Below are 263,389 nucleotides of genomic sequence, written 5' to 3' on the forward strand. Positions count from 1 at the left end.
ACGATATTTTAGCGCCTGTGTTCTTAAAAAGTACGAAGTACATGCATGCATACCCAAAGGAACATGTGTGCACGTCCGAAGGAGCATTACATTTGAACTTCTTTATTTAATTCTGGAACTGCTGAATGCAACTGAACGTTCTTAAACTGCTGTCTCTTTGCTTGTTTTTATCATTTCAACACTGACCTACTGAGTTTTCCCTGACAAATACAATTCAAACTTATCCTATTCATTTATGACTCACAGTATACAAGCGCAACGCAGTCTGACTGCAAATAGTCAATACAAAAGAATGATCGTGAATTACAAGAAATCCTAACAACAACCCCATGACACCAACTACAGCAAATACAGCAACTACAGCTAGTTAAATAAAAAGATTCTAACTACTGTAGAGTCTAATTACCAATAGGCATGTGGTTAGCAAAGGAAAGATTTCGTTGCAGAGCAAACAATGTTGTTGTTGTTGTCTTCAGTCCTGAGACTGGTTTGATGCAGCTCTCCATGCTACTCTATCCTGTGCAAGCTGCTTCATCTCCCAGTACCTACGATAACCTACATCCTTCTGAATCTGCTTAGTGTACTCATCTCTCGGTCTCCCTCTACGATTTTTACCCTCCACACTGCCCTCCAATGCTAAATTTGTGATCCCTTGATGCCTCAAAACATGTCCTACCAACCGATCCCTTCTTCTAGTCAAGTTGTGCCACAAACTTCTCTTCTCCCCAATCCTATTCAATACCTCCTCATTAGTTACGTGATCTACCCACCTTATCTTCAGTATTCTTCTGTAGCACCACATTTCGAAAGCTTCTATTCGCTTCTTGTCCAAACTAGTTATCGTCCATGTTTCACTTCAATACATGGCTACACTCCAAACAAATATTTTCAGAAATGACTTCCTGACACTTAAATCTATATTCGATGTTAACAAATTTCTCTTCTTCAGAAACGCTTTCCTTGCCATTGCCAGTCTACATTTTATATCCTCTCTACTTCGACCATCATCAGTTATTTTACTTCCTAAATAGCAAAACTCCTTTACGACTTTAAGTGTCTCATTTCCTAATCTAATTCCCTCAGCATCACTCGATTTAATTTGACTTCATTCCATTATCCTCGTTTTGCTTTTGTTGATGTTCATCTTATATCCTCCTTTCAAGACACTGTCCATTCCGTTCAACTGCTCTTCCAAATCCTTTGCCGTCTCTGACAGAATTACAATGTCATCGGCGAACCTCAAAGTTTTTACAATGTATTTAGCAGATTTTACCTTATTCATGTGACATCCAGTTCCAAATATTACATAATCATCAATAATTCCATTATCTAAACATTAGCAGATACATCAATCATCATTTTACAATCCATGTCAAATCAATACATCTCCATGACCGTCCGCTCGCGCTTACACTTTAAACCTCCATCACTGCTAACTATTAACTTCCAACTGCAAGTCTGACCAACCACAGAGTCTCCTACAGAGGGCGCACAGCGCTGTCAGTGATATTAATGCAGTCTAAAGCGCTGCCAACATACAAACATATAAAGAGGCTACTTACACATCGTACTTCTTAACAACACAGGGGCTACAATATCATACTTATCTCCCAGTACCAGACAGCTACTTTCAGTTAAAATATCTCGCCCCTCCATGGGAATTATTAATGTGTTCGAGGGCAGGTTGTAACCCATGAACGACGACGTACGGAAGTTTGGGTCTGAGCCGACGCGGTAGCTCAGCGAGTTCGCTCAGAGGGTTAGCTGCCCTATGTAATAAAAAAAATTGAGTGACTGGATCAAAGACGAACTTCGACGGGTGTCATGGGACGTCCGTACCGAACAAATGGAACGAAGGATAAATAAGAAAATGAAAAAAAATAAAAACAATTTAAAAAGTGGTTAAGACGACAGACCACGTAAAGCTGGAAATCCGGGTTCGAGATTTGGTCTGGCACAAATTTTCATTGTTGCCATTTCATTATACAAATGATGTTTTTTCGCATTCACAACTGCGAATACATTTCATGGGTAGAAGTAAAGAGGACTGGAGCCTTAATGTGGGAAGGGACATGTGGATTAGGTTATGGTTGACGTGACGCGTAGATTTCCAGGCTGATTTCACAATCTGTGTTGGAGAAGGAAATTAAAATTTCTTTGTAAGAGAAAGCAAAGTGTTTGGAGATGGAGAATACTGCAATGTACAGCAAATGAATAGTTACTGGTGTTCACCGGTCCTCAAATGACAATACAACTGAAATCGCCAGCTGCAAGAGAAATATTTAAAGTCCACAAGGAACGCGCATTTGAAATTTTTGAATTTCAGCGTCTATCAAAGAGTCCAATCAGTCTCTGTTCATACTGTGAATATGTTCCGAGTTTTCCATGCGACGTAGAATAAGGAAATGTTTCCATGCGACATAGACCAAGGAAATGTTTCTGTTGCCTGTATATGAGCACTAATGACAGAGTCATAAGGCCCATGGCAGTACAGTAGGGCGAAACGATGTATCCAGCCATGTACAGCAAAGCAGAGTGCTTTCATGAACAGGGTTCAGTGGCAGTAGCGGTGAGAAACCGGTTGCGTAGTGCAGCTGGTGATGATTCTCTCGAGGTCGATACCCACAGAGAAACACTTCTACCTGCTCTTCGGCTGGATGCCTCCTTCACAGTTCCCCAGACAGCCATCTTGTGTGATGGATAATTTCTTGGAGGCACTAAACCTGTGGTGTCTATTATCTCTACCGTTGGTGCTAAAGATTTGTGTGAGAGAAGATGGGATGTTCTTGTACAGGAAAAGCGGCAGTACAGAGTTTCCAAGCACAGTGGCTTATCTGAATTAAAGTTTATGAGGGATGTAGGATGAGCGCAAGAGTTACATCTGTTTGATAAGTGAGAATTTCATTAGTTGGTGCAGGACACGTAATTAATTATGCCGAAGATAGTCAGAGATGAAAATCTGGGTGGATTGCGTATCATAAAATGATTTGAAGATAGGGAAAAATTTGAACAAATGAACATTGCAGTAAAAGTTACCAAAACCCTTTCCGAAGCAAGACATTGCAAACATAATAAGATACAGAAGCAGTTAAAAGGGTAAATGATAAACGGGAAACAAAATTATGAAAGTCAAGAAAGGAAATGCTTTTGTAAAAATTTGTGACGATGATTGCACCCAAAAAGCCTAAAACATTTTTCTTGCAGATAGTAGCATAGCTGAAGTAAAGTAAAAACCTATAAATAAATTTCAATCAGGAACAAGGAAAAAAATGAAAATATTAGTATTGTTAGCTGAGGAATATGGGGAAACCTTAAATTACAAAACAGAAATCTATTCCAATGAACCATGCAAAAATTAAATGGCACAACACAACCACTAAGCCTGATTGTAAACAACAGGTCATGTTACAACTACAAAGTTACCCAAGATTGTGAAAAAAGGCTGACAGCAGCGTATACTTATAAATGACCTACAATGTCTGAAATAGGTACAGTATACTGATTCCAGGTGGCTTCTTTAAATACTGCAAATATTCACACTACAAGGAGCATTCAGTACATAATGCACACTACTTCATTTTTAGCCAGTTTAGGTTGAAAAAATGACGAATTTGTTGTTGGGCGTCATGAAATATTCCCACTTGAGCCTCTAAAGTTTCAAGAAGTTGTTATAGGTGGCGGCACTATACTTAGCTTTCCAAATGGAGTCTGTGACGGAGGTGGATTCCAAGAAGAGAACTGTCGTTGTGTTTCTTTTGGCGGAAAACCAAAGCATCGCAGATATTAACAGGTGCTTGCAGAATGTCTAAGGAGACTTGACAGTGAACAAAAGCACGGTGAGTCATTGGGCAAAGCGTCTGTCATTATCGCAACAAAGTCGCGCAAAGCTGTTCGATCTCCCACACGCCGGCCGTCAACACACAGCTGTGACTGCTGCAACGTTGGAAACGTGTCGAAGTGATCGACGGATCACAATCAGACGCCTCGCTGCTCACCTCGACGTCTTTGTTGGTAGGGCTGACGCACTCGTCCACCAGTTGGAGTACTCAAAGATGTGTGCCCGCTGCTTAACAGCGGACTATAAAGAACAATCAAGGACCACCTGTGCGAAATTGCTTGCACATTATGAGGCTGATCGTAACAGTTTTGTCGAATAGCGTCACAGGCGATGAAACATGTGGCAATCCATGTACTGGTGCCACACCACCTCACCTCTGAAAAAAAAAAAGTTCAAAGCCACACCCTGAGCCGGTAAAATCGTGGTGACGGTCGTCTTGGACTCTGTAAGGGGGTTCTGCTGTCTGAAGTCGTCCCTCATGGTGCAACTATCAACTCTGAAGTGTATTCTGTTGCCCTAAGGAAGCTGAAGAAACGACTGCAGCACGATCGTCGCCACAAAAATCTAAACGAACATTTTCTCCATGATACGCAAGGCCTCACACAAGTCTGCACAGTCGACAGGAGCTCAAAACACTTCATTGGACTGTTCTTCCTCATCCATTCTAAGCCCGAATCTCGCACCTTCGAGCTTCAGTCTGTTTGGTCCAATGAAGAATGCACTCCTCGGAAAGCAGTACGTGGATGATCGTGAGATTACTGATGCATCAGTAGAGTGGTGCCATCAAGGTAAACGGGCTATCGCAGTAAGGTGGCGTCAGGCCATCGCATTGAACGGATGTTATGCTGAAAGACAGAGTTTAGTAGCCTAAGGAGTGGGGAATAATATGATGTACTGGAATCCTGAATAAAACTACTCTGCTCTCAGAAAAAAAAAATGTTGCAATACTTATTGAATGCCCCTCGTCGCATCGTAGTGAAGTGAAACAGTGGATATCATAAGAAGAAACTTCTCAACTCAGAACAAGAATAATCAAAGGGAAATAGTACAGCTCATGCATATTTTAGATGTTGTGTTGTAATTTATTTGTTTTAAATTTAACGGTAAGGTTTTTTACCGAAAGGACAGACTGACAATGGCCAATAGTTTAGCAGCAACTTCACCAGAAACCTTCATAAACGAATTAGAAAAAGGGGTTTTCAAATAAAATGCGATTTACACGAAACAGTTCTGTGTTACAGGCGGTATGTGGACAACATACCACGGTATTAAGGTAACGAAAAAGAAATTCATGATTTAGCAAAAAGAATGAGTGCGATATATCAAAAAATTATTTTTTGGATGAATTTGAGGCACAGAGAATTATAAGCTTTCAGTAACTCACGTTAACTAAAAAAATGGAAAAGCAAAATTAGCATATTTGCAAAGCCAACAGTTATTGAGTGTCACAGCCCAAAAATTATAAATGGGCATGTTTTACAACCATGATTAACGGGATGTTCAAGCTACTGTTCGGTGGGAACAATGAAGATTAGGAGCTGAAGATAGTAAACAAGTAGCTAGGACGAACAGACATAGGGACCGTAATGTAACAAACTTTTGTAGCAAACTGAAGTAACAATTATGTGATAACAAATACGTGGCAAGAGGAAGGAAGTAGATCCAGACGGTAGTAACACGTTTCTTTCCATGTGATAAAATCGTTTACTTTCCGATAGAGTTGAACAAACCACCAGAAAAATTAAAGTTAAGCATCGATTTCGGACAGAATGCACCATTGGTTCTAGACTATGACATAAAGTTGGTATTTTTGGAGTGCAGGGTCTACCAGATCAAATACCAGGATTGTAAAAGTTTTTTTATTGATCAGACAGGAAACAATTATAAGATTCGCTTCAGATAACCCTTCTATAGACAAAACACAAGCTCATTTGCTACTCATTTGGATAAGGGAAAACATGAAGCAAGAAATATGTAATATAATTTAAAAGTGATGCATAGAGGACCAAATGAGCAGTTATTATACTTACTACAGGAAATGGACATCTATGTACACAGAAAACGGGAAATACAGTTGCAGCTTAATGAAATGAGTGACTTTAACTCGATTGTCTAATTAGATTTACTCAGGAACTGGTTATATGAACAGCACTCTCAGAAACTAATTTGTATGAACAACATTGTGAGGCACAGCAGTTCGACACTGGGCCACATACATTGGTTCTCAGAGACACCAAGAATGGACCACTTCCCCCAAAGCACCATCATAACAGAGGCAACACTTATTGGACTCTCCTCTCAAAGCGATGTCGATCATCTAGTCTTTAATTAAACAGTTACTGTTTCATTTACTCACTTATCACGCCAAATATTGTTATGTTTATTTTGCGTGCTACAATGTCCTCTACAAGTAGGCTGTATACGAATTTCATGCTTTCTTCTGGTACGTGCCGTATTACATTTATGTTTTACTGTTAGACGCTGACTTTAGCCACGTGTAATCATTTCAGTTGTTGATTATGAATATAATAATTCAAACTACTGAATCTGTGATGCTGGACACACTTACCTAATCAGAAGCCCCTCCAATGGCCACAAGTGTCTGCAAAAGAACAGAACTCTCTCAGTCCATCGTTAGGACTTGTCCATGTGCCTGCATGTACAAAGCTTTTGACGTTAATAGTCCTGTCAGGCTGGTATATCATGTCCATGTTATACTTCTTATGTACGCTTAGATTTTTTCTGTAGACTTGGCCTTCATCCAGTTGAACTTATTATTTACATTACTGGTTTTTTTTTCATTTCGTTTTAGCAGGTCTGACGATGGTAATAAGCTGAAATTTGTCATACTGTGAATTATATAATAATGTATGATCGAGATGGGCAATTAATAATAAATGATTAAATATGATCTCTGATTTGTGTACAGAGTTTTTATGTCTTAAATTTATGTAATGGAAAAACGTGGGAGGAGTGAAGGCAAGGGTAACGTTTCCACAGAGGATTTAGCATCACTGCATATTGATCCTGTCACCAGCTTAGAGACGAAGCTACTATTGAACACATCAGTCCATAAACCGTATCACAAACACAGTTAACGGCGTGAGCCTAAGGCAAGGACTCACTGCAGTAAGAGAACCAATTGTCATAACGCACTTACACAGCATTACCCTATGGTGGTCGCCCAGGCACCGTAGCCCTCCCATCCAGTCATTGACCACGTCTTGCCACAAACATGGACACTTCAGCATGGGACATACGTAACATTTGCAGTGGACACTCCACAACAAACCCGCTTTGGTGCATACAAATACTGGCCATCTGGCCAGTCTGGGCATCAAATCGGTAGGCCATCGACTCGGAGTCCCCTGTAGTGTCTTCGTTGATCCATTATGGACCGTGGGACAACGGATGGCATGTATTTCTTGATGCCATAATTTACCAACAGCCGTATGTATTGTAGAAATTTGTTTTATGAACTTCTCATGTGCTACCAGTTTCGGCATTATATCAATGCCATCTTCAAGCCCCACACGTCATAGTCGTATGACGTAGTATGGTTTATCAATATGAAGCCGCCACTGATTTACCGTCATCCTCGTAGCACTGCCTTCATACATTTCCAGCTGAAGCACTGATGGGCCGAGGGCCGAACTGAGGTCCTCCTCGCCACTGAGCCACTAGGTGCCCAATGGTTCCATATGTCATTAGCAAGACATCGGACCAGGGTTCACGCCCTGATCGTCCTTGCTCCTGTCGCCCTCCGCATCAGGGAAGAGGAGAGGCTGTCAGCGCGTTCTCCACACTGTCCAACAGCAATAGTCTGCTGAGTCAGCTCCTGACGCAGCTCAGCTGCCTATCCAGGAATGCTAGCGTCGCGCGGTCAGTCCATTATCGACGAAGACTAGCATTACTGGCGTCTTCAGGGCAAAGCTTGGCTGCCGAGGTCCTCAGCTTCGGCGCCCATCTCATAATGCCCACCGAATGTGGGCATGAGTTACTCATACAATCAGACAGTAAATAAAAGGCTTCTACTGTTATCGAGCTGCTTGATTCACCCTGTCCCTGCAACCCTCAGCACAGAAAACACACAGCCTTACACATGTAATGCAGTGTGATACCAACTCACAGCTCTCTATAAATGCCGCAGCCACATAGCAACAATCAAGTTATTTCCAACTCTGCTTTACCACAGACGTTTCTGGATAGTGATTCGGACTTGACCACATTAATAGATTTTTGTTCAAAAGGTTCAAATGGCTTTAAGCACTATGGGACTCAACATCTGAGGTCATCAGTCCCCTTGACTTAGAACTACTTAAACCTAACTAACCTAAGGACAACATACACACCCATGCCCAAGGCAGGATTCGAACCTGCGACTGTAGCAGCAGCACGGTTCCGGACTGAGGCAACTAGAACCGTTCGGCCACCGCGGCCGGCTAGATTTTTGTATTTCGGTCTGAGCAGGATACCGAAAGTGAGAATGGGTTGGATGAGGATCTTGTGTGTGTAGCTGTCATGAGGCTTAATCCCCATGTTCGGTCAATTAATAGTTTTAGTCTATTGTACTCTTTCTTCTGCATGATTAGTAGTTGGGGATTACAAGTCCTAGGTAATTTATTGGAGTGACTTGGACGATGTTGAACAGTAAAGTAGAGAACGCGAGGGCGAGGGAAGGTATGAAATACTTGGGTCTTTTTTTGTAACTATTACCTACTTGTTTTGCATCATTCGATTGAGCGGTTTCACTGGTCACTCCACGTGGTGAAATTGCTTAGGTAGAGTTGAAGAGTTAGCCAGCACGAATGGATGTTGGTGCGATGGTTAGTGACGAATATGGTGTCAACAGTATTTGGGGGAAATACTCAGGAGGGGACGGTTTTTGGAGCAACAAAGTTGTATAGGAGACAATGGAGTGGTAATGGGATGGATCCCTGTTTTCCTCTAATCATCTGAAGAATACAGATGAGTCGTGTGCGTTCCACATCGGTGTCGATTGCTTACATGGACATTAGCCATTCACGATCAATGTCCCAGACCAGTTTCAGGGTACTCGAGGACGCCATCTTCCAAACTGCAAGAAGATGACTCCGAGCAGCAATATATTGACGTGCGTCGCATACTTGCTGGTTCTGTGGCTGTTGCAGACGTATTGACATCCTGTGGGCTGAACAGTGCGTGCAGTCAGTAGCCTGGTTTGGCGTGCGTTGTTGGGACCGAGAAGCTGGATGGAATTCAGACTGTCGACCATTCAACCATTTCGATGACGTAAACTTGGGTTGGAAACCTGTCTTACCTCAAGTCGGTGGACTTTATGGTGAACACCCACTTCCAGCTACAGACAGAAATACTGAATTTGATAAATAAATGTTGTGGCTCTGGGCACCCTGGTACCCTTTCTAGTTTGCTAGCTAGATACGTTAGTGTTGAGAGTTGAAATTGTCCGTTTCAGTGACCAGAAGCGTGGTCAGGCGTCATCTACTTACAACCTAAAGGTGGAAAAATCGGTCGCTCAGTATGGGCAACCTAATCATGTCAGGCTGCGTAAGGGTGTGTTTTCGGTGGAACCGGGAAAGGCACTTGGCACGGGGTTCCCCAGTACCACAGGAGAAAGGTCGGCATAGTTGACACTAAACAGGTGCAGGTTGCCGTAGGAGGCTGCATGTCAGGTCAGAGCTCTTGCATGAGTTGACCTATCGTTCGTGTGCGCTACTGTGAACCGTGAACCACTGTGCACGTTAGTGGATTCAGGGAGTAATGTATGGACTCAAGGTAGTACAACAAATTTTCTCATCTATCTAAGTTTTCTGACATGTAGAAGTCACATATGATCAAATGGAAAGCCATTACCTGCTATGTGGAAGGTTCAGCTGCATTTTAGAATTCAGAGGCTTTCATGGCCTACGAGAGAACTTTAGAATAGAAGGGCAGAGCACGTAGCGCTCATGGGGTGCAATTTTCTCGAGCAATGTGCATGTGTACTGAGATATATGGATAAGGTCATCACATTCAAATTTAGTCCAGGTGGAAGCATTCTTTGTCTGAACTAAGTGCCGTCGTGCGGTGTCTTCTGTGGAGGCAAAGCGGTTACCCTTCAATATTTCTGATGTAGGTGCAGAGCAGGGGCAGGATTTGCTTGAGGTCATAGGATGATATTCAGAGGTACTTCCAGTTAGGTTTGAAGTCACCAATAATATACTGTACAAGATTTTTGCTAACAGATCAGGTTCCAGTTTGATAGTCTCCCTGTCGGTTGTCACCAGCAAAGATGAGGGAACTGAGGAAAATAATTGACACTGACAGGGTAATCCGGACTTCAGTATACTCCTGCCCATCGCCGAATTTCATGGTACCAAAATACAGTGGGTGAGGAGACCGTTCGGTGATTGACTATCTGGCCCTCAGTCAGGACATTCGCCCGATGTGCACAATTATTTGACATGATTTCCTGGCGCCCATTACTTTACCATAATGGACCTGAAAGAGGCCTACCATTAGGTGCTTCTTGCGCAGGAGTCTAAGCTTCTGACAACTTTTTGTAAAGAACGGAATTTCTTCGAGTATAACAATGTTCCATTCAGGTTGGCTACAGCAGCAGCCCACCTGTCGCAATTGTTAGATTCTGCACTGGGTGACCTAAAACTCAGATGTGTCTATAACTACATGGACAACTTTTTTTTTCTTTTCTGTACTGGGTGACCTAAAACTCTAACTATTTGGACAATGTGGTGGTTTATAGTAAAACCTTTCAAGAGCACCTGGACCACACAGGACGAGACATTCGCCGTCTACATGAAGCGGGGCTAGTAGTAAAATCAACTGACTTCAACCTGGCTCATAGGTGATTTCATTTCTGGGTCATCTGGCGTCTGGAGTCTGACGGAAGGCCATTTACCTCCTGAGGAAAAAGAGGGTGTAGCTATGTTCATAGGCATGATACTTTTTTTTCGTTAATTCATTCCCAGTTTTATCCAGCAAGCTGTCCCCTTGACCAGCTGTGGCAGAAGGGAGGCGCTCTCAGTGGGTTGCCTTGAAAGAAGCCTTCGCCACCGTTCCTGATTCCTTCCATCCTTGTAGCTGATAACCCACTGTGAATAGAAAAGGTTTTCCTTACACTTCAAAAAGCTCTTTAATCATGAATGTAATGCGTCTTTCCTTGTTTTCATAAACCTACTGTCTGATACCAGCTGCAATCCTGAAATGACTTCTTGTGTGCACCCGTTTCTCTTATGACCTAACTCCTGATGTACTTTAAAATTCCCCATCTACGTATATTACGTCTGTAAAAAATATATCAGTCTTACATTTTTAGCATTTCCCTTTATAATAACCCAGCGATATGGCACAGTGATAAAGCATTCGCTTGCACTCTGACCATCGAGATTAAGTTTTCCGTGTTTCCCACGAATCGCTTGAGACTAATGCCAGGATATTTCCTTTGAACTATACACGGCGGTCGCCCCCGCCCCTCCCCTTCCCCCCGCACCTCATCCCCCATTCGTATTTGTATTGCATCTCTAACCGTCTATTTCCCGCTCTTGTTTCAACTGAAATTTTATTAGCGAAAGCAGTCAGTTTAGTAAAATGAAGGCAGTCAACTGTAGAGCTGTAGGAGATGCTACGAATTCGTTTCTGAGCAGCGAATACGCTGTTGTTGTTGTCTTCAGTCCTGAGACTGGTTTGATGCAGCTCTCCATGCTACTCTATCCTGTGCAAGCTGCTTCATCTCCCAGTACCTACTGCAACCTACATCCTTCTGAATCTGCTTAGTGTACTCATCTCTCGGTCTCCCTCTACGATTTTTACCCTCCACGCTGCCCTCCAATGCTAAATTTGTGATCCCTTGATGCCTCAAAACATGTCCTACCAACCGATCCCTTCTTCTAGTCAAGTTGTGCCACAAACTTCTCTTCTCCCCAATCCTATTCAATACCTCCTCATTAGTTACGTGATCTATCCACCTTATCTTCAGTATTCTTCTGTAGCACCACATTTCGAAAGCTTCTATTCTCTTCTTGTCCAAACTAGTTATCGTCCATGTTTCACTTCCATACATGGCTACACTCCAAACAAATACTTTCAGAAACGACTTCCTGATACATACATCTATATTCGATGTTAACAAATTTCTCTTCTTCAGAAACGCTTTCCTTGCCATTGCCAGTCTACATTTTATATCCTCTCTACTTCGACCATCATCAGTTATTTTACTTCCTAAATAGCAAAACTCCTTTACTACTTTAAGTGTCTCATTTCCTAATCTAATTCCCTCAGCGTCACCCGATTTAATTTGACTACATTCCATTATCCTCGTTTTGCTTTTGTTAATGTTCATCTTATATCCTCCTTTCAAGACACTGTCCATTCCGTTCAACTGCTCTTCCAAGTCCTTTGCCGTCTCTGACAGAATTACAATGTCATCGGCGAACCTCAAAGTTTTTACTTCGTCTCCATGAATTTTAATACCTACTCCAAATTTTTCTTTTGTTTCCTTTACTGCTTGCTCAATATACAGATTGAATAACATCGGGGAGAGGCTACAACCCTGTCTCACTCCTTTCCCAACCACTGCTTCCCTTTCATGCCCCTCGACTCTTATTACTGCCATCTGGTTTCTGTACAAATTATAAATAGCCTTTCGCTCCCTGTATTTTACCCCTGCCACCTTTAGAATTTGAAAAAGAGTATTCCAGTCAACATTGTCAAAAGCTTTCTCTACGTCTACAAATGCTAGAAACGTAGGTTTGCCTTTTCTTAATCTTTCTTCTAAGATAAGTCGTAAGGTCAGTATTGCCTCACGTGTTCCAACATTACGACGGAATCCAAACTGATCCTCCCCGAGGTCTGCATCTACCAGTTTTTCCATTCGTCTGTAAAGAATTCGCGTTAGTATTTTGCAGCCGTGGCTTATTAAACTGATAGTTCGGTAATTTTCACATCTGTCAGCACCTGCTTTCTTTGGGATTGGAATTATTATATTCTTCTTGAAGTCTGAGGGTATTTCGCCTGTCTCATACATCTTGCTCACCAGCTGGTAGAGTTTCGTCATGACTGGCTCTCCCAAGGCCGTCAGTAGTTCTAATGGAATGTTGTCTACTCCGGGGGCCTTGTTTCGACTCAGGTCTTTCAGTGCTCTGTCAAACTCTTCACGCAGTATCGTATCTCCCATTTCGTCTTCATCTACATCCTCTTCTATTTCCATAATATTGTCCTCAAGTACATCGCCCTTGTATAAGCCTTCTATATACTCCTTCCACCTTTCTGCCTTCCCTTCTTTGCTTAGAACTGGGCTGCCATCTGAGCTCTTGATATTCATACACGTGGTTCTCTTCTCTCCAAAGGTCTCTTTAATTTTCCTGTAGGCAGTATCTATCTTACCCCTAGTGAGATAAGCTTCTACATCCTTACATTTGTCCTCTAGCCATCCCTGTTTAGCCATTTTGCTCTTCCTGTCGATCTCATTTTTGAGACGTTTGTATTCCTTTTTGCCTGCTTCATTTACTGCATTTTTATATTTTCTCCTTTCATCAATTAAATTCAATATTTCTTCTGTTACCCAAGGATTTCTAGCAGCCCTCGTCTTTGTACCTACTTTATCCTCTGCTGCCTTCACTACTACATCCCTCAGAGCTACCCATTCTTCTTCTACTGTATTTCTTTCCCCTATTCCTGTCAATTGTTCCCTTATGCTCTCTCTGAAACTCTGTACAACCTCTGGTTCTTTCAGTTTATCCAGGTCCCATCTCCTTAATTTCTCACATTTTTGCAGTTTCTTCAGTTTTAATCTACAGGTCATAACCAATAGATTGTGGTCAGAGTCCACATCTGCCCCTGGAAATGTCTTACAACTTAAAACCTGGTTCCTAAATCTCTGTCTTACCATTATATAATCTATCTGATACCTTTTAGTATCTCCAGGGTTCTTCCACGTATACAACCTTCTTTCATGATTCTTAAACCAAGTGTTAGCTATGATTAAGTTGTGCTCTGTGCAAAATTCTACTAGGCGGCTTCCTCTTTCATTTCTTAGCCCCAATCCATATTCACCTACGATGTTTCCTTCTCTCCCTTTTCCTACACTCGAATTCCAGTCACCCATTACTATTAAATTTTCGTCTCCCTTCACTATCTGAATAATTTCTTTTATTTCATCGTACATTTCTTCAATTTCATCATCATCTGCAGAGCTAGTTGGCATATAAACTTGTACTTGTAGTAGGTGTGGGCATCGTATCTATCTTGGCCACAATAATGCGTTCACTATGCTGTTTGTAGTAGCTTACCCGCATTCCTATTTTCCTATTCATTATTAAACCTACTCCTGCATTACCCCTATTTGATTTTGTGTTTATAACCCTGTAGTCACCTGACCAGAAGTCTTGTTCCTCCTGCCACCGAACCTCACTAATTCCCACTATATCTAACTTTATCCTATCCATTTCCCTTTTTAAATTTTCTAACCTACCTGCCCGATTAAGGGATCTGACATTCCACGCTCCGATCCTTAGAATGCCAGTTTTCTTTCTCCTGATAACGACATCCTCCTGAGTAGTCCCCGCCCGGAGATCCGAATGGGGGACTATTTTACCTCCGGAATATTTTACCCAAGAGGATGCCATCATCATTTAATCATACAGTAAAGCTGCATGTCCTCGGGAAAAATTACGGCTGTAGTTTCCCCTTGCTTTCAGCCGTTCGCAGTACCAGCACAGCAACGCCGTTTTGGTTAATGTTGCAAGGCCAGATCAGTCAATCATCCAGACTGTTGCCCCTGCAACTACTGAAAAGGCTGCTGCCCCTCTTCAGGAACCACACGTTTGTCTGGCCTCTCAACAGATACCCCTCCGTTGTGGTTGCACCTACGGTACGGCCATCTGTATCGCTGAGGCACGCAAGCCTCCCCACCAACGGCAAGGTCCATGGTTCATGGGGGGGCGAATACGCTGAGAGATTCAAAATATTTTTTCATTACTATCTGAAAAGTTTCGTACCTCTCATCTTTTCTTCCCTGCATGGTATATGTGTACGAATCGGTAGTTTCGTGTTCCTTCAATTCGTTACCCTCACCGGATTCGGAGTGACGGAAACGTTCAATTACTCGCATCTCTACTTCCCCACACACAGTCCATTCCTACTCAGTAGGTTTCGCATTACTCCAATTTCTTCCCCTTAGCGGGCCAAATCCTAGTGACACAGAGCACCGTGTATGTTTTGTCACTAGCTACGTTCACTTTCCCATGTGCATTACATGCCCGGCTTGGCCGAATTAACAGTACTCGGAAGCCTTCATTTGGTTTCTTTCATGCTCTCTTCCAGATACGTTTCACATGCTACGCTGTTCCACGTGCTAAGATTTCCACCGCACAGCAAATTATCTGCTTTCCAATAGCTCAAGAATTAAACATAGTTTTCCACACGTCACTGCAAGTGACCGGAATACATCAGTTACCATTTTGTGAGAGTATGTCGACTTGGATTCAAAGGCCATGTTAGGCAGTTGGTGGTGTGAGTTACTTGTGCGAGGACTATACATCGCAGACATTTAGTTCTACCTACCTAAATTTCCCATAAAGGCCTCCTTTCGACTGTAACACTAAACTGTAAACTGAACTGAGAGAACAAATGAGGTCTACGTTACAACGATTCGTTACTCTGTCTATATGAGTTCACATTAAAGATTATGTAATACATTATACACTCCTGGAAATGGAAAAAAGAACACATTGACAAAGGTGTGTCAGACCCACCATACTTGCTCCGGACACTGCGAGAGGGCTGTACAAGCAATGATAACACGCACGGCACAGCGGACACACCAGGAACCGCGGTGTTGGCCGTCGAATGGCGCTAGCTGCGCAGCATTTGTGCACCGCCGCCGTCAGTGTCAGCCAGTTTGCCGTGGCATACGGAGCTCCATCGCAGTCTTTAACACTGGTAGCATGCCGCGACAGCGTGGACGTGAACCGTATGTGCAGTTGACGGACTTTGGGCGAGGGCGTATAGTGGGCATGTGGGAGGCCGGGTGGACGTACCGCCGAATTGCTCAACACGTGGGGCGTGAGGTCTCCACAGTACATCGATGTTGTCGACAGTGGTCGGCGGAAGGTGCACGTGCCCGTCGACCTGGGACCGGACCGCAGCGACGCACGGATGCACGCCAAGACAGTAGGATCCTACGCAGTGCCGTAGGGGACCGCACCGCCACTTCCCAGCAAATTAGGGACACTGTTGCTCCTGGGGTATCGGCGAGGACCATTCGCAACCGTCTCCATGAAGCTGGGCTACGGTCCCGCACACCGTTAGGCCGTCTTCCGCTCACGCCCCAACATCGTGCACCCCGCCTCCAGTGGTGTCGCGACAGGCGTGAATGGAGGGACGATGGAGACGTGTCGTCTTCAGCGATGAGAGTCGCTTCTGCCTTGGTGCCAATGATGGTCGTATGCGTGTTTGGCGCCGTGCAGGTGAGCGCCACAATCAGGACTGCATACGACCGAGGCACACAGGGCCAACACCCGGCATCATGGTGTGGGGAGCGATCTCCTACACTGGCCGCACACATCTGGTGATCGTCGAGGGGACACTGAATAGTGCACGGTGCATCCAAACCGTCATCGAACCCATCGTTCTACCATTCCTAGACCGGCAAGGGAACTTGCCGTTCCAACAGGACAATGCACGTCCGCATGTATCCCGTGCCACCCAACGTGCTCTAGAAGGTGTAAGCCAACTACCCTGGCCAGCAAGATCTCCGGATCTGTCCCCCATTGAGCATGTTTGGGACTGGATGAAGTGTCGTCTCACGCGGTCTGCACGTCCAGCACGAACGCTGGTCCAACTGAGGCGCCAGGTGGAAATGGCATGGCAAGCTGTTCCACAGGACTACATCCAGCATCTCTACGATCGTCTCCATGGGAGAATAGGAGCCTGCATTGCTGCGAAAGGTGGATATACACTGTACTAGTGCCGACATTGTGCATGCTCTGTTGCCTGTGTCTATGTGCCTGTGGTTCTGTCAGTGTGATCATGTGATGTATCTGACCCCAGGAATGTGTCAATAAAGTTTCCCCTTCCTGGGACAATGCATTCACGGTGTTCTTATTTCAATTTCCAGGAGTGTAGAAGAAAGGACAAATTGTAGAAGCTGACCTCTATGAAGGTGATTTGGATTCCGAAGAAATGTAGGAATACGTGAGGTAATAGTGATCCTACGACTTATCTTAGAAGATAGGCTAAACAAAGGAAAACCTAAGAAAAGGAAGGAAGATAAGAATTTAACGTCCCGTCGACAGTGCCGTCATTAGAGACGGAGAATAAGAACAGATTATGAAAGGATGGAGAAGGAAATCGACCATACTCTTTTCAGAGGAAGTATCTCGGCATTTTCTTGGAAAGTTTTAGAGAAATCACGGAAAAATTACATCTGGATGGTCAGACGTGGTTTTGAACCGTCGTTCTCCCGATTTCGGGTTCACTGCACTAACCACTCCGACACCCCGCTCGATGAAAACCTACGTTTATAACATCTGTAGAATTAGAGAAAGCTTTTGGCAGTGTTACCTGGAATACACTCTTAGAAATTCTAAAGCTATCAGGGATACAGTACAGGGAGGAAACGGTTTTATACGACTTGTACAGAAACAACACTTCACTGCAGTTATAAGAATCGAAAGTCATCAAGGAGCAGAGGTAGTTGAGAAGGAAGTGGGATAGAATTGCTGTCTATGCCTGATGCTATTTAGCCTGTAGCCTGTACATAGAGCAAATAGTAAAATTAGCAAAGAAATATCTGGAGACGGAACTAAAACTCAGGTAGAAGAAATAAAGACTGTGATATTTGTCGAAGACATTGTAATTCTATCAGAGAGACCAAAGGACTTGAAAGGGCATTGAATGGAACGGATAGTGTCTTGAAAAATGATTAAGAGATGGGCATCCAGAGAAGTAAAATAAGGATAATGTCATTTAGTCCAGTCAAATCAGCTGATGCTGAGGGAAATGAGGCACTAAAGGTAGTTCATGAAGTTTTGCTATTTAGATAGCAGAATAACTGATGATGGTCGAAGCAGAGAAGGCATAACACATCAACAAAAGTTTTACATTATCTCATTATGTCGTTCACATTAGTCACAAAGACATAAGATAAAAAAATTGTGATGGCGAGCCACTATGGGCTGCTCGTTACTGACGCGGCTACAGGTTGCCCTTTTGGCATATTTATTACCTTATAAATGACATATAAGTACTGCCAGTCTTTCACGATGATTCTGTACTTACACTCTGCATCATACGTTTTTACTCATAATTCTGTTACCACGTTATAGACCATTCTTTGATTTAAATTCTGAGGAAAACTCTCCTAGAAGTGTTGAAACACAGTTAATTCGTTAAACATAGTGACCGAGGGCTGTTTCCTTTAAATTTCAACTATTCACGGTCTCTGAACGTGCAGCCATGTACAACATTTTGTGCACATGTGTTGGTATTGTCACTTTTCTTGTGCCGATCAGTACGTCACCCCTGGAGTTGTTGTGAACACACACAAACACACACACACACACACACACACACACACACACACACACACACACACACACACACACACACACACATACACACGAATTTACCAAGAGCGCTACCTACGGAATGAACTGCAACATTTCAGTTGAAACTAAAGCACCAGTAGGGACACATTAGGGGTGACTGTGGAATAGTGGAGTAAACATCCATCACGACATGATCGGCAATCGCGGCCAATGATTGGGCCCGCATCATCACGCTGTTCGCAGAAGGCTTGTCAAACAGAGAAGTTGTTTGACGTGTGCAAGGAGGTCAAAGAGCGATGGTGCAGACATGGTATTGGTTCCAGCTGACAAGTAGTGTTAACGACTTACATCACACAGGCCGTCGACGTTCGACAAGTGTAAGGGACGATGGATATCTAGGACCGTTTAGTCAAAGTAACTGAATTCAGCGTTCGAAGAGGCTATAGGGTGTTATGTATGGCATCAAACTGTTAGGAGACACATGTGTGGTGCGAATCTCCGTTCCCGACGATAATGGTGAGAACCACGCCGTACACCACAACATCATGGACTCCTCTACAGATGGACAATAAATCATGTAAAATAGATGCCCCAGGGTTGGCATCTAGTGTTGTTTACGGACGAAACTCGGTTCTGTTTCTACACTGATAATCGCAGACAATATGTTTGCAGGCAACTCGATAATATCGCACACCTCACGTGGTTGCTGAGGGCAATTTCACTGGTCTGCTGCACAGAGGCGAGATTTTGCAACCAATAGTGGGACGGTATAGCCAACGTTTTGGTGACATTTTCATCTTGATGGATGATAAGTCGCGTGTTGTAATTTCCCCTTTTAAATTGATTGATTATTAAAGAATGCTGCTCAGGCTCTGGCTAGCTCGCGGTAGAATGTTTGCGAGGAGAGTCACAAAAAATATTGTCTTGCTGCACTGTATCTACGTTGATTGCGTTTTAGTTGTACCGGCTAACTCAGATGAATATTTGCTCCCCGACGTGTACGAGCCTAGAAACACGTAAAGGCATACAAACTGAGATTATTGCCCTAATCATGATTAAAGTCTATATACACCCAGAGTTTATCTATGAACGTTTACAATTCGCGTGAGCTAAAAAGTCTGAATCAGTACGATAACTTTCTAGAGCGCCAAAGAATATTTATGAATTCTGCGCTCTGTTGATAATCTTTTGTCGCACAGATAAACGCTTCATAAGCACGTAATATTAAATGGGTTGAAAGAAATGTCAGACACTGTATATTCATTTTATGTTAGTTTATTCTAGTCTATGCACATCCTATCATTGTCTTAAAGAAGTAACCTTTCTTTCGGATGGGTGCAATTAGTTACGTAAATTCATCCAAAGAGTTTACAGCAAGATCCAGATCACGTTATTTACTTTAACGCAATTTAAGTATATTCCTCACAGTCTACACTGTTGATCACTTACTATCAGCTGACTATTAATTTCTACCGCATTGGGTCACAGTTCAGTCTTTCGCTGATAATGATCAAATTAGAACAATATAGCCTATTCTGTTATTTTCCTATGTTGAATTACTTCAAAGATATTTTCAAAGTTGCTGATTTACCTCTTCAGTTTTTAATCATTTCTAGCAGATCGCAAATCTTCAAAATGTAACAAGCCATCTCGTATCGCCTACCAATATTACGTACGAGCCCACAAGTTCAGTTACGACACGACACGGTAAGCGCCAGAAGCACATTAACAATGTACAACTTTAGCTTCTGTATTTCGCAGTGTCCTCAAAGAATACTCCTCAAAGAGTACTCACAAGGAGTATTCTTTGAGGTCACTTGTTATACTCCGTGACCTACAAGTCTACTACTTTGCGATCTACTATTATTTTATGGCTCTGAGCACTATGGGACTTAACTTTTGATGTCATCAGTCCCCTAGAACTTAGAACTACTTAAACCTAACTAACCTAAGGACACCATACACATCCATGCCCGAGGCAGGATTCAAACCTGCGACCGTAGCGGTCGTGCGGTTCCAGACTGTAGCACCTAGAACCGCTCGGCCACTCGCGCCGGCTACTATTATTTTATCTTGAATCTAATGGATTCTAGTCCTTTTTTATTCTTTTTCAAAGCATTAAGTTAGTTTGCTGCCAAGATTCTTCTCTATTTCTTTTTATATTACTTTCTTTTGAGTCTACTTGCTACTAGTCGTGCAACGTTAGTACAGAGGGACTTTGTTTCTCTTTTTATGGTATTTCGACCTTGGGCTTGGGGCTTGTATTAGGGTGTGAGGACAAGATTTATATTTTTTTATTTTTGCGTCCAAAGGCTAGTGTCGTTACAGTATTAGTCGTGCAGTTCTCGTGTACTCGTTCATTTAGCATACTACGAGGTGCATTCAAGTTCTAAGGCCTCCGATTTTTTTTCTCCGGACTGGGAAGAGATAGAAATGAGGCCGCGTTCATTGTCAATACGTCCCAGAGAGGGCAGCACCGTACGGCAGATGGAATTTTACCGCCAGCGGCGAGAATGACAACTGTTTTAAATACTTAAAATGGCGACGTTTTCCTTACTTGAATAGCGTGCAATCATTCGTTTTCTGAATTTGCATGGTGTGAAACCAATTGAAATTCATCGACAGTTGAAGGAGACATGTGGTGATGGAGTTATGGATATGTCGAAAGTGCGTTCGTGGGTGCGACAGTTTAAGGAAGGCAGAACAACCTCGGGCTCACACAAGCCGGTCTGACGACATGATCGAGAAAGTGGAGAGAATTGTTTTGGGGGATCGCCGAATGACTGCTGAACGGATCGCCTCCAGAGTTGGCATTTCTGTGGGTTCTGTGCACACAATCCTGCATGACGACCTGAAAATGCGAAAAGTGTAATCCAGGTGGGTGCCACGAATGCTGACGGACGGCTACATGGCTGCCTGTGTGGCATGTTGCCAAGCAATGTTGACGCGCAACGACAGCATGAATGGGACTTTCTTTTCGTCGGTTGTGACAATGGATGAGACGTGGATGCCATTTTTCAATCCAGAAACAAAGCGCTAGTCAGCTCAATGGCAGCATATAGATTCATCACCACCAAAAAAATTTCGGGTAACCGCCAGTGCTGAAAAAATGATGGTGTCCATGTTCTGGGACAGCGAGGGCGTAATCCTAACCCATTGCGTTCCAAATGGCACTACGGTAACAGGTGCATTCTACGAAAATGTTTTGAAGAGCAAATTCCTTCCTGCACTGCAACAGAAACGTCCGGGAAGGGCTGCGCGTGTGCTGTTTCACCAAGACAACGCACCCACACATCGAGCTAATGTTACGGAACAGGTTCTTCCGTGATAACAACGTTGAAGTGATTCCTCATGCTCCCTACTCACCTGGCCTGGCTCCTAGTGACTTTTGGCTTTTTCCAACAATGAAACACACTCTCTGTGGCCGCACATTCACCAGCCGTGCTGCTATTGCCTCAGCGATTTTCCAGTGGTCAAAACAGACTCCTAAAGAAGCCTTCGCCGCTGCCATGGAATCATGGCATCAGCGTTGTGAAAAATGTGTACGTCTGCAGGGCGATTACGTCGAGAAGTAACGCCAGCTTCATCGATTTCGAGTGAGTAGTTAATTAGAAAAAAAATCGGTGGCCTTAGAACTTGAATGCACCTCTTAGGGTCACCACAATGGAGTTGCCTGCCTCTCTGTCCTCCAATCGAACCCGTGTAAGATCAGTTGAAACGAGCTGTTTCTGGATGCCGATCGTGACAACGTGATCTGCGCGACGCATGTAGAATCGCCATTGAAGAGTGGATTAGTTTGGACCAAGGCTGGATTCATTATCTCATCGACGGTATGAAACGACGGATTCAAGCCTGCGTCCTAGCAAGGGGACGTGCCACCATTTACTAATGTTGCTCAAGAGTGCTTTGAAAATTCCCCCATGAGAAACAGACGATTTTACCGTTAGACATTTTTATTTTTATTTTGCGAACTGAACAAATTTCAAATTAATATGTATATACATGTATGTCTCACAACTAATTTTTGTTTTTGTGCTATGAATTTCGAAATAAAGGGGTGATGCAAATCGTTTGTCGATGTGTCTCAAATGCAAACTGACTACAGCAAGGAAATAATTTTAGGAAAACAGAATTTTTTATAAACTGAAATAGTAGAAAATCTTTTCTGAAGGTATTTGTCTGGAAGGTAGCCTTGTAACGAAATGAAACGTGGATGATAAGTAGTTAAGGCAGGGAGAGAATAGGAGCGTTTGAAATCTGACGCTACAAACGAATGCTGCAGATAAGATGGGCAGATCATGTAACTAACACAAAGTATTGAATCGAATTCGGAAGTAAAGAAATTTATGGTCCAACTTCACTAAAAGGAGCGATCGTTTGATAGGACGTAATGGAATTGTCAACTTGTGTTGGAGGGAAGGTGATGATGATGATGATGATGATGATGTTTAGTTTGAGGGGCGCTGAACTGCGATGTTATCAACGCCCGTACAAATTTCCAACCTTTGCTCAGTCCAATCTCGCCACTTCTAGGATTGATGATGAAATGACAAGGACAACACAAACACCCAGTCATGTCGAGGCAGGTAAAAATCCCTTTGGAGGGAAGAGTGAGGGCTAAAATTGTAGAAGGAGACCAAGATACGAATACAGTAAGTAGGTTCAAATGGATATAGGACTGAAGACCACAACAAATGGTTCAAATGACTCTGACCACTATGGGACTTAACATCCGTAGACTTTTTTTTTTTTTTTTTTGGTCATCAGTTTACTGACTGGTTTGATGCGGCCCGCCACGAATTCCTTTCCTGTGCTAAACTCTTCATCTCAGAGTAGCACTTGCAACCTACGTCCTCAATTATTTGCTTGACGTATTCCAATCTCTGTCTTCCTCTACAGTTTTTGCCCTCTATAGCTCCCTCTAGTACCATGGAAGTCATTCTCTCATGTCTTAGCAGATGTCCTATCATCCTGTCCCTTCTCCTTATCAGTGTTTTCCACATATTCCTTTCCTCTCCGATTCTGCGTAGAACCTCCTCATTCCTTACCTTATCAGTCCACCTAATTTTCAACAATCCTCTATAGCACCACATCTCAAATGCTTCGATTCTCTTCTGTTCCGGTTTCCCCCACGGTCCATGTCTCACTACCATACGATGCTGTACTCCAGACGTACATCCTCAGCAATTTCTTCCTCAAATTAAGGCCAGTATTTGATATTAATAGACTTCTCTTGGCCATAAATGCCTTTTTTTCCCGTAGCGAGTCTGCTTTTGATGTCCTCCTTGCTCCGTCAGTGATTGGTTATTTTACTGCCTAGGTAGCAGAATTCCTTAACTTCATCGACTTCGTGACCATCAATCCTGATGTTAAGTTTCTCGCTTTTCTCATTTCTACTACTTCTCATTACCTTCGTCTTTCTCCGATTTACTCTCAAACCATACTGTGTACTCTTTAGACTGTTCATTCCGTTCAGCAGATCATTTAATTCTTCTTCACTTTCACTCAGGATAGCAATGTCATCAGCGAATCGTATCATTGATATCCTTTCACCTTGTATTTTAATTCCACTCCTGAACCTTTCTGCCGGCCGCGGTGGTCTCGCGGTTCTAGGCGCGCAGTCCGGAACCGTGCGACGGCTACGGTCGCAGGTTCGAATCCTGTCTCGGGCATGGATGTGTGTGATGTCCTTAGGTTAGTTAGGTTTAAGCAGTTCCAAGTTCTAGGGGACTAATGACCACAGCAGTTGAGTCCCATAGTGCTCAGGGCCATTTGAACCATTTTTTTTGAACCTTTCTCTTATTTCCATCATTGCTTCCTCGATGTACAGATTGAAGAGTAGGGGCGAAAGGCTACAGCCTTGTCTTACACCCTTCTTAATACGAACACTTCGTTCTTGATTGTCCACTCTTATTATTCCCTCTTCGTTGTTGTACATATTGTATATGACCCGTCTCTTCCTATAGCTTACCCCTACTTTTTTCAGAATCTCGAACAGCTTGCACTATTTTATATTGTCGAACGCTTTTTCCAGGTCGACAAATCCTATGAACGTGTCTTGATTTTTCTTTAGCCTTGCTTCCATTATTAGCCGTAACGTCAGAATTGCCTCTCTCGTGCCTTTACTTTTCCTAATGCCAAACTGATCGTCACCTAACGCATTCTCAATTTTCTTTTCCATTCTTCTGTATATTATTCTTGTAAGCAGCTTCGATGCGTGAGCTGTTAAGCTGATTGTGCGATAATTCTCGCACTTGTCAGCTCTTGCCGTCTTTGGAATTGTGTGGATGATGCTTTTCCGAAAGTCAGATGGTATGTCGCCAGACTCATATATTCTACACACCAACGTGAGTAGTCGTTTTGTTGCCACTTCCCCTAATGATTTTAGAAATTCTGATGGAATGTTATCTATCCCTTCTGCCTTATTTGACCGTAAGTCCTCCAAAGCTCTTTTAAATTCCGATTCTAATACTGGATCCCCTATCTCTTCTAAATCGACTCCTGTTTCTTCTTCTATCACATCAGACAAATCTTCCCCCTCATAGAGGCTTTCAATGTATTCTTTCCACCTATCTGCTCTCTCCTCTGCATTTAACAGTGGAATTCCCGTTGCACTCTTAATGTTACCATCGTTGCTTTTAATGTCACCAAAGGTTGTTTTGACTTTCCTGTATGCTGAGTCTGTCCTTCCGACAGTCATATCTTTTTCGATGTCTTCACATTTTTCCTGTAGCCATTTCGTCTTAGCTTCCCTGCACTTCCTATTTATTTCATTCCTCAGCGACTTGTATTTCTGTATTCCTGATTTTCCCGGAACATGTTTGTACTTCCTCCTTTCATCAATCAACTGAAGTATTTCTTCTGTTACCCATGGTTTCTTCGCAGCTACCTTCTTTGTACCTGTGTTTTCCTTCCCAACTTCTGTGATGGCCCTTTTTAGAGACGTCCATTCCTCTTCAACTGTGCTGCCTACTGCGCTATTCCTTATTGCAGTATCTATAGCGTTAGAGAACTTCAAACGTATCTCGTCATTCCTTAGAACTTCCGTATCCCACTTCTTTGCGTATTGATTCTTCCTGACTAATGTCTTGAACTTCAGCCTACTCTTCATCACTACTATATTGTGATCTGAGTCTATATCTGCTCCTGGGTACGCCTTACAATCCAGTATCTGATTTCGGAATCTCTATCTGACCATGATGTAATGTAATTGAAATCTTCCCGTATCTCCCGGCCTTTTCCAAGTATACCTCCTCCTCTTGTGATTCTTGAACAGGGTATTCGCTATTACTAGCTGAAACTTGTTACAGAACTCAATAGTCTTTCTCCTCTTTCATTCCTTGTCCCAAGCCCATATTCTCCTGTAACGTTTTCTTCTACTCCTTCCCCTACAACTGCATTCCAGTCGCCCATGAGTATTAGATTTTTGTCCCCATTTACATACTGCATTACCCTTTCCGTATCCTCATACACTTTCTCTATCTGTTCATCTTCAGCTTGCGACGTCGGCATGTATACGTGAACTATCGTTGTCGGTGTTGGTCTGCTGTCGATTCTGATTAGGACAACACGGTCACTGAACTGTTCACAGTAACACACCCTCTGCCCTACCTTCCTATTCATGACGAATCCTACACCTGTTACATTTTCTGCTGCTGTTGATATTACCTGATACTCATCTGACCAGAAATCCTTGTCTTCCTTCCAGTTCACTTCACTGACCCCTACTATATCTAGATTGAGCCTTTGCATTTCCCTTTTCAAATTTTCTCGTTTCCCTACCACATTCAAGCTTCTGACATTCCACGCCCCGACTCGTAGAACATTATCCTTTCGTTGATTATTCAATCTTTTTCTCATGGTAACCTCCCCCTTGGCAGTCCGCTCCCGGAGATCCGAATGGGGGACTATTCCGGAATCTTTTGCCAATGGAGAGATCATCATGACACTTCTTCAACTACAGGTCACATGTCCTGTGGATACACGTTACGTGCAGTGGTTTCCATTGCCTTCTGCATCCTCATGTCGTTGATCATTGCTGATTTTTCCGCGTTTAGGGGCAATTTCCCACCCCTAGGACAAGAGAGTGCCCTGAACCTCTATCCGCCCTCTTTGACAAGGCCGTTGGCAGAATGAGGCTGACTTCTTATGCCGGAAGTCTTTATTATTATCAAGATTTAGGCAGTGGCGGGGATCGAACCCGGGACCGAAGACGTTTTGATTATGAATCAAAGACGCTACCCCTAGACCACGGCTAGATTTAGAGCCACTTAAACCTAGCTAACCTAAGGATATCACACACACATCCATGCCCAAGGCAGGATTCGAACCTGCGACCGTAGCAGCAGCGCGGCTCCGAACTGAAGCGCCTAGAACCGCTCGGCCACAACGGCCGGCAGACCACACCAACAACAGTACGTTTTCTCATTATCTAGTGTAATTACCATGTACCGGAAAATAAGAAAATGGTGTGTGTGTGTGTTTTTTTTTCAGTGGAGGGTAAGGAAATAACGCAGAGTTTTACTTGTATTGACAGTCAAACTCACAGAAGGGTCTACACCAAATTAAAAACTAGCGAACCCGGCAACGCTTCACAGTTGCTAAATATCTATGGGAATCGGATTTACGTCTTGATCTCCTTCTCCCTCCTCTCTGTGCCCATCTCCTTCTACACCTATTTCTATCCATCTCATCTCGCCCCCTCCCCCTCTTTCTGTCAGTCGCCATTTCCTGCTCCTCCTCTATGTTCTCGTCCCTCCTCTCCGACCTTGAGCCCTTTTTATTGTTGTTGCCAATGATATTTAATTGGGAACTGACGTCGCTTAAAATTAATGAGTAAATCGGCTGGGATCATTGGTATATGGGATATGAGAGACCTTTTCTGCTGCTGGATCTGTGAGGGTAGTTTTTTCCATGACTATATTTAGCATAGTTTCAATCGATAAACATGTCGGGTTGCAAAGTTTTGGTGGTTCAGATTCCATAGTAGTATTCTAGTCGTAAATATAAGTTTCCTGTTACCTGTTAAGACATATCGAGAGGAAGAATACGAAACTGCACGCTTTCGCAGCACAGCATAGCACATTTTCGTGCTCTCAGTCAGTTTAACAGATATCCCATACATTGTTATTTAAAAAATAAATAGCTTATGTCTGTCCAAATGTTTGTTATATTAGCGTATAAAAATCTAGAGAAAATCGGTAAGGAAATTTCAATGTTTTTGCTAACAGCTTTTCACTATTATACGTTACACGTATACATCCATTAATATGTTGAAAATACACTGAAGCGCTAAAGAAACTGCTTTTGGCATGCGTATTCATATACAGAGATATGTAAAAGTCAGAATACGGGGATGCGGTCGACAACGCCTGTATAAGACAAGTGTCTGGCGCAGTTGTTAGATCGGTTACTGCTGCCACAATGGCAGATTATCAAGATTTAAGTGAGTTTGAACGTGGTATTATACTCGGCGCTCGAGCGATGGGACACAGCATCTCCGAGGCTGGGATGAAGTGAGATTTCCCCGCACGACCATTTTATGAGTGTACCGTGGATATCAGAAATCCGGTAAAACATCAAATCTATGACATCTCTGCGTCCGGAAAAAGATCCTGCAGGAATGGGACCAACGACGGCTGAAGAGAATCGTTCAGCGTTACAGAAGTGCAACCCTTCCGCAAATTGCTGCAGATTTCAATGCTGGGCCGTCAGCAGGTATCAGCGGGCGAACTATTCAACGAAACATCATCGATATGGGCTTTCAGAACCGAAGGCCCACTCGTGTAACCTTGATGACTGCACAACGCAAACCTTTGCGCCTCGGCTGGGCCTGTCAACACCGACACTGGACTGTTGAAAACTAGAAACTTGTTGCCTCGTCGGACGAGTCTCGTATCAAATAGTATCGAACCGATGAACGTGTACAAATATGGAGGAGCTGGTGGAGGCTCTGTAATGGTGTGGGGCGTGTGAAGCTGGAGTGATATGGGACCCGTGATACGTCTATATACGACTCTGACAGGTGACACGTACGTAGCATCCTGTCTGATCACCGGTATCCATTCATGTTCATTGTGCATCCCGACGGTGTTGGGTAATTCCAGCAGGACAATGCGACACCCCGCACGCCCAGAATTGCTACATAGAGAATCCAGAAACACTCTTCTGAGTTTAAACACTTCCACTGGCCATCCAACTCCCCAGATATGAACATTATTTAGCATCTTTGGGATACCTTGCCACGTGCTGTTCAGAAGAGATCTCCACCCCCTGTACTCTTACGGATTTATGGACAGTCCTGCAGGATTCATCGCGTCAATTCCTTCCAGCATTTGTTCAGACAGTAGTCGAATCCACGCCACGTCGTGTTGCGGCACTTCTGCGTGCTCGCGAGGGCCCTACACGATATACCAGTTTATTTGTCTCTTCAGTGTCCATCCAAACGTGTATCAAAGTATTGTATAAAATTCTAAAGCGAAGTTGGTCTATATACTCAACCAATTTTTACTAACAACAGTTCCCTTTCATAAATTATATATATATATATATATATATATATATATATATATATATATATATATATACTCCTGGAAATTGAAATAAGAACACCGTGAATTCATTTTACCAGGAAGGGGAAACTTTATTGACACATTCCTGGCGTTAGATACATCACATGATCACACTGACAGAACCACAGGCACATAGACACAGGCAACAGAGCATGCACAATGTCGGCACTAGTACAGTGTATATCCACCTTTCACAGCAATGCAGGCTGCTATTCTCCCATGGAGACGATCGTAGAGATGCTGGATGTAGTCCTGTGGAACGGCTTGCCATGCCATTTCCACCTGGCGCCTCAGTTGGACCAGCGTTCGTGCTGGACGTGCAGACCGCGTGAGACGACGCTTCATCCAGTCCCAAACATGCTCAATGGGGGACAGATCCGGAGATCTTGCTGGCCAGGGTAGTTGACTTACACCTTCTAGAGCACATTGGGTGGCACGGGATACATGCGGACGTGCATTGTCCTGTTGGAACAGCAAGTTACCTTGGCGGTCTAGGAATGGTAGAACGATGGTTTCGATGACGGCTTGGATGTACCGTGCACTATTCAGTGTCCCCTCGACGATCACCAGAGGTGTACGGCCAGTGTAGGAGATCGCTCCCCACACCATGATGCCGGGTGTTGGCCCTGTGTGCCTCGGTCGTATGCAGTCCTGATTGTGGCGCTCACCTGCACGGCCCCAAACACGCATACGACCATCATTGGCACCAAGGCAGAAGCGACTCTCATCACTGAAGACGACACGTCTCCATTCGTCCCTCCATTCACGCCTGTCGCGACATCACTGGAGGCGGGTTGCACGATGTTGGGGCGTAAGCGGAAGACGGCCTAACGGTGTGCGGGACCGTAGCCCAGCTTCATGGAGACGGTTGCGAATGGTCCTCGCCGATACCCCAGGAGCAACAGTGTCCCTAATTTGATGGGAAGTGGCTTTGCGGTCCCCTACGGCACTGCGTAGGATCCTACGGTCTTGGCGTGCATCCGTGCGTCGCTGCAGTCCGGTCCCAGGTCGACGGGCACGTGCACCTTCCGCCGACCACTGGCGACAACATCGATGTACTGTGGAGACCTCACGCCCCACGTGTTGAGCAATTCGGCGGTACGTCCACCCGGCCTCCCGCATGCCCACTATACGACCTCGTTCAAAGTCCGTCAACTGCACATACGGTTCACGTCCACGCTGTCGCGGCATGCTACCAGTGTTAAAGACTGCGATGGAGCTCCATATGCCACGGCAAACTGGCTGACACTGACGGCGGCGGTGCACAAATGCTGCACAGCTAGCGCCATTCGACGGCCAACACCGCGGTTCCTGGTGTGTCCGCTGTGCCGTGCGTGTGATCATTGCTTGTACAGCCCTCTCGCAGTGTCCGGAGCAAATATGGTGGGTCTGACACACCGGTGTCAATGTGTTCTTTTTTCCATTTCCAGGAGTGTATTAGTATTTGTACGTCCAACCATTTATTAGAGTACCGTGTAAAAATTTGAAGTGAAATGTCAACATTTCAACCTATCTCAGTCCGAATATTTTCTTGCGTATCGAGTACAAATTTAAAGTAATTAGGTCAATGATTCGTCGAGATTTTTCGTTAAACACTAAACAGCGATTTGTCTTTGTACAGTAACATAGACTTTATATATCTATTTACATACCAAATATTATTACATATATGTAGCCACTGTCCATCCGAGCGTTAATAAGAGTAGCATGTAAAAATTTTAAGTAAAACGGTCAAGGATATTTTGAGATTTTTGGTTACGATGACTTGTCTTTATTTAGTAATACAGATGAGTTTGAGCGACGAGAGTGATGAGTAATCAGTGCTTTGTAGCTGGTATGTCTCTCCCATAATACCGAATACGTGCGGTATAAAATTTAGTCGCTACTTCTACTGCGCTAGTCAACTGCTGCCTGCAGCTGCCGCCCCTTTCCTTTGGCACGCCGAGCGCCGTCCAGCAAGTGCATTTGTCTGCCGGCCGCACACAGTAGTATTGTGGCTTCGGCGTCAGTCGCCAAGTTTCATCTCCCCCCCCCCCCCTGCCCACGGCCCTCGCTATTCTCGGCCAGCAAGTCATCTCTCCGAGCGACCGGGCTGTCATCTGTCAGGGGCTAAGCGGGCAAGTATGGCGTCCACGGAAAGCCGGCGCTTCCCATTTGTCACACTGTTGTTCACTCTGACATCGCGCACAGCCCTGCCAAATTGGTGGACACACTTCATCGTTCCACAACTCACTTCGTCTTTCCTTATTACTTTTGAGAGAAAAAGACTCATAGTTATACACGGTAAACCAAGACTCCACCGATAAAAGTTTGTTCAGAGATGAGTCTCTCGTTACAATGTAACTGCATTTCGTTAGATTTCATAACCTCATTTATGCCTCCTTTAGTAATATAATATATAGACAAATCGACGGGCTAGGCATGAGGGCCCCTCTTACAAGGTTAACTGCTAATATTTAAATTAACTATAGTCCACCTCACTACCTGTGTGGCCAACACGTCTGACTGCCATGTAGCGCGCCTGAGTTCGATTCCTGGGCGGTCGGAGATTTTTTCTGCTCAGGGAATTGGTGTTGTGTAGTTTTAATTATCAAATGGCCCAAACGGCTCTGAGCACTATGGGACTTAACTTCTGAGATCATCAGTCCCCTAGAACTTAGAACTACTTAAACCTAACTAACCTAAGGACATGACACACATCCATCAGCATCGACACACAAGTCACCCAATTTGGCGTCAGCTGAAAGAATTTGCAAACTCTGCGGCCGCACTTCCCTATGTTGGACTCCCGACCATCAATGCCATACGATCATTTCATCTTTTCACATTAGCTGTATCGAACATCGATTTTTTTTCAATCCATCCTCAGCAACTTCTTCAAAGAATAGTTTGTTACAAAAGATATATCGATGACATTATACTCCTTTATCATGGAACGGGTACCAACTTACAACTTTTTGACCGGGACTTTAATAAAATTCATTCTAACATTCAGTTCCCTTTGGAACACCATAATGGTTTCACACTTCCGTATTTGGGTCTGAAAATAACTATGCGAAATAATAAAGCCACTTTAATATATTCACGGAGGAAACAACGACTACTTACATCATTCACTATTCTTCAAATCATAGAAAATAGCATAAAATGGCTGCTGTCTCAATCATCTCCCGCTTTCTGAACAAATCTACCAGCGTGAACTTGATACAATTAGATTTATCGCGCATTCAAATGTTTATCAACCAAATGTTCTTGATTCAATCAACAACAAAAAAACTCCCACCTAACAACCGTTACCAAATTATGTTATTACTCCTTAGCACAAACCTCCTTGTAAAATTCACTATAGGGTCCCTTATCTGGGTATGATATCTGGCAGGATCGGCAAATAGATCGGAAAGCAGGGACTACACCCACTTTCTCCATCCCAAGTAAAGTTATACTTCCACTGAACCATAGTGAAACAGAAGAATACTACCGCTACAACCAGGCAGGTATCTATCAGATTCAACGTATCGACTGCCAGCCTATCTATGTAGGCCAGACCCGCCGTGCCTTTAACTCTCGTTGCGGAGAGCATCAAGACACCTTATAAGTTCAAAAATCAGCCTTGACCAATCATGTAAAAAATAATGCCAATTGAGGAGCTACTCGACCGAATAGTAGCGGCTTCGATCAATAATACCATCGTAACGACCGGGAGAGCGGTGTGCTGAGCCGACGCCCTCCTATACGCATCGTCCACTGAGGATGACACGGCGGTCGGATGGTCCCAGTAGGCCACTCGTGGCCTGACGACGGAGTGCTTATTTCAGATACCTACACCTCCGACGTGTCCTGAATATTCTTGGGGAAACCGAAAAATTTCACAGTATTAACCCCACCGCGGTGCATACTATGAATGAACACGCCCTGCTTAAACATATGACCCTAATGAATAATTTTTCTTTTTTGAAACAGCATCCAGCTTCACCCCTTCTCCTTTCTGGTTTCGGATAGTTATTTTATTATATTTGGCTGCAGTCTTGCTTCATCTCAACGAAATGTTTGTTTACTGAATGACACGTTATTAGTACTTAGGAGGAAATTTTAGGATTGTTCACTGTGTTGTTATTTATGGAGGTGAAAAATTGGTTTTCTTATTATAATGCGTTTTGTCTGATCCATTAGTCTATCTTATTATACTTCTACAAATTATATGCTTTTGGCGTCATTCTCAATGATTTATAGTACACTTTTTCAACATTGTATTTTTCATGATCAGTTTGACATTTATTTTATCAAACCTTTTTACATTTATGCGCCTTCGGTGTCATTTACATCATTTCATAGTATACGTTCTCAACCTCCATTTAAGATTGTCAATTTGATGTGAAGGGCCAGGCTAGTCGCTTTCGCGGCACTTCCTAAAAGATGGCTATAGCATCGTCTCATCTGTTTAGTAGTTTATCTATTAACTTCCCTCCTCCGCGTGTCCTGTTCTTGTCTGCCGCTGTCGCCTCTCCTCTAGTTCGTCCCGCAGCGACTTATGTTACAACTTGTCATCCTGTATCATGCCTCTCCATCTATATAAGCTTTGTTTATATTCTTGGTTCCCCAATCGCCATTGCTTTACAGTTTTTCTTATTTCACTGCAACTAGCCCGACCACAGGTAGAATTTTAGCTAAAGTAGTTCTTATTAGTGTCCTTTGCCATTGCCTGCAACCATTTGTAAACACTGCAAATGACGACGGAATGCGCTCTGTTTCTTCTGAACATACTTCGTGCGAGAAATAATTACAGCACAAGCACTTCCAGAACCATGACTCTGGTTGGCAACATGGCGAGCCATGCTAGAACATATGCCCTAGGAAAACTGTTACTTTCTATAATCAGTTAATTATCATAGTACCCAACTGTTCTTGCCTTTTAGCAGTCGAACCGTCATTGTTGGTCGTGACGAATATGGTACACAGTTTTATCACCTCACAAATATTGCTCAACTGCTAAAAGCAAGTACAGTTGGGTACTCTTATAATTAGATGATTATAGAAAGTAACAGTTTTCTTAGTGGACATGTTCTATTTCTTGAATTGCGGACAATTTAGTTGATTTAATTTCAGTAGGTACATGTTTCAGCGTTATCTGCGAACAATCACAATCCTTTTCTTTCGTCATTTGAAAAGAAGTAATTTGTTGCTTAACTACGTTATCACAAAACGTAGAAATCTGAAATGGCAATATCAAAATGCAGTAATCTATAATAACATAGAAAGACAAGTCGTCGTTAATCCACTTATCAATTAATCACGCTTGTTCCTATGAACACTAAGTGTTCTTATTAGTCCGCAAAACAAAAACAAAAAAATCCCGCATACTGTAAGCACAGAACAGTGCTGAAGCATTACAACAGCGGCTCGATGCGGCAACCAGCAACGTTGTTAGAAGACAAGCATACTGGTACACACGCGCTTCATCCCACTTGGTGTCTCATCAGTTTCTAGTGCAGCGGCCAGAACTTATGTCAGCAGATCATCCTCTGTCTCTACAGGATTCTCGTAAATTAAAATTCGTATATAACCCCACAAGAAGTTGTTCACGTTGTCCTGTCAATCCTATTGCATACGATAACAAGCAACTAAGATACTTTTCTCCTTCCCTCAGCAGACGTGGACGCGTTACGCATGTGAAATAAAACCTACGTTTCCCAACACGGATTCCTATTCAAAAGATTATCTACTCACTCACCTCTACAAGTCCTACAAGTTTGCAACGGAAATTTCTGAACACGCTGTATAAATACTTAAGTAACATGTACAGGGGGCACATTGTTACCAAAAATCTCGGAAAGTTCTTGACCGATTAATTTCATATTTTTACACGATATTCTACTGAACATTCAGACGGAAATAAGCTAAGTATTTTTTAAATGACAGTCTAAAGATTGTGGTTCCGTTCTCTTTCTCGCAGTCAGTTTTAATCACTATATCAAGGCTTTTAAATCATTAGATAAATTGTTTCTCCCATGTATCTTCTTACACCTTATATGTATATTTTTTAAGAATTTCTTACTCAGCTAGCTGTTACATTTCTTTCGTCACAGTCGGTTTTAATTTGAAAAAAAAAAAAACAAAAAAAGTTAAACTTATGGTTTATCTGCTTAGGAGTAGAATAATAGAACAGAATTCAAATACTCCGAAACTTTGTAATCCTGCCCATTCACCGATTAAAATCACGCTAAACGGTGTCACTGAAGCTGCTATCGTCATAGACCAGCAGCAGAAGGGGAGGGGGCGAGGAGTCCGTATCCACGTATGTTTGCATAGACGTAGAGAAAAGGGAGAAAAGAATAGATATATAAGGGAGGGAGGAGGGATGGACAGAGAAAGGGGTAGGTGGTGATAGACAGAGGGGGGGGGGGGGGGGAGAAGGGGAAGATGGCCTCTAAAGCGGGCAGTACACGAGTGTGTACTATCTGTAGCCAAGTTTTTTAAAACTTGATACAGTTAATTTCGCTTGTGATTAAATCAATATTTGACGTAAATTACGTTCAATAAATGTGTCAAATTACATTCCAAAATGGTAGCCAGAAAGCTAGTCACAGTATCTGCTTGCATCCATCGAATTTTCGAATAACTTCCCAACAATAAAAGAAAAGCTTGCATTACCGAAATTCATTCCATTACAAAAGAATGTTCAAAATTTGTCCCATGAGGACTGGCGACCACCTTACTTGTTTTTTTTTCGGATGGATAAGCTAATGGTAATTTGATTGCTGCTCTCATCCTGATGTTGATTAATCACTGTTGTTTTGGTTGATATAAGTGTGTAAACTGCGGGTAAAACATGAAGTGAGATATATTTCTATGTGTGGCAGGTAAATGACCGAACCCCATATTCACCTTAAACTTAGGAGTTAAAATGCGATTGCCTTTAACAAAAAATTCAGTTTGGACTTACACACAGTTGTAAATGCTCAATAGTGTTAACGGTGACGTAATTTCCCAGTTTAGGAACAGTTCTTAAACGCAGAGGTATATTTGGAACAGTCTAAACTCTAAATTAAGATTTCGTTGCGAATGTAAATTTACGATACGCTTCGAAGCCGAGGCCGCGAAATGAGATCATGCTGTCAGACGTACTCGGCTGGCCGAAATGTATGAATGGCACAAAAAAATAGGTAAACTGTTTATTATTTCAGAAGTAACCGTCATAACCGTTAACATATTTATCCTAATGTGACACGAGGTGATCAGTACCTTCATGGAAAAATGTTTGCGGTTGATTGCGGAATCATTATTGTACCCAGGCGTGCATCTCTGCTTGTGCATCAAATCAGCAGTTCACTGTGAGGCCAAACAACAAACGGACAGGCTATTGCGAAAGTAATCACGGTTCAACGCTAAATCACTGTGTTTTCTACATCTATAAGCCGAATGGGTCAGTCTCTTTCATTATTCACAAATTAAAACATATAGCGCGAGTATAGATCAAATTAAGTATTTCTGCGTAGCATATGTGATGTGAGACACTGGTATAAAGACAATGGTATGCTGATAGGATAATTATTTTAAATAGTAAACGTAACTAACTCCATGGGACAATAAAAATGTTTGTGCAACGTTCTGCTGATTTGAACAGTCTCATTCTATTTTTAACAGTGTCACTAAGTAGCGCTTTCAGCTTGACTGGCCAGAACAGTTGTTGTTTTCACATATAGCAGAGCTACAAAGTATAACTGTTTATGGTCGGAGAAGTATACCACAAACGTGATACCCTTACTGCTTAGAGCAACTGAGAAATGAACTCGTCACAGGTCGGATTCGTTCGGAACACTTCATGTCGACTTCCCTGTTTTTTTTATTATTTATTTATTTCTGCCATTGAGAGCGACCTAGCAGTTGTAGTATCAAAATTGCGTGGTGAAGCTAAACATTGCAGTTTCTGTTGGTTGGGCAGAACGCTGATTACGTGTCAGTATTTCCCATTACACATCTCCATTCATTGTTTAGACCAATTTTGCCATTTAGATTTTGGTGATTTTGGTTCATAATTTTCATCAACTTTTTTTTTTTTTTTTTAAGAACGCCGATGTAAAGAACTGGTAACGCAACTGAGGTGCTATTTCTTCACATCGGAAATTTTGTTATTCTATTCACACTGCCACCGCCCAGTTTACTCTTTGTGTCACATATGCTTGCTTCACATAGTCAACGGGAAAGACGGGACGTTATAGAAGCTAAAAAGAACTAGTAAGACTTCTTCACACAGTGAAAGTAAAAGTATGTTCTAACACAGCTTCAAAAGCACAACTTCAAATACGTGCCGAAAATTTTGAAAAAAATAGTATAAGATAGACATCTCAGTATGGCTCTGTCGACTGAAATGTACTGATGCAACACAACCCTCGCCTCCATGTTTCTTGCTTGAGTTACGTTTAGTCACTACTAGTAGCAAGAACAATTATGACGATGAACAACAGCATAGGTTTTGTACGGCAGGAAAACTCTGGTTACATCCCGACAGTATTTGCTTTATCCGTGTGATAAACTGGGTCCTTTAAGGTTTTTCTTAATGGCTGGCGGAGGCAGTAGCGGCACCATTAAGCAAGATGGACGGTCGCGGCAACGCTGTTACCCTCTAAAAAATTACAGAGGGACCTGGACACAATGCCTTCCTTCTGCTCTCTAACAGTGTAGCTTTAAACTTCTAATTTTATGAGATGTATGACGTGTAAAAGAATAATAGCACTAAGATACTAATGATATGCGAAAGTTACAGTGCCATTTCCAAGTTGTTATTCTATTACTGAACTTCGAATACTTGAAGAACAGCAAAAACAAAACTAATGGTATCCAAAATGACAATTGTAATAACGAAACTTTAGTATTTACCATCTTTAAAGATAATGAAATTCGAATGAGACGCTGTTACTTTCCAAACAATGGAGACGTGCGTAGTGACGAGCAAGTCACACAAACATTAACAACATTTTCTGCATAATGAAGAATCTTTGATTTTGGGCTGCGAGCGCTTTCAGCTTGACTGGCCAGAATAGTAGTTGTTTTCATATGTAGCACGGCTTCAAAGTATAGCTGCTTATGATCGGAGAAGTATACCACAAACGTGATACCGTTACTGTTAAGAGCTACGGAGAAATGAAATCCGAGGCACCGCTGTATCCCCGGTGACCGATAGCCACGCATTAGCCACTAATGGGCCACATTTTAAATTTCTCCCTACCTTGCTCCTACTCTTCCTGCTGCTATCTTCTGCCTACGAGAAGAAGCCTTTTCCTCTGCCTCCGGCTGTAAATAGAGTGAAGCTATGGGTTTTGTGGCACGCAGCGCTTCTCTTTGGACTTTGCTAGAACAAAATTAATGAGTTATGAAAGGACATTCTGGGACTAGTTCTCCGACTGAGCAGATCTGTCATAAGTTCTTCTCTGAAGATAATTTGATGCATTATTGATAGCCTTATCGAGAAAGTCGTAAAAAGATTGATACAAATGAGATTTGTTGTTATGTAACAAGAATATAGGAAAATATACCATTTCTTAAGGTATGAAATGTAATGTGTGGCTAGGTCCTCCCGGCGGGTAGACCTGTCGCTGGTAAGGAGGTAATTACGAAATTTATTTCAAGTGGTGGTGGTGGTGGTTAGTGTTTAACGTCCCGTCGACAACGAGGTCATTAGATACGAAGCGCAAGCTCGGGTTAGGGAAGGATTGGGAAGGAAATCGGCCGTGCCCCTTCAAAGGAACCATCCCGGCATTTGCCTGAAGCGATTTAGGGAAATTACGGAAAACCTAAATCAGGATGGCCGGAGACGGAATTGAACCGTCGTCCTCCCGAATGCGAGTCCAGTGCGCTAACCACTGCGCCACCTCGCTCGCTTTATTTCAAGTGATGCAGCATAATATATGAATCGTGATGTCTTGCCCATTGGAACAGACCTCCGGACAGTTGGACTTTGCAGCAATCCAAGAGCGTGTGCACGGTCAGAACTTTTCTGGGAGACTTTTATTCACCGCGAAAGTGTTTCCCTCCATTTTTAAAATGTTTTCCTGTAACGGGTAATGCTTACCATAATTCAATCTAGAATCTCGTCATTGCACAGACAATTTCTGAACTATTACGAGCAGTCTAATCTATTCCTGAGTTGTAGCCTAAGACGAACTTAGCAGCGTGAAGCAGGGCAGCGGTAGACTCATTTCGCCGAGCTGTAGAAGTCTTGAGAGTAGTTTCCAATACCAAAAAAGAGCGCTACTTAGTAAGAGCACTACCACACAAAACAAACATTGCATACAGGCAGTTTTGATTTCTGGTGAATAGTTAGGAAATTATCTTTGATATTGCAGGATTAACTGAATGAACTTAAATTCCACATTTTTTTTCTACAACTTCAGGCTTGATGCAAGGCCTGACATATAAAAAAATTAGTTTTCTAAAAATTTTATTTATCTGTTTTCTTTTTTCAATCTCAGTTACACAATTTGTGCAGTATAACTAGTTTCGATCTCCCTGAATCATCCTCAGCCCTACATAATTGCTTAAGCAACCTGTCGTATCTGTATCGGAACTACACATCAAATAGTGTACACTGTGTTAAAACTACACATCAGAATACAGTCTCTGAATTCGTCTCGTGTCTGCTGTCATGCCTACTTTGTAAGGACTGCAAGCGCTGGAACAGAACTCTAAAATTGGTCGCATTAGCAGGCTGTCCTTGACTTCCTTCAGAGGTGAACAGCTCTTTGTTCACAAGAGCCAAGTCTTCTACGTGCCTTCCACACAACTAACTTCATGTGTTCATCTTTCTCTCTCAGAATTACACCCATATATTTAAACGTACTCCTGAAGATCAACACTAAACTTAGGACACTATCGGGTTCTTTGTTATAGGCAGTATCTCGCATTTACACCACAGCGGCTTCCAACAAATTTACTTGGTGCGAAGGAAGGAAGGAAAGATGATGAGGGTTTAACGCCCCGTCGACAAAGAGATACTTAGAGACGCAGTACAAGCTAACAATGACTTAAAGATGAGGAAGGAAATCGCCCGTGCTCTTTCAGAGGAACCATCCCGGCATTTTACTGAAGCTATTTCGGGCAATCACACAAAATCTACTATTCCGAATGGCCAGACTTGGGTTTGAACCGTTGTCCTCACGCATGTGAGTCCAGCATGCATACCATTAACATAGGCGCATCTAATGTAGTTGAAGTGCGTAGTTGATGCAGTTGGGTTAGTATTAAAATGTTGGCTTGGTGCATTTGTTCGTAGCGTTTTTCCATAAGTTAAATAAACACAACAGATACATATAACTGATCCTTTAATCATCAATAATATGCCTCCTTCTCTTCTTACAACAGTCTGCCAACGCTGGGGTAAGTTTTCGATTCCGCAACTGTAGAAATCACTTGGTTTTTCAGACGAAAAACTCGTCAAGCCATGTTCGGAGCGCATTTTCATCGAAAGGAAGATCCTTGAATGTTGTTCGACAGAGAGCGGGAAAGGTGAAAATCTGGGGGCGCAGTATCAGGCGAATAAGGTGGGTGCGGGAAGACTTCCCAATCCAATGCCTGTGTAGTGTTTTTTTATCAGCCCAGGAGAATGCAGGTGGGCGTTATCGTGCAGAAGCGACTTCCTGATGGTCGTTCTTGGACTGCGTCTGCAGAACGTCTCAATTTGTTGACAATAAATGTTAGCAGTGACGGTTACACCTCGGGTAAGCAATTCGTAGTGCGCCACATCGTCGTTGTTCCATCAGATGCATAACATTATCTTTTGTGGTTGCTTGATTGTTTTGGAGAAGGAGACCAGACAGGGAGGTTCAAAATGGTTCAAATGGCTCTGAGCACTATGGGACTCAACTGCTGTGGTCATTAGTCCCCTAGAACTTAGAACTACTTAAACCTAACTAACCTAAGGACATCACACACATCCATGCCCGAGGCAGGATTCGAACCTGCGACCGTAGCAGTCGCACGGTTCCGGACTGCGCGCCTAGAACCGCGAGACCACCGCAGCCGGCGAGAGACAGGGAGGTCATCGGTCTCATCGGATTAGGGAAGGACGGGGAAGGAAGTCGGCCGTGCCCTTTGAAAGGAACCATCCCGGCATTTGCCTGGATTGATTTAGGGAAATCACGGAAAACCTAAATCAGGATGGCCGGACGCGGGATTGAACCGTCGTCCTCCCAAATGCGAGTCCAGTTTCTAACTACTGCGCCACCTCGCTCAGTTATCTTTTGTGGATGTGTGCAGATCTTCGTAAGGGGAGTTGCTGCTCTGTTTGGACTTAACCAATGCTTTCTTTTCCTTATATGTTTCTCGCCACCAGTAACGAGGCAGGATACGAATGGTCAGGTTTGTTCAAGAGCCAGAGTTGCACTTATGGGCACCTGCTGATTATTGTGCTTTTGGCTTAGAGCATGCAGTACCCATACATCTGATTTTCGAACCTTCCCAATTGCATACAAATGTCGCCTGACGTGGATCATTGCTGATTAATGCGTTTGAAACCCCGAAGGTCTTTCCGTACATGGAGACACACTAATGTCAAAACGATCCTCATTTTCTTGTCGTGCTCTTCCAATGGCATTATCCCTATACACGGCGCAAATGTTTCTATCTGCGTCCGCTGTTGGCACGCCCTCACTGAACTCAAACAGAAGAACAGGCCGTAAACGTTCCGATTTCTCCACTTGCCACTCCATTTTCTGGTGTACACAGCTCTATCAATTTTCCTAAATGACAAAACAACAACATGTAAACTCAAATAGCAACAGTGAATTACAAACAAAAATCGACAATCGATAAATAAACCCGTAACAACCGGAAAACAGCAACCGGAATACCAACATGCAAAACGAAAGCGCTACGAACTTATGCACCAACCTAATATAATAATAAGTTAACAACGGATTTTAAAAACACGAACAATTTACCGAGAAGGTGTATCGTTAATATAATCAATAGATTTAATGACGTTGCTTTCACTGCACAACTTCTCAAATCTCGGAATCAAACTGGAGACATCAGTTCCTGTTTCACGGTACTTTACTCACAATAATTACTCGTCGTTACAGCGGCCGTCGAAAACACCACTGTGCACAAATACACACGTCAAAGAAAGTTTTGCATCAACCCAGTTCCCAGAACTCCTGAAGATAAACGTTGACTGTGGATATCGTGTCACAGACAGTCCCTTTGACTGTTCAGAGGAGTTACTAAACCCGCCCAAAAATCTAAACGACCATGCATGAGCAGCGCCTATTAGACGGAGGGGTCTGACAGCCGATCACTTCCAGCCATTGCACCAGGAAGGAGGTTGTTGTTGTTGTTGTTGTTGCGATCTTCAGTCCTGAGACTGGTTTGATGCAGCTCTCCATGCTACTCTATCCTGTGCAAGCTTCTTCATCTCCCAGTACCTACTGCAACCTACATCCTTCTGAATCTGCTTAGTGTATTCATCTCTTGGTCTCCCTCTACGATTTTTACCCTCCACGCTGCCCTCCAGTACCAAATTGGTGATCCCTTGATGCCTCAGAACATGTCCTACCAACCGATCCCTTCCTCTGATCAAGTTGTGCCACAAACGTCTCTTCTCCCCAATCCTATTCAATACTTCCTCATTAGTTATGTGATCTACCCATCTAATCTTCAGCATTCTTCTGTAGCACCACATTTCGAAAGCTTCTATTCTCTTCCTGTCCAAACTATTTGTCGTCCATGTTTCACTTCCATACATGGCTACACTCCATACAAATACTTTCAGAAATGACTTCCTGACACTTAAATCTATACTCGATGTTATACAGCTCGTTTTGTCTGTAGTTCAACCACGTCTAGACGATCAATACTGCGGTTCAATCGCGTCCGCATTCCCACTTTGTGCCAGGAAGGGCTCTCAACAATGGAAATGTCGAGGCCTCTCGGAGTGAACCAAGGCGATGTTGTTCGGACGTGGAGGAGATACACAGACATAGGAACTGTCGATAACTTGCCTTGCTCAGGTCACTCAAGGGCCATCGCTGCAGTGCTTTTCGCTCAGCCACAGGACGTCGTGTTACGACTCAAACTGTGCGCAATAGGCTGCATGATGCGCAACTTCACTCCCGACGTCCATGGAGAGGTCCATCTTTGCAACCACGACGCCATGCAGCGCGGTACAGATGGGCCCAATAACATGCCCAATGGACCGCTCAGGATTGGAATCAGGTTCTCTTGAGCGATGAGTGACGCAAATGCATTCAACCAGACAATCGTCGGAAACGTGTTTGGAGGCAACCTGGCCAGGCTGAACGCTTTAGATACACTGTCCAGCGAGTGCAGCAAGGTGGAGGTTCCCTGCTGCTTTGTGGTGGCCTTATGTGGCGCCGACGTACGCCGCTGATGGTCATGGAAGGCGCCGTAACGGCTGTACGACACGTGAGTGCCATCCTCCAACCGATAGTGCAACCATGTCGGCAGCATATTGGCGAGGCATTCGCCTTCATAGACGACAATTCGCGTCCCTAACATGCACATCTTGTGAATGACTTCCTTCAGCATGACGACATCGCTCGACTAGAGTGGCCAGCATGTTCTCCAGACATGAACTCTATCGAACATGCCTGGGATAGATTGAAAAGGGCTCTTTATAGACGTCGTGACCCACCAACCACTGTGAGGTAACTATGCCGAGATAACTATGCCGTTGAGGAGTGGGACAACCTCGACCAACAGTGCCTTTAAGAACTTGTGGATAGTACGCCACGGCGAATACAGGTATGCCTCTATCTAAGATGACGTGCTGCTGGGTATTAGAGGTGCCGGTGTGTACAGCAATCTGGACCACCACCTCTGAAGGTCTCGCTGTATGGTGGTACAACATGCAATGTGTGGTTTTCATGAGCAATAAAAAGGCGGAAATTATGTTTATGTTGATCTCTCTTCCAATTTTCTATACAGGTTCAGAAATTCTCGGAACCGAGGTGATGCAAAACATTTTTTGATGTCTGTAGTATGTCACAAATGAAGAGTACAGGTAAAGAACGTGGTTTGTCCACTTTTTTTTTTCAAAAATGAGTTATGTATGCCGAGAGATGTAGGATTCTGTGTTGTTAATACTGGTAATCGACCAGTGTGATAATATGAATAGTCCACGTTCTGTAACTCATTTTAGTTTTGGCATATATGGAAAGAATGTGCTAATGTCTCTCGCTACAGGGAATAAAAGTGCTTTGTCCAATGCAGTGTATTACATTTTAGATTCCTTGTGGGTTACCAAACAATTATGAAGCAAGAAACAGCGAATTTTCCTTTATTGTGCATTGTTGGTACTACTGAAAACCACTGCTTTAGTTTCGGACTTTATGTTTAGTAATTCAGGTGTTGTGATTCATTTCAGAGTGAATAGTTAATTATTGACACTGAATGATGAGTATTTCATTTGAGGTGAACATCTCCGTCTACATATGCGTGATTACTCTGCTATTCACAATAAAGTGCCTGGCAGAGTTTTCAATGAACCTCCTTCAAGCTGTCTCTCTACCTTTCCACTCTCGAACGGCGCGGGTGAAAAACGAGCACTTACATTTTCCTGAGCGAGCCCTGATTTCTCTTATTTTATCATGATGATCATTTCTCCCCATGTAGGTAGGTGCCAACAGAATGTTTTAGCAATCGTAGGAGAAAACTGGTGATTGAAATTTCATGAGAAGATCCCGTCGCAACGAAAAACGCCTTTGTTTTAATGATTGCCACTCCAATTCACGTATCATGTCTGTAACACTATCTCCCTTATTTCGCAATACTACAAAACGAACTATGTGATCGTTCCAATTTAGGTTATTTGTAATTGTAATCCCTAAGTATTTAGTTGAATTTACAGCCTTCACGTTTGTGTGACTTATCGCGTAATCGAAATTTACCCGATTTCTTTCAGTACTCATGTGAATAACTTCAAACTTTTCTTTATTCAAGGTCAGTTGCCACTTTTCGCACCGTGCGATAGCTTATCCAAGTCATTTTGCAAATCGTTTTGGTCATCTGATGACTTTACAAGACTGTGAATGACAGCCTCATCTGCAAACAATCTAAGACGGCTACTCTGATTGTCTCCTATGTCGTTAATATAGATCAGGAACAACTGAGAGCCTATAACACTTCTTTGGGGAACGCCAGATATTACTTCTGTTTTACTCGATGACTTTCCGTCAATTACTACGAACTGTGACCTCACTGACACGAAATCACGAATGCAGTCGCACAACTGAGGATATATTCCATAGGCACGCAGTTTGGTTAGAAGACACTTGTGAGGAACGGTGTCGAAACCCTTCAGGAAATCTAAAAATATGGAATCAATTCGACATCCGCAGTCGATAGCACTCATTACTTCGTGAGTATAAAGAGGTAGTTGTGGTACGCAAGAAAGATAGTTTCAGAAACGTGCTGACTATGGGCCAATAAATTGTTTTGGCTCTGAGAACCTTGCGACTTAACTTCTGAGGTCATCAGTGGCCTAGAACTTAGAACTAATTAAACCTAACTAATCTAAGGACATCACACACATCCATGCCCGAGGCAGGATTCGAACCTGCGATCGTAGCGGTCGCACGGCTTCAGACTGTAGCGCCTAGAACCGCACGGCCACTTTGGCCGGCAATAAATCGTTTTCTTCGATGTACTTCATAATGTTCGAATACAGTATATGTTCCAAACCCTACTGAAAGTCTACGTTAGTGATATGGGCCTGTAATTCAGCGGATAACTCCTACTTCCCTGTTTAGCTATTGGTGTGACTCGAGCAATTTTCCAGTTTTTAGGTACGGATCTTTCTGTGAGCGACCGGTTGTATATAATTGCTAAATATGGAGCTATTGTATCAGCATACTCTGAGAGGAACCTGACTGGTACACAATCTGGACCGGAGGCCTTGTCTTTATTAAGTGATTTAAGGTGCTTTCTTACACCGAGGATATCTACTTCTATGTTTCTCACCTTGGCAGTTGTTCTTGATTGGAATTTAAGAATTTTTACTTCGTCTTCATTGGTGAAGGAGTTTCTGAAAACCATGTTTAATAACTCTGCTTTAGTGGCACTTTCATCAGTGACTTCACCGTTGTTATCGCAGTGAAGGTATTGATTGCGTCTTGCCACTGGTGTGCTTTATGTATGACCAGAATCTCTTTGGGTTTTCTGCCAGATTTCGAGACAGAATTTCGCTGTGGAAATTATTAAAAGCATCTCGCATTGAAGTACGCACTATATTTCGAACTTCTGCAAAACTCTCACAATCCTGGGGATTTTGCGTTCTTTTACATTTGGCGCCCTTTTTTCGTTGCTTCTGCAACAGCGATCCGACCCTTTTTGTGTACCATGGGGGATCAGTACCATCACTTATTAATATATGTGGTATATATCTCTCAATTGCTATCGATATTATCTCTTTGAAACCATTCCACAACTCTGCTACGCTTACACGATCAGATCGGAAGGAGTGAAGACTGTCTCCTAAAAAGACTTTAAGAGCAGTTTTATCACCTTCGTTAAATAGATATACTTTGCGTTTCTTTTTGATGGTTGTAGATGTTACGGTATTCAGCCTAGCAGCAACTGCCTAGTGGTCGCTGATCCCTGTATTCGTCATGATACTCACTACTTGTCCAGGGTTATTTGTTGCTAAGAGGCCAAGTATGCTTTGGCAATCATTTACGCTTCGAGTGAGCTTATGAACTAACTGTTCAAAATAATTTCCTGAGAAAGCATTAAGTATAATTTCGAAAGACGTTATATTGTATACAGGATAGCTATGAAAGACAGAGTCCTTCAGATTCTCACAGTGTTAGGAAAGGGCATGTACGAGGGTGTATGAGTTCAGTCATGAAGAAATTAAGGGTTTAGTCTCATGAACTAGGGAAAGACTGTAACTAAATTAAAGTGTTTTGCGGTAGTAATTGCTGAAGAAAGATCAAATATTATACGAAAATTTAGTGACATGGTTGACTGGAATGAACAATCATTGTACATGACAGGCCTCACTACAGTACTTCAACTTCACAAACTGCTTTCAGGGAAGAAAGAAGATGCACAGCTTCAGGGTGTAATTTAAAATACACTGTAAAACTGAAAGGTGACGACATTGTACATGAAATTCTCATATGCCGAAAAGCCTTCATGGCAGTACATGCGTAACAAGACGATGATTAATGACAGTTCGGAAACTTTTGAAGCTGGGCAAATCTGCTAGTGCTGGAAGGGGTAGGCATAGAAAGAAGCCATAGAAAATTAAGAACAAGGTATGAGTGACAGCTTATGATCACATTTCATTCATTTAAGGATAGAGCAATTCGTTACAACAATGACAGTACCAAGAGGCTGTCCTCTTCCAGAGGAAATTTGGTGAAAAAAACTGCATGAATTTTTCCAGAAAAAATACCCAAATTTTGACGTCTGAAAATTTAAATTATGACACGAAAAAACAAATCTTGAAAGAAATTAAAAGATCACTATTGACCAGAATGTACACAAAGTGAAAGGTGAAACATTTTATTCTAGAAAAAGAAAATGCAACTTCAGTGGTCTACATTTACACCGACGATAATGGAAGAAAAGGGGCCAATGAAGTTGTTTCCTAACTAAATCGTTTTGTGATAGAATTATTGCACAAGAAAGTCAAACATCTTGAAGTTTTTGTGAGTCATATTCAGGCTAGAACGAGAATTACACTGTCCCGAAGTATCTTAATTATGGTGTGGGTGAACTGAAACTTTTCGAGACAAGGGAATAACTTCCACTGTCACATGGCACTCTTTTTTATGGAATGTGATACGATTATGAAACTGAGTAACATTACAAGTAGAAGAATCAATGGATTGGATACAGATGATGGTCGAAGCCTGATGTAAACCTAAGCCTTTTGATATTGTGGTGGTCAGTCAAGATATGACATTTCCGAAAAAGAAATATTCCAGGAAATGTTCTTTCCCAACGAAACTAATCAGAGAGTTAGTCATCTCAAAAACATCCCTACCTCATTCAACAACGACACAGTTAAAAAACATCCCTGCCTCACTCAACATCGAGAAACTTATATGGAGCTTGGACTTTATCTGTGGTGAGAGCTTTACAGCGACTTCAAGAGCAGCGGTAGCAAGAACACCCATATTGGTGGTAAAATATAAAAATAATAATAATTTTATATAATGCTGTTATATAATATATAATAATAATAATAATAAAATACCCTTACACGCCCCCTGGAAACATCAGAAGAAAAGTGTCATACTTCCAGGTTTTGAAGGAGCTAGAGTGTTTTACACAAACCTATTACACTAAGCTGAGAAGTGCATTTTGAGACAAAATGATATTATATTTTACTCTTATTACCACTTTATCACATGAAGTTAAAATAGCAGATAGGAACTGCTTACCAAGAATGAATTTTCGCTTTGCAGTGGAGGGTGCGCTGATATGAAACTTACTGGCAGATAAAACTGTATGCTGGGCCGAGGCTCGAACTCGGAACTTCAGCCTTTCGTCGGCAATTTCTCTACATAGTTTCAATCAACCAGGAAGTTTCATTTCAGTATCTTTATTGTTTCAAATACTGTTTTTCGTTACAAAATAAGCGGACACAATGTTTAACAAAAAATATAGTTTTACTTCCATTACAGTCTATTCCACTACATATATACAGCACGTTTTTCCCTCGTAAAGTATGAGATTACTTTAAATATTGTGCCAATAAAACTACAATTTAAATATTTAGTGAATCAGTTTATACTAACTTAATATATATAACATGCCCTTCCAAATTTCTTTTGTATTCATTAATTTTGCCCATTAGTATCAATGAAATTCGGTTTCAAACTTTAAAATTTTTCTCTTGAACAATTTGATAATGTGGACAAAGCACCTTCTTTTCCTGTGCTCTTCAAATGGCATTGACAACATGAAGATACATTTTTTTCCTTCTGTCTACTTTCAGAAAAAAGTTGATAAGATTATCTTCTTCTAAAGATATAAATTCAGTTGTGTCTTTGGCTGTTGGGTCACGAATCCATGTCAGAAAGTACTTTTCAAACAGTTTGATTAGACGTGATGGTTAATTTTCAAAAAGACATTTCATATCTTAAGATAAATGAGCTTCACTGGAGAATACCGAGAGGTGCAAAGGGGAAAACACTGGTCGATACCACCATCATTAATTTTTCTTTTCTACAACTTAAATTTAATTCTGGAACTTGAAATTTTCTCATTTAATTTTCGAATCTTTTTTCACCGTTCTTGCACGTAGATATTCAACGCGTCAATCGTTTTCTTTGAGGAAAGTGTACGCATCTGGTGTAAATGAAACTTATACAGGAATACATTGGCGGCTCTCCCATCGCTTTTGACGTCGCGTCTCACACTTAGCACTTTGCGTCCTTCAGGTGATGTGCAACCATCCAGAAGTCTTAAACGTAGGTAGATATGTGACCGACGTTTCCATTACACACAAATTTGTTATTGCATAGGTCAAAGCTGCAATACAGGTGCCTTGCAAAGGATCGCCAACACAAGTCCACGGATCAATGTTAAAATTTCGGCTCAACCATCTGTTTAAAGAATATAAAAAAACAGTACAATTTACGCTTTTCGAAGGTCAAGCCTTCATCTTCAGAACTGTAGTTCAAGAAACCACTAACAGCAACAATAAAAAACATAACATCATAAGAAGACATGGCTTCAAGGGAAATAGCAATTTTTTTCTTCTCTTCTTTGTGTATTATATTGGTCGCCTTAGAGGTTTCTGCTACAGTAATTTTGAAGATACAGCTTGATCTTCGAAACGTGTAAATTCAAGTGTTTTACGCTATAAATGCATGACTGAGCCAACATTTTAACACTCAGTTTACAACCACGAACTCATATCCATTATCGATAAAATCTACGTCAATGGATATTGATTCGTCCTCTGTATATCTGTTAATATTACAGGAGGTGTATAATATTGTTGTAATATTTTTGCTGCTGCCCTGTGTGTGTGTGTGTGTGTGTGTGTGTGTGTGTGTGTAGAGGGGGATCACTGTTTTACGAAGTGCAAATACTCTCCAAACAGATCTGCATTTTGAAAACAAATTGACATAATGTCCTTGGAGAGCGACTCCGCAGTCACTGGTTTCCAAAGAGATATATTATCCGTCATGCTTGTTGCATTCATTCTTTGAATCACAGGTTTCGGTTCGACATGAACCATTCTCATATCTGAATGTATTGGTTACAAGAGTGACCTGTTCCACTGCGAGTAAATTTACGCGCTGCATGAAATAATAAAATATTATTTTTATTCTATTTCTATTGTGTATGTATTACGTAAATTTTCTGGTAGTTGGGTGGGTTATACTTGTAAGGCTGCGTTCACAGTGGAACAGACAACGGTCCTCAGACGCTGTCGTCGGGGTTTTCCGGAAAACATCGGCCGATTGCTTGATCACAATGCGTCCGATCTCCTACGTCAGTTTTTGGTGGGATCAAGGAGGTTAGGTTAGAATCTGTTCTATGTTGGTTTGATCTTAATCCCCGAGGTTGTGATTGCCACCATATCACCTCTGTGCTTGAAGACGAGTGCTACAATGCGGCTTTTACTGTTAAAAAGATGCCTAATTCGTGTGAATAAGCTATTTATCTGTCTCGAAAACAATGTTACGAGTACTGTCCCGTCTCTAATGACCTCGTTGTCGGCGGGACGTTAAACACTAACCACCACCACTAGGAGTACTGTCTACTCTGTCCTCAATTATTGGAACTACAAGACAAGGTCCACATATATATGAGAAGTAGAAACGTTCTGTTAAATAATCGAAGTGATTCGTAGCGACCTTGAAAAGCAAGATTACAACCCTGTTTTGCCAAACTTATTTGAAGTTGTGCAGATACACTACTGGCCATTAAAATTGCTACACCAAGAAGAAATGCACATGATAAACGGGTATTCATTAGACAAATATATTATACTAGAACTGACATGTGATTACATTTTCCCGCAATTTGGGTGCATAGATCCTGAGAAATCAGTACCCAGAACAATCACCTCTGTCCGTAATAACGGCCTTGATACTCCTGGGCATTGAGTCAAACAGAGCTTGGATGGCGTGTACAGGTACAGCTGCCCATGTAGCTTCAACACGATACCACAGTTCATCGTATTCTGCCGCGCCAGTTGCTCGGCCACAGTTAACCAGACGTTTTCAATTGGAGAGAGATCTGGAAATGTGCTGGCCAGGGCAGCAGTCGAACATTTTCTGTATCCAGAAATGCCTCTACAGGACCTGCAAAATTGTAAGGTGTCAGTCAAATCCAACACCTTCCATGAAAACCCTGGCATAATAAGCAAATCTAGCAGTATGTCACATAGCTCCGAATAAATCGTGACATTAAATTAACCAAAGTAATACGAGTAACGAGTGAGCAAATGGAATACCACAGACTAACACAAGAATGCCTAAATGCATGTCGTACCTTCCCACCGTGAGGCAGACGCAGTTCCGAGGGGAGAAACGAGGACAGAAGCCGAGAGCAAAACCGTGTTAAGCTAGAAGGCCCTACGATAAGGGAAGGTCTGGACACCTACGGCGCCAGCTAACCAGTAGGGCCACACAACCCGCACGTTTTCGCGTCTCAGGTACGTCAAGAACCACCCCCCAGCCCATGTTAAAAGCTAGAGCCCTCCAGAAAAACAGTATAGATCTTACGATAACACAAAAAGGGCCACTACCACCCGCAAGTTTTAGCGTGAGACTTTTTCGTGTCTCAGGTACGTCAAGGACCACCCCCAGCCCATGTTAAAAGCTAGAGCCCTCCAGAAGAACAGTATAGATCTTACGATTACGCTAAAAGGACCACACCAACTGCAGGTTTTAGCGTGAGACTTTTTAGCGTATCTGTTACGTTGCAAACTTTAAAAACATTGCCCCACCACGAAAAGTATAACGTTTCTCATTGGATAGACAGAATTTTTGTAGGCGGAGCTTAAGGTTAATATTGAGACCCTGATTGGTCAGATGAAACACAGCCAGATAGTTTTTTTAAACCACCTTCGGTAAATTGTAGTAACGAGAAGTTAAGAGAGTTAGTTCCGAGACGGCGAGCTGGATGGCTGGTGCGCCGGCCACTGTCGCCCTGACGCTGCCTAAACACCGACAAGGTAATGAACGCACGCGATGCCGCATTTTTGAGCGCATAACTGCAGAAGACTCATCTGTTACACCCCTTTTTGCGTAATACTAGTGTCGTTCGTTAATTAAAACTCATGGTGTTCACATTTGCCACTTGAAGAAAAGATCTGAAATGCGATGATTTTTCTTTTATATAGTTATTGAGAAGCCACATCAGCCACTGTAATTTACGACAAGTTAGATAAGTAATTAAAGATAATTGAGGGTCACTGTAGACCATTTTGATAGTTTTCTCTTTTGTGAAACTTAAATTAAACCTAGATTATAGATGTGATATGACATAGGTCATCCTTCGATCGATTGTAGAACTTGGACAGCTATTCAGGGAATATTCGTTCACATTTTTGTTGAACGCACTTGGTTTTTACCATCCGGTATTAAAACATTTCCTTTTATCAATGGAGCAATTTATAGATGATGCTTTATGAGTAGAATAAAATTTCCAATGGTAAACTTAACTGCTTTTTCGACGTTATTTTACCAGCTAACTAAAAATAGGAAAGCCTTGAACCCCTTCCACTAAATTTAGTTAGTATTAAGATTCTTTTACAGGGAGTTCATTGGAGCTGACGCTGAGATCATTTAGTATTTGGTTATATCATCGCTAGTCTCACTGAACTCTTCTGAATTCTACATGTCATGTGTGGTCTGGCGTCTCCTTACCAGCAACAGGTCCCAGGTTCAAACTAGTCAATTCCCTAAAAAACACGCTCAGAGCGTCGTTGCGCGAAAGTGGAAGGGAGACACGATATAGAACAAACAGACACCACCATGAATGTTTAGAAAATGCGGTCGTGCATTATCCTGCGGAAATGTAGGGTTTCGCAGGGATCGAATGAAGGGTAGAGCCACGGATCGTAACACATCTGAAATGTAACGTCCGCTGTTCAAAGTGCCGTCAGTGCGAACAAGAGGTGATCGAGATGTGTAACCAATGGTACCGCATACCATCAGGCCGGGTGATTGCCAGTATAGCGGTGACGAATACACGCTTCCAGTGTGCGTTCACCGCGATGTCGCCAAACACGGATGCGACCGTCATTATGCTGTAAATAGAACCTGGATTCATCCGAAAAAATGACATTTTGCCATTTGTGCACCCAGGTTTGGCGTTGAGTACACCATCGCAGGCGCTCCTGTCTGTGATACAGCGTCAACGGTAACCGCAGTCATGGTTTCTGAGCTGATAGTCCATGCTGCTGCAAACGTCATCGAACTGTCCGTGCAGATGGTTGTTGTCTTGCAAACGTCCCCATCTGTTAACTCAGGGATCGAGACGTGGCTTCACGATCTGTTACAGTCATGCGGATAAGATGCCTGTCATCTCGACTGCTAGTGATACGAGGTCATTGGGATCCAGCACGGCGTTCCGTATTACCCTCCTGAACCCGCCGATTCCATATTCTGCTAACAGTCATTGGATCTCGACCAGCAAGGTCGCGATACGATAAACCGCAATCACGATAGGCTACAATCCGACCTTTATCAAAGTCGGAATCGTGATGGTACGCATTTCACCTCCTTACGCAAGGCAGCACAACAACATTTCACCAGGCAACGCCGGTCAACTGCTGTTTGTGTATGAGAAATAGTTTGGAAACTTTCCTCATTTCAGCACGTTGTAGGTGTCGCCACCGGCGCCAACCTTGTGTGAATGCTCTGAAAAGCTAATCATTTGCATATCACAGTATCTTCTTCCTGTCCGTTAAATTTCACATTCTTAGCACGTCATCTTCGTGGTGTAGCAATTTTAGTGGCCGGTAGTGTACCTCAATTAACCTGCTGAAAAGTGGAAAAACATTCATCACATTTGCAAACCACTTCATGGGACATAAAAACCACCTTACTGGCATAAAAATGCCAGTAAGCAGGTACAATAATTTGTAGACAGCTAATATTCATCTACCACCACAAAAAAAAAAAAAAAATGTCCCCTACGGTAGCTTCAAGCGTAAGATACACCATCCTTCTCATTGGTACCATTTCTTTTGAGATTATAATTTACAACTAAAATTTCCGATATCGATTTTGCCTATTTATGTTTTGCAAGAAACCCGCAGTTTCGATCCATAGATTCCGAACTATATCCTGATTATATTTTTCATCCTCAGAATGCCACAAACTTCTTTGATTAAACTTATCAATTTCTCAACACTCCATGTTGCGTGTTCTGTAGATCAATATAACCGAAGACAATAAATTGGTCTGAATTTCACCGATTTTCGCCCAAAGTCTGTACGTTCGGGAGATGAGATGGACTACATCTTGTGCGCATACGTAGCGGCGTACTGATTTGAAAAGATCCGAATTCTTCGGCCTATGTCGGTTGGCAGTGGTAGCCACCGAGATCGGTGCCATTGCGACCGCAGCCTAACCGATACGTTCAAATCTGCAAATAGTTCATATTGAACCGAAACTGGTTATTTAAAAACTAATGCAATCAAGGCGTATAATAAATCTGTTTCAGATCTGCATTTTGTTACGATCGTCCAACAACGATAATCTCCAATAGACAACAGCATCGTCAGTAAACAATCTGGTCATATCTGATAAAACTTTTTTGCATATTGAGAACACTAGCGGTCCTAATATGACCTTACTTTTATTTTGTCAACAGTCTTCTGACTGGTTTGATGCGGACCGCCATGAATTCCTCTCCTGTGCCAAACTTTTCATCTCAGAGTAGCAAATGCAACTTACATCCTCTATTATTTGCTGGATGTATTGAAATCTCTGTCTTCCTCTACAGCTCCCTCCAGTAGTATTATGACGGAGGCCATTTCCTAATGTCTTAACAGATGTCATATCATCCTGTCCCTTCTTCCTGTCAGTATTTCCTATAGGGTACGGCGGTACAATCTCGATATTGGTACAATTCCGATCAACATAAGATTTCGCACCATTTTTCAATTTCGTAGTATTGGTAGCACTTGTCTTTGTGTGGCATTGCAATGCGGAAGTTTCCTGCACCTCCTCCTGTCTTTACCCTGAATACACCAGTTTATGCTGCAGAGATATAAAGTTTTTCTTGTTGAGATGCAAGAGAAGTTACTTAGTTTTTATTAACTGATTATTTTTCATGTGCTTGTAAATTCTTTATTAGTGAGGTTTTCCGTTCCCGCGTGTTCTGGAGCATCTGTGGAGAAAGACTGCATGAAATGTGCTGCCAGCTCTTGGCACAGTTCAATATTATTTACTCGTGGTTTCACTCTCGCCAACAGTACATTTTCAGTCATAAAAAAGGTACAATTTCGATACCCTGGTACAACTTCGACTAACCCCTTTCTTTAGTATGTCTAGACTGACTGCTGTCGACATATTACATACAATTACAACAAATGAGTTATGAACATTTAAACATGTTTTCTCTCGCAAATTTTTAAAGCAAATCCTTACTTTTTCTCTTAGTTGCCCAAAAAGGATCAGAAAAGAAAATCTGCAATAAATGGAGTCCAACTGCATTACATGTGGCAATAAAGAGTGTAATGGATGGACATTTGGACCTTCATACTGCATCAGAATTATACAACAGCCCCTTCAGCACTCTGCATGGTAAAGTACGAACTGGAAAGAAAATGCAAGCTGGCTTATCTTCAACTATAGATAACACAACTTGTCATCCAGCGGTAAGCAATTCTGAAATGGAACATGCTTTGGTCCAGAGACTTAATTTCTAGAACAGCAAGGACTGGGTCTGGAGCCACTTCAGTTAAGAAGAGCTGCATTCTGATGGCTGAGAAAAATAATTTTAAATATCCATGGAACTCAGAAACCAAAGTTGCTGGAATCGATTGGTTTAAGCATTCATTAAGACACATGCTAACCTTAGCCTATGAAAACCCAAGGGTTTTTCACGAGCCTCAGCTGAAGGCTTAAATAAAATGGGAGTAAGTGAATATTTCCAGAATTTGGAGGATATCGTAAAGGGATGTGATTTGTTTCATTAACCAGAGTGTATTTATAATATGGATGAGCTCACGTTTCCTCTTAATAACATACCCCCAAAAATAGTTAGTCTTAAAGGTAAGTGAGAATTGTTTCACTGACAGACACGGAAAAGGGACAAAACGTGACTGTTGCGGCATGCAGGAATGCATCTGCAACGTATTTACCACCAATGTTAATTTTCAAAGGGGTGAGGAAACGCCATGAATGAATTTCAAGATGGCCTACTCTGGGTTCCATTACACAGATTCCTGAATTGGGCTACATTAATGAAGAACTATTTATGATATCGCTTCAACACACCAAGGATTACACAACAGTGGGTTGCATTATAGTTCTTATTATTGACAAGTATCTCAGCCATACAGGCTTGGATGCAATAGAGTACTGTTCGGACTATGGGGTAGCACTTTTGGGATTGCCTTCACACAGTACACATGTACTACAGCCATTAGACGCAACTTTCTTCACGTCTCTAAAGGCTCAATATCACATAAATACAACTGACTGAATTCATAGTAACCCCAATTAAAACATTACGAAAAGAAGATTCTGTGAAGTTTTCTGTGATGCCTGGAGCAAAACTGAATTATATACAGGGCCGGCCATAGCCATCCAGGTGCCCCGGGCGAGTCGTCCAGTTGGCGCCCTTTATTGTATAAATATCGAACCTGGCAGTGCTTTGCAACACGGTATTTGACTGTTTTCTAGAAATCGTCTTAAGTGGTTAATGGCGTCATCTTATGATCATAACATGGTTTTTTCCATCGTAAATTTGAGTATTTTTTTTTTTTTTAAATGGAAATGAAATCCAAATAATCTGAAAGCCCGCTAAGACGCTCCATGTGAGTCTTGTGTAGCCTGTGACGTCAGTCCAGCATGCTACTGTCGCTACCGTAACAGTCAGTATAGCAGTGATATATTGTTTGGGCATTAACGTTTTGGGAAATTGTCTAAAAATATTGCGTAGTACTGCACTGTACATCTACAAAAACTCCAGAAAATAGTTTTTGCGTGTTCCAAACAAAGAAAAGATGCGTAAAATGTGGTTGAAAGAGGCTCATATATCCCAAATATTTCTTTTCTTTTCTGAAGCACCCCTGTACTAAAGCGAACAAAACAAAACAAAAATTATTCAAATTGGTCAAGCCATTTCTTTGTTTTGGTGAGACTAACACACAACAATTGATTTTTATATATAGGAGGTAATATGTATAACGAAAAAACACTAATTTTGAATTGGGTACCATATTTTTATTGAATTTAATATAACTGTAATCCATAAACCTATATTTTCTGTCAGTCATCTGAACGCAAAACATATTACGCCTAATGAAAAACAATTATAAACAACTAAAATTTTACTTTTCTCGCTTTTCTGTCGGCAAAGTCTCTGATCAGATTAGCAAAGTCCAGGTTTTCTGCAACTTCATTTTCAATGGACAGTGAGGCCAAACTGGTTAGTCTTGTTTGAGACATTGTAGACCGCAAGTACGTTTTTATCAACTTCAGTTTGGAAAAACTGCGTTCGCCGCTTGCGACAGTCACTGGTATTGTTAGCAAAATACGTAACGTTATCCAGATGTTGGGATATAACTCTTGAAGATTATGCTTTTTTATGAAGTTTAAGGCTTCAATAGGCGTTGCCTGGCTGTCTTCGAGATAGTGTTGCAGGCCTAAAATTTCGTCGCACAGCAAATTTCCATCAATATCTGACTTTATGTTGACAGTTAACTTTTCTTGTAATTTAGAACAGCATTGTATTAGTTCTTCTTTATTTTGATTTTTTTTTTAATGTCAAACAAGAAACTCCACGTCGCAGAAAATTCATGCATCTGTTCAAATCTTTCTTTCATGGATATGTGCACGGTGTCCAACAGTGCATTGAAAAACTCTACTTTAAACTTCTTTCTTGGGTCAGTTATTTGATCATCAACAGCCTCTTCACCCGGCCTGCGTTTAATACGTCTTAATCGCATTTGTGGTTTAAATAATGGCTGCGTATCAAGATCCGAAGCCAGTTCAGTTGCTGTTACAATAGCTTGTTCGAAACCTGCTTGTCTATATGTTTCCAAATAAGAGCAACATTTGTCAAGGATTCCCATAAACTCGACAAAGTTGATTGTGGGTGACTGACTTGCTTTACTCACAACGTTAATTTGAAACAGAACATCATACCATGTCACGAGAGAAACAATGAAGCTGAAGTCTTTCAATTGTCCTCCTAGTGTTGTCACTTCGTGTGACACCGCAGCATCGCTTTGTTCAGTAGCATCGGCCAAGGAAACCAAAGCGTCATGCATTTCGCATAATTGATAACGAACCGCTTTGACGTTATCAATTCGAGCTTCCCAGCGTGTGTCACTTACATTTTTCAGGGTGTATATCTTCAAATGGTCGGTCAAAATTTTCCATCTATTTACCGATCCAGCAAATAGATTAAACATTTTTTGTAACATTCCGAACAGTGTCACGGATTTTACTGATGATTTTGCCGCATCACACAATACCAAATTATAACTATGGCATCCACATGGCACAAAAAAAGCTAGTGGATTTAACTTCTTAATCCTGTTCTGGACGCCTTTTTTTTTTTCCCCTTCATGTTCGCGCCGTTATCGTAGCCCTGTCCTCTGCAGTCATTAATGTTAAGGTCAAGATCACTCAATGTTTTTAAAATGCTTTCTGTGAGACCTTCACCGGTTTATCATCTATTTGCAGAAATGAGATGAAATGTTCTTTTACACTTACGCCATCCTCTGTTATGTCGGCGCATCTTAAAGTTATCGAAAGTTGTTCTTTTTGGCTTATATCTGGAGTACAGTCAGCTATGATTGCATAATACTTTGAACCCTTTATGTGGGACACGATTGCAGACATAACGTGTGATGCCATGAGTTCTATTAATTCATTTTGTATATTTTTGCCGCAATAATGGTCAGCCAAATCACCATTCAATGCCAGTCTGACGTGCTCTTCCATGATTGGATCAAACTTTGCCAATAAAAGCACAAGACCTAAGAATTTTCCATTATTTGGGGTGAATAATTTATCTGATAACCCTCTGAATGCCATATTATTTTCAGCCAAATACAAAGTAATGTGCATCAATCTTTAAAGCACATTGCTCCATCGTAAACTTTCTTTAGAAATTAGCTTTTGTTCTTCCTTGTCAATAGTTAATCCAGCTTTAAACCTGATTTCAGCTTCAGTCCATTGAGTAAATGCTTTTTTGTGGTTAGGACTATTTTCATGCAGTTTCAGAGCTTCACTTAAATGTTTCCAATTTCTGAAACTCACAGTGGTAGTCAAATTAGTAATTGACTTTAAATCAAACAGTCGACAACAAAAGCAAAAGGCACTGTCGTTTGATACAGAATAAACTAGCCAACGTCGCCTGATAGTTTCTTTATTTGATAGTTTTCTTGTGTAATGAGTTGAAGAGAAATGACTCCCATTTTCATCTTTTGGAAAGTTATTTAGACATACTTGTGAGGGTCCACATATTATAATGCGATCTATATCTCTAGCATTAAGTACTTTTGGCCACATACCTACATCAGAAACATTGTATTCTTTTATTGCAAGAACGTTGAGACTTTCATCGACCACAGATGTTGTGTGTTGATTTTGACTTGGAGAAATATCAGAGGATTCATGCAAAGATGTACTGCGCTGGTCAATTTGATCACCTTCAATAGGTGATTGTATATTTTTTGTGTACAATTGTTCACAGTCTGAAGAAATATTTGCTGATACATGGACTTTTGATTCAATATCTGAAGTATTTGCCTTAGAATTTCCTTGAAGGTACTTATAAATATTCATGTGCTTTTTAGTTTCTTCAAGAACTTTTTTCTTTTTCAGCTTTTCTTTTCCGATTTCCTGAACCAGAAAGCTTTTTTTTAAATCATTTCCTTCTCTTCTGGCATGATTTAATAATTTGACAAATTATTGCTTGGACACTGCTCTATTTCGCGACCACAATATTCGATCTATAACAAATAAAGAAATTCACCTATCAGTAGACGTAACTAGAAAAAAACCTGAACTGAAAGATAAAAATGTTTTTCGCACTTACCAGAAAATTAAAATGTTGACACAGTCACGACACTCGTTTCACTCACAATTATTGAGCCACGAAAACATGACCGCTGCCTCCGACTTTTACTGACAATTACTGACTTGCGGGTGCAAATCGTAGCGCTGCCCACATATGCAGTCTAACAAACATTGTGTGGCGCTGTATTATTTCAGTACGTTAGGGGAGAATTCTCTATGAATGCAGTGCACGCATTGCATGATCTATTAATTAATGTACATGAGTCATTAAGTCACAAATATTCGATATAAATACATTCGTATTAATTAAATCATAATGTAATGTATATTTCACAGTCTGTATTTTCTTTTATTTGGAGCGACCGGTAGTTTCTGTTGTGAACGAGAGATGGTGCGGCTGCATGGGCTCTTCCTTGTTGCAGTTCTTGAAACAAATAAGAGAGGCGCTTTGGTAGAGCCCGTGCTAGCCCGCGTCAAACATGGATGGTTGCAGACAATACGAAGATTGCATTCAGCATGATTTCTCTTCTGCTACCCCGAATTCATCGCGCATTCGTGAGATTAGCGACGTATGTTGAATGAGACTGAATAATATTTTAGTTTCGCGAAATGGGTGACTGTAAATTGTAATTTTTTTTTTTTTTTTTACATGCGTTTAGTACGTGGCGCCCCTTGGGCCCCGGCGCCTTGAGCGACCGCCCGGGTCGGCCCACCCTAAAGCTGGCGCTGATTATATACAAATGTGCTGTCTCTGTCCGAACGAAGAAGCACTGCGCAGAAGTTGCAGTTGCGAGACATTATATGTAGGTTAACGGGAATCACTGCTGTCAGCTGCTACGCGACATTAAGAGGAATCAGCTGCGACAACATTGTGTACCGGACGGGATTCAAACCCAGGATCTCCTGCTCACTAGGCAGGCACGGTAACCAATGTACCGTCTGGGACACAGCATTATCGCATTGTTACCGAGGACAAATTTTCACTTTCTTCATTATTTGAGGCTCCTGCTACTTCAACCTCCACCAATCAATCTACATCGACTCGACTCACTTCAAATGAAAGCCTGGAAAACCTCTGCAGCAAGGGAAATCTTTTTCAACAGCTGAGAAAGGAAGAAACAGAAATGTAGATGTATGAGTAACGACGAAAGAAGTATTAAATGACCAAATAGCCAGCAAACAACGATAATAATTGTGGATTTTGTTTCTTGAATTATTATAGTGTGAAATAATTGGCAAAGGGAGACTGGATTTGCTGCCAAAAATGTAATGTTTGGTACCACGATATTTGTGTCGGTGCGCGAGGGAAAAGCGCTTTTTATGTGGAAGATTTCACTGATCGGAATTATACCAAGAACAGATCAGAACTGTACCTAGATTGGTACAGTTTCGAACAATTTTACTCAATTCTGTAACCTTTTCATGTGTTTAAACCAACTCTTGTAATGGTGTTATATTTGTGTTACATTAAACATCATAATTCAAATTATTTCTTTCCTCAATATGTTTCCAGTTACAATAGCATTTGTTCGAAACGATAGAAATCGTACCACCTTACCCTATATTCCCTTCCTCGCCGGTTTTGCACAGAGCCTCCTCAGTCTTCACCTTAGCAGTCAACTGATTTTCAACATTCTTCTGTAGCACCACACCTCAAATGTTTCGATTCTCTTTTGTTCAGGTTTTCTCGCAGTCCACATTTCCATTGTCGTTTATTGTGCCATCAACGCCTAGGTAGCAGAATTCCTTAATTTCGTTTACTTCATGATCCCCAATTCTGATGTTAAGTTTCTCGTTGTTCTAATTTCTGGTGCTTATCATTACTTTCATCTTCCTTCGATTTACTCTCAATCCGTATTCTGTACTCACTAGACTGTTCATGTTACTCTGTAATTCTTCACTTTCACTGAAGATAGCAATGTCATCATCGAATCTTATTGTTGATATACTTTGATCTTCAATTTTCATCCCACTCTTGAATCTCTCTTCTACTTCCGTCATTGTTTCTTAGAGGCACATTGAACAGTAGGGGCGAAAAACTACATCCCTGTCTTAAATCCTTTTTAATCCGAGCACTTCGTACTTGGTCTCCCACTCCACGTTTCGTCTTTGCTATTGTACATATTGTATATTACCCGTCTTTCCCTATAGCTTTACCATATATTCCTCAGAATTTCGAACATCTTGTGCCATTTTACAGTGGTGAACGCTTTTTCCATGAATGTATCTTGCTTATTCTTCAGGCTTTATTCCATTAACAATTGCAACGTCAGAAATGCCTCTCTGGTGCCTTTACTTTTCCCAAACCCAATCTGATCGTCATTTCACAGATCCTCAGTTTTCTTTTCCATTCTTCTTGTCAGTAACTTGGGCACATGAACTGTTAAGCTGATTGTGCGGTAACTCTCGCACTTGTCAGCTCTTGCTATCTTCAGAATTGTGTGAATGATGTTTTTTCGAAAGTCTGATAGTATATCACCAGTCTCGTTCATCCTACACGACATCGTGAATAGACGTTTTGCTGCGATTTTCCCAATGATTTTAGAAATTCTGACTGAATGTTATTTATTCATTCTGCCTTATTTAATTTTATGTCATCTAAATCTCTTTTAAATTCTGATTCTAATACTGGACCTCCTATCTCTTTCTTGTTGTCCCCTGTTTCTTCTTCTACCTCGTCATCGGACAAGTATCCCCCTTATAAAGGCCTCCAAATGTATTCTTTCCATCTATCCTCTCTCTTCTCTGCACTTGACAGTGGAATTCCCACTGAACTCTTTCAGAAACTGTCCTTGATTTTAATTTCATTGAAGAATGATTTGGCACTTCTAAATGTTTCCCCCAGTGGGCCCACAGTCCTTTTGTGGGTATGTGTGTGGCGTGCACAGGGCCCCAAGCTATTCCAGTCTCCTTTTCTTTCCAGGCTGCATTACCATCCCAGTTCCTCTCCCTTCCTATCCTTGTTCCTTTGTCCCTGCCCCCTTTTACCTCATACTAGACTACTTTATGTCGACCTGGCTATCCAACTGGCTTTGTTTTGGTCTGTGCTACTGTTTAGTTTGCTATTTCCATCTCCTTTTCGGCGTTTTTGGTCCCCTTGGGGTTTGACCTCCATTTCCAAAATTTTCCGTTCAGTGCGAGCCATTTGGGGTGGAACCCCTACCTAACTTCCATGGTGCAGGTTCCTCTCCCCTTCCCCTCCCCTTTCCCTTTGCACCCTGGCCCCTCTCCTGCTAGGTCACCAGCATGGTAGCCAGTCCATATGGTGGGGCTATTAAGTACTCATTTGGCTGATCCCCTTGAAACCACAGGGATCACACTACTAGTACCTGAGCTGCTAACGCCTCGTGTATGCCCAGGAATCGATGCTCATCACTTTGGGGCACCAGAACTCCTGGCAATGGCTCCTGTGTCAGACGGCCCTTGTTGTGGCTGGGTTGCGCCCATGGGGCAAGCCCCTGATCGGAGTGGGTGGTACTAGGACGGACGCCTTGCGCATGAAGTGACAAAAGCTTCACCGTCATGGCCATTCTGTGGCCGTCTCTAAGAGTGGTAGTAGACGTGACACTCCTTCTCATCCTTCAGCCTTTCCCTCCCTGCTGACCCCCTCGGAGAAGGGTTAAACTCGCTGGCTTGGGTTGAAACCTTTCCCTCGGTACCTGGTTTGTACCAGGACGGATGGCAGAAGTTTTGCCATGACCAAGCCTTTGTTTTTCGTGAAGACGATTGAAGATAAGTATGGCGAAGTGGAATCAATAAGTAAAATGTGGTCCAGAGATTTGCTCATAAAGACATCTTCTGCTGCCCAATCTGACGCCCTGCGTGCTTGTGACCGTCTTTGTGATGTCCCAGTCTCCATCACGCCCCACCAATCTTTGAACTCAGTACTGGGCATTACTTCCCACCAATATCTTCTCCTCCAAACTGATGAGGAGCTCTGTACTAACCTCAAGCGGTGAGGGGTTCATTTTCTGCACTTGGTGCAGCAAGGCCCTCCAAACAATCACACTGCTGTGTGTGCCTTTATCCTGGCCTTTGAGGGGCATGTCCTCCCAGAGGTCATGATCAGGGTGTATTGGTGTGATGTCAAACCTTATATTCCACCACCAATGAGATGCTTTAAATGCTTACAGTATAGACAAAGGTCTTCTCGCTGCACCACTGGTCCCATCTGCGGTGACTGTGGGCGTCCCCTCAATGAGGGGAGTGCCTGTGCTACCAATCGAGGTGGCGCAGTGGTTAGCACACTGGACTCGCATTCGGTAGGACGACGGTTCAATCCTGTCTCCGGACATCCTGATTTAGGTTTTCCGTGATTTCCCTAAATCGCTTCAGGAAAATGCCGGGATGGTTCCTTTGAAAGGGCACAGCCGATTTCCTTCCCAATCCTTCCCTAACCTGAACTTGCGCTCCGTCTCTAATGATCTCGTTGTCAACGGGACGTTAACACTAACCACCACCATCACCAGTGCCTGTGCTCCCCCACCAGTGTCTGTAAATTGTCATGGACAGCATTCTTCACACTCGCCAACCTTACATCAGCTCACCTACACTGAGGTTTGACAAAAGTATGACTGACTCCATCCCGTGTCTATGACTTCTACTTTTGCTTCAGTTACGTCCATTGCCCTCCCCCCATGAACTATGGACCTTGCCATTGGTGGGGAGGCTTGCGTGCCTCAGCGATACAGATAGCCATACCGTAGGTGCAACCACAATGGAGGGGTATCTGTTGAGAGGCCAGACAAACGTGTGGTTCCTGAAGAGGGCCAGCAGCCTTTTCAGTAGTTGCAAGGGCAACAGTCTGGATGATTGACTGATCTGGCCTTGTAACACTAACCAAAACGGCCTTGCTGTGCCGGTACTGTGAACGGCTGAAAGCAAGGGGAAACTACGTCCGTAATTTTTTCCCGAGGGCATGCAGCTTTACTGTATGGTTAAATGATGATGGCGTCCTCTTGGGTAAAATATTCAGGAGGTAAAATAGTCCCCCATTCGGATCTCCGGGCAGGGACTATTCAAGAGGATGTCGTTATCAGGAGAAAGAAAACTGGCGTTCTATGAATCGGAGCATGGAATGTCAGGACCCTTAATCGGGCAGGTAGGTTAGAAAATTTAAAAAGGGAAATGGATAGGCTAAAGTTAGATATCATGGGAATTAGTGAAGTTCGGTGGCAGGAAGAACAAGACTTCTGGTCAGGTGACTAAAGGGTAATAAACACAAAATCAAATAGGGGAATGCAGGAGTAGGTTTAATAATGAATAGGAAAATAGGGATGCGGGTAAGCTACTACAAACAGCACAGTGAACGCATTATTGTGGCCAAGATAGATACGAAGCCCACGACTACTACAGTAGTACAAGTTTATATGCCAACTAGCTCTGCAGATGATGAAGAAATTGAAGAAATTTATGATGAAATAAAAGAAATTATTCATACAGTGAAAGGTGACGAAAATTTAATAGTCATGGGTGACTGGAATTCGAGAGTAGGAAAAGGGAGAGAAGGAAACGTAGTAGGTGAATATGGATTGGAGCTAAGAAATGAGAGAGGAAGCTGCCTGGTAGAATTTTACACAGAGCACAACTTAACCATAGCTAACACTTGGTTTAAGAATCATAAAAGAAGGCTGTATACATGGAAGAAGACTGGAGATACTGACAGGTTTCAGATAGATTATCTAATGGTAAGACAGAGATTTAGGAACCGGGTTTTAAATTGTAAGACATTTCCAGGGGCAGATGTGGACTCTGACCACAATCTATTGGTTATGACCTGTAGATTAAAACTGAAGAAACTGCAAAAAGGTGGTAATTTAAGGAGATGGGACCTAGATAAACTGAAAGAACCAAAGGTTGTACAAAGTTTCAGGGAGAGCATAAGGGAACAATTGACATGAATGGGGGAAAGAAATACAGTAGAAGAAGAATGGGTAGCTCTGAAGAATGAAGTAGTGAAGGCAGCAGAGCATCAAGTAGGTAAAAAGATAAGGGTTGGTAGATATCCTTGGGTAACAGAAGATATACTGAATTTAATTGATGAAAGGAGAAAATATAAAAATGCAATAAATGAAGCAGGCAAAAAGGAATACAAACGTCTCAAAAATGAGATCAACAGGAAGTGCAAAATGTCTCAGCAGGGATGGTTAGAGGACAAATGTCAGGATGTAGAGGCTTATCTCAGTAGGGGTAAGATAGATACTGCCTACAGGAAAATTAAAGAGACCTTTGGAGAAAAGAGAACCACTTGCATGAACATCAAGAGCTCAGATGGAAACGCAGTTCTAAGCAAAGAAGGGAAAGCAGAAAGGTGGAAGGAGTATATAGAAGGTCTATACAAGGGTGATGTACTTAAGGACAATATTGGCGATGTACTTAAGGACAATATTATGGAAATGGAAGAGGATGTAGATGAAGATGAAATGGGAGATACGATACTGCGTGAAGAGTTTTACAGAGCACTGAAAGAGCTGAATCGAAACAAGGCCCCCGGATTAGACAACATTCCATTGGAACTACTGACGGCCTTGGGAGAGCCAGTCCTCACAAAACTCTACCATCTGGTGAGCAAGATGTATGAAACAGGTGAAATACCCTCAGACTTCAAGAAGAATATAATAATTCCAATCCCAAAGAAAGCAGGTGTTGAGAGTTGCGAAAATTACTGAACTATCAGTTTAATAAGTCACAGCTGCATAATACTAATGTGAATTCTTTACAGGCTATTTACAAATTGCACAGAAACCAGATGGCAGTTATAAGAATAGAGGGGCATGAAAGGGCAGCACTGGTTGGGAAGGGAGTGAGACAGGGCTGTAGCCTATCCCCGATGTTATTCAATCTGTATACTGAGCAAGCACGAACAAAAGAAAAATTCAGAGTAGGTATTTTAAATCCATGGAGAAGAAATAAAAACTTTCAGGTTCGCCGATGACATTGTAATTCTGTCAGAGACAACAAAGGACTTGGAAGAGCAGTTGAACGGAATGGATAGTGTCTTGAAGGGGGGATATAGGATGAGCATCAACAAAGGCAAAACGAGGATAATGGAGTGTAGTCGAATTAAGTCGGGTGATGCGGAGGGAATTGGATTAGGAAATGAGACACTTAAAGCAGTAAAGGAGTTTTGCTATTTCGGGAGCAAGATAACTGATGATGGTCGAAGTAGAGGGGTATAAAACATAGACTGGCAATGGCAAGGAATGCGTTTCTGAAGAAGAGAAATTTGTTAACATCGAGTATTGATTTAAGTGTCAGGAAGTCATTTCTGAAAGTATTTGTATGGAGTGTAGCCATGTCTGGAAGGGAAACATGGACAATAAATAGTTTGGACAAGAAGAGAATAGAAGATTTCGAAATGTGGTGCTACAGAAGAATGCTGAAGATTAGATGGGTAGATCACATAACTAATGAGGAAGTACTGAATAGGATTGGGGAGAAGAGAAGTTTGTGGCACAACTTGACTAGAAGAAGGGATCGGTTGGTAGGACATGTTCTGAGGCATCAAGGGATCACCAATTTAGTACTGGAGGGCAGCGTGGAGGGTAAAAATCGTAGAGGGAGACCAAGAGATGAATACACTAACCAGATTCTGAAGGATGTATGTTGCGGTACGTACTGGGAGATGAAGAGGCTTGTACAGGATAGAGTAGCATGGAGAGCTGCATCGAACCAGTCTCAGGACTGAAGACCACAACAACAACAATGTCCATTGCCCCTCCTATCCCATCCTCTTCCCAACCTCACCCCATTCGCCCCATGCCTTCAGCCTTCTCCTCCCTCTCCCTCCCCAACAGTAACCATTCCCACCCGTTTGGGTGCTGCTCCCCTCCCCCGCTGAACTGGAGAAGTTCACCCCTCCTTCGGCAGCCCACTGATACTGGAGCTCTCTCCTGGGACTCCTCTTCCTGGTACCCCCTGAAAGGTGATATGCTGTTTCACACAGCAGTGCAATCTGCAGCTGGTGGGTGCCAAGATTGCCCAGTGTAATTCCGTGCCCACCCTCTCTGAAGTCTGCCCTTCTCTTCCTTCCCAAGAGAAAAAGCAGAAATGCAAGAAAAAGGGCACGGCCACTATGGTACCCCCTGAGGTGCATACTTCCCCTCCTCCAGTCAATGAACCAACAGTCTGACCCTGCCTATATGCATATTACCCCATCCTTATCGGTGACAGATGGCGATTCAGGGGCTTGACTGACTCTGGTCCATTCACTTCCCATTTGGACTCCAGCTTTAGACTCCACCAGCGGAACTGTAATGGATATTTGTGTCACCTTCCAGAGTTGCAGCCCCTTCTTTCCTTCTACTCTGGCGCTTGTATTGCACCCCAGGAGACATGTTTTGTCATTTCTTACTCACCTGCCCTTCATGGGTTCCACGCTTTCTGTCAGAACTTAATTGGCCTCTTGTGGGCTTCTGGTGGTGTTTGCACCTTGGTCCGCACGGACATTGTTAGTAAATGGGTTCCTCTCCATGCCACTCTGGAAGCCATTGCTGTCAGGGTCCATCTGGCCACTCCAATCACAGTATGTAATCTCTACCTCCCACATGACAGGCCGCACACTCGCTTGCCCTAACCACCCTTCTTCAACAACTCCCTTCTCCCTTCTTGCTACTAGGGGACTTAAATGCCCACAACCCTCTTTGGGGTAGTCATACAACTACTGCCCTGGGCAGGACAGTTGAAGCTGTTCTGACAGGGCTTGATCTCTGTTTACTTAACACAGGCGCTCATACACACTTTAGTGTGGAACATGGCACTTTCTCTACCACTGACCTCTCCATCTTCAGTCCCGGCCTTCTCCACTCCATTCAGTGGGGTGTCCACGATGATTTATGTGACAGCGACCATTACCCGATTGTTTTGACGTTTCCTCAGTGTCTCTTGTTCCATCATCCATCACCCTCCCAGGTGGGCCATCTCTAAGGCTGACTGGGGTGCCTTCTCCTTTGCTACCACCCCCCCCCCCCCCTCCTGTATTGCCACAAAACAGTGTTGATGAATCTACACACACTTTGACTGCTGCCATCCTTTCAGCAGCTGTTTCAGCAATCCCTCCCTCCTCAGATTCCCCACACCAGAAGATGGTCCCTTGGTGGACTCTGGAAATTGCTGCAGCCATAAAAGACCACTGCCATGCTCTTTAACACTTCAAGAGGCACCCTTCTACTGCTCTTCTTCTGGTCTTTAAACGACTCCATGCCTGGGCCCGCTACGTAATCAAATTTCAGAAACAGATTTGCTGGGAATAGTATGTAGCTGCCATAGAACACACACACCCTCTTCACAAGTATGAGCGAAACTCGGGGAAGTTTTGGCCACTGCCCTCCCACTGGGGTTGGAGGAATTTCTGTGCATGGTGTTGTCCTTACCAATCCAGATTTTGTAGCAGAAAATTTCTTTCAACACTTTGCTCAAGCTTCGACATTGTCTAAGTATCTACCAAAGTTCCTTCTCCTGAAAGAGTGCTCAAGAACGACTGCCTTTGTCTTTTGTTTCTTGCTGCTTGGATCCATATAATGCCCCATTCAGCGAGTGGGAATTTGCCAGCGCACTCGCCCTTTGTCCCGACACAGCTCCTGGACTGGATCAGATACATAACCAAAAGCTCCAACACTTCTCTGTGGCTGGTCACCATCGTATACTGACCCTCTTCAACCATCTGTGGAGTGAGGGAGTCTTTCCCACCCAATGGCAGGAAAGCATTGTAGTTCCGGTGTTGAAGCCAGGGAAGCCACCTCTTCAGTTGGATAGCTACCGTCCAGTTAGCCTTACTAACACACTCTGCAAGCTCCTTGAACACATGGTGAGTCAGCAGCTGTTTTGGATCCTTGAAACCCGTGACCTTTTGTCATCGACTCAAAGTGGTTTTTGCTGTGGCCGCTCTATGGTGGATAACTTGGTACACCTGGGGTCTGCTATCCAGTCGGCTTTTGACCATTGACAACATGTCCTTGCAGTCTTCTTTGATCTGCATAAAGCCTATGACATCACCTGGTGCCACCACATCCTCACCACCCTTCACGACTGGGGCCTTCATGGCGCTCTGCCCATTTTTATCCGTAACTTCCTTTCTTGTCACTCTTTTCTGGTCCAAGTTGGCTCCTCCTACAGTGCTCCTCATCTGCAAGAAAATGGGGTTCCACAGGGTTCTATGCTAAGCGTCCCTCTCTTTCTCATAGCCATTAATTGTCTGGCGACAGCTGTTGGACCGACAGTGTCCCCCTCTTTGTATGCTAACGATTTTTGTATCTATGCCGCTTCCTCCGTAATGAGTGCTGCAGAACGCCATCTACAGGGGGGCAATCTGCCGGGCACACTCATGGGCTCTCTGCCATGGCTTTCAGTTTTCGGCAGCCAGGTCATGTGTCGTGCATTTCCGCTGTCGCCATACAGTCCATCCCCATCTGGAACAGTTTCTCGACGGCCAGCCTCTCAAGGTGGTGAACACCCATTGCTTCTTGGGTTTGGTCTTCGATGCCTGGTTGACATGGCTCCCTCATCTTTGCCAGCTGAAGAGGACGCGCTGGTCCCATCTCAATGTTCTCAGGTGTCTGTACAATACCACCTGGAATGCCGACCACTCTGTTCTCCTGCGGTCGTATCAAGCATTGGTCCAGTCTGGTTTAGACTATAGAAGTCCTGTCCATAGTTCTACATCACCTTCAACGTTGCAGATACTAGACCCCATGCACCACTGTGTGGTCCGACTTGCGATTGGTGCCTTCCGGACTAGCCCCATACGTCCATACTTAGTCTTCTTGCAGAGGCAGTGATTCCACCACTACGAGTTTTGTGTCAACAACAGCTGATATCTTATGCGCTATGCATTCACTGCACCCCAAAGCACCCTAATTATGGTCTCCTTTATTCAGACACAAAGATCACCCTGTTGCAATGGCGGCCACAATGTGGGCTTACCATGGCTGTCCGCATTCAGTCGCTCGTTTCTGAGCTCCAGCAATTCCCTTTACCGTCTCTTAGCTCTGCTCACGCACATATCCCTCCATGGTGCGTCTCTCGGCTGCAGCTCTGACTTGATCTCTCAATTGATTCAAAGGATTCTGTACCTTTGATGGCTCTTCGTCACCAGTTCTCCTGTCTCCTCAGTTCTTTTCAGAGTTCGGAAGTGATCTATACTGAAGTGATCTATATTATGGTTGCTGGTCCACTGGTTTTGCTGACACCTATGTGCGACACACAAAACTTCGTTTCTTGCCAGATGGCTGTAGTATCTTTACTGCAGAATTGGTAGCCATCTTACGTGCACTGGATCCTATCTGCTCCTGCTCAGGACTATCCTTCACTATCTGTAGTGACTCACGGAGCAGTTTGTATGTTATCGGCCAGTGCTTCCCCGCCACCCATTGGTCATCGCTATCCAGGACTCCTTTTCTTTTCTTGCTCAATGTGGATACTCAGTGGTTTTCATTTGGAGCCCAGGCCATGTTGGGATTCCTGGCAATGAACTGGCTAAATTAGCTACTACCAGGCCATCTCTTGCTATTGGCATTATGTTGTCAGGTTTTTGGGTCTTTGGGATGCAGAATGGCACACACTTTCTTTGCCAAACAAGCTCAGGGCGATTAAGGATTCTACAACTCTGGGCGGTCCTCCTTTCAGGCCTCTGTCGTCCTATGCCGGCTCTGCTTCGGTCACCCTTTACTGACTCACAGTTATCTCCTCCATTATGAGGACCCCCTTCTCTGTTGTTGTGGATTGATGTTGGCTATGGCTCACATCTTATTGGACTGCTCCAACTTAGCCACCCGACAACAGACTTTTAGCCTTCCAGATTTGTGACCCCCTGGTGTTGGCTGACAATGCCTCAGCAGCAGATCTCGTTTTACGTTTTATTCGTGATGGGGGTTTTTATCGCTTTATTTAAAGGAGGGACCTTCCAAATTATCGGTGAGTGGCGGGCCCTCTTGCTCCCCCCTTTGCTCCGACTCGATTGGCTTCAACTGGGTTTGGTGGTTCATCCCGGCCCTTTGCATATCCCCTCCTTTCCTTGTGTGGTCTGTTATGTCTTGAGTGTCTCTCTTGTCTCTGTGCTTCTTCCTTCACACCCCTGCCATTAGTCACTTTCTTTCCCTCACCTCTTCTTCCGCCCTTTTCCTCCCTTCCCTGTCAATAGTTTATCATTTTATGGACATTGTAGTTCACTCTACTAATGTGGGATTTTATCAGTTTTAGTTAATCCAAGATCGGAGGGACTGACGAACGCATAGTTTGTTCCCTTTTCTACCCAACCAACCAATCTTCTAAATGCTGACTCAGTCCTACCGACAGTCATCGCTTTTTCGATTTCTTCACATTCCTCATGCAGCCATTTCACTTTAGCTTGCCCGTACTTCCTATTTATTTCATTCCTCAGTGTCTTACATTCCTGTATTCCTGAATTTCCCTTAATATGTTTGTACTTCCTTTTTCTGTAGATCAACCAAAGAACTACTTCTGTTACCAATGGTTTCTTTGCAGTTAGCTTCTGCGAACCTATGTTTATCTTTCAGACTTCCATGATTGCCCTTTTTGGAGTTTTTGTCCCTCTTCAACCGAATTGCCTACTAAGCTGACGTTACTATAGAGCACAATGTCATACGCACATACCTGTACCACAAGTTACCTGAATGTGCATCCCACCTCTTTTAGCAAACACAGGTGAGCACAATTATTTAGCTCTCCTTTGTATATACACCACATTTGGAGAGTATTGCTGAAATTGCCTACTCTACAGCTTGTTACTGAATGCAAAGCCCATATTGCTCTGCCCCTCTCCAGACAAACAGCAACTTAACATAGCAATATCCAATTGGGCACTGACTTTTGAAATTGCAATTCACACGACTCTGATTTCACAGCTTACAGCCACATCTTCAGGTGCAACATAGACGCAGGTCATATTCTTGCAAGCTGCACCTTCAATGTCTGGTTTGAGATGGTAAGAAAGTGGCATGCCTATTTTATCCTACATTGTACCTTCGGTCTTCCACTGCTTGCTCCATTAACTACATTATACTATTTTTGAAATCAGCTTTAGCCTTCACCACTGGTTTTTTTTCTTACACCACATGAAATGGACAGCCACTGTATTGATTCGATCTGCCTGGCAACATTAGTAGATGACATTACATGGACCACATTCCCAAGTAGCCTTCATTCGTCTAGACATTTTAAATATTATTAATATTCTCAGAATGTGAATACCTTGCTAAGAGCATTGGGTTCACCAATGATGGATTAATGTATTAATTTCTATGAATATAAGTCTGCAAATAACCTTTATATAATAGCACAAATTTGAGACAGAATTATATTTCAGTTTTTAAGTATGTAGGTTGCACCTGAAGATGGCCATAAGTCATGAAACTGGTAGTGCAGTCAATTAAAACCAAGTTTTACCAACTATCAGTGGTGTTTTCATTCATCTCGACCATCAGCAGCTGCAGATGCCTTGTATATAAAATTGTTTGTAATATCATGGCATTCTTATAAAATACTCTATTTGTGTCTTCATAGGCAGTGTAATGTTAGTAAAGATTATAAAATGTGTATAACATGGTTGTGACATCACCAACAAATATGTCCAGGATGCTGCAGAGATGTCAATTTTTTTGAAATGTACATTACTGCCTAAGCTCTTTTGTATGTGGGTCATGGATACCATAAGGCAGACATAAATCTGAAACCAATATAGCTGAAGAAGCTACACAACGTACAGGACTGGAAATTAATGGATCCAAAATTAAATATACGAAATTCCATAGAACAGAGGACACCGACCTGTATAACTAGTCAGCAGCAGCTTTTAATTTTCAGCTTGTAGAGGATTTTTAATACCTATGAGCTAGTATTAATAAAATAAATTACATATCCACTGAAATGAAAGCCCACATTCTAAGAAGTAACAGGTGTTATCATACATCACATCTTCTGGGGCTAACAACTTCAGTCGTATAACTGGACGGACATGAGCCGTCCCATCAAAAATTATTTTAGCTCATGGAATTGATTGTACTATGGAATCGAGATTACCCCAGGAGGACAATCCCACGTTGACCAAGGTCGACGCAAGCAGGCACTCAGATTCTGGGGGACCTGCCAAAAAGTGCATAAGGGAGGAGTCAGAGCTCCCAGGAACCTCAAAGAAGATTAAAACTAAAAAGATTTTCTGAATTGGAACCATAAATGTACAGACAATGATTGAGACTGGTAAACTTAAACAGGTAATATATGAGATAAAAGAGAGAAGCATTGGAATATTAGCAATGCAAGAAACAAGATACACTGACGAAGACACAGTGGAGTCCGAAGGCTTCATAAACTGAAGGGGAAACCATGAGTTAAAGTGGGAAAGGAAAGACATGCATCTAGATGCTTTGGTACAGGGTTCATAGTAGACAAGAGATACGAGGATGGCATAACTGAAATGAAGAGTAGGTCAGAAAGGATATCAACACTGACTTTTCAAACGGGGAACAAAAAGTATACAATAATAAATGGACATGCACTTACAAATGACAAGAACAGGACAGACAAGAAAGTTGCTGACAGTTTCTGGGATGAGCTAGATGATATACTAAAAAACATACCATATAGACAAGTAAAGATACTAGTAGGAGATTATAATGCACATATTGGAAGAGAGAAGCAACATAAAGGAGTAGTGGGCGAGAACCCTGCACACCAGGGACAAACAAAAATGGAGAAAGGCTAACTGAACAGTGTCTAGAACACAAAATGAAATTGATGACAACACACTTCAGGGCCAAACCCTGTAAGAAACAGACATGGGCAAACCCATGCACCCGCCTTGGGGAATCCCAAATTGACCACATAGCAATCAGCTGGACAAATGCTAAAGAGAACATGAACACAAAGGTCAGGAAGAACACAAGAATAGAATGGGATCACTATCTTACAGAAGTTAAGTGCCTTTGGATTCCAAACAGGGACAGACTGCCACAGACGAACAGAAGAACAGAAAACATAAAGGTAGACAGAGACAAATTAAGATACAATCGATCCAGATATCAGGAAGGAATTGAATCATTCAATGAATGGGACGACATGAAGCGAAATATGGCGAAACAGGCCGGACTATGGGGAAAGGAAGAAAAGAAACGGAAGCACTGGTGGTGGAACAACGAATGTGAGGAAGCGGTAGAGACCGCAGGAAAGCCTGGAGAGACTGGAGCAGCAAGAAGGGCCCAGTAAAATGGGAAGTTCTCTTAGGAGCAAGAAAGGAAGCAGCCCGAACAATAAGATGGACCAGAAGACAGAAGATGAAGCAGGAACTGGATGATATTGAGACCAACTTCAGGAAAAACAACAGCAGACACTTTTTCAGGAAATTCAGAAAGAGTTTGATTGGATACAAGGGTAGAGAACTGTTTATAAGAGATAAGAAAGGGGAGATGGCTGTCAGTGCGAAGGAGAACTGTCAGATTTTTGCAGAGCACTTTCACAACCTACTGAACTGTGAACCACCTGGAGAAGAGCTGGAAATGGGAACTGACACAGAAGAGAGAGAGAGCCAAGCCCTCCAACCAGAGATGAAGTCGCACATGCCATAAGCGATCTGAAGAATAATAAGGCAACTGGGGAAGATGGTATAGCAGCCGAGATGATAAAGTGGGGAGGCAACAAAGCAATAGACAACATGACCAACATAATCCACTAGATCTGGAGAACAAAGAAGTTGCCAGAAGGATGGAAGAGTGCAATTGTAGTACCAATACACAAGAAGGGGGACATGAGCGATGCAAACAACTACAGAGGAATATCGCTACTAGAGGTCGGATACAAGGTGCTGTCAAAACTATTGCTCAAGAGAGTAGAACAGATAGAAAGTACAGTTGGCGACTACCAAACGGGGTTCAGGAAGGGAAGAGGTTGTGTAGAACAGATATTTATCCTGAAGCAACTGATAGAACATAGGGCCTTAAAAAACAAGAAGACCTTCGTGGACTTCACAAAGGCATATGACTCCATTGACAGACAGACTCTTGTTAGGATCCTGAAGAACAGAGGACTTGATGGAACTACACAATAACTCATAAAAGAAACTCTGACAGACACAAAAGCTAGGGTGAGATTCAGAGGAGCACTGTGAGATGAATTTGAGATCAAGACTGGTGTTAAACAGGGAGATGGATTGTCACCTTGTTGTTCAATATAGCACTGGACAAAGTGATCAGGCAATGGAGAGCAATAAACGAGGAAATGGGAATACCAAAGACCCATGTGGGGGACAAAAAGGACAACAAGGCTCAAGTGGACTGCCTAGCTTTGTAGATGACATAGCAATAGTAAGTGAGACAGAAGAAGACTCAAAGACACAACTCGACAACTTAAGTAAGGTAGCCAGAAAGGTGGGACTGAGGATTGCCTATAACAAGACAAAGACATTAAACACCACTGCAAACTGGGAAACACCGGAAGGCACCGTGCAAATGGTGGCCAAATTTAAATACCTGGGAGAATTTAGAACAGGGAGGAACAGGAACAAGGAGGGAATAACAGAGAGGATAAAGAAGATGAGGTCAGTGAGGAATGCTGTATTAGATGCTGCTGAGACGATGACACTAGGAAGAAATGGGGCAGAGCCACTAGAGAAAGAAGAGAGAAAAATACTGAGAAAAATACTAGGTCCCAAAAGAGGTGGAGAGAGATGGATGCGAAGATCTAGCGTAGAATTGCACTGGAACATGAGAACAATATCCAGGGAAATCAGACTCAAAAGGGCAAGGTTTGCTGGGCATGTAGTTAGGATGCGTATGGTCACAATGATGAAGAGAGTGTGGGAAACAACAGGGAGGACAAGGGGAAAGACAGGAACCAAGAGGATTGTTGAACTTCGGAAGGTCTGGTTGGAATTGGGGATCAAGATCGAAGGAAAGGAAAATTGGAGGAACAAATATACATCGACAAATGTGCCAGAGATCAATGACAGAGAAGAACACAGGAAAATATTAGAATGTCACCAGTGGAGCTGCTAGGATAAACAGAAACTGAAGATCTCGGAAGAAGTGCACGAGAGGAGAAGAGAAAGAATGAAGAGGTTCTGGGAGAAGAAGAGGAAAATGCAGTCCACGAAGGGGCTACCTGTGGTCCTACAGAGGCCATAACGCAAGAAGAAGAATACATTTAAAAAACCAATGGCAGTGCTTAGGTATGGGTGTAAAGCATGGATGCTAACCAGCACTGATGAACACCAACTTGAATGATGATTACTACAGAAAGTTTATGGGGAGCTCTGAAATAATGATGGTACCTGGAGAGCAAGGACCAATTACGGGTTGATCATCTCATACAAGAAGCTGGTATTGTAAGGTTAATTAAAAGCAAAAGAACAGCCTGGCTAGGACATGCCTCAAGGATGGAGGTAACAAGGACTACAAAAATGGTCTTGCAATGGAAACCAACAGGAAGAAGTTTAAAAGGAATACCACATAAACAATGGTCGGATGATCCGGAAGAAAATGTCAGTGCCCTACGAATCAGAGGTTGGAGAAGGAAAGTAAAGGAGACAGAAGAATGGAAGGACATTGTTAAGAAGGCAAAGACTCACGCAGTGTTGTGAAACCACAAGAAGAAGTGAATGAAGTTTCAACATCTAGTAAAAAGTTGAGTCAAAAGATCTCATATATACATTATATCAGAAAAAATATATATTCATTTCTCAAATATGTAAAAATACACTGCACATGTAAGAAAAATGGATGAAACTTGCATACCAGTTTTATACTGTGGGAACTCCTAGAAATAGGTTGAGTGATATATCAGAACAGGCTAGTTCATCTAATCCATGAAGCTGTTTACGTCTGGTGATAGCATATACACTAAAGTCATCTGTTTTCCCCATTGCTCTGAAAGACCCCAGTGAGTCACGGAAATTTACCGAATACAATTCTTTACACCTGTGGAGATTGAGGCCATTGGATCAGCTCATGTGGCTCAGTCAAATTAATTACATAAACAAGAAAAATGAAGACGTAATGTTGAGGACATACCACTTCATATCCAACGGCAGACACTGCAACGGAGGCATTCTGCATCATGGCATGTTTTACTAGTTGGTTGGTTGAATGATTTGGGGGAGGGGGGCCAAAAAGTGAGATCATCTGTCCCATTGGATTACGGAAGGAAATCGGCCATGCCCTTTCAAAGGAACATCCCGGCATTGCCTGAACCAATTTTGAGAAATCAAGGAAAACGTAAATCAGGATGGCCGGACAGGGGTTTGAACCATTGTCCTCCTGAATTCGAGACCATTGTGTAACCACTGCCCCACCTCATGGTTTACTGTTAATGTTCCGAGAACATAAAAGAATCAACTAATATATTGCCTCCCCCTACATACATCTTGTGGAAAGACCTTGAAGGTAAAATTAGAGTGATCTGAGCCCACATTCAGGCCTACTAGCAAATGTTCTTCATGTGAACCATTTGCACGGGAACAGGTAAAGGGTGAAGTGCCACTGGTACATAAAGTAGCCTTCTCCGCACACTGTAAGGTGGCTTGCAGACTATAGATGTAAATGTAGAAGCTGATAATGATGGTCGTAATGATGATGATGACGACGACGACTGATGTGCTATGACATCACTGATTTCCAGTAGAAGTCATTCTGACATTGTCAACGGCCTTTTCAAAAAGACGGAGAAAGTGTGGAGACTGTTTCTCAGCACCCTCTTGACGGTCTTTAAAGGAGAAAGACTCAGCTGTCATCATTATATGGGGATATACATACGGGGATGTGTAACATGAGAATGAACGCAACAGAAATAATGATATTGGAAGGCATGAAAGGCACTTTTGTAGAAGATGCAGTTTCCCAAAATAATGTCATGACGACCATCTTTTGTCAGAAATTCTGAAAGTAAATCAATTCTCTTTTTGGATCTATGAGTGGGAACTGGTTGACGGAGGAAGCCAGGAGAAAGAAACACATAAGTATCACACTACAAACAGGAGTGTGGTTTGTTAGATGTTTGAGTTTTGTGAATAAAAATAAAACCAAACAGAAGTACTGATAGGCTAAAAAACTGAATAGAGATCAGTGAAATAAAATGAGAAGACGAAAGAGCCTTCAGATTACTCTAGTGCAGGGCTTCCCAACCTTTTCAGCAGGTGGACCCCTTCTTGAGTCGAAAATCCATGGCGGACCCCTAGTCAGTCAAGAGCACAGTAACTTTAAATTTCAGAGCGAAACCTACGGGAACTGAAAGCTTCTTAATGCAAGTTCCATGTTCCCAATGATTCCCCCCCCCCCCCCCCCCCCCCGAAGTATCAATAGTCTTTGGTTTAGAGATGAAGGAAAACAACTTGAAGGTCAAAAATCGACTTATGAAATAGGTAGTGCTTTGACAAAGCAAGTTTAACATTTACTGATGACTGGGGCCGCATATGTACCAGTGAGCGCTGTGATTGGTCGACAAAGCTCACTCTGCGCATGCTTTCAGAACGGGGTAGGAGATATTGCAAGGAACGTCAGCGACACTCCCGAGTAAAACAACCCAGAAAATCATGTCACCGAGCACTACCTCAAACATAATCATGAAATCAAGGTTTTTAGCGCATCTACCACCATGAGCCGGCACACAAACGCCCCCCGTATTGTTGCGAAACAATCAGAGAAGCCGCACTCTCTGGCACTAAACTGTGTATGCGTTCTCAGTTAGGAACCGCAAAGGCTGCTTGGGAATACGACCTGAAGTAAATGTACACTTTTTCGGACAAAAAAAAAAGGTGATGAATCTGATTTTCACATTTTTATTCAATAATTTTACTCATTATTTTACACGATTTGGTGAGGGGTGGCCCGGAGCCCTAGAAAGAGCAGGCGGACCCCTAAGGGGTCCGTGGACCACACGTTGGGAAGCCCTGGTCTAGTGTAACAACAAAGGCATAGGCGAATCGTGTGACAAGTACTAGTGTGAGATTAGTCAGCAAGGGGCAGGAGACAGTCAACACCGATCCTCCTCTTCCTGCTCCCCCCCCCCCCCCCTCCACCTCTCGAATGTAATTTGCACACTGCCCTGCTACTCATACAGACAGATCAATTCAGTATCAGTCTGTAGAAATATAGAACATGTAATAGATATTGGCAAGTAACAAGTGTATCCAGACCCATTTGTCATTATATCTCAAAACTGTTTCCTTGATCATCCACAAAAATAACATGAGATGACACCCGCCTAGCTCAGAACTTTGATACACTCTTGCTAAGAACAAAGCAGTGATTGAATTGTTCTTCTTAGGAATGAAAGGTTATCAGCACTAGTAACTATAGTACAGATTTACAAGACCATCCAACAAGCAGATTGCGATGTAGAAGCAATAAATGAGTAAACTGAGGAATTGATTAAATATGTGGATAGTGACAGAAAAGATGTCGCAGTACTAAATAACAGTAATTCTTGTGATGAGCTGACATAAAAATGGCTATTTATGAGACTGACATATCTTTGCCATCAATGAATGAAGACGTATTGTAGTTTTAGCAGCTCCACCACACGAAGCAGTAACTATGATCTGTGACTCCCGATAAAGCAAGTCAGTTATCTGGGGATCTACAAGAGACAGTATAACTGGCAACAGAGCAGGGGGACATTAGTTCTCTTCAGGGAGCCATCTCAAGGATATTACCTCCAGTTAAGCTGTGCCAATGTCTTTTCACCAACACAGCCGCTGGACTGATTATGATGTCAGTCCACTCTGCTCAACTCTGCGACATCCACCATCTTGCTCTGCTACATTGGCACCAGACTAAGTACACTCCTGGAAATGGAAAAAAGAACACATTGACACCGTTGTGTCAGACCCACCATACTTGCTCCGGACACTGCGAGAGGGCTGTACAAGCAATGATCACACGCAGGGCACAGCGGACACACCAGGAACCGCGGTGTTGGCCGTCGAATGGCGCTAGTTGCGCAGCATTTGTGCACCGCCGCCGTCAGTGTCAGCCAGTTTGCCGTGGCATACGGAACTCCATCGCAGTCTTTAACACTGGTAGCATGCCGTGACAGCGTGGACGTGAACCGTATGTGCAGTTGACGGACTTTGAGCGAGGGCGTATAGTGGGCATGCGGGAGGCCGGGTGGACGAACCGTCGAATTGCTCAACACGTGGGGCGTGAGGTCTCCACAGTACATCGATGTTGTCGCCAGTGGTCGGCGGAAGGTGCACGTGCCCGTCGACCTGGGACCGGACCGCAGCGACGCACGGATGCACGCCAAGACCGTAGGATCCTACGCAGTGCCGTAGGGGACCGCACCGCCACTTCCCAGCAAATTAGGGACACTGTTGCTCCTGGGGTATCCGCGAAGACCATTCGCAACCGTCTCCATGTAGCTGGGCTACGGTCCCGCACACCGTTAGGCCGTCTTCCGCTCACGCCCCAACATCGTACAGCCCGCCTACAGTGGTGTCGCGACAGGCGTGAATGGAGGGACGAATGGAGACGTGTCGTCTTCAGCGATGAGAGTCTCTTCTGCCTTGGTGCCAATGATGGTCGTATGCGTGTTTGGCGCCGTGCAGGTGAGCGCCACAATCAGGACTGCATACGACCGAGGCACACAGGGCCAACACCCGGCATCATGGTGTGGGGAGCGATCTCCTACACTGGCCGTACAACTCTGGTGATCGTCGAGGGGACACTGAATAGTGCACGGTACATCCAAACCGTCATCGAACCCATCGTTCTACCATTCCTAGACCGGCAAGGGAACTTGCTGTTCCAACAGGACAATGCACGTCCGCATGTATCCCGTGCCACCCAACGTGCTCTAGAAGGTGTAAGTCAACTACCCTGGCCAGCAAGATCTCCGGATCTGTCCGCCATTGCGCATGTTTGGGACTGGATGAAGCGTCGTCTCACGCGGTCTGCACGTCCAGCACGAACGCTGGTCCAACTGAGGCGCCAGGTGGAAATGGCATGGCAAGCCGTTCCAGAGGACTACATCCAGCATCTCTACGATCGTCTCCATGGGAGAATAGCAGCCTGCATTGCTGCGAAAGGTGGATATACACTGTACTAGTGACGACATTGTGCATGCTCTGTTGCCTGCGTCTATGTGCCTGTGGTTCTGTCAGTGTGATCATGTGATGTATCTGACCCCAGGAATGTGTCAATAAAGTTTCCCCTTCCTGGGACAATGAATTCACGGTGTTCTTATTTCAATTTCCAGGAGTGTATGTAAGCAGTGCTAGATGACAGGTGATACACTGTGGAAACGTTTCTTCAGGCCACATGTGCTACCATGATCAATTTGGTGTCGGAAATTTCATACATTATGCAAATGTTATGATATATCATGGCACATTTCTTTACTGATGAAGGCATTGACATTTTCTGAACCAATAGTGACAATTTTTTTGTGATATGGGAGAGTGCTATACCTTAGTGGACTTTACAGATTTTTGCCTCCAGCAAGCCCTGTCAATGAACTGTAATATATTTTCTTACTTCAGTTTTAAATAATGGTATCTACTTTTTATATGCTGCAGTCTTTTCCTGAAATTACAAAAATTAGTCTGGAAAATTATGATTTTTCCCAAATGCAAAAACATGTTACAAGGTACAAATATTCTATTCAAATTTCAATGCATTTCAATCAAGAAAATCTTGTCAATACTGTATTTAATCATGCGTCTGTTACATTATTACAGCACACACCAATAATCAGTAACTGAAAGGAAATAAAGCAGAAGCATAATCAAGAACCAGTTATAAGTTAACATTTTGAAATAAAAACTATTGGGAAGAAACACAAATTTACTTTACACACATGTATGGCCATCAATTCATGTTTTTCTACATTTTACAGAAGATTATAGATTAATCTACCTAAACCGGTTAAGTGAAACACATATTGCAATTTGTCTAGCTGATGGCTGAATTATATATATAACACACACACACACACACACACACACACACACACACACACACACACACACACACACACACACACCAGTGTTGATCGGGATATTAGTATTCTAAATTTCTGCAAAGTTGAACATTCACTGTTATATTATTGGAGCTATGTCTTAATTTTGAACTCACAATATCAGAAAATGACCTGACAATCTGGAAGCTGTGTCACAGGAAAACTTCAAAGGGTGGATATTTTATCACTTATCATTGTTTACAAAATCAACTATTTGTACCGTTTGTATTTTTGTACTACAGTGAAAACCCACTTTTACACTTTTCAAGGGACTTTAAAAAATGATGTAAAATGCAGGAAACTGTAAAATGTGGGACACAATGTCTTCAGTGGTAAAAGTTACATATTTGGTCCCCCTTAGGATTTTCACACTTTGTGTGTGGTATATACATATACATAATAGCCATCAAAATCCTTGTGAAGGACTTGTTTATTATCTAGTAAAGGTTTATCATCCAATAAAATCCGCTGGTGTAACTGGAACTGGTAACTGTCAGGGTAGTAGAAATGTTTGACTTAATTTCATACAGAATAATCGATGTTTTTGGAAAGCCTGCCGCTGTCGCTCATTATTTAAACAACAAAAGACTGCACCTCTTATATACTTTTTCATGCTTGGCACAGCACATTTTGAGAATTTTTTTCTTTTTGTCTTGTTGCTGCTCCCAGCACCCACCGCGCCGAGCGTCAACTTAGTTTCTGGATTCAGTATATCATGTGGTGTTCGCATATGTGTTGTTCTGTGTCTCTTGCATTGTAGTCATTTTCTGAGGTGATCTGGTACTGTGCCTCCTCAGTTATGTAGAGAACCACACATACACAAACTATCACTCACATTTTTTGTGGAACATCACAAAAAATACATACGGAAATATTGCCCTTGGCAATGAGAATAAATTCTCAAAACACATATTGCTAAGCATGAAACATTTCAGTGACATCACATCAGTGAGGGTTTCAACTAGCACAGGTGGCCAAATGACAAAACATACTAAATACGGTTCGACAAAGATGTCACAACGTTCACAACAGTCATGAAGCTACACATGTACAGTAGACAGAAGGTGCATTTAAGCAACTGCCCGACAGCTTGAAGAGCAGTGCAGAGCTGAAACCGCATACACGTAGCGACTCTCCCAGCGTCTGGCTACTTGGAGCATAGCTGTTTGGTGTACAAGCAGTGAGAGCAAGCAGCCAGAATCTGCACGGAAAAATTTTTCTGGCACAACCAAGCTGCCAGACTCGTGCATGCTCACAGCTGTCTGAGTTAGAGTGAGGTACACTTTACGTTATTCATGTTTTATTTGTGGCACGTTCTTCAATACTTCTGAAGCTATTGCAGGTCCCACGTTTAGCTATTTTACATTCACACTTCATTGTTATTAGTAAGATATGCAAATCAGATCTTTATATGCCACTATGTGTGAAAATCTTATCATACATGAGACGAGGAGCTTTAAGTAATGTAAATACCAAACACGGATTTCTAAGCCATCGTAGATGCACATGCGCACTAAAGCCTGTTTTTTAGTGCTTGAAAGTAGCAGTCTGGCAACTGCTTAAATGAACCTAGAGTTTGTACAAAGTTGTCATTGATCAGGATATCTTTATTCAATTGTACCTAGTTACTGCTATCAGCCACCACGCTGAGTAAAGGTTGGCAGTGGCAGCAGGTACAGCACGAATTGTTCCAATTTTTACACATTTACCGATTCAGGTCCACTAGTAGAGTGCCTTGGGTTCAAGAAATTTACCACATAACTTTTGTAAACACTACTTTACGACCAACAGCATTTTACATCAATCACATCACTCTTTTCTTTAAGAACATTTTCTTATAAAGCGTAAGTATTTTTTAAAAAAAAGGGGTGCAAAGTAACACTGTGGACAATGAAATTTTACGGGAATGATAAAAATGTCGTAAAAGGCAGGAAAACATTAATTCCAAGAAGTTAAAAGCAGGGTTATACTCTATCTGTATTTTTTATACACCCTGCAGCACCTCTAGCAGTGAGAGTGTGGCAGCCTTACAGTTCATGCACATGGACACGTACGCCAGGCACACATCGCCAAAATGCTGACTGGTCACTGCCAGGTCACTGGGAGTGCAGTGCCCACATCAATCGCCACTCTGCATTTTTGAATAAGTAATTAGGGCAATAATGACAAGTAGCAGCATGGATTTGAACAAATTTCTGGTTCATCATGCTATGCTCCCAGAGATGGGTAAGTGATGAGCAATGAGAATGTGCTGCATTACATTAAGTGCAAATAATTTTTGCGGACAGAGTTTCATGCGGGATTGTACTCAGGGTACTAGTGGCGGGAAGCCAGCGGCATGTTAGCTCAAAAGCTCGAATTTTACACTCTCCATCACCCCACGAGATGTCGGCACCACCAGGGCAGTCTCCAGTGGCAAGGGTTTGATGCCGCCCGACAGGCAGGCGACATTTTCGGCAGAACACTGGGAGGAAAGCAGGTGTCTGCCCAAAGTGAATAATGCAGAGAGATGCTGTTTCCCCCTCGACCGAGTCGGCCTGACCTCACAAAAATGTCGCGGATGACAATGCCAGTGAATTCCTCACTAAACGTTTTTTGAGCGTGAGACAGAGGAGTGGAATGTGTCCGTTTAGATGCTGGCACCAAGGAAGTGACTGGAAAGCTCTTTGAATGCGTGGCGCCTCCCACAGCGAGCGCGACTAGCCAGAATGACATGACGAAAGGGGTATTTCCCACGCACTCACAGTCGAGCAGGAGTAGCGCTCATTGGTGAAAAATTAGTTAAAATGTTGTGATTAGACAGCCACAGTAGTGGAGCAGCACACCGCACTAGGTTTTGAACAGAAAGAACTCTCGTATTTCAGCATCTATCCAATAAAGATGCAGTGCTCTGTGACAGGTATTGGTAGCACTTTGCCGGTGTCAGTCCAGAGATGATGACAGAGTGGCAAGTAAAGATGAATTAAAAGGAAGAGTAACAGAATGAATAGTGCAATTAAGAGCAAGAAGGAAAAAGAAATTGTGGTGAGGGAGAATGAAGATGGAAAAGAAAATATATATTACATAATAAATTATGATAAAGGGTTGCTGATCAGTACTTAGTCTCAAGGAGGTGAAATGTTTTCTACTACTCATAAATCCTGGAATGATAGGGACCCATTCATACAAAGGACTTGTATCTGAGTGACTTGTTCTTCCATTTCAACCTTCCTAGGTCTATCCCTCTCTCCTCCTAAAGGAAGTAACTAGTACCTGCACTCACAGCCATTCTCCGCCTGTCATGGCTTGCACCTTCCCATGTGGTGCCCATGGAGACCAACACTTCGCCACTGCTGCTGCTCGACTTGATGTCCATGGACGAGTTGCCTCCAGATCATCCCACAGTATTTGGGTCTCTGGATGCAGGTGTGCACCCTGAGTCTGGTTTTTTGGCTATGTTCCCACATGCCCACATGGTGTATATGGGAGTGTTGGCAGGGAGGTGCCACCAGCCACAGTAATCTCCTTGCCTCCTCAATTCCATCAAACGACAGCACCTAAAGGTTGGGAGGGCAGGAGAGGGGGGAGGTGGGGTGGGGGTGGAATGTGGTATCGTCCAGAGACCACAGTGCCACACCAAAGTCAGCAATGTGAATCAATACCACAGACATTAGCGAGGGTATCTCTGTCAACTGTCTGTGCAATGTTGAGATGCCAACAAGATTACCAGATCTGTCATAGTGGGGACCATCTCAGACATCAACTATGTCTCAGTGTCAGTATCCAGGATATCAAGAACCAGTTACAGTTGTGGAGATGATACAATGGCTTTGTAACATCCTTCCAAACTGAATCAGGAGATGTAACATTGTACTGATAAATCTGTTCATACTGGCAGGTTCTTTGTAAATTTTATTAAATTCTGCAATCATTGAAATAATAGAAAATCAAGGATGGAATGTAACAATATTATGGAAAGAAAAGTTGTTACTCCCCATATAGCAAAGGTGCTAAGTCGTAGACAGGCACAACAAAAAGAAGACTGTCACAAGCTACAATGTAATTTCAATGGTGTGTGTGTGTGTGTGTGTGTGTGTGTGTGTGTGTGTGTGTGTGTCATCTATTTTTGATTAAGGTCTTGCTGGCCAAAAGCTTGTTTGTGACAGTCTGCTTTTTGTTGTGCCTATCTGCAGCTCAGCATCTCCACTATATGGTGAGTAGCAACTCTCCTTTTCATTGTTACTATCATTGAAATAACATCACATGCCACTTAACCCATATACACTCCTGGAAATTGAAATAAGAACACCGTGTATTCATTGTCCCAGGAAGGGGAAACTTAATTGACACACTCCTGGGGTCAGAGAAATCACATGATCACATTGACAGAACCACAGGCACATAGACACAGGCAACAGAGCATGCACAATGTCGGCACTAGTACAGTGTATATCCACCTTTCGCAGCAATGCAGGCTGCTACTCTCCCATGGAGACGATCGTAGAGATGCTGGATGTAGTCCTCTGGAACGGCTTGCCATGCCATTTCCACCTGGCGCCTCAGTTGGACCAGCGTTCTTGCTGGACGTGCAGACCGCGTGAGACGACGCTTCATCCAGTCCCAAACATGCTCAATGGGGGACAGATCCGTAGATCTTGCTGGCCAGGGTAGTTGACTTACACCTTCTAGAGCACGTTGGGTGGCACGGGATACATGCGGACGTGCATTGTTCTGTTGGAACAGCAAGTTCCCTTGCCGGTCTAGGAGTGGTAGAACGATGGGTTCGACGATGGTTTGGATGTACCGTGCACTATTCAGTGTCCCCTCGACGATCACCAGAGGTGTACGGCCAGTGTAGGAGATCTCTCCCCACACCATGATGCCTGGTGTTGGCCCTGTGTGCCTCGGTCGTATGCAGTCCTGATTGTGGCGCTCACCTGCACGGCGCCAAACACGCATACGACCACCATTGTCACCAAGGCAGAAGCGACTCTCATCGCTGAAGACGACACGTCTCCATTCGTCCCTCCATTCACGCCTGTCACGACACCACTGTAGGCGGGCTGCACGATGTTGGGGCATGAGCGGAAGACGGCCTAACGGTGTGCGGGACCGTAGCCCAGCTTCATGGAGACGGTTGCTAATGTTCCTCGCCGATACCCCAGGAGCAACAGTGTCCCTAATTTGCTGGGAAGTGGCGGTGCGGTCCCCTACGGCACTGCGTAGGATCCTACGGTCTTGGCGTGCATCCGTGCGTCGCTGCGGTCCTGTCCCAGGTCGACGGGCACATGCACCTTCCGCCGACCACTGGCGACAACATCGATGTACTTTGGAGACCTCACGCCCCACGTGTTGAGCAATTCGGCGGTACGTCCACCCGGCCTCCCGCATGCCCACTATACGCCCTCGCTCAATGTCCGCCAACTGCACATACGGTTCACGTCCACGCTGTCGCGGCATGCTACCAGTGTTAAAGACTGCGATGGAGCTCCGCATGCCACGGCAAACTGGCTGACACTGACGGCGACGGTGCACAAATGCTGCGCAGCTAGCGCCATTCGACGGCCAACACCGCGGTTCCTGGTGTGTCTGCTGTGCCGTGCGTGTGATCATTGCATGTACTGCCCTCTCGCAGTGTCTGGAGCAAGTATGGTGGGTCTGACACACCGGTGTCAATGTGTTCTTTTTTCCATTTCCAGGAGTGTAGTTGCATTTTGTTTCCTCTTGTGGGTGCTCAGTGTACAAATATAATTAATATATCGTATCTTTGTTTTGCCATACCATCTTTTCTGACATTAAATAAAATTTGTGTTATATTTATTCAGTTCCATGTCATCTACACAACTGGTACTGGATTTGTCAAAAAGAACTAAGAACTTGTGTGTGTGTGTGTGTGTTTTATATATATACATATTTAGCTGACAGACACTCAACATTGAGGACAGTGCAAAAATTCTCAAATTACACGTACACCCTATTCTAAGCAGCATGGGTTCAAAGACAAAAAAAATAACAACTGTAAAATATTAATTAGGACTCCTAGATTGAAACAAAATCTACATCAAGTGTCAAGTTATTACCCTCAAGGATGAGTATTTAAAATCAGGAATTATTTTGTATGTCACTAAGGAATTAATGTAGTGGTTTTAATGGATTATATGTAGTGTTCATGTTTCGTAGAGTCATCAGTGCTACAGATAATGTTATCTATGAATATGTTTTTAACTTTTTTAAAAATTTCTCTGATTGTGAAACGGAGTTTTGGGTGAAATTCTCCCCTTTTTTATATGAAAGTCTGCTGAGCAGTTTCCTATGCAAAACTTCCTTATTGTTTCATGCTTGTGACTACCATTGTTTCACACAGCTGTGGTCTCATGAGACTTGGGGAAGCATATGCAATCATATATTTAAATGGTTGACAAGGTCAAGATTTTAACTTGTTTAAAACTTTTTCTACAAAATTCTCTTGGCTACCCTCATATAATTCTGCTCTATGTTGTAATGTTTAATAGTTTGTTGTCATGCTTATGCTATCCTGTAATTGAAGTCCCCGTATCTTAGTAAGCTGTATATGGAAAAAACAAAAAAAAAAAAAAAAAAAAAAAAAACCACCATAACTTTGTTTCTATATTTGAGCATTTACTAGAATTTTTAACATGTAACAATATTTACTTAGTTTTCTGTGTATTACTTCAGCATGGCTTTTCCGTCTCAAATGCCATCTGTTCATACTCCTAAAAAAATGGTGTGAGAGGCCCCCAGAGATTTCAAAATTCCATTACTATGTTAGATTCTTCATTTGTTTCTTAAATGACTGAATCTCTTCCACATAGTATTTCGTCAATGAAGGGGACCTGTTGAAGATTACACAACAAAGTCTAATATTTGTGGGAGTTTTAACATTTATAGCTAATTTTTCTGGTGAGAGCCATAATGTTGTGCAATATGTCTTCAGTCCTGCTGTTGGATAGCATACTGCTTCGCAGGCACACATTAAGACGTGACTGTTCACATTGACATGCCCTCTCCACATATCACTGATCGATTGTAGCATGGCATTATGTGCGAGTATTGTTTTTACTGGTCTCAGATTGGCCAAAATAAATAGTCTCTCCTGCAGCTTCGATGGTGTCTGCACCTGAGAGCAGTTGCGAGTGTGAGGTTGGTGGTAATGATAGTATCATGAGGTGTAGTGTGTTCGCAGCTCAGAATTTGATAGTGTTATTAAGGATTATCTGTGGTACCATTAAGAACTTGGTGATGTCCACTGATGAGAGCAGTCCTTAATGGGAAATTACTGGTATTGGAAATTGATAACCTGAGTAGAAGTGAGTTAGTTACTTAGGATATTTATGAATGTTAAAGTTTAAGTGTTATTAAAATGTGATCTGCATGAATTTTAAGTTTATGACTTGCATTACAATTAGAAGGTCAAATAAACAGTTAGTTATAAATGTGGAAGTATAATGTGCAGTCACTGGTGATTGTACTGTGACCAGTGTTGTGGCAAGGATTATAATTATAATAAATTAATAGTACACCTACCTTAGAAAAATTTACATACTCATTACTGCAAAAGTTGGGATGCAGATTTCCCAAAACAGTTCCAGTGCCAAATCATCTATGGAATCATGATTGCGCATGATATTCTGTGAGTGGGGGGTCAGCTTTAGAAGATACAAGGTGATGGGAAGTGACCCCGAAGTTTCCTTTGCTGCTGTGAGGTGTTATTCAAATGAACTATTTGCTGAACCCAGAATTCTATTATAAATTCCTCAGTTGTGTACTTAATGACATCTGACTATGCAATACAGGCCTATGTTGAAGAATCAGACTGGGTGAGGTCATTTGCCTCTTAGAAAGTAGTGATGAATGTAGATTATTAACATCAAGTTAACCCCACCAAAATTTCTGACTAGGTCGTAGCATAGGGTTGGTGTGTCAATGTCGGCAGTCTGAAATATCTGAAAAGATAGTCAGATTTATTCCATTTGGGAATTTGCATATGCTTATAAATCACATTAATGAGGTGATACCTCTTGATTGTACACATATCAATAACTTAATAAGGAGAAAGGAGTATAACATGAATCTACAACTATAAAACCTAGCGATGTGGATTGGCACTTGTGTTCAACTGAATGAGAGCACAAGATTTTAGGTCATGCGCTTTCCACCTGTATCTAATCACAGAAATAATGCGAGGATCTGCTGCGACATCCAGTACGTCAATGGCCACCCGTGAACTGGAAGGCTGATCGTGCTATGGCCGGAGCTGTGTATATTACCTATTCTGCTTTTCATCTCCACGACAGGGCCCCCAGTCAGCTGTTCTTGTTGTATTGTTATGCTGACTAGGTGTGATTTCTCTGCAACCAAAGCGGCGTGTGTATGTGACACAATCCTGTAATTATCCGGATAAGGTACACAGCTACTCTGCAATAACTATGGCAGACGAAACAAAGAAAGCACCTCGAAGAAATGGTTGGACGTCAATTTCACTTTGTACACATTAATGATGATGTAAATAAAATAGAAACTTCCACATGGGAAAAATATATTAAAAACAAAGATTCCAAGACTTACCAAGCGGGAAAACACCGGCAGACAGGCACAAGAACAAAACACACAAACACACACACAGAATTACTAGCTTTCGCAACCGATGGTTGCTTCTTCAGGAAGGAGAGGGAAAGACGAAAGGATGTGGGTTTTAAGGGAGAGGGTAAGGAGTCATTCCAATCCCGGGAGCGGAAAGACTACCCTTAGGGGGAAAAAAGGACAGGTGTACACTCGCACGCGCGCGCACACACACACACGCACACATATCCATCCGCACATACACATGTGCGGATGGATATGTGTGCGTGTGTGTGTGTGCACGAGTGTACACCTGTCCTTTTTTTCCCCCTAAGGGAAGTCTTTTCGCTCTCGGGATTGGAATGACTCTTTACCCTCTCCCTTAAAACCCACATCCTTTCGTCTTTCCCTCTCCTTCCTGAAGAAGCAACCATCGGTTGCGAAAGCTAGTAATTCCGTGTGTGTGTTTGTGTGTTTTGTTTTTGTGCCTGTCTGCCGGCGTTTTCCCGCTTGGTAAGTCTTGGAATCTTTGTTTTTTATATACACTTTGTACACATATACACCACCAGTAGGCATGTAAAGGATTAGATTAACAATTCACTGGGACAAGTAGAACAACCATCAGAATGCATTAGTGTTGTTACTAGGCCTTGTAAGGTATATAAGAGGTGTGAATAACATGTGTTGAGTGATCACTTTGAAGGGCACAGAAATATACCATAGTCATATGAGAAAGTGTTATCAGCACCTGACAGTTTGAAAGAGGCCTCATTATGTGTCTCCATTTGCCTGGCTAGTTGAATTATGCAGTACCTAGCTTTGTGGAGTATTTGGATGTGACAGTGACCTGATGTTCAACTATATGGGAATGTGTCGTAACTTATACTACTCATCATCAATGTATTGGACAATGACGTCTGACCACATATTGTGTACCAAGCACATCACAACCCTTTCACATCTGTGCCTGCCAGCTGAGAACACAAATGGACCATTGGTCAGAGACTAGTAGCAGCCAGACAAGAGAATTATCATTCCATGTGCAGGTAGCCATTAACACCACAACATATACAGCCACATGCATAGTGCTGCCATGACTGAAATGCGTGGACTGCTGATGCAAGGCTCCACACTGCGTTCAGCGAGAAATCCTGGTTCTCCATTACCCAGATGATCATCTTCAGTGAGTATGATGACCTAGGGACAAGTCCATTCTTCTAATGTTTTGAAGAGGCACAGCAGTGTTACTCCTGGCATCATGGAGAGGAGAGCCATCAATTATGACTTTAGGTTGGGGCTAGTAGTGATTGAGAGAACCCTGATGGCATTGTGTCACATCACAGACATCCCCCATCCACACATTTTACTTCTCATCCGACAGTATCGTGGTGCCATTTTTCAACACAACAATGTTGGTCTGTACATGGCACTTGTCACAAACTTTCTGCAAGATGTTAAGATGCTCCTGTGGCCAGTAAGGTCTCCAGATCAATCCCCAATAAAGCATTTGTGAAACCAGCTTGGATGTAAACTCTGCCCCAGTGCCAATCTAGGACCAGTTACACAGTTCTGGGCCAGCTTGCCTCAGGAGAGAATACAATGGTTTTATGACACCCTTCCCAACTGCATCAGTACATGCATCCAGGCCAGACGGGGAGCAATGTCATACTCATAAAAGGACTCATAGTGCCACATTTTTGTAAATTTGACTCGATTTTGTAATCACTGCAATAACGTCACATACCTTCTCAACCTGTGAATTTTCAATTCATTTCCTCCTCCCCCGCCAGAGTGCTTCACTTTTTTGTCAGCAAATGTACTGTGGTGCCCCCAGAATTTTACAAAAGTCTGGAGACACTTGTGTTCCAGCCGTTTTGAACACGCGTTATTTTAAAACAGGGTGTAAGGATGAGCATGGGATACTGCACCCATTTATTGTTTGTGCAGGTGAGCTGGAACGGAGATAGTTCGTCGGCACTGGCAAGTGTTCAGTGCGACCTGCGAAGAGTAAACACATACGGCCCGGAAGCTCCGTGGCCAGCTGCAAAGAGTAATGTAGCTTTGTGTTGTTGAAAAACAAATGGAGTGACTCGAGATAGTGACTGTTTTAGTAGACGTTGAACTGCTGTTGACTGGACGTGGATAGTCAGCCACAATAAAAGCTTATGTATTAATTGTGTTCAAAAATGTGTAATGTGTAATGTGTGGGCTTACGTCATAAAGTTTAGTTGTACAAAGTGGAAATAAATATGTTCTGGTGCATTGAATGATATTCCACGAGTAGCGTATTTTTAAATAAAGAGAGAGCGAGAGAGCGCGCGCGCGCGAGAGAGAGAGAGAGAGAGAGAGAGAGAGAGAGAGAGAGAGAGAGAGAGAGAGAGAGAGAGAGAGAGAGAGAGAGAAAACTTCCTCTTCCTAGCAGTGAAATCTTCAGAGAAGCGTCCGGTGCTAGCAGAAGACATCGGCGCTGCAAGAAAGCAGAACCAGCATTCTTCAACAAGTCCACGATAATGCTTAAGCTGTATAGAGGGAGCTTAACATTACACCGGGCCAATGCAGTATTTGACCTCGTTTTCTGTGAAACATCTCTCTCTTCATCTTTACCCCAGACCTCTTTCCTTCTGAAAGGACAATTTATTTTATTTTTACATTTTTTAATTTTTTTAGTCTTTCTTTTTTTTGGCAGTGCTAAGTATTTTGCATGTTGAAGAGTCAAGCACGCTTGAATAAAAAAATTTGCAATTGTCTCAAGTGAATGTTCAATTAAACAAACTTCATTAATTATCAGCAATTTCCACCAAATATTTTGTCAGCAAAAAAGTGCCTACTTACATGCCAAAGGAAACTTTCTAAATAATGTACATATACATTGACTGGTCATTTTTTCTACAGTTTTCACTGTCACACAATTCTTAATAAAGGACTTCTTGATAGAGTGATATGTTTTAATGATAAACACTGGAAGGAATGAAGGTAGCCTCTAACTAGATAGCTCACACACCATGAGGTTACAGGTACAAAAAAATACTAAAAATGTCATTAAACTATGTGCCTTGTTTTTCCTTGGAGCAAATGAGCAAAAGTTCTCTCTCTCTCTCTCTCTCTCTCTCTCTCTCTCTCTCTCTCTCACACACACACACACACACACACACACACACACACACACACACACACACACACACACACACACACTTACCACGCTTTCCCTTCTTCCCTTCCCGACTCAGCGAGTGACTTGCCTCCAGCGGGGTCACCAGTGGTGGTTGGTTTCCGAGAAAGTGATATCACATTTTATTGTTCCCTTCCTTGCTTCCTGACTTAGCAAGGGTAGCCGTAGGTAGCTGGTTTCTGTGAAAGTATGCTAAGCAGTAATCTCATTTATGTGCATGTGTCTGTTGACCTTAATGATACCATAAATGGTTACATACACACTTTCCATTGCTTTCAAGTTACAATCTTCCAGTATCATATTAACATGATGAAAATGGTATACCAACACTGACTAATCCAAACAGGCAGCAGTTGAAGTAATCAGTGTTCTATGCAGTGAAAGGCAGTTTTGAAACCTTGCATAGGAACACAAGAGTTTAACAAGGTATAAAGAAAATTCTCTAGCGTTATAATACAAAGGTATTCATCCATATACGTTGCAATGTCCGGCAGTTCACCCTAAATTTAATCGATCATTTTGACATTATTTTTATGGCTCAGCTTTCACTGCTTCAGCTGAAGGTTCTTTTATTTGGAAAAATTGTTGGAGGGTGACAGAAGTAGGGATTCTGAGGATGCATACATCACCCTCAGAAATACTTGTACATGTTGCTTAGTAAGAGGGCATTTTTACTATCTTGTGTAACACATTCTAAAAGAAAGTGAGGGTATGCACCAACATTTAGTGTTGCCATCAGTTTCAAAGAAAGTAGACAAATTTTATAATTTTTGGAAAAAAATACTTTATAAAATTTTCCAAACAGAATGTATAAAACAAACAATTTATTTTTTAAAAATATTGCGCCTTCAAGTCAGTTTTTTTACGACATTTCATTTCAGAAATGAATTTCAGCTTAATGTAAACTTATGCACTTGCCCCAAGAGTGAAATTGTTACAGCCAGAGAACGTACTTCTTTACGCATACATGTTAATTTTCCAGTAAGTGTTTCACCTGTTAGAAAGAAAAAGGCGTACAATGATAACACATGATAAAATATGTAGCATTTCATTCATTAGATGTATCATATTTACCTTTTTGCAATGGAATAGGTCGTTTTAAGAAAAATACTGTCTGTTTCCAGTGAGTTGCCTCAGAAATAGGGCCTGTTGAGAACTGAATAGGTACTGGAAGATCAAAGAACACATCAAAGTAACCTGCAAAGCTAGTAATGGTACAGTCTCTCAATGCTTCCAGAGAAAATTCTGAAGTATAATTGATACAGTCAGTAGTACAGGAGTACAAATCTATCTCAGTCAAAACAAAGGAGCTTGTTACTATTTTATCTTTGGGCACAACTTCAACAGATGGCTCACGTAGAACTTCTGACTGCATACAGGTCATACGGAAACCATAAACATCTTCCCAGAAGTGAATTAATTGTCTGTGGCGATCTGTAATTCCAAAAGGAAAAGGAAAACAAGTAAGAATTTATAGTGGATCAAATGCACATTTGTGTCATTCTGTGACAGTAAACCAAAACTATCTCACCCAATATGATTATTTGGGCTGTATAGTAAGTATGATATGTACACACTTTAATACTGCAATAAACCATCACACAATGGATTACCGTGCTGGAAAGCTGCTTACCGTTATCTTCAATGCCCACTAGATTTGCTGTGCATCGATTTGGTAAAAGAAGACCACCTTTCGACAGGTGGTGCTCACGTGCATAAATAACACTGTCAAGCATAGCTTCATATAACAGGAAATAGCCCATCCACTCTGAAACTATGACGTCAACCTTGTCCAGAGGTAATACAGTATCTTCCAGCCGACCCTTTATAAGAGTAATGTTTTTATCCATACCATTTTCCCTAGAAGGAAAGAAAACCTGTAAAACTTCTGTTACTTTACTGTAAAAAAATACATGTTTTGGCACAAAAAAACTAATTTTTTATATTGGTAAAATCTCTCTGAAGAAATATATACCTAATCCTTGGACTTAGTACAGAAACTTGTCACAACTACACTTCAAAGTAATCATTGTGCAAATTTTGAAGGTCTTTGTCCCTCTAACACAACTTAACTTTAAATTATAAGATTCTGTATTAGTCCCAGTGCTTGGTTTGTAAAGAGAGTGCATCAATTGAAGACATATAATACCACATCTCAAAAGCTACAGTTCTCATTTCTTTCCATCAGAGGTATGGGGTACTGCTGCGTGCCATCACAAATCAAGCACTGAGTAGTAACGTTCAAAATTTTCCATTATTATCTTTAATTTTTTGCCTTCATAATATTAAACCAGGTACAAATGTCTCTTTTATTCCTGTTTTCTGCTGGGTACAAATCATCTCTGAATATTCATTACAATCAAGGTCTCTATGAGCTATAATTGATCATTTTTATTTTGTATCCAGCCACCACACTCCTAATATCATGCAGCATGTACTGCTAGATGAGAGAACAATATACTGCATCCCCACACGCAAATCCAATCAAATACCTACCGCCTCCACCCCCCCCCCCCCCCAAAAAAAAAAAGAATAAATAGATAAAATAAAAAAATTATAAGATGAAAGACTCGAACAAAACACAAAAAGGAGTTGAATGTTTTGACATAAAAAATTATATTTCACTCTACAGCATGGTATGTACTGTATGAAACCTGACAAATGTGAAAGCAGAACTGAGGTGCTGCTACTAATGGAAAAGGTATGGGAGCAGGTCTGAATCTCAATCCACCTCATGGCTTTAATCTGCAAGGAAGTTCCTTTAACAAGCTGCCAGCAATTGCACAAGAGAAAATGCATTTTAAACACAGTTATCAACTTGTTTGATTAGTCATTTCTAAATTCTCTAATCTTAAATTTCAACTAGCTTTTAGTGTCCCCAATGAGATCGTAAACATCAGTAAAGGAATAAACAGTTCTATAATTAATCTTCAGTTTTTACTCCACATCCAACTGATCACTGATAGAGAGAAATCACTACCCACAGAGTGTGGAGATAAAGTTTTTGATGATGATATACATCTTCAACAACATGTTGGTTCTTTAATACTGAAAGAGTTATCCGGAGAGTTACTGACACAGACCTGTAATTGGTAAAGTATTTTTCCAAATCATGGTACTGACAGTAGAAATAAGTACAAATAGTACTTAGTGTTAATGTTTAACATTTAAGGTATGATACTGATACTGTATTTACACTGCTTTGGGCTGAAACTGCATTCTAATTACAGTTGTAGCCCATTGTGTTTTGAGATTATGCATGCATACATTTATTCATTATGTGCTTTACTCTGTCAAATTAGCTTTCTATTTGATGTGAATGAAAAGACATTCTTTCAGAAACTGATTTTTTCTGCTATATGTTGGCACAGTTGTTCTCTGCATTAACTTTTAGTAGTTTAGAAGAAGGAAGGAAGATTAAGATTTAATGTCTCATTAATGACAGTAGAGACCAAATCGAATTGAGGGAGGACATTGAGGCAGTTCAAGGGCTGCTAGATCTGTTACCAATATGTTCGAAAAATTCGTGTTACAGAGATGCTTCGAGAACTCAAGGGAAGGCGATGTTCTTTTTGAGAAACACGACAAAAAATTTAGAAAATCGGCATTTGAAGCTGACTGCTGAACGATTCTACTGCTGCTAACACATATTGCGTGTAAGGACCACGAAGATAAGACATGAGAAATTATTTCCCTTATGGAGGCATACAGACATTCGTTTTTCCCTCGTTCTATTTGCAAGGGGAAATGACAAGTAGTTGTACAGGGTATATTCTGCCACACACCGTATGGTGCCTTGCAGAGTTCTATGTAGGTGTAGAAAGCACGAACTTAAATTGGAGAAGGAAACTGAGGAAAAGGAATCACCCAGCAGTTGCCTAAATCAATGCAGGGAAACCATATAAAACCTAAGATTTTACAGACAGAGATTTGAACTGCCTTCCTCTTGAATCCAAGCACAATACTAGGTTAGATTTGTTTTGCCACAAAAAAAAATGAGGTTGACTACAACACAAGTTTGAAAGATTTCTTCACACTTATAGGTATGAAAAAAGCTATTAAATATTCAACAAAAGGATCAAAAAATAATGGAAGTATCCAAAAATGGAAGGATAAAAGAGGAATATTATTATAAAATGTATGTAATAATGACTGACCAAAGTGGTAAAAATATTTTTTTGTAAATAATTCAAACATTCATTTAATACCTGATAATATCCATTGCACTGTAAATAATTTCTGACTGATCAATGCCCATAACTTTTGCAGCACCAGCTGATACTGCGAACATTGATAATATACCTGTTCCACAACCAAGATCTAACACTGTTTTCTTCTCTATTACAGATTTATTCATCATTATGGCATCTCGGTACGACTCAGTGCGCACACGATCCTGTCGGAGAAGCAATAAGGAATATGTTTAAAAATATAAATTTCATGCGTGTATAGAAAGTGTTCCAGAATGAAAGATCAATATTCTTGTAAGTTATAGAAAGTCATCTGGGAATTACAGGTCATATAAAGATGCTCTGCTCTACCCTAGACGAGATACAGCAAAACGTGTGTGTGTGTGTGTGTGTGTGTGTGTGTGTGTGTGTGGTGCGTGGGCGCATTTATTCACACATTTATACTCCTCATACTTTTGTTGCCATAAAAGCACACAGTTGGGTGTTGTTGTGTGACAGTATGACTGATTATGACCACATCAGAGTGAAGCATTAGTTAATTATTTCACTGTGGCTGAATAAATGCTTCCACCTTCCTGTTGATGTTGAATGCCATTACCATTTGTTGAATTCTAGATCATCACATTTGGTTTCTTAATTTTTTAACATTATTAACTTACATTGTCCATTGCAATTCTTACATCTGAATCAAGAGCTCAACAATATGGACAGAAATGGTAACACTTTATTATTGTCATTCAGCACAGTCCCGTCACCATACATACAGTGACTTTCTGTCAAACGTAATGTTCAATTGACACATGCAAGGCAACATGTTACACGTAGAAAGATTGTTATTATTTCATCTTCAACATGTGCGAAATATTTTCACCATGCAAGTTATGTAACAGAATTTACATTTTACAACTAGACCCACATGGTACATAGGAATCAAATTGTCTGTTATTTGTCTCTCAATTTGTGTTGTAAGATATCAGTGATATCTTCTTAGGCCCTATTGTTTTAGAGGAACAAATGACAGGACAACACAAACTATTTGCACTTTAGACTGAATAACAAGTTCACATTGGTTACACCACACAAAAATGTAATATATCTCAAGCACGGTGGAATCCATCAACATTCTATGATTATGCAAAGCAATGCTTCAGCTGCACTGTCCATAATTAATGGCACTGTTGTGAAAGAACACTTATCTGAGCCCTAAGACTGTCATACCTAACACTGTTAGATTGCTGTTTATGATGTTAAATAAAGACAGAAGTGCACAGAAAAAAGGTGTGTTGAGATTAACAACAAAGTCACATGATAGAAACTGCTTCCATAAAAAAGAACTGCACATACACACTAAGACAAGCGATATATGTTCACCTTAGTGTTTAAAACTGCAATGATACTAACTTCAAATTTGTTCAAAATTTATTCAGAACTATCCAAAACTTATTACGAATCCACACAACGAAAATTTATTGTGAACTCCAGTAAATTTGTAGCCTGAGGCATAAATAATAATAGTTAACAAAAAGCCACATGTGAAATACATGGGCAGCCTGTCACATGATTTTATAAATGAACAGGTAGAGCAAATCAAAAACTGACTGACTGGCATTTACAGATGATGGCTAGTAGCAGCAGATGACATACAAATAGTGAAGATTCTAACTGAAATGCTTTAAAAAATTCTATAAAGACAGGATTACAAAAATCTTGTGAAAATACAGAATTACCGATACACACAAAACATCAATATTACAGATCAAGTATGGAAAAATTAAGAAAGTCCAGAAATGTGAAAATGTGGGGGAATGGATAATAAAAACAGACACAACAAGTATTGTACTGCAGGAAAACAATTCTGCTGTCATTAAGGAAATCATAAACAATGCAGACAGCATACCAATTACGTTCAATGCGTACAACAAAAATATTGATCTCAGGCACTTTAATTCACTGCTAAAACTAAAAAGTCTATGTAACTGAATGTATCCCACTGAACAGAAAATGTGTGTTACACAGTCAAAGGAGTGAAAAATTCTGAGGAAGATCCTAGCATCTAAGAAAGAAGGGCAAGAATACAAATTTCAATGAAAGGTGGAGCTGTGTGAGGAAACTGAAAAACTCACACTACCATGTAAGTAGAAGAAACTGCAATTCTATGGGCAACAAGGAGAACGCTCATGACACTCCAGCAATATATGGAAAGTAGGTTGATACAAATTAACTGCCTGATAGAAGTGAAGTACAATACGGTAGAAATAAATGTCGTGCCAGAGTCAAAAAGTAACAGAAAATAGTATGAAAATAGCTTCAACTGAAATAAAGGTATCTAAAGACAAAATGCACTCAAGGGAGATGAGAAATACCTAGCTGCAATAATGCAAGGAAAAGTTTATCACAGTGGCATCCATGCAAAAGTGAATGCAAGAAGAAGCACAAGAAGTGGCTGATGCTTAGCTCTGTCCATATGCAACTTGGATGAAATTAAAAAAGATAACACATTTAAGTGGACAACAAAAATTATACCATTTCATAACAATGATAAATGTTTAGAACTGGTTATCTCAGAAACCATTTAAAATGAAGCACATCTTTATATGTAATATTTTTCTCCAAATTAACATTTCATTCAAATTCTTGAACAGAGATCTTTCTTCTTCTGACACAATGTATGTACAGAATCAAAAATAAAATTAAATATTATGACAAATTCAAATCATGTCAGCACCTAATAAATGGTGTGCTGATATCAAGTTTCAAAATCGAACAGTTCATCCACACAAGTCGAATCCTCTCCTTCAGCATGACAATACAAGACCACACACAAGCACTGTGAGGTCTGCAATAATCCGACACCTTAGGTACACTGTCACTGTTCATCTTCCATACAGTCCTGAGTTGGTCTTATCCAAGTTTCATCTGTTTCCAAAACTTAAAGAATGCCTTTCATGACTTCACTTTGGTAGTGATGAAATGGTGCAAGCAGAGGTGAGGTGATGGATCCAACAATCCAACAACAAAGAGAAACATTCTACAGTGACTGTACCAACAATGTGGTCTCTCATAGGGGAAAAAAAAAAATTGTGTTCATCATCAGGGTAACTATGTTGAGAAATAGATTTGTAAACATACAGAATAAAGGTGTAGACTGTTAACAACATTTATTTCACTTAAAAAGCTTTATGAGTTCACACATTAAAAATTTTGAGACACTACTTTCCAGCATGCCTTTGTCTTTTTAGCTCAACAGATTAAAAGATAATTGGTAAGTTTAGTTTCAAGTTATTTGTTTACTGTTCTTTATAACATTTTACCAGCCACAATGCAAATGCTGTTCTCAAACTCGGGACGTGACAGGTGACATTCATAATCAGCTGGAAATTGCCTTGACTACTGTCAAACAATTCGTAGCTGCTGTGAATCAATGTGCTGAGAAACATCTGAAAGTTGTGTTTCAGAGTTATCAAAGGTATCTCAAGTACTGTTCTCTCCTGTAAATATTGTCTCCTCTGCAGGAAGTACGGGATCTGCCACTGCTCATCCATTTGACTCCAAAAGTCATTTCAGTGGTAAGTCTAGTTGTCTTGTACAGTGCATGCAGGGAACAGAGAAGATGCAAGGTGACCTCCTAACCAATAGGTTTGAGATTCTGTCTTTCACTGAAACTGAACCAGTGGTACTCACTTCACCAGCTGGAAAACCTGCTTTGCCCTGCTTCCAGAGGAGACAAATGCAAAAGGGTACAGGGGTCTATTAATCATTGGAAGTTCAAACATATTACAAATAATGGTACCTCTTAGTGAAATGACAGCATGAGACAGGAAGGAGCACCAGGTGCACTCAGCACTCAGTGTGTGTGGCTAAGGGCCTCATTTAAGATGTTGAAGAGGCTATTCTGGCAGACACTGAGTGAACAGGGTGCCACCAGCTGCAGATTGTGGCACACATTGGAACAGACAATACCTGTCAACTGAGCTCCAAGGTTATCCTTGGATCATTTCAGTAACTGCTAGAGAAGGTTGGTACGGCCAGGATTGTGCACAGAGTTTCAATGAAGCTCACAATTTGCAGCATTGTCCCCAGAATTGATCGTGGCACCGAGCGAGGTGGATCAGTGGTTAGTACACTGGACTCGCAGTCGTGAGGACGACGATTCAATCCCATCCTGATTTAGGTTTTCCATGATTTCCCTAAATCGCTTCAGGCAAATGCCGGGATGGTTCCTTTGAAAGGGCACGGCCGATTTCCTTCCCCATCCTTCCCTCACCTAAGCTTGCGCTCCGTCTCTAATGACCTCATTGTCGACGGTACGTTAAACACTCATCTCCTCCTCCCTCCTGATCGTGGTTTATCTGTGACTTCCTGGACTTGCACAATAAGGTTGAAAACTGCAGGGTCCCACTAAATGGGTCAGGTGTGCAGTACACATCAGAGGCTGCTTCTAAGGTAGCAGATTCTGTGTGGGGTGTGCACAAGGTATTTTTTTTTTTTATATTAGGCAACTTTCCATCCAGTCCAGATAACAACTGCTGTACGAGACCAAAAAATAGCGTAAGATACGAGGGAGTGCTCCCCACAAGCAATAATATTAATATCCTATTAGTTAACTGTCAAAGTACTCGCAACCAGACGTCAGAGTTTGAAGAGCTCCTGAAAAGCACAAAAGTTCACATAATACTATGTTCAAAAGCTGGTCAAAATCTGAAATTGACAGCAGTGAGGCTTCTGGGGAAATTTAAGTGTCTATTAAAAGGATAGACTAACAGGAAATTGAGGTGGCGTATTTGTCACACTAGGAAAGAAACTCAAATCCACTGAGATCAAAATTGGAAGCTGCATGCTAGATTGCTTGGGCAAGACTCAGTATCAGCTGGTGATATAAAATTTTAATAGGATCCTTCTATCGACCACCAGACTCTCCTACTCATGTAACTGAAAATTTTAGAGAAAACTTCAGTTCCTCTTGGACCAAACTTCTCCAGTCATACTGTGATCATTGTTGATACTCTAATCAGCCAACAATCAATTGGGAAAATTATGGTTTTGTTAGTTGTGCATGTAACACAACATTTTATGAAACATTACTAAATGCCTAACTACCTAGAACAGGAAGTTTGGAACCCCGCTCACGACCGAAATGTACTAGATCTATTGTCGACAGGTATGTCTAAGCACTTGGGGGAAGCAGACACTGAAACTTATATCAGTGACCATGAGGCAATGGTGGCAATTCTTATCACCTAAGTACAAAAGGCAACTAAAACAATTAGAATTATGTATACTAGGCAAAAAAAAAAAAAAAAAAAAAAAAAAAAAAAAAAAAAAAAAAAAAAACAGTAGTTCATATCTCAATGAGGAACTTGAAACTTTTAGCACAGGACCGGAACATGTAGACAAACTATAGATCAAGTTTAAAGGAATAGTTGAACATACACTGGAATCAAATGGGAGGGACCATAAATGGTATAAAGACATTGGACAGGAACTTCCAAGGAAACAGAGACAACTGCATAATAATATACAGCTATAGATCGAGAGATACTTGATGAAACTAACTTGGCAGTCAAGAGAACAATGTGTGAAGCCTTTAATGAGTACCAGAGGAGAATACTGTCCAATGATCTTTCACAAACCCCAAAGAAATTCTGATTGTATGTAAATGCTGTTAGTGTCACTGAAGTTAGCATCCAATCACACACGGATGTGTCCAGAACTGAAACTTAGTGTAGTTTAACTTTCAATTTATCAGGATGTCACCTCCTGTTTGAAACAGCAAAATATCGATCTTATTTCCTCTCTCTGAGATGTCTACTGTACTGTAGTGTTCATCCCAAGTTCACCAGAAACTGCATTATACAGTTATCAGGCGATCTGTGAAAAAGTGTCCTGACGCACTGAATGTGTGTCCCAGCACACTCAATGGATACATCAGCTACCAATGAAACCGTCAATCTTTTCAGTTCAACAAATTATCACAAGACTAACTAGAACAATGCCTGGAAGGTTACACTCGAAATGCCAACGAAAGCTTTAATGCTTGCTTTCTAGTCGGTGACTCTTAACACCACTCACAGTGGGGAAAAAAGGTTGACATTGTAGCCAATGAGGCAGCATATAATTTCAACAGTGGAAATTATGAAAGTGCTTGAACCCGAGATCAAACCAGCCTGTCACACCTTCTGCACAACAGCGGACAAAACACATACAAAGCAAACATAGCAGTAGGTAACAGAAGTTTGCAAATAGACCCAGAGGATCATCATGCACACAAAGAAGATGGAGGAGGACCTTCTTTTATATATGCAAGGATTGCTGTATGGTCTGGGATTGCTGACTAGAAGTACATTTACTATACTGCAAAAACAGACCTCAACCTTCAAACATGTTTTTCTCAAAACCGTATTTTTAAATTGGTGGGAAACTTAACTTTAAAATGGTATGTAAGATCTTGATGCTGGCATTCTAAATTATATTCTCTGCCCTTAAGGACATCAGGTTAATCACTCTGCTTCCGCATTAAGCCAACAACTGTACAGTTGTGCACATCCCGTGACTTGCTTCATAAACCCTCTACTGCTAGTGCTGCCACCTGCCATCTCTGGTTATTGCACATTTATGTCTAACATAGGCGGTGGTGATGTTAATGTCGCTGGACTGTGTATTACTTTTAGTAACTGTATTACCACTTCTGCATTTACCCTATTATAAGACGAGGTTTTTTTTCCCAATTCGTCATTCAAAAAATAAGGGGTAGTCTTATATTTGCAGATTAAACTATTGCTGCCAAGGTAAACATTTTTACAGTGTTTTCATCTTACATTTACAGCTAAAGTTTTTGCTATCAAGGTTTCAGATAAATTTATTTTGAAGAGTTCCGAAGGTTAGAGATTAGCATACAATACGTTCGTTTGAATGGGCTCAAGGTTTCCCAAAGCGCAGAAGTGCTCGATACAGTATAAATCTTATTCTATAAATTATGTGACATTTGACTCTTGGTGCTAGTGCAATGGATGGATGCATGAGAAATTAAGAACTAGGCACAACATCAGTCTAATGTTTTGCATAAAAAATGGACAATTTTGTGAAAGTGTAGGAAATAGATTTAATCCTATCAACTCATGAACATCTATTGCATTTGAATAGGTTTGCAATAGAAGTTCTCATATGTGCATGGACACCACATAGATACAATTATGCTACCTTTTAACTAAAGGTAACATTCAAAGGTGAAAATCTTGTTCTTCAAAAATCGTTACATGATTTTGGACCCTAGTCAGTATTTTATTTGGCTACGAGAAACTAATGATTGATGACGTGCATTGCAAATGAACATTTGGTTGTTCATGTTTCAGAAGACCAGGGGAAAATGTTAATCAGCCTTAGAATAAGATGGTGACTTCCAATGAAACATGAAAGAAAATTAATCCAGAATTAAATGTCTAACAAACAAAACAAATCACTGTAAACTAATTGCAATTGTTATTGGAGAAATATCCATTGTGGAGATAGCAACAACAGACAGCACTAGATCGTGGGGCAAGCAAAAGTTCAAGGATTTGACAGATTTTTGATTGCAATCTTTTGTTTATGTATTACTTGCTACTGTTACATATCACCCACACCACAGAAGAGACAGCCATCTGTGTTTCACTGTTGCTGAAGCACAGCATTATGGAAAGCTTGGAGAGGGAACAATGACATGAGGTTAGCTGAGAACTACGTAATGAGTGTGGGGAGGGCAGTGGCAAGGGATAGCAAATTTTGTGTTGCTACCAATACCACGTTTAAATTGCAGTTTGTCTGAACCCATTTGTACTCTGACTCGAATTGACTTTTGGTCAAATACCCAACAGCAGCATACATTTCTGCAGAAGATGCAAAAAGTCTAGACTGGGGCCAGTGGCATACTTCTGTGTTCTGTGCAGCAATTCCGTTGACGTTCATCGTGAGATATGACACAAACGAAAGGGGCTGTGTCAGCTGCTGGTTCTGCACAGCCAATGTGGGAGCAGAGGGCAGACAGTATAATTTTGTAATAAAAGACATTGTAACATTCTCACGTCAATATTTTAATCACAACATCACATTTGGAAGAAGCAGCCAAATATTTGTGACAATGAAGATGTAAGTGGTACCACAGACAACAGACTAAAAGAAAGAAGCACTGAAGTTAAAAATTAATATAAACAATTTCTTTTTGTTTATTTTATTTCTTCTTGTATTGTCAAAATGTAGACAACCAATAAATGGAATAACTTTGGAATAGGTGTAATGGTAACTTTATAGGCAGGTGTCTCATATCGACAAAAGTTTGTAATTTTCATAAGAGAGAATATGCTAAAAATACATTTTCCTCAAGAAGACTCTTCAAAATGGGGGGTCATCTACTATTCAGAGTCGTCTTATACTCAGGTAAATATGGTACATAATCTTCCAAAAGCTTCCTACATCTCCATGTCCCTCCCACATGTACAATCCTCTTTAACATTTTTCAACCGGCTACTGTGAAATCCCTGTTGAACACTTTTTAGAGGACTTTAAAATGGGTTGCAAACTGTAGAAAAATTTAGATGGTGGGAAACTACCTTTCAAGCATGTACCTAAGGGTTGCATTTCATGATCATATTGGTACATTACACATTTCGATGAAAAAATACAGAATTATACTTTGTTTCAATTCATTCTGCTGAATTTTTGTTTCTGATTTTTTACTTCATAGATACATTTGAAAGTTTTAATGTATACATAAAAAATTTAGCAGACGTCTGAAAATGATTACAAGACTTTGACGTATGTTACATATACGTATATGATATGAAACTGTAGACAAGTAGTACAAGGTGCATTCAAAGAGCTCAGTTAATGGTCTCAGAAAAAAATGGAAACCATCACTGGCCTCCAAAATAATAACCATTAGTTACAACACATTTCTGACATCAGTTGTGAGGCTGTTGGAAACTGTCAGTAAACGCTTTTTGTGGAATCGCTATAAGCACAGCATTCATGTGTTGATGTATATCTGCAACATCTGTGAATCATAAACCTTTCAGTGCTAATTTAAGGTGGGAAAACATAAAGAAGCCTGCTAGTGCCAAATATAGATATTAAGGAGGGTGTTGAAGTACAGTCACCTTATGTTGAGCGATAAAGTTGAGCACATGAATCGCAGGGTGCTGACGGGCTCTGTCATGGAGGAAATTCCACTCTCTACTCAAGTATAGTTAGGACTGAACAAGTCAGATGTGTTGCAGCAGCTGTTTCAAAGCTCCCTCATAAATTTCCGCAGGGATAGTTTGATCCTCGAGTAGAAATCCACGATGGTTTCCTAAAACTGCACATTCTAGTCAGACACGTCAATGAACACTCCACACATTTCCATCCAAGTTTGCTATTGCTCACTCATCAGCATGTGCAGTACAAAATGGGCAAAAATCTTCCAATTTTTCAAGTGCTCACGAACAATAGGGCTTATCTTCAACTTTTCTGCTATTATTTTCACAGACAGTCAAGGGTCACCCATAAGCATCCACAGCACTCATTGCATGTTGTCTGAACTGTTGATGGTGAACCCCAATGCACCTCATCCTCTACATGTTCCTTTCCATCTCTAAAGCATTTAAGTCACTCAAACACACTTTTTTTTTTTCTCTCTCACTGCTTCAACACCATACACTTGTACTAACATTCGATCAGTCTGTGTTTTGATTTCCCATGAGTTGAATCAAAACTTCATAACAACATGTTGCTCCATTTTGCGTTGACCTGAGTTCTCACACTGACTCCATTAGTTTGGTCATAGTGTGCAACACTGCTTGATTTTGGTGATTTGCATGATAGGGAGCACTTGGTGACATGTCTCTCAATCCATAGGCATATGCATAGGTGCCTCATCCTAACCAGTGCAGTTTTTACTACATAGGGACATTCACTGAACTTTTCAGGTGCACCCTGTATATCTAACTTCAATCCATAAAACACTGCATGTTTAAAACAAATTTTTAAGAAACATATGTGAACTACAGGATAGCAGTTGGCTACAGGTGATGTAGACTGATTACGTCTGATACCAGATCCAATTACAATTATGTTCCATAAACATCTTCATGATGTTAAATGTATGTAGATACATGGCAGCATAATGAAATGTCATGCTGCTGGACACGATACAGAGCAGAATGTTGAGTTAGATTTTACCTGTTGTGTCAGATCTCACCCTGACCAACGCTACAGATAGCACCAAGATTGGCAATTATGCTTATGTTTGGATTGTTTAGGCTTTGCTTTAAGTTCCAAGCTCAACCACCATTGAGGAAATCACAACATATTCCATGGAAACCGTGCATCATATACCACTTGTCAACGTTTCCCTGCACAGCAAACTTAATAACTTTTCTCTTTTCAAGAAAAGAACAAATTAACATGCCAACCATTCCCAAGTAAAAAATACTTCTTTCGCAAGACGGTTTGAGAGTAGTTTCTAAGTTATTCAAAAGGGGCATTATACAGCTCTTGTTTATTGTTGCCAACTTTCCACCCCTTCTGAAGAATACTTAATTTTTAGCTCAACCCAACACCTCACTCGATATGGTAATTATGAACAACACAGCCACCATATACAGTAAAGTTACTGTTAGGTTGGCAGTATTAGGAGTCCACAGCTCAGGAAAGTTTACTGTATAATATACAGGGTGTTTCAAAAATGACTGGTATATTTGAAACGGCAATAAAAACTAAACGAGCAGCGATAGAAATACACTGCTTGTTTCAATATGCTTGGGACAACAGTACATTTTCAGGCAGACAAACTTTCGAAATTTTTTTGGTTATTCTTCTGCCATTCAGGAAATCTTTGCATTTGTAGAATATATGCATTCAGTGCTGCAATATCTACCATTTCCATGAAGATTATTAGTGGCCACCGCCTCATTCCACTAACACAACTGTTTTCTCTTGTCCTTTTGTCCCCATTATCTACAGCATCTTTAGTTTTGTTGTAGTGCAGTATGATTTCGGGTTTGTGTTCACTTTCTTCACCACTCACTTGTCTCTCATTATGCTGAGTAGAGAGTAGCATTACTTCCTTTCCCTTCTTTGGAACATAGGAAACTAGGGTCAAGTCATTTGTGAAACAAAACATTGAGAAGTGAACTTAACTCTTTCTGTTTGGCAAGAATTTCTTCGGAATCTCTTTTTTATTGGAATGCAAGGTACCAACCAATATCGTGTTTCGTTTCAGTAGTTCAGCAGCAAATGGAAAAATGGTGAAAAAATTATCAGTTGCTACACCATGACCGTTATTCAGAAATGGTTCCATCAGATCAAAAACAACTCTCTGTCCTTGATTCATTTCTCAAGTATTGTCTACCATTCCTTTGTAAATTTGGATCCGTAATAAGTAAGATGTCTTCACATCAGCACAAACCCAAATTTTAATGCCATACTTGCCAGGCTTGTTCTTCATATAAACCCTAAAAGGGCAGATTCCTTGGTACTTCGCTAATCGTTCATCAATAGTCATGTATTCATAAGGATAGAAGTTCTTGCACAAGTTAGATTGAAATTTGTCGAACACTAGCCTGATGGCTTGTAGCTTGTCCTTGGTTTCTTCAATTCTCTGTGCTCTTGTATCTCTGTTGTCAAATCGCAATATTTCAGTACAGACAAAAATCGGTTTCTTGACATGGCAGCAGAAACGAATGGTTGCCAAAAGGCAACATTACCTCCTCACAGATCGAAAGCACTTGTGCGATGTCCATGAGATCAACCAGCTCCTATTGGAATTGCTAATACAGCGTATACTTCAGTTGCATTTATATCTCTCCATGTCGTTTTGTTCGAAGAATGAGCTGCATTCCACATAGAAATTACTCGTTTTACTTCCCTGTTCACTTCTTTTACAATAATGCTCACAATTTCTGGTGAGATATATAATAAAAATAACTCCGTTATTGTTTTGATTGTTTTTCCATCATTCACTGGGCCAGGTGTTACGTTCAAAATGTTGTGACGTTGACGCCTTCCGCCTTTTAATGGTTCACTAGGAAATTGTAGTCCACTTCTAGAAACAAATAAATCTCCAGTATCTTCTTCTTCTTCTTCACATGAATGTGTAGTGTCTTCTGATATTTCATCATCAGCTTCATCTGATGCTATGATATGGTCTTTGTTACGAGGTTCCATACAGTCATTCAGTTCATTATCAATGTCCCATTCGTTTTCATCGTCACTGACATCAGAATTTCAACGATCTCTTCACTAGAAAGTCCTTTGTATATCCTTACTTTCAGATGAAATATTGACTCGTGTAATGTCAGACCAACAGTGAACGTCAAATTCAACTCAACAATAGTAACCAGCAACAATAACAAACATTGGATTTATGGCAAAACTCAACAAAAAAGATGAATGACAGACATATTTCTCAAAATCTTCTTTTTCTACAAATAAGAAAATAAAACATTTCATACCAACTGGGGTAGTCTCACAACTCCACCAATAAATAACTTGAATAACAATGAGAAAGCCAAAAAAATTAGACAGTCATCAGTGTGAATTCAACGTCAATCATTTTAATACGAAGTCATGAAACCATAGGCACGTGGCCCTTCAGATAACATTACTATAGGGAAAAATAAATCAACCTGGGGTAGTCAGAATACCCCGCTTGGTAATGCGAGGGTTAAAGCAAGTTTATACCATACTAGAGAATCCGTCAATGCTTCGCAACTGTTAGATTTGTATGGGAACTGGATATCCATCCTTATCTTCTCCTTCCTGATCTCTCTTTTCACTCCTCTCCCATAGTCCATGTTCTTCTTGATACTTCCGTATTTTAAATTGAACACATTACACGCTAGAGGATTATTTGGAACACTTAGTAAGGTAAAAAATTAAGATAAATGAACAGAAAATAATATGCAGCCAAAATATAGAGTGTTTTATGCTAAAAATCTGTGATGGCAGATATGGAAAGATGACAACTCAGTTTTTCAAGAAAACACATGGGAAAACACAAAGAACATAAAGCAGTATTCTCATTGTCCTGATGTCACCCTATAGAGAGAGGGTGTGTGTGTGTGTGTGGGGGGGGGGGGGGGGGGGGGGAGGTTGTGCACAAACATGTACTTGCCAAGTGCAGTGAAGCGACATGAGTAAATAGTGTGTCCCAGTATTTTTCTGGGAATGATTAGTTAACTTGTTTATAAATATGAATATACAAAAAAAGCACTGAACATAACATAGAAATGTTTTTCTCAGTTAATCCTTCTGTAATAATAATCCTTCTGTAATAATATGGCTGTACATATGAAATGGTTTACTTTTAAATAGTATATTCCTTTACATTACAAAAACATGTAAATATTGTGTAAATGATCTGTGAATGAATAATTAACTAACTGACATCAGCAATGCAGCATGAGCTACGATATGAGAAGAAACCCTCACAACATGTTAGAAAAACCACACAGAACCTAAATCTGGATAGCTGAACATATTCTTAAACTGCAAAGCATCAGCAGCAAGATACATTCAAAATTTACAAAATTCATTAACGTCTAGATAAAACGTGAAACCAGATGGGTTGCTTTTATGATGTCCCAATAAGGTCCATAACATAATACAAGACCAGTGTTGGTGATTGCAGGGAAAAGGAGTTTTAATGATGTTCTACATATAGCCATAGGTATTAAAAATCCATGGAAAAGAAATCAAAACTTTGAGGTTCGCCGATGACATTGTAATTATGTCAGAGACAGCAAAGGACTTGGAAGAGCAGTTGAACAGAATGGACAGTGTCTTGAAAGGAGGATATAAGATGAACAACAACAAAAGCAAAACGAGGATAATGGAATGTAGTCGAATTAAGACGGGTGATGCTGAGGGAATTAGATTAGGAAATGAGACACTAAAAGCAGTAAAGGGGTTTTGCTATTTGGAGAGCAAAATAACTGATGATGGTCGAAGTAGAGAGGATATAAAATGTAGACTGGCAATGGCAAGGAATGAGTTTCTGAAGAAGAGAAATTTGTTAATATCGAATATACACTCCTGGAAATGGAAAAAAGAACACATTGACACCGGTGCGTCAGACCCACCATACTTGCTCCGGACACTGTGAGAGGGCTGTACAAGCAATGATCACACGCACGGCACAGCGGACACACCAAGAACCGCGGTGTTGGCCGTCGAATGGCGCTAGCTGCGCAGCATTTGTGCACCGCCGCCGTCAGTGTCAGCCAGTTTGCCGTGGCATACGGAGCTCACTGTTGTTCCTGCGGTATCGGCGAGGACCATTCGCAACCGTCTCCATGAAGCTGGGCTACGGTCCCGCACACCGTTAGGCCGTCTTCCGCTCACGCACCAACATCGTGCAGCCCGCCTCCAGTGGTGTCACGACAGTCGTGAATGGAGGGACGAATGGAGACGTGTCGTCTTCAGCGATGAGAGTCGCTTCTGCCTTGGTGCCAATGATGGTCGTATGCATGTTTGGCGCCATGCAGGTGAGAGCCACAATCAGGACTGCATACGACCGAGGCACACAGGGCCAACACCCGGCATCATGGTGTGGGGAGCGATCTCCTACACTGGCCGTACACCTCTGGTGATCGTCAAGGGGAGCACGGTACATCCAAACCGTCATCGAACCCATCGTTCTACCATTCCTAGACCGGCAAGGGAACTTGCTGTTCCAACAGGACAATGCACTTCCGCATGTATCCCGTGCCACCCAACGTGCTCTAGAAGGTGTAAGTCAACTACCCTGGCCAGCAAGATCTCCGGATCTGTCCCTCATTGAGCATGTTTGGGACTGGATGAAGCGTCGTCTCACGCGGTCTGCACGTCCAGCACGAACGCTGGTCCTACTGAGGCGCCAGGTGGAAATGGCATGGCAAGCCGTTCCACAGGACTACATCCAGCATCTCTACGATCGTCTCCATGGGAGAATAGCAGCCTGCATTGCTGCGAAAGGTGGATATACACTGTACTAGTGCCGACATTGTGCATGCTCTGTTGCCTGTGTCTATGTGCCTGTGGTTCTGTCAGTGTGATCATGTGATGTATCTGACCCCAGGAATGTGTCAATAAAGTTTCCCCTTCCTGGGATAATGAATTCACGGTGTTCTTATTTCAATTTCCAGGAGTGTAGATTTAAGTGTCAAGAAGTCGTTTCTGAAAGTATTTGTATGGAGTGTAGCCATGTATGGAAGTGAAACATGGACGATAAATAGTTTGGACAAGAAGAGAATAGAAGCTTTCAAAATGTGCTACAGAAAAATGCTGAAGATTAGATGGGTAGATCACATAACTAATGAGGAAGTATTGAACAGAATTGGGGAGAAGAGGAGTTTGTGGCATAACTTGACTATAGAAGAAGGGATCGGTTGGTAGGACATGTTCTGAGGCATCAAGGGATCACCAATTTAGTACTGGATGGCAGCGTGAAGGGTAAAAATCGTAGAGGGAGATCAAGAGATGAATACACTAAGCAGATTCAGAAGGATGTAGGTTGCAGTAAGTACTGGGAGATGAAGAAGCTTGCACAGGATAGGGTAGCATGGAGAGCTGCATCAAACCAGTCTCAGGACTGAAGACCACAACAACAACAACATATAATATAAGTTAAACCTTTTTCCCCGCCTAGTATACCTTCCTGGCTACTATTAACTCACTCTCTCTCTCTCTCTCTCTCTCTCTCTCTCTCACACACACACACACACACACACACACACACACACACACACACACACACACACACACACACACAGATATGAGGGGACATCAAAAAGTAAGATACACATCTTCCCATGATAAGACCACTGTGCAACAGAAGTGGCACATTGTCTGAAGATAGTACTTATTCTGTGTTTGCTCCAGAAACAGTTCTGCTGCAATACAGATAATAGATGCATCACAGTGTAGGAGTGAAATTGTGCAGTAAATGGAAATAAAGCTGAAGTAAGAGGGACAACATGAGTCTCAGAGAAAATGTCTAAACAGCACACAGATTCAAGACAGGCCAAATGCAATGTCAAGTCAAGTCGCAGTGAAATGATGCCAACAATATGAATGAGGCTTCGCAGACACAGGTGATGCTGATCAGGAAAGAATACCACCAATATTGACATAAATAACAGGCAACAATGTCCAGGCAATCAAGGAATGCATTTGCAGCAATCATAGCTTTTTCAAAGTTGAGGACATTCACTTAGCAGTTCTCTAATAGCTCTGTTAGTAGAGTTAATTTATGCCGCTTACAAACTAAATGATTGGTAGAACATTCCAACTGCTGTTTACAAAGAAATGGTTAGTATATTGAAAAATAAGGGTCATAGATCTGTCATGTTGAAGTGTATTGCAGCATTCAATATAAGTTACTTGACATGCTGTAATAATGTGTAGTTTACCTTTTTCAAGTAAACACACACACACACACACACACACACACACACACACACACCTTCCCTCTCCTCCATTACCCTTTTTTCTCCACTACCAATCCTCTCACTAAGGTGTACCAGCCTCTCTCTAATAATGCATCCAACAAACATCTGCTTAGGACTTTATTCTACAATTAGCAAGTTTTAAACGTGTACTTCACAACAAGCCTATGTTACTTAGATTCTAAAAATGTTTATTAGAACACTTTGCACCAAGAGAATAATGTTTATGTGCTGTTAAGCTGTACTGAAATTTCCAAACAAATGGAAACTGTGGACTGGGTACTATTTCCCTCAGCAGTCTTGATGGTCTTAGCCAGAACTTAATTTCAGCTGGAACAACACCCCAGTATCTTCCAGGGGGTTCCTTTTTTTAACTCACTGGAACAAGTTGGCACCGAGATTTAAAATAGTACAGGTGAATTAAACTTCAATGTAATTATTCTATATCAACATTAATCTGTGAAAAGAAATAGATAACTCTGTGTCATATGGAAGTGTGGGTAGGTCTGAGGAGCATGCTCGGACAGCCTAAGTGATAAGGCAATCACTCATGGTAAGTGGGAAATTCAGATTTGAGTCTCGATCTGGTGCAAATTTCCGTATGTTGGTTTAGGTAGTACATTATCACAAAGACTACTAACTTGTGCTGATATGTATCATGCAGAAATAGGGAGCAAACTGACACTGCTGTGGGAACAGGCAGTAGCACCTGATGTTTTGTGAAAAAAAGTACAATAAGTGATTTTTATGGCTGGGAGCGACTTTTGGGGGGGGGGGGGGGGGGGGGAAGGACCAAAGTAGTTGAAGAGGGGCATTCCAGCACTAAAAATTTTAGAAGTTAATTTTTAGCCTGTTGTCTTAGTTGCTGATTGCATTCCTAGATGAACCAAGAATATGCTTAACACCATGTGTCTTGTTAGTGTGATAGGCTGAGGTTTGTCCACTTATGAAACTGTCAAGATCTTTAACTAAGAATAAAACTGAGATGAGTGACAGTGAATATGATGGCTCCATACAAATTTGCTCATCTGAATGCACAAACTGTCATCAACAATTATCAGACCAGGAGAAAAACAAATTGAAAGAAAGAGAGAAAAATTTATTATCACTCTCAAACTTTATTACCACTGTGGTGCTGCAAATTACATTAACCTTTCCAGAAGATGAAATGAATGAAAGCAGTTTCTCACAAGAGGCCAGGAACAATGGTGAATATCAGTACAGATCATTTAACTGTGAAAGTTATTTCTTGGGCACACGTGACAACCATTTGCCCATCAACAGACAGCTGAAAAAATTTCTCATGATCAATGAAGAAGCCATTACAAACCCAATTAAAAAAAAAAGATACATAGGTAATCAACACAAACTTAAAACTTTATGAAATGCAGGAAGATAGTGATTATAGCTGAAAGTCAATATCTATAAATATTTACAGTCACCACAGACGCGTCAATTTCCGGCTTCATCATCAGCAATTGTCTTGAAACTGTTGGCCGACTGTCCTGTTTAATAAAGGACAGATTTTAGCTTAGTTAAGATCTATTCAAGCAGGTGACAGAAGGCAGATGGTTACTTGGAACCAATAACGGAGATTGATGTCTCAAGGTCTAGTTGCAGCTATAATGGCAAACGAAATGAGATATGACTCTACAGATAATGTGTTAAAAAGAATGATGTGGTAATGCTGAAACCACTCACGATTATATCACAATCTGAATAATTCTGGTGTTGATATAAACTTATTTATAGAAACATAATTAACCTGTTAACAAAATAATAGCTTTAATCTGAATGTTGTTAAAATTGTCCAACATCTACTGACTCAGATAAACCAGATAATGACAGTGTTAACGTGAAATATGATTAAAAGTGGAAACTGCATGGATGAGGCAGGGACAAGTGTGGTGGGGCATTTTTGGTGGAAACCCAGAATTTTTCCAGTTACCTCAACAAGGGAAATGAAAACTTTATTCTATGGATTATGACTGAGAAATCTATTGTACAGTCTCAATACAAAAATATGAACTCCTATTTCCATATAACTTACACTGAGCATTTGATGATGAATATCAAAGTGTGCATATGTCTGGAAGTAGCTGTCATCAGCTTCAGCACTGACTGATTTCACTGAGTCCTGCTGCAAATTCACATCATCTGCACCAATGATTTTCTTTGCTACTTCTCGCATGTTTTGCATGTCTTGAGCCATCCTCTCAAGGCATGCATCCCTCTCTTGTAGCTGCAGTTTCAAGAAAATGCACAATTTTATTATAATACATTAAAATTTGTTTTGTACATACATACAAGTCACTTCAGATCATTTATTATCTATGATAGCAAAACCAAAATAAACACAAATGACAACACTGTGGCAAGAATGAAAATAAAGCCAGTTTTTCAATATGGGGAATCAACTCTTGAATAAAATTAATACCTACTACATGCGAAAAGATGAAAAAACCTAAACCACAATTCCAACAAATTTGCATAAAGACTTAACACTATTTAGTAATTGCTGTTACACAACTGTTAAGCTGAGCCTGCAAAATGCCATGAAAAAATAGAAAGTCCACTACTCTACCTAAGTGCTGAGGGACAAAGAGATATGAAGGAAAAGAAACAGCAGAGTGTTAAGAAAAAGTCATCCAGAGCCCTCAGTCAGGGGAGATGTACTTGACAGGATGAGAAGGGCACCTGTTACGCACCTAATAATTTTCCCAGATCCGGAGTTCTGGGTGACTTTTCTGTAACATCTTGTTTCCTACTGCCACCACTTGATGAGTAGACCTTTTTATTTGCCTATATTATGTTTACAAACATAGATTATTTTCACTGATACATTAAAATATTTTGTGAGACCTTACACACAACCTCTTATTGTCATACAAAATTTGTACTAAATTATTTAATTGGGTAGATAAGAAATCTACTCAGCAAGCAGTGGCAGAACACACACACAAAAGACGGCTGTAACTGGCAAGTATTCAGAGCCAGTGGCTATTTGTTCAGGCAGAAGGGTTGAAGGGGAAGTAAAAGGGGTGAAGGAAAAGGACTGGAGAGGTCTAGGAATGTCACCCGGAATCACAGGTCAGAGGGGACTTAATGTACGGGATGAGAAGGAGTCTTTCCTTCTCATTCAAGCTTGCCAATTACAACCATCTTTTATGTGTGTGTTCTACCACTGCTTGGTGAGTAGATTTTTTTATCTATCCAATTAAATAATTTTGTCAATAATTGTTTTTGTTATAAAATTTGTACTAATGAATAAGTAAACTAGGCATCTAGAAAGGAGCAATGTTCTACATGGAACATTTTACATAACTTCATTTTGTCAAACAGAACCCACCTCAACAAGTTTTTTGGTTTTACTGATTCTAGCTTCCTGCAGTTCACTTCCAGCCTATCACTTTTCACAACTGTTTCAATTACTAAGACAAAGTATGCAGTGGACATTGCATTAAGCCAGTACTTCTTGGCTGTATTGCAATTCTTTATTTCCATGGTTATCTAAACACCTTGGTAGTCTGGAAAAAGTATTTATGCCAGATACCTTAAGGTTGAAAAGTACTGTTTATGGCTGAGTTCACAAACAGGAGATATGAACAATGAGAAAATCCCTCTCTCAATCAAGCCACATCTACCCCAATACCTTTAGCGTCACAGTGTAATAATGAATGATTAAAGTCATTTCAAAGTAGAAATTGTATACAGGGTGAGTCTTATTAATGTTTGAAAACCCATGAAGTGACGTACATGATGCTCAGACAACTAATTTAATATAAAAAACAATGGAAACACCAGATACTGTAGGATAGCTACAGTATGCCTGTTCTTCTGACAGATATATAAATGATTGCTGGTTGGTTGGTTGGTTGATTTAAAAGAGGGATAAAGGGACCAAATTGCTTGGTCATTGGTCCCTTACTCTTGTTATAACAATCATACAAGGGAAAGGATAAAACGAATGAGGTGTAGAGCACAATACCAAAAGGAAGGAAAACGAAAAGAACGACATTAGGGCAACAAACAATACAAGGAACAAAAGAGGACAAGAAAACCACAGATAGACGCAAGAAACAGGTAGGAGAGATTAAAACAAGAAAGCAGATTACCATGGCTGGCTGATCATGAGAATAAAATGGAGAAGCCAGCCACTCTGCAACACAATTAAAAAAACCTCCACCCTAAAAGCACTAGGGTGGAGGACACGGAGGGACAAAACTTAGATCAAATGATAAAACTTACCCTCATGAATACAATGTAAAACTAAATCAGCCGATCAGGTGTTGTGTGATAAAATTAGTGGCAACAAGCCCGGTATCCAAAGATTTCATCAGAGAGCAGTCAAAGTAGGATAGTGAACCACAGTAAGGGCCACTGTCAACCGGATGCTGCACCAACACTGAGGCGGGTCTTCACGGCACAGGAGGTAGCTGTGGGTCTTCCAAGTGTGGCCAATGTGGAGCCAGCAGAGAACGACAGTCACTTCGAGAGGCCCGCATGGAGGACTTCCACACATTCACAGTCTCCTTAACGGCACGCAGTTTGTTGTGCGTACTGAGATTATGCCATTCCACCTCCCAAAGCTGAAAAAACTTGCAGCGTAATAATGATTGCAAGTTAGTTACAGGGATGCTGATCTCCAGAAGCTGCTTCTGTGTAGCCTGTTTGGCCAGCCTGTTGGCAAGTTCTTTTCCTGGGATTCCGACGGGGCCTGGGGTCCACACAAACACCACGGAACAACTGGACCATTCCAAGGCAAAGATGGATTCCTGAATGGTTGCTACCTAAGAATGGCGGGTGTAGCACTGGTCAATAGCTTCTAGGCTGCTCATGGAGTCAGTACAGACAAGAAAAAACTCGCCAGGGCGTGACTGGACGCCCTCAAGAGTACGAGAAATGGCCGCCAGGTCTGCAGTGAAAACACTAAAGCAATCTAGCAAGGAGTGCTGTTCAATATGTCCTCCATGAAGATACACGAAGCCGACGTGACCATCAGCTATCAAGCTGGCAGTGTAAACCACTTCATGGCCCCGGTACATGTCAAAAATCGAGAGGAAGTGACACCGGAGAGCCGCGGGGTTAACTGAGTCCTTAGGGCCATAAGCTTCGGCATAGGCATACACCATGTAGGTGTACGTGAATGGACCTCATGTGTAGGTGGTAAAGGCAAGGACTCCACTTCAGACAGAAGATATCGGATGCAACCTTGACTCGGGCCACCGATGCGGGAGATGAAGTGCCATGGTTGGGAAAAGGAGACTGTAATGAGGATGCGCAGGAGAGCTATGAATGTGTGCAATGTAACTGGTGAGCAGTTGTGCACGCCTGATCTTCAATGGAGGGACTCCAGCCTCCACCAGTACTCTGGTCAACAGGCTCATCCTAACAGCTCCTGTCGCTAGTTGAACTCCACAGTGGTGCACTGAGTTGAGTAAATGCAATGCTGAGGGCGCCACTGAACCATAAACCACACTCCCATAGTCAAGGTGGGATTGAAGAAGGGCTCTGTAGAGTTGCAGCAGTGTGGAGCAATCTGCACCCTAGTTGGTGTTGCTAAGGCAGTGGAGGGCATTGAGGTGCTGCCAGCACTTCCGCTTAAGTTGATGAAGACGAGGAAGGCCAGTCAATAGAGCATCGAAAACCAGTCCTAAGAACCGATATGTCTCCACTATAGTGGGTGGAGTGTCATACAGGGAAAGTGCTGGTTCCGGATAAATGGTACGACACCGACAGAAGTGCATGACACACGACTTCGCAGCTGAAAACTGGAAGCCGTGGGCTAGAGCCCATGACTGCACCTCGTGGATGGTTCCCTGTAGATGCCGCTCAGCAAAACCAGTACTAGAGCAGCAGTACAAAATGCAGAAGTCGTCTGCTTACAGAGAAGTTGAGACTGATGGCCCGACAGCTGCTGCTAGACAGTTAACAGCCACTGAAAATAGAGAGACTCTCAATACACCTCCTGGATATGGAGGGAACTATGGGAAGCACCCACTTGGACACGGAAAGTACAGAGTGACAGGAAGTTTCGCATAAAAATCAGGAGTGGGCCCCGGAGACCCCACTCATATGAAGTGGCAAGGGTATGATGTTGCCAGGTTGTGTCATACACTTTCCGTAGATAAAAAAAAAAAAGACAGAAACCAGGTGTTGGCACCTGGAAATGTCTGTTCAGATGGCAGACTCGATGGATACAAGATTATCAGTGGAAGAGAAACCCTGGTGGAAATTGCCCTGGCATGGAGCCAGTAGGCCACGTGACTCCAGGAGCCAACACAACTGCTGACTTACCACACATTCTAACAGCTTACAAAGAATGTTGGGGAGGCTGATAGTTATTCACTTCAAGCAGGTTTTTGCTGGGTTTGAGCACTGGAATGATTTTGCTCTCCCACCATTGCGATGGAAAGGTGCCATCGCACCAAATCTGGTTGAAGATGATGAGAAGATGTCGCTTGTAGTCAGACAAGAGATGTTTAATCATCTGACTGTGAATCTGATCTGGCCCAGGAGTTGTGTCGGGGGCAATGAGCAAGGGCGCTGAAGAGCTCCCACTCTGTAAATGGGGCATTATAGGGTTCACTGTGGCGTGTAGTGAACGAGAAGACCTTCCCTTCCATCCGCCGTTTGAGGATGACAAAGGCTGGGGGGTAATCTCCGACGCAGAGGTGCGAGCATAGTGTTCAGCGAAGTATTTGGTAATTGCAATGGTTGAGATGTACCTCTCCCAGCACTCCTGTTTCCATCTTTTTATAAGCTGGCAAAAGTGGGCATGGAGCCGTTTAAAAAGCCATTAGGTGCTCCAGGGAAGGGTGCCACTTATGACACTGTAGAGCCCGCCTATACTCTTTAATGGCCTCATCAACTTCTGGCGACCACCAAGGTACTGTATTTCACCGGGGGCACCCTAAGGAACAAGGGATTGCAATTTCTGCTGCAGAAACAATCGTCCTGGTGAAACACTCAACCATCACGCTGATGTTACTGTGCGGGGGAGATACAACGGTGACAGCAGAGTTGAAAGCTTCCAAGTCTGCCTTGTTTAAAGGCCATCTGGGTAGGCGTCTGTGGGCATGACAATGGGGCAGAGACAGGAAGATGGGGAAGTGGTCACTACCACACAAGTCATCGTGGGCTCTCCAGTGGACAGATGGGAGAAGTCCTGGGATGCAAAGTGATAAATCAATGGCCAAATAACTACCATGAGCCACAATGAAATGTTTGGGACAGTAAATTTTCAACATCTCTGCCACAGCGAGTAAGCATCGTGCTACCCCAAAAAGGGCTATGGGAGTTAAAACCTCCCGAAAGTAGGAAAGATTTAGGGAGTCGATCAATCAGTGCAGCCAATATGTTCAGGGGTACCGCATCATGTGGAGGGAGATATACACTGCAGACAGTTATTTCCTGCATCGTCCATATCATGACAGCCAAAGCTTCATGAGGAGTTTGAAGGGGAACAGGTTGACTACATACCGAGTTCAGGGCATAAATGGAAACTCCAGCTGACACGCTATTACATTCGCTACGGTTCTTGTAATATCACCTGTAGCCGTGAAGGGCAGGGGTCCACATTGCCGGGAACCAGGTTTCCTAGAGAGCAATGCAGAAAGAAGGTGTAAAGCTTAACAGTTGCCATAGCTCAGCCAGGCGGTGGAAAAAACCACCACTGTTCCACTAGAGGATGACATGATCGTGAGGCTGGGAAGGCATGGAACAGTCAATGAGGCAGTTTACACCTCAAGGTCACCTGCTGCCACAGACTGAGGACCTATGCGATCACCATCCATTGTGTCTGAGGGCCCAGCAAGATCTAGGTCCTCAGTGGACGCCAGAATCTCCACTTCATCCTCAGATGCACTGCTTGTAGGTAGTGAGGGTGCGGGTGCCACTGCAATGTCTTGGTTCTTGGAGGTCTTTTTCTTGTTTTGGTTTCTCTTGCTGCTCCTTAGGTTTTTCTGGCTGGGAGGGCTTCACTGATTCAGTCTCAGGGACTGAGGAAGACCATGAAGTCCTATGACCAGCTACCTGTGGGTGCTTTTGCCACTGAGAGTGTCCACTTTGCCACTGGTAGGAACCTGGGAAAGGAGTGACCCAAGGGACCCCTTCCTAGCGAGGGAGCTGAAGAAGATGTATGCTTTTCTGGCTGAGAAGTGGGGATGGATGTCCCCGATGGTTGGGGAGGGGGGCGGGGTGTTGCTCCCAAAGCACATGGTGCAGTAGCAACAGGGATGGAAGTGCCCCCCACCGTCAAGGGGGCAGTTTTAGTCTTGCGGCCCTGATGGCCAACTGTCAATGGCGGAACAGATGGGGCTGGGCAGTAGCTGAAGCAGCAGCATAGGATGATGTCATGCCTATCAAATTTCCTCTTAGCCTCAGTGTAGGTCAGTCAGTCCAGGGTCTTGTATTCCATGATTTTCCTCTCTTTCTATAAACCTGCAGTATGGCAAGCAAGGTGAATGATGCTCTCCGCAGCTGACACAGATGGGAGGTGAGGCTCATGGAGCGTTGGGATGCAAAGGACATCCACAATCTCAACAGGTGATGCTGGAAGTACAGTGGAAAGACATATGGCCAAACTTCCAGCAGTTGAAGCTCCGCAATGGGGGATGGATATATGGCTTGACATCAAAGCGGCAGACCATCACCTTGACCTTCTTGGGTAATGTGTCATCCTTGAAGGCCAAGATGAAGGCAACGGTGGCAAACTGATTACACCTCAGACCCCCATGGGTGCGCCGGACAAAATGAACACCTTGCCGCTCTAAATTGACGTGCAGCTCATCGTCATACTGCAAAAGACGGTCACTGTGGAATGTAATACCCTGGACCATACGATGGACACGATGCACCGTGTAAGGCGCCATTCCACAATTGGCTCGCTCTTTGGGAGAAATGAGAAGAATGGAGGTCAAAAAGAGAGGCAAGAATGACTTGGGCCTATTCTAACCCCCAGTCCTGCAGGGGGGAAATGATTGCTAGGCCGAGGGCTATCCAAAATATTTGACCTTTTATCTCCTTTATCAATGGAATCCCAGATATGACCCCTGAAAAATCACATTTTGGCTTGTGGTTTCTTGGAACATACTAGTTCTGGGCACTGGCGTGCATAGGCCTGTAATGACGTACTCTTGCTTACATGGAATAATGTAAGACAAGGGCATGCTGAAAAGTAATGTCTTCAATATTTTTTTTATACCTGGAAACTCTTTAAGCTCCTTAAATAAAACCAACTTTATTAACATTAGACAACTTTATTCTTCATGTCTACATATTTGTAGCCTTGTACTGTTAGAGGGCCCCAAATCGTAGAATGTAATATGGTGGCGTGTAATGTAACTGTATTAGTGTATGAGAAACAAAGTGCTATAATGAAGTTTTGAATCTGATGAGTTCATCCACATATGGAGTAACTCTCCTTCAGCATGACAGTGCCAGACCACACATGAACACTGTGACATCTGCAATCAAACACCTCGGACTCACTGTCATCAATTATCATCCATACAATCCCAACTTGTCTCCATCCAATTTTCATTTATTTTCAAAACTTAAAGAACATCTTTGAGGATATCACTGAGAGTGACGCAGTGGTGCAAGCACAGGTGAGGTTGTGGCTCTGTCAAAATAATCACACATTCTACAATGGCAGTACCAACAACCATGTCTCTCGTTGGGAGAAATGTGTTTGTTGCCAGGGTGGCCGTGTTGAGAAATAAATACGTAGATATTAAGAATAAAGATGTAGAATGTTAATAATGTTTGTTTTAATTAAAAAGCTTAAAGAGTTTTCATATTACAAATCCACAGGCATTACTTTTCAGCAACCCTCCGTATGTGCTTCCTGAGGAGTCATGGTGATTGTTTAAAAAATTCTTGTAGTGAGATATAAATATAGTACGTGTAAAACGTTTCCATAACATTATTCATTGCAGGCATTACAAAGAATGAAAAACAATTACAGTCTTTCCATGAATGTACACTAAACAGTAGATAATGCAAGTGCTGGAGTTAATGTGTCTCCTGCACTATTAATAATTACTCTTTGTTGTTGCTGTGAGATCATGAACTTAAACAGAATATCTAGAAAAAAAAGCATGTTGTAAATATAAATTGTGTATATTGTAAATCTTTTGAAGTGTTTCGATCTCAAAGGCTTATATTTGAAGCATTTGCAACCAAGTCCGGATTTTACAGAAATTCTATGAAACTTGAGCATACACACTCAACCTGTTCCTAATGTTCTGTAGTCAATGCACGTCAACACTTCAAGTTTAAAGAGTAATTTTACTTTTACATCCAACGTGAGACAACTGACAAGAATGACCCTACAAGCCTCATCAATGGTTTAAAAATCTGATTTGTATATATTATAGTACAATCATGTCTACTAAAATTAATACATATAAGCTTCACAGTTCAAAATTGTCTTTCTGATCCAATGTATCTCATGTGTAAGCAGCAAATGAAGTGTAATCACTGCAAAGCTGAAACTGTAGAAAAAATGAATATGTAGCATTAAAACGAGCTCTTCCTTTCACGAGTATTCAAGCCATGATTTTTGCTGGTTGTCATCTCTCCATTTCACTTTATAGATTCACATGAAACCTATTACTCAATGTAGGATGAAGTGGTTTTCATGTAATACTATTCCAACAGAATTCTAATTAGCTCCATTACTTATGTTATTCATTTTTACTCAGATCGTAGTTAACAGAGGTTTCAGTCATCACTAATACTGTTTTCATCTTTGTATACTTTTCTTTCAGATAGATTATATAATGGTAAGAAAGAGATTTCGGAACCAGGTTTTAAATTGTAAGACATTTCCAGGGGCAGATGTGAACCCTGATCACAATTTATTGGTTATGAGCTGTAGACTAAAACTGAGGAAACTGCAAAAATGTAGGAATTTAAGAAGAGGGGACCTGGATAAACTGAAAGAACCAGACGTTGTAGAGAGTTTCAGAGAGAGGGAACAGTTAACAAGTACAGGGGAAAGAAATACAGTAGAAGGTGAATGGGTAGCTCTGAGAGAGGAAACAGTGAAGGCAGCAGAGAATCAAGCAGTTAAAAAGACGACGGCTAGTACAGATCCTTGGGTAACCAAAGAGATACTGAATTTAACTGATGAAAGAAGAAAATATAAAAATGCAGTAAATGAAGCAGGTGAAAAGGAATACAAAGTCTTGAAAATTAGATGAACAGGAAGTGCAACATAGCTAAGCAAGGATGGTTACAGGACAAATGTAAGGATGTAGAGGCTTATCTCACTAGGGGTAAAATAGATACTGCCTACAGGAAAATTAAAGAGACATTTGGAGAAAAGAGAACCGCCTATATGAATATCAGAAGCTCAGACAGAAAACCAGTTCTAAGCAAAGAAGGGAAAGCAGAAAGGTGGAAGGAGTATATAGAGGGTCCAAACAAGGGTGACGGATGCACTTGAGGGCAATATTATGGAAATGGAAGAGGACATAGATGAAATTGAAATGGGAGATATGGTACGGCGTGAAGAATTCGACAGAGCACTGAAAAATCCAAGTCAAAAGGAGGCCCTGGGAGTAGATAACATTCCATCAAAACTACTGATAGCCTTGGGAGAGCCAGTCACTACAAAATTCTACCATCTGGTGAGCAATATGTGAGACAGGCGAAATACCTTCAGACTTCAAGAAGAATATAGTAATTCCAATCCCAAAGAAAGCAGGTGTTGACAGGTGTGAAAATTACCTAACTATCTGTTTAACAAGACATAGTTGCAAAATACTAACACAAATTCTTTACAAACGAATGGAAAAACTGGTAGAAGCCGACCTCGGGGAAGATCAGTTTGGATTCCGTAGAAATGTTGGAACACATGAGGCAACACTGACCCTACGACTTCCCACAGAAGATAGGTTAAGGGAAGGAAAAGCTATGTTTCTAGCATTTATAGACATAGAAAAAGCTTTTGACAATTTTGACTAGAATACTCTCCTTCAAATTCTTAAGGTGGCAGGTGCAAAACACAGTTAGCAATACGCTATTTACAATTTGTACAGAAACCAGATGGCAGTTATAAGAGCTGAGGAGCATGAAAGGGAAGCAGTGATTGAGAAGGGAGTGTGACAGGGTTGTAGCCTATCCCCTATGTTATTCAAATATATTGAGCAAGCAGTAAAGGAAACAAAAGAAAAATTTGGAGTGGGAATTAAAAGCCATGGAGAAGAAATAAAAACTTTGAGGTTTGCTGACGACATTGTAATTCTGACAGAGATGGGAATGAGGATATAAGATGAACATCAACAAAAGGAAAACATAGATAATGGAATGTAGTCGAAATAAATCAGGTGATGCAGAGGGAATTAGATTCGAAAATGAGACACTTAAAGTAGTAAATGAGTTTTGCTATTTGGGGAGCAAAATGACTGATGATGGTTGAAGTTGAGAGGATATAAAATGTAGACTGGCTATAGAAAGGAAACCGAGCGAGGTGGCGCAGTGGTTAGCACACTGGACTCGCATTTGGGAGGACGAAGGTTCAATCCCGTCTCCGGCCATCCTGATTTAGGTTTTCCGTGATTTCTCTAAATCGCTTCAGGCAAATGCCGGGATGGTTCCTTTGAAAAGGCACGGCTGATTTCCTTCCCCATCCTTCCCTCATCTGAGCTTGCGCTCCGTCTCTAATGACCTCGTTGTCGATGGGACGTTAAACACTAAGATCCTCCTCCTCCTCCTCTATAGAAAGGAAAGTACTTCTGAAGAAGAGAAATTTGTTAACATCGAGTATAGATTTAAGTGCCAAGAAGTCTTTTCTTAAAGTACTTGTATGGAGCGTCGCCGTGTGTGGGAAACATGGATGATAAACAGTGTAGACAAGAAGAGAGCAGAAACTTTCAAAATGTGGTGCTACAGAAGAATGTTGAAGATTACATGAGTAGATCATGTAACTAATGAGGATGTACTGAACAGAATTGGGGAGAAGAAGAATTTGTGGCACAGCTTGACTAGAAGAAGGGACTGGTTGGTAGGACACATTCTGAGGTATCAAGGGCTCGCCCGTTAAGTACTGGATGGAAGTGTGTAGGGTAAAAATCATAGAGGGAGACCAAGAGATGAATACACTAAGCAGATTCAAAAGGATATAGGTTGCAGTACTTATTCTAACATGAAGAAGCTTGCACAGGATAGAGTAGCATGGAGAGCTGCATCAAACCAGTCTCTGGACAAAAGATCACAGCAACAACAACAACACAATTTTTCTTCTCCTCAGAGGTACAAATTAACTTTGTGTTCTGCCTTACGACAGGTCTCGTCATGGGGGAAGCCTCGTCAGTGAGGTGGACCGCATGAGCGTCTAGGGAAGTGATTCCAGTGGTGGGTTCCTATTGCCTTCCACTGACAATGATGAAATGATAATGAGGACAACACAACACCCAGTCCCTGGGCGGAGAAAATCTCCGACCCAGCCAGGAATCGAACCCGGGCCCCTTGGTGTGACAGACAACTGCGCTGAACACTCAGTTATTGGTACGGACCCCCAGAGGTAAATCACACAATATTTTCCTTCGTGAACAGTCATATTACTAGAATGTTACCTATTTTTTGTTTTTGTAAAGGTGTCTGCTGATACAGCACAGCTGACAGCATGAAGAGATACTTTACAAGAAAAGGAAAATTGTATAGCTCCTGATGAGGAAATCGAACCACAACTCAGTGATATTTTAAACAAATAAGGTGATTAGTTAAAATTTTTGGAATCTGAATTCAAATCTGAATTCTCAAATGAATATAACAGCTTGCTCAAAAGTTTGGCGACACCATAATGCCAGTTCCAACCAAGCTATGTGCAGTTTCTGTCTCTGAAAATCCACAACACATACATACACTAGCAGCTGTAATGAGTAATTGCCTTCTGGTTTAATTCTCAAAACATGTTGACTTTAGGCATGGAATGGCAAAACACAAACAAGTCCTTTGGCATATTCCTATTCACACCAGTCTCCCCCCCTCCCCCCCCCCCCCCCCCCCAGGTCTTTGTTGGCAAGTAAATGGAAAGACACAAAACTAGTAGAGATAAAAATGTTCATAAGTGTAGCTTCCCTAACAGCATTGTTTGTTGTGAAAGAGACACTGTAATTTTGCACTGCTGTTGTTATTCTGTTATTCCAGTTTTAACAATTAATTTCACTTATGTTGCATAATAAATGTGTGTATTACTCCCTGCTCCAGTTCATAATACTAAAGTGTCCTGTTGGTAGTAAATTACTTATAAAAAAGGAAAAGTATATAAGAAGGGATATCATATGTTCAGGTTTGAATTTGTTTAATAAACATGGGGTAAATTATGTGAGGATTTAATTATTTGCATCTCCATTGCATCTGGAGGCTAAATAACCACTTAATCAGTGTTCATAAATGAAAATTAGCACAGGTTTGATTTTTAAAGCTTATGTACCATTATTCAGTTTTGTCAGGACCAGTAGCTATAATTTGTTTACACATACATCATTAATATGCAAGTATAAAGACAACTAATATATGACATTGATGTGTAAAACAGATACAGCAGTGTAATTATTTATAATAGTATTACCATGCGTGATAAATGTGCCTGATGCCTTGGTTAGTTAGTAACTTGAGACTGGTGTGACAACTGTAAATCAGTTTCATAGAGTGATTGCAGTGTGACAGAGAAAGGTATTCCCCTTGAGTCTCTTCCATGGGTGTGTACATTATGTATAAAAAGGTAGCTCCCAGAAAAAGAGATGAAGATTTGACCCTATTGGCAAAGACTGAAGCCACCAAAATTGAGTTACAGCAGTTAAGGGGAGGAAAAGAAAATGGGATGTAAGAAAAAGGTAACAGGAAAGGGAGAAAGAAGGAAGTATTTTGGATAGTTCTCTTGCTGTTGAGCTACTGAATAGATATAGCCTTTTGAAGGGAAAGAGCCTCATTTAGACGTAAAAGAAAGTATGCCACAGTAAACCATCAATAAGAATTTAAGACACTGGCCAGAAACTAGTTGCGCAGAAAAGGAAAGGTCTTGTTGCTAGGTAGCTGTCATTGGAGGGGTGCAGGCCTACACCTGCAGTAAAGGCGAGGACCAGGGCACCACGTCACTGTTAGCCTTAGCCACGTAATAAAGGATACTGAAGGACTGATTAGGGATCTGGCTGAAGAGTGTTAGAGGAGCATGCAACACCCTGGAAAAGAATAGAGAATATAGCATAAAGAGTGATGTGGAGAAGATAAGTACAGCAACATTACACACGTGGGGGGCTTTGCTGGGGTTCTGCAGCAGCATGGCCACCCACGGTTGAGCAAAGCCTTAGTTGAGTTAACAAAGCAACTAACCGGGTTGCTGCTGACTTCGGCTAGGGCTCACATTAGTGCCATATCAGTTGCTGCTATTGGGAGAGGGTGATATCCAAGCATGGTGTACACCTTAACAGGAAGGGGGAAGATAGATAAGCTGAATTGATAGCTGGTCATACAGGGCGGAGGAGGGGACTGTCAGCAATGGTAGAATTCCTGTGATGCTGAGTAAGTGTTTAAGGAGACCAAACAGCTATTTTATCAGTCTCCTATTCATCTTTCAGGACAGAAGCAGTGTAACTAACCTGCCTGCACATAAAGTAAATTCTGTGTGTGAAAGTCTTCTAAATGTTTGAGTAGCATGCATATGAGGCAGAACATGGTAACAAACCTGGTATTCACCTAGTGGAATTTGGGAAACTGCCTGAACTCAATGGAGGCTGGCCACTACACTGACCACTCGTCGTCTGGGGGCTGGCACACCTCCCATCCCTGGAGCAGTTATGTTAAAATGTGTGGCTACCTGGGCAGGTATTCCTGCTATTTCAGGTGTGAGAGGTAAGCCTTTTTTTTAGGTTTAATTCTTCTGTCATACAGACTGCTTTAAAAGGGGTCAAGATAAATGAAGTATCACACACAAAAGAAACTGTTTTCAATAACCTTACCATTATGCATAAGATATTAGAAGAATACACATAGAAGACTATAAATTAGCAGCTGTTTCTGCAGGGAAAATATGGAGAAACTATGAGTAGTAATGTATGTAAAAAAATTAAAAAATAAAAATGTTTTGTGAAATGATTGGTCTAAAAGTAAGAAATAAAACAGATAAGAGAAACATTTGATGTGCCTTTGAATGATGCTCAAAATCATACACAGCAGATATTGTGCTGGTTAAGAGTATGTATTCCCTTTCCTGGTACTTGAAGGTTTCTCTATTGAAAAATTTCTGAGACTGAAAAAATTGTCGGAACTCTTTTACACTTTCGGATATAGATGACAGTAATATGTCAAGGCCACACATCAGCAGACTGCACCATATACATACTCCCCCATGTACATACTCCATCAGACAAATATCCTCTAGTACTCTTTAAAATTCTAATCTAACTTAAAACTGAAATTTTAATTCTCAAATGGCACTTCATTTGCTGTACAAGATTTTGAGCACCACTCAAGGGAAGTGTCAAATGTTTCTTTCACCTATTTTATTTCTTACTTTTAGACAAAACAATTTGCCATTCTTTTATTTTATCCAAAAATTTTTTCTGTTCAGAAAGCATGATCTTTTTGATCCCTCATTTGCTTTCCTAGCATCTTCCGCTCTTGAAATGACCTGAATTTAGTACCTGATTTGAAGGAAGACATTTTGAGAGTTAAACATCACAACAGTGCCTATTTTTATGTGCTAAATAGCTAGGTCTTGAAGAGACAAAATTTTTGATACTTCACTTATATAGTTAGCAGCAGCTGCTTGGGAAACATTTCAATTTTCCCTCTAATCACTAATTAAGTTTTTCTTAATTACTCAGACTACTTCCAAGCAATTAAATATGTTTTTGGAAAACTAGACATCACACTGGTAAATTACATACCCCATTTGTCCATTTCTCACTCTTCATTTGGTTATGAGAATTCAGACAAAAACCCATTGCGTGGTTTATGGGGAGTATTGTTTTCACACTGCTCAAACATTTACTAATAATACGGGGGCAGTCTAATGAAAATGAGACAGGTGGAAAAGAAAGTTTCAGTTCACTTTTTTTAATTTCCAGTGTAGCTGCGATAACTGTTAAAGCATTTATCCCACTGTGAGACAAGAAGGTAAGTGGCTTCATGGAAAAATGTTTGTGGTTGCCAACATTGTACACAAGCATGCAAATTGCCAGCGAAGAAGATCTTTCTTCAGGGCTAAAATGACAAATCACATGCGCAGAGATCGGGACTGTGTAAATGACTTGTAGAGGCATCACAGAGAAACTTCTGAAGCAAATTCAAGTGCCACTATATTAATAACAGTAGTTTCTGCTGTAATCAACAACTGGAATCCTGTTCTTTCAAATTGCAACTACTGGATTAGTCATTTGTAACTGTTGCAGTAAAAAGATCTTCAAAGGGAAACTTTCATATGTTCTTATAGAAATTTGAGTCATTATTATGTCACTTATGGGACAAAAGAAAGCAAATGACAGTTTGTGAAGATTTTATTAATTTAATGAAAGGTTCAGATAAAAGGAAAGATTTGGAAATAGTACTTCATTAAGACTTGTGTTCTGTTGTTAATTTTCCCACCAGAGTTAATCAGGAAAGCAGTACACTAATAGAAACATTTACGTGTACAAACACTTAATCAGCAAAACCTATGTTTATCCTGTAGCGAATAGCCTCTCTCATCATGATGCACAATTATCCATACCAAACAATCATCTGATTACAATGAACAGATGTCATGGAAAACACACTAACCAATGAACAGACTACAGAAAGTTTCAAGGCAGCCTTACAAGAAGCTGTCTGGAAGGCTGTGTAAAATGTGATGCTGTTTGTTGTTGTGGTCTTCAGTCCTGAGACTGGTTTGATTCAGCTCTGCATGCTACTCTCTCCTGTGCAAGCTTCTTCAACTCCCAGTACTTACTGTAACCTACATCCTTCTGAATCTACTTAGTGTATTTATCTCTTGGTCTCCCTCTACAATTTTTACCCACCACACTGCCGTCCAATGCTAAATTTGTGATCCCCTGATGCCTCAGAACATGCCCTACCAACCGGTCCCTTCTTCTTGTCAAGGCCGTCAGTAGTTCTAATGGAATGTTGTCTACTCCTGGGGCCTTGTTCTTCATCTACATCCTCTTCCATTTACATAATATTGCCCTCAAGTGCACACATCACCCTTGTATAGACCCTCTATATACTCCTTCCACCTTTCTGCTTTCGCTTCTTTGCTTAGAACTGGGTTTCCATCTGAGCTCTTTATGTTCATACAAGTGGTTCTCTTATCTCCAAAGGTCTCTCTAATTTTCCTGTAGGCAGTATCTATCTTACCCCTAGCTAGATAAGCCTCTACATCCTTACATTTGTCCTCTAGCCATCCCTGCTTAGCCATTTTGCACTTCCTGTTGATCTCGTTTTTGAGACGTTTGTATTCCTTTTTGCCTGATTCATTTACAGCATTTTTATATTTTCTCCTTTCATCAATTAAATTCAATATTTCTTCTGTTACCCAAGGATTTCTACCAGCCCTCGTCTTTTTACCTACTTGATCGTCTGCTGTCTTCACTACTTCATCCCTCAGAGCTACCCATTCTTCTTCTACTGTATTTCTTTCCTCCATTTCTGTCAATTGTTCTCTTATGCTCTCCCTGAAACTCTCTACAACATCTGGTTTAGTCAGTTTATCCAGGTCCCATCTCCTTAAATTCCCACCTTTTTGCAGTTTCTTCAGTTTTAATCTACAGTTCATAGCCAATAGATTGTGGTCAGAGTCGATATCTGCCCCTGGAATTGTCTTACAATTTAAAACCTGGTTCCTAAATCTCTGTCTTACCATTATATAATCTATCTGATGCCTTTTAGTATCTCCAGGGTTCTTCCACGTATACAACCTTCTTTCATGATTCTTGAACCAAGTGTTAGCTATGATTAATTTATGCTCTGTGCAAAATTCTACCAGACGGCTTCCTCTTTCATTTCTTACCCCCCAATCCATATTCACCTACTATGTTTCCTTCTCTCCCTTTTTCTACCCTCGAATTCAAGTCACCCATGACTATTAAATTTTCGTCTCCCTTCACTACCTGAATAATTTCTTTTATCTCATCATACATTTCATCAATTTCTTCATCATCTGCAGAGCTAGTTGGCATATAAACTTGTACTACTGTAGTAGGTGTGGGCTTCGTGTCTATCTTGGCCACAATAATGCTTTCACTATGCTGTTTGTAGTAGCTTACCTGCATTCCTATTTTTTTATTCATTATTAAACCTACTCCTGCATTACCCCTATTTGATTTTGTATTTATAGCCCTGTATTCACCTGACGAAAAAGGTCTTGTTCCTCCTGCCACCGAAATTCACTAATTCCCACTATATCTAACGTTTAACCTGCCCATTTCTATTTTTAAATTTTCTAATCTACCTGCCTGATTAAGGGAGCTGACATTCCATGCCCTGATCCGTAGAACGCCAGTTTTCTTTCTCCTGATAACGACGTCTGGAGATCCGAATGGGGGACTATTTTACCTCTAGAATATATTACCCAAGAGGACGCCATCATTTAATCATACAGTAAAGCTGCATGCCCTTGGGAAAAATTACAGCTATAGTTTCCCCTTGCTTTCAGCCATTCGCAGTACCAGCACAGCAATGCCGTTTTGGTTAGTGTTACAAGGCCAGATCAGTCAATCATCCAGACTGTTGCCCCTGCAACTACTGAAAAGGCTGCTGCCCCTCTTCAGGAACCACACGTTTGTCTGGCCTCTCAACAGATACCCTCCGTTGTGGCTGCACCTACGGTACGGCCAACTGTATCGCTGAGGCACGCAAGCCTCCGCACCAACGGCAAGGTCCATGGTTCATGGGGGGAGGGGGGACGAATGTGATATGTAAATTGCAAATTTTGGGTATTTGTAGATAGGTTTGTACCAATCTGTAACAGCTATTACATAAAAAAATCTATGTTTTGAAATATAATTGGACAGGTAATAAAATTTACACCAGGTGACAGCAGCAGAAAACATGTATAAAAGTTAAGGAAATGTGCAAGCTTTCAGAGCTAGTGCCTTCTTCTTCTTCTGGCAGAATGATTGCAGGTGAAGGAAAAACACTGGAAAGGTTTAGGAAATGGGGGATTTGATATAAAGTCGGCCAATACCTTGAGACAGGGGACGCTTACCAGACAGAATGAGAACAAAAGACTGATTGTTGGTGACTGCACCACACAACATTTGAAAACCTGAGAGCTTAAAGTTGAAAAATAGGGTAATAAGCAAAGGAAAGATTACTGACTAAACATCACACAAGAGTTAATAAGAGCGGGAAGCCAAGAGTATTATATGTAGTAGAGGTGGGGGGATTCAGGGTAAATCGCACAGGCTTGAAAATAAAAGATATAAAAAACTGAAAGAGAGTGAAGAAAGGAATAATTACTGAAGATATGTTGAGACTGAAGAAATTAATGTCAATTAAGAGCAGATAGACAGTGAGAACCAGGAACATGTTGTAATACCAGTTTTCACCTGTGGAGTTCTGAAAAACTGCTGTCAGGAGGAAGAATCCAGATGACACGTCTGGTGGAACAGCCACCGAGGTCATGACTGGCGGGTTGTAAGTGAAAGGCTCTGAGGTCATGACTGGCAAGTTGTATAGCATGCTCTGCAACAGGATAGTTTGTGTTGCCAGTATACAGACAGTCTAAGCCCATTCATCCTAACAGATAACTCGATGGTAGTCACTGTGATCGAGAAGGCTGAAGAGTGCTTACATAACAGCTGGTACAAAACGTGAGTCATTTCACATGTGGCTCTCCATATGATAGTATATGTTTTGCGAGTTACAGTACAATCGTAGGAGTGTGCATAGAATAAATCTTACAGGAGGATGGTTACAGGGGTAGGAGCCACAGGGCATGGAAATGGGTGCATACTGAGCATAAAGTCTGACCAGGGTACTGCGGAGATTGGTCAGAAGCTATTCTATGTGTGGTGCGCAAATTGTCAGGTGGAATGGACCTCAATTTAGAGCATGATTTTAATGAGTCATAGTGTTGTTGAAATATCTGATTAAAACAAGCAAGATGAAGACAGTACTGAGCGACAAGAGGTGCTCTCCTAAGTTGTTGTTTGGAGGAAGCAGCTGTATCAGGATTGGATGTGATGGAAATCTGATTTCGAACTAGGCTTTTTGGGTAATCATGTCCAGTGAAGGCTGAGGTAAGAATCTTTAATAGCTGCTTCCCCATGAAAAAATTAAATATGGTAATAGTAAGACATTAAAGCCCTGAATTACGAAAGGAATCAAAATACTATGTGTAAGGAAAAAGAAATTGTTTGAAATGGTTATAGCAGAAAGAGAAGTAGGATTTATTTCATTTTACCAGAAATACTGTACTGTATCAATGAAAGTGATTAGAAAATAAAAAATCTCTGTATATTGTCTGTAATCAATGAGGAGGATAATAAAATTAAATCCACACGGGCAACAGTTAAAAGGGAAGCAAGGAAATCAGTCAAGGAGTGAGGTCTATGTTGTTAAAGAAGACAGCTAGATAATAAATGACAACTGCAAGACAGTCAATGTGTTTAATAACGTTCTTGAAGTAGCTCAAAAGATTGGCATGAATACTTCAAAGGATAAATCAATAGAACATATGCAAGAAGCAATGCCTCACGTATACAGGAAATTACAGTTACTCTATGCTCTGGCAAAGAAATTAAGAATGTAATTAATGCCCTCAAACTCAAAAAGTCTCATGGAGTTGATAATGTCTTGAGTAAAGTACTAAAATCATGTTCTTCAGATGTATGGAATGTTTTCATCATAAATGCAACACATTGCTATCACAGGGATATTTCCTGACAGACTGAAATATTCATCTTCCTAAAATGCTTCTTTTTACACAATCTCTTCAAAGTGTTTCCTTCTTTTGTCAACTGGCTTTGCCAACAGATTTTGCTGAAAATTTAATTGATTTTTTTCAGTTTCTCTCTCTCTCTCTTTTTTTATGTAAAGGAAACAACTCAGCGTTCACATTAATTTTTTAAATGTCTCTCGACATTTATCTTTTTCATAAATACAATAGCAGCTTGATCCAATAAACAAATCCTTTTGCCATTTCTTTTTCTTTCTTTTTTTTAACGAAAAGTTAGCTTTCCATGCAGAACAAAAATGATAGATTTTGTGCTTTTTTAATATACAATTCATTATAAGTTAAGTCATTGCACCACACATTATTTTCTTCATACAAGATCACATTTCAAGATCTCCCTGACGACCAAACACTAACTTTGAGATAATATTCACTCTGTCGAAGCAAATTGTGATGATGTTCTCACAAAGTGCTTCAGCATGTTCTCAATGAATGCACATTTTCAGTGCTAAGAAAAAAATTGTCGTTTATATTCAACAATTTTTCTTTCACACTCTCAGTACTCACACAATCTACCAAATAAGTACTCACAATCTACCAGCAGATCGTAATTAGTGTGTTGCCGACCCAGTACTAAGGCAGCGCTTTCTGGGGTAATTCATCTACACTGAGGAAACAAGCATTAATTTGCAGTGTTCACTGTAGAACCTCTCGCAGCCAGCTTTTTAAACAGTTGGGTATATTGACGACAACTTGACAGTACCCTTACTTCCTTGGTATCAACAATTAATCACAGTTGAAAACCATGTCATCCATCTCAGGAACTCACCATAGATGAATGCATGATCTACTGGAGGGGAGGGGGTGAAATATAAATACTGTACAGTTTAAGCATTGGGTGGGTGATTGGCACACAAACAAGGCCACTAAGCAATTCAAATGACAGCTTTCCACAGAGCTAAATGATACAGAAATGCAAACACGTGCAACCCCCCCCCCTCCCCCTCCCTTCCACAAACACGCAGGGTGGAGAGGAGGAAGGGGGAGGTGGAGGAGGGATGACTGATAGCTGGAAAGGAGAAGCACAAGGGGTGGGTTAGGAAAGGGGCACCTATGAACTCACCCTGATGCAGTCACAGAAAGTTGCATGTGGTTCACAATGAAGTGAAGGACTGGATTGGGTGGAGGAGTTAGAACAGTGGAAAGGGGGATGCAAGATTTTTTCTAGAGTTGGCAGGTATATGCAGCTACAGAGAAGCACAAGCCATTGGCTGTTATTTTGAGAGCAAGAGGGTTTGCACCCCATTCACTACACATTTTTTACAGGTATTATTTCTTGTTGCAACTTTCTGGATGGTACACTCTCATGATTTCTTATGTGGACAAAAGATCTATCACTGTTTTTGATTTTCTTGGGACAAATGTCATCTTTTACCAAAGGCCTTATCATTCCCCACTTTATTCAGGCCACTGATTAGTTATTTTAAGGAGATGGAGTACATCTCTTTCCTTCTTGGTTTTAGATAATAGTTTTCACTTAACAAGTTCTGTTCTACTCTCCAAGCATAAGCTGGTATGAAATTTGGCTTTATGTCACTGTGCTGCCATGTTTGGTAAGCCTTGGTTCCCAAGTTTTTCTGCTGCAGTGGGTTATAAAGACCTACTTTTTCTAAGGTTATCAATCCATTCCTTCCATCTTGCTTTGCTAATTACATGCAGCACTGCTTTTTCCACACTGAGTGGAGTCAATACTGATAAATTGTGATTTTGCAGCCTGTAATATTTTAATATAATTATATAATGTAATATTTGTAATGTTTTAAAAGTCATTTGTCATTCCACTATGTGCTGTTACCTGCAGCTTCTAGGAATGCACTTAAATGATACTTTCCTCATTATCTGAATGAAAGTACTGTAATTTTGGGATATATCAGCCACATTTTCCATGCCAGACCGATGGGTCTGATGTAACATTTCTCCATGTTGTACCTTATGGAACACAGTTGTCCTCACATTGAAATCCTTAGCTACTGAATGAATATGGAAGTTCCACATTATGGATTGCGTCCAGGTTTTATATCTCAGCCCCTTCCTTAACTCTCAGGTCTTCTGCAAAGGTGCCTACATATCAAATAGATGTGCTGTGGTTACTGAAATCACCAGTTAAAAACTTCACAGCAAGCAGATTGAAGTTCTTCAATGCAAGGGAAACAAATGGTTTTTCTGATGTGTTGTATACTGGCATAACAGTGCAGTGGTCCAGTTCTACCACCATTATTTCAGTGTCATTTTTGGTAACAGCAATGTTTCAAATATTGATTACAGTTATTACATGAACCACTAACAATACTGTGATGTAGTCAATCATTCACTATGTCCATACCACTTATTAATTGCTTAGTACTGTTTTTATTTTTATTATTACATTGAGACCAACTTCTTTGGAGTACCACGAAATTATTTTTAAAACACCAAGCCCTTTGTACTACTGTATACCAATATATCCAAAAGAGGTAAACTGAAAAATACAGGATGGAATAATGACGATACTATGAAAATGATAGATTGCTGCTCACCATATAGTGGACATGTTGTGTCACACACATGTACAACAAGGAAGACTGCTAAACAAGTAAGCTCTTGGCTTATAGTACTTTCGTCTGAGCTGTACTTTCGACTGAGCCTGGCCTGGGCAACCAGAGATAGTGGTCATGTGAGTGTGAGTTGCATTTGTGCGAATGTGTGTGCCTGTATGTTGTCTAATTAAGAAGAAGGCATTTTGGCCAAAAACTTGTTCAGCAGTCTTTTCGTTGTGCCTGTCTGTGACTCAGCATCCCCATTATATGGTCGGTAGCAATCTATTCTTTTGATAATATTGTTAAGAGGACTACTGGTTTTAGCTCATAATTTGTTTCTTTTTTAATTTCAGGGAAAAAAGAGAGAAATAAACTTCTTCAGCATTGCCATGAATTTCTGAATACATGGCCTGAAAAGTGAGGTCCATCTTATGAAATATCCTCCCCCCCCCCCCCTCCAATTTCTTTTCTTCACCCATCTTCCATGTCCACAACATAGTGATCAGACTGTATACACATCCCGACCCATTTTATTTGTCTTTCATTTCTTATCCTCTGTGACAGAAGCCTTTACACTTAATCAAGTGTTCTATGCATCCTCATACAACTATATAAATCATCTCCATTACCGGCAAGAGCTCTTCCATCATGCAGGCCACTTGGGAAATATATGGTGTCAAAAACCAATTCAAAACTTGCTGCAGAGTACGCTAAGATATGTGGTGGTTATTACTTTTATCTCCGTTACATCATACATGCAGTATGTATTCCCTGCCACAGTTTTCCTTGAATTCTACACCCATCAACTTTCTCTACATACACTTGGTTCTCACTAGCCACCTAACATCAATTTGTGATAATTCTGTTGTTCTTGCACTTCTCTTATTAATTTTGGAATCTTTCCTTCTGATTTTATGTGTCATTTTCTCACACTCTGCCATTTTCTTGCACTTAAGTTTCCCCCTCTTTCTGGCTTATTTCCAGTCAACTCTGACTTGGCTGCCACCTTCACTTTCATATTTAAGTTCTCAAACTTTCAGCTCTCACTGGATAAAAACAACCTACTAGTTCCTATGAGTTCCTCTCATTCTGTCTAGTAAGTCTCCCTTCATTTGGAGTTCTGAGTGGCTTTTCCTATGTTCTAGTCCTAGCACTTAGCAGCCTGTTTTCCTACACCTTTTCTTCACTTCTGCCACGGCGAAGCCATTCTTATAGGCCCATAAGCCATGATTTTAAATAATTTCATTAATATTTTTGTATAGTTGTGAATTATTTAAAAATAAGCATTTCTAAAGAATAAGTAGTGTACTAAGAATGTCCAGGCATAAGAAGTCAACTTTTGTTTTGTGTAAGTCTATAAATAGTAGAGACAACAGTGTCTCACACTTCTTTTGTCACTCTATCTCAGGCCATCTTGTCTAACGTTGTCTATATTGTGAAAGCTCATGTGAGCACGAAATTGTAACAATATACGGAGTGAAAGTATTCAAAATTTTAATTTGCACTTTATCGGAAACTAATTATCTTCGTGAGAAGGAAAAGTTCAATTATTATAAAGAACCAATGATTATAATTTTTTAAGTGAATTCGGCGAAGTGAGATTTACGATCACTTCATTATCCAGTGCAGTGCTGCAATCGTCACATTTTCATCAAATCAAACAAAAGTTAATATAGGCATAGGATCTCTGACAGCCAGCATTAATGAACACTGACTTTGCAAATTATTATAAACATAAATTTTGACGTGAATTTAACTTACTGGCAAGAGTGTACAGTAACTTGGACAGGACTTCCTCAAAGATTTATTCACTGATTAATCCATCAAAGTTAACAAAAGATACTACAAAATATACAATTCCCCTAAGAAGCCCATTTTATGATCAATTTTAAAGGCAGTAAATTGTGGCACCTTCTCACAAAGAAAATTAACAATTACCATGCGTGGAGATCAGAATGAAACCAATATTAATAATAACTAACCACTACAAACTAGTAAAGAAATATCAATATTGTGACTGCTGCCACAAGGGGCAGTAGCCCTCGGTTCCAAAAGCGAGTGATTTTACACTTTTTTTTCTTATTTTCAATTCCTTTCACTTAGTGGTTAGATTTTTTGAACATTTTATAAATGTTTTCATCTCACTGATACTTTGCTATTCAAAAGTAAATGGACAGTAAGAACGCCACAAAATAAAACAAAACAACTCAACTATACAGTATAAAATTATAATTACTGTATAAAGTACAAACACGCAAAAATTCAATGTCAGATTAGTCTGTGCAAAAATACCTTATTCATCAGTTCTTTAACAGTATCTTGCAGTTCATCCACCTGTTCCATAACAATGGAATGATTTTCTGCATCCCCCTTAGCTTCACCTTTCCCATTTGCAGAGGCGGGTGGTGGTAAAACCCCTGCTTCGATTTCATCAAAATCTGGTAAAAATTCCAAATGAACAGTTAGACTAAAACTAATTTTTCAAATGTTGTTGTAATGTCAGATTGTAATACAGTGGTCTCTTCACCCTTGCATTAATTTATTGAATGGCCCTAATTGCTTTGTTTTTCTGAAACAATAAGATATGAATTTTTTGATAAATTAATAGAAGTGCAAAGTAATCAATGTCTTTCAAAATTCAATTAACACAATCCATCACAAGCATTAAGAAGTTGAAAGCAATTAGGAAAAATAATGACAATAATGGTGAACTGTAGCTGTTATGTGGAACAGAATATTTATACCAGACAGTTTATACCAGACAGCAGCAATCAGCAACAAGTTGGTTTTGATTTACTTTATTGAAAGTGAGTTAAAGCACATGTTTGTCAAGACAATATATTTTATTGCCAAACAAATGTAAACAGTAATGAAGACCATTGTGAGTACATGTGAAAACGTCAAGAACAACATGAATCTTATTTCTCCGGAGAGAGATGGTGAAAACAAAAGTTCCAGGCACATATTTTATGACAACTCTCCATTAAAACAACATGCCGTGTGTTTTGATCAAAGTACGCAGGCCATCTGATGATAAAAATGTGAATTCAAAACACATTACACTGTTTTTTAAGTACAGTACATTAAAACCATATTGGGTTCAAATGGCTCTGAGCACTATGGGACTTAACACCTGAGGTCATCAGTCGCCTAGACTTAGAACTACTTAAACCTAAATAACCTAAGGACATCACTCACATCCATGCCCGAGGGAGGATTTGAACCTGTGACCGTAGCAGCTGCATGGTTCCGGATTGAAGTGCCTAGAACCGCTCAGCCACCGCAGCCGGTTACCATTTGGGGCTAGTAGGTGCTGTATACTACAAAAACTGTCTGGATGAAGAGATTATGTCCAATCATGTCAAGAAAAGTTCATACAGATAACAACCAAAATTAGATAAGACTACAGGCAGAAACATGTAATCAAGCAGGAAGCATTTTAACTTCAGTTATGGTTGGGCAGCTATCACTCGCAATATGGTTAAACAAGCTATTTGGATGTGCATTAATTAATAATTATCTCTGATTATAACAATCAAATGATTAATCAGTTTTAAACTTCAATGAAATCAAATTAAAAAATCTAAAACAAGAATATGATGATCAGCCAAACACGTGTCACTTTAAAACATGTTAATTTTTAATGGAACTCTTAACAGCACCAGCAATAAGTAGTAACAGGACAATTTTGCAAAAAAGGGTAAGACAAAATTTGGAGTTTTTCACTAAATAACAAAAAACTGGCAATTTATAATTACTTTGGGATAAAAGGAAACCATTCACCACAAAGCAGAAGTGTTGAGTTGTCGATAGGCACACACAAAAGAAAGAAAACTGGTAGTTTTTGGAATTATCATTTGATGAGCTACAGTAAAATAAAACAGGCATGCATGCAAGCACATGCATGCACGCACACACACACTGTTACATATATGCCTATGCCCATGTGTTGCCACCTACACTGACAGTGCCAATACCATTCTTTGGTAGGTGGACTCATTGTGGTGTGGGTAGTGTCAGTTGGGGTGAGTAGAGGGAGAGGGAGGTGGGAGGCAGACAAAGGGATTGGAGCTGGGTGGCTAAAGGCTCAGAGGGAGGTGACCAGTTTGCCAGCCAGGTTGGGTGGCATGTATAAGAGTTGGCGTAATTGTAGTGAGCAGTAAAAAGCAGCACACACTAAGGGCAATGTAGGGACATGAATTGGCAAGTAGTGACAAGGTGGAGGAATTGGAAATTACTGGCTGGAGGGTCCAAGGACAGTGGGTTGTTCAAGATTGAGGCCAGGACGATTAGGGAAGCAGAGGTTATGTTGTAAGGACAACTCCCATGTGCCTATTTCAGGAAAGCTGGTTTTGGAAGGAAGGATCCAAATGGCTATGGCTGTGAAGCAGCCACTGAAACTGAATATGCTTTGCTCAGATGCATGTTGTGCCATTGGGTGGTCAACTTTGTTCTTGACAACATTTTGGCAGTGGCCATTCCTCCTGGATGGTAACCACACCGACATAAAAATGTGTGCAGTTTTTGCACCAGGGGTGGTATGTGACTTCTTTCACAGTTGACCTGACCTCTGATAGGGTAGCATAAGCATGAGACAGGACTTGTGTAGGGAGTGTTATGTAGATGGATAGGACAGTCTTGTCCCTTTGTCTGCGACAGGCGTGTGATACCTGTGCCGCTCCCACTCTCAATTCCTAGCCAATAGGATCATAGCCTTTAGCCTACTACCCTCAGTCCCTCTCCCTTCCCCCACCTAACTCTACAGTTTTCTTTCTTTTGTGTGTGCCTATTGACAAGTCAACATTTCTGCTTTTTGGCGAGTGGTTCCTGAAATCCCAAAATATTTATATTCTACAAGAACTTTCCTACAGGATGTAAAACTGACAACTTCAGTGGGATATCTCGAAATTAATTCTTTTGTCTTAACAAAATTTAGAAATCTCAGAGTCGCATTTTACTAATATTCAGAAATGGTAGTTATTTGATGCTAAAACAAAATTTTGACTTGCAATCACTCTAATGCTGAGGTTCATGAATGATCTTAAACTAACAGTTCATTTCTCACATGCAGAACTTAGATGTCATAATAAAAATAGCACTGAAATTAGCAAAAATAGCATGGACTTGGACAAAAAACAATATCAAATTTGGCAAAAACAGAATTTTCCAAACATTGACTGGCAAATTAAACAATATCGAATTTGAAAAAAAAGACATCAAGTTTAGTGAAAAACAGAAATTTAAAAAAAAAATACATAAATATAACACCAAATTTGGGTTATACCATGTCAACTTAACAAGTTCTACGACCTGACCCTCTTATGTTTATTTGAAATTAAGTATGCATGCAGTATTCATATCGGTAACACACAACAAATTTTTTAACAATGTAGGAAAGGACATAACACTACTTACTGTAAAGAGGACACGTCAAGTTGTAGATAGGCACTATTAAACGATACTCACAGACAGCTATTGGCCACAACCTTTATCAGTAAACACACACACACACTCACACACACACACACACACACACACACACACACACACACAGACGCACACACGCGCTCGCGACCGTCAACTCCAGCAACTTAGGCCGGAATGCAAAATCACACAAGATGCAAGCAGCAAACTGGAGGGGATGGGGACAGAGTAGGGAAAGGGATAGTAGTATACAGGTAGGGAGACAGACAGACAGACAGACACAATCTGGTGAAGTATGCAGGGCCTACTCACTGCCAACAGGTGCCACATCAGGAGGTTGTGGGGCAGGTATGTGGCGAAAGAAGGAAGAAAAAAGGGGAGGAGTGAGGAAAGATGAGCAGATATGTTGGCAGAGGGCTGCAAATAAACAGGGTGGGAGACGAGAATGGGGAGGAGATGATAAGAGACACGGGGTGGAAACTGTTCAGTGGAGGGTGTGGGAACAGTATGTTACCATAGGTTGAGGCCGGGATAATTATCGGAGTGGAGAATTTGATGTAAGGATGTGGAGAATTTGATGTAAGGATAACTTCCATCTGCACAGTTTAGAAAAGCTGGTGGTGGAGGGAAGGATCAGATGACTTGGGTAGTGAAGCAGCCATTGAAATCAACTACGTTACGTTCAGCTGCTTCTTGTGCCACAAGGTGGTCTACTTTGGTCTTGGCCAAAGTTTGGCAGTGGCTGATCATACTCGTGGACAGCTGGTTGGTAGTCATACCAATATAAAAAAAGCTATGCAATGATTGCAGCAGAGCTGGTAAGTGACATGACTGTTTTCGCAGATGGCCTGACCCATGATGGAGTAGCATAAACCTGTGACAGGACTGGAATAGGAAGTGATGGGTGGGTGGATTGGGAAGATTTTGCACCTGGGTCTTCCACAGTGATATGATCCTTGTGGCAAGGGGTTGGGGTTGGGTTTGGGAGCGACACAGGGATGGACTAGGATGTTGTGGAGGTTGGGTGGGTGACAGAACACCACTTTAGGAGGGACGGGAATTATCTCAGGTAGGATGTTTTTCATTTCAAGGCACGATATGTAATCAAAGCCCTGGCAAAGCATGTGGTTCAGTTGTTCCAATCCGGGGTGGTACTGGATGACAAAGGGGACAGTCCTTTGTGGCTGATTTTTGGGAGTTGTGGAAGGATTGGAATTGTGAGGGGAAATGTTACAGGAGATTTGTTTGCAGACTGGATCTTTGGGATAGTGCCTATCTGTGAAGGCCTTGGTGAGACCCTCAGCATTTTGAGCAAGGGAGTTTTTGTCACTGCAGATATGCCATCCTTGGGTAGCCAGGCTATTTGTGAGGGATTTTTTGTTGTGAAAAGGATTACAGCTGTCAAAATGCTTGTACTGTTGGTGGTTGGTAGGTTTAACATGGACAGAGGTGCAGATGAAGCCATCAAAAAGAAGGAGGTAAACATCTAGGAATGTAGTTCGTTGGGTTCAGAAGGACCATGTGAAGCAGATGGGAGAGAAGGTGTTGTGGTTGTGAAGGAACGAAGATAGTGTGTCTTGGTTCTGGGTCCAGATCATGAAGATCTTCACCAACCACCCACAATACCAGCATTTTGACAGCTTTCATCCCTTTCACACCTCAAAATCCCTCGAATTGTAGACTGGCTACCCGGGAACAACATATCAGCGGTGACAAAAACTCCCTTGTTCAGTACGCTCAGAGCCTCACCAAGGCCTTCACAGACAGGCGTTATCCTCCAGACCTAGTCCGCAAACAGATTTCCCGTGACATTTCCCCTCATAACTCCAATCCTCCCACCACTCCCAAAAACCAGCCACAAAGGTGAGTCCCCTTCGTCATCCAGTACCCCTGGACTGGAACAACTGAACCACATCCTCTGCCAGCACTTTGATTACCTATCATTGTGTCGAGATAATTCCCGCCCCTCCTAAAGTGGTGTTCTGCCGCCCACCCAACCTCCATGACATCCTAGTCCATCCCTATGCCACTCCACATCCCAACTCCTAGCTACAAGGATAATATCGCTGTGGAAGATTCAGGTGCAAAATCTGCTCAATCCACCCACCCAGCACTTCCTATTCCAGTCCTATCATAGGTTTATGCTACCCCGTCAAGCCAGGCCACCTGTGAAAGCAGCCATGTCACTTACCAGCTCTGCTGCAATCATTGCACAGCTTTTTATATTGGTATGACCACCAACCAGCTATCCACAAGGATGAGCAGTCATTGCCAAACTGTGACCAAGAACAGTAGACCACCCTGCGGCACAACATGCAGCTGAACGTAACATACTTGATTTCAATGGCTGGTTCACTGCCCAAGTCATCTGATCCTTCCCTCCACGACAAACTTTTCTGAACTGTGTAGATGGGAATTATCCTTACAACAAATTCTCCACTCTCACAATTATCCCGGCCTCAATCTATGGTAACATACTGTCCCCACGCCCTCCACTGAACAGTTTCCACTCCCTGTGTTTTATCATCTCCTCCCCATTCTCATCCCCAAGCCTGTTTATTTGCAGCCCTCTGCCGCCATATCTGACCGTCTTCCTCACTCCTCTCCTTTTTTGTTCCTTCTTTCCCCACATTCCTGCCCCACAACCTTCTGATGCTGTGCCTGTTGGCAGTCTAGTCCCTGCACACTCCACCAGATTGCGTTCACCTCTCTCCCCACTCGTACACTACTACCCCTTCCCCCTCTCCCTTCACCAGCCCCTCCAGACTACTGTTTGCATCTCAACTCATAACAGCCCAAGATGCTGAAATTGGTGTGTGTGTGTGTGTGTGTGTGTGTGTGTGTGTGTGTGTGTGTGTGTGTGTGTGTGTGTGTGTGTGTCTTTACTGGTGAAGGCTGCGGCTGAAAGTTATATAAGAGTCTCTTTTAATAGTGCCTGTCCGCAACTTGACGCACCTTTTTTACAGAAGCAGCAATCTGTCCTTTCCTACATTGTTGATATTCCTACCTGCAGTTTCCATTGTTTGAAAACAAGTTTTTTCAAGCTTTTCTGATGAATGGATATTGAGTAATGAGTGCTCAAAAATGTAAAAAAAAAATACTGGAAGAACAATATTGATTGGTTTCTAACTTGTTTTCCAACTATGCTAGAATGATGAAACTGACTTGGTTTGAAAGCTCTTTTAAAGGGCTTTCGTAGGATATATAAAACACAAGTAGTTGAATAAAGGTGTTTTTAATAAAAACACCACTATTGAATTTACTGAATTTTGAAAAACTGTATTTTTAAAATTCCCCAAAAAGTATATGTTTACACAATCTGAAAATTTCAAGTAAAGAGACCACTACCAAACTAATTTTATGTTGATGAGGATTTTATTAAATGTCATTCGGATTATGAAATATTACTTTTATTTTTCTACCCACAACAATTTTACGGAATCATACAGGATTTATGACTTGGCCTACAAAACTGTACTTTCATACAAATCACTGTTTTAAAGCACTGCACTAGCTAAATTAGTAACTCAAAATTAATAAATCGACCTACATGTCCAAAATATGTACCTTAGTACCTAATTCTGAAAATTGTATACAAAATGGTTGGTTGGCATCCCTATCTCCCATTTCTTGGTATTTTGTCATTGGACAATATTCAATCAGCAGTAGACAATTGTTGTCAACTGTTGCTGAGTGTGACATGTACATTTACTTTTGCTGTGACTTAGGCTACAAAGTGAAATAATGTGATTAATTTTGAAATGCTGTGTTTTGAAATTAGCTTAATGGTACTTTTTGAACAATTCTTACAAAAATGTAGGAGAGTGTTTGCTTACAACTAGTTAATATTTGTGAACTATTTACATACTGTTAAATTTCATTCGAAGATGTGGAAAAATGGTGAAGTAATGCGTATTACAAAAAAACACCACACACACACACACACACACACACACACACACACACACACATCTCTTTCACACACGCAACTCTCACACACATGACCACAGCCTCTGGCAGCTGGAGCCAGACTGCAAGCAGCAGCGCATTATGGAAGAAGTAACCATGTGCAGGTAAGGAGGAGGCTGGGGTAGCAGGGTAGGAGTGGAGGACGGTAAAGTGCTGCTGGGAGAATGCAGGGAAGAGGTGGAGAGAGGGGCAGCTAGATGCAGTCAGGAGATATGATGGGGGTAGGGAGAGAAAGGTAGGGGCTAGTGGAAAAGGAGAGAAGTAGAAAGACTCGGTGTGTTGGTAGAAAAGTGGGCTGTGTAGTGCTGGAACTGGAACAGGGAAGGGGCTAGATGGGGAAAGACGACTCACGAGGGCTGACACCAGGAGAGTTACAAGTATGAAGGATATATTACAAGGTGAGGTCCCATCTGTGCAGTTCAGAAAAGGTGGTGGTGGTGGTGGGAAGGATCCAGATGGCACAGGCTGTGAGGCAGTCACTGAAATGGAGGACAAATATCTTTTATTTCAAGTTTATGGTCACAAACTTGTAGGTCCTCAAGTTTGTGACCATAGACATGAAATAAAAGAAATTTATTCTAAATTTGCAACTTGTGCAATGAAGGACATCATGTTGGGCGGTGTGCTCCACAACAGAGTGGCCCAATTATTTCTTGGCCACAGTTTGTCGGTGGCCATTTGGCCAGACAGACAGCTTGTTGGTTGTCATGCCCACATAAAATGCAGAACAGGGGTTGCAGCTCAGCTTGTAGATCAGATGACTGGTTTCACAGGTAGCCCTGCCTTTGATGCGATTCGTGATGTTTGTGACCAGACTGGAAGCATGCAAGGATGAGGTGGAGTGTGTGGCAGCTAAGTGCAGTCGAGAGATTAGACAATACCCCTCACGAAACTCTCCAACCTGCTCACTTCCTACTCCCAACTTGGACTACTACTGTCCACTACCTGAACAACCACCTCCAAGCCTTGCCATGTCCCCTCATAGCTGACAAACTCTGTCTCGCAGGCATACTACATTTACTTCAACCTCCACAGCTCCCTACTACCACCACACAGAATTCTGAACCTAAACATACCCAAAATACAGTCATGAACCTTTCCTCAAAAAGCGTTAGCCCCAGACAAGTGTTACTCCTTTCCAAAGGCCTCACCTTTTGCCCCATCCCCTAATTCAATCACGTAGGACTTGTTAAAGACCTTCTCTCCTCCTCCTGGTCTCTGCAGTGGAAAAATTTTTTTTGCCACCAATGCTACAATCAGACTCAGCCAACGACCAATGTTGAACCCTGCCTGACTCAGTTCACTCCTCCATCCAACCTTGATCTGCTCCCTCTGCCCCCAAATCACCCCATGATAACTTCCTAGAATTTCGTAACATTGAACCTTGCCTCAACATCACTCCCCAAATCCATCAATACACAAACTAACCTTACGTCTGCAGAAAGATTCCCCTACAAACTCTGCCACAGTGACCCCATTCCAGGAATTCAACAGGATCTCCAGTCTCTCCTCAAATCCTTAGGCCCATCACAGAACCTCTCCCCAGAATGCATCTTTCCACTAACCCCTATCATTCCCTGCATTCCTAGTATATTCTCCATGCTTCCTAAAATCCATAAAGCCAATGGCCCAGGACATGCTATTGTGTGCCCCACTCTTAGAATCTCTGCCCTCGTTGACCAACACCTTGGCCTATTACCCACAACCTCCTATTTTAGATACCAGCTGTTTTCTCCAACTACTCTCCACAGTTCCTGTTCCTTTACCTTATGGTGCCCTGTTCATCACTATTGAGGCCACCTCCCTTTGCACTAACATACCTAATGCTCATGGCCTTACTGCTTTCGAACACTACCTTTCCGAACACGCAATAGATTCCAAAGCATCCATCTCCTTCCCAGTCGCCACGACCAACTATATCCTCACCCACAATTACTTCTTCTTTGAAAGCTTTTTTTTAAATTTTTTGTCATCACTCTTCTGATTGGTTTGATGCAGCCTGCCATGAATTCCTCTCCTGTGAAAACTTCTTCATCTTGGAGTACCACTTGCAACCCACATCCTCAATAATTTGCTTGATGTCTCAACAGATGCCCTATCATCGTGTCCCTTCTTCTCGTCAGTGATTTCCACATACTCCTTTTCCTCTCAGATTCTGCACAGAACGTTGTGGTTGGCAGGAGAGCCAACACGGTGTTAATAGAGGAGGCCGAAATGCACGCGTTTTAGCTCACGCAAGCTGGCGTAAGGTCTGGAACATGACAAGGGAATTAGAATTGAGAAAAACAGACGTAGCTGGTGGAATACTTAACATTAATCCCTTAATGACGAAGTCACTCTTGACATTACATGATTTACAATATCAATACAAACTGAACATGGCGCCTTGCTAGGTCTTAGCAAATAACGTAGCTGAAGGCTATGCTAACTATCGTCTTGGCAAATGAGAGCATAGAAGTCAGTGAACCATTGCTAACAAAGTCAGCTGTACAACTGGGGCGAGTGCTAGGAAGTCTCTCTAGGCCTGCCGTGTGGCGGCGCTTGGTCTGCAATCACTGATAGTGGCGACACGCGGGTCTGACGTATACTAACGGACCGCGGCCGATTTAAAGGCTACCACCTAGCAAGTGTGGTGTCTGGCGGTGACACCACACAGAACCTCCTCATTCCTTACCTTATCTGGCCACCTAATTTTCAACATTGGTCTGTAGGACCACATCTCAAATGCTACGAGTCTCTCTCCTCCGGTTTTCCCATAGTCCATGTTTCACTACCATACAATATGCTGTGCTCCAAACACACATTCACAGAAATTTCTTCCTCAAATTAAGGCCTATGTTTGATACTAGTAGACCTCTCCTGGTCAGGAATGCCCTTTTTGCTACTGCTAGTCTGCTACTGATGTCCTCCTTGCTCCATCCGTCACAGGTTATTTTGCTGCCTAGACAGCAGAATTCCTTAACTTCATCTACTTCATGACCATCGATCAAGTTTCTCGCTGTCCTTGTTTCTGCTACTTTTCTTAATTTTAATCTTTCCTCGATTTATCCTCAGGCCACATTCTGTACTCTAATAGACTGTTCATTCCATTCAGCAAATCTTATAATTCTTCACTTTCTCTCAGGATAGCAATGCCATTGTATCATATCACTGATATTCTTTCACTATGAATTTTAATTCCATTCCTGGACCTTTCTTTTATTTCAATCACAGCTTCATCAATGTACAGATTGAGCAGTAGGGACGAAAGACTAAAGGCCTGTCTTACATCCTTTCTAATCCAAACACTTTGTTCTTGTTGACCCGCTCTTATTATTCTCTCTTGGCTCTTACACATATCGTATATTGCCCATCTGTTCCTATAGCTTATCCCTATTTTTCTCAGAATTTCAAACATCTTGCACCATTTTGCACTGTTAAACACTTTTCCCAGGTTGAGGAATCCTGTGAATGTGTCTTGATTTTCCTTTAGCCTTGCTTCCATTATCAATGACAACATCAGAATTACCTCTCTGGGGCCTTTACATTTCCTAAAGCCAAACTGATTGTCAACTAACACATCCCCAGTTTTCTTTTCCATTCTTCTGTATATTATTCTTCTAAGCAACTTGGATGCATGAGCTGTTAATAAAATTGTGCAATAATTCTTGCACTTGTTAGCTCTTGCAGTCTTTAGAATCGTGTCAATGATATTTTTCCGAAAGTCAGATGGTACGTCTCTAGACTCGTACACTCTACACACCAACATGAAGACTCGTTTTGTTGCCACCTCCCCAATTGTTTTAGAAATTCCGATAGAATGTTATCTAGCTCTTCTGCCTTATTTAATCTTAAGTCCTACAAATCTCTCTTTAAATCAGATTCTAATACTAGAGTACCTGTCTTTTCTTAATTCTTTCCCATTTCTTCTTCTATCACCACATCAGACAAGTCTTCCCTCTCATAGAGGCCTTCATGTACTCTTTCCACCTATCCACTCTCTCCTCTGCATTTAACAGTGGAATTCCCATTGCACACTCTAATGTTATCACCCCTGTTTCTAGTTTCACCAAGGGTTGTTTTGACTTTCCTGTGTGCTGAATCACTCTTTCCAACAATCTTTTTTTTTTTCTTTTTTCTTCGCATTTTTGATGCGGCCATTTCATTTTATCTTCACTGCACTTGAAGGCATTACCTACAAACAAATTCGGGGTATAGCTATGGGCACCTGCACGACACCATTCTATGCCAACCTATTCGTGGGCCATCTAGAGGAATCCTTCCTGAACACCCCACAATCCCAAACCCCTGACATGGTTCGGATTCACTGATGACCTCTTCGTGATCTGAATCAAGAGTGAGGACAAGCTATCCACATTCCTCCTGAACCTCAACACCTTCCTCCCCACTCGCCTACTCAACCCATCAAAGCCACCTTACTCGATGTTGACCTCCACCTCAAAGATGGCTATATCAGTACCTCTGTCAATATCAAAACCTATCAACCACCAGCAATACCTCCACTTCAACAGCTGGCACCCATTTCATACTAAGAAGTCCCTTCCATACAGCCTAACCACCTGTGACCATTGCATCTGTAGTGACGAGCAATTCCTCTTGAAATATACAAAGGGTCTCACTGAGGCCTCTACATATTATAGTTACCTCACAACCGTGTAAAACAAAACAGATCTCCTATGCCTTACCTTTCCAGTTACCCAACAACTCCCAAAGCCCCGCTGACCAACCACAGAGAACCATTCCCCTTGTGATTCAGTACCACCCAGGACAAGAGCAACTGAATTTTCTCCACCAGGGTTTTGACTACCTCTTGTCATGCCCTGAAATGAGAGAAGTCCTATCCACTACCCTTCCCACTCCTCCCACAGTGGTATTCTGCCACAAACAGAACCTTCAGAATATCCTGATCCATCCCTCCACAATCTCTCCTCCCAATCCCTAGTCTACTGGCTCATTTCCGTGTAATAGATTTAGCTGCAAGACCTGTCCCACACACCCTCCTACCACCACAACTCCAATCCAGTCACAAACATCATCTATCTCAACAAAGCTGCAACCACTGTACTGCATTCTAAGTGGCCATGACAACCAACAAGCTGTCTGTCTGCATAAATGGCCACCAATGAACTGTGGCCAAGAAATGACTGAACCCCACTGTTGTGGAGCTTGCTGCCAAATACGATGTCCTACATTTCAATGACTGCTTCATAGCCTGTGCCATCTGGTTCCTTCCCCCCTACACCAGTATTGTCTTTCCAGCATCCAGCACCACACAGCCCTCTGTATGTTACCTATTTTTGATAAAGGCCTTCTTGGCCAAAAGCTAACTTTCTGACAGTATTTTTGTCGTGCCTTTCTGCAACTCAGCATCTCCGCGATACGGTGAGTAGCAACTATCCTTTCCAGCTTTACTGTCTTAAACATAAAATTACATCTGATAGTGATCCCACAGTCATCCTAGGTTGAAGCTTTCACGATATGTAGATGAAAACAGTATCTTTGACATTTAAAAAAAAAAAAGTTCTTCAAAATTCAATAACCTTTTTTAGGTGAATGTGTGTGTGTGTGTGTGTGTGTGTGTGTGTGTGTGTGTGTGTGTGTGTGTGTGTCAGGATGTTCATTTTAACTGAAGACATTGAAATATCTCATTAACTACCTTTAGGATCAAAAACGTTATAATTCAAATTTCTTTGTCCCAGAGGGGGCCATCCAATGATACCTCAACCCCCAGTCCAGATCTGTGTGTGGGTGGTGGGGTGCAGCTTTGAAATTTTCAATGGGAACCCCATTTTTTATTGGAGGTTGCGATTGTAAGGCAAAATCTACATACATATTGTCTGAAGCATTTTCTTTGATTTGCCACAGATGGCGCTGTAATCGGACAAATAGAAATGGGTACACAATTGTAATTTACAACTTGCTATTCAATGGCTCTTTAATACCCAATAGTATGTGGGACCCCACCTCCATGCTGTGAGGGTAGGACAGGGCACTATTTTGTAACTTCTAATTGGAAACCTCACTTGAAACATTTCACTCCTACAACATACCAAAAGCAGACTAATTGGTGCGCCACTGTGGCTATGGCTCAGTGCAAATTCTAGTCTACTTTTCCAATTAGAGTAAGTATTCAAACACTGTATCACCACTTCAATACACCCAGTGATCCACTTCTCAAATGACCATACCCAGGACAGAAGCATGTCTGTGGGTATGTCAGCACAAACATTTTCAATGCTGTCGACCATGTCTTTACAGCCCATTGGCACTTGCTGATACACCTCATCGTTTAAATATCCCCACAGAAAGAAATATGGCAACGTCAAATCCGGTAACTAGCAGGCCAATTAACAGGGCTACCTTTGCCGACCAACCAACCAGTGTAAACATGGTCTAATACCTCCCTTGCGTCAATTGCATAATGGGCTGAGCAACCACCATTCTAAAACACGCGCTGTTGGGTATTCAAGGCAACATCCTGCAGTAGTAGTTCAACCTCTGCATCCATTCAACATGCCATCGATACCATATGGACCAGTTAGTTTGTTCCTCTTAATGTCATACCACATGTTAACTGACCAAAGACGCTGATTGTCAACTGTAACATATTTGCTTTTCCTTTTGTCGGTCTGTACACTGCCATCAGACATAAAAGTGTTCACAACCCTGTAAAAGAACAAACGAGAGCAAGCATCCTCTGGAAAATGCTCGGCATCCAAAGTGTTGTGGCAGCTTCTGCCAACAAATGTATCAGGATGACCAAATGTAGAGGGAAGATACCAAATGTGATTTATTTGTTTCCACTTCAGTGCTCCATTCACCTTGGTCTGTGTCACAGGGCCCCACGATGCTGAGGAAACACCCCATCAGCCTGTGCAATGCAATGGTATGTCGTGCCAGCCTTGGCCGGCTCACCGAGTTCCAACAATGTCAGGATGGCTGTGCCAGCAGCCAACTCAGCGGCCACCGTCCCCGTTGACTCGGCGCTGCTCCGCCGGGAGCTGTAAGCTAACCCCATTGCTGCATCTTTCTCACTGGCATAGCTGAGAATAAGGCGGCAACGACTGCCCACAATCCGGCATCTGAACCTGCGGCCCTTGCCTCGGAAGTCTTTGGCGTGTGTTGGGAGCCAAGATGACTGCCCACGGTAGCGAGCTGAATAGTGGCCCGCCCTGGATGGCTGCGGACCCCGCGTTGGCCACAGAGGGTCGAACCAATGACCTGCCGTGGACTAGAACACTGGTTCCCCATCCGTTGCTACCTGTCGCCCGGTGGTGTGACACGCTCCACCGTCCAGGAGAGCTGCCACACTTGGATGAATCTCATTAGAAATCGGCACCTATTTATACTCGGCTGTGTGGCTCTGTTTTGTCAAGCACGCAGCTTCGCGTCTACATCCACATCTACATTTATATTCCACAAACCATCCAACAGTTGTGGCGGAGGGCACTTTACGTGCCATTGTCATTACCTCCCTTTCCTGTTCCAGTCGCGAATGGTTCCCGGGAAGAACGACTGCCGCATAGCCTCTGTGCACGATCAAATCTCTCTAATTTTACATTCGTGATCTCCTCAGGAGGTATACATAGGGGGAAGTAATATATTCGATACCTCATCCAGAAGCGCACCCTCTCGAAACCTGGACAGCAAGCTACACCCCGAAGCACAGTGCCTCTCTTGCAGAGTCTGCTACTTGAGTTTGCTACACATCTCTTTTAACACTATCACGCTTACCAAATAACCCCGTGACAAAATGCACCGCTCTTCTTTGGATCTTTTCTATTTCCTCTGTCAACCCAACCTGGTATGGATCCCACACTGATGAGCAATACTCAAGTATAGGTCAAACGAGTGTTTTGTAAGCCACCTCCTTCATTGCTGGACTATATTTTCTAAGGACTCTCCCAATGAATCTCAACCTGGTACCCGGCTTACCAACAATTAATTTTATATGATCATTCCACTTCAAATCGTTCCGTATGCATACTCCCAGATATTTTACAGAAGTAACTGCTACCAGTGTTTGTTCAATTATCATATAATCATACAATAAAGGATCCTTCTTTCTATGTATTCGCAATACATTAAATTTGTCTATGTTAAGGGTCAGTTGCCACTCCCTGCATCAAGTGCCTATCCGCTGCAGATCTTCCTGCATTTCGCTGCAATTTTCTAATGCTGCAACTTCTCTGTATCTACAGCACCATCTGCGAAAAGCCACATGGAACTTCCGACACTATCTACTACGTCATTTATATATATATATATTGTGAAAAGCAATGGTCCCATAACACTCCCCTATGGCATGCCAGAGGTTACTTTAACGTCTGTAGACGTCTCTCCATTGAGAACAACATGCTGTGTTCTGTTTGCTAAAAACTCTTCAATCCAGCCACACAGCTGGTCTGATATTCCATAGGTTCTTACTTTGTTTATCACTCAACAGTGTGGAACTGTATCGAACGCCTTCTGGAAGTCAAGGAAAATGGCATCTACCTGGGACCTTGTATCTAACATTCTCTGGGCCTCATGAATAAATATAGTGAGTTGGGTCTCAATGTTGATTCCTACAGAGTAGATTCTGGGTTTCCAGAAATGACATGATAAGTGAGCAAAAAACATGTTCTAAAATTCTAAAACAGATCGATGTCAGAGACATAGGCCTTTAGTTTTGCACATCTGCTCGACGACCCTTTCTTGAAAACTGCAACTACCTGTGCTCTTTTCCAATCATTTGGAACCTTCCGTTCCTCTAGAGACTTGCGGTACACGGCTGTTAGAAGGGGGGGGGATATTATTTTGTGTACTCTGTGTAGAATCGAATTGGTATCCCGTCATGTCCAGTGGACTTTCCTCTGTTGAGAGATTTCAGTTGTTTTTCTATTCCTTGGACACTTATTTCGATGTCAGCCATTTTTTCGTTCATGTGAGGATTTAGAGAAGGAACTGCAGTGTGGTCTTCCTCTGTGAAACAGCTTTGAAAAAAGGTGTTTAGTATTTCAGCTTTACGCATGTCATCGTCTGTTTCAATGCCATCATCATCCCAGAGTGTTTGGATATGCTTACTGATTTACCATTAGACCAGAACTTCCTAGGATTTTCTGTCAATTCGGTACATAGAATTTTACTTTCGAATTCACTGATCGCTTCACACACAGTCCTCCTTATGCTAACTATCACATCATTTAGCTTCTGTTTATCTGATTGGTTTTGGCTGCATTTAAATTTGCAGTGAAGCTCTCTTTGCTTTCGCAGTAGTTTCCTCACTTAGTTGTTGAACCACAGTGGGTTTTTCCCGTCACTTACAGTTTTACTCAGCACATACCTGTCTAAAACGCATTTTACGATTGCCTTGAACTTTCTCCATAAACACTCAACACTGTCAGTGTCGGAACAGATATTTTCGTTTTGATCTGTTAGGTAGTCGGAAATCTGCCTCCTATTACTCTTGCTAAACAGATAAACCCTCCTCCCTTTTTTTATATTCTTATTTACCTCCATATTCAGAGATGCTGCAACGGCCTTATGATCACTGATTCCCTGTTCTGCACTTACAGAGTCGAAAAATTCAGGTCTGTTTGTTATCAGTAGGTCCAAGATGTTAACTCCACGAGTCGGTTCCCTGTTTAATTGCTCGAGGTAATTTTCAGATAGTGCACTCGATGCTCTGTCCCTACCACCTGTCCTAAATATCTGAGTGTCCCAGTCCATATCTGGTAAACTGAAATCTCCACCTAAGACTATAACATGATGAGAAAATTTATGTGAAATGTATTCCAGATGTTCTCTCAGTTGTTCTGCCACTAATGCTGATGAGTCGGGAGGTCGGTAAAAGGAGCCAATTATTAACCTAGCTCAGTTGCTGAGTATAACCTCCACCCATAATAATTCACAGGAACTGTCCACTTCTATTTCACTACAGAATAAACTACTACTACCAGCGACAAACACGCCATCAGTGGTTGCATGCAATCTATCCTTTCTAAACACCATCTGTGCCTTTGTAAGAATTTCAGAAGACTTATCTCTGGCTTCAGCCAGCTTTCCGTACCTATAACGATTTCAGCTTCGATGCTTTCTATCAGCACTTGAAGTCCCGGTACTTTATCAACGCAGCTTCAACAGTTTATTTAGTACCGTGTGCCAAGGAAATTGAATCCACACCAGAAGTCACGGATGTGGAAGACCCCTAGAGGTCTCAGCACCATCATGCCGTAAGCTGTGGCGGCACGCGCCTCCTGGAGCGCTTTTAGTGTGAGGGCGCCACAGTGGAACACGTGGTTCCAGCGGCCAACAGCAGTGCCCCTGCTAGAGTACTTAAGTGCCTGCCTCTTGCCCATCCAGCCAGTCTAATCTCGCATTCGTCTGTGGACACATTGCCTCGCATTAGACACATTACTTACTTTCTTGTTCTGTGTACGTTGGACGTGTTAGTTAGGTTTCCTTGTGACTCTGCTGTTCGATCTTGTTGTTGTTGGTTCTGTCCTTCGTTGGTCATGTCCGTCCTCTCCTGTTGTGTTGTTGTTCGCGGGCCTCTCCGAAATCTTCTTCCATATAAATAACATTTAAAATAAGTGATACCATAAATTACGCTAAGCATCTCCACCCAGTTGTTGAGTGATTCCTCTCTGCTGCATTCAGCTGCCTAGATACATAGGCTACAGGATGTTCTTTCCCATTAATTTCCTGACTAAGAACACACCCTAATAGTTGATTCGATGCATCGCATGCTACTATAATCTCCTTTCCAAAACCTGGAAACACAAGAACCGGACTTGATGTTAACACTTCTTTCAGTTTGTCAAACGCTTTCCGACACTCTTCTGTCCACTCAAATTTCACACCCTTCTGTAACAATCGCGCGAACAGCTGTGCTAAATCTGCAAAACCCTTCGCCAAATTTCGATAGAAATTGCAAATTCCAATGAATGACTGCAGTGCCTTAACTGTTTTTGGTTCCCAAAAATCCCTTACAGCCTGTTAACCAACCTTGGATCTGTTTACACCCTGTCATTACTGATAATATGACCCAAACATTTTACTTCTAATGTGAAATGACAGTTCTCCAGGCTCAACGTCAAACGAGCTGCTCTTAACCTCATAAAGACTTCCCTCAACTGCTGTCAATGTTGCTCCACACTACTTGAAAACACCATAATGTCATCCAAATAGACCAGACACTGCTGTGGTTTCAAGCGACTCAAGACACTGTCTAGCAACCTCTGAAACGTTGCCGGAGCATTTTTCAAGCCTAATGGCATTCTAATGTGCTGGTAATGTCCTCCAGGTGTAGAGAAAGCAGTTTTTGGACGATCCTCTGGGGCCACCTCTAACTGATGAAAACCACTTGTCAAATCCACCGTAGGAAAGTACTGGCACTGTTGTAGGTGGTGGTTAGTGTTTAATGTTCCATCGACAACAAGGTCATTAGAGATGGAGCGGAAGCTCGGGTTAGGGTAGGATTGGGAAGGAAATCGGCCGTGCCCTTTCAAAGGAACCGTCCCGGCATTTGCCTGAAACAATTTAGGGAAATAACGGAAAACCTAAATCAGGACTGTTGGAGACGGGATTGAACCGTCATCCTCCCGAATGCGAGTCCAGTGTGCTAACCACTAAACCACCTCGCTCGGTCTGGCACTGTTGTTGGAATGGGATATGTGTCCATTACTGTCTTATTATTGAGGTATCGGTAGTCACAACAGAAGCTTTATTACTTAGTTGCATCCGTAGATTTTTTAGGCACAACAACAATGCCCACTTCCCAACAACTATTACTATGCTCTATAATACTGTCCGCAAGCTGCTGATCAATGAAATCCTCCACAATCGGCTGCAAATATCTCAGTATTCTGTATGGTTTATGATAAACAGGTGCTTCATTTCCTGTTGGTATCCTATGTTGAGGAGTTGCTTGTAATGGCCCTTGTGGAAAAAACAAATCCTTAAATCCCCACAAATATTATTCCATATGCTCTCTTTCTCCTCCTTTCAAATGCTTAATTTTGTCACGCAATGCAGTTCTATTGGCTGTTTGTGGTTGATCATTTCACCTACCTCGCGAACACCAGTCTTCGTCCCTCTGGCACATCCAAATTTGATACTAAAACTTCTTTCCTCAAATTTGCATCTACAGCGCTAAAATTATCCATGTTTACGGGAACTATTTGCCCACTGTAACCCGCCTGTATGTGTACAACACTACGTTTCACAAAACAACCCCAAAACTTCATTATCCTTCAATCGTTCAATAACACATTCTGTACCCACAGGTAGATTTGACTCCACACTTACCCAAAGTGACTTCCCGGTGCCACTAGATGCACACTCATGCAAATTAAGACTTAATGCTAATATACGCGGTTCAATTGCTTTGTTCATTACGCTGAACATCCCTTGTGACAGCTCTGCATTGACAACAGTTTCCCCTGGCAAAAATAAGATTCCATCAAGTTCCACATTTTGTTGTCCAACGTCAATTTTGGCATGATGTTGATGCAAGAAATCTACACTTAGGATCATGTCATAGCCCTCGCTTACCCATGGTACCACCTCCATGCATGCATTAAATCGGACTTTCCTTATGCGAAAGTCAACTGTCACTGACCCCCGTCAACCGTAACCGACCCCAAAGGCGTGACCTCCTTATCCCCCACTCCATGCAACCTATAACGTGTTTGTAGCCACTGACACTTGTGCCCCTGTGTCCAACAAAACCTAACCTTTTTAGTTCCTATGGATCCTACCATTGAACATTCCACCTCTGCATACGTATTTGTAGCATTGAAATTAAATGGGAGCTCCCTTAGGTGGGTCATGAGCCCCCTCTGCCCTTTAACACTTGTCCACCTCTAGTATCTCCATTTCTCCATCCTCCACACGGCTCATTTCCACCCCTTCCTCTATTCCTCGGTGACTGGGTACATTGCCTCTGCACGCCACATACAACACCACTTATAACATTTTATACCCACAGCAAATACTGTTTGCCTCTCGCATACCCCTGTTGACACATCTATTTCCTCACATTGAATTACCAGCTGAATGGCCGAATACAAATCTTTCGGAGTCCCTTCACGCACCTTCCGTGACATATGCACCAGTACCCTCTCAAAAATACATCAAGTGCCCTTTGCTCGGCCTCCTGCAACAGAACACTACTCGCTTCATCGCTCTGACACAACTCATAATTATGCTCATTAATTTTCCTTATCCCGTCCACAAATTTCTCCACCTTCTCCCCTTGTCTCTTTGTCATTGTACTTAACCTCTGCCTAAAGTACCGAGCACTATTCTGTTTCTTGTACCTTTGTAAAAGCCCTTCCTTTAACTGTTTAAACTGTCCTGCCTTCCTTAATGCCTCAGAACACCTTACATGTTTTCACTTCACCTGTTAATCTAATCTTGGCTATATGTAACAACTGCTCATCAGACCAACCATTCATCACCACTGAAGTCTCCAAGTCCTCCACAAATGAACGCACATCCTCAGATACCTTGCAAGAAAACAGAATAATCAGACTCGCAGCAGCTGGATCAATCTCCTGCACCCTAGGCAAGGACTGATCAGATGCGGTTACCCGCTCACTTCTAGATGTTAATTCATTTCTCAACTGTGTATTGTCTGCTGTCAGTTGTGCTACTTTTTCCAACAAAATCTGCACCGTTTCTGGTTCCGACGCACCTTGCGTCCTTGACTCTGCCACTGTGTTGCTTTCGTTCCCAGTTAGTCCCGAAACAAAACGATTAAGTACAAGAATAATGTGACTGCCTACAGCTCCGTATGATCATAAACCAATACAAAAGTAATCAAATGCCACGGGGGGGGGGGGGGGGGGGGGGGGGGGGGGGGGGGAAGAGAGAGAGAGAGAGAGAGAGAGAGAGAGAGAGAAGAAGAAGAAGAAGAATAAGAAAAACGTCCAACACTTAAAAAAGAACGATTTTGTCAGCACTCACCCCATCCTGTGACTGTACTGCAGGCAGTGGGCTCAAATGTCATACTGCACAGACGACGTCCACTATTCTGACACCAAATACTGTGGCAGCTTCTGCCACTGAATGTATGAGGATGACCAAATGTAACGGGAAGATACCAAATGTAATTGATGGGTGCCAGGAGGTGCCATATTAAGACTTGGTGAGAACTTTCCAAATGATTTATTTGTTTCCACTTCAGTGCTCCTTTCACCTTGGTCTGTGTCATAGGACCCCGCAATGCTGAGGAAGCACCACAGCAGCCTGTGCAATGTAACACTGTGTTGTGCCAGCCTTGGCCAGCCTGCTGAGTTCCGACGAAGCTTCGCGTCACGTTTGCATAACACTTAGGTTGGCCAGAGGCACTCTTCTGCCTCTAACTTGCACCATGGAAACTGCTTTGTGCACCCTCTCTGGAAATTCTATGCCCCTGTGGGCTCTATTTGACTTCGCAACTGCTGGTATGCGTAACTTACTGCAACCCGGCCCGCACCTGGCTGTGACTTGATCTCAGAATATCACATAAAACTAATTTTCCCTATCCTAAATGGTGGTGCCACTACAAAGGCAACAGCAGCCACAACGTTTCTCCTACATTCTCCATAAATTATGATCATTTCAATTTTTTCTTCTGTGGTAGCAATATTCATCATCCACTTGCATGTATGTTCTCCAAACGATACGTAAATGTGAAGGCAATAAACACTGTACAAATATTGTAATGTCTGGAGCCACTATCTCTTTTACAAATACACGATATGTGGGCTCCAGCTGAAGTGTATTGCCTTTTATGATATGTTGTATTTCACCACACAGCCACAGTGGCATGTCGAGTTGGAGGATACAACATTGTGAATAGTGTTTCCAATTAGAAGTTATTAAATACTGGCCTGTCCTACCCTCGCAGCAGGGACATTCAAGGACCATTGAGTAGTATGTAGTAAACTACAATTGTGTACTCACTTATATTCCTCTAAAGATGGCGAAACAAAGAAAATGCTTCAGGCAAAACATATGTAGATTTTGCCATAGAATTATAATCTGCAATAAAAAATGGGGGCTCCCATTCAAGATTTCATAGATGCCCCTTGCCACCCACTAAATATATTTTACTCAATTTAAAACACAAGTTATGGACCAATCCAAGTTGCTCCAATAGTCAAAAGTTCAATATTTTTTATGCCTTTGTGCATTCATTACTTCATAATCTTTTGCCAGAAGAACATGAAAAAGCTTGTTGTGTGTTACTATTTATGAATACTACATACATACTTAATTTCAAATAAATCCAAGAATGTCAGGTTGAAAACCATACTTCCATTTGTTGATTTTACATGTAATGACCCATTTGGCAAAAATATAATATGAAATTTGGGAAAAAAAACATTAGATATTGCAAAAAAGACACAGAAATAGAAATAAAATAATGATCTCGGCAAAAAATAACACTAATTTTGATCAAAAAATACGAGTAAATTTGAGGAGTAGGAGGAGGAGGATCTTAGTGTTTTAACGTCCCGTCGATAACGAGATCATTAGAGACGGAGTGCAAGCTCGGGTGAGGGAAGGATGGGGAAGGAAATCGGCTGTGCCCTTTCAAAGGAACCATCCTGGCATTTGCCTGAAGCGATTTAGGGAAATCACGGAAAACCTAAATCAGGATGGCCGGAGACGGGATTGAACCGTCATCCTCCCGAATGCAAGTCCAGTGTGCTAACCACTGCGCCACCTCGCTCGGTGAGTAAATTTGACAAAAAATGCAAGTAAATTTGGTAAAAAATAACAACAACCACTCTGGCAAAAAAGAACAGTTAATTTGGCTATAAAATCTACATCTACATCTACATCCGTACTCCGCAAGCCACCTGACGGTGTGTGGCGGAGGGTACCCTGAGTACCTCTATCGGTTCTCCCTTCTATTCCAGTCTCGTATTGTACGTGGAAAGAAGGATTGTCGGTATGCTTCTGTGTGGGCTCTAATCTCTCTGATTTTATCCTCATGGTCTCTTCGCGAGATATACGTAGGAGGGAGCAATATACTGCTTGACTCTTCGGTGAAGGTATGTTCTCGAAACTTCAACAAAAGCCCGTACCGAGCTACTGAGCGTCTCTCCTGCAGAGTCTTCCACTGGAGTTTATCTATCATCTCCGTAACGCTTTCACAATTACTAAATGATCCTGTAACGAAGCGCGCTGCTCTCCGTTGGATCTTCTCTATCTCTTCTATCAACCCTACCTGGTGCGGATCCCACACTGCTGAGCAGTATTCAAGCATTGGGCGAACAAGCGTACTGTAACCTACTTCCTTCGTTGTCGGAAAATAAAGCTGTTTTTTCCTTACTCTAGCTGGAACAACTATCACATCAAAATTATTCACAACAATGCAAATGTTAATCCCAGTTTTAGGTAATATGCGAATGCCAAATACCGAACGACATGTTTACATTCATCACATAATATGTACTACAGAAGTAAAGAATGAGACTGAGCAGTAATATTACAGATTTCATGGTAAACCCCAATACTTCACTTATCAAATTTCTTTTTACAAAAGAGAGTTCCAGAGAACCACTAATAACAGTCTCACTATTCGTCTTACTGATTTCAACTGCATACATACACAATCCATAGTGTTAGCACTGGAATAGGGAAGATGTGAATAGCAATGAAACACAATTGCAGGATGAAGCACGTATTTACATCTACAGCTATACTCTGCAAACTCCATGAAATACATGGCAGAGGGAACATCCCATTGTACCAGTTATTAGGGTTTCTTCCCATTCCATTCATGTATGGGGTGCAGAAAGAACGATTTCTGAATACCTCTGCGCATGCTGTAATTATTCTAAACTTGTCCTCATGATCCCTGAGTGAGTGATATGTAGCAGGTTGCACTATATTCCTAAAGTCATCATTTAAGCCAGTTTTTGAAACCTTGTTAGATTTTCTCAAGATAGTTTATGTCTGTCTTCAAGAGTCTGCCAGTTCAGTTTCTCACTGTGACATGCTCCCGTGGGTAAAACAAACCTGTGACCACTCATGGTGACCTTCTCTGTATATGTTCAATATCCCATTTAATTTCTATGTCCCACACACTTGAACAGTATTCTAGAATAGGTCATGCAAGTGATTTGTAAGCAATCTCCTTTGTAGATTGATTGCATACCCCAGTATTCCCCCCCCCCCCCCCCCCCCCCCCCCCACACACACACACACACAAAGTCTATCACTTACTTTATCCATGACTGAGCGTATGTTGTTATTCTATTTTATATTAGTACGAAGTGTTACACCCAGGTATTTCTATGAGTTGGCAGATTTCAACTGTGCGTTAGTGATATTATAGGATACTACTTTTTTTTTTCCATTTTGTGAAGTGCACAATTTTACATATCTGTACATTTAAAGCAAGTTGCCAATCTTTGCACTAGCTTGACATCTTATCTAGATATAACTGAATATTTACGCAGATTCTTTCAGACAGTACTTCAATACAGATAACTGATCCTCTGCAAAAAGTCTGAAGTTAATATTAGTATTGCCTGCAAGGTCATTAGTATACAATACGAACAGCATGGGTCCCAAAGCGCTTCCCTGGGACACAACCGTAGTTGCTTCAATATCTGACAATGGCTCTCCATCCAAGGTAACATTCTGCGCCTCTTAACCAAAACATCCTCAATCCACTTCATGAATTTTGCTTGATATCTCATGTGATCGTCCTTTTGACACTAGGTGTAGATGTGATACTGAGCCAAATGCTCTTTGGAAATCAATAAATATTGCATCCACTTAACTACCTCGATGAAAAGCTTTCAGTTTGTCATGCGAGGAAAGCACAATTTGGGTTTTACATGATTGATGAGGAGGACAGTCTGCATAAGAATATGTTTTAAGATACTACAACGAACTGATGTCAAAGATATTAATGGTACTTTTGTGGATACTTCTAAGCTTCTTGTCTTCTTCCAACTACTGGGTGCAGTTTATTGTTTGAGAGACGTACAACAGATTACAGTTAGAAGACAGGCTAACTCAGCTGCAAATTCAGTATAGAATCTGACAGTGATTCCACTGGCCTGCAGAACTTCTCAGTTATAATGATATCAGCCATTTCTCAATACCACTGACACTAACACATGTTTCACTTATCTTTTCAGTGGTACAAAGATTAAATTTGGGCAATTCTTGAAGGTTTTCATTTTGCTTTGCTGCATTCAATTTCATTTCCAGTCTCATCTGCTAGGACTGCACACTAACTTTGGTGCCACTAACAGCCTTTCCATACAAGCAAATTTTTTTGGGGTTTTGCGAAAGATCCATTTGATGACATTCTGCTATGGTAGTCCTTAAAGGTTTAACAAATTGCTCTTCTGACAGCCAAACATGTTTCTTTCAGCATCCCTCTATCTGTAGTCCTAGGGGGTCTTCCATGCAAAGTAGGATACACTTATGATTTTTAAAAGCTTAAAAATTTGGTTCTTTTGTATATTGTTTGAAAAAGTTGGACTTTTTATTGTATGGTAGCGATGGTTTGTTGCCCATTATTGCTTTCACTCCACAATTCGTAGCCATTTTTAAGGTGAGATTCCTATACCGCTTTTGACACATGTGGTAGCCGTTGAGCGTCTGACATAGTTCGGCTGACACATAGCTGGCGATTCCTATAGAGCGGCGGCCGCACAGTCTTTAGTTGCTCTGCTGCGTCTGTGCTGAAAGGATAGTTTGGCGCGATTTGTTGTTTTATCTAATATTAGAAGACGTTGAAGATGAAGAAATTCAGCTTCAGCTATGAGGGAAATGCTGAAACACATCCGATGTCGGGTCATATGGGAAAGAGGGCGACAGTGGAATTTTTGATAAAAGTAATATCAGGAATATGTTTTGCAGTGGTAAGAGGTTTCCTCCACCAACTAAGCTGCCGGATTCGGAAATAGTAGTGCCATATATTTTTGTAGGCGACGAGACATTTTCATTACATCCAAACGTGATGAAACCTTTCTCTCCTCGAGTTGCTAGTATTGACCAAAAAAAGCTATTTTTAACTACCATCTTTCACAAGCTCGTAGAGTTTCTGACAATGCCTTCGCTCTGTTAAGTCAAGTATTTCGCATATTTTATTCTCCAATCAGTCTGAAGCCAGAAACGACTGATAATTTGATTACTGTTGCTTGCTCTTTACACAATTTTCTTAGAGACGCATCCTTAGAGAAAAATAATGAGCTCATTTTGAATTTTTAAATTACCTACTGAAAATCTTGAAGCATTAGCAAGGAGTGGCGGTTATGCAGATGCTGATGGGTTTTCTGTGTGAGATTCATTTACAGACTACTTCAACAGCATTGTAGGTGCAGGGATGACACTGTGGCAAAGTGATCACGTTAGCAGAACTAAGTAGGCTTTGAGCTCCCTAGCGTTACTTAATTATCTTTAAAGATTTGTATGCACATTACAATAAATTGAGCTTTTCTGACATACATTAGATTTTGGTATTCATTTTTTTTGTACACTTCATTATTATTATAATAAAAACTGAACATTATGTTGGACGATGCTACTTATTCTTGATTATTACAATATCCCTTATTTGCCTGACAACCAAGTAATAAACATTATGAAGAAAGAGAAAGTATATAATACTTTTCTTACTTGTTCTTTCCACGTATTCTGCTCTCTCTGTCCAAGCATTATCCTTCACAGTTTGGTCCTTGTATACTGGTAATGATACATCGTAGATACAAGAAAATTTAGAAACCATTTCTACCAGTTTCTCATCTTCTACCACCGTGAACAGTACTTTTCCCTCGGACATGCTGTTGTGTTCTCCTTTGCAGCTGCGTCTAGACTGCTCTCAGACCGGCTGAGCCGCAGCGGCAGGTGGCCGTAGCGTCAGCCGCAGGCAGCTGACACAACAAGGGCCACAGTCCCGTTTAACACCATCTGTAGCAGTACAGTGTGGCAGGTGCACAACAGCGGCCGCATGAGTCAGACGCTGCATAGGAATCCCACCTTTATAAGGCTATATGTTTTTCATATTGATGCGAGTGTGAATTATTGGAGATTCTAGACCTTCATTTCAACTCACTGGCAGGTGAGAATTAGTATATCATTATCTTTGACAGATACAGTATTGCATAAACAATATAAGATAGGAGTAGGTAAATTAAGGGTTAGGATAAAAATACCTATAATACAACAACATGAAATTTCATGTAACAAGAGTGCCAATTTCAACCAATATTGTAAAAACTGAAAATTAAATATGTAACATTGAGTGATGTCATCTGAGCCACAGTTATATTTTATAAGGTTAAATGAAGAGGATGCCCTTAACAGCAGCAGAATGACAGAAAAGTTAAAGAGTGAAAGAAAATATGAATAATTTAAGAAGAAGCATCTGCAATAAGCTAGAAAAAGTCAACAGAAGCATCAGTACAGGTTTCAACGAAGCCTATAAAATTCATGACCTGGAAATTGTGAATTTATCATGGTATGTTTGGAAGATGGAAGACAATGGCTCAAAAATTATTAAAGTCAAACAAGAACCCCACTCATGGTGGAAATATATTGGATCTAATGGCAACTTTGAGGTTGATGGCAAAACTGATATCAGTCACCATGATGCAGGCGTGGCAACAATGATTACCAAAGTACAAATAACAACTAAAACAAGCAGAAATATATATGTTGAGCATGCTAGATAAAAAATTTGTAGTGTCATATCTGAATGAGGAACTTGGAACTTTCAGCACAGGGCAGGTGCATGTAGAGGAACTATGGTTCAAGTTTAAAAGAATAGTTGACCAAGCACTTGATAAATATGTACCCAGTAGAACAGTTCATAATTGTTAGGGAACTCCATGGCATACAGTCACTCTAAAGAAACAGAGATTAGTGCATAAAAGGTGCAATACAAAGCATAGGGCCACAGAAGCTGAAAGAAGAGCATTTGGCTGTCAAGAGAGCAATGAGTGAAGCCTTTAATGACTACTTTAACAGAATACTGTTGCATGATCTTTCACAGAACTCAAAGAAATTCTCGTAGTATGTAAAGGCTGTTAGTGGCATTAAAGTTAGGGTGCAGTCCCTGGCACATGTGACAGGAACTGAACTTGAGGGTAGCAAAACAAAATCTGAAATGCTTAACTCCATTTTCAAATGTTCCTTTCCAAAGGTACAACCAGGAGAATTGCCCCAATTTCATCCTTGTATCACTGGAAAGACGAATGAAAAGTATTAGCATAAGCAGTGTTGAAAAATAGCTGAAATCATTAAAACTGAACAAAGCTACTGGCCCCGATGGAATCCCTTTCAGATGCTACACTGAATTTGCAGCTGAGTTAGCCCCTCGTCAACTAAGATCTACCGTAGATACATAGAACGAAAAATTGTGCCAAGTTCTTGGAAAAAAGTGCAGGTCACACCCGCCTACAAGAAGCGTAGCAGAAGTGATCCACAAAACTACCGTCCAATATTCTTCACATCTGTTTGTTGTAGAATCTTACAACATATTCTGAGCTCAAACATAAAGAGGTATCTTCAACAGAATGACCTTCTCAGTGCCATGCAGCATAGATTTCAAAAACATGAATCATGTGAAATACAACTAACACTTTTCTCACATGACACTGAAATCTTTGGATCAAGGCAACCTGGTAGAAGAAGTATTTCTTGATTTCCAAAAAGCATTTGACTCAGTATCGCACCTACGCTTATTGTCGAAAGTATGATCATATGGGATATCAAGTGAAATTTGTGACTGGATTGGTGACTTTTTGATGGGGAGGACACAGCATGTTACCATGGAGGGATGTAGAAGTAACTTTTATTTTGAGAGTGGGCCTAGGAAGTGTGTTGGGACTCTTGCTGTTCATACTGTATATTAATGACCTTGCAGTCAATGTTAATAGTAAAATCAGACTTCTTGCAGATGACACAGTTATCTATAATGAAGTACTATCTGAAAGAAGCTGCATGAATATTCAGTTGGATGTTAATAAAATTTCCACCTAACGCAGAGATTGGGAACTTGCTTTAAATGTTCAAAAATATAGAATTTTGCACTTCACAAAACAAAACAAAAAAATGTAGTATCCTATGACTATAATACCAATGAGTCACTTTCAGAATCGGCCAACTCATAAAAAAACCTGGGTGTAACACTTTGTAGGAATATGAAATGAAATGATCACATAGGTTCAGTCATGGGTAAAGCAGGTGGTGGACTTTGGTTTATTGGTGGAATACTGGGAAGTGCAATCAGTCTGTAAAGGGGATTTTTTACAAATCACCCATTGACTGGTTCTAGAATATTGCTCAAGTGCGTGGGACCCTTATCACACAGAACTATCAGGGGATATTGAGCATATACAGAGAAGGGCAACACGAATGGTCACAGGTTTCTGTAATCTTTGGGAGAGTTTTACAGAGATACTGAAGGAACTGAACTGGAAGACTCCTGAAGATAGACGTAAACTATCCCAAGAAAGTCTACTAACAAAGTTTCCAGAATCAGTTTTAAATGATTACTCTAGGACTACACTAAAACCCCCTACGTACAACTCATATAGGGATCGTGAGGATAAGATTAGAATACTTACTGCACACACAGAGGCATTGAAACAATCATTCTTCCCATGCTCCATGCATGAATGGAACAGGAAGAGAACCTAATAACTGGTAAAGGGGACGTACCCTCTGCCATACACCTCATGATGGTTTGCAGAGTATTACATGTAGATGTATAAGAAGGCTCTACCACTGTTATACAAAAGGAAGCTCAGTCTGTGTCTTACTACCAGAAAAAGGAAATGGTTCTGAGCCAAGATTTTAAGGAGTTTGCATCGCTGCATACTGAATTTGTTGAAAATTACTCTTGCGTTTATCAACACGAGGTGCAAAGGGCACGTTGAGCACGAACACAAGTTAGTATTTTCATGGTATCAGTGTGGCATTCTGGTTCTCATCACCCAATTGTTGTTGTTTCAGACAAGTTAACCCATTCCAAGGATACTGTGACTGTATACATTAGCAAGGTATTGTCAAATGTACCTCAAAATGTGAAGGTAATTTCAATCTGGTCAGACAGGCCTGCCACGCAATTTAAAAACAAATATATTACTGCTATGTATCTCAACTTTAATTGCTCCACAATGTGGAAATCTACTGGAACTTTTTTCTACATCCCACAGTAAAGAAGCCATAGATGGAATTGGTGCAGTTGTGAAACGGCAAATGTGGAATGCACTAAAAAAGTGAAAATTCACAATAGGTGATGCACCAACTTTTGCTCAGCTACAAGTACCACTACTATGCAAGCTTTTCATATGTCTACTGATGAAATTCAAGAAACCAATGTGAAACTTAATCTGACTCAAATATTTTCTTTGGAATCATCAGTACCACACATAAAAAGAATTCACTACTTTCACTACAAGAAAGGAGTACTACAAACATATCTGCTGTCTCCAAAGAATTTCCCTACTGCAGATCATCATACTGAAGAGACTATAGAAAGTGTGAAAATTGGAGACTGGTACAAAGAAGAACATGATGGCAAATTCTATGCCGAAGAAGTATGTGCAGTTTTTGGAAGTTCTTACCTAATATGCAATGGAGCATGCTGGTCACTATTGGAAATTGCCTGCAACATGTGATGAAATTCTGTTCACACAGGACAAAATTGTAAAGTAAATTAATCCATCTGATGTTGTCAGTGCAGTGCAGTTATCTGACTTTTAACTTAATTTACAGTTTATTTTCCCAGATGTCATGCCCTTATAATTTTTCGTTGTGTTTAATAAGTGAAATGTTAATGTTAAATTTATCTTGTTTGGTAAATAATGTCACATTTTCATTTCTCCGCTAACAGGCAAAAGTTTTTCCAACAATAAGTAATAACTAGTAACATGAATCACATAACACTGAATCACACACTTTATCATTATATTACAGTATTTTACATGGTATAAATATTTTTAGAAATCTGTAACTGTGTCATCTGAATGCCAACCTAATATGTATTTTCTGTGATAAAAACCAGATCCATACTCCTAATAGTTTCACACTTTTGACATAACATGTACATTACAAATAGAATGTTCCAAATTTGTAATGTGAATCACAATATAAATTACATACTTGTTCTTTGATTTTAAAGCCCTTCCCTGTTTAAATATTAATTCAAGATCTTTGCCTGAATAGCATAATACATAATGATGATTTACAAAAGAAAATATATGTCTACAGATTGATAAAAAGTCAGCATAATAAAAACACTGATTTCAAAATGTAACATGAGTCACCATGAAATTCCCCCTAAACTTTGTTTTACATCGGTTATGAAGTTGTCTCTGTTTCTTTACCAGTTTCTTTACAGTGACTGTATACAAAGGAGGGTCCCTCCCATCGTGAACTGGTCTACTGGGTACAGATCTACCCACTGCATTTTCAGTTATTATTTTAAACTTGAATTGTAGTTCTTCTACATGCTATTGCCCTGTGCTAAAAGTTTCAAGTTCCTCCCTGAGATATGACACTACTGATTTTTATCTAGTTTATTGAAAATACTTCTGCTTGTTTTAGTTTTATTTTGGTAATAATTGCTGCCACAACTGCACGATGGTCACTCATACTAGTTTCGTGTGGACATCCTCAAAAAGGTCAGGTCTATTTGAAGACATGTGCGGAAAAATGGGCTAAATCTCAAACGTAAAAACTTAGAGATAAGGGTTGCCACCTGTTGCTGGGTATAGGAACTATCAAAATTGACATTGGCCTCACCCGTAAATACCCTAGTGAGATATTTAGGGATGAGACGAATGTGAATTTTGATAGTTCCTGCAGCCAGCAACACATGGCAACAATTATCTCTCAGCTTTTACATTTGAGCACTAGTCCATTTTTCTGCACATGACTTCATTTGTTGCTACTGATCCAGTACATTTCCACCAATAGTGGGACACTGAGCTATCTGTTCTAGGCAGTTTCCAGAAAATACACTTAGTAATGTTTCATAGGATGTCTTATCATGCCACCAACTAACAAAATATTAACTTTTCCCAGTTGACTGTTGGATGATTAAAGTCTCCACCAATAATTATAGTAGAAGGGGGGGAACTAATGTACAAGCAAACTGAGGTTTTCTCTACAGTTTTCAGTTAACTTAATGAGATGAGCCCAGTGGGTGATAGAAGGATCCAATTACAATTCTGCCCCTGACATTTGGTAAGATTGGACATATTAAAGATGTGACGTCAAGTACTCAGTGGCAGTGATGCCCTAAACACAAGAAGGAATGTAGAACATTTAAATGATCTGTTGGAATTAGTATCATAATACACAGACCTATTCAGGAAGTGTTCCTTCTGAAAAAGGTATGCCCTTGCTTTCATCCTAGTTATGGACAATCTCATGTGGGTAGTTATAGCTGGGATTTAAAGTTAACAGTGGAATGATGCAACTTGACATTTTTACAAATTATACACAAAAAGTTATAAATTCCACATTACCTATCATTAAAAATGTATCATCTTCTAACACAGGTTTTAGAAATCTGTCATCATTCCACACGCAGTCTGATAACTGCATCACTTCAGAAGCCTCAATTTTATTCGTACGGATGTAATTAATCAGTTTTATGTAATCATAACAATCCATGTTGAATTTTGCTCTTAAATACGAAATATCAAAATTATGTTTTTCCTTCAAATGAATAAGACTTTCTGTTATGTTGACACAGTCAGAACAAAACAGACATTTTGCATCTGTCTTTTCTTCTATGTCATTTTCATTGTAACCCTCTGACTCATCTGAAGAGAGATCTGGAACATCTGAAATAGCCAAAAGTTGGAAAACACATATAAGAAATTGGCAATGAAGTTGTAAAAATTTGTACAATAAAAATGAATCCCCTACCACCCCTCACAAGTGCGCACGTTTAGACACACACACACACACACACACACACACACACACACACACACACACACACACAATTAAAGAAAAAATATATTAAAGAAAAAAAATTTAAAACTTTAAATTATTCATAAAAATTTAACAGTTTAAATTATTAATTCAGAAGATTACAAAGAAAAATTGAAGATAACATGAGCAGCAAGAGTCAGTTTCAATTCAGGAAACGAAATGGAACCCAAAATACTATTATATGTTTGGAGATGGAAGAAGAAAGAATGCTGGAAGCTAACAGCACATCTGTTGTGCTGACTGGGAGAAAGTTTTAGACTGAATGGACTGGAATATCATTGTGAAGTACTCTGTGTGTAATGGAAGGGCAGGCATTATCCGATCGCAAGTATCCTTATTTGGCACACAAAGTGTAAGGAGTTAAAAAGAATTGGGTACACTGGTCAATTAGCTCATCATAAGCCTGTAGTCATGCTAAAAGTAATGCTTGAGGTGATGTAAAGAGTGATGCCACAGGACAGTGGATAACTGGAAATGAGTGATTTGGAGTCATGAATCATACTGTACCCTGTAGCAACATGAGGGAAAAAGACTGAATTTGCCAAATGTCTGAAGAACATTACCTGCCATATGTGCAGTACCCCAGTAAAATATGGAGGTGGTGTTTAGGATGTAGGGGTGTTTTTCATGATGAGAGTGTAGCTTCCTTACTTTGCTTATGCAAAAACTAAATGTAAAAGGATATGAACACATTTTACAGCGTTCAGTACTGCATATGGTAGACGACCCATTCGGAGATGATGATTGGTTGCTTTAGCATGAAAATGCAAGCTGTCATAGAACAGCATGTGGGGCAATAGTTTGTGGATAATAAAATTCCTGAACTGGACTGGCCTGCACAGTCCCACAAACTGAACCTAAGAGAACATATTTTGGAAGAGTTAGAAATGTAAACTTTGCTCCAGACCCGTGTCCAACAGCACTAACTTCTCTGGTTTTGGCTCTTGGGGAAGAATGGGCTGCCATTCCACCTCGGACATTCAGACACCTCACTGTAAGTGACCCCAACAGGGTTCAAGCCACCATAAAGGCAAAGAGTGGACACACTTCATATTAATGTCCACTAACAGGTGACCAGATACTTTTGATCAGACAGTGTAACTTAAGACATAAAGAAACTAGACACATGACCGAAAGTTGCAAGTATTGGAGATATAGAAATAGACAAAACAGATATTGGAAGAAGTGTTGGAGCAGGTTGCTGTTTGCCACCAACTGAAAAAATATAAGGAAAAGCAAAGACGCATAACAGAAGGAGAAGAAAAAATGAAGCCAATTATATGTACACAGATCTTCAAGCACATTTGGCTGAACCAGAAAAGGAATTATAATTTATCAAGGAAGTATCATAAAATTGGGAAAAAGAGTAAGGAATGAGGATGGATGCATGAAAGACCAAACTGACGAGAATTTTGCAGAATGAAGGTTCCATGAAATATCACTAGAAGGGAATACCTTGAAAAATTTAAAAACATTAAGTGATGTAAAATGTAAACAGTGTGGAGGAAATATGAATTAGAATATCTATAGATATAAAACTTCTGATGATGTGAAAGATCTTTGACCGCAAAAATAATTCAGATAGAATTAAGAATTATCTCGAGAGTACTATCGTACAGCAATGAACCCTGGGCAGAATGAAAAAGAAAAATACTTCAATAGTTTTCAAATGTAATGGTGAAAAACAACACTGAAAGTGCAACAGACTGACAAATGGAGAAGTACTTCTAAGAAAAGGAGAGGTAAAAAAACTAGTGGAAAGGACAAGAATAAAGAAGACACCTTGGCTGGGACATATATTGTGAAAATTTGCCTGCAATGAAGACTCACCAAGGAAAGATTTCGGCAAAGAGAAGAATGGAACAAAGAACAGAGTCAGCAGTTATGCTAGCCATTATTACTGTTGCTTTTTACTGGCAAGCTGCACAGGACATTCAATGATAAAGTGGACATCACAGGGGCATTTAATCACTTATGGTGGGCAGCCATTTGGACCACCTGAGGGATTTGAACTGCCCATTGGATCTGGTACCTGACCTAGTATTAGAAAAGTTGCAAGATAATGAAATAGTCACAGGAGTGCAACAACTTGGTGATCCTGGTCAACGGAAGCTCCAGAAGCAACCCGGAAGACAGATGTAACATATTTCTTCAATAATTACATTAGTGGTGCCTAGGAGAAATTGCCTGTTGCATCAGAAAAGATCACATACTTGTTCAAAGGGAACCTATTATGAAATCAAGCAAAATATCTATAAAGAGAAAGTCCATCACCAGACCCTCTTCCCTGGGCGAGTGACAAAATTGTAGTGCACATACAGATGAAATAAACAAGAGAAACAGGATCACAATGAACAAAATTATTACCTTAGCCAGTTATGATTATACACTACCATGCAAACAATAAAAATGTATCATAATGCTATCCTAACTGTGATCGTGGTATATTGTATGAGTGTTGGGTGCACAGATGTCTGCTCATAACACCAGTACGGGTTAACAGAGCGCAGTACAGAATACTTCTTCAGTTGATGGGAGCTTTTCGTACTGTGTAAGTTCAGGAATTGCATGAATTACTTAGAATATGTCCATTCACAGTCAGATCCTCCATAATAAGTGGCAGGAACTATCAGATGATGCCCAAACAGCAAGGCATACCTATGGTTTTCTCCCAAAACAGAGTCAAGGAATGAGGTACCTGAATTCTTCAAGAGGCCTGACACACTTCTGCAGGGGTCAGGAGCCTCACACCACCCACTGGCATCTAATTGGTTGAAGAGAAACCTCTTAATGTGGCTGCTGTGAAAAAGGCACACCGTAGCATACTATATGTGGGGTAGTCCAATTATGCCGATGTTGCTGATATGATCAGGAGCAACTGAATTGGCATGGAAGACTTGATATAAAGGAAATACTCTGGTGAGACAGAACAGCAGATTGTGGAAAATATTGCAGACACTATTACAAGGAATGTTTCTGTAGCATGTTACCTATCAGTCAATCCCCATCCACTGCACTACAGGATGTTGTGACAGAAGATCAAGAAGCAATGCAGCGATGACAGCTGAGGTAAACGGCTGTTGTAGATCAACAGCAAAACCCTCATGTGTGGAGATCATAACAACACTATAGTGGAAATGCAGCCATGTGCCATGACTCATCACCTAGAACCCGGGTGATGTGGACCTGCTTGTGGTTACACTTCTCACTGGCAGCAACAATGCTCCCTCAGAGCACAGGAGTTGTCCTTCACAAACAGGGAACTCTATACAACACAAGAGGTAGATGCAGCCACAACACCCTCTGCAGCACACAAGGACCAGGGTGCAATGGAGTGCATTGTGGAATGTGTCACACAATAACTCATGTTATAAAAGTAGTAGATATAGTTAGATTTTTTAGTAGTTGCTATTTTTATTAATGGTAGAATTTGTTATGGTAATGGGAAGTAGAACTGTGTTGGATGTAGTAATGTATACTACACAATTAGCTGCTGATGTACAGAAAATATCTGTTATTGATAGTAATAATTTTTATAAGACTTGGCACCCGAACTTCCCCGAATGGGGCCTCCTGGCCAACTATATCGTATGCTCATTTGTAGGACTGAATACAGCCTGTGTTTAAATTACAGGTAACAGGCTACAGTGTAACAAATATGTACATAAATTTCTTGTCAGTTGCTATAATAAAATTTTGAAGTCATGTGAAGCAGAAGTGTTTTGCACCTACACTAGTGCACAAAGTTCCCAGGACTGAAAAGTCATCTCCTAAATGAACCAAGTTAACATAAAATAATTGTCTCAAGTATATAATGTGCAAGTAACTTTCCTGCAATATGTAAGCAGTAAACTTGGTTAAAAAGTGGTAAGGTTTAACATGAGAATGTGTCTAGGTTACTTGAGCTACAAATGTCTCATTCCTTCTCCAGAAACTTAACATTTCACTGAATAATATAAGACTGAATAAATATAAGAATTTGATCATGCTTAACATCTCTTCCCTCATTGTAGCATGCAAGAACCTATTGATGAACTTTGTTATCACATCCATAACTAACAAAAACAGGACATGAAATTAAATCTCCAACCATAAACAATACATTGCACTAATAATTCCAAATACAAAAATGAATCTATTACCCACAAATGCCAACTACACGCTGAAATAACTAACCAAAAACCACCACAAACTCTTCCACTATTATTCTCACCTACAGTACTCAAGGACTTCAATGAATTACTCACCAACAATTTAGAAACAAACATTCCATACTGAACACCACCACTGCATACTCCATCACTTCCTCTAAATGCATGGTCCATTTCAAATATGCCACCAACCACATTGTCACACATGATCCATTTCAAATATGCCACACAACGTCACGCAGGAAAACACAATCATGTCACAGGGCAAAGAAAGTGGGTGGAGCTGCAAACTTCAGTTGACCCCGCCTATCTTTTTTTTTTTAAGTTTACTACAATAATAATGTGAAGTTCATTACAAATAAGGACTAATTAACATTTTTTTCAGAGTCTTTGAACTAGTCATTTAAGCTGTGACAGTAAAGTAATTTGAAAGTTAAAACTTGAAGTAGCTGCTTCTTTGCCTATATGATTTTCCATAGAATTTATTAATTACGAAACAAACTTGGACTAAAAATATAATTTGAATCTATGACAATATTATGAAAAGGATAGACTGCTATTCACCATACAGTGGAAATTCCTGGAGGGAAGGCGACATCCTTTACGAGAAACACCATTGAGAAAATTTAAAAAATCAGCATTTGAAGTTGACTGATGAACAATTCTACTGTCACCAACATACATTTCGCTTAAGGACCACAAAAATAAGATACGAGAAATTACGGCTCATATGGAGGCATACAGACAGTCATTTCTGCGTCACTCTACCTGCGAGTGAAACAGGAAAGGAAATGACAAGCAGTGGTATAAGGTACCCTTCGCTTCGCACCATACCATGGTCTGAATTATGCAAATTCACACACACACACAGGACCACTATCTCTGGAATTATTAGTCTGGCTTTGGCAGCCAGAGAGAGAGAGAGTTTTGCTTAATTCAGAAGAAGGCTTTATGTCCAAAAACTTACTTGTTTTGAGAGGTTCCGTGCCCTCTTTTGCATGTCTCCTCTCATTTTCATCAAATTTATGAATGTTATATGCAATTTCACGGTAGTAACAGAAAGAATAAGGTTATTGTAATGAGAGTATTTGTACTGAGAGGTCAAAAAATATTTTTCACTCGATTCCTAAACATGTTGTTTTACTTCCCTGGGTGGTCTGTGCGAGGCGAGCATTGGAGGGCGCAGCACACTGCATTTCCAATTGGGGACTGCACTTCCCTGAATTCTGAGGGGTTCATACAATAGGCTTAAGTGCCTGGCGGAACAACTGACGTCGGGCGAGTTCCGCCTATTGAGTGCAGGGCGAAACTACCTGCGAGACTTCTGAGTGTCGCTGCAGTTTGTGTGTTTACTGTCCCGGCACGTGTTGAACGAAGATTCCTGGCACCGACTGACTGCATTGTCCTCTTGATTCTGATAATACTTGTGGACTGTGCTCTGCTGGGTGTGAGCGTCTGGGGCCAGATGGCCAGTGGTGTAGGCAGGTTTTTTTCGTAGCCGGTCAAATGGCAAGTTCAGTGCCCTCAGCTGAATAGCAGAGGCATGACTGGTCAACTTAAACTGAGGCTAGTTGACGTCATAAAGCCCTGCTCGAAACTGGAGGGAACAGTCACTATTGGTGCGAATAATGCTCAGAGACAATGTGGGGGAATTTTGGAATTTGAACTGAATGCTGATTCGCAGTTTTCAAGAAGAGGGAGTAGAGCAATGTCGGCTTCGCTCTTGTGTTGTGCGGGCAGGGGATTCGAAATCTGAACTTCCTCAGAGTCGGATGGTCTTGCAACTTGGTCGCTCGTTTTAGGAAGAACTTAGAATTCTCGGACAGCCTTTGAAGCCAGAGTTCGACACAGAGTTGCTGCACGGCACCTCTCTGCTATATAGTCAGGAGATTAATATTTGATCCATTAGGACCTCCGGTCATTATCGTCAGTCTATTGCACCATAGTTCAATACAAACGTCTCAAAAATGAGATTGATAGGAAATGCAAAACGACTAAGCAGGGATGGATAGAGGACGAATGTAAGGATGTAGAGGCTTATCTCACCAGGGTAAGATGGATACTGCCTACAGGAAAATTAAAGAGACCTTTGCAGAAAAGAGAACCACTTGTATGAATATCAAGAACTCAGATGGAAACCCAGTTATAAGCAAAGAAGAGAAAGCAGAAAGGTAGAAGGAGTATATAGAGGGTCTATACAAGGGCAATGTACTTGAGGACAATATTATGGAAATGGAAGAGGATGTAGATGAAGATGAAATGGGAGATACGATATTGCGTGAAGAGTTTGACAGAGCACTGAAAGACCTGAGTCGAAACAAGGCCCCCGGAGTAGACAACATTCCATTGGAACTACTGACGGCCTTGGGAAAGCCAGTCCTGACAAAACTCTACCATTTGGTGAGCAAGATGTATGAGACAGGTGAAATACCCTCAGACTTCAAGAAGAATATAATAATTCCAATCCCAAAGAAAGCAGGTGTTGACAGATGTGAAAATTACCGAACTATCACTTTAATAAGTCACAGCTGCAAAATACTAACACGAATTCTTTACAGACTAATGGAAAAACTGGTAGAAGCCGACCTCGGGGAAGATCAGTTTGGATTCCGCAGAAATGTTGGAACACGTGAGGCAATACTGACCCTAGGACTTATCTTAGAAAATAGATTAAAAAAAGACAATTCTAAGTTTCTAGCATTTGTAGGCCTAGAGAACGCTTTCAACAATGTTGACAGGGGTAAAACACAGGGAGCGAAAGGCTATTTACAATTTGTACAGAAACCAGATGGCAGTTATAAGAGTCGATGGACATGAAAGGGAAGCAGCAGTTGAGAAGGGAGTGAGACAGGGTTGTAGCCTGTCCCTGATGTTATTCAATCCGTATATTGAGCAAGCAGTAAACGAAACAAAACAAAAATTTGGTATAGGTATTAAAATCCATGGAGAAGAAATAAAAATGTTGAGGTTCGCTGATGACATTGTAATTATGTCAGAGACAGCAAAGGACTTGGAAGAGCAGTTGAACGGAATGGACAGTGTCCTGAAAGGAGCATATAAGATGAACATCAACAAAAGCAAAACAAGGATAATAGAATGTAGTCGAGATAAGTCGGGTGATGCTGAGGGAATTAGATTAGGAAATGAGACACTTAAAGCGGTAAAGGAGTTTTGCTATTTGGGGAGCAAAATAACTGATGATGGTCGAAGTAGAGAGGATATAAAATGAAGACTGGCAATGGCAAGGAAAGCGTTTCTGAAGGAGAGAAATTTGTTAACATCAAGTATAGATTTAAGTGTCAGGAAGTCGTTTCTGAAAGTATTTGTATGGAGTGTAGCCATGTATGGAAGGGAAACATGGACAATAAATAGTTTAGACAAGAAGAGAATAGAAGCTTTGGAAATTTGGTGCTACAGAAGAATGCTGAAGATTAGATGGATAGATCACATAACTAATGAGGAGGTATTGAACAGAATTGGGGAGAAGAGGAGTTTGTGATACAACTTGACAAAAAGAAGGGACCGGTTGGTGGGACATGTTCTGAGGCATCAAGGGATCACAAATTTAGTATTGGAGGGCAGCGAGGAGGGTAAAAATCGTAGAGGGAGACCAAGAGATGAATACACTAAGCAGATTCAGAAGGATGTAGGTTGAAGTAAGTACTGGGAGATGAAGAAGCTTGCACAGGATAGAGTAGCATGGAGAGCTGCATCAAACCAGTCTCAGGACTGAAAACAACAGCAACAACAAACAACATCACATTTTACACAGCCACAGAGAGTAGGAGCCCCTTGTTCTCAAGCCAACTCTTATTCTCATAATATTTCAAATCTTTAACCTACTGTGTGTGTGTGTCGACAATCATGTTCATTTATGTTCTGAAGTATAATAAATCTCATTGTGATATTCAATCCACATATCATTTCGTAGATATAGGCAGAATCCCCCCCCCCCCCCCCCCTCATTTCCTGTTTTTTATTACGATAAAGTTCTCTTTTTTGAGTAGGTTACACTTTTTGTATTAAATTACTGTGAGTGAGCACTCCTTATTTTACCAACTACCAGGGTCCACCATCATTTCCTTCTGTTACTGTTGTGCACATAATTAATTAGCTGGTAGATGAGGAGGAGTCAAGTCCATGTCTCGTTCTCCCTGCCAGGATTTGATTGATAACATTTCCTGATTAAAGAAAAACACCATAATTAATTTTCTTTGCTGTAATTAGATTTCGGAATAAAAATATTTTGCGATGCGCATGTAATAACCACTGATTTTGTTCATTTATTTAGTAATTTCATGTTGTTTTATTTTGTCTGTGTTGGTTGTGTGTGGGTTTTGTACCACATCACATTCGTTGAAACTGACAGTGTTGTTTCAGCGTTGAAATTATTTTGGAGGGGTTGTTTTATCGACATTTGTACTTGTGGGTTAAGTTCTTTTTTTTAGTAGTAGGAGTCGATTAGTGCAATTTTTGTGTCAACTGTTACAAGGGGTTTTCGCTATTATATTTTTGTTGTTGTTGTTGACGTTCCATGAATGAATGTTCACTCGTAACAGGGCATGACTGTTGTTGAACATATCTCAAATAAACAGACTGCACACAATGGAGCAGGATCAGGGTAGCAACAGATTTTGAGCCAGATGAAGAATTGTTGAGTTTTCCTACGGGACGGGAGGTGTGGAACACAGACGTTAGACATGAACTGGTGGCAGACCGACAACAGGAGATTCTTAATGGTGAAATCAGTGAGAAAGAAGTGGAGGGTGGGGGGGGGGGGGGGGGGGGGGGGGTTAAAAGTGAAAATGTATGTGGAGGCACTTGTTTATATAAATAAGAACACAAATGAGAAAATACCAAGGAAAATTCAGCCTCGACAGTATAACAGTGCCAAATGTCTAGAGTAAAATCACCAATTGGTGAAGACAGGCCTAGTCAGCCAAAGGATTTATTATTAGAGATTTTGGGGGTGGTAAACGACAGAAAGCACAGCCTAGAAAAGAGAATGGGTGAAGTAGAGAATAAGGTACTTGTGGTTGTGAACAAAGTGAAGAGCGAAATAGCGTAGGTCGGTAAGACGAGTGTCGAGGCGAAGAAAAGTTCTGTTGAAGCCAAGAAGGAAGCAGCGTTAGCATGAGTTGAGGCAGCTGGGACCAAAAAAATTGGCAAATGTCACAAATAACTGTGCAAGAATCTCTAGGCGAATTAGACACGTCAATGTGTTAGGAACTGATGCAACAAAAGCCCAGGGGAAGGAAGCACTTGTGAGCACAATGCAAAAAATGGAAAGCGTTGAAGAATGCATTGCGGGTACCACCCAAACGTGTTAAAGTCTAGAAGAACATGTAGCATGCCTGGAACGTGAAGTACAAATTGGTACACCATGTCCAGTGGTGATGACTAGCGAAGTGTGGCGCCGGACAGCAGCCCACCGTGCACAGGCTCGGCGCAAGGTAATGGACTACGAAGTGCACACAACAGACCAGAGACCGGAATCAAAATTACAGCCAGGCCGCAACAACCAACACTCAGTTCCAGTATCATTATGGGGCAGAGCTATGTGGTCACAGCATGCAACAAGAGATGTCAGCTCGCGTCGAACAGACGGGTGCGTTCGATACTAGAACCAATAGAAAGGTGCAAGAGGGACCAGTGTTTGATTACAAGCACTTTTTATCAGACCTCAAATTCCAAACTTTCCAGGAAAATAGAGGCTCAATTCACCCAAAAATTTGGCTGTCACATTTTTTAACATGCTACCATATCTTGGCCACTGACAGCAAAATTAGAACTTATCTACAGGCACATTGAGGGCACAGCATCTGAAAAAATGCAGGTACATGCCGAATGTACCAAGAATTCACCAACGCATTTTTCGGAACATATTAGTCGCGCGAAATGCAAGACCGAATAAAACAAGAAATCATTTTGTGTCTAGATCTGGAGGCATCGGATACAAGAGCCCCACAAAGCTCTTTGAGGCTTTAATTAAAAAGAATCAGTTTCTTGATGTGCCACATAGTGATGCTGAAATAATTAAGTTCTGTTTCACGAAACTGTCAAGCAGCTCTGTTTGTAGGAAAGTACAGATCGAATATTGAAACATTCAAAAGCCTTCTGTGCGAGTTGGAGCTAATTTTTAAAAAGAAGCGGCACATGATCAAAGGAAAGGGCAATATAACCATTACAATGGCGACTTTCGTGAAGCACTGCACAATAACAACGACAGGAGGAATGAGCATGATGAAACATCCTGGAGGCAGGACTACGGAAGACAAAATTCAGGATGACAGAGTAACTTGCACAGACAAAACGACACCCGCAAGTACGACATGAGCTGGTGGCGCAGAGATTCACATGAACAGCGGGATGAGTCAATCGAAATATGTGGTCCTAGCACGAGTTCCAATCACCAAAACAGAGAAGGAGGACAAGATTGAAGCCAGGACCGAGCGGATTGGGCTCGGAGAAAATCCACACAAATACTCGGACAGAGCCATTTACATCTGTTGAAATGTAAGGAGCGTGAGAATGTAGTTTTCATACAGAAAGTAAAGTGCTGCCTGTGTGTGAAACAAAATTGAAATATTTGTAAAATAGACTTGGTTAGAAAACATATTTCTGTTGTGTGCCTATTAGACATTAAATGTGGTAATTTGTTTTTATTTATATTCTTTAACATGTACATGTGTAGCCTGTAGGGGCTACGAAGCCACATATGATCCTTGCACAATCTTGCTTAATTCCAAAAACGAAGTGTCGGTCTAACTCACTTTTCCGGACTTCCCGTCACATGGTGGAGCCACCACTCTTCCGAGTAAGTGGTAACACAGACTCGATCTTCATGTGTGTTTTGTCTTTTCACCATACCTACAGGGTACGTTCCGAAAGTAATGCAATTGAATTCCCCGCGCCGCTCCTAGTAGTCGGAGTGGGCCACATGGAGTAGGTGGGGGGGGGGGGACGCTAAGCTTTGCCGCGAAACCGGTTTCAGTGCTCTCCGAGCTGTGGAAGCGGCAGGACGTCTGTTATTGTAAACCTCTGCACGCCGACCGTGTCACGGAAAGACCAACCGAGCGGAAATTTCAAGTGAACTTTTGCAACGTGTTGAAATTGAACCTGATTATTTGGACAACGTCATCACTGGTGATGAAACCTGGGTTTTTGAATACGACCCAGAAACAAAACGCCAAAGCTCTGAGTGGCACACTGATCAGTCCCCCAAGCCCAAAAAGGCAAGAATGAGCAAATCAAAAGTGAAAACAATGCTTATTGTCTTTTTCGACAGCAAAGGAGTGGTCCATAAGGAGTTTGTTCCTCAAGGACAGACAGTTAACGCTGCCTACTACGTGGATGTGCTGGAAAGACTCCGCGAAAGGGTCGTCAGGACGAGAAAGGACATCTCCGCTACCTGGCAACTCCATCACGACAATGAGCCTTGCCACAACGCGCTACGAGTCCGCGAGTTCCTGGCCAAACACCAGGTGCCAACGCTGCCCCACCCCCCTCCCCCTCTATAGTCCTGACCTCGCCCCAGCTGACTTCTTTTTGTTTCCTAGGATTAAGTCAGCCCTGAAAGGAACCCGTTTTACGTCCATAGATGAGATCCAATCCGCCGTGACGAAGACCTTGCGAGAGGTCCCAGAAGACGCCTTCCAGGGCGCGTACCGGTCATGGCAGAGTCGCTGGAAAAAATGTGTAGAGGCCCAAGGACAGTACTTTGAAGAATTTTAAGTGTTTGTGCAAATCTGTTCAATAAATTACTTTAAAAAAAAATAATTGCATTACTTTCGGAACGCACCCTGTATTACTGTGTCTTTGTTGAGGAAGAGCTACTGAATGCATATCAACAGTGTTCTCGGCACAACTTACAGCATTGCACCATTTATTTGTTTTCGCGATATTTGTTACTGGTGTCATGGGCACACAACTGCAGTGTTGCACCTATTTTCAGTGAGGCTTTTTTTTTTTTTTCTCCCTTTCGTTGGCGTGTTGAGCACGCCACAATGTGTTGTACCATACTCTCAGGGTTTGGAGGCAGATGTACAAATGTGGCCATTGTGCCCACCCATGCCGCTGCTGCTGGGTGCAACCTTTCTGGAGTGTGGCGAGTTTCTCGTATGATGGTATGTCACGTCTCTGAATGTGTGCAGTCATCGGGATTTATCATATGAACTGTTTAATGCAGAAGGTGCGGAATTCCTCAACAAGCCCAGTAATTGGTGTCTTGGTGTGAGACCTAGTACATAAGAGAAGTCTAAAAGTATGATATTTATGAGAACTTGTTTACAGAGGTAGAGTCTTTGCACTGAAACTTGTGAAGTCTGTCGTGTTTTTCTTTTTGTGTAAACTTTCCACCGTAAGTTTCAGTACATCCAGTTCCATCTCCGATGAGTAGTGACCAACTCAACGTATTGGCCACGCCAGAGACAGCAACATCCATCGAGTTGTCTCAGCGGGGCAGGACAGAGGAGTATGTATGGGAAACATACATATAGTATTTTTATTAATTTCCATTACTAATGTAATTGCAGCTAATTTTATCTTGTCTAGATCCATCAAGGCTTCTGGGATCAGAGATGGCAAGAGAAGTGTGCGCACGCACGCACGCACGCACGCACACACACACACACACACGCACACGCACACACACACATACACACACACACACACACACACACACACACACACAAGTATTAACAATGGGCCCATAGGTTAAGTCACTATTCTTTACAATAAGTATTAATTATAAAGTCTCTCAACAGAGTATAATAATTTTGTACTGCATTAGTGTAACAGGTCTATTCATGTAAATATTCATTCCTATTAATTTTTAATTGAATGTACAAAATACGATCTTCACGAATTCTGAAGGCTGTTTTCGTAAAAAGTTTTGGGGAGGCGCTTTTTATAAAAGCACTTAAGTATTGTGCAGGTACTGGGAACAGAGAGTGGCTGCTGGACGAGAATTGACGCTGTGGAGTAAATGGAGGCCGAGCCTGATGTATTATCTAATACTGATGACGAGGATGATGTATTTCATTGTGCAGCAGGAGCAGTCGAGTTTGGTAATTCTCAGTCAGATGTAGATGATGTGAGAAATTTTGAGCTAGGTAAAGACTTTGAGACAATATGGATCAACAAACCCATCCATTCAAAATTTTCTATGACACCAGCATCAAATAATATTACTCATCTCCCTGGTCCACGTGGGGAAGCAAGGGGGGTCACTAGTGAATTGGAAATATTTTTATTATTTATAGATTCAAAAATTATAGAAAAAATTGTTGTGTATACAAATCTTGAAACAGAGAAATCTAGGCAAAAGTACCATATTGTCCAGTGGTTTCATTCACCAACAGAGTGCGTTGAAATAAAAGGGTTGGTGGGCCTTCTCTTCATGAGTTGTGTCCTAAAAAATTCTATGCTCAGTGTAGATGAGATGTTCTCAGCAACCTATGGACATCGGGTATTCCGTTGCACTACGTGCAAGAAAAGATTTGCATTTCTTCTAGAAAACCTCCGTTTCAATGATAAAGCCACCAGAGAGGCCAGAAAAATCAACAACAAATTTGCGGCTTTCAGAGAAGTGTGGGACATGTTTGAATCTAACAGGAAAAATAAAAATAAAAAAAATAAAAAAATAAATTATAGTTCATCTGAATATGTCACACTAGATGAGACTCTACTGAGTTTTCGGGCTGCCTGCCCATTCAAAATGTCTATCACATCGAAACCCGACAAATATGGGTTGAAAATAATGCCACTATGCTACGCAAGGAAATTCTATTTTTTGCCTGGCATTCTATACACTGGCAAGGACAACAGAATAAAGGGGAGACCTGGAGATTTGCGTTTACCTGCCCAGTATGTTTTGCGCCTGACGGAATCTATCAGGGGTTCTAATATAAAATTACAGCAGACAATTGGTCCTCCTCACTGGAGGTGACTGACGCCCTCCTCCAAAAGAAACTCTCATTTGTAGGTACATTGAGGAGGAACAAACTGCAAATACCACCTTCAATGCTGCTTTCCGCTCCAGTAGGCTCTTCAACATTTATGTATCAGGACGACAAAACTTTGGTGTCATTTACCCCAAAGAAAAAAAATAAAGTTTTACTGATAACGTCTATGCACTTCTCTGGAGAGAATATTTCTATTAAGGTATTTTTTTGTTATCAAGTTCCTACTTTTTTCCAAAGTACTTTATATTCTTACTTATTGACTATAATTTTTTTTAAAAAAAACTTGTTGTTATAACAAATATTGTGTGTGTTTAATTAATAATAAAACTTTTTCCCATTATTCATTTTTTATTTTACCCTGAAAAATCGATATTTGGAGGGTGGGGTCTGATCCAACCACACCTTACCATTTATGTCAGGAAACTTCACCTTGCCATTAGAGGGTTAAAAAGAAAATTACAGAAAATAGCAATGTACTGAAAAAAGAGTCTTTCTGAAACTGTGTAAAAGATCTTGCTCTTTTATTAGTAGATTCATTGGTTTGCGTCTACGAAGAAATTACAGTGTTCCATACTTGTCTTTATGCAGTGTAGGCAACTCTGAACTGTACCGCATAAATTTTTCTTACAACAATCAAGTCTGGTTTCACTTTTGGTGAAATGGTCCTGCAGTTGAGAAGGAAGTGAGACAGGGTTGTAGCATATAGGCCTACTTGATGTTTTTCAGTCTGTGCAGTAAAGGAAAACGAGTTTCTATTTGGGTAGCAGACTAACTAACAATGGCCAAAGTACAGAGGTTATACAATGCAGAATAGCAGTAGCAAGAAAAGTGACTCTCAAAATGACTAATAAACTAACATCTTATATAAAGTCAAGTGCTATGAAGCCTTTTCTGAAGGTATGACTTCCACAAAACTGAAAAGTGGATGCTCAACAGTTCCCTAGTTCCTAAGGTGAATGCTGGTATGATTCCACCATGGCCAACTTCCTGCTATATCCTCATATACACCCTATTCTACTCCGTATTTGTTTTATGTATCTTACAAAAATATTATTTTTGCAATGTATCTGACGTGTTCTAAACTGCTGTACTGAATGGTCACAGGACAAATACGTAAATTATGAGCTTTTGAAATGTGGAGCTACAGTTGAATGCTATACATTAGATGTGGGGATTGGATAACCAATGAAGAGACTTGGGACTATATGGCGAAGGAACAAAATTTGTGGTACAACTTGATGAAAAGAGATGAGCTCATAGAACACATTCTGAGTAATTAAGGAGCCGTCAATCTGATACGAGGTGGAAGTGTGGGAAGTCAAACTTGTAGAGGGAGACCAATGCTTAACTTCAGTAAGCAGGCTCAAATCAATGTAGATTGGAGTAGTTATGCAGAGATGAAGATGTTTGAACAGGATAAACTAGCATTGGGAGCCATTACAAAACCTTTTCTTCATATTGGAGACAACAAAGGGGCTAAAGTGCAGTTATAGTGTACCTACCTCACCCACCAAGTGTTGTATGTAATTAATGTGATTTGGGGAACCTGCAGAAAAACTAAATCTCAATGAATGAGTGGACATCTTAATTGATGTTCTGATTTGACAAGTGCATCATACCACTCAGTACAACTTAGAATCATTCATGTCATGGAAATATGAAGTGTAAGGGTCACTTAGGTTTAGTTGTATGCAAAGTGACTAAAGGCTTTAACTGGCCCATACAATACTTGGAACTGCAGTTTGCTTGTGTAACAGCTGACTATAAAATATTGCTTGGTGGGTACATGTATACATGCAAGGGTGGCAAAATGGCTACCAGCTTGTTTTACCAGTAAAGGAAGTGTGAATGGATGGCAAAAATGCTCTACTGGAGAAACATTTTAAGAAAAAGGAAGTTTATCCTCAAAATACCGGCATCGTCCACCTTTCCTAGTTAACGAATTAGGAATAATTTAACATAAGAAGTAAAATCTACAACAAAGAAAAATATAAATCATGCACATATTTTATAGACGATTAGTTCCTCGTTTTGTAATGAAAATAAGGTCATAAATCGCGATTTTTAATGTGCCTTAGCGACCTGAACACTTGGGCATTTGTCCTGCACTACATACACTACACTGTAAACAGTAAACACTGTTTTTAGTTGTTGGGGTGCTCGTGAATAAGAATGGTGTACAGAAGAGCGATTGTGCCAATAACCTAAAACTCTACAACGCTCAACTTCTCATTCCCACCAACAGCAGCTATACGGTCGCTACTCATTAAATTATCACTGCTGAGTCTATGTTATTAAAACTATGTAACAATAATTAATAAATAATAACATAAACATCACCTGTAGCCATGCCTCCCAAACTTTCAAACGACGTGTAGACCTGAAATCTTTGGCGCTACGGCAATATTAGCCAACAGCCACCAGTCAATTAATCCACTTACATTAAAATCATGAGCCGTAAGATTAATTTCTTCTTTCTCTCTTGTAACTATTCATATTTCTTTCTTAAACTATTATGCGTGTTGAATCGAAAATGCAACTCTTAAATTGAATTTTGTGGGGGTGTGATGCAAATGACATGCTACTTGCAGCAATAACACCTGTGACATTAGTCATAGACAGCAGGACAAGGAGTTTGGAGTTGTGAACTGTGAAGTTTGTGTAGTAAATATTTTCTGAAGGTAATGGTTGTTGCTAAGTATAATGAAATGTTGTTGAAAAATACCACTTTTGAGAGAAACAAATGCTATCAAGTCCGTCGGAAAACATTACTAGTTATAGTGGATGGCGTTATTTATTACCTTGACACAAGTTGCGTGGAGTTTGACAGTTTCAGTTTCAAAAATTGATATTTGTTTTTAATTTGTGCACCATTTGACGTTTCTTACCCGCAGGTATTTACAATGCCATTAGAATGGCTATTTGGAAAGAAACTGACGCCGGAAGAAATGCTGAGGCAGAATCAGCGTGCGCTGAACAAAGCTATGAGAGATCTGGATCGAGAGAGAGCGCGGATGGAACAGCAAGAAAAGAAGATCATTGCTGACATAAAAAAGATGGCTAAAGATGGACAGATGGTACTTAACAATACTCTCTCATTTTTTTGTTTCCACCATATCATATTAGCGCCAATTGTATTTGGTATGTTTTCTACCAAGATCACAGGTATAATTTCGTTTTTATGATTCTAGAAATACAGTTGGGCGTTAATTTATTCGTTCTACCTGTCTAAAGCTGTGTTACACACCCATTAAAGAAAAGTAATTGAAAAAACAACTGTTATTTCCGTAGCTACTGTGTTACAGAATGTGCCCAGAAAGAACGTGTTTTCTGCCTATATCCTGTGTAGGGATTGTCAGGCCAGAATTCAGTGGCTTCACTTTAGCTGGCGTATTCTGTAAGTTATCTCGTATGTCTCTCCCTGTGATGGAGTGCATCACAACCACCGGATGTGGTGTTAGTAATGTGCATCATACAAGATGTTGGGTGTGGGGGAGAGGTCCTCAAAGTATATCGGACAGATCATTAAAAAATTGTTTGAGAAGGAGCATGTGCTGTGATCATGTTGTTGTGGGAGTTGGGAGATGAACAGAAAAGTGAATAGTGTTGGCCTCATTTTTTGCATGATTTCAGAAAATTGTGGCCCTGATCGAGAAATTAATCTTATTCCTGACAGGGATAACAGTACACAGTGAGAGATGTATTTTTTTTTAGTCAACTCAGTAATTCAGGGGGTGATCGAATTGCACTAATAAACTGCTTGTGAACATTGGTGGTGCAGTTCTTATGAGACGTGACTGCAATGGTGAAATTGATTTTACACATATACAGAAAATAAACACCTTGTTAGAGATATGTTGTGTAAATGATATGACTCTTGGTGGAAGTAATGTGCCATGTGGAAAGATTGTTACTAGCTAGGCCTAATTTATATTTGCTTGCAGATATGGCTGTTGCTTTGTTTGTGAGTATAGTTTCACCTCACATAATTACACTAGTATATAATCACATACTATAAAACTTATTGTGCCCTTTTCTTGTTGTATGTAAACTTTGGTGTTTGGTATTTAAATTTAGTGATGCTTTTTGGGAAGAGGCAGGGGATATCTTGGATTGTTACTCCTCTACCAATGTAAGAATATTTACCTGCACTACAGTCAACTGCATTCACTCTTTAGTTTTTACTTATCTCTTTCCTTCCTTGTGTACTTCATCATTGAGCAGCCTTGGTCCTATGCCTTCCCCTGCGTCTTCAACCAGATACCTTACTAAATTCCATGGGAAAACGAAACTCTCTGATATCACCTATCAGTTTTGACCATTGACGTTATACCAAGCCCCAAGGTGCATCACAAACTTGATTTCAGGATGGCATCCATTAACCTTATAAAAATTTCCATGGTACAAAAATTTAACCATCAATCAAGTACAAAATTGTACAACTTCCTTATAACAAATATTGAAACTAATGGGACTACTGCGGGACTCTCGGGGTTTCGTGCTGGAACAAACTGAATCTAACACAACAACCATAAAATTGCATGAGTAATAAATATGCAGTAACAGCAGAAACATGATACAGTGAAAAGTCAGTACAGAAATCCTAAAAGAAGTCGTACTATGCTCATAATCAATAATTGTGAAAACTAATAAATTGGGGTATTGACAACTAGTGTTGAGCTGTATAGCTCAACTTGAAAGACTGGTACCAATATGCAAATTGTAAAAGAAATCTAACCACACACCTATCAAAAACTCATGAAATCTAGCAATATGCAGCATCAACGACCGAAGTTGAGCTATATAGCTCAATCGAAAGACTTGCACCCGGCAAATGGTCTACCCGATGGGAGGCCCTAGGCACACGACATTTATGTTTAATTTGAAATACTGATACCAATACAAAAATCTTGAAAGAAATCATACTAGTCACCTACAGTAAAGTCATGCAAAGTAAGAGGACTTTGTGTCATCAACTGAATTGAGCTGTATAACTCAGCTTGAAAGAACAGTACCACTACAATAAACCAGAAACAGATTGCACCACAAAATGCCAAGAGGACCAATACGCATAGTGAAAAGTAACAATAGGTAGTATTGATAACATCTCTCAACAAACTCCATGACACCTGCAACTCGCTGTTCTGTGTAATTGAAAACGCTTTCAAAAAATTGACAAAAATTTCAATGTACAAGAACCGCACAGTTAATCTAATCTAATCTAATCACACACAAGCACTCACTCATCAAATCCTTACTTGAAGCCTTCAGAACCTTGCAAACTATTACTTCATATTAGATTAATTTACCCTTTCTCCAATGTCCATGGCATAAATCAGAAACAGTTCTTTACTGCTGTATGATGCACCTTTCTCTATCACTACTACCTTTAATATGAAGTCTCTCACCCTCAACTTCTAATATTTTATGTGCTGTAGATATTCTGTTATACAACATACTACTCTTTAAGTAAGAGCCAGTCCTTGCAGTTTGTTTACAATACATTATGATTCACTCTGTCAAAAGCTTTTGATAGGTCAATGGCTATATGGTCAAGTTATCCTCTCTTATCAGTCACTTCTGAAAATAAGCTAGCCATGGCTCATGTGTAAACTCTGCTTTAAATTCCTGCTGACTCCTGCACAACCCATCCTCTTCCTGCAAATACTCTCACACACTTTTACCGGTGATCTTTTCAAATATTTTATTGTAATACACGAGACTAGTTGATCTGTTGTTTTTTCTATCACCACTTTTTGTTTTTCCCTTGTACATAGACTTACTACTGCTTATTTCCATTCACCCAAGAGGGCATCATTATTTTTATTGATGTCAGATAGAAGTCTTAGAAAAGGCACAATGTTCCAACTCAAATTTAAAGTATTTCTCCAATTATTCTCTCTACCTTTGCTGCCTTCCTTGATCCTATTGCTTTTACAGATATATGTATTTTCCTGTTATTAAATGTGGACACCTTGACAGAATTCCTCTCTTGTCCATTTACTTCTGTCTTGCGCTGTGCTTCCCAACTCATTATACTCATGTAATTCTGGTTAAATATCTTACTTTTTCTGTATCCTTTGACAGCTTCACCTTCCTTTTTATTATTCTGACTGCTCACTCTTCGTATAACATCATTTACTTCACATTTTAATATAATTTTCTTCAGTTCTGACCACAGTGTGTTAGCACCTTGTCCTGTTTTAACCATTGACTTTACATTTCAGCTAAGTACTTTTATAATTCCCTTCATTTGTTTGTGATATTCTGCGACTGTCCTTTCTTTTTCCCAATGGTGTTCTCTCTGAGCATACTTCAACCACTACAGCCTAATGGACACTTAGCCCCTCAGTTATCTTCATTTGTGGCACAAGTCACCAGACATTATCAGAAAAAAATGGTATGTTTAGGACTCCTCCAATAACTACACCTCCATCCATCTTTTCAGCCAGGTGTTCACAAGCCAACAATATGTACTGACACCCCATTCTCCATATTCTGTCCCTGTGCAAGTGCAGAGCTCCACCCCTAGAATTTCATTGACGTTATCACAGGAGCCTGTTGACATGCATATGCTCTATGCACTAAAGTAAATACATCACCTCTACTAGTCCCTGTGTCCTTTCTGAATGCATGGTGTCTTCTTGGATAAACTTCCTTGTCCTCAATATCTTAATGGCCACATATCTACATTTTTCACGCCATGCTCAGTTCTCTCAACTAATGTACTAAATTCTGTTTCTTTCTGGATCAGCTGAAGTTTGCACTATCACCTGTCTACTTTGACTAGTGACATAGCTACATTGTGTTCCGCGATGTCATGTTTGCATGACATATGTGGAATGCATCTTGTTTGGTTGTGTCATTTTATTATCTGTGGTGGCACTCAGTAGGGTTGTGTGTCTGTGTTTATAAGTTGTCAGTGCTGTTAGTGAGGCATTCTACATCAACATCAGTATTCCGCAAGCCACCTGACAGTGTGTGGTGCAGAGTACTCCGCTACCTCTAACTGATCCCTCCTTCCCTCTTCCACTTGTGATTTCCGCATGGGAAGATGATTTTCAGTAATCCTCTGTATTAACTCTAAGTCCTCAAAGGTTTTCATCGTGATCGTTTCACGAGATGTACATGGGAGGAAATAACATGTTGTCTGACTCTTCAGAAAGGTATTCTCTCGAAATCTCATTGGCAAACCTCTCTGTGATGAACAATGCCTCTCTTGTACCATCTGCCACTGGAGGTTTTGGTGAGCATTTGTATAATGCTCTCCCACCAGCTAAATTAACCTGTGATGAAACCTGCCGCTCTTTGTCAGATCTTCTCTCTTTATTACTCAAGAGTAGGCATTGTAACCCACTTCTTTTGTGGATGAGTTACATTTTCTTAAAATTCTTCTTATGCATTCTCCCTGGGGAATTCCAGGAATTACCTTTGCACCTGTAAATTTTGTTCCATTTAGAGTGGCATATTGAGTTCTGTCTGCAAGGAAATCCTGAATCCATCACAAATCTGGGTTGATACTCTCTCTAAGCTCTTTCCACCCCCAATAGACAGCCGTTTGCGATGGTGTCAAATGTCTTCCTGAAGTCAAGGAACGCGTCAACCTGCACGTCATTAGATATCGCGGAGGAACAGAATGAGTTGAATTTCACAAGATCTCTGTTTGCAGAATTGATGTTGATTTTTATAGAAGAGTTTTTCATTCCCTCAAAATGTCATAATTCTTGAGCATAAAACATGTTCCATAATTCTACAACATATTGACATAAATGATATAGGCCTATAATTATGTTCATCTGTCCTCCAACTCTTCTCAAAAACCTGCTCTCTTTTTTTTATCACTAGGTACCCTTCATTGCTCCTGTGGCCTATGATAAACTGCTGCTAGAAGGGGAGTAAGTTCTTTTTCATAATCTTTGCAAAATCATACAGGTATCACATATTCTCCTGGTGCTTTTCCACTAGACCCACTAAGAGATTTTAGTTGTTTTTCTATTCTGCAATTAATTATCTTAATATCTGTCATTTTGACATTCGTACTATGAATGAAAATAGGAACTTTATTAAGATTTTCTGCGGTGAAACAATTTCGGAAGACCAAATTCAGTATTTTGGCCTTCTCTGTTGTCTTCCATTTCATTTATGATCACAGAGTGGCTGAATAGATTATTTTGATCAGCTAATTGATTTTACATAAGACCAAAACCTTGTAGAGTTTCCAATCAGCTTGGTTGACAAAATTTTACTGTCAAAGTCATTGAACACTTTTATCATTAATCTCCTTGCACTCATTTTTGCTTGTTTCAACTTTTGTTTGCCTGCTAGGTTTGGACTTCTCTTGAATCTGTGCTGCAGCTCTGTGTTTACGCAACAGTTTCCTAAACTGCTAATAATAGTAAATCTTTCCCGTTCCTTAAGACCTTGCTCGGATCTTGTTTAAGGCATATTGAGTGATGCTTTTGATTTTTTTCCCATTTTTGCTCCACATCTTTGTCCTCAGCACTGAGTATATTTGTTGATTACCCATATACTCTGCAGTTTGTATCCTGGCACTCTTGCTAAGCAAAAATATTTTCCTATCTTTATCATTCCTCGTAATACCTGTAGCCATAGTTGCTATCACAGCCTTTATATCAATAATTGCTTCCTCTATGTTAATATATTTGATAAGTTCATTTCTGTTTGTAGCTACAAGGTCAAACATGTTTCCTTCTGAAGTTGGTTCTCAAATTATGTCCTCAAAGTACACTCCTGGAAATTGAAATAAGAACACCGTGAATTCATTGTCCCAGGAAGGGGAAACTTTATTGACACATTCCTGGGGTCAGATACATCACATGATCACACTGACAGAACCACAGGCACATAGACACAGGCAACAGAGCATGCACAATGTCGGCACTAGTACAGTGTATATCCACCTTTCGCAGCAGTGCAGGCTGCTATTCTCCTATGGAGACGATCATAGAGATGCTGGATGTAGTCCTGTGGAATGGCTTGCCATGCCATTTCCACCTGGCGCCTCAGTTTTACCAGCGTTCGTGCTGGACGTGCAGACCGCGTGAGACGACTCTTCATCCAGTCCCAAACATGCTCAATGGGGGACAGATCCGGAGATCTTGCTGGCCAGGGTAGTTGACTTACACCTTCTAGAGCACGTTGGGTGGCACGGGATACATGCGGACGTGCATTGTCCTGTTGGGACAGCAAGTTCCCTTGCCGGTCTAGGAATGGTAGAATGATGGGTTCGATGACGGTTTGGATGTACCGTGCACTATCCAGTGTCCTCTCGACGATCACCAGAGGTGTACGGCCAGTGTAGGAGATCGCTCCCCACACCATGATGCCGGGTGTTGGCCCTGTGTGCCTCGGTCGTATGCAGTCCTGATTGTGGCACTCACCTGCACGGCGCCAAACACGCATACGACCATCATTGGCACCAAGGCAGAAGCGACTCTCATCGCTGAAGACGACACGTCTCCATTCGTCCCTCCATTCACGCTTGTCGCGACACCACTGGAGGCGGGCTGCATGATGTTGGGGCGTGAGCGGAAGACGGCCTAACGGTGTGCGGGACTGTAGCCCAACTTCATGGAGTTGGTTGCGAATGGTCCTCGCCGATACCCCAGGAGCAACAGTGTCCCTAATTTGCTGGCAAGTGGCGGTGCGGTCCCCTATGGCACTGCATAGGATCCTACGGTCTTGGCGTGCATCCGTGCGTCGCTGTGGTCCGGTCCCAGGTTGACAGGCATGTTCACCTTCCGCCGACCACTGGCGACAACATCGATGTACTGTGGAGACCTCACGCCCCACGTGTTGAGCAATTCGGCAGTACGTCCACCCGGCCTCCTGCATGCCCACTATACGCCCTCGTTCAAAGTCCGTCAACTGCACATACGGTTCACGTCCACGCTGTCGCGGCATGCTACCAGTGTTAATGACTGCGATGGAGCTCCGTATGCCACGGCAAACTGGCTGACACTGACGGCGGCGGTGCACAAATGCTGCGCAGCTAGCGCCATTCGACGGCCAACACCGCGGTTCCTGGTGTGTCCGCTGTGCCGTGCGTGTGATCATTGCTTGTTCAGACCGCTCGCAGTGTCCGGAGCAAGTATGGTGGGTCTGACACACCGGTGTCAATGTGTTCTTTTTTCCATTTCCAGGAGTGTAGTTTTCAGACAAAACATTCAGACACAGTTTTTATAGCATGACTCTCCCAATCTATACCTTTCATTGGGCTTGGGGCTGTATGTTACTGTATGATATGGAATTTCCTTTTGTTGGCTTGGCAGTTACTTTTTGTAATGTCATTAGTAAGTGGATACTCATTTGTTTTTGGTTTGGGAACTTTTAGTTTGCTTGTTGTTATTGGATGACAATTTATTTTTTGTTTTTCGTTTGTTACTAGTTATAGATCATAAGACGAAATTTATGAGTGGCACATTGGTAGCAGCAGTGGGCAACATTGTGGCCACTACAATTAAATTCATGCAGTAAAGCAGCCTCAAGGCAGAATGTGTCAGGGGTCAACTGTGTGGTGAATTAATGAAATTAGAATGGGGCAGCAGCATGTTATGGGAGAGGCAGTCGGGTGGGGGTAAGGAGGAGGCTGGGGCTAGGAGGGATAATGGGGTGGGAGTGGGGGCAATAAAGTGCTGCTGGGAGCGTGCAACAATGAAGTGGATAGTAGGGCAGCTAGGTGTAGATGGGAGGTTAGATGGAGGGTGGGGGAGAGAGAGGGGGTAATGGGAAAGGAGAGAAGTAAAAAGACTGGTGGGTTTGTTGGTGGAATGAGGACTATGTAGTGCTGGAATGGGAAGAGGGAAGGGGATAGTTAGGTAAGGACAATGACTAATGAAGGTTGAGGCAAGGGAGATTACAGGGACGTAGGCTGTATTGCAGGGAGTGTTTCCACCTGCACAATTCAGAAAATCTGTTGGAGGTAGGAAGACTCCAGAAGGCATAGGCTGTTAAGCACTCATTGAAACAGGATCGTCCAGTTGTTTGTTGGCCACGATTTGTCAGTGGCCATTTATAAGGACAGACAGCTTGTTGGTTGTCATGGCCATGTAGAATGCAGCACACTGGTTGCAGCTTAGCTTGCAGATTAGATCAGATGACAGGTTTCACAGGTAGCCCTATCTTTGATGGGATACGTGATGTTTGTGACCGGACTGGAGTAGGTATTGGCGGGAGGATGTATGGGACAGGTCTATTACATGGGTATGAGCCATGGGGCAAGGGGTTGGAAGCAGTGGTTGTGTAGGGATGGATGAGGATACTGTGTAAGTTTGATGGGCAGCAGAATATCACAGTGGGAGGGGTGGGAAGGATAGTGGGTAGGACAGTTCTCATTTCAGAGCACGGTGAGAAGAGGAAGTCAAGACACTGGTGTAGAATGTAATTCAGGTGATCCAGGCCTGGATGGTACTGACTCACGAGGGGAATGCTCATCTGTGGCTGGATGGTGGGACTTTGACCTTTTTTTTACAAAATTTGGAGGGTAATTACGATCTGCAAAGACCGCAATGAGACCCTCGGTGCATTTCGAGAGGGACTTCTCGTCAGTACAGACGCGACGGCAACTAGTGGCTAGGCTGTATGGAAGGGACTTCTTGGTATGGAATGGGTGGCAGCAGTCAGAGTGGAGATGCTGGTGGTTGGCAGGTTTGGTATGGAGAGAGATACTCATATAGCCATCTGTGAGGTGGAGGCCAACATCAGGGAAGATGGCTTGATGGGTTAATTAGGACAAGATGAAGCAAATGGTGGAGAAGATGATGAGGTTCTGGAGAAATGTGGCTAGGGTGTCCTCAACCTTGACGCAGATCATGAAGGTGTCCGCATGAGGGGCTTGGGATTCTGAGTATTCAGGAACAACCACTAGCAATACCTCCACTTTGACAGCTGCCACCAATTCCATACCAAGAAGTCCCTTCCATAGAGCCTAGCCACCCAGTCTGGCTCCATCTCTCAGACTGCAGTCATGTATGTGTGAGTTGTGTACGTGTCTCTGTGGTTAGCAACTATCCTTTTCATACTATTGTTGCGTTCCATCCTGAATTTTCGATAGTTTGAGTAGTTTCACACATTTGAAGCCATTTTTAGAATTATCAGAAGTGAAAGGGATCATGAAATGCTATGTGGGGGTGGGGTGGGGGGAGTTACTGAGAGTGAGATGCAGGCAAGTATATGGAAGAAATAGCTATAGTTGACAGTTAGCTGTTTTTTGGAGTTTGAATAGCTTTTGATTTCTCTGAAATTCTGAAGAAGATTGTTCCAAAATGATTTAGGGGAAAGGCAGTGTTATGGAGTGGTACACCGAGGATTGTACTTTGTTGTGAACACATATTTCTGCTGTGCTGTTCAGACAGCAGTATGAGGGTTGAAGGTAAATGAGAGGGAGTGCAGTGTTTGATAAGACAATAGAGCAAACACAGGTTGTAATAATCTGTGTGTTTATCAGCATGTAACCATGATAATTATTTGGATGGAGGAGCGCTACATTCAGAATAATATTCACCACAAGTTCCAGCCAGCATAAGCTCTCATGTAAAATTCAGGGGATAATAGTACCACTATAATTAAGAATGAGGGGTTTTTGTGACTCTACAAGTTTGTTTTTAAGCTATAGCAGTCAATGAGGTGATGCTGGCACCTTCTTAAAGACTGCATTTGTCCGTTTAGTTTAGTCTAGTCTAAGTGATAATCCAGAATTGTTCCCAAGTTCGTTGCAACATAAGTAAAGGTCATTTCTGTGCTGTTTAGGATTAAATGTGGAATAGATTTTCTGGACTGAAGGGTTTAGCTTCTCTCTGCCAAAAAACCCTAATTCTTGTGGTTGTCCTGTTATTTTCACGTAATTTCTGCAATTAAATATTTTTGTGTTATTTGTATCCTAGTGTGTGGTAAGTGATGTCGTGGTTACCATATTGTATAAGCTTGTATTAGGTAGAAGTTAGTTTCACTCCCAGCTTATTCAGAAGTGTTGTCAAAATGATGCAGGATGGGAACCTAATACCTTTCGCTCCATATCTCCAACAATTTGTGCACAGTGAACACATGCAACTTTCAGCAACAGCGTTGTTCATCTTAGAATCTCCTGAAGGCTTTGACTGCCAGTGTGTCATCAACTAATGTTTAATTATAACAAATTGTACTGAGAGTGAAGTGTGTGTGACAAATCTTCAAAGTGCTGTTGCCTTGGAATGAATTCTGTCACAACAAGCAAGTTATTATACAAAATATGATGGAATGGCATCTCCAAAATTAATTTGTTGACTGCTATCGAGTTTCATGGCTGCATAGAGTGAAACACCATTTTGATATCACTTCTGCGCATGTTGGGATTGACACTATCCCCCCTGCTCTAAATAGAGGTTTCTGCCATCTTGTTGACATATTGGGGCAAACCCGATGGTAGTGCACAATCTTTGATTATACTTTTTTTCCTCACTGTGTTCCTACAATTTATTTATAGACTCTCAGTGCTCTTCTAGGTGCCCTCTCATTTGACTAATATTCCAGCTCCTTTAATTTTATGCCTGGTTCTACTTACACATTTTAATTTTCACCCCCTTTCACTTAAAACTTCACCATTCCTTTTTTAAAATAATTTCACACATGTTTACGGTGGAGTGACATGGTCACCTTGAAGATAAAAACGATCCAATGTTTGAGAATAAGTTGAAACAAAAACAGTCTTTGATCACAAATATGTTTTATTCAATTTGATAACATATTTTGACTGTTATGATCATCATCAGCTTCAGATCTCTCCACTGCTGTTAGCACACTGTCAGTGTGACTTTGACAGTAATGGCTATAAATGTTATTTGCTTCCTTTATTAAGTTTAAGGAGGCAGATTGATGATAATAATGATTGAAACTAGTTACTGGATTGAAAAAAAGAAAAAAAAAAACTTTGCGATCAAAGACTCTTTTGGTTTCCCCATATTGTCACATATATTTGCAAAACTTTTACCACAAGTTTTAGAGCTCAACCTATTTAAGTGTAGTCCCAGACATTATCTCTAATTAAGTTACTTATGTTTAAGAATGCTGCGCCCAAAGTGTGACAGTAATCCTATGTATTGCTTTGATACCATATTGAAATTGACATTTCATTTGAGAAAAGCCACATTAAACTTATTTTCAAAATAAATTAACATGTACTAATTTCAGAAGTTTGGACTTGGTTTAAATTCAGATGATGAGGATACCATCATATCAGAACCAAAGAACTGAAGGTCTCTGAATTCTAGGAAGTCTATCTCTAATCAACTTGTAGAAATGTTGACGGTACTTTGATTTTTGTTGCTGCAATAGTTTGTGAATGGTTCTCATATGACTTTATTTTGTTTTCTGGTCCAGACTGCATATAAAAAATTGGGGATTATTAAGTCATCGTCTCCATGTTGGTAGCATCATGAACCTAAGCTGTAGTGCATGTGCTATCCAGTCTAGGCGCTACACTCACTGTGTGTCTGAAATAGTTTCGAAACTTCAGATCATTACATGCAACACTAAAGAATTATTAACCTTAATCAAGCATCATTGCCAACTTCAATCAAGCACCAGTTACACTCAAGACATTCTGAAATATTATGCAGATCTGGAAGCAGAGCAGTACACACACAACTGCAAATGCAACCAGTATCAGTAGAACCTGTTTGCAGATGTGATACCTGACTTACAGCAAATACTTTTTAATATTTAATCCCTTAACTGCCGCAAAGACCCACTTTTTACTGTAATATACGTTACTATTATTAAAGAAAATGAGGAAGTGGTCATCATGCTGTTCAAGGTACCTCATTACTTAATGAATAAATCATTCAACATCATTTTAATTAACTGTAATGACTGGTTGTGATGCACATGTGTTCTAGGGGTAGCATCATTGATTAGTAATCAAAATGTTCCCAGTTTGGGGCTTGAAACCCACCACCACTTAAATTTTGATTAATAATCACCATTGGCGGTTGAACTGCATTCTGCCAACAGCCTTGTCAAAGAGGGCGGAGGAGCAGATGGAGATTCTTGCCCTTCGGGTGGGGAAACTGCCCCTAAAGGTGGAAGAATCAGCAATGATCAATGGCATGAGGATGCAGAGGGCAATGGAAACCGCTGTGTTACAAAAATTTTATCCACAGGACATATGGCCTGTAATTGAAAAAGTATCATGATGATCTCTCCATTGGCAAAAGATTTCATAATAGTACTCCTTTCGGATCTCCTGGAGGGGACTGCCAAGGGGGAAATGATATTGAGGAAAATATTGAGTAAAAGTTGGGGCATGGAATTTCAGAAGCTGGACTGTGGTAGGGAATCTAGAAAATCTGAAAACAGAAATGTAAAGGCTCAATCTAGATATAGTAGGGTTCAGTGAAGTGAAATGGAAAGAAGACAAGGATTTCTGGTCAGATGAATATAGGGTAATATCAACAGTAGCAGAAAATGGTATAATGGGAGTAGGGCGCGTTATGAATAGGAAAGTAGGGCAGAGAATGTGTTACTGTGAACAGTACAGTGATAGGGTTGTTTGGGTTGCTCTTACCAGAATCATCAGCAAATCAACACCAACAACAATAGTTCAGGTGTTCATACTGATGTCGCAAGCTGAATATGAAGAGAGAGAAAAAATATATGGTGATATTGAAAGCGGAGTACAGTACGTATAGGGAAATGGGAGTGCAATTCTAGAGGAAGGAGTAGAAGAAAAAGTTGCTGGAGAATATAGGCTTGAACAAGGAATGAGAGAGGAGAAAGGCTAATTGAGTTCTGTAATTAATTTCAGATAATAATAGTGAATACTCTGTTCAAGAATCACAAGAGGGGGATGTATACTTGGAAAAGGCTTGAGATAGGGGAATATTTCAGTTAGATTACATCATGGTCGGGCAGGGATTCCAAAATCAGATATTGGACTGTAAGGTGTACCCTGGAGCCTATATAGATTCAGATAGAAGTACTAAGGAATAACGAGATACGCCTGAAGTTCTCTAATGCTGAGGATACACCAATAAGGAATAGATCAGTAGACAGCATAGTTGAAAAAGAATGGACATTTCGAAAGAGGGCACTCACAGAAGTTGGAAAGAAAAACAAATTCAAAGAAGGTAACATAAGACATACTTCAGTTGATCGATGAAAGGAGGAGATACAAAAATGATCAGGGAAATTCAGGGATACGAAAAATACAAGTCACTGAGGAATGAAATAAGTAGCAAGTGCAGGGAAGCTAAGATGAAATGGCTGCATGAAAAATGTGAAAAAATTGAAAAAGAAATGATTGTTGGAAGGACTGACTCATCATATAGGAAATCAAAACAACCCTCAGGGAAATTAAAAGCACAATGGTAACATTAAGAGAGCAACAGGAATTCCACTGTTAAATGCAGAGGAGAGAGCGGATAGGTGGAAAGAGTACATTAAAGGCCTTGTGAGGGGGACACTTGTCCAATATGGTGATACAAGAAGAAGTAGAACTAAATTTTGAAGAGGTAGGGGCGCCAGCATTAGAATCAAAATTTACTAGAGCTGTCGAGGACTTAAGATCAAATAAGGCAGAAGAGAAAGATAACATTCCACCGCAATTTCTAAAAACATTGGAGGGAGTGGCAACAAAATGACTATTCATGTTGGTGTGTAGAATGTATGAGTCTAGTGACATACCATGTTATTTCTAGAAAGATATCATCCACACAATTCCAAAGACTGCAAGAGCTGAGAAGTGCGAGAATAATCACACAATCAGCTGACAAGAATAATATACAGAAGAATGGAAAATAAAATTGAGGAGGTGTTAGATGATGATCAGTTCGCCTTTAGGAAAGGTAAAGGCACCAGAGAGGCAATTCTGATGTTACGGCTGATCATGCAGACAAGACTAAAGAAAAATTGATACATGTTCATAGGATTTTACAACCTTGAAAAAGCATTCAATTGGTGCGACATGTTCGAAATTCTGAGAAAAATAGGGATAAGCTATAGGGAGAGATGGGTAATATGTAATATGTACAAGGGCTAAGAGGGAATAATAAGAGTGGACGACTAAGAAGTAAGTGCTCGGATTAAAAAGTGTATAAGACAGGGCTGTAGTTTTTCATCCGTACTGTTCAGTCTGTACATCGAAGAAGCAGTGATGTAAATAAAAATTCAGAAGTGGAATTAAAATTTAAGGTGAAAGGATATCAATGGTATGATACAATGACTTTGCTATCCTGAGCGAAAGTGAAGAAGAATTACAAGATCGGCTGAATGGAATGAACAGTCTAATGGGTTTATAATATGGCCTGAGTAGTGGAAAAGGAGAGAAATGAAAAGACTGGATGTGATGATGGAATGACAGCTGTGTAGTGCTGGAATGGTAACAGGGAAGGGGCTGGATGGGTGAGGACAGTGACTAACGAAGGTTGAGGCCAGGAGGGTTATGAGAACATAGGATGTATTACAGGGTAAATTCCCACTAACAAAATTCAGAAATGCTGGTGCTGGTGGGAAGGATCCATATGGCACAGGCTGTGAAGCAGTCATTGAAATGAAGGATATCATGTTTGGCAGCGTATTCAGCAACAGGGTGGTGGTCGACATGTTTCTTGGCCACTGTTTGACAGTGGCCATTCATACGGACAGACAGCTTGTTGATTGTTAAGCCTACTTAAAATGCAGCACAGTAGTTGCAGCTTAGCTTGTAGACCACTTGACTGGATTCACAAGTAAACTGGAATTTGATAGGATAGATGGTGTTAGTGACCGGACTGGAGTAGGTGGTGGTGGAAGGATGTATGGGACAGGTCTTGCATCTAGGTCTATACATGAACCATGAAGTAAGGGATTGGGAGCAGGGGTTGTGTAAGGATTGATTGGTATATTGTGTGGGTTCGCTGGACGGTGGACTGTCGCTGTGGGAGGGGTGGGAAGGATAGTGGGCAGGACATTCCTCATTTCAGGGCACGACGAGATTGTTTTTGTACAAGGTTGGGAGGATAATTGCGGTCAGTGAAGGCTTCAGTGAGACCCTCGGTATATTTTGAGAGGGACTGCTCATTACAGCAGATGCGATGACCACGGGTGGCTAGGCAGAACAGATTAAACTCCTTGGTATGGAATGGGTGGCAGCTGTGGAAGTGGAGGTATTGCCAATGGTTAGTAGATTTGATATACTGATGTAGCCATCTTTGAGGTGGAGGTCAAAATCTAAGGAGGTGGCTTGTTGGGTTCAGTAGGACCAGGTGAAGCACAATCCCTGCTCCCAATCCCTTACCTCATGACTACCTGTGAAACCAGCCATGTGCTATACAAGCTAAGCTGCAATCATTGTGCTGCTTTCTATGTAGGCGTGACAACCAACAAGCTGTCTGTCCGCATGAATGGCCACCGACAAACTGTGGACAAGTAACAAGTCGACCACCCTGTTGCTGAACACGCTGCCAAACATGATATCCTTCATTTCCATGACTGCTTCATAGCTTGTGCCATATGGATCCTTCCCACCAACACCAGCTTTTCTGAATTGTGCAGGTGAGAACTTTTCCTGCAATACATCCTACATTTCTGTAACCCTTCTGGCCTCAACCTTCGTTGGTCACTGTCCTCACCCATCCAGCCCCTTCCCTGTTCCCATCCCAGCACTACACAGCTGTCATTCCATCATCACGCCCAGTCTTTTCATTTCTGTCCTTTTGCACTACTCCCCCCCCCCCCCCCCACTCCTCCTCCCTCCCTTCCCACCTCTCCCCTGCCCTCCATCTAACCTGCAGCACTTCACTGTCCGCCACCTCCCACCATACTACACCCTCCTCCGCCCTGCCCCAGTCTCTCCTTACCCAGTCACCACTCCCATCATGCACTGGTACTGCTGCTCCTTGCAGTGTGGTTGCAGTTTCCTGAGACTGCAGTGTGTGTGTGTGTGTGTGTGTGTGTGTGTGTGTGTGTGTGTGTGTCAAAACATTTGAGATGTGGTGCTACAGACAAATGTTGAAAATTAGGTGGGCTGATAAGGCAGAGAATGAGATGGTTCTGTGCAGAATCAGAGAGGAAAGGAACATGTGGAAAACACTGACAAGAAGAAGGTACAGGATGATAGGAGATCTGTTAAGACATCAGGGAATGACTTCCATGGTACTAGAGGGAGCTGTAGAGGGCAAAAGCTGTACAGTAAGACAGAGATTGTAATACATCCAACAAATAATTGAGGACGTAGGTTGTAAGTGCTACTCTGAGATGAAGAGGAATTCGTGGCGAGCTGCATCAAAGAAGCCAGAAGACTGATGACTCAAAATGTTACTTGTTTCAACTGAGTTAGTCTATCTTCAGATGTAATCCTGAAGTGCAGTACTTTTGCTGCCATTGTCATCATTTGTAACTCTATACACCAGCTGACACCAGTGGCAGCAGAAGTCCTGTACTTTAGGATTAAATCTAAAGAGGGCATAATTTGGCTGAAATCAGTCAAAACAGTTATTAAAACATAGCCATTTGTGGTCTAAAGTGCAACATAATTCCGCCATTTTTGTGTAACTCGTTACATTTTTGAGCTCAGGATATGTTCTAAGATTATTAAACAGATAGATGTCAAGGATACTGGATGATAGTTAAGTTTTATGAAGCACTTCTGCTAAACTTCTTATTGAGGGGTTATGACATGTGCTTTCTTCCTAAGTACTGGGCACATTTTTGTTCAAGGAATCTGCTGGTATTACGTCAAAACAGGAACTATCTCAGCTACAAAGAAAGTGATAGGGATTCCACTTGACCTTGGAGCTGTGCTCTGGTTTGAAAATTTGAGCTGTTTATCAACAGTACTGGCAGTAATACATATATCGCTTATCTTTGCAGTTGTGTGAAAATTAAACTGGAACTGTATTCTTTGATTTTACCTTGTAAAGAAACATTTGAAAACAGAGTTCAGCATTTCTACTTTTGCTTTGCTATCCTCAATTTCAGTTTGTGTGCCTTCCGTGAGTGTCTGAAAACTAATTTTGTCACTGACAACCTTTAAAATGACCGTAATTTGTTTGGGACATGTGAGAGATCATTTAATAAGATTCTACTATGGCAGTCATTCGGGGCTACACACATTGCTTTTCTTTTTACAGCCAAACATGTTTAGTTTAGCATTTCTTTATCTATACTTCTGTGCTTTATTTTTCACCATTCTACTATCATCACTGTTTCTCTGGAAGTTTCTTTATAGCGACTGTATACCAAGAAGAGTCCCTCCAAGAGCAAAATGTTTCAAGTTCTTCCTGTGGATGCAACACTATTGGCCTTACCTGATTTACTGAAGATGTAAAGCATTCTGCGTGTTTTAATGGTAATATTGTGAAAAGGGTAGATTGCTATTCACCAGACACAGAAAGCATTGAGTTGCAAATAGGTACAATGAAAACACTTCTAAACATTCAAGCATTCAGCTGAAATACATTCAGACATCCAACTAAAATGTCTTCTTCAGAAATAGAACACACACACACACACACACACACACACACACACACACACACACACACACCTGGCATCTTGTAGGAGCATAGGTGTGTGTGTGTGTGTGTGTGTGTGTGTGTGTGTGTGTGTGTGTGTTTCTCTCTCTCTCTCTCTCTCTCTCTCTCTCTCTCTCTCTCTCTCTCTCTCTCTCTCTCTCCCCCCCCCCTCTCTCCAGCTCATAAAAGGGTAACCCCGAAAGCTAGCAAGTGTTCTGTCTTTTTGTGTGTGCCTATTGATGACAACTCAACATTTCTGCTTTTCGATGAGTGGTCTCCTTTCCAAAAGGCTTATAAGTAAGACCTTTTGTATGTGTCTTCTCCTGCTGCTGCTGGAAAAGTATTTATAGAAATTTATAATAGATGCAGGCAGTATATACTCCTGTTGAAATGGGAAACTAGATGTTATACGAAATGACAATTGTAGCAGATGCAAAACAGTCTTGTGCCACAGCAGTCTAAATTAATGGATTTTGCACTTAGCTAGTTTCTTGACACTGTCAGTACTAGTATGTGAACACTGTAGCACCAACCTATCCTACAAAAAATAGCAAAAATTATGGATCACTAGAGTTAATCATGGATCACTAGAGTGCGCATCTTCACACAACACAGTTAAAAATTCGCACAAAGGGCACACACTAAATAAAACTACATGTGCCTAAGTTCTAAGCATACAGATAGATAATAAACTGAGTTGGCACCTGCATTTGAATATGTTCTATTCTGCCTGCTTTGCACTTAGAAATTTTTCTACTTGTAACAACATTAAGTCTGATTGCTATCTTACTTTGCATACAATCACTCAGTACTGTCCTGTGGCTTCCCGGACAATGCAGCTAAGGTATAAAAAGTATTTATTCTACAAAAGTATGCACTAGAAATATTATGTAAAGTTGATAACTGAATGTTGCAGCTCTTACAAGTACATGCTAAAACATTTCCTACTTAATAGTAAGTGCAACTCTGATAAGAGTGAATTTAGAATGTGCTGTAAAATTCAAGACCAGAACACTACAAGTGAAAATAATATCCTCATGGTATACATTTTGTTGTGCCCTGATGCAAAGGTGTTAACAGTTGACTGGCAGATATCTGGGAGGAAATTGGAAATCCATCCCATCCCACTTCATTTTTTTTTTTTTTTTTTTTTTTTCTAAGTACCTGATTTTTCTGCTGCTATGAAGTAATCTAGAAGCAATTTACATATTGTCAAACTGAATAATGGTACACTTAGTCACAATTGGATGTTGCTGTAATTTACAGAATCAGACTGTAGTGACTGTTTCTGCCAATTAATGTATAATTTCACTTGTTACAATCCCTGAAGGCTCTAATTTGTAATGGAACTTATGGAGTACTGGCAGACAGTCTTGGCTTCGCATGGATAGCTCTGAGTATATATGGTCAGATGATTTGTCTGGCATAATTTATTATATGGGGGGGTCTGTTCAAAAAATTCCAGAACATTCATAATCTCACACCAGTGGTGTGTTAAGAGTGAAATGAGGTTGGTATCCCTGCACATGCCTGTGTTTAATGTATAAGTGCCGGAAGTTTCATTGTTGTATGTCTGTTAGTTATTGTTCAGTGTTGTATTGAGTAGAACATTGTGTCACACAATTTGCGAATTTTGAGATCCCCAGAGTTGGAGGAGCAACACATCTTCATTAAGTTTTGTGTGAATAAAACCTTCGCAGAGACATACGAAATGATGCAAAAAGCCTACAGTGACAAGTACGTAAGCCGTAGTCAGTGTTACAAATGGTTCACATAATTTAAAAGTGGCCAGATGGAAGTTAAAGATGACCCTTGTTCAGGAGGCCCTTTGACATGTGCCGACGATGCTTATGTCAGGAACTTCAACAAAATTGTGTGTGCCAGTCTAAGACTGACTGTCCAAGAGATTGCAAAAAAATGTAACATTTCAGAGACAAGGTTCAATTTTCACAATGGCTCAAGAAGGCTTCTCCAAGACCGAAAGAAACTCATGAGGTCAGATCAAATGTCAAAGCCATGTTGATAGTATTATTTGACTTTGAAAGATGGGTTCATGATGAATTTGAGCCACAAGGACAACCTGTTAATTGATGGTATTATCGGGATGTGTTGTGATGCCTGTGAAAAAATGTGAGAAGGAAATGGTCTGAAATATGATGAGACAATTCATGGCTTTTGCATCATGATAACACACCCACACGTTCATTGCTGTCGGTGTGTGACCTTTGCACAAAAAATAAAATCACTGTATTGCCTCATCTTCCATACTCTCCACACCTGGCTCCAGCTGACTTTCCTTATTATTTCGAAAGTTGAAAAACCCAGTCGAAAGGACAAAGACTTGCAGCAGTAGAAAAGATGAAAGAAAATTTTCTGACTGTGCTTCGCACTATCCAGCAAGAGGAATACTGAGGCTGCTTCCAGAAGAGGAAATGGCATTGGGAACAGTGTATCAATCATGGACAAGGGTATTTCGAAGGAGACCATGCACAATAAGTAAAAGGTAAGCACAGAAAAAAATTGTGGACGAAGTCCTGGAAGTTTTTGAACAGACCTTGTACGCAACCTTTTCTCATGAAATTGTCTGCCTATTAATGAAAACCATACCAGATTTCCAAGAGCAGTTCCTGAGATTAGCCTTCACATATAAACAGAGAACTGTAATTGGGTATTAAATTGTATGTATGTGTAGATGATGTATGAATTAATCAGTACCATATCCCCAGTTCATTTCCATTTGCACACTATCTGGTTGACATGAAACATGTGTCATTGACTTGCTGACATCAAACATGTGTCATTGTCTTTGGGAAGCCCAGATATGAAATGACGAGGAAATGAGAAAGGTATCACAGTTCCATTTTATTAAATTAAATACATTTAAATATGATAAAAGGCTATCTTGCCATGTTACCTACTCTGGTCATTCCATGCATACTGTTGCTGAAGCTGCTGCTGCCACCGCTGTGGCCATCTTCACCACCACCACCCCTATTACTACTACAGTCCCTCTGCTGCTGCATACAGCAGATGACGTGCAGTGCATTGTACCTTGGAAATTATTATAGTGTGTGAGATTTTCATATAACTTGAGAAATCACACGTGAGCCTTTGCCTCTTCCTGCTGCTTGCACTCAATCCTGAAACATACTGGTAGAAGACATTAGCATTCTGGTGTCTGCCAGTGATACGCCAAGGTTGACTGATATCTGTAATTCTAACCCCCCGGCTGGATGGAATTGCAAGCATATGCTACCAATTTTCGAGAGCTCTCCATCCTAACTCTTCATATGGACTTAGTACATGACCATTGGCTTTGCTCAGCTTTGTTCCTACCACCTTACATGAAGCTTGCACTGTGACACTTCCAGCCCTGTGTGCATATGTCGGGGGAAAGAATTTTAATATCCATGGATATTTATTTTTACGATTTATTGGAAAGAATGATAGCAACACAACAATGGAGATCGCCATCTCATTTCACATTTCACAACTGCTGCTGGTGTGGCGAGCCACACTTCTTGTGAGGATGATCCACTCTTCCTTCACTTAATTTCACTTTGTTATTGTTTCTTAATTGTGTTATTTCCTATATTGGTGGACTTCTGATTGAGTCCTTCCACACCATCATTCCCTTGATCTTTACATTGGCTGTGGACCATATTTGACTGGATTGTATAAGTGCTACTGCTGGACCATACCAGTATCTGTTGACACTTTCAGGCACAGCTAATCAATTTCTATGCCATTATTCTCGGTTGTAGCTTTTCCTCCATGAGTTTTAACTGTGTAAGACTGTGTTCATGCCACTCAAATTGTGGATTTAAAAGCAGATGCGTATGTACTGCTGTAACATTTATCACAGAAAATAGTTAGTTTTGATAAAAACTCAGGTTATTGAATAATGCATGTGTCAACAACAGCTTGTACATAAATAATTGGTTTTAAATCACTGTTGCAATGGAGACTCATTTTTCTCTTCTTAGCTACAGTAGTCATTGCCCATAAACTGCATAGAATTTATTCAGTTTCCCTGTGTGATTGTAAAGAATCCAGTTCTTCCTGAACAACTACTTTCATCAAAAGATAGTGCTATGGACGGTCCAAGGGCTATCAAATTTTCACGATAACACATGTGAGAGAGATCTATTATATTTTACACGTATGTATATATGCAGATTTACCCACAGTTCGTTAATTAAATTAGTAGAATTAAGATCCTCCCTTTCGTATATCACTTATTAGGCAAGGAATATCTGTGTTGGATAGTACTTGTTCTGTGTACTCTTGTGTACAAAATGTTTATGATAAAAAGTAACTTAATTATAACCGTTGAAATTACTATGGTCAGTTTTTGAGTACTAGTAATAGTGTTCCATAGATTTTGTATTTGTTTTGAATACAGTCCAGAGACAGGTAGTGCTTATTTTCATTGTTTTCAGCAAGAAATGTCTAGTAACCACAGTTTAGTCAGCTATCAGCCACCTTTAGTGAATTAGCAGTCTAGTTAAAAGTTGATTAACTCTCTACAGTAAATTGTTGATTTCTTAAGATGGATAGGATGTGTGACTGCTGTGTACGGACACAGGAGGAGCTGGCCACTGTTCGCAAACAGCTGAACATGGTGATGGCCGCGGTTAGCCATATTCAGGCTGCTGTCTCAGAGTGTAGCGGCAATGGGGAGTCTGCTGCGTCGCATGGTACACCCCAGGTGTTACATGCTTCACCCATGGTCCCTGCTGTCGAGACATCTTCACAGGCACCGGGCCGGTTGGGCCACCCTCTCCCCAAGGGCAGTGGCGGATTCAGCAGCGTTCACGTCGCACGAGGCGGAGGATTAATGTGGAGGCTAGCCGTGCGGCATCGCCCGCTCTGCCTGTGAGTGGACATGTGGCCGCTCCTTCAGCGAGGTCCGAGCAGGCACACGGGGGGAGGGTTTATTAGTGATTGGGAGCTCCAATGTTAGGCAGGTGATGGAGCCCCTTAGGGAAATAGTGGGAAGGTTGGGGAAGAAGGCCAGAGTTCACTCTGTCTGCTTGCCAGGGGGTCTCATACAAGATGTGGAGGAGGTCCTGCCGGCGGCGATAGAGAGAACTGGATGCATCTGACTGCAAATTGTTGCTCATGTTGGCACCAATTACTCCTACCGTTTGGGTTCAGAGGCAAGTTCTTTCGCGCACTCTGTGTAGAATCGAATTGGTATCCCGTCAGGTCCAGCGGGCTTTCCTCTGTTGATTGATTCCAGTTGCTTTTCTATTCCTTGGACACTTATTTCAGTGTCAGCCATTTTTTCGTTTGTGCGAGGATTTAGAGACAGAACTGCAGTGCGGTCTTCCTCTGTGAAACAGCTTTGGAAAAAGGTGTTTAGTATTAATCAGCTTTATGCGTGTCATCCTCTGTTTCAGTGCCATCATCATCCTGGAGTGTCTGGATATGCTGTTTTGAGCCACTTACTGATTTAACGTAAGACCAAAACTTTCTAGGATTTTCTGTCAAGTCGGTACATAGAATTTTACTTTCAAATTAACTTAACGGTTCATGCATAGCCCTCATTACGCTAACTTTGACATCTTTTAGCTTCTGTTTGTCTGAGAGGTTTTGGCTGCATTTAAACTTGCAGTGAAGCTCTCTCTGCTTTCGCAGTAGTTCCTAACATTGTTGTTGAACCACAGTGGGTTTTTCCCATCCCTCACAGTTTTACTCAGCTCGTACCTGTCTAAAACGCATTTTACGATTGCCTTGAACTTTTTCCATAAACACTCAACATTGTCAGTGTGGGAACAGACATTTTCGTTTTGATCTGTTAGGTAGTCTGAAATATGCCTTCTATTACTCTTGCTAAACAGATAAACCTTCCTCGCTTCTTTTATATTCCTATTTACTTCCATATTCAGGGATGCTGCAACGGCCTTGTGATAACTGATTCCCTGTTCAGCGCTTACAGAGTCGAAAAGTTCGGGTATGTTTGTTATCAGTAGGTCCAAGATGTTTTCTCCACAAATCGGTTCTCTGTTTAATTGCTCGAGGTAATTTTTGGATAGTGCACACAGTATTTGAGTGTCCCAGTCTATATCCGGTAAATTGAAACCTCAACTGAGACTATAACATGCTGAGAAAATTTATGTGAAATGTATTCCAGATTTTCTCTCAGTTGTTCTGCCACTAATGCTGCTGAGTCGGGCGGTCGGTAAAAGAAGCCAATTATTAACCTAGCTCGGGTGTTGAGTGTATCCTCCACCCATAATAATTCACAGGAACTATCCACTTCTGCTGCACTACAGGATAAACTACTACTGAAGAGTGACAAACACGCCACCACCGGTTGCATGTAATCTATCCTTTCTAAACACCGTCTGTGCCTTTGTAAAAATTTCGGCAGAATTTATCTCTGGCTTCAGCCAGCTTTCTGTACCTATAATGATTTCAGCTTCGGTGCTTTCTATCAGCGCTTGATGTTCCGGTACTTTACCAATGCAGCTTTGACAGTTTACAATTACAATACCGATTGCTGCTTGGTCCCCGCATGTCCTGACTTTGAGGCTGTCGCCCTTTCTGTACTCGTCCGAGGCCATCTAACCTAAAAAACAGCCCAGTCCATGCCACACACCCCCTTTTACCCATGTAGCTGCCTGCTGTGTGTAGTGGACTCCTGACCTATCCAGCAGAACCCAAAACCCCACCACCCTATGGCGCAAGTCACAGAACCGTCTCGGCCTCTGTTTCAGATCCTCCACTTGACTCTGTACCAAAGGTCCGCAGTCAGTTCCGTCGATGATGCTGCAGATGGTGAGCTCTGCTTTCATCCTGCTAGCGAGACTGGCAGTCTTCACCAAATCAGATAGCCGCCAGAAGCCAGAGAGAATTTCCTCCGATCCATAGCGACACACATAATTGGTGCCGACATGAGCAACCACCTGCAGACGGGTGCACCCTATACCCTTCAAGGCATCCGGAAGGACCCTTTACACATCTGGAATGACTCCCCCCGGTATGCACAAAGAGTGCACATTGGTTTTCTTCCTCTCTCTTGCTGCCATATCCCCAAGGGCACCCCATTTCACACCTGACGTTGGAGCTCCCAACTACCAGTAATCCCACCCTCTGCAACCGCCTTCACCTTGCAGACTGAGGGGCAACCAACCTCTGGAACAGGACAAACATCCATGTCCGGCCGAAGATCAGTATCAGCCGGAGACAGAGCCTGAAACCAGTTCATCAGACAAACTGGAGAGGCCTTCCGTTCAACCCTCCGGAATGTCTTTCGCCCCCTGCCACACCTCGCGAGAGGACCTCCCACTCTACCACGGGTGAGGGGTCAGCCTCAATGTGGGCAGTATTCCGGGCAGCCACAGCCGTAGTCCGATCGAGGTATGCGTGGAACGAGCTGGCTGTCCCCGACAAACCTCCATCCGGACCCCCACCGTGATGCTCATTGGCAACAGCCTCAAGCTGTGTGACCGAAGCCAACACTGCCTGAAGCTGGGAGCAGAGGGATGCCAACTCAGCCCGCATCCGAACACAGCAGTCACTGTCCCTATCCATGCTAAAAACTATTGTGCAAAGAACATCTGAAGTAATCTACACAATTCAACACAAAATTTAAACGGTTATTAAAATACAAGATTGCCTAGTAAATGCAGTAATGCTGCTACTTGCGCACTGCTGAGACACTGCTCGGCGGCAGAAGGAGACTATGCGAATTTACACAATTCAGGTACTAAAGCATGATGATACAACTCTCAAATACTATAATACATCCTAAATTTATGAATTAAACAGTGTAAGTACCTGAAAACATGCAAAGATATTAAGAATTAATGCCTTTAAAATTGAGACACAACGTTGCATTTGATTACACTCGTTTTTATATACATACTGGAGTGCCGTATGGTATGGTATGGTATGGTATGGTATGGTGCTCCTGTATACGTATATCTTGCGAAGAGACCACGAGAATAAAATCAGAGAGATTAGAGTCCACACAGAGGCATACCGACAATCTTTCTTTCCACGAACAATATGAGACTGGCCTAGAAGGGAGAACCGATAGAGATGCTCAAAGTACCCTCCGCCACACACCGTCAGGTGTCTTGCGGAGTATGGATGTAGATGCAGATGTAGAATACTACTAAGATTTGAAGTCGGTGGAGATCAAATGACACATCCTATATTTAAAAAAGCTATGTGTTGTAACTCAAACCTACATCTGTAATATTTACATTTTTTTATTCTTCTAATATTGTCCAAAAAACTGTTTCAGGATGCTGTTAAGATAATGGCAAAAGATCTTGTGAGGACACGGAGGTACACAAAAAAGTTTATGTTAATGAAGGCAAATATCCAGGCTGTTTCATTGAAGATACAGACATTGAGATCACAGAATGCAATGGCTCAGGCAATGAAGGGTGTTACCAGAGCAATGCAGAATATGAACAGGTATTGTGCTGTTGCATACAGTGTAATTAATTAATGTCTTATCCTCATATTTTGTTACTATTGATGTTATTTTTCAATTAGGCAGCTGAACTTGCCACAGATCCAGAGGATATTACAGGAATTTGAGAAGCAGTCGGAAATTATGGATATGAAAGAGGAAATGATGAATGATGCCATTGATGATGCAATGGAGGAAGATGAAGATGAGGAAGAGAGGTAATTGCATTTTCTTTGTAAAATTGTTAGTCCCATTAATAGCAGTTAATGATTATCACAGATATTTGTTTCTGGGGGGGGGGGGGGGACAACAATATTAAGGAAGTATCACTTACTAGTTAAGTTGTAGGTAACAGCAATACGATTCTATTACTTTCCTAAGTGGAAGCATTTTATTTGTATATGTCAATGTACAGGGTGGCTATTTTTCTGGAAAACCTATAATTCTTAGGTAATTATATGTTACCTGAACAAAAAAGAAAGTCTCAAGGGATTATTTGTTTTTAATGTAGTACTGTAATTTAATTTTTTGGGGCTTTATAATCACATATTCCTAAAAATACTTAGCATTTCAAAGTGTATTGCTTATATGAATAAAAATATAAATGTCTGTTTTTTCACAATCATACATGTCCGAAAGTTCTTCACTGATAGCATTGAAATTTTGACACGGTGTTGCTTTTGAATAAGAGTGTGCTTTTATATGCCTACTGCAGCACCGTATGATTTATAAGTACATAAATAATACAGAAAGGGATACATTGTTAGCAAAAATCTCACATTTGTTTGTTCAAAATTTTAAATCTCCAAAAGTTCTACACCGATGCCTTTAAAATTGAGACACAACATTGCATTTGAATACACTCGTTTTTATATGCACACTGGAGTGCCGTATGGTATGGAATGGTACTCCTGTATATATATAAAGAACATGCACATTTGATTGAAACAATGTGTCACAATGTCAAAGAAATCGGTGAACAACTTTCAGAGATAAGAGATTTTGAAGAAACATAAATAAGAATCGAAATGTTTGGTTGTGCAAAATCTTAACTCTCTGAAAGATCTTCAACGGTTGCTTTGAAATTTCAACACAGCTTCGCATTTGAACATGCACATGTTTATGCACTAATTTGTTAATGTGTGCAATATGTAAATAAATATGTAATATATAAAGTGGACAAATTGTTACTAAAAATCTCAAAAAGTGCTCAACCAATTTACTTCAAATTCTTTCATATTAATGTAATAGATTTTTCTAAACATATAAACAATATTTTTTTGGAAACATTGTTAGTAAACAGAAAAGTTGTATTTATGAATTATCGCCATGGGATTAGAAGTTGGTCGGATGGGTTGGAGATAATGGACATAGGAAGTGGAAAGGAGGAGATGGACGGGGAGGGGGGGGGGGGGGGGCGGAGAGAGAAGAGAAGATAGACATAAAAAGGGGAAGGGGAAGTAGATTGACATAGAAAGTGGGAGGAGGAGATGGATAAGAATGAGAGGGAGAGGGAGGTTAGGGTGTAATCCATTTCCCATACATATCAGAAACCTGTGCTTTCCTGTTATTTCTTTTGCATTTAACCAGTCATTGTGGGTGGAAACAGCTAGTTATTCCACATAAATCACTGATTTCTAAAGACCATGGTTAAGCTACTGCTTATTGGGTAGCATGTTTCAGCCGTGAGGATAGAAAAGTCATTATAGTAATGTGAAATCCCCCCATCAGTACTTTATTAGAAGTTTCTTATGACATCATCAACCAGAAATTCTCAGAGAGATATTTGTTCACTTTTTCCCCTTCAGGTTTGGGCAGCCATGTAGATGATTTTAAATATTAAAATACATAATTGATTTATGACAAATGTAAAGTTTCTTTCTGTATTGTCTCTTCCTCATAAATTTGGATTCATAAGGTGGGGGGGGGGGGGGGGGGTTAAATTTGATTGATGTTGTTTTTTCTTTCCTTGTCCATTGTAAGGGATAAGGTCATTTTTTACTCATTAAGTCTTCTGTCTTCCAAATCCCATGCTTTTGAAAGCATGGGATGGTAGCCTGCATTGTCACCAGGGGCTTAGTTGGACTGTCAGTAAACTGGTGAGGCTCACCACACTTATACGTAGAGGGTGGTGTCTTATTGGCTGGCTCACATCATTGTGACACCACATAACACTGCTTGCTGGCTCTATTCACAGAAATTATGTTTACACTTACAGCACAGCATCGTTTACATTGCCAGCACTCATATCAGGTAGTAAACTGTATAATGTCTTTTCTGTGACCTTCTTTTGTGAAGCAATTTCTTCCATGCAACACTAAGTGCATAACTGGTGTCTGCTCAAAGTTGTCACACAATCCCAGTAGCTACAAGCATGGATCAGAATCCTTGTTTATTGAAACAAAAGCTTGTGTTTCGTTGTCAGATAGTGGTCTGCTGATAGTTTTGAAATTACTATACTTGAGCTAAGGTAATGTTGGGCACAGGGATGGGGAATAGTGCTTAATAGACTGCTTCGTGTAATTGTTCCCTCACTAACACAGAATATAATATACTGCTTGGTGGTTGCTAAGAAACAGAGACATTTTTGGACAAGACTAAGCATAGTCTATGGTGGAAGACATGAAACACGTGGCATACTTAATAGAGGTGGAGTGGTATATTTATAATGAAAAGTGGCACAGATTTCACCACATGGGAAAGCAAGATTATGGATATTAATAATGTTCATGTTTGGCACAGATCAAACTCACAACATAAAGGTCGATATCAGACTCTCGGTAAGGCATATGCGCTCACACAATAATGCATATTTTGCACCTATCAAATTGTTGATGAGTCCTTGGGGGATATTATCCCACTCCTCTCTCAAGGCATGTCTTCAATTTTTCTCAGATGTTGAAAGATGAGTGTGATTCTTTGCCTCTTTAAGACTTCCCCTAATCTGTTTTTTTGGACTTTGGAATGGAGGCTGTATTATATGTTGGTCCTCCTAGCTTGATTGAACTGTACCTTGTCTTAATTTTGTAGACAAAACTGAATAAAGCCGTAGAATGAACACCCATTTTATCTTAACACCATCATGAGATATTAACCATGAAGCTAAGATGATCCTTGTTTGAAACTGTCCTGGCTCAGAATATTAGAAGTTCAACACAACTGTCTTCTGGGCTGGGATAAATGTCTATATCTGCCTGATTTCGATATATGGAATAGCTTAAATGTCAATCTGCTATTCATGTATAAGGTAATGTTCAGTTTCTGCTGTAAATCTAATCTTTGGGTGCACAATTTTTGTATAGTTGGTGAGCTACTGCAGTGCCTCACTGCCATATGGCCAAATTAAAACTGCATTGTTTATGTAACAGAAGAAACTGGATGAACAGGGAGGAACATTATTCAAAACTAGTTTCTTGAAATCTTCCATGGGAAAATTGACATCAGCTTTCTGACAAATGTGTAAAGAATTTAAGGTCATAGGCACTAGACCATACAGACTATAGGGTTAACTAAAGATTAATAAAGAAGACATACCACTGAGAACAGTTGTTAGTACCATTGCTCTTCTACAAGCAGGCTAGCCTATAACTTTTGCCGATGATCAGTTACTGTGAACATCATGTTACAAACTCTCAAATGTTTGTAGAAACAATAAGGCAGATGATAATAGACCAAGTGAAGTAGTGATCAGTCTTAACATAGTCTCTCTGTTTAAGTAGGCATCAGGGGCAAATACATTGAAGTTAAGAAAGGATAATGGCTGATTGTTTGTCTCCTTTTTACACACTTTGACAACCAGATATTTTTTATACACTGAAACTTATTATGAAGTCACTGATGGAGATGGTCCATCACTGTCACCAGACATTGCAAGTTTTTTTTTGAGTGTTTTGGAGAACTTGTATTACAATATTATTAAAATTTGAGATGGGAAAATTAACAGAATTTTTTTATCCAAGGATTCCTATGGGAAAAACTTTGTAGCCTGATTATGTTGTCTATTTTGGTGACCTAAATTGTACAGATAATATGGTTAGGTATAGGGATGAACTGAAAACGTGACACTTTTAATCATGGAACAAATATAAAACTTTCTAAAAGAATAGAAATTTTGTATTATGGGGACAATAAGCAGAATAGTGGAAGTAATATGCTAGTTTTAACTGCTTCGAAAACAAAATCGTACTGCTAAGATTTATTTATATTCTTTCCCCTATAAATATAACTTAATTTGATTTGTCACTATGAAAAATTTGCCGAGGTATTGTAGTTAAAAACTGTGTCTCATTTCTTGCAGTGAGGCTGTGGTGTCACAAGTGCTAGATGAACTGGGATTGCAGCTGACAGATCAGTTATCAGGATTGCCACAGGCATCAGGGTCTCTTGCTGCTTCAGCAGCTAAAACTCCTGCTGCTGCTGCAGCTGCTGCCCAAGGGCCTATATCGGATGCTGATGCCGATCTCCAGGCACGACTGGATAATCTTCGCAGGGAGTAACTGAGCTTGTCATGTATATTCTGTACTTAACAGTGCTGTCACATAGTCACTGTATGTGCCTTTTGCTCTCCAGTACACTGTTTTACCATACATTTTGTGTACTGAGACAGTGTCAGGTTACAGTGATCCCATACTAAATGTAGTGTATGCCAGAATGTACTCAATGTGATATGTCTTCTTCTGCTGCCTTTGGCAGTTGCTTGTTACATTGAGTGAGTTTTGTATATATTGTTGAAGAATTTTTTTAAAGAAAGTGCTTCTATATTTTTTGTTCTTTGTTTGGAATTTTTTAAATAGATTTTACTTCATCCCTTCCTCATTCATATGTCATTCAGCAAGGTGTGGTTAATTACAAATATTATGGAATAATTTTGATGTATAACTGAAGCTGTATTTGGTATATGACAACTCAGATGTTATCTACAGATATTGTTAAAACACCTATTATAATATATTTTATAAAAGAAATTTAAATTTATTTTACCATATTCTAGATGAGCTGTAATGGAGAGATGATAATATTCAAATCACTTGAAGTGTTTTGGCCCCTGTTTATAATTAATTAAATGAATAGTTGAACTGAGAAATAAGCAACAGAATGAAAGTAACTGGAAGTGCAAATTGTTTGTGTGTGTGTTGTACACTGTTGGAGGCTGGTGAGGCAACATCTTACTTACTTTCCAGTGATCATATTTTTATATGAAATTAATTATTTCTGTTTAAGTAAAACAGTCAAGATCGGATAACTAATCATTAAGAAGAAAAGTTGTTATTTGCAACCTATGTGGAAGGTAAATGTATGTTCATAGAGCTAGAATTTTTTTTGACAGTGTTGACTGGAATACACTCCTTGAAATTTTGAGCAAAGCAAGGCTAAAATTCGGACGAAAGGTTATCTGCAGTATGTACAGAAACCAGACTGGAGTTATAAAGTGTCAAAGGGTGTGAAAGGCTGGCAGTGGTTGAGAAGGGAGTGAGACAGGGTTGCAGCCTATCTGTGTATTGAGCTAACAATAAAGAAATATATGGAGCACTTTGAAAAGAAAAATAAAGTTCATGGAGAGGAACAAAAAGCTTTGATGTTTGCTGAAGACTGCAATTTTGTCACAGGGAGCTACAGACTTGGAGACACATTTGAATGGCATAGATGATGTTTTGAAAAATATTTTACGAGATGAATATCAGAAAAGGTAATGGAATGAGAAAAGGTAATGGAATGTAATCACATCAATACAGGAAGTGGTGAGGGAATTAATTTATAAAAAGAGAAACTGAAGGTAATAGATGGGTTAGCAATATTTTGACTGCAAAATAACTGGTGATGACTGAAGCAGAGATTATATAAAATGCAGACTGAGCATAGCAAGAAAAATGTTTCTGAAAAAGAGAAATTTGTTAATGTTGAATATAAATTTGCATGCTAGAGCTCTTTTCTGAAGGTAATTAAGTAGCCATTTTGAAAGTGAAGTGTATGTGATAACAACAGAAACTATTGAAATATGGTGCTGCAGAAGAATGCTGAAGGGTAGATAAATAGATCAGTAAGTAATGAAGAATTACTGAATCAAATTGAGGAGAAAAGAAATTTATGACACTAGTTGATTAAAAGAAGAGTTCAGTTAATAGTACACACTCTGGTCCATCAAGAAATTTGGTAGTGAGGAAAGATGTGGAGGCAAAAATTGTAGAGGGTGACCATGGCTTTCTATTTAAAGCAGGTTCAGGTGGATGCACATTGCAGAGATGAAGAGGCTTGCACAACATGGAGAGCCACATGAAACCAGTGATGATTACAAAACCACCACATGAAAAGTTATCAGTTGTGATAAAAATATGTGCTATATAGCATCAGGAAGCATCTGAAACAGTACCTGTGACATGCAACTGCATATACAGTTATAGAGGAAAATGCCATGTGATTGCAGGTACTTGGGAAGCTTTGCTTTTGTCGAGTCAATTTTGAAAGACAGAAAATTGATACTACACAAAAAAAATTATATGGGCAATAACTTTATCTGCCAGGCAGCTTTAGGTAAGTGCATTCTCTGTAGCAGAGTGAAAATTCATTCTGTAAACTTACAATATGTTTATTAACATGCTCCATTTTTGTGATAGAGATGTTTTTCAGTTGATGTAGTAAGCTGTGCTGTAGTCAACTGTGCTGTAGTCAACTGTTCTGTATATCCATATGTGGGCCTCAAGTGATGATCAGCTGGACAATATTTGACAGAACTAGGACAAGAACAAGTCAGCATCCCCTGTCATGATCAGTGTAACTTCAGTTAGAGGACAGTGTAACATTTGTGGGTTAGAATAAATTATTATTGCTATATCAAAAGGGAAATTATCTAGAGAAAATTTTAAAAAAATGCAAATCAGAATTTCTCTCCAGACCTTCAGAGAGATGTCAGTACTGTTGATAGATACATATAAAAGCACATACACAGTTCTAGCTTTCAGAACTAATAGTGCCTTTCTTGGAAAGGTTAAAAAGGAAGGACGGGTCACTCAGACACCACCAGGCTGAAAGGGAGGATGAGTGCTTCAAGGATGTGGAACTAGTCTAATTATACATTAATTGACAGCATCAGCCACTGCAGGCTACTGTGTAAAATATACCTACCACAGCTAGTACCAATGTACTCACAGTGATAATCATGATTTTATCTAATACTTCATACTAACAGTTTATACAAATGTGTATGTCGGAGGGTGGTAGAGCGATCACTTTCAGTAATGTATCTTGATTTCTCAACCGTAAAGGTGTATCATGTAAATATTTGATTTTGTACCATCTTTGAAGATTTTTATAACACTTTTCCCATGGATCCTTAAAGTGGGACACATTTTACAAAGCTTTTTAATGAATTAAATGTGTGACTAAGACCTCAAGAAGAATATAATAAATCCAATCCCAAAGAAAGCAGGTGTTGACAGATGTGAAAATTACCCAACTATCAGTTTAATAAGTCAGAGCTGCAAAATACTAACACGAATTCTTTACAGATGAATGGAAAAACTGGTAGACGCCGACCTCGGGTAAGATCAGTTTGGATTCCGTAGAAATGTTGGAACACGTGAGGCAATACTGACCCTACGACTTACCTTAGAAGAAAGATTAAGGAAAGGCAAACCTACGTTTCTAGCATTTGTAGACTTAGAGAAAGCTTTTGACAGTGTTGACTGGAATACTCTTTCAAATTCTGAAGGTGGCAGGGGAAAAATACAGGGAGAAAAAGGCTATTTACAATTTGTACAGAAACCAGATGGCAGTTATAAGAGTCGAGGGACATTAAAGGGAAGCAGTGGTTGGGAAGGGAGTGAGACAGGATTGTAGCCTATCCCTGATGCTATTCAATCTGAATATTGAGCAAGCAGTTAAGGAAACAAAAGAAAAGTTTGCAGTAGGCATTAAAATCCATGGAGAAGAAATAAAAACTTTGAGGTTCGCCGATGACATTGTAATTCTGTCAGAGACAACAAAGGACTTGGAAGAGCAGTTGAACGGAATGGATAGTGTCTTGAAAGGAGGATGTAAGATCAACATCAACAAAAGCAAAACGAGGATAATGGAATGTAGTCGATTTAAGTCGGTTGATACTGAGGGAATTAGATTAGGAAATGAGACACTTAACGTAGTAAAGGAGTTTTGCTATTTGGGGAGCAAAATAACTGATGATGGTCGAAATAGAGAGGATATAAAATGTAGACTGGCAATGGCAAGGAAAGCGTTTCTGAAGAAGAGAAATTTGTTAACATCGAGTATTGATTTAAGTGTCAGGAAGTCGGTTCTGGAAGTATTTGTATGGTGTGTAGCCATGTATGGAAGTGAAACATGGACGATAAACAGTTTGGACAAGACGAGAATAGAAGCTTTCGAAATGTGGTGCTGCAGAAGAATGCTGAAGATTAGATGGGTAGATCACATAACTAATGAGGAAGTATTGAATAGGATTGGGGAGAAGAGAAGTTTGTGGCACAACTTGACCAGAAGAATGGATCTGTTCTGAGGCTTCAAGGGATCAACAATTTAGTATTGGAGGGCAGTGTGGAGGGTGAAAATCGTAGAGGGAGACCAAGAGATGAATACATTAGGCAGATTCAGAAGGATGTAGGTTGCAGTAGGTACTGGGAGGTGAAGCAGCTTGCACAGGATAGAGTATCATGGAGAGCTGCATCAAACCAGTCTCAGGACTGAAGACCACAACAACAAACAACATCTCTAAAGTCACAAATGTCATTTCCTAATTAGTTGTGTGAAAGACTAGATCCATGGAAGAATGCTAAGGAAGTGGAACTAATTGATCAATAGCGTTGTGAGTTACAATGAGATTGTAACTAAAATGTCTGATATGCTTCAGTGGAACATGCTACAATTGTCATGTAAAGGCTTACTCTTAAAGCTTGTTGAGCTTCAATCAAAAAAAAAGTGTGGAACATATTACTTCCTCTCACATACAGGTCATATTATCGCCATAAAAGTGAAATGAAATGAAATGAGCATTGATATCTGTCTTGGTTTACTCATTCACATAAGTAAAGAATAAAACAATACCGAAACAATTTGGACTGTTGCTTGTAGAGCATACTTTTAGATACTTCAGACCTGAGGCTTGGAGAATACTGTTATGTCAACAAAGTGGTGTCCCACAGGAAATATGGAAGACAAGATGCCATTGGAATGAAATATTGTTATACAGGCTGATTCAAAAAGATTACCACAACTTTAGGAATTTAAAACTCTGCAACGACAAAAGGCAGAGCTAAGCACTATCTGTCGGCGAATTAAGGGAGCTATAAAGTTTCATTTAGTTGTACATTTGTTCGCTTGAGGCGCTGTTGACTAGGCGTCGGCGTCAGTTGATGCTAAGATGGCGACCGCTCAACAGAAAGCTTTTTGTGTTATTGAGTACTGCAGAAGTGAATTGACGACAGTTGTTCAGCGTGCATTTCGAACGAAGTTTGGTGTTAAACCTCCTGATAGGTGGTGTATTAAATATTTGTGTAAACAGTTTACAGAGAATGGGACTTTGTGCAAAGGGAAAAGTTCTGGACAGCCGAGAACGAGTGATGAAAATGTAGCATGCATTTGTTCGCAGCCCAGGAAATCGACTCGCAGAGCTAGCAGAGAGCTGCAAATTCTACAATAAACTGTATGGAGAGTCCTACGAAAAAGGTTAGTTATGAAACCTTATTGTCTGAAATAGGTTCAAGCACTGTCTGCAGCTGATAAGATTAAAAGAATCGATTACTGTGATTTTATCCTTGCTCAAATGGAAACAGATGAATCTTTCGTTTCAAAGATTGTGTTTAGTGATGAAGCAACTTTCCACACTAACGGGAAAGTCAACAGTCACAATGTCTGTATATGGGGCACTGAGAATCTGCGGGAAACAACTCGATATGAACGTGACTCGCCTAAGGTGAACGATCTCTGTGCCATTTCAGCCAATAAAGTTTTTGGTCCCTTTTTCTTCGAAGGTGCTACTGTAACTGGACTACAGTATCTGGAGATGTTAGAGAATTGGCTGTTCCCTCAGCTCGAACAAGAAGCACAACAATTCATATTTCAGCAGGATGGAGCGCCACCACATTGGCACTTATCTGTCCGTAACTACCTGAACGTCAACTACCCAAGGCGATAGATCGGCCGCCAGGCAGCCCGTGACAGAGCACTTCATCACTGGCCTCCAAGAAGCCCTGATCTTACCCCCTGCGATTTTTTCTTATGGGGGTATGTTAAGGATATGGTTTTTCGGCCACCTCTCCCAGCCACCATTGATGATTTGAAATGAGAAATAACAGCAGCTATCCAAACTGTTACGCCTGATATGCTACAGAGAGTATGGAACGAGTTGGAGTATCGGGTTGATATTGCTCGAGTGTCTGGAGGGGGCCATATTGAACATCTCTGAACTTGTTTTTGAGTGAAAAAAAAAACCTTTTTAAATACTCTTTGTAATGATGTATAACTGAAGGTTATATTATGTTTCTTTCATTAAATACACATTTTTAAAGTTGTGGTATTCTTTTTGAATCACCCTGTATTATGGTATGCTACATCATACTTGTCATTCAGGTTGACCGCAAGTGCACTGGCTGTGGGGTGTGAGTTTACCAGTTACTCTCTCCCAAAGGTTATTCTGTGAGGGTCTTTCAATAGGTAATGCTTCACATTTTTTTTCCTAAAAAAAAAAGCCATTAATATACATAGATAAACTTTCCACTACCAGTCACAATAAAAGGTTATTTATTTGTCACACGACAGGTTTCGGGCTTGCACCCATCTTCAGGTGTTTGTACATGTTTATATGCTGTATACCACTGTATAAATACAAAAATATTATTTGCTGGTGACTAACCAGATACAAGTGGGGCAATTGTAGTGGAAATTTTTCTACACTCTATAAAGGAACAGTCATGGAGTTCAACAGCATCCACTATGGATAAAATTCATTTAATGTTACCTTGCCAGGTATTATGGACTGTCAGTGCATTCAGAACATGAAAATCAACATGAAGAAGACCATTCAGGCAATCAAATTCAACAAAAACTGCCTTTTGTCTAAAGCAATACCGAACTACGTTAATGTTAGGAGCCACACAAAGTCAGCCAAAATAGCAAAGTCAAAATGCGAAACTGTTTGGTTAAAAACTGAAATCAAATCATTATACAAGCGTAAAGATGCCCTTAACAAACAAATGCTCAAACTCCACTTGGCACTAAGCAATTCCTTGACTCAAATGCAATTTGTGTGTATTTTAGATAAAATCCACGACAAAGTGTGCAAAAACAACTAGTAGTGTCAACTAGACATAATCAGAAATTACTTGTTCTCAACCCTAACAAACTGCAACAACTAGAATCTCCTTCCACATCAGAACAAAGGTTTTACGATAGTGTGATTAATTCAACCACTATCTCATTTGACAAAATTGAAACTGAATTACTTGAGAAGGGTCTCAAATGTAATATCCCACCAATACTCACTGACAACAGTATCAAAGAATTAATTGTCTGCTCTAAAATGGCATGTGACTCAGCTAAAATAAATACAGTAAAACTTCGTTAACACAAATCCAAAGGGACTGAAAAATCAGGAGTTCATGTTAAAAAAATTCTTGTTAAGTGAAAAAACACAGATTTTAATAAGTATACATGTACAGCAGTACATTAATGTGTAATACACTACACTATCAATCACGTTATCATAGACTTATAACACTATAAAGTGATTGTAAAATTACAAGTACTCACAAATTATGTACGTTATTTTCTTGGAAAAAATTCGGTCATGGTTCGCTGACGTTCATGGAAACAATAATATTTTGTAATTTCACAACCAGTTGTAATCATAGTGTCCGAAAACCCAGCAGTAATGTCGGATGTTGAAGCGAACCGTTCTATACAGTCCAAGGCTGTAAACATCTTCTGACAGGTAGGTGGAATGGTATCTGCATTCTCGTCCTCTTCACTTTCTTCTGATGGCCCTTCTTGCACCTCGTTCACAGCTTTTGGCACATCTGATTTGACAGAAGCACATATGGCAACATCATCGTCTACACTAATGAATTCTGTAAAAATAATCTAAGGGTTTGCAACATCCTGCAGAACTGTCTATTCATCAGGTGAAGTGGCATCTTCTAACTCGTGAACATCTTCAGTGCTGCTATGTCTCCAAGTTCTGTTAAAGCACTTCCCTATATGATGTGGTGATACTGAGTTCCAGGCTGCTGCGATGGCTTTTATTGCGTCAAGCAGATTCCAATTTTGGGTTGCACTATTGTTTTCAGTAGCACGAATTGCAGCTCTTACTAATCGCTTACGATAAGCTTTTTTAATGAGAGAGATTATGCCTTGGTCCAAAGGCTGAAGGTGGCTTGTGGCGTTGGGTGGAAAAAACTGAACCTTTATGTTGGATAGGTTCAGATCATGAACATTACGGGCAGTACATTCGTTCGATGTAAGATCACGTCTATTTTGAGCTACCATTCGCCTGTTGAAATGAAGAAACCACTTGCGAAATGATGTGCCAGCGATCCAAGCTTTCTTGTGGTGAGATTAGATGCAAGGTAAAGTATCCATATCTATGTTTTTAAAGGAACGTGGTTTCTCGGATTTACCGAAAACCCAGGAAAGAAACTTCTCACAACCGTCTGCATTACAGCACAGTACAACAGTCACACATTGTTTGCTTAGTGCTCCACCATGACACTTATCACCTTTTATCCGCAGTGTGTGATTTTGAAAAAGATTGTAGAAAAATCCAGTTTCATCTATGTTAAACACATGACAAAACGCATATTTTTCCCCTCACTAGGTTGAATTCAATCAACCAGCTGTTCACATTTTCTTCATCAACTTTATTTGCTTCACCACAAATTTGTACAGATGAAATTGAAAGTCTCTTTTTTGGAACCAAAACAACCAACCAGCACAACAATAGAAGTCTTCGATGCCCATAACTTTAGCAATATAATTTGCTTTTGACTGAATCACAGGCCAGTTAAAGGTATGTTAGATGCACGCATATGATTGAAACATTCTAGCAGTCAAGTCTTGATGTCTTCATACATGATGGTACAAAGACGTTTAGATTTGTTTCCAGAACCTGATGCTGCAGCATTAATAATTTTTTCTCAATTCTTAATAATCGTAGATAAAGTAGATTTAGGTATTCCAAACTGCTCTGCAATTGCTGTTTTCTTGGTACCACAGTTCACTTAATCTAGAATCTTAAGCTTTAACTGTACATTTAGAGCTGTCTGTCTCCTCTTTGCCATTTTTGCATGCTACGGTACCGGTTGTAACTGTAGCTTTTATTCTGTATTCCAACTCTATACGGTTACGACTAACAGAACCTGTCAAATCTGGCACGGTCTAAATGCTGCTGCACACATTATTGAATGTCTTACAATGTACAGCATATGCTGATTGTTGAGGTGATAATCGCAGCTACCGACCTACAATATGTTAAAAACGAGTCAACAATAAGTATATTTAGCTTTGGAGCTACAATTCTTGCATTCATTTCGGAAAAGGAATTGCACTTCAGAATACTCTAAGGTTGGAAGTTTGTGTTACAGTGAAATTTAATTCCGCTAGGAACTGAAACAGAATTTTTAATTAACCTTAACCAAAATTCCTGTTAATCGATGAAACATACCATAAGCTCCTGACGAAGCAGTTGCCGGTTGCCGAAGCTTGAAATTCTGTGTGTGTGTTTGTGCGTTTTATTTATTGTGCCTATCTACCGGCACTTTCCCGCTTGGTAAGTCTTGGAATCTATGTTTTTAATAAATATATTCTTAGTAACTTTTATACCTATGAAAACAATTTTTCAATTAGGAGTAGCTATGAACTTACTGAGCATATCAAAGACTTACCGATACCAGAGGGTGCCAAATTTGCTTCAATGGACATGTAAACCTTTACACCAAATTCCTACACAAGACACTGTTCAGATCACTTAAAACAACTTATTAAAACACAAAAAGCTGTCAAGCCTGAGATATGTGAACTCATTGCCTTGCTAGAACTACTCCTATCACACAATTATTTTACTTTTAATAACAAAATTTATAGACAGAAAGATGGTCTTCCAATGGGCAGTAGTTTGGCAGGAATACTCGCAGGTATTTACATTAACCACATAGAAAATAGTTTTTTTTTGGATCAGATAGTTCACTTGAAAATAAAATAATCTACTACAAAAGGTATATGGATGATACTATTATCTTGTACAATGGTACAACTGAGGAGATTGAGAAACTAGCTTAATGCCTCAGCAGCATGCACAACAACATCAACTTCACTTGGAACATCAAGCAGATAAATGCATCAATTTTCTTGACCTTACAATATCTAATGTAAACAAAAAACATGCCTTCCAGATTTACAGAAAACCCACCACTAGTGACATTGTCATTAATAGCTCCTCATGTCATCCAGTACAACACAAAATGGCATTCTTCAGATCCACACTCAATCGTATACATAAAATCCCACTGAGTCCTCATGATGAACAAAAAGAAATTAACATTATCAGAGAAATTGCACATAGAAATGGATACAACCCAGATGTAATTGATAAACTTAACAGTAAAATCAAAAAGAAACAATGCACACCCACTAAATCAGATTCACAAGAATGAAAAAACACATTAGCCCTCATATCCGTTATAGACAAAATTTCATAGCAAATTGCCAACCTCTTTCGGAAAACTGGTACTCGAATTTCTTTAGCACTAACAACAAGCTGCAACAGCACATCATCCACAATAGTAAGACAAATAACCACTGCCACCACAAATCAGGTATTTACAAACTTTTATGTGACAATTGCCCACAGTTCTACATATGCCAAACTGGAAGGAGTTTCACTATAAGATACCATGAGCATTTAGATGCCTTATGGCTAAATAACTGTGATAAATCCGCCTTTGCAATGCATCTAAAAGACCATGGTCACTCAGCCACAGCCATTACAGACAACCTACAAATACTACACACTATGAAAAAAAGAAAGAAAATGAATCTGCTCGAAGAACTAGAAATTTATATCCACAGTTCTAACTCACCAGAACTTATTCTCAGTGAACAAGTGGAGCTTGCAAACAAGTCTTATCTACACATATTTAATGAAATATTTAAAAACAAAACTAATTATCCTCTGATATAATAACAAAGAAATATTATATGGAAATTCGATGTAGCTGTCTTTCAACAGTTCAAGTGTCATTATCATAATTTGTAATAGTCACATTGTGAACACAAACTGTAACTGTCATTGTATAATTTGTAATGTCTTTCAAAATTTCATGAGTGTGACATCATTGTACTTCCTAGATCTAAGTTCTCCGACAAAAATGTGGATCAAAAAAATTTCATAATGGGCATCAAAAAACTATGCAGCCTACAATAGCTTTTCAAGTTTCTGTATCTGAAACACCCTTGCACTTCCTGTGTCTAAGTTCTTTGACCATAACCTACTTATTTCTGTATGAGCAACATCTTTACACCTGCTATGTTCAAGTTCTTTGACCACAGCCCATATGTTTGTATGTAAATACTGTGTATTTCACGAGTGCACATCATAATAGTGAAACATGCAGCTAAACTCTATAAAATTGAAATATGGCCGTGAAAATGATAATAAGTGTGTAACTAAGTGGAAAAACAGTCACCACAGTGTAACTATAATAATGATGCTTCAGCTTTATATAAGTACAGATATATTTTTGACTAATGCTGTCTTGCCACTTACAGTTGTCCCACTTGTATCTGTTTAGTCACCAGCAAATAATTTTTTTTTAATTTATACAGTGATCTCCAGCATATAAACATGTACATGAATGTGAGAAACACCTGAAGATTGGTGCAAGCCCTAAACCAGTGGTGTGACAAATAAATAACCTTTTATTGTGACTGGTAGTGGAAATTTTTCTACACCCTGTAAAGGAACAGTCACAGAGTTCAACAGCATCCACTATGGATAAAATTCAAACAGATAAACGTCCTTGTTGATGCTTCACATTTGATGTTTGTTCCGTGTCCCGGTGAAGTTTCAAACCGTTCTGGCAGCTGGCAGAGCTTTAGTACAGCGTCAAAATTGCATCTACATACAACTCACATTACAAGCATCATGCTGTTACTGAATTCTTGTGTGCAGAAAAAGAAACTGTGGTGAACATTCGTAAACGTTTGTGCGCAGTGTATGGTGATGCTGCAGTTGATAGGACTACAGTTGGGCAGTGGATAAAGGAAGTTATAGTCTCAGGAAATGCAGAAACAGAGCTCCATGTTCAGCCACACTCAGGACATGCTGAATCATCTGGATGCCATAATGCGTGTGACCGGTGCATCACAACTGGACAGTTGGTTCTACAGTTGGTCACTGTGAAGAGGACGAGAGTGTCACTCATGCAGTGAAAACATGGCTACGCCTACAGGACAAGAGCTTTTACACACATGGAATTCATGCTCTTCCACAACATTGGTATACAGCCGTAGGTGTTTTGGAACACATAGAAAAATAGGACATGGACAAGACATGTTGATATATATTGTCACCAATTTCTGACTCTTAACAATAAATATATTCTGAGAAAAAAAAATGTGGGTCATTAGTTATTGAATGGCCCTCTTATATTTGGATGCATTTTTTACATTAAAGCTCAGTTAAAAGTGATTCTTTTGAGACTGTAAGAAAATTTGTGCAAACAACATTCTTATTTCAGATACATTTAGCTCTGACGTACGTGCAAGGTTCTCCACGAATTTCTTTACCCTCCTACTCCAAATTACAAACTGAAGCGTCATTTACAATATGAATCACAAATCAGGATGTTAATAAACTGAAGGTCAACATAAATTGGATGGCAGTGTATCTCATTAAGTCATTGGGAAATACATTGATATGATTGAAATTAAACTGTGAATTTCTGATTGATAGTCAGGCTAACCAAAATATAGAAACCAGTTTCCTGATGAAGATTTAAAAAAATGTGAATGATAAAAAGAGAATAGCTGTGACAAATATGAAATTGACTGCATGACTGTGGAAGGACATGTGTCTAAGAGTCTGTGGCATCAAACATTTATGAAAAGTTTCATAAGTATGCCAGGTATAGCCATAAAAGTCCACAGTACATCAGTGATAAACTGCTAAGATTTTTTTAATATTGCTCCAGCCTCCCAAATCTGCTTATTTCTCTTTTTTTGTGAAAATGTCATTAAAAAAAAACATTTGAGTCATAAGTCTGTTCACATAGCTTCATCACATTTCTTGAAATCAAAGCATCTCAGTATTTAGTGTGTAGTGGATATTAAGCAGAATGGTACAGGTATTCCAATTTTGAAGACAGAAAATGGTTTCATATTCTCTCTCTCTCTCTCTCTCTCTCTCTCTCTCTCTCTCTCTCTGTGTGTGTGTGTGTGTGTGTGTGTGTGTGTGTGTGTGTGTGTGTGTGTGAGAGAGAGAGAGAGAGAGAGAGGGGGGGGGGGGGGTTATGGGCACTCACACCAGTATTGTCTTTGGGTTATTTATTTTCATATTGCAACAAAAAAAATCAATTTTTGAAAACATAATTTAATTGGACACATAAAAAACCTACTCTTCAAGCAAAGGCAGAACACACACACAAAAGAGGCCTGTAATTAGGCAAGCTTTCAGAGCCAGTGGCTCCTTCTTCAGGGAGAAGTGTTGAAGCGGAAGGAAGATGGGCAAAGGAAAAGGACTGGAGAGGTCGAGGAAAAGGAGTATATTCCAGGAAAAGTCACCCAGAACCACGGGTCAGAGGAGACTTACCGCATGGGATGAGAGGGAAAGACTGATTGTTGGGGCTCCATTGGATAAGATTTGTAAACCTGAGAGCTTGAAGGTGGAAGACAGGATAATATACAAGACAGAGATTACTGGTTAAACATCGTACATAAGCTAAGTGCATTGTACATAGGTTGGAACTTAAATAGTGGCAACAATGCTGTGGAGACACAATGCAATGGAATCTACTATTGTCACTGATAGCACACGTTACCTCTGAACAAATGGACTTGTCTGTCCCACGTCACCAGCATGTGCACAATGGAGGGAAACACGGTCACTTGTGAGCAAGTGGTCTAACGTAACAGTGCCACTACGTTTTCGAAACAGGAACAACAGAGTTGGATCAAGATTGAATATGCGAGGTCGGACAGATACCAGTTTCTCAGAACTCCACAGGTGGGTACTAGCACTACAAAATGTTGTTGGTTCTCGCCAACCATGGCCTTAACTTACATTAATTTCTCCTGTTTTGGCATTTCTTCACAGTAACTACTCTTTTCTTCACTCCGTTTTAGTTTTTTACATCTTTCATTGTCTTACCTGTCTTTTTTTCAGTACCATGCCTCCCACCTCTGTTATGTACAATACACTTATCTTTTCCCTCTTATTAACTTGTGCATAATGTTTAAACAGTAATCTCTGTCTTGCACATTACCCTGTCTTCCACCTTTAAGCTCTCTAATTTTTAAATCTCATCCAATGCAGTCCCTAACGATCGCTCTTTCCTTCTCACACCGTGGGGTAAGTCTCGCCTGACTTAGAGTTCTGGGCGACTTTCTTGAAATCCACCCATTTTCCTGGACCTCTCCAGTCCTTTCCCTTCACCCCTCTTCCTTTCCCATCAACCCTTCTGCCTGAAGAAGGAGCCACTGGCTTCAAAAGCCTGTCTTATTACAAACTTCTTTTGTGCGTTTATTCTTCTGTCAGTTGGTGAGTAGATTTTTTATCTGTCCAATTAAAGAATTTTCATATTGGCTACATACCTTGAAATGGCTTCAGTAAATTAATTGATTATCATATCTTTTAAAACAATTCTGAAATTGTAGGCAAAAGTTTGCTATACATACCCTCTCCACAACAGACAAAATTTTATCTAAAGGCATTTATACTGTAAAAATATACTTAAAGTTATATTATTGTGATGATTTGAATGAGCACCACTTCACCAAGATAGGAAATACTCAGTTAATTTCTGTTCTTGAGATTTGAATGAAATACAGAGGAATCAAGGAAATACCCCACAGTTCCGTCTGAAGATTTGAGTGAATCACAGAGGACTGAATGTTTACACAGACGAGGTGTAATGGGACATAGGCTCTGGTTCATTGTTTATCGATGGTGTGCAGTGAAAACCTCGTAATTCCATCTGTCTCCGTAATTCGAGTAACCAGTTACTCCATTATCAAAGGGAGATTTGAAAGTGCATAGATTTCTCTAATCTTTCAATAACTAGGCTTCTGTCTTGCAGTGACACATGTAGCAAATTTATCTGTATCACTTTATATTATTTTTTTTTAAGAAACTGTTTTGCTGTTTCTGTAAATTTTAACAAAATGGATTTATGAAAAAAAAATCTAAGTTTTTAACTGGATTTTGAGTGTCAACAAGATATGATCCATTATGTAGCATTCCTGGAAGTGATGCTACCCAGAGACCACAGAAGCTAGCTGTTTCAAAATTACCTCACTGTGTTCAACTGGAGCCACCCAGAGGTTCTGACTGGAATTGCACAATAGCTCCACTTCCATAAAAATTGCTCTGTGACCAGCATTAAAAGTGTTGTTGAAGTTCAACAAAATATTCATGAGCAGCTGCAATCACTTCCTTGTTTAATAGAAATTTCTCTTCCCCAAACCTAATGTTTTAGATGGTAAGACAAAGCTCTGAGTTAAATCTGAAGAATAGGGTGAACGAGTTATCCGTTTGAAGTATGATTCATGTAGCTTTGTTAACATGACTATTGCTGTGCAGAGTAATGTCCATTCCATGTACCTGTCTCAGTTACTTTAATTCAAAGTATGTTACATACGTCAAACAGTGAAACATAATATTCCCCAGTTATGTTTCTTCCCTTTGACGATTTACCATTGGAGTAAAAAAACACTTGTCATCACCGCAACAGCTGACAAAAAGAGTTTTTGCCTTCTTCGATGCAATACATCTAGCTTCCACACATTGACTTGCCTGCTCTTGCAACAGTGGTATGGTATGTACAGTTTGTTTCTTATTTTGTCCACTTTCACAACTTGGCACGAAGAATCCTGCATATAGTGATTAGATACATCTAGAAACACAAACACAGTATCATCCATGTTATTATGCCGAATGTTGTGTACTAATTCATTTGATATGCCTAGGTTTCACCTGTCTCATCCATTTTCACTCATTGTTCTTACAGTATGATATCATGAAGAGTCTGTATATTAATTTAATACTTACATGTTGGGTGTGCTTGCCTAGCCCTGAATCATCTTGAATCTATAATCCAAGGAATTTTGACTTGCATGTTTTCAAAAGTTTTGGTGAATAAATCATACATTGGTACCAGAGGATAGTATTCTGCATTGTGTGCAACTTCATTTGTGTGTGTGTGTGTGTGTGTGTGTGTGTGTGTGTGTGTGTGTGTGTGTGTGTGTGTGTGTGTGTGTGTGTCGGTCATCTATTTTTGACAATGGCCTTGTTGGCCGAAAGCTTATTTTTTGACAGTCATTTTGTTGTGCCTATCTGCGACTCAGCATCTCCGCTGTATGGTGAGTAGCAATTATCCCTTTCATAATATTGTTTCATTTGGACAGTCTTTTGTGTGTTTATAATAATGTTTGTTGAAAACCGTTTTTCAGAATGTGAGGTGAACTTCTCAATTTCATTCCAGAAATCTTGAGTAGACCTTCCTTTGATCTCTACATTGGTGTTGCTGCAAATTTAATAAATTCATAGTATGGGATGGATGGGTCTAAATCTAAGGTGATGAGGAAAGAGGTTTTAGGTAGGGTGGCAGGTGATCGGCATGAAAGGAAGTGCTCCATTGCTTTGAATACATTTACATGCATTTTTTTCGCATTTTTTTCGAAATTTTCCTGAATTTCCCCACCCTTTAACGTGTTTTGGAGACAACACAACTACCTAACCTTTGCACCCATTGTTGTTCACCAACCTAAGTTCAACACAGGATCAACATAGCTCATCTCAAACCAACACTTTTTCGACTTTTTTCACACCTCTGTCTCTCCCTAAGGGAGAGACAGAGGTGTGAAAATACATATATAAAATAGAAAAAAACTTCCACATGGGTTAAATATATTAAAAACAAAGATTCCAAGACTTACCAAGCGGGAAAGCGCTGGTAGATAGGCACAATAAATAAAACACACAAACACACACACAGAATTTATAGCTTTCGCAACCGACGGTTGCTTTTTCAGGAAAGAGGGAAGGAGAGGGAAAGACGAAAGGATGTGGGTTTTAAGGGAGAGGGTAAGGAGTCATTCCAATCCCGGGAGCGGAAAGACTTCCCTTAGGGGGAAAAAAGGATAGGTGTACACTCGCACACTCACACATGTCCATCCGCACATACACAGACACAAGCAGACAATCTCCTGGTTTCCCACCTCCGGAAAGGCAACTCACTCACCCTCCACAACGTTTTCAACAAACCTCAACCTCCTCTCATTGCAAATGTCTGCTTGTGTCTGTGTATGTGCGGATGGATATGTGTGTGTGTGTGTGTGTGCGAGTGTACACCTATCCTTTTTTCCCCCTAAGGGAAGTCTTTCCGCTCCCGGGATTGGAATGACTCCTTACCCTCTCCCTTAAAACCCACATCCTTTCGTCTTTCCCTCTCCTTCCCTCTTTCCTGAAGAAGCAACCATCAGTTGCGAAAGCTAGAAATTGTGTGTGTGTGTGTGTGTTTGTGTGTTTTATTTATTGTGCCTATCTACCGGCGCTTTCCCGCTTTAACCTCATGTTACCCTTTCCACCTTCTAATACCATGTCAACCTCACAACATCCCTACAATAACCCCATTAAATTTTATTTACATTCCCTCTGCAAACATGCCTTCACCCTAGCCAGATTACACTCCCATATTTTATTTACTCAGGCTTGTCTGACATTTGGCATTACCCCAAAGGCCTCACACTTAAAGTTCCCATCTCTGGCAGCAATCCTTCTTTCCATCAGTCCTTATACCAGTTCCAAACTGCACAATCCATAGCCCTCACCCGCCTAATCCTTCACCTATACATCGACTCGGCCAATGAACACACCCGTCAACTCCTATCCCAAATTAAAGTCCTCAATCTTTCCTCTCCCACATCCACACCGGCTGTTCATAGCATCCTCCTACAGGGCAACCGCAAATTAGAACAGCATGCCACCCTCCACCTCAAAAAACTATCCAATCTCCTGGTTTCCCACCTCCGGAAAGGCAACTCACTCACCCTCCACAACCTTTCCAACAAACCTCAACCTCCTCCCATTGCACACAGACCCAGTCTCTCCCATCTACTCAATCTCCCTCTTCCAACTCCACTCTCCCCAACACCTCAAAATTCTAGTCAACACAATTTGGAACCACAACACCCCAATTCAGTAGTTAATCTTTCCTCCAAACCTCTCTCCCAATCCGAAACCTCTGTCCTATCCAAAGGCCTCACCTTCAGCCCCACTCCCAGATTCAACCAAACTGCCCTTGTCAAAGATTTACTGTCCTACACTCATAGTCTCTGCTGGAAATATCACTTTGCCACGAAGAAAAATAATCCTGATCCCACTCCTAATGATCCAACTCCCCAAGACACTATCCAAATTGAACCCTGCCTGGAACAGTTTCGTCCACCATCACAGCGGGACCCACTTCCTCTTCCTCAAAAGACCCTCTCCAAACCTCCCAGGAATTTCTCACTTCTAGCCTTGCCTCTCAGTCTTTCTTGAAAAACCTTAATCCTACTCCCAACATCACCACAGACGAAGCCCAGGCTATCCGTGATCTGAAAGCTGACCGATCCATCATCATTCTTCCGACTGACAAGGGTTCCACGACCGTGGTACTTGATCGTCGGGAGTATGTGGCTGAGGGACTATGTCAGCTTTGAGACAACTCTACATACAAAGTTTGCCAATGTAATCCCATTCCTGATGTCCAGGCAGAGCTTCAAGGAATCCTCAGAACCTTAGGCCCCCTACAAAACCTTTCACCTGACTCCATCAAACTCCTGACCCCACCGACACCACGCACTCCTACCTTCTACCTACTTCCTAAAATTCACAAACCCAAACACCCCAAGCCCCCACAGAACGTATCTCTGCCTACGTAGATCAACACCTTCAACCCATTACATGCAGTCTCCCATCCTTCATCAAAGACGCCAACCACTTTCTCGAACGCCTGGAATCCATACACAGTCTGTTACCCCCGGATACCATCCTTGTAACCATTGATGCCACTTCCCTATACACAAATATCCCGCACTTCTAGGGCCTTGCTGCAATGGAGCACTTCCTTTCACGCCGATCACCTGCCACCCTACCTAAAACCTCTTTCCTCATCACCTTAGCGAGCTTCATCCTGACCCACAACTTCTTCACTTTTGAAGGCCAGACATACCAACAATTAAAGGGAACAGCCATGGGTACCAGGATGGCCCCCTCGTATGCCAACCTATTTATGGGTCGCTTAGAGGAAGCCTTCTTGGTTACCCAAGCCTGCCAACCCAAAGTTTGTTACAGATTTATTGATGACATCTTCATGATCTGGACTCACAGTGAAGAACAACTCCAGAATTTCCTCTCCAACCTCAACTCTTTTGGTTCCATCAGATTCACCTGGTCCTACTCCAAATCCCATGCCACTTTCCTTGACGTTGACCTCCATCTGTCCAATGGCCAGCTTCACACACCCGTCCACATCAAACCCCTCCAACAAGCAACAGTACCTCCATTATGACAGCTGCCACCCATTCCATATCAAACGGTCCCTTCCCTACAGCCTATGCCTTTGTGGCAAACGAATCTGCTCCAGTCCTGAATCCCTGAACCATTACACCAACAACCTGAAAACAGCTTTCGCATCTCGCAACTACCCTCCCGACCTGGTACAGAAGCAAATAACCAGAGCCACTTCCTCATCCCCTCAAACCCAGAACCTCTCACAGAAGAACCCTAAAATTGCCCCTTTTGTGACAGGATACTTCCCGGGACTGGATCAGACTCTGAATGTGGCTCTCCAGCAGAGATACGACTTCCTAAAATCCTGCCCCGAAATGAGATCCATCCTTCATGAAATCCTCCCCACTCCACCAAGAGTGTCTTTCCGCCATCCACCTAACCTTCGTAACCTCTTGGTTCATCCCTATGAAATCCCCAAACCACCTTCCCTACCCTCTGGCTCCTACCCTTGTAACCGCCCCCGGTGTAAAACCTGTCCTACGCACCCTCCCACCACCACCTACTCCAGTCCTGTAACCCGGAAGGTGTACACGATCAAAGGCAGAGCCATGTGTGAAAGCACCCACGTGATTTACCAACTGACCTGCCTACACTGTGACGCTTTCTATGTGGGAATGACCAGCAACAAACTGTCCATTCGCATGAATTGCCACAGGCAGACAGTGTTTGTTGGTAATGAGGATCACCCTGTGGCTAAACATGCCTTGGTGCACGGCCAGCACATCTTGGCACAGTGTTACACCGACCGGGTTATCTGGATACTTCCCACCAACACCAACCTATCCGAACTCCGGAGATGGCAACTTGCCCTTCAATATATCCTCTCTACTGGCGCCTTCCCGTTTGATAAGTCTTGGAATCTTTGTTTTTAATATATAAAATAGAAAGAAACTTCCACATGGGAAAAGTATATTAAAAACAAAGATTCCAAGACTTACCAAGCGGGAAAGGGCCGGCAGACAGGCACATGAACAAAACACACAAACACACGCACAGAATTACGAGCTTTCGCAACTGGCAGTTGCTTCGTCAGGAAAGAGGGAAAAATGAAAAAGATGTGGGTTTTAAGGGAGAGGGTAAGGAGTCATTCCAATCCCGGGAGCGGAAAGACTTCCCTTAGGGGGGGGAAAAAAAAAAAAAAGGACAGGTGTACACTCGCGCACACACACACACACGCACACATATCCATCCGCACTTGTGTATGTGCGGATGGATATGTGTGTGTGTGTGTGTGTGTGTGTGTGTGTGCGCGAGTGTACACCTGTCTTTTTTTTTTTTTCCCCCCCTAAGGGAAGTCTTTCCGCTCCTGGGATTGGAATGACTCCTTACCCTCTCCCTTAAAACCCACATCCTTTCATTTTTCCCTCTCCTTCCCTCTTTCCTGACGAAGCAACTGCCAGTTGCGAAAGCTCGTAATTCTGTGTGTGTGTTTGTGTGTTTTGTTCATGTGCCTGTCTGCCGGCGCTTTCCCGCTTGGTAAGTCTTGGAATCTTTGTTTTTTTATGTCTGCTTGTGTCTGTGTATGTGCGGATGGATATGTGTGTGTGTGTGTGTGTGCGAGTGTACACCTGTCCTTTTTTTCCCTAAGGGAAGTCTTTCCACTCCCGGGATTGGAATGACTCCTTACCCTCTCCCTTAAAACCCACATCCTTTCATTTTTCCCTCTCCTTCCCTCTTTCCTGACGAAGCAACTGCCAGTTGCGAAAGCTCGTAATTCTGTGTGTGTGTTTGTGTGTTTTGTTCATGTGCCTGTCTGCCGGCGCTTTCCCGCTTGGTAAGTCTTAGAATCTTTGTTTTTAATATATATATATATATAAAGCAGACACCATATTTTAGATTTTCTGCAACAGAATGATGTGGATTTATGCTAGTAGTGTTTTGGTAATTAAGTTCAAATAACTTATTTCTGTTTTGAAGATACTAGTTTATCTAGTGATATCATGGTCTTCTAACTCCTAAATGTTCTAGTTTTCTCAACAATGTGTTGTGATCTATAACATTATTTAATTCTATTAAAAACAAAGATTCAATGATTTACCAAGCGGGAAAGCGCCGGTAGATAGGCACAATAAAAAAAAACACACAAACACACACACAAAATTTCGAGCTTTCGCAACTGGTGGTTGCTTCGTCAGGAAAGAGGGAAGGAGAGGGAAAGATGAAAGGATGTGGGTTTTAAGGTTTGCCTTTAAATATGTCTACTTGTGTCTGTATATGTGTGGATGGATATGTGTGTGTGTGCGCGAGTGTATTCCTATCCTTTTTCCCCCCTAAAGTAAGTCTTTCTGCTCCCGGGATTGGAATGACTCCTTACCCTCCCCCTTAAAACCCACATCCTTTCATCTTTCCCTCTCCTTCCTTCTTTCCTGAAGAAGCAACCGCCGGTTGTGAAAGCTTGAAATGTTGTGTGTGTGTTTGTGTGTTTTTTTATTGTGCCTATCCACCGGCACTTTCCCACTTGGTAAGTCATTGAATCTTTGTTTTAAATATATTTTTCCCATGTGGAATGTTTCTTTCTATTTTATTTACATTATTTAATTGGATAGATACAAAAAATCCACACCAAGCAGTGGCATAACACACACAATAAAAGACTGTTGTGATTGGCAAGCTTTCGGAGCCTGTGGTACCTTCTTCAGGCAGAAGGGTTGAAGGGGAAGGAAGAAGTGTGAAGGATTTCGTTTATGTATAACATTAGCTGCTTTTGAAATATCAAGAAATATTCGTATTCCTTGCTCCTTCTGATCCATTGTTGTTGGGTATAAGGGAAAACAGTGGACTGAATGGATTTACTGTTGCCATGCTTGTTGTTTGAAAGAATTTTTTATATTATATTTACAAGCCTTATAAAATATTTTTTCTAGTACTTTGGGGAAACTACAAGAGACTTCGCTTTCACATTTTTAATATCTCTATAAAGATACCTTCATTTACTGAAAAATTTCAACTGTTCACAAGAGGCTTTATTGTTAAGAAAGCAAATTTTAACAGAAAATTGGCACTACAATAATCCTGATGTATGTTTTTTGATTGCATTTAGCATTTTGTTGTTCACAAAGAGAGATTTATTTCTTGGGCTAAAACAGGATTGTATGCCATAGAAGGCTGTTAGCTTTGCTTTACAAGATTTCCAGCTATTTACGTAAAGGAAGAATTAAAACTATTTGCTATTTTTGAGGTTCATATATTGCTGGTCAGATCTCCAGGAGCTTAATTTTCCACATGTTTTTTGTTACAATGTTCCAAACAGTCTTCATTTCATATGCGACACTTTAATTTTTGTGGACATTATTTTAGCTTCTTTTACCAATTTTCAGTTTCTGATTATGGATTTTGTGTGAAGCTACCTTTTCCTGTTTGAAGATTTTTGCGTTCCTTTAGTGAACCGTTCTTTGCAAAGTGTTAAGTAGTAGAAATAGGAATTTTTGTGTTTCTCAATTGTGTTGCAATATATTCCCAGGTCTCTTTTTCCACAATGAAGAAAGCAGTTTATGTTTTGGCCACTGTAACATCTGCCCGTGGCTGTTAAACACACATTTGAGTTCAACTGACACTGATTTTCCAAGGCATGTGATTACAAAAGCTAGTGTTGAGTATTTCTTCATATTTGTATAGATTTGGTGAGCCTTGTTTCAGTCTGTACTGTAGGCTTTAGGTTAAATACTGTGTATAGGATCCAATTAACTTTTCTGTAGTGTGTCCTTTCCAAACTTAATGTTAAAATGATATGTTGTGTCACTATTGTTTTGTTGTATAATTTTTTGAAGTATGAATTCCACTCTTTTTAAATAAAATGTGTGGGTCACCAGCAGCAGATTACAACAGTTTTTACTCTTTAATTCTATCCCTGCTGCCCTATATCTTTCTCCTTACTTAGTATTTCTGGTAAATGTGTGCATGGGAAATTTATATTATACCTTACAAATATGCAGTTTGGCAGCTTTTCCTTTCTTTGGCTGATAATTATTTTCATTTAACAAAAACTGTCCATCAAAAAATTTGAAATAATAATCATTTGTAGTCTCTTCATGAAGCAGATATCACAAGGACATATTCTTCAAGTCATTTTGTAATATAATTTCAGTGTCACATCATTCCCCAGATGATGGAAAACTACTGATTTCATATCTGCAATTTCTCTTTGTTGCCACTTTCCATCAAGTCATGACAGCCCAACTCATCATTTGGCATGTGCCTTAAACATTGTTACCAAATAAGTTACGACAGTCACAATATACGGTAGGAGTCATAGGACCATTTGTGAGTCTCCACCACATATTTTTAGCTGCCTCTGTCCATTGGTGTTTTGTTTCTCACAAGCATTTGTAGACTGATACTAGGTTGGACGGCACTTACACATTGCTGAGAGCTTTTCCATCTGGAACAAACCCATTAAAAATCCCTGGCAAGTTCTTTCCATCTCAGGTGCTTTCTGTGTGTGGTTTGTTGTTCCTTGATCAGTTGTCCCTGAGTGATGTTCGCTGTTGGCTGTGTCCTTGTTTTGGTAATTGCTTTGACACAATTGCTACTGATTTTGTTTGTGGTATAGGGACTAGAGCAAGGATCTAGCATGCTGTTGTTATTGCAACACATTCTTCGAAGACAGAGGAATTGGGTCAAGATTTGACGTGTTGAACATACATTCATTTCAGAAGAGTACTCACCCATTAGCTCAGCTGAGATTATTATAAATCATTAGACCTTGGTTTCTTAAAACGTGAACACTGATATCTTACTGCTGTAATGATTTTGCAGTAACTCTGCCATGACTATCTGCATTCTTTGTAACACCATTTATTTTTAACTACTTTTCCTATAGATATCGCTTTGTTTATAGATTTAGTGTGCTTGTTTTTGAATCTTTCATGCACTGTGATTCTTGAATTTTGATCGCATAAAGAATATTCCATGAAGTTTTGGAAATGCAGCCTTATGATGTCAACTTCTTGCCACAACATTTCAGCTGCCAAGCATTCAGTCATCTTCAGGTGACTGCTAGTTCACATTGCTAAGTTTATACCAGAAATTGGTGTGGAGATGCAGGCACTAAGGCAACCACTACATGAGCGATCTCTGTTGACTTTTGTGCCTTCTTCAACTACTGCTCCATCTATGGTGCACAGGCGTATGCCTGATGGTGATACTGCATGCCTGCTCTCTGTCAGAAAGCGGACTTGTGGAATTAAAATTCAAATATCAAATTACTAAAATTAATTATCATTGGACATGTCAATAGTCACAAAATGCTTTTCACTCTGAAGATATTAAAGAAATCATCAGCTCCCATGCCTTATCCAGTTGAAAGCTGCCTTCATTATTAATAAGATGTTCTGCCAAACATATTTCCACTGAATTCTTAATAGCTGAATACCAGAAGGATCTCATGGAGGCCAAGATTTCTGTGGGAGAATAATCCATGTAATGTCATGTGGAGGTACAGTGCTTGGATATGGCTGATTTTTACTGGGCTGCAGAAGGCAAGTGTGGTGATCACATTCAATGCACCTTTCACACACTGTGTGCATTGTTTGACTAATGTAAACTTTGTTGCACTAGCAAGGTATTTTGTAGATCCCAGCCATACAGTATGCCAGAATGTCCTTTGGCAAACCAAGAGGAGCACAAGTCTTTGTAAGTGGTCAGTAGATAACTCTGACACGATGTTTCTGTGGTACCAACGTTTGATACCACACTTTTTAGGGGTTGCAGATAACGACCGTGGTCCAGAATAGATATTGCTGGACCCACGAGTCACCGCTAGCACTGCTCTGCGGCTTGCGACAAGTATCCAGCGAGCTCTCGTCTGCTCTTGCTCGGGTCATCAACTAGGAATGTAGCATAGCCTTCAGCTGATAGGAAGCAACCTCTAACAAGGCACATAAGTAATGCCTCTCTAGATATCTGTTTGTGATTGTATGTATGCAGAATATGAAGAAGCCTGTAACACAAGTTACATATAATATATATATTATTTTTTTCCAATGACTACTAAGTCATTTCAGTCATTGCAGATACAGACTATGCAGCCAGCTCCTTACTGCCTTCAGTGCCAAACCTGCAATGTGTGTTTCTATTTAGCATTGGCCACCTGTCATCATAACAACTGACAGCGAGAATCATAACAGTTTACTTACAATTCTGCCTAATTCTGATGAACTACATCTACATCTACATGACTACTGTGCAATTCACATTTAAGTGCTTGGCAGACGGTTCATCGAACCACAATCATACTATCTCTCTACCATTCCACTCCCTAACAGCGCATGGGAAAAACGAACACCTAAACCTTTCTGTTCGAGCTCTGATTTCTCTTATTTTATTTTGATGATCATTCGTACCTATGTAGGTTGGGCTCAACAAAATATTTTCGCATTCGGAAGAGAAAGTTGGTGACTGAAATTTCGTAAATAGATCTCGTCGTGACGAAAAAGGTCTTTGCTTTAATGACTTCCATCCCAACTCGCGTATCATTCTGTTCGAGCTCTGATTTCTCTTATTTTATTATGATGATCATTCCTACCTATGTAGGTTGGGCTCAACAAAATATTTTCGCATTCAGAAGAGAAAGTTTGTGACTGAAAATTCATAAAAAGGTCTCGCCGCGACAAAAAACGTCTATGCTGTAACGACTTCCATCCCAACTCGTGTATCATATCTGCCACACTCTCTCCCCTATAACGTGATAATACAAAACGAGCTGCCCTTTTTTGCACCCTTTCGATGTCTTCCGTCAATCCCACCTGGTAAGGATCCCACACCGCGCAGCAATATTCTAACAGAGGACGAACGAGTGTAGTGTAAGCTGTCTCTTTAGTGGAGTTGTTGCATCTTCTAAGTGTCCTGCCAATGAAACGCAACCTTTGGCTTGCCTTCCCCACAATATTATCTGTGTGGTCTTTCGAACTGAAGTTGTTCGTAATTTTAACACCCAGGTACTTAGTTGAATTGACAGCCTTGAGGATTGTACCATTTATTGAGTAACTGAATTCCAACAGATTTCTTTTGGGACTCATGTGGATCACCTCTCACTTTTCGTTATTTGGCGTCAACTGCCACCTGCCACACCATACAGCAATCTTTTCTAAATCACTTTGCAACTGATATGGTCTTTGGATGACCTTACTAGACAGTGAATTTATATAGATCAGGAACAGCAGAGGTCCCAGGACGCTTCCCTAGGGAACACCTGATATCACTTCAGTTTTACTTGATGATTTGCCATCTACTACTATGAACTGCGACCTTCCTGACAGGAAATAACAAATCCAGACGCACAACTGAGACGATACCCCATAAGTCCGCAGGTTGATTAGAAGTCACTTGTGAGGAACGGTGTCAAAAGCTCTCCGGAAATCTAGAAATACGGAATCAACTTGAGATCCCCTGTCGAAAGCGGCCATTACTTCGTGCGAATAAAGAGCTAGCTGCGTTGCACAAGACCGATGTTTTCTGAAACCATGCTGATTACGTATCAATAGATCGTTCCCTTCGAGGTGATTCATAATGTTTGAATACAGTATATGCTCCAAAACCCTACTGCAAACCGACGTCAATGACATAGGTCTGTAGTTAGATGGATTATTCCTACTAACCTTCTTAAACACTGGTGCGACCTGCGCAATTTTTCAATCTGTAGGTACAGATCTATCGGTGAGCCAGCGGTTGTTTATGAGTGCTAAGTAGGGAGCTATTGTATCAGCGTAATCTGAAAGGAACCTAATCGGTATACAGTCTGGACCTGAAGACTTGCCCGTATCAAGCAATTTGAATTGCTTCCCAACCCCTAAGGTGTCTACTTCTAAGAAACTCATGCTAGCTGAATATTCTGGAATATTCCATTCGTCTTCCCTGCTGAAGGAATTTCGGAAAACTGCGTTCAATAACTCTGCTTTAGCGGCACAGTCGTCGGTAACAGTACCATCGGCACTGCTTAGTGAAGATATTGACTGCGTCTTGCCGCTTGTGTACTTTACATAAGACCAGAATTTCTTCGGATTTTCTACCAAATTTCGAGACAATGTTTCGTTGTGGAACCTAATAAAGTCATCTCGCATTGAAGTCTGTGCCAAATTTCGTGCATGTGTAAATTTTAGCCAATCTTCGGGATTTCGTCTTCTTCTGAACTTCGCATGCTTTTTCCGTTGCCTCTGCAACAGTGTTTGGACCTGTTTTGTGTACCACTGGCGATCCGTTCCATCTCTTACCAATTTATGAGGTATGAATCTCTCAATTGCTGTTGCTACTATATCTTTGAATTTGAGCTACATCTCGTATACATTTGCGTAGAATGTAGATTGTCTCTTAGGAAGGCCTCTAGTGACACTTTATCCGCTTTTTTAAGTAAAATTATTTTGCGTTTGTTTCTGGTGGATTTGGAAGAAACGGTATTGTGCCTAGCTACAACAACCTTGTGATCACTAATCCCTGTATCAGTCATGATGCTCTCTATCAGATCTGGATTGTTTGTGGCTAAGAGGTCAAGTGTGTTTTCGCAACCATTTACAATTTGCTTGGGTTCGTGGACTAACTGCTCGAAATAATTTTCGGAGAAAGCATTTAGGACAATCTCGGAAGATGTTTTCTGCCTACCACCGGTTTTGAACAAGTATTTTTGCCAACATATCGAGGGAAGGTTGAAGTCCCCACCAACTATAACCGTATGAGTGGGGTATTTATTTGTTACGAGACTCAAATTTTCTCTGAACTGTTCCGCAACTATATCATCAGAGTCTGGGGGTCAGTAGAAGGAGCCAATTATTAACTTAGTTCGGCTGTTAAGTATAACCTCCACCCATACCAATTCGCACGGAGTATCTACTTCGACTTCACTACAAGATAAACCACTACTGACAGACACAAACACTCCACCACCAATTCTGCCTAATCTATCTTTCCTGAACACCGTCTGAGACTTCGTAAAAATTTATGCAGAAATTATTTCAAGCTTTAGCCAGCTTTCTGTACCTATAACGATATAACTATTGCTGGCATATGGGAGGGACGACCAGGACTTGAATCACTCGTCCTCCTCTTGATGACATTTCTTCCTTCTTAAAGCTGTACAGATCTGATGTAAAGAACATCCCATGCAAGGCTGTCCCCATGAGATTCGTCATGAATGCAAACGCAGGTCTGTAAATGGAATGCCCCAATGATCCATCCACTTTCCGACTGACCAAGACATCCAGAAATGGCAGACGACCATCCTTCTCACAACAGTGAATATTTTGAGCAAACTGATGGTGTTACGCCCCTCTGGTAACAAACTTTACGGAAGACTCATAGGAGAAGGTACTTGATTTGGCAGAACTTCAACCAGGAGTCTTCGGGTGAAAAGTAGATGATAATTATGTAGTGTGCCCCCTTGGTGAAGTCGAACTGTTACACTTTCTGCAGCACCTGAATTCAATCCGCAAGAATAGAAGGTTTACAGTGGAAGTAGAGAAGGACAGTTGTCTGCCATTTGTAGATGTCTCAGTCAGTCGGAAAGCGGATTGAGCATTGGGGAATTAGATTTACTGTAGGCCCACACATACAGACATGTATTTGCGGGTGTCTAGCTGTCACTACCCTTCACAAACTATGGGCATCCTTCGAATGTTGCTACATTGGGCACATGTTGTATCTGATGGGAACAGCCTTGCAAGGGAACTGGAACTCTTACAATCTCTGTTCATAGATAAAGGATATTCTCTACATCAGATCTGTACAGCTTTAAGGAGGAAGAAACGTAACCACCCACAAGATCAAGAGGAGAAGGACTGGTGTAAGTCTCGAGCCGTCCTTCCCTATACCAGCAATATTTTGTCAGAATCGTCAAGGAAACATCATGTTAAAGTTATCTTCTGACCACCTACAAAGACTTGTGCTATTCTTGGTTCACCAAAGGACGATAGCATTCTGAATGGTTGGAATCCTCAGAATACCTTGCCAGTGCATCAAGGCCTACAATGGACAGACAATGCACACAGTGTGTGAAAGGTGTGTTGAACATGTTTGCCACACTTGCCTTTCACAGCCCAATAAAAGTCAGCCATAGCATAGTAGCTGTACATCCACATGACATTACATTTATTATTCTGCCACAGAAATCTTGGCCCTGATGAGATCCTTCTGGGATTCAGTTATTATTAATTCAGTGGAAATTACACTTGGCAGAAGGTCTTATGAATCATGATGCCAGCTTTCATCTGGATAAGACATGGGACCTGGTGATTTCTTTAATATCTTTGAAATGAAAACTGTTTTATGACTTATGACACATCCAACAACAATTAATTTTATTTATTTGACACCTGTGTTTTAACTCTGCAGGCCTGGTTTCCGACAGAGAACACCATATCTGTGCACAATACACAAAGCAATATTCAAAGAGGGTGCAAATGTTGACAGATGCCCCTCTTGTAGCAGTTGCCTTTGTGCATGTGTCTCTACACCAGCTTTTGGTATAAGGTTAGCAATGTGAACTAGCAATCTCCAGTGCAACACTATCACATGAAGATGGCTGAATGGTTGTCAACTGAAATATCATGGTAAGAAGTTGACATCATCCAGCTGCAATCCCAAAACGTCGTGGACTACATCTAGAGTTGTAAGTTTTCCATTTTCCGGTGGTGGAAATGAGTAATTTTTTATACTTCATTTGTTAAGTTGGCACAGTTAAGCTGGTAATATAAGTGTCTACAGGAGCCTTAAAAATCTGTTAATTGATGACACTCAGTATTTGTCTGTTCTTTGTTTGGAGTGTGTGTTCTTTATTACAAACAAGTGCACTCATGCATGCGTGTGTGTGTGTGAAAGGGGGCGCACACACACACACACACACACACACACACACACACACACACACACACACACACAAAAGTACGTGTGGTAACAGCAGCTGCTGGTCAGGTGGGGAAGAAATGCGGCAGCTGAGGAGGTGTATGATTGTGCCAGAAGAGGAAGAAAAGTGGCCACAGCCTGCATATAACTTAGTTTCAGGTTGTACCAGGTGGAATTAAGACATTATAACGTGGAACGTAATTACTGAACGAATACCAAACGTCTTAGCGTTAATGCCCAGAGTAGGTGGTGCATGATTTACATACGTCACAGTGCCACTGTCCAGTTACAGCTATGGCCACCAAGTACTGTATCAGTCATCACACACCTGACTAGTCACAGTGCACTTGTTGATATGTCAACACCAGCTTGGACAAAAGGGGCAGGGCATTTTTGGTAAAGCTCTATTATCAAAACAACAGTAATGCTGCAGCTGCACTTCGAGAACAGCACCAGCTGAAAGGATTACAGAAGTGTCCTCTTTCTCCGCCTGCCGTGTGGAGCATGATGAAGAACTTCAAATGAACTGGAGAACAGGGCATCAGTCTGGGAAGAGGCCAGTGACCAGTTGCACCACACGTGGTTGATGAAATCAGTGTTGCTATGGCAGACAATGCTGCATGCAATTTCCGAGTGTCGGGCAGTGCGCATGCTGTGTCAAGCAGTTGAACATCATGTGGTCCACTGTATGGAAGGTGCTTTGAACCATTCTCAAATGGTTTTCATACAAGATCCATATCATACAACAGCTTGCACCACTGAACGCACAATGACATGTTGACTTCACTCCTCACTTTCTCCCAAGGACTGAAGTTGACAAGGACTGGCCCTGGACTGTCCTATGGACAGACAAAATAAATTTTTCTCTGACAGATGATGTGAACACACAGAATTGTTGAGTGTGGGGATTTCCACCTCCAGTCACTGTGTATAAAGTTCCTCTGTATGGTGAACGTGTCACTGTATGTTGTGGCTTCACAGCTACGTTCATCATTGGCCCAACTGTTGTGAACAGGTTGGCACTCAAGGACCAAATTCCTGCAGTATGACTGGTCAATATTACGGCGATATGTTTCGCCAGCATGTCATTCCCTCCCTACAAGAGAGAGACGCCTTGAACTCAACAGTTTTCATGCAGGATGGAGCCCCATCGCACATCACTCGTGAAGTTCACCTCCTTCTCCAAAACACATTTGGAAGCAATCGAATTATCAGTTGAAAATTTCCAAATGCTTGGCCAACATGATCACTTGATCTCACTCCCTGTGATTTCTGGTTGTGGGGCTGCCTGAAGGACAAGGTTTACCAAGGCAACATTTGCACGTATGCTGATCTGAAGCGCAGCATATCAAGAGAGATAGCCAGCATACGTATGGACATGTGGAATGCAGTCATGTGCTTTCAGACTCTTCTGGACACTTGACGGGCACCATTTTCTGAGCCTCTTTTGTAGCAGTAATGGTACCGGTATGTCATGGTATGAAATACCTTAGCAGCACATTAAAAGTATTTCAGTTGAATTAATTGTGCATTATTTCTGTTTCTCATGCCCTTGGAATTAATCTTATCAAGGTTGATACTTGTATGGTAATTAGTTTCTGTGTACATCACAGACCAGTGGAAAGTAATTTTGATTACTACTGACTTCCTGCGAAGTGAGTCTAAACATTAACAGCATATTGAAAAGACCTCTGCACAGTGTGTGGTTATCTGCTTCATTCAGTATTATTGCTGCTTAATTTTATTGACTGGATAATTTCTCTGCATTTGCTTTATTCTCAGGAAATAATTCCATAAAGCACCAGTTACTCAATATTCATACTGCTTACATTTGCTGCACAAAATGCTTACTTTACTTTAGCTTTATTATTTGAGGAATTTCCATGAAAGACCAGGGAGTTACAAGTAAGTATTCAGAATAACTCATCACACTGGTCTTCAAGTGCAGACAGTGATAAGTGTAAGTGTAAAACATACTGAACTGAGTTTCTTAATTAGTTTTTGTGCGTATTGATTCCTTTCAGATTGTTATCCAGCTGGATCTTAAAAAAACTTACACACAGTTTTCATTGCATCATCTATCTGTGGTGACAACAGGTAATTTTTATTTGTTGTATGTGGAGCTATAAAGACTCAGAAGTGATACTAAAGACTCAACCCATTTGTTCTGAACTAACTGTACTTTTCTTTTACTTTTTTTTTTTACTTATCCTGTACAATTGAATTCAGTCCCTTGGTTAGTGTCCCTGTCATCAAAAGGTTAAGCTTTTAAGCAATTCTTGAATTCACAGGAAGTTCCTTACATAGGCAACACAGAGGAGGAGACCAAATATTGAATATTGTGTGATTTCATATTTTATGTTTCCCCATTCTGTGTTTAGTTTTACTTCTGATGTGCATTTATGCAGCATGGTTATAATTAAATTTCTGCTTTTTGACTGTGTGCTGCACAATTTCCGTTGTTAGTAGTGTTAGTGTCACAACTTACCATCAGGCACCAGTACTGGTATGGTGACATAGTAGTGACTCAGATCCCAAAGACCAAGGATCTGCAGTGTCAATGGCACATGTTACTGCGAGAAAGCTGCTTTGAACTCGACTGTTTTGATGCATAGTGGAACTCCACCTCCCATTTCTCGTGAGATCAATTGGTTATTCGACAACACATTTGAAGGTAACCACATTATTGGCCGATTATTCCAACCTGCGTGATCTCCAAGATTGTCAGATTTGAACCTGTGTGATTTCTGGCTATGGGGTGACTTGAAGGACAGGGTTTATGGACAGGGCACTAACACACATTGGAGGTTGAAGATGAGCAGAACATGGGAGTAAACCAGCACCCCTCCTGAGATGTTTTGGGTAGCAGTAGAGCAATCTCTAGTGTGGTTCCAGGCTGTCATGGACGCAAATGTAACCTGAAACATTGAAATGGTATGCAGTTAACAAATATTACCCTTGCATGTGGAAATTAAAATGTTTCTTTCAATGGTTTATTAACTATTTCTTCTGCATGTCCTCACAAAAGTTTCCACAAAGTTTAATTGTCCTACAAACATTCATTTTTTCCGAGCACCCTCTTAAGAATATGAGTTTAATTATAACCACACTATATTACAAAGGTAATATCCTATACAAGGAGGATAGCATATGTTTCTCAGTTTCAGTTTTATGTTCCACACAAGAAGTCTTTATGGTCACAAACTACACTCACTGGATAGTTAGTGTAACACACCACTTTGATGAAGTGACGGGTTGTACAAACATTTTACAAACTGGCAAATGATGATAACCACTTTAAAAAGTTTTTTTTTTTCATAATGTATTAGATAATCTTCTGTTTGGATGTATGTTTTGTTTATGTTTATGTATCGTGAGATGGATGGATGGATGCAACATATATGCAGGCCAGGACTATGATAAAAATCATACCATCTGGTCGGGCAGTTTACTTCATGTCATTGGATTGTGCCTTGGAGATAAAGTGTGAGCTGTTGAGGAAGGGTGGCTGTGACACCCATTATGTCATCTTGGGGATAAGGCAAAACTTGTTGTAACAATACTGTCATCTGGAATTTGTTAATTAAGACAGACAGTTTTTTTTACTAGGTCCTTATCATTGTTTTTGCGATGTTCCAAATAATGTAACAACTTTGTAATCCAAAGTTTGTGTAAACAAGAGTGCAATATACAAATTAATGAGGAGCCTCGCATTGAGTTTGAGAGTTGTTGGACTTATGCTCTTAACTTCCAACAGTAACTTGTGCACTTTGAGAAAAGAAGTTCGATCAGAAGTGGTTGGTGAGTGTGCTGAAAGGTAAGGTGAGCAAGCTTGAATAATAGGAAGTCTAAGCTCCCTGTCAGACTTTACTTCACTGCTCAATAGCACAATAAAGAACCTGTGGTACATTGCTTGTGGTAACCATTGACAACAACAAATACGACTTTCAGTAAATTTCAAAAAGTATTGTTGAATTTTGATTATGCAGTTTTCATGAGTTGGTATCAGTAATGAGGATAAACTACTAAGATTATGTTGCAGTGCAAAATCAATGGCTAGCACTGTTGATCAAGAATTTTGAAGAAGTTTGGGTAGTCAAATAAAAGTTATTAAATTATTCAACTACAGTTATGATTGAGTAGAAATTAACTAGTCCAGTGGAGGGAAGATTTCGACTACAGGTACAGTGAATTTCAACTGTAATAATCCGATGACCAGAGTGCTACAACTGTCACAGCTCACAGCTGTGGCTCGTCAACCTACAGTGGCGGCTGTCATTTTCACAGTCATTTTCAGTAATGCAGCGTGACCTACATAACAATCCAGCTTTATGTTTGCATCTAGTTGCACAAAATTCTGATGACCTGTATGTAATCTGGGTTGTCTTGGTTCCCAAATTATTGAGTTTGAGAAGCTCAGTAATATGCTTCTTCCAGTTCAAGTTTTCATCCATATGTATACCCCAAAATTTTGGAGCATCTACTCTATTGAATGACTCCTGCATGTGTGCTATAGCATTTGTCGGGAGATTTCATTTTCAAAGAACCACTTCATAATCTTTGATGAATATTTTGCAACCAGAGTTTATGATGTGCTGTCATGTATTAAGCTGAGGCTAATTGAATGTGTGTTTTTATAAACATTGTATGCCTATGGTGTGGGAAAAATGTCTGTAGATAGCCCAGGTTGGTTCAGAGTTTAGTGAAAATTGGCTAATTATATAAAAAATGAAATAAAAATACTAAAATATAATTTTAAAAAGGAAAGGAAAACAACAAACCTTACACTCAGACAAACAACTGTGACACTAAAAAATACTGAAACAACACTGGAACAGCGTATCAGTGAGATATGCAAGGAAGAAAAGAAAGAAATCCAAGATGGCATATTGCAATTACAGATGAAACTTCGTACCTTAACAGAGGAAATACTGAAATAGTATGATTTAGTACAAAAGTACATATTTAGTTCAAAAGTAAATAAATGGGCTATTTAAAGATGCGAACAAGACTTTAAACAGTTAAGACTCAACTGATCAGGAATTTAACACAATATAAAATCAGATCTTAGGCACATAAGTTAGGTTGAGAGTGTTGGAATAAAACAAAGATTTGGAGTTAGCCGCTGTTCAGGCTCTACCCTTTCTAGTTTGGAGGTGTGAGTAGTCAATAATAAAATACAAGAAGGAATTGAATCATCTTTAGATACACCTCATTCTAATATAAAAACAGATAAAACAGAGAGTGAACTACAGAAAATTTGGGATAAATTATCTGAAACTAAAGAAGAATTAAATAAAAAATATTTTAGCACAAACAGTGGGCTATCAGCTGAGGTGATAGGGGATCTGCAGCTGGGAAACGGATCTAGTCTATCCAAGCAATTTTCTAATTTATGCCAGATGGAGAGAGGACTGACTTCATACGGTGTTATTTAAAATGTGATGCTGCAGATTTGGGAACAGATCATGCTGTCCTTTATCATCTCGCCCCACTGTATCGTAATAACAGTTAGGGAGTAGATTTAAGAGTAATTTATGTTCCTAACCCTTGAGGAGATTAACAAGATTTTGCAATTATATTTATTCGTGTTCTGTTTAGAGTAAATGCTTTAGCTATGAGTTATATGAACAACAAACTAAAGATATTGGCTGAGAAAATAAAAGATGAGCTGAAATCCAATGAATATTTTAGAAAGGTAATTAATTTGTGAATGTCTTTTGTATTGTTCTAAGAAACACCCTGCCTGGACACACAAGTTTCAAGTTGTCCTTAATGAAATACCTCACTTACAACTGGACTTTTTCCAGTAGAAGTGTTAAATAAAAATTTCATAGAATGATTGTTAAAATTTTTTATTTGACCTTAAATAGAAGAGGTACCAACTAGCAATTTACAGGAAAAGATAGGGATAATTTTAAATAGACATGCATAAAGGCATAATTTAAAAGCAAGTGTCCCTAATTTTTAAACTCAGTGATGTGGTACTCATAAAAGTCTCTCATCACAGTTCATAATTACAGAAAGAAATGAGAAATTTTACCCATCATTATGAAGACCCTACAAAATTATAGGGATTCCACGCCCAAAGGCTATTTTCTTAATCGACCATTTGAGTGGAACATTCTCTTAGATATGATTAAAGAATGTGTGTTATAAGAAACATCACTTTACAACTAATGAAGTTTTACATTAGGATGTGGTGACGATAGAAACTAACAACCATTAGACTGCAGAACGTAGAGGAGTTATTTCTTTTTCCAAGTGGAGCTAGATGTTAGATCCATCATTTTTGTTAGGGGTGGGGAGGTCAGGGAGGATACACCCTTAGAATGATGTGTTAATATCCAGGTATGATTGTTGCACCATGTAATAGTTAGTTAGTTACATGTTTCATAGATCATTTGAAAGATTCTTTTTTCATGTGGAACAAGTCAGTTTACAGGATGTATAGACATGGTTAGTGTTAACATTAATGAACACATTTTTGGTCTTACTCATGCAGCTAGAATCACATTTTGTATATATACCGGCTACCAGTTTCAAGTCAAAATTCATCAATGAAATAGGAGTTGTTCAGGAGAAATGTTTTTAAATTGGATTTAGAACTTACTTCACCAGCTGTCGGACATTTTATGTTATTAGACAAATGATCAAAAACTTTTATTGCTGTGTATTGACCTCCTTTATGAGCCACTGACAGCTTTAACAATGGGTAAAAGAAGTCACTTTTTTCTTCTAATGTTTTAGATATGGACATAACTGTCCTCAAATTGTTATGGATTGTTTATGACAAATTTCATTAGCGAATATTTGTATTGTGACAATGCAGTTAAAATACCTTGCTCCTTGAAGAGGTACCTAAATGATATCTGTGGGAGAGTACCACACATTATACTTACTGATCGCATCTTTGCAGTCAATACTTTCTATCTAAGTGATGGGTTGCTCCAGAAAATTATTCCATATGACATTACTGAGGAGAAATACACAAAATTTGCCAGAAGGTGGATACATTTCTATTTTTTTCAACATTAGCAGTTATACAAAGAGCAGAAGTAGCAGAACGTAATTATTTGAGAAGATCAATAATATGCTTCTTCCAGTTCAAGTTTTCATCCATATGTATACCCAAAAATTTGGAGCTTTCTACTCTCTTTAATGACTCCTGCACGTGTGCTACAGCAGTTGTCGGTATTACTATTCATTGTACAGAACTAATGTAGTAAGTTTTATTCATTTTTTCCCCTCTTGTTGTTTCTTTTTTTTCAAAATTTAGGAAGAGTTCATTTTCAAAGAACCACTTCATAATCATATTTGATGAATGTTTACCAACTCCTCTGTTGCTTTCTCTCTAGTAGTAGGGCATTCAGAGTTACAGTAGTGAGTTGGTATGTACAGAGGTGTAAGACAGATATAGCACAGAAGGCAATTAAAAACCAGAAATAAATTCAGCATATAGTATGAATACCTAATAACTCCGTTCACAACATATTACGCAGACAATACCCACATATGCCGCTGGACCTACCTTCGTAAATATATCCTTGTGTAACACATCCTTTAAGAGATAGACATAATAAACACTGAGATGTGAAAAAATGCCACATCAGCATTACAGCCGGGCCAGCTTAAGGAAATCCCTGGACACCAGGCAGCACTTTCGCTGGCTTTCAGCTGTGATGTGCATATGGCTGTAGACAAGAACAATAGCCATCTATGGAGCTATGAAGAGGCATAGCCATAGAGACAAGTACAAATTCACCTGAAGATGTGCGAAACAGCTGCACCCAGCATACAGAAACTTTGCTACAAAATCTTGATCAGCTGAAACTATGCAGTGGCACAGGGCTGTGCAGCTGGAAGATGTTGGGTAATGTAATTGAGCTATATGTTAAAAGGAAGGGGAAAGAATGAAATAGTTTCCTTCCCACAGATACCTATACTCCGGCCTATCTCCCCTTTTACTTCAGGGAGACTGCAGATTCTGGTGAATATATGATTACAGTTAATAAGTCACAGGCATAGTCTATTAAATACTGCGGAGCGAATTTGACATCTCCATGTTTTTCTCGTGTATGACTTTATGTTACTCAAGGTTGGGTTCCTGGCACTCAAGGGTGGGCTCCTGGGCATATGACTAGAAATATTCTTTATAATCAAGTTCTGACTTAAATAAATGTAATTATTTCGAAAGGGTTTTTATGAATACACAGAAGTGAAATTTTTTGTTATTACACTACAAAAACAGTTTTTTTTAAATATTGTTTCTAGTAGAAGATTAGCAAAATGAATACCCAGGCAATGCTGGGTTTGTCAGCTAGTGTACATATTGAAGGAGACGGTACAGTTGTAAATGCCATTAACAGGACACTGGAACCTAACCTGTATGTATGGTGTGATGGAAGGAATGGTTTTACCTAGAGGAAAAGGATGACATGCGCATGAGAGAAAGATGAGAAAACATGAATAGGGACACTATCGCTGGAAAGATATTCTTTCTGTGGAAACAGATGTATCTTGATGTTACTATATAAGTTGGTAGTATTAACTTCAAGGTTTCTCCAAAGTACCAAAACAGATGCATTTACCTGAATTTGTTAATCTATTCTATATGCTAATTTAAAGATGCTGTAATAAGGAGCCAAGTGTCCAAATTTTGTATGATAATCTCTAGATTTGGAAAGATCAGTAACTGATTATAGAGTGCCCAACAACAAATAGTAGTTACTTGTTCAGAACGTATAACTCTTCTGGTTTGGTGGCGGTTCATGAATGTTGAAGGCGTTTGATTGTGTTCTGTCTAACAATTACATAGTGCAATGTCCCACTGCAGCTCTGTGAGTTTTACACAGTCTTGTATACTCTTGTAGAGGAATCTCTAAGTTTAGGTTGGGATAACTAAATCCATGGAATTGGTTTCATTTGAATGTGGAATTTACACATGCAAGGGTTACTTCTGGGGTCATGTTGATACTCTCTCCACTTGATTTCAATAATAAGGAGATAGTGTTGTAACCGCAACCATTCTGGTTGCGGGGGTGCTGAGAACGAAACTGTGGCAGGACCAAACGGGAGCGGCCCGCGAACAAACAAAACGAATAGGAAAGAATGGACAAAAAAACGATGGATGAACAAGCAAGACCTATCAAACAACAATACGCAAGAAACAACAGGATCACTGCCGAAAACCTCATGAATTCACAACGTACACTCATACACAAAATCAAAGTAAAGTAAACACGATGTATGTAGGTAAGATGTCAACAGACTCACACAAATATCAGACTGCCTTGCTGAGCGAGAGGCAGGCCCTTAAATACATGATAAGTTATGTTGCTATTGGCCACTGGGACCACGTGCTCCATCGTGGGCCCTCACATTATACGCGAGTGCAGCCACAGCTTATGGCACGACGGCTGCAGAGACCTCTAGTGGTGATCGAGGTCCATGCCGTCTGGTGCGGATTTGAAACCATGGCACTCAGTACCATATACCTCCCCCCTGAAATTTGTGCATAGTGGTTGAAATGCCCCGGACGGTGCCGCGGTGGTCGGCAGATGGGAGAAGACCCGGGCTTGTCAACCACCATTGGCGGGGAGGAAGGAACATCTGAGGTGTCCATGACGGCCGATCCAGAGGCCAGGGCGGCAGGGGGAGCTGCTGATCCACCTGGGGGTGAGGAATCGCCAGTGGCAGGCCCGTGGGGAGGCAGCAAACAGGTGCAGTGTCGGTGACTCAAGGACCAGGTCTGTATCCGCAGGAGGAGGAGGAGGTGGCAGTAGTGGGAGTCCCATGGGGATACACGGGTGGAGCTGGTTATGATGGCAGCTCTCCAACCCTTTCAGCATCTGCACTGATGACACACGCCGCCCATCGAGCACGACGACCATGGCGGGTGTCCAATCCGCCTTGCTCCTGTACAGGCAAATCCACACGGGCATGTCGGGGGTGTACCGCTGAGAGGGCCGGAAGTGGTGGCAGGAGGGGGACGGCATCAGCAGATGGAGCAGGATCCGTGTCTGTCACACATGATGGAGCTCCACCGGACTACGTCTGTCAATTGGCGTGGTACGATAGGTGCTCAAAATCAAGGTGAGGGCCGACGTGATTGGCGATGTTTCGACCACCTTCATCAACTGCTGGTTAACATCGCGCCATTGGATGAAGGGTGGAAAGGCAGGCTACGGATATTTTTGATACTGTTGGCGTGACAGAAGTCATTGAAGGAGAATGCCGTGAATTGGGGGCCATTATCAGAAAGAAATGTGTGAGGCAGCCCTTCAATGGTGAGAACCTGGGCCAGGGCTGTGAGTGCAGCTTCAGTGGTGGTGGGCACAATGCGGAAGACATATGGGCATCTGGAGTAGGCGTCAAAGATAAGTAACCACATGGACCTCAAAAACGGACCCACAAAATTGAGATGGATGCGATCCCAGGGCCAGTGAGGCACTGGCCAGGGTGCGAACAAC

At 41.1% G+C, this 263,389-nt stretch overlaps 2 protein-coding genes and 1 non-coding gene across 5 annotated transcripts; 1 reads left to right on the top strand and 2 right to left on the bottom strand.

The window, feature by feature from the left end:
- Positions 1–38,754: 38,754 nt before the first annotated feature.
- Trnaa-cgc (transfer RNA alanine (anticodon CGC)) lies at positions 38,755–38,827 on the bottom strand. Its single transcript has one exon. It is a non-coding gene; the product is annotated as a tRNA-Ala (tRNA).
- Positions 38,828–95,598: 56,771 nt separating this feature from the next.
- Positions 95,599–191,997, bottom strand: LOC126282525 (protein arginine N-methyltransferase 1). 3 transcript variants are annotated; one of them, XM_049982192.1, is made up of 8 exons: positions 191,741–191,997; positions 174,810–175,130; positions 142,225–142,370; positions 117,518–117,709; positions 99,047–99,234; positions 96,472–96,698; positions 95,913–96,272; positions 95,599–95,832 (listed from the first exon to the last, which is right to left on the bottom strand). In XM_049982192.1, exons 1-8 carry the CDS (start codon positions 191,748–191,750, stop codon positions 95,729–95,731), a joined length of 1,548 nt encoding a protein of 515 aa, XP_049838149.1. In that variant the 5' UTR covers positions 191,751–191,997; the 3' UTR covers positions 95,599–95,728. The 3 variants fall into 3 exon arrangements, with proteins under 3 accessions (XP_049838149.1, XP_049838151.1, XP_049838150.1); XM_049982194.1 differs by having other exon boundaries at positions 191,842–191,919; XM_049982193.1 differs by lacking the exons at positions 174,810–175,130; positions 191,741–191,997 and adding an exon at positions 168,949–169,286.
- Positions 191,995–223,085, top strand: LOC126282526 (charged multivesicular body protein 2a). Its single transcript, XM_049982195.1, has 5 exons — positions 191,995–192,081; positions 192,295–192,477; positions 218,147–218,322; positions 218,404–218,538; positions 222,618–223,085. The coding sequence occupies exons 2-5, from the start codon at positions 192,304–192,306 to the stop codon at positions 222,814–222,816; spliced, it is 684 nt and encodes a 227-aa protein (XP_049838152.1). The 5' UTR covers positions 191,995–192,081; positions 192,295–192,303; the 3' UTR covers positions 222,817–223,085.
- Positions 223,086–263,389: the final 40,304 nt, after the last annotated feature.

Source organism: Schistocerca gregaria, chromosome 7 (genome assembly GCF_023897955.1).
Source record: "Schistocerca gregaria isolate iqSchGreg1 chromosome 7, iqSchGreg1.2, whole genome shotgun sequence".
In the NCBI taxonomy this organism is placed as follows: domain Eukaryota; kingdom Metazoa; phylum Arthropoda; class Insecta; order Orthoptera; family Acrididae; genus Schistocerca; species Schistocerca gregaria.

Bases quoted from the DNA above. Each gene is read 5' to 3' on its own strand.
- LOC126282526 (XM_049982195.1), top strand. From the start codon at position 192,304: ATGCCATTAGAATGGCTATTTGGAAAGAAACTGACGCCGGAAGAAATG. The intron at 192,478-218,146 runs GTACTTAACAAT...AAACTGTTTCAG, and splicing joins TGGCTAAAGATGGACAGATG to GATGCTGTTAAGATAATGGC. The intron at 218,539-222,617 runs GTAATTGCATTT...CATTTCTTGCAG, and splicing joins GATGAAGATGAGGAAGAGAG to TGAGGCTGTGGTGTCACAAG.
- LOC126282525 (XM_049982192.1), bottom strand. The intron at 142,371-174,809 runs GTAATGTGGAAT...AATTTTTACCAG, and splicing joins TGATACATTTTTAATGATAG to ATTTTGATGAAATCGAAGCA. The intron at 99,235-117,517 runs GTAAGTTATATG...CTTCTCCGACAG, and splicing joins TTCATCATCAAATGCTCAGT to GATCGTGTGCGCACTGAGTC.